The sequence below is a fragment of the Drosophila teissieri genome, chromosome 3L, assembly GCF_016746235.2.
Source record: "Drosophila teissieri strain GT53w chromosome 3L, Prin_Dtei_1.1, whole genome shotgun sequence".
In the NCBI taxonomy this organism is placed as follows: Eukaryota; Metazoa; Arthropoda; class Insecta; order Diptera; family Drosophilidae; genus Drosophila; species Drosophila teissieri.
In genome coordinates this window covers 7,184,175-7,459,182 of record NC_053031.1, presented here as the reverse complement: position 1 = coordinate 7,459,182, position 275,008 = coordinate 7,184,175, and the positions used below count along the sequence as shown (strand labels likewise).

At 41.7% G+C, this 275,008-nt stretch overlaps 18 protein-coding genes and 1 non-coding gene across 27 annotated transcripts; 11 read left to right on the top strand and 8 right to left on the bottom strand.

Annotated features, from left to right (window-relative positions):
• Positions 1–8,831: 8,831 nt before the first annotated feature.
• LOC122615576 (protein sprouty) lies at positions 8,832–25,898 on the bottom strand. Its single transcript, XM_043790574.1, has 2 exons — positions 24,741–25,898; positions 8,832–12,726 (listed from the first exon to the last, which is right to left on the bottom strand). The coding sequence occupies exon 2, from the start codon at positions 12,521–12,523 to the stop codon at positions 10,715–10,717; it is 1,809 nt and encodes a 602-aa protein (XP_043646509.1). The 5' UTR covers positions 12,524–12,726; positions 24,741–25,898; the 3' UTR covers positions 8,832–10,714.
• An 11,303-nt stretch (positions 25,899–37,201) lies between these two features.
• On the bottom strand, positions 37,202–70,648 carry LOC122617019 (eukaryotic translation initiation factor 5B). The gene is made up of 10 exons (XM_043792658.1): positions 70,412–70,648; positions 69,875–70,348; positions 68,651–69,798; positions 66,919–68,338; positions 66,638–66,770; positions 56,840–56,916; positions 53,989–54,184; positions 52,092–52,199; positions 40,657–40,818; positions 37,202–37,635 (listed from the first exon to the last, which is right to left on the bottom strand). Exons 2-10 carry the CDS (start codon positions 69,943–69,945, stop codon positions 37,528–37,530), a joined length of 3,423 nt encoding a protein of 1,140 aa, XP_043648593.1. The 5' UTR covers positions 69,946–70,348; positions 70,412–70,648; the 3' UTR covers positions 37,202–37,527.
• A 280-nt stretch (positions 70,649–70,928) lies between these two features.
• On the top strand, positions 70,929–72,142 carry LOC122615494. 2 transcript variants are annotated; one of them, XM_043790420.1, is made up of 3 exons: positions 70,929–71,067; positions 71,146–71,273; positions 71,963–72,142. In XM_043790420.1, the coding sequence occupies exons 2-3, from the start codon at positions 71,178–71,180 to the stop codon at positions 72,140–72,142; spliced, it is 276 nt and encodes a 91-aa protein (XP_043646355.1). In that variant the 5' UTR covers positions 70,929–71,067; positions 71,146–71,177. The 2 variants fall into 2 exon arrangements, with proteins under 2 accessions (XP_043646355.1, XP_043646356.1); XM_043790421.1 differs by having other exon boundaries at positions 70,943–71,067; positions 71,123–71,273.
• A 37-nt stretch (positions 72,143–72,179) lies between these two features.
• Positions 72,180–76,163, top strand: LOC122615493 (probable RNA helicase armi). Its single transcript, XM_043790419.1, has 6 exons — positions 72,180–72,623; positions 72,692–73,120; positions 73,186–73,788; positions 73,846–74,808; positions 74,872–75,675; positions 75,730–76,163. Exons 1-6 carry the CDS (start codon positions 72,180–72,182, stop codon positions 76,024–76,026), a joined length of 3,540 nt encoding a protein of 1,179 aa, XP_043646354.1. The 3' UTR covers positions 76,027–76,163.
• Positions 76,164–76,343: 180 nt separating this feature from the next.
• On the top strand, positions 76,344–78,103 carry LOC122615751 (cyclin-J). Its single transcript, XM_043790838.1, has 4 exons — positions 76,344–76,542; positions 76,622–76,808; positions 76,890–77,312; positions 77,363–78,103. The coding sequence occupies exons 1-4, from the start codon at positions 76,459–76,461 to the stop codon at positions 77,827–77,829; spliced, it is 1,161 nt and encodes a 386-aa protein (XP_043646773.1). The 5' UTR covers positions 76,344–76,458; the 3' UTR covers positions 77,830–78,103.
• A 17-nt stretch (positions 78,104–78,120) lies between these two features.
• LOC122615750 (solute carrier family 35 member C2) lies at positions 78,121–81,286 on the bottom strand. Its single transcript, XM_043790837.1, has 4 exons — positions 81,016–81,286; positions 80,318–80,951; positions 79,369–79,621; positions 78,121–79,310 (listed from the first exon to the last, which is right to left on the bottom strand). The coding sequence occupies exons 2-4, from the start codon at positions 80,930–80,932 to the stop codon at positions 78,769–78,771; spliced, it is 1,410 nt and encodes a 469-aa protein (XP_043646772.1). The 5' UTR covers positions 80,933–80,951; positions 81,016–81,286; the 3' UTR covers positions 78,121–78,768.
• A 235-nt stretch (positions 81,287–81,521) lies between these two features.
• LOC122615752 lies at positions 81,522–82,075 on the bottom strand. The gene is made up of 2 exons (XM_043790839.1): positions 81,879–82,075; positions 81,522–81,809 (listed from the first exon to the last, which is right to left on the bottom strand). The coding sequence occupies exons 1-2, from the start codon at positions 81,991–81,993 to the stop codon at positions 81,775–81,777; spliced, it is 150 nt and encodes a 49-aa protein (XP_043646774.1). The 5' UTR covers positions 81,994–82,075; the 3' UTR covers positions 81,522–81,774.
• Positions 82,076–93,869: 11,794 nt separating this feature from the next.
• Positions 93,870–94,862, bottom strand: LOC122617540. Its single transcript, XM_043793436.1, has 4 exons — positions 94,736–94,862; positions 94,634–94,684; positions 94,481–94,528; positions 93,870–94,410 (listed from the first exon to the last, which is right to left on the bottom strand). The coding sequence occupies exons 1-4, from the start codon at positions 94,805–94,807 to the stop codon at positions 93,964–93,966; spliced, it is 618 nt and encodes a 205-aa protein (XP_043649371.1). The 5' UTR covers positions 94,808–94,862; the 3' UTR covers positions 93,870–93,963.
• A 958-nt stretch (positions 94,863–95,820) lies between these two features.
• LOC122616785 (probable serine/threonine-protein kinase nek3) lies at positions 95,821–119,888 on the top strand. The gene is made up of 6 exons (XM_043792345.1): positions 95,821–95,899; positions 96,015–96,458; positions 115,665–115,748; positions 115,839–116,043; positions 117,145–118,283; positions 118,405–119,888. Exons 2-6 carry the CDS (start codon positions 96,339–96,341, stop codon positions 119,653–119,655), a joined length of 2,799 nt encoding a protein of 932 aa, XP_043648280.1. The 5' UTR covers positions 95,821–95,899; positions 96,015–96,338; the 3' UTR covers positions 119,656–119,888.
• A 2,532-nt stretch (positions 119,889–122,420) lies between these two features.
• On the bottom strand, positions 122,421–123,866 carry LOC122618040 (20-hydroxyecdysone protein). Its single transcript, XM_043794162.1, has 2 exons — positions 123,471–123,866; positions 122,421–123,368 (listed from the first exon to the last, which is right to left on the bottom strand). The coding sequence occupies exons 1-2, from the start codon at positions 123,864–123,866 to the stop codon at positions 122,421–122,423; spliced, it is 1,344 nt and encodes a 447-aa protein (XP_043650097.1).
• Positions 123,867–127,015: 3,149 nt separating this feature from the next.
• Positions 127,016–219,514, top strand: LOC122616019 (cyclin-dependent kinase 14). 6 transcript variants are annotated; one of them, XM_043791253.1, is made up of 12 exons: positions 127,016–127,176; positions 127,791–128,081; positions 165,738–165,815; positions 191,945–192,136; positions 202,008–202,046; positions 207,420–207,631; positions 208,755–208,846; positions 212,245–212,419; positions 212,528–212,789; positions 214,245–214,457; positions 214,553–214,732; positions 216,501–219,514. In XM_043791253.1, exons 2-12 carry the CDS (start codon positions 127,862–127,864, stop codon positions 216,563–216,565), a joined length of 1,728 nt encoding a protein of 575 aa, XP_043647188.1. In that variant the 5' UTR covers positions 127,016–127,176; positions 127,791–127,861; the 3' UTR covers positions 216,566–219,514. The 6 variants fall into 6 exon arrangements, with proteins under 6 accessions (XP_043647188.1, XP_043647189.1, XP_043647190.1 ...); XM_043791255.1 differs by lacking the exons at positions 127,016–127,176; positions 127,791–128,081 and adding exons at positions 156,392–156,480; positions 158,657–158,992; XM_043791256.1 differs by lacking the exons at positions 127,016–127,176; positions 127,791–128,081; positions 202,008–202,046 and adding exons at positions 156,392–156,480; positions 158,657–158,992.
• LOC122618690 lies at positions 207,926–207,990 on the top strand. Its single transcript, XR_006326060.1, has one exon. It is a non-coding gene; the product is annotated as a U7 small nuclear RNA (small nuclear RNA).
• A 1,711-nt stretch (positions 219,515–221,225) lies between the features above and the next one.
• On the top strand, positions 221,226–224,273 carry LOC122617223 (fibrinogen-like protein 1). Of its 2 annotated transcripts, none has more exons than XM_043792976.1 (5): positions 221,226–221,518; positions 222,129–222,259; positions 222,800–222,933; positions 223,122–223,305; positions 223,368–224,273. In XM_043792976.1, exons 1-5 carry the CDS (start codon positions 221,351–221,353, stop codon positions 224,134–224,136), a joined length of 1,386 nt encoding a protein of 461 aa, XP_043648911.1. In that variant the 5' UTR covers positions 221,226–221,350; the 3' UTR covers positions 224,137–224,273. The 2 variants fall into 2 exon arrangements, with proteins under 2 accessions (XP_043648911.1, XP_043648910.1); XM_043792975.1 differs by having other exon boundaries at positions 222,800–223,011.
• Positions 224,274–224,437: 164 nt separating this feature from the next.
• LOC122617502 (lipase member H-A) lies at positions 224,438–225,669 on the top strand. Its single transcript, XM_043793385.1, has 4 exons — positions 224,438–224,672; positions 224,748–225,212; positions 225,275–225,473; positions 225,531–225,669. Exons 1-4 carry the CDS (start codon positions 224,444–224,446, stop codon positions 225,601–225,603), a joined length of 966 nt encoding a protein of 321 aa, XP_043649320.1. The 5' UTR covers positions 224,438–224,443; the 3' UTR covers positions 225,604–225,669.
• A 3,921-nt stretch (positions 225,670–229,590) lies between these two features.
• On the bottom strand, positions 229,591–230,239 carry LOC122617694. Of its 2 annotated transcripts, none has more exons than XM_043793646.1 (3): positions 230,040–230,239; positions 229,904–229,974; positions 229,591–229,855 (listed from the first exon to the last, which is right to left on the bottom strand). In XM_043793646.1, the coding sequence occupies exons 1-3, from the start codon at positions 230,134–230,136 to the stop codon at positions 229,640–229,642; spliced, it is 384 nt and encodes a 127-aa protein (XP_043649581.1). In that variant the 5' UTR covers positions 230,137–230,239; the 3' UTR covers positions 229,591–229,639. The 2 variants fall into 2 exon arrangements, with proteins under 2 accessions (XP_043649581.1, XP_043649582.1); XM_043793647.1 differs by having other exon boundaries at positions 229,904–229,971; positions 230,040–230,231.
• Positions 230,240–235,848: 5,609 nt separating this feature from the next.
• LOC122616313 (dendritic arbor reduction protein 1) lies at positions 235,849–263,046 on the top strand. Its single transcript, XM_043791723.1, has 6 exons — positions 235,849–236,670; positions 254,128–254,707; positions 255,414–256,129; positions 256,317–256,998; positions 258,888–258,947; positions 262,490–263,046. The coding sequence occupies exons 1-6, from the start codon at positions 236,608–236,610 to the stop codon at positions 262,675–262,677; spliced, it is 2,289 nt and encodes a 762-aa protein (XP_043647658.1). The 5' UTR covers positions 235,849–236,607; the 3' UTR covers positions 262,678–263,046.
• A 142-nt stretch (positions 263,047–263,188) lies between these two features.
• Positions 263,189–264,503, bottom strand: LOC122616315 (constitutive photomorphogenesis protein 10). Its single transcript, XM_043791724.1, has 2 exons — positions 264,112–264,503; positions 263,189–264,049 (listed from the first exon to the last, which is right to left on the bottom strand). The coding sequence occupies exons 1-2, from the start codon at positions 264,310–264,312 to the stop codon at positions 263,252–263,254; spliced, it is 999 nt and encodes a 332-aa protein (XP_043647659.1). The 5' UTR covers positions 264,313–264,503; the 3' UTR covers positions 263,189–263,251.
• Positions 264,504–265,630: 1,127 nt separating this feature from the next.
• On the top strand, positions 265,631–266,322 carry LOC122617702. The gene has a single exon (XM_043793655.1). The coding sequence runs from the start codon at positions 265,746–265,748 to the stop codon at positions 266,235–266,237; it is 492 nt and encodes a 163-aa protein (XP_043649590.1). The 5' UTR covers positions 265,631–265,745; the 3' UTR covers positions 266,238–266,322.
• Positions 266,323–269,841: 3,519 nt separating this feature from the next.
• LOC122617573 lies at positions 269,842–270,672 on the top strand. The gene has a single exon (XM_043793484.1). The coding sequence runs from the start codon at positions 269,962–269,964 to the stop codon at positions 270,442–270,444; it is 483 nt and encodes a 160-aa protein (XP_043649419.1). The 5' UTR covers positions 269,842–269,961; the 3' UTR covers positions 270,445–270,672.
• The last annotated feature ends 4,336 nt before the right edge of the window (positions 270,673–275,008 follow it).

The window sequence follows — 275,008 nt, the reverse complement described above, 5'->3', positions numbered from 1 at the left end:
TTGCCATTTAGTTTGAGGTTAATTGCATTAAATGCGAAACGTAAAGTCGAGCACGCATCTCTCTGTGTTCGTTCTCTCATTTCTCCATCACCATCTCCATTCTCGATTCTCCTTGTGATTCTGCAAGGGGAAGAATCTCTGGTGCTTCTGCTGGTTCCGATCTTGAGGTGCCCCCCAGTCTCCTCGGTCTGCTCTCAATATGCGAATTGTGTCGTGAGACTCGCGGCAACTTTGACCCCCTTCAGTGGCCAAGTGATTCAATGTTGCACGCATCGTTTGGTTACGGGTGAATAGCTCTAGAACCCTTGGGAAAATCAGAGGAACTAGGAATGAGACTTGGGAGATTCTCCCCTTATTCTAAATACACGTTGAGGTAGTGACTTTAGTTCTAATCATAATGAAATGAAAGGCATATATTTTCTATATCTTCCTATGTTCCAGTCTCAATTGCCCTGCTCCAAATGGCCATTGCCGGAGAACTCGCCACACTTGCCCCCAAATCTCATTGCAGTTTGCATGTTTGCCGGCACTTTCGATGCGATAGAGCTGCCCCACTCCCCAATTTGCCCGCCTTGGAAACTTATGCACATCTTGTCGGCACATAAATTCTCATTACAAGTGGGAACGATGACGATGACAACGACTTGGCCTATGGCACTGAACTTTTGTGCTTAATTTTTTCGATATGCAATAAATTGAGAATGCCCAATGGGGATGGTTTGGAGATGGCCAGGGGATGTCGATCGCGGGTGGGGATTTCCCTGGGCTGACCTGTGTACCTCTAGGTATAAGTTAGGTGAGGTTCTGGCAAAGTCTTTCAGATGTAGCAGTATATTAGCATCTTTCCCCGTTGATCAAAGTCAGTGTGTAACATGAATCTTTAGTTAGGAAAAAATAACTTCTATTTTATAGACTTTCGGATTGCAGGTCAAAAGGCATTTGCCATCAAACGTTTTCATAGTTATTCTATAGGTTACTTTTGCAACTACTGATTCCACAACCTCAACTATTATTGGGTTTCCAAATCGTAGTTCCCCCTTTGCAAATATATATTCAATCAACTGCTGCTGCATTTAATTTAGACGAGCTTTAAACGTGTGCACACACAATTTCCAAGGGCCGTGGATATATGTTAGTTAAACAGGATGGAGAAGGAAGTCCAAGCAGCATCACTACTCTGCTGGCCGGATGAGCATTAATTGCGTTGATTGTCATCGCTGCTTGCTGCTTGTTGATGTTGCTGCTGCTGCTGATGTTGCTGTTGCTGCTGATGTTGCTGTTGCTGTTGTCGCTCTGCGTGCAATTGTTGCAAAAAGCTGCGGGCTGCGAATTGCAGTCGGTTCATTGGACTGGCGCAGTCAGCTTGCAACTTGCAACGTCAGTCGCATGCGCCGATGTCTAGGTAAAAGTTCTATGTTGCTTTTGCTGTTGGTGTTGTCGTTGCTGTTGTTGTTGTTGCTGCTGATGTTGTTGTTGCTGCTGATGTTGTTGTTTTGCTTTTTAGACACAATTTCCGGGTCATTGACTTGAAGCATTTCTTCATTGAATTGCGTATGTGACTGCAACTGTGTGGGTTAGTCCCTCTTTATCGGTGTGAGTGTGCGTGTGTGTGTGTATGTCCGTTTGAGTGTATGTGCAGCAACACGATCAATAAACGAGACAAGCAGCAGCTACAATAACAGCAACAACATCAGCAAGCACAACACCAATAGCAACAACAACAGTAAAGTACACCAACAAATATACCACACCAACAACAACATTGACAACTACACCAACAACAATCACAACAAGGCACTACACCAACAATAACAACAACAACACACGAATATCAACAACAACAACATTCACGCACAACGACGACGGCGAGTTAGAAAAAATACGATAAAAAAAACAGAGACGAAGCAAGCGAAGAACTTTTATATTACCAAAGAGTGCTTCCAGAAAGTGCACTGAAAAAATATATTACAGTTCAAAAGGATCAATGCAATAGTTTTCAAATCATATTAGATCAATGATAGAAAATGTATATTGAGTAATAAATAGACTACAGTAAGTGATAATGCACACTTAAATCCAAAACAAACTTTGTTTCGCTCTGTGTAAAAAGGGGGGAAAAGTGTTGAAGAAAGGGGCGGGACGGTGGGCGCTGAAGGGGTGTTGTGGTTCTGTTTACGACTTTGCCTCGCTTTTTGTTGGAGGACGAATGCCATGTGCAGTGCAAGAGCAGAAAAACACAACAACAAACAACGCAGTCGAGAAACAACAACTGCACAACGTGCACAGTGAAAGAAAAAGGCCAAAGAATATAGTGACACGATAGAACTATCAGAATACCCATTACATTTTATTTGGTGTAAGCATAATTATTCAATAAATGAAAATAAATGTTTAATTTAATTAACTACATACATTCTAAACTTTAATAGCTTCTGTTAATTTTCAGTAATATTTATTTAGTCTTCTGTTTTGAAACCAACTCCATGTTAAACCTATATACCCAATGGTTCTTGCTGCCGGTTTTTCTAGGGTATGCAAACAAAAACAACAATCACAAAAGCAACGAACGCAGATAAAACCATGCAACCGGCAAGGTAACAGCCGCAGAAGGGAACGCAAACCTCCTCTGGACACCTGCCCCTGCCCCGCCCCTCGCCTCTTCCCCTCCCCTCCCCTGATCACCACCACTCTGCTACCCCCCTACCGCCAAGCAGGTAACCTGATCGCCACAAAACAGAAGAAACAGAACGGAGAACGAGGAGGAGAAGCCGGAGCCAGCATATCAGGAGACGCAGTCTCTTCTCAGGGTGCACTGCACGAAAATGATTACCCTTTTCAATGCAATACGAAAATAATAAATATTCACAAATGAACTTTACTCCTCTTAGTTAATTCAAATTGTGCATGGGTTATGTATTTATAAAAACATATTGAAGGAATCACCTCTACTTGTTAAAATGTGATCTCAATTTCTTGCAGTACACCTGTCGTTGTGTTGGTGTGTGCTTGTGGAAATCAAGTGTAGCAAAGGAAAGGAAAGGCGGAGGCCAAAGAATAAGAGCACCGGGCTCAAAGAAAACGAGCAGAAGAAGAGGAAGAAGCTGAGGAAAGCGAGGAACGACGCGTCACGGAAAACTCGTTAATGCAGGCGAAGATTTCACTTGGACTCCAGACCCACCTCACCCATACACACAAGCACATGTGTGCCCCTCCGTTTCGCGTGTGAGTCGGTGTGTGTTGTTGTGTGTTGGTGTGTGTGTTCGAGTGTGTTGGTGTGCGTTTAACGCATTTTAATCAGCGTGTCGCATAATTACCGGATGCTGTTCGAAAGGGGCAGGGGGCGGGGTTTTTTTTAAGGGGGGCAGGGGTAGCCGACAAGTGACCCCTCCCCGCTCTCCTTCAATGCAGATGCCAAAATACGAGCGGGGGTCTCATGTGGAAAGGGGGGCGACCATGGGTTAAGCCAAGCCAAGGGGGCATATTCAAAATCATAACAGAAAATGATGGATGAATTGTCGCGCTGCTTGGCTCCAATAAAAATAACTGTAAATGCGGTGCACTTTTCCGAAAAGGGGGAGATCGGCCAAATTAAAACGATGCCAGCACGTCGTCGCCCCCCACAAATCGACACAAAACATGCACAGCGAGAAATGGATGCTTCATTTAATATAAATCATATATTCTTACATTTATGTATGTATCTTCCAATCAGATCAGTAATGGGTTTCTGGCAGAGATAAATGATTCGATTTCATGTATAAACTTAAATAAAATGTTAAATTTGTATAGTTTTTAATTTCAGTGCCCCCACAAAATGATTCTAGTGATCTTCAGTCGAGTCTGCAGTGAAAGTTGCTCGCAACTGCAGCAGCAACAGCAACAACCGCCGACAACATCTCTGTCTGAATTCGAAGTATTGAAAATATTAATAGAACAAACTTGTTTTGACGGAAATGCACTTTACTTTATTTATCATAGTCCGTCAGTTTGGGATTCGGATTGGGATTGGGATTCGGATCGGGAATGAATGAAGCAACATGTGGAGCGGCGGCGGCAGCAGCTTCTTCCTCTCTATTTATGCAGATAGATGGGCGGAAAAGATAAAGTATCTCGGGTGGCACACAACACACAGTTGCACTTGCAGTTGCAGTTGCAAATTGCACTGCGATCGGTAGGGAATCGTGGCAATGTTGGCCATGTTGCAATGCTGGGATGTCATGGTATTGGGTCTAAAATTCGGGGTGGGGCACTGACAGGTGCGCCGTCTGGCAGTTCAAAGAGTGGAAAGATCCAAATGGTTTTCGGAAACGCATTGGTTTTTAGGTAAACATGAATTTCACTGCTAAAAGACAACATATGAAAATATAATGTTGTTTCTTTTTTACATTTTATTAGCTTGAAATTGCATACCCGCAGAACGCTGAGACTTAAGCACCGCTAGCACTTGACATCATCCAACTTGTGAGCTGAGATTTTCGGTTAAGCTCCCCTTCCGCCAGCGGCGACCAACGAAAAACCCATCTGAAGCTTGTCAAGGTTTATTACATTGTAACCACAGAAATCGCTTTGGCTTCAGCATCAGCATCTCAGCTTCAGCTTCAAGCGGCTGTCATGGAATATTAGAAATGCCAGGCCAGGCAGCAACATCAACAACAACAGCAACATCACAGCAGCAGCACCAGCAGCAGCAACACTACAACAAGCGGCAAGCAGCAGGCAGCAACTATAGAAGGGGTTGAGTGCGGCCCATAGACAAAGTTCAACTAAGGTTGAAACCATTTGTCGGATTAAATACGCGCTGCGGTAATTATGTGCTTCAAGCAGCAGCAACAACTACACTACGAGCAACATAGACAACATGGCAAACACGCTGAGAATGCGACTCCGAAAGCCGAAACAAGTTTCCAACTTCAGATTCAGCTGGTGCTTTATAGCCACAGCTATATAGCATTATAGCATTATAGCATTATAGCTCCATGGCTCTATGGCTCTATGCCTCTGTGGCTCTATGCCACTATGGCTCTATGCCACTATAGCTCAATGGCTCCACAGATCTGTGGCGCAGTCGACAACAACAATTACGGCGGCAACATTGAGGGACGATAAGGCTGGCAAAGTGTCAAATGAATTTGTCAGATCGCAGAGGGCGACTCGGTCGCGAACCCGAACTCACCGGACATGTACAGCACTTGGGCCATAAAAACAAATTTAATTGTTTGCCCAGGAGGAAGTGGCGGAGATGGAGGCGTTGCCAGGGGCGTAGTTCCAGCGGAAGGCCAAGGAAATCACGTGCGATCCGCGTCCATATCACAGGTGCTTCCGTTCCCTTTTTTGGGGGCAGCGGCGGAGAGGCAGAGTAAACCAGAAAACGGCTCGCAGCGGATGTGTGTATTTGTTGTGATTTTTGCACCTGTTGCACCTCAGCACCAGCAGTCAAGGAGCAAACAGCGCAGTGCACTGTAAGAAATGGGATCTTGCCAAGGAGTTATTTAAGATATTTGAGTTCTGTACTTTCTTTTAGTCGTAGTAATGTCCCTTAAGTATATAAATGTGCGGTTTTGTGAATTCCAAATCTATCATTTACTTCTTTTTCTGCAGTGCAGGGACAACACGAATAACGACCGACGGGCGATGCATACAAATACAAAACCACAAGCAACTTCCGCCGCCGCAGGATCAGAGAATCCGAGAATCGGAGAATTGGAGAACTGGAGAGCTCGAACCTGTTCCCATTCCTTGGGATGCAAGATGCCATGCCAACCATTCGGTGCTCTGCGATTTGCGATTGGCGATCCCGATTCCGAGTCCGAATCCGATTCCCCGAATGCTGCCGTGAGTTTGCGTTTTTTCCGCGATTTTCGAGGCTGTGTGTGCAGTTTGTCGGTTTCAGCGAATCCATAATGATTTCATTGATCTGTCATTCAAGAGCTTCCAGTATGTCTGCAGTGCGAGTGCGAGTGCGAATCTTGCACCGTCTATGGAACTATGCTCATCTGCCATCGCGTGTGTCTGCGGGCATGGGTCTGTATAGTATGTATGTACTGGCATACTGATACTGATACGGATACTGATAGCTTATCACCGCCGCTTCCTTGCTCATTAGAGCAGCTCCAATGGCAATCGTATCAGTGCTTCTCCTCCGGCAATCCGAGAGATTCACCTTCAGCCGCCAGTGACAATGCGACTGGAACTCAATCACTACTCAGCCAGATGAGCAGATGGCTGGAGAAATGGAAATATCAACCATTCAGTTTTAAGGCTGCCTTTAGTTTGAAGATAATGTAAAGTATTTACATGATTAAATCTTAAAGATATTTTAAATATTCACAACCATTATAATAATGCCAATTAGCGGGGCATCACTGTATTCACTTGTCCACCAGAGATATCGCAGAACCGATCGAAAGTTGATTCATTGCGTGCAATGAATGAGAGAATCTTCAAAGCAATTCGCCCGAAAAGCGATATCGATACGAATGGAAAAACTGAAGGGTTGCGGGGCAGGCGAAATGAAAATGGAAATGAAAATGCCGGCATGCATAATAATAGTTTATACGGAAATCTAATGATCAATGGGAGATAGCGTTGCCTCACTGTTCGCCCGTGCATTCCCATTTCTCATTGGATCGGTCGGTCGGTGGAGCTCCCTTATCAACTTCATTCATTAGCGGAACTGTCAGCCCGGGCAGCCCCAAAATGCCCCAAGGGGATGGGGCGGTGGGCGGTGGGTGGGGTTTCTTCTGTGGAGGGAGTTGCTCGAATTGGCAGAATTGCATTGCACGCAATCAGCTCGCTCGTTAAATATAGCACACTTCAATCAGAGGAACTGCATCTTGGCGACTGCCGGCGAGTATTCGAGTTCGAGTTCGAGTTCAGTGCAGCTGCTTCATTCATTCGCTGCACTGAGAGAAACTATATATTTAGCTAGTAGTTATAAATCAAATATTGTTTGGTTGGTTTTTATTGGTTTTTGTAAAGAACACATATGCTCTAACCTCTTATTTGAGAACAAGATATACTAAGCTACATAAAATTATATCTTAGGTTTGTCTTAAAACCTTTCTCCAACTGATTGAGCATTTTTCTCAGTGAGCCGACTCAAAGTGTGTCAATCGGAGCAAATTTCGAGCGAATTGGCAGGTCTCGTGCAGCAAGGCTTATCGGGGGATAGTCTGGACCCGAATCGGGAGCTCCTCCCTTGGCGTTGGGGTCTGCGGTTGCCCGCCACTGATTACAGGCGCAACAACAAAAAAATGTCATGTTTTATTTGCGATTATTTCTTTCGGTTTCATTCTCTTTTTCTTGTGCCTCCCATTTGTTTGTGCTCCTCTTTTCTTTTTAATTTTTTCTTCATTTTTATAATTTTTTTTTTTTTTTGCGAAAACCCGGATGACCCCGACAGCCCCGGTCGATCCGGCGGGTTATCACCACCAGCCCCTCGCACACAACACACACATATGAATATATGTAGTACTATATAGCACTAGTGGCACAGCAGTATGCCCGTAGTATGTACATATGTATGTACATTTGTATATGGACCGACTGTTTGTAATTCGCGTTGAGCGCGCGAATTATGATTGAATAATGAAATGCCCCAATGGGCAATGGGTAATGGGTAATGGGCAATGGGCAGTCAGTCGCTGCCTTCAATTATGCAAAACGGTTACTGCACTTTGCATTAATTAACAAACGGGCAAACAAAGCGAAATTCGCGCAGCTGACACAATTTTGCACGTGCTTAACCCATCTTAACCCATTGTGTACGGGGCTAGAAAATGATGTCCTCCACAGATTCAAGTTATTGCTATGTTAGGAAATATCTATTTCGTATTCGATTAAGAAATATAAGACTAGAAGGTCATTATATATATCTATGTGTCTTTTAAGCACTTTTCTTTTGTAATCTCTGATTCTTAATGTTTAATTTGAAATTTATCTTGATCAATCGTTCTTCACAAAATGGGTTAATTTGAGACAGATTCTTGAGCTCAGCTCGATCAGCTGTAGGCTGCCGGCAAACTGGGGGGGCGCAAAAGTGGGAGGAGGTTTCGAAATACTTTTCCGACTTCCCTCCAGTGCGAGTGAAAATATTTTGCAGTTAAATTTAAATTAAGTACACGGGCCAGTGTGTTGGTGTGTGTGTGTGTGCGAGTGTGTTTATGTGGCTGCAACATTTGATGCGCGCCTTCCGTTGTAAATTTTCATCGTAGGTTGTCGGTGAGATGCCGCCGCCCGCAATGTTTGTGCAACAGCAACAGCAGCAACACATCGGCGACGGCAGCAACATTCTGTTCTTTTTTCGGCCTTTTTTTTTTTAGCGTTTTTCAGTTTTTAGTAATTTAAAAATAAGTGCGCCGACGGCGGCCCCAAATAGCATCCGCAAAATGCAGCAGCAGCATCGTCGTTCGTTTGCCGCTGGATGGCCACGTGTGTGTGTGTATGTGCGTGTGTGAGTGTGCGGGATGGCGGTGCACTGGTGGTGGTGTGTATCTGTGTGAGCAGCCCCAATCCGAAGCCAAACGAGAATCGCGTTCTGTTCTCGGGGCCTCCGGTCGGTCGGTCGGTCCGTGTGCGCTCGAGATAAACAAACTGCCAGTTCACTATCAATCAAATACCGGAAACAGCTGCTTTAGTTTTGCCATAGCCATTTGGCACACCAACACAGAGGGAACACACTCACACTCACACAGACACATACACAGATACACGAGATCGGAGGCGAAAAGGGATCCTAAGTTATAGGGAAAAAGAATACAACTTCCCGCAATACCATATAATGCGGAATCAGTCGCCGTCTTCGTTGGAACTCGCAATGAAACACATGAAAGTTGTTATATTTTTTAGTATTATATGATTTTTTTTATTTTGTAGTTTTCAACGGAACATACATTCTAAAAACATTACATAAAGTTCTTCTGGTTCTCCAGGGCATCGTAGTGAAAACCCCACATACTCGTCCTACTCAACGCGTCCTCATTTCTACTCAGTTTATTTTATTATAATGAAATGTACAAATAAAATAAATATTCATTATGCATAGCTTTTGTATGTATAGAGTGCCTTAAATATTAATATTTATCTTTATCGTTATCTTTATCTTTATGCGTGTATAATTTTTCTGTTTCTGTTTTTTGTTGTAGGTCTGCGCTTCTTGAATTTTCATTATCGGCTAGGCTTTAAGGAGTTTTTCCAGCTTTTAGTTTGTTTTTTGGGGTTTTTCTTTTTTCCTTTTTTGTTGCGTTTTTTTTGTTGTTTAGAAGTTAGGAGTTTTAAGCATAGTTTTCAGTGTGTATATCTAGGCGTATGTATATAGTTATATATAGTACATATACAGATTACATATATAGCATATAGTAATGTGTTTTAGTGTTTAACATTAATCTTTAATTTACTTTTTTCGCTTGCTTCTTGCTTTTACGTGTATAAATTTGTTTTAAGTTGCTAATTTGCCACTGTTTTTGTTGTCATATTTCATATGGATATTCTATACAAAAATTGTTTGTTTGTTGTATTTTTGCTGCATTTAGATGTGTTTTTTTTGTATTTTGTTTTTTTTTGTTTTTCTATTATTTGGAATTTGCTTGCATTTTGTATCTCGCATTTCGCTTAAAAATTTCATCATATATACAATCTTGCTCACATTTTTGGGGCTGCTGGCTGGAAACACTACGAACCCACCGATCTTAAACTATAAAATAAGTTCATAAGCAACCGATTTCGTTATCCCATATTTTCGCTCCTTTGATTTGTTCCGGCTTCGTAGTTGGTAAAGTAAACTAACTGACTTTTGGTTTGCAGTACATCTAGATCGGTATCTAAGCACATTTAGACTGGTCTATAGGTTGCTCTAAATTTATCGAAAAGTTCGTCGCCCTCAACACACATACACACACCACACACATTTATCTATCAATTTTAAGATTTAAATTCGTAAAGTTCTAAAATATTTTTGTGTAATTTTCGGTTTTCGGTTTTCTGTTTTCCTTTTTTCGGTTTTTGTTTTATTTTGTTTCTGTTCTTTCTACAACATCAAAAATGGACTGGACTTGGTATATATAATATTTGACTAATTTACGCCATTGAATATTTCTCTAAAAGTTCTCCCGTGTGTGTATATAGGTATATATAATATGGTGTTTTGTTACGCTTGCCCCAAATTGTTCAGTTATTCAGTTTTTTTTCAGTTTTGTATATGAAAATAATAAAAACTTTCGCCCGTTTACTTTACATTCGTGGAAAATTCATTGGAATTATTTGCATACAACTAGTTACATATGTTTATAAAGTAAGAATTTGACTTAGAAATTGAACGTTGAACTGAAGAGTTTTATTAAGCAAGTAAAACAAAAATCAAATAATACAAAAAAAATCGTTCGAAAAATAATTCCTAATCGCTTTCGTTTCGTTAGTTTTGTTTTCCACTCGTCGCCACTCGATTTGTTTTAAGCAAAAAATTATTTTTTAAATAACATTTCTAATAATTAATAATTATCTGTTTGCAGTCTTTGGTTATTTAATTTTTTTTTCTTTCTTTCTTTCTTTCCTTCCCTATTCTTTTATATATCCTTTTAAATCATATATTAAATATTTTCCGTATATATATATATATGGGGGTATATGTTCACGATCCAGCCCGCGATTTAGTTCGGCTTCCCATTTGTGCCTCGGGGTTTTTGCTCGGGTAAAAAACCGGGCACAAGGAAAGGTACCCCTAATAGTCGGGACTGGAGTCCAGGAGCCGCTTCTCCGGGGTGAGGTCACCCTTTCGCAGGATGCTCCTGGCGGCACTGCATCCATGATCCATGGCCTTGCCATTGGCTTGGTTGAGTGCACCATCCGTCACGCCGCCGGAGAGGCTCACTCCACCACCCAACCCGCTGCCATTCACGCCAAGCGGCACAATGGGCAGCATGCTGCTGGTGGATCCAATGCTACCCACTCCGCCGCCGGATCCTGCTCCACCGCCACCGATGCCCTGGCAGCGGCATCCGCGTCCGGCGAACCTCCCGTAGCACTTCTCGCACAGCTTCATGCAGCCGCGCATGGGCCAGTAGAACCACAGGCAGGGCAGGAAGATGGACAGTGCGCCAAGCCAGCCCCATCTCTGGGTGCGCTTGTAGGGTCCGCAGGAGCAGGGATTATCCACGCAGGGTGTGCCATTGCCATCATCGCAGTCCAGGTCATTGTCCCGGGCGCAGTGATAGAAGAGCGCCTTGGCGCAGCACAAGCAGGAGGCATAGTCGATGACCGACTCGGCGCTGCACAGACACGTCTTGTTGCACACCCACGTCTGGGGCAGCGGCCTGGGGCTCTGGCACTGCTCGCAGCGACAGCGACCGCAACGCGGACACACAATGGGATTCAGCAGGCTGGGATCGCCGGCCATCACCAGGGGTCCACCGTTGCCGCCGGCACCGCCCGGCTGCAGCAGCTCCTCCAGCGCGTGCATGTGCTCCTTTTGCGTGGCGGGTGTCGGCTGCTTGGTGATGATGGGCTGGTTCAGACCGAGACCCAGTCCCAATCCCAGGCCCATTCCCATTCCCAGTCTGGGCGGTGTCGGCTGCTTCGAGGCGGGTGGTTTAGTGGTGCTGTTTTGCAGGTGCGAATGTAGTAAGCCATCGGTGTGGTCGCTTCCAACGGACGTCGCCTGCGTCGTCGTCGCCAGTCGCGCATGTTGCTGCTGCAGTTGCTGCTGTTGCAGGTGCTGTTGTTGCTGCTGCAGGTGCTGTTGCTGCTGCTGCTGCTGTTGCTGCAACTGCTGCTGGTGCTGTTGCAGGTGCAGGTGCTGATTCCGCTGGGGCAGCAGCAACAGATGGTGGGTGGTCGTCTGGCCATTATCCTGCTGGCCAGCCGGATGCTGCGAGCGCGTCGCATGTTGCAGCGGCGTGTCCACATACTCGTTGGTTAGCCTTTCGGATTCGGGTCGCGGTTGCGCCAGCGTGACGGGGGAGGCGGGCGGCTGGCCCAGAGCGGTGCTCACCGGCTCAGCGCTTTGGAAATGACTAAGGAAGTTGTTGTTGATGCTGTTGTTATTGTTGTTGCTGCTGCTGTTGCTATTGACCAGCGGTACTGGTGCCGGCGGTCGACGTCTCGTGAAGCTCGACGACGAACCGGAAACAGATCCCGAACCGGAGACACTAACGCCCGTCGCCGTGGTCGAGGAGGCCGTACTGCTGTTCCGGCTCAGACTGCTGGGACGCTGGGGCAGGAAGGTCAGGTGGTGGATCTGATAGTCGTCGAAGTCCGGCGATGCGGGTATTATCGATATCGTGTTGTTGTTGCTCGCGGCGGCGCTAATACTAAGTTGCTGCTGTGAATTGTTGTTATGGATTGCTACGGATGTTGCTGATGATGCTCCTGATGCTCCTGATGCTGCTAATGCGGATGCGGATGCAGTTGCTCCCACGGTATGGTCGATACCACTCAACGTCGGCTCCGGCGCCCTTGGTCGATGCACGCGCGGTAATAACTTCGGGGGCCGGGGTGGCGCCAAGGGATCGCCGCCATTTCTGCGATCCATGTAGTGTTGTAACCAGGACTCCTCCCCCAGCTGCACTCCTCCACTCCTCCTCCGCTCCACGCTACTCGCTCCACCTCGATATCGAGATCGCTCCTCCACCTCGAGAACCGAGATCCTCAATGCCGTCGATCGTAGTTGCTGCGCCCGGACTCAGCTCGATTTGCCTTCATCCTTTTGCAGATTCAGACAGCTGCGATTGCTTTCTGCAAATAGAGGAAAATGAAATGGAAATTAGTTTGTATTTTTAGGAAAATCTAAGTGGGATAAAGAACGCCTAAAAGTAATCCACGTTTATTTATCAATTGCAGGAATACACCGAATTGGTTTCTGCCGTTTCGCCGTCACTAAAATGGCACGTAGATGGGTTCGCCATGCTTATGGATAAACTCAAAATAAATAGTGAGCAGAAATAGTAGAAGTGGTCCGGCACGAGGGCGTGCCTCTGCCTCTGCCTCTGGGTCCAAAGTGCCAGATGCTTTTGTTTGGATTAAAAATGGCTAGAAGTGAACTTTTCATCGTCGACGGTTTTAATGTTTGTAATTAATTCCGCTGCTAGGAAACCAAAGTGTGAGAAGGTCGCACGTCATATTTATTATACAAGTATATGTACCAAGATAAAGAGCGTATTTCTGTATTCTTGTATTCCCCTTTTTATCGGCATGACTTTAATGTAAACATCATAGGGCAACCACACACACACACACACTGGCTTTATGATTATTATTATTATTATTATGATTATTTCGGTTCATAATGCTCGCGGGTTCAACGGAATCGGCGGGACATGATTTTTCGGCGATTGTGTTTCGTAGTTTCTAGGGAAACTGGGCTTGGCCCTACCGCCAAATGTTTAAGATCAAATTGCTTACTTATGTGGAGGCGAAGCAGCGTGTTTCGTAGTACTATATGTATTGTATGATGATCAACAAACGTTGGCGCCCTCGACTTTGCTAACCCCTATTATCTGCCTTAATTGCTTTCACCCCGCCAATCTGATTCGGTTATTGCGGTTGTTATATTGAAACAAAAATGTATTTTCGAAATTCCATTCAGCGTTCTCCACTCGCTTTTCACGTATGTATTTCCGCTCCGCATTACGTAGGGCCATAAAAATAAATGGAATAACTTTCATAATTGTTCGATTTGGCATATCAGAAAGAAATTAGCGATTCGAATTCGGATTCGTATTCGGATTGGGAGTGAGAACCTCGAATCATTTGAATCTCTGCATACATATGGGTACATATATTTATATGTATATACAATCGATCGAGAGCGAAGAACGAAGCGAATGAATAAAGAAAATGATGCTAATTGAACTTTGACTGAGTACATTTTTAGGCGTTCGATGATGAGCATGTTAATTATGGCACGATCGCTATCGCGATTTTGGGCCATGCGAAATAAAGCATTTTTATGGCGAAACAACTGCAGTTTTATGGCATGTTCTTTGCGATTTATAGCAGCGATGCAGCAGTTAGTCTGGTCAACGCGGCGTATGAGTAATGCGATAGACCGCGTACTTCGAAATCCACGCCAGACGTCGCGTTTAGATAAATATTTGTTTACACATAATTAAAGGCAACGAGTTGCGTCGCCTGGCAAATAAGGAAATACAGGAAATTAATAAATTGCGTCTCTCTTCCATAAAAATTAATAAAAGAGCCAGACAGCTGAGGGCGAAATACTAGGAGTAAATGTAAATGTATTTCAAAACAGTAACAGTAATAACTTTTTTTTACTGTCTTTCTTTACATATTAACATATCATTTGAATGGATTAAAAGCAGTGATTGCTCAACCACTATTCATTTGACCATGGCTGTGTGTGCCGATATCTAGCGATAAAAAGCCAAAAGAATTATTATTATTATTGTATTGTGCCGCATAAAAATTGTTTTTAGCGCCAACGAAAATTTCTACGCCCCAAAAGAAATAAATACAGAGAATATACAAATGTATGTATGCATATATGCAGAGCTATAGGTATAGGTATGCGAGTGGGTTAAGTGTGTGTTTTTCGGTGGGTATGAAAATTAACACAAACGCCCACTTATTGACGTCATGTCCGGTACTCAAAAACAATTTTCGAGAATGATCACAATTGGGAAAAACAAAATAGAAAATCAACGAAAACACACGTCGTGGGTCGAGTGGATGGGAAGGGGGTTTTTCTCGGACAGTGGCAGTGGATCGCCACTGATTGCCAATAAGAAAATCGCGGCACAGGTCCCTCCTCTTTATATATTTGGCAATCGACTTTCTGTAAGCATCATCTCGATATTTTCCGTTCTTTGATATACGAAATTCTCGGTAGTAAACTATTTATATGCGTTTTTTTAAGAATGAACTCTGGGGGGAAGAGCTTTGATGTTATAGAGATAGACAGAGTCGAATGGATGGCGTTCCAAATCGAAGTTGAGTTCATAATTATGCATAAATTCGCTACAAGTTGAGCCAGTAAAATTCCAATTAAAGGGTGTAAATGCGGGCCATAAAAAACATATTCAAATTGCTCAATAAAAAAATAAATAAACATAATTCAAAGTTTATTTTCGCTTGGCCGCTTGACGCACAGCCCAAAGTAATGCCAAGATTTCGATTTCATTCTTAAATTAATTGGGCACAGCAGATAGAATACAAAAACATTGTACGTAATTTCAAAACAATTTTGTTGCTTTTTCGTTCACTCGCTTATTTTTAATTGCGCTAAAATTCTTTTTGCTCGGCGATTCTTTTTTTGTTTCGTATTTTTTTGTATTTTGTATTTTTACGTTGGGCAAACTTTGACCTTGGATCGCCCAGAGCGCACAGTGCCTGAATAAAAAATAAATTATTTCGCTGGCAGTGAGTGTGATTCAATGGCGCACGAAATGTGAAATGTGGCATTTGAAGCGTTTTCATTAATAAGTGAAAATACGACGGGGGGCTGAGGGGGAGCTGAGGGGGGACTGAAGGGGGGCTGAAGGTCTTTGTCGCCCGGCTAATTCATTCAAACGATTCGAAGAGATTCGCCTTTGTTGGTTTGCGTTTGTTTGTCCGTTTGTTTGGCTGTTTGCGCAAACAAGTGTCACTGCCAGTTGCGATTTAAATAAAATTATTTAAGGCAGACAGACAGCCCAGCAACAACAACAACACAATGCGTAGCGTTTTTATATAAAAATAAACCCTGGCGAAAATCAAATGCAAACAGGTTTTATTTCTTACTCGGCCTGCCATTCTGGTTAATAAGCCGGCGAGTAAGGCGAATAATGTTTCTGGCGACCGAGAAGTGCGATCTTTGGCTTATCAACGGCTACGTTTACCGTTCCAATTGTCAAATGAATTAATAAAAGTTATTGCCCAGCGTATAATGCCAGCATGACCCAATTAAATTACTCACAAAAAATCCACACAAATTCATGACGAACAAAGTCATTTTTCAGACTCTTAATTGCCGCTTCTTACATTTAAGAGGCCTGTTCAAGACGAAAGTAAACAAGGAAAATGATCTTTTAAGCTGAAGGTAAATTAAATGAAATACAGTGTACAATTATTTATAAATCGCTCTCGCACGCGGCTATGAACTCTTCACTAAGCCTACTTTGTGTTAATTTTTGTTAACTTTAGTGCTGATCTAGTGTTTATTGACGCGTTTTTGAAACTGTCAGCAATGACGACACAAAAAGTACGAGTTGCAATTCATTTTATCATGTCTGAAAATCGTGCTTATATTTTAATTAGGCTTTTCAGACAATGTTTCAACGCTCTTTCTGATTTATTTTATTTTTTGCTCTCATTACGATTTTGTGTCAAGTTCTGCCAGGCGAAAAGTACTCTACGTATATGTATAAATATATGACTACTTAGGAGTTTATTCTATATATTACGCTTGGAATCTCCCTTTTGGACTCCACTTTAACAAATATGTTTTTTCGAGATCTGCTAAAAATATGTGCGGATACACACGCTCCGAGGGCAGACACACATGAGTAGATAACTGAAATGCGAAGAGCGACAGATGAAAAACCTACACAGGAAACGCTAATGACTGCAGGCAACTCGGAGGGCACAAAACGCGAATGAGAAAACTGAAACTGAAACGGGAATCGCTTGATGTTGCTGTGCTGCTGATGCTGCTGCTGCTGCTGATGCTGATGCTGCTGCTGCTGATGCTGCTGCCACGACAACAACACAAAGCAACAACAGCCAGTCACAGAGCACAGATCATTAAACTATTTAAATGCCCAACCGACCATATGTTGCAGCCGCAGCAGCAACAGCAGCAGCAGCAGAAACATCAGCAGCAGCAACATCAGCTAATAGTTTTCAAAGCAAATGAGCAGCACATGTGGCAAAGGGCTCACGCACACCAGCTCACCAGGCAGAGCATGTGTGTATGTGTGTGTGTGTGTGTGCTAATGATATATACACCAAAGTCGCCCTGAATGATAATTATCATAATGATGATGATGTTCATTCTTGTGTCTGGAATGGTTCGCTTCGGGTTTTCCTTACTTTTATAGAAATCATTGAAGCCAACTCTGGCTGAGATCGCTGTGGAGTGTGTGGAGTGGGGGGCTTCGAAGGGGAGGAGGTGGAGGATGAGGAGAGGAGCCGAGAAGAAGCAAAAGATCAAATCACCAACAAATGAGCTGAGCCAAGAAGATGCCATCAACTGGCGGCCCAGACAACGGTCGACCGCTCAGAGATGTCGCCAATGGGAACTGGTTCGGGAAAAGGCAGTACCCCTATAATTCGAGTTTACTTAGTTCATATTTATAAACATCATATTCAGGGGAATTCTTATCCAATTGGTTAAGAATTGAAAAACTATAAACTAAGGAGCTGTAGCTTAATACATCTGATCTCGCAAGTTTAATCATCTAAAAACCCATTGAGAACGAACTAGTTTCCGTAAACTAATCAGCACTTCTCCCCTGTTTTCCCTGGCTTATAACGCTGCTCTGTAGTCTGTTGTCTGTTGTCTGGTTTGATCTGGTCTAGAGGTCTAGAGATCGAGCGAAGAGGGAAACAGGGGAAGAGGGGCAGAGAGGAAGAGGCAGGAGAGGAGGTGGAGAAGAAGCCCATAAACTACAAGTGATCGACCTTAAGATTTTCTCGGCCTGATTGTCTTCGTCCCGTCGGATCGGCGTTTTCTCTAGGCTACAGCATGCCGTGTATTCCGTATTCCGTATCGTATCGTATCGTATGGCATAGTAGTGTATGTATGGTGTGGTGTGTGCGTAAAGTAGGTAGATTTCAGGTAGAATTCGAATTCTCCGCCGTGCGTTGTAATGACTGAAGTGAGTTGCAGTTAAGTGGCAGCCAAAAAGGAAGCTGCAACATGTGTTGCCTCGCCATCTCATATTTTGCCTCTCTTTCTGGCCCCCCATCCATGTGCGTAAGTGGTGTTCCATTGTGTGTTGCACCTTTTGTCCGGCCATGCACAACAGCAACAGCAACAACAACAGCAACAGCAACAGCAAACAGCAACACCAAACACACGGCAGCAACACTATTGCAACAGCAGCAGCATCGGTCGAGATTCCGATACCAGCTCTTGCCTCGGCCTTATAGAAACATCCAACAGATGTTTTCTATGTTTCATTGTGAAAAATTTTCTCTTTTTCCCAACCGCCAGCTTGTTTTTCCATATCTAGCCGTCCCGCTCATTGGGTGATTGCTCTCCTTTCATTTTGGATTTCTATTGCTCGGTTGTTTTTCTTTTTTTTTGCCCATCCTCCATTGTTGTAGTTCTCAATCGCCTGCATTCGCTTCATTCTTGAAAAGGTGCACTCGTAAATGGGGTATTATCACAGAAGAGAACTGAATGATCGGAGGAAAGTCGGGGATTCGGTTGCCTCATTGCCAAGGAATGATGTGGGATGATTTATTTGCCTTCGGGGCTGGGAAATGGATTCAGATTATGAAAACAAAAACAAGCAACTTCACCTAAATCATATATTTTTGTTTCGAATAAGACTGTTTACTTTTCGTTAGCTGTATCTCATGGATTGCGTTCTTTCGGTGCTGTGGCTGTATTTTAAATCAGAATTCCTCCTCTAGTTGGGCAGTTCTTAACCCAAAAGAAGTCACATAGAGATCTCTTAAGTTTTCCCACGCAGCAGAGACAATTTCACTCCCCACACACACACCCCCCATTATTTCCGTCGTCTGGCTTTATAATTTCGACATGATAATACGGTTACCTTCCTGCCGGAGATATCATGGCTATACCTATGTAGGCCCAACCTTCCTTCTCCGGATCCCCGAGCAACGCCCACACCTCGCTAGACGACCCAACCCTCTCGAGAAACGCAAAGGCAGGGAATATGCTGAATATAATGTTGGGTACAATGAAGGCAGGTTAACAGGGAAGGGAAGGGCAGGGCAGGGTAGGGCGCACTAATAGAGCCATGAGCATAGAGCATACACATAATTTTCTATATCTAATTTGCGTGTTCTATTCAAAAATTCCGTTCACATCCTTACACGCGCAAACGCCCACACAGAAGCTGGCAGCGACGCTAACTGCGCCGTCGACTGCACAGGCGACAGCTGGCAAAAGTTGCGTGTATTGGTGAGTATCTGTGTGAGACACACACGAACACACGCACACCTACATAGACAATGCTCATTGGCTTGGCTTGGCCCGAAAAATGAAAAGACAACGAAACTAAATAAATAAGAATTGCACGACGGCAAACTCATGACATGCTGGTGATGACGTCAATGGCACTCACACACATACACACGAAAACGCAAACGCACACACGCACACAACGCCAGGTTGTCTGTCTCTGTGTCTGCTATATAAATTTCCCTGCTATTTATAGAGTCCTTGCCCCGAAATAGCAACAACATTTGGGTCCCCAATAGGCCCGCAACAACCATCCCAATTCCACTCCCCACTCCCCACCATCATGTTCAACCAAAAAAAGAGACCCGAAATTGGCGAAAGGCAATGTAAACAACCTGACCCGCCCTAATGTACAACAATACAGATTCACACACAAGCACACCCCCCAAAAAGAACACCTCCCAGCCACCCACTCACCCACACACAGACAGACCCACAGGCGCGAAGGCAAAGCCAAAGTTGATCAAAGAATGAGGGCCAAAAGTGCGTGACTTTGGCAGCAAACTTTTCTCAATGACTAGAGATGTCAATCCGAAACCAAATTAAGGCACAGATACAAATTGAGATAGATTTGCAGGAAGTTTAATCCTACAGTAAGAAACTTCAAAGTGTTCACCCGAATAACAAACCATTAAAACGCTATTAAAACGCATATTTGTTGTATGGCAAACTTTAAAGAAGTTTGGCCCAATTAAAAGCCATCATCATACTTTAATGGCCCAACTTTATCGTGTCACGAACACACCCCCAAAACGCCAGACACACCAGCAAACTGACAGCCCAACCACCAAACAACCGCCCACAAAAGCCGCACAGATACACGCACTTGACTCGTCTGCCTCGCTCCTAATTTTCCTCATTTTCCCCGAAGCGTGGCAACCGAAATCTATTTTTAGCTCACCGATTTTCCAACGCCGCACAAGACAGTGAGCACAAAATAGAAGCGGAAAGCCACAGCCTTATGCAGCCCCACTGCCCCACCTGTATGTAACGTTCAGATAAGACTGACGGGGGAAAACTGACGCTTAAAGTGTTTTTTTCCCCACGTTTTTCCTTTTCTCTTTTTGGGCTGGCGTAGTCGTGGGTTTGGGGTGGACGAGCACGCCCACTGAAGGTCTCCAAGGAAGGCTGCGTGGGCCCGTCTTGAGGTCACCTACGCTCGCACACACACAGAAACACACATCTCCAGTGAATACACATGGAGTCCTGGCCCACGCTCAGTTGGCTATTTTCGCACTCACACGGCGGAAAATGGGCAGCCATTTTAGTTAGATGGTTAAAAGATCCTTAATGGGACTTTTACGATTAAATTATTTGTATTCATATTACATAAAAGTAGTTTTCTTATCAAGCCAATAGATCAGCGTAAAGGTCAAAGTAATTGTCATATAGTGACAGAGTAATACAATACACAAGATTATCACAATTACTATAAACTACCAAATCTTGCTGTTTACTCTTCAGTTAGGCAATGTTTTTCTCAGTGCACCCGTGCAGACTTTGCATACAAAGTTGGGATGGGGAGCGGAAGAAATGCCAGCATTTCGCATTTGTTTGGACGTGTCCAAGTTGTCACCTGCTGGTGGCAAAGGTCACGCCCAGGCAATTGCATTACGGTTCCCATTCAAAGGACTGTCATAAGCAGTCGCCACCACCCATCCCCATCCCCATCCCCATGCCCATCCCCCCAAGAATCTCATCTTTGGCTCACTTCATCCATGTTGACTGCCCTGTGCATCTGCATCATCATCAGCTCAGCATCGCATCATCATCAACATCTTTGAGTTTATCATAGGTTGTCGTCGCCAGCCATTCATTGACGACAATTCTAGCTGCGCACATAACTCGGATATGTACCGATGGATATATATATATATATAAAAATACATATATTTATATACATATTTATGTGTATAGAGAGCTGTGGCTGTGTGCTTAGACCATTTCTATGGACACTCGATTAATGAGCGTTTTGTATGCGTTGCTCGACCACCGCCTCGCCTTCTGGGTGGTCAACCAGCCCCCAATACCCCTCCACCCCGCCCCCTTCGTTTCCCTTCTCGAGTTCCCGAAAACTGAAAGCCATCTAAATCTGAAACCAAATCCAACAGCAACAGCAACAACAAACGGAAGTGAGCTGTGGGCGTGGGTTGATCTGGAGAATAGAAGGGGGTGCAGTTATTGTCTTAGTTTGCTAATGGAAAAGATTTGCTGGGAAAGTCTCGCAACGTAGTTGGAGCCATGAAAAAGAGCTTTGGCATGTACTCTTCGCGGGAATTTATAGCAATAATTGTGATAAAAATAGTAATCGAATCGATAATGGGGATTAAAGACTAAGGAACTACCTAACTGCTCTGTAAATTAGTCTGCGTTTGGCCTTCTTAGTCCCGTCAAATTGAATAACAATAAATATTTATGTATTTATACAAATGAGCCTCATAGTAATTGCTTGGCAGACCCATTAATTAATGATTAACCCAGAATGGAAAGAATGAAAAAACCGCATAGACCCTTTGAATTTACTTCGTAGTCTTCATAAATTCGCTGGTCGTCAGCTCTTTCAATTGCAGTTGTGTGTTGGCCCCCACAACAAACACGCTGATGCTGTTGTCGTTGTTGTTGTTGTCGTATTTATTTTTAAAAATTATAATTTTCAAAAATAAAAAGGCCATTTTTCGCTGGTTTTTTTTTCAGCGTGTCGGTGCGACGACAAAAATAATGAAAATCACATGTTTGCTTGCGGCATAAAAATGGTTGTTGGTTTTGGTTTTGGTTTTGGTTCTGGTTTTGTTTTTGCCTCCGCTGCTCTCAGTTGAGTTGAGTTCAGTTGGTTCAGTTCGGTTCTTGTTGGGCTGTCATTTGGCGTTTTGCTTTGCTGGCAGCACAAACACATATCTTATAGATACTTTACTATATACATACGTATGTACATGGCATATCTGAAATCTCAACCCATTGAAGCGTACGCCAGCCCATCCCCTTCACCAGATTTTCCCCACCTTTCGTCGGGTTAAGTAAATGTTACGTGGGGTGAAAATTTCGCCACTTGATCGTTTTGATATATCACTTTGGTATCTCTCTACATGGGATGTGGATTGGTTATTACAGAGCACTCACCAACGAGCAGTTGGTTTTCTATGAGCCGTTGCTTCAATTATGTCGTCGGTTGTTGTCGTCAGAATCGTATGTAGCTTATAGCATATATAGGATATACCCCGTGGCCCAGCAGATCTTGGCTGCCTTACATTTTGGTAACCGTTTCGTGATAATCTATTTTTGGGATTGCGAATGCAATTAATTTGCTGTCATTTCGGCCTCTCGCTGTTGTTTGTGTAATTTTATTTTTGCCGACTATTCTTGATATATCCCAAATAAGACAGTTGAAGATATATGCATGGCATGGGTGTTTATATAGACGATTTGCAATAAATCAGGTGGGAGGGGGGGTGGTGGAGGAGAGGCTGATTAAAACGAGAGTCTCTCATACAAAGTTACATGTGATCTACAAAGTTTCCTGCTCGAGCACCGAAACCTAGGTGTGTACATGGTACATATGTATGTATGTTAGATATACCCCTTCGGAAACCTTCACGACTTCCCCATCCATCTGGCTGTCTATTTGGCGTCTGCGTCATCAACGTCATTGTGGATCTTGTGGATGTGGTGCTTCGCTGTGTGCCTAGCTGTTTATTTAGCTAATAAAAATTAAGCATTTAATTTATTTATTCAGATATGTTTGTGTGCACATGTTTTTCGCCGCAGCAGCGAAACGAAACCAAAAGAAATGAAGCCAACGCGAGAATTTCCTTCCATTATGAATGAAATTTGTATTTGTGTATTTTTGGCTATGACATAAATTCAGAGCACGAAAACCGAAACAGAACCCAGCCGCAGAAAAAGGCCACTTAATTCAATTGAAAATTGGTAAAATTATTAAACCTCTTCAGAAAAATCCAAAAAAACGAAGGCGAGACGAGACCATCGATCAAAAAATGTTAACTTATCGGTTGAAAAGTTGTTACGCCTCTTTTATTTATTCTGCCTCTCGTTTCCGTTAGCCCCCAAAATTAACAGCCAGCAAAAAGTAAATAAACTTAAATATTTTTCGTCGACTGATAAACGTCCTCTCTCCGCTTCGTCTGATTTTTTAAGCGTGTGTCAGCGTGAAAAAGAAAGCAAAACCAAGAGCAGAGCCCCAAAAATAAAATAATAAACGAAATAACGAAAAAACGAAAAACTGAAAAACCGAAAAAACGAGCCTAATACCTGGGGGTCTTCGTCTTATCGAGTCACCTAAAAAGTATCGATGACGAAACTGCCTCACCTCACGCTCTTTTCTAGATTAAACCGCTTGAAAAAGTGTTTAAAAATAGAGTAGAAAAACACGCTCAAGTGTCCAAAGGTTTGCCACACAACACAACACATCACACACCACACATCACACATCAAAAAACAAAAAGTGTACGCAGGAAAAAGTGGGCAACTGATTAGAAGGTTTAGCTAAAGTCAGTCGTCAGTCGACTGATTTGTGAATGGAATTCTCTGTCGAACTGAACCGGCTGTGATCGATCGATCGATCCGATCGAATCGCATCGAATGGCATTGCATCCCATCGAATCGAATTGGATTGGATTGGATGGGATCGAGTGGGCATTATCAGTCGATCGGCTGGGCAACAATGAAACAACTTTATAAATTCACATTCTAGAATTTCTCCACAGATGCAAACCGAATCGCAGAGCAATTTATTTTCAATAAAAACTGATATACTCCTGCGTGTGTGTGAGCATTTGGGGGATTGGGATTATCTGTCTGGTCCGATCAGTAAATACCGATGGGAGACGAGGCCAGACAAACAAACAACTTGAAATGTCAGTTAAACTAAACATTTTGTACGCCAGCCGCGAAACAATAAAATAAAATACGAGTATAATAAATAAAAAAAAAGGAGGAAAATTTATTTGATTTTACTTTGACAGTTAATGCATTTATATATATTTATTTTTAGCACTCTCGGTTGGGAGATCAAAGCAATTCTATCTATAGAACGTTTTGTATTCTTCAATGAAATTCTAGAGGGCAGTGAAAAAACAGGATGAATTATAGCGTAAAAAATGCAAATAAATATAAAGGAATAAAGTAATTCTTCTTTTCAATTCTTGTCAGTAGCTTAGATTTAGTTTTCTAAATCGTAATCTTTACCTCAAATGCTTATGATCTCTGACCGCTTTTTATGCTTATTTCCCTGTAATGTTTTGAGTTTACAAAAACACGTTTATTTCCACCATAATTCTTCCTGATTTCCGATCACCACTTATGTTCATTTCTCGAAAAAAAAACATGTCACGACGCAGTCATAAATTAATCAGATATTCGCATGGAATAAACATATACACCAATTATTTCTATCAAGAACTGTGCATTTCCTGGCAATCCATTTGGCCGAAGGTTGGACGCCAAAACGTGATTAACTGAAATTGCAGCAATTGCGCGGATCTACGGCTATATAGCTCTATGGCTATATGCTTCTATTTATTCGAGATCGGGGAGATATGTATATGCCCAGAGATCTTGGCAGCTGTGGGGGCGAACTTACATTGATTTTCAAAAGCAATCCGTGGTACAAAATTCCGTAATTAATCACCGTAAATGTGTGTTGAATATGTTGTGTAATCCTTATTTTTCGAGATGTATCCAAAATGATGAATTCGATTCTTTTTGGGTGTAATCCAAAGGCGATTTGGAGACGTGGGGGGATTTCTTCAGATTCTTACTCGCGGTCGCGACTGCTGGTTTTAATTTAGCATTTATTAAAGGTGATTTTTCGCTTTGCTTTCTTTCGCATTTCATTCACAAAAGTAAATTTAATTAACACAAAAACGACGCCGGCGACGATGTTTGATTTTGTTATTATTTTTGCCAGACTCGTATTTTCATATATTCGCTGGGTTTGGTTTGGTTTGGTTTTTGGTTTTTTGGCGTGCCAATAAAATAATAATAATCAACTTGGCGACCGGCGGTAGTGTTGTTGTTGTTGTTGCTTTTGTTGGTGGAGCAGCGAAGCTGGCGTCGCACAATCACACACAGATACACGAACACACCGAAAGCGGGGCCACGTAGTCGCCTATGTGTGCGTGTGTATGCGAGCGGCGAATGTATCTGTGTATCTCGTTGCTGCGTGTGTGTGCGTCGTTGTCTTGAGTAAAAAATATTTTTATGCAATTTTATATATGTACGTATATATAGATTTATAAAAATATTTGTGTGCGCGAGAGACTGTTGTTGTTTGATTTTGTATTTGCTGTATTTTTTATTTTATTTTTTTTTACTTCTTCCCAACACGTTTTGTATTTGATTGGCTTGAGTTGACTTTTTTTTTTTTGTTTTTTAAATAGACGTTGTTGATTTTCTTCGAGCAATTTGCATTTTTAGGCACATGATTTCCATTGGAAGCGATTGGTTGGTTGGCTTGGTTAACTATTTCTATTTCTATTTCCCAAAAATAAACACTCACTTTTCACCACACACAATACTTGCAAGTGATTTGCTTGTTTTATATATATTCAATATATATATCTGCGGGTTGTTTAGCGCGTTCTGGTAGTGAATTGTTTTGTTTAGCAGGTTATTGTTGCTCGATTTGCTTAATGAATTGGTTGCTTCGAAAAAAAATGTTGTAGTTTTACAAAAAAGTGGCTTGATTTTTGAGGAAATCGGAAAGACAGCGAACGCGACAATCGCGGCAACCGCTCGTCACGAGGTTTTGAAGCGAAATGAGCCGCAGTCGTTTTAGTGCGACGTTCCCTCTGTTAGGCGTCTGTTAGCGCGCTGTTGGCTCAAAACGAGCTCGCTGTTAACTCACGGCGAAAAACTGTGAGAGAGGCGGCAAATTCGAACAGCGATCATTTTTTTCCCTCTTTTATTTTGCCTTAATTGAACGAAATTTTTCATTCTCAAAATGTTTGGATGTGTGTGAGAGAGCGTTTGCTGAATGGGCGTTTTACTGGCGTTTTTGAGGGGGCATTCAAGGTTTTACACAGTCCATTTCCAGTTGAAATTCTAGAGATTCATTTAATAATATTTTATTTATCACAAATTCTCGAAGGAAACCCTTCTAAAAGGTTAAAAAACAAGCACAGGAAATGCTGGCGGCTGCTTGACTCACTCACACACGCTCGCTCTCAAATCAAACTCAGGCGAATGTATCTGTGTCATTCTCTCTCACTCGCGCGGCGAATTCAGCTGTTGCGACTATTCGTACTAAAAACCAACCGGACGTTGCCGCCCCTCGCCCCCCATAGCCCCCTCACGACCACCGCTGCCCCCCTCAGAGCCTCGTCCCCCATCCCCCCTCCTCGCCCTCTCCCAACGCCCATTTGTATCTGTGTGCCTGGCTGTGTTTGTGTAAAAAACGGAAATTGAAAATATGCCAACTTGTAGGCGCGCTCGCTCGTTTTCAAGGGGTTTCAGCTCGGGATGGGGTGCATGGGGGTCGTGGCGAATTCATGCCAGTTTCTTTTTCATTCATTTAAATTTAAATGCAAACAGCGAACTGCGAACAGCGAACGGCGAACGGCTCGCAGCGCAAACAAACAACAGAGCAAAGGCAAAGGCAAAGCCAACAACAGCGAATGCGGCAAATACAGCAAACACAGGCAAAGCCAAGCGACAGCTGGGCCCCCCGCAATGTGCGAGCCCCTCGGCGACCCCCACGCCGCCGCCTCTGGCACCTACCCACCATTAACCCTTTTGCGGTATACAATGTATTTTCTAAACTTAAATCTTAAATTTCTAATTATTAAACAGCTTTCCCTTGTTTACAGCTTTACAAATTCTTATTTTTATTAAGCCCCAGTAATTTCTATTCATTTTTTTACCATTCATATAAAATCATAGGATTTTTCATAGATATTATCAGTGAAAAGTTGCAGTCTTCAATGGGTTAAGCAGCTGGATTGCCTACGCTGCGAATCCCCGATCCAAACAAGTTTTCCACGAATGGGTGTGCTGCCGTCGTCGCTTTTCCGGCCGTTGCGTGCATAAACTGGGTAATTTTCCCCGTCGCCAATTTGCCAATCACCTCTCGGCTCTGCACATTTTCCATACTATCTGCGTTTTTCCCTCAATGAAATTTTCCTCTAGCATGTTTTCACTAGATCTGCAGCAGCATGAACAACAATTATTGCACACCCGCCATAAAAACTGACTTAGATGGGAAAAATTTAATTTAAATATTAGAAAATTTTGTGTTTTGTATAAAAACCAATTTCAGTTTGATAAAAAATATATACAATATATAAGTGACGCCGACTACGCTGCCGACTTCGTCGCGTTGGCTGACAATATGAATGAAAATTACGCACACACAGTGAGAGCGACAGAGAGAGAGAGAGAGGCGAGAAAGTTGGGGGAAAACTCAAGATGTTTTTCCATGTGTGTGTCTGCGTTTCCAGCCATTCAGTTGGTGCGAGTGTGTGAGTACGTTGCATGAGGTAAGCATAAGATGTGGTGTCCACGTGTGCCCATGTGTGCGTGGAAATGCTTCGCTCAGGTGGGACGAAGGTGCCAAATCATTCACACTAAAAGGTCACAGCCCTGTCCCAAAACACTTAAAAAAAATCCTAAAACGATTTTTCAAAATGTCCCTTCTAAGTCAAACATAACTAAAAACATTCTCTGAATTATGAAACCCCCAATTGAGATAGTATTTTTGCAATTCCTAATGATTCTTCCGCACATTTTCACTAATTCTAAACTGCTGACATCTTATAAAACATAACCCCTGATATCTACAACTCATAGCTCTTGCGAATGAATGATGTTGAAAAAGCAAATACAACAACACAACTGTATGTTGTTGCTTTCCTCAGTAGTTGTTGCTCTCGAGCAGAGTTGCCGTAAATAAGATACACGATTGAGCGGCGCGTGCGGCTTTAAGCTCGACAACTCTGGTTGGAAACCTCCAACTCAAAACCAGTAGCACTTTTCTGAGAGAAAAAATGTGAAAAATAACGTAAAATCGTATGGGTGTTGTCTAATAAGCCAAGTTTCGCGTTTGGGCATCGGAATTCAAAGATAAGCTTGAACTTTCCCAAAAATGGGGAAATGGATGGGATTTTTTCTTTTCTTTTCTTTCCATTTTTTTTCTTTTTGTTACTATGGGGCGTAGTATCTGTAGAATACAAAATAAATAAATGGCATATTCCAAATGGGCACAGATACATGCAAATTTCTTGCTCACATAAAAATATCTCAATTTCAACTCTTTTGAGAGAACACTTCGCCGCACGGCGAATTCGCAAGTGGCCTCTCACCGATACAGATACAAATGCAGCGACAGATACAGCTACAGATACAGATACATTCGCCGGCCGTTCGGCTTCGCTTCGTTTCGTTTCGCTTCGTCTTTTTTATGAATGAAATGAACGGGCCCCGATTATAATGAATGGAATTGGAGGTCTGCCCGACGCTCTGCCGGCCTCGTGGGCAAACACAAAATTGCCTTTTGCCTCTCTGACTTTGCAAATTAAATATATTGTTCATCTTTCATTTTTTCGATTTACCCATATATTTTCATCGAATATTGGTTAGCGTGCATTTTTTTTAGTTCATTGCTTAAGGCAGTTACATATTTACTGGATGTCTTCGTCGCAGACGAGTCGTCGCCATAAATCAGCGTTACAACTGAAAAAATACACCGTATATGGCAATTTTTTCGACCAGACTTTTTAGACTGACTGGCATCAGTGGCGTAGGTGTGGTTTTTATACCTAAAACCCTCAAAAACGAACCTCAAAAATTTAAAAACTATTTGTAGGAATATTTAAAGCCTGCTAATTGCAGGAATTTTTTCACTAAATAAATAAATTATTAACACGTTTTTTTAATAGTTAGAAAATGGTGTAAAGCGGCCCAAGTTCATATATTTAAGCACAAGCAAAATACGTATTTTTTTTTCAACAAATAACAATTTTAATATTCGTTTCCCGTAACACGCCACTGTTTGACATAATTAAGTCTTGACAAAATTCCAGCCATACGATGTGGGCGTATCACATTTGGCCAGATCTAGTCACAGAAACTAAGCAAAAATCAAATGGAGATGGGAAAAAGAGAAACATTTACATAACACGCCTCATTTGAAGCAAGTTGCTCAGGTTTTCCCCTAGTTGTCCCCCAAACATGGCCGTATGAATTGGGCCGGTCCGTATGTAAATCGAATTTTACCCCATCTAGAGAAACCCACTTTCTACGCACTGAGCAAATTTCCTCCAGAACAAGAGCATTTCGAGTATCTGTATCTGAAAAATAAGAACTAAGGTTTATCATCGCCTGAGTCACGGGGCTAACTCGTGACTTGATCAAATGCAAAACAATAAACAGTTTTGGCATTGTCTTTGTTGTTTTCCAATATTGATAATACCGGCGGTTAATATTTATTATTGTGGAAATGTATTTCCGTGAAAAGATTTCTGTAGAATGTTTACAGCCATAGCGCTTCAAAAATATGTGATAAACTAAATGATAATTTTGGGGTTTGATAAGGTGACTCGTCTTTATAAATAATTTTCCCTACAATCGCTCATAGGGAATTTATTTATAGATTGGTAAAAATTAAGAACGGAACATAAATATGTACCTTGAGCCATAAAACATATCAAAAATATTGCCTTTCAAACTGGCAGAAGCCTAGATTACAGTTAAAATAAAAGATTGGCAATAATTGAAAGGTGACAAATTTAAAATCAAGTTAAAAAAGGTCTCTATAACACTGCGTAATAACAAAGAAATTTATTTGATTCCCAGCGAAATAAAAACGGAAATAGATAGTATAATACATCCTTCAGTTAGTAATTTGATTTCAGTAAGAAATTACCAAAATTATAAGCTACTTAGAATATATATTATAAGCTACTTAACAGCGCTTAAAAAAGTCACCCAAACGTAAGCCGCCAATTGAAAATTTTATAAAAAGTAAAACAACATGTTATTAAGAAAATTTTAGCATAAGCTGTCACATGGCATATAAAACCATGCTTTGCTGAGCAGAATGCATATTTAAATTATGTACAAATTCGATGAAGTAGGCTCGAAACCGAATTCCGAAGTGGAAGTGACGGCTTTCCCTCCCGTCGGAGCTTTGCATATCATTGGCCGTCGGAGCCCCCACATGAAAAACTATTTAAGAGTTGTGTTTATTTTTTATGTCTGCTCTCTATCAATATTTTAGCTAAACAAATTTGTGACAAACGCAAAATGACGATGGCAACGCCAACTCGCTTCCGTTGCGAACGATAGTGGTATAAAAGCACTAAAGAAAATAACTTTAACCAAATTGAAATATAAATATATAAAATATATAAAAACGAATGTTTAAAAAAATTGTAAATCATATAAATATATATTGTGAAGCCCAAATGTATACATCTAGAAATAAACAACTGTTCATTTAAAATGGCTTCGAAACGCGAAGCTTTGAAATAAAGTATCTTTTGAAGTTTATTAAAAAAAACTTTACAATATTGTTATATTTATATATATTGTATCTTTTCCATAGTCTATTTAAGCGATTATTCTACAATATCCAATATTTTTACCGGTGCAAAATGCGAGAGAAAAGAGGGGCCGAGTTGAGATCTGAGAAAAGCCCACAACTGAAATTGGAACGCATAGCTCATATTTTGGTTTTGAGTAGTTGCGACCACGAAGGCGGGGGAGTTGCCCATGCCCACATGGCCTGGCCTATTCATAATTATATTGGAGGAGCCCCAGCCCCCGGAACCACCTTAAATGGAGCTCCACATGTATATGCGTATGCAGCGTGAGCCAAAAACTGGACACTGCGGCGGAAGCCATTTATGGCTAAAAAAAAATTAATACAAATAAGATACAATAAAAAAAAACATTGGCACACCCGAGTCCAAAAATGCGAGAGGCGAGAAGGGCCCAGAGGATCGGATCGGAACGGAACGATATCGATGGCATAGTCTGTGGAATGCCAATGCAAAGCAGAAGGCAGAGGACCGAGGATTTGGGAGGCTGGTGGAGCCAACGGCGCAGACCAGTAGCCACATCCGCTGTCAAGTCTTTTGGGAAATTAACGCAGTTATTCACGCAATTATGTTACGCGACCCATCCGAAGAAAAGGTCTCCGGAGCAGACCAGCCCAACCCAGAACCAAAAAAAAAAAGAATTAAAATAAAAAACCCAGCAGAACTCACTCGCAGGGAATTGGAATTCCTGCGACGATCAGCATGAAATGTGCGCATTAGTCTTGGTCAACGCCAGTCCCAAAGACAGAGCTAATTGAACGGTACAGATTCAGCGAGACCTTAACCCTCTGGGGATTCTAGGGGATTTCAAGAAAATTCCCAAATAGCTTGGTCAAACCCAAAACCATGGGTTTTATATATGTATATATATATTATAGAAACGTAGCAAGACATAGCAAAGAAATATATTTGGTATGACTTGTTCCACAATATACATAAGTGGCACTTTACATCTTTAGTATAATCTATTATTTATTAGATATAATAATAGTGCCCTTTCTGTAAAAAATAGTTAAATGAATTTTATAGCACAATTGAGCATTATAAAATCCTTTTATGGAAACATTAAAGTTGTTGCTTGATTAAATTTGTACAACTTCTGTTGATACATGAAAAGGTTCGAAGTTTTAAATTTGTAGTAGCTATATTTATCAATACAACTGATAGAACAAACTCGCTTGCGAAATGGGTTAAGTTTATTAAATTCTCTGTGAGCCGCAGCCTCCATGTGAGCTGGCATAAAAGGCCAAAGTGTGTCTCAGCTTTCAGCCTTCAGTCCGATCTTGATTTCGCGTCATTATGATTCGCATACAGATTATACAAATTTCGAAAAAAGATATATATTCGGAGGGTCTGGTTGGTCTTCATGTTTTATGAGACATCTGCAGACAAACGCAGCGGGTAGCCGGCGAAAACACGATCTCCATCCTCATCAGCCAAACCAATTTCATTTCGAGATTCGTTCAGCTGTCGGTATTTGTGGGCTACTGTTTCGAATTTTTCAAAGTCGCCAAATAATTTTAATGATCTGGCACAGCGAACAAAGTACTAAATTAACTTAAGAGCCTTCTTCAATCCACTTCGCCCCACTCATCCTCTCCAGCTCCGCCTTTCCCCCTCATTTCGGGCAGTGGAAATGATTTATGGCATTCCAGCAGGCCTAAGATCTAAGGCTCAAGCTGGGGATTTGTTATTTAGGTAGACAAAAGGGTACGGATAAAAAATTCAATAAATAAAGATCTACCAGACTATAGTTTATATTTTATTCATTTACTTGTATATCAAAGCTTTTTAGGTCTTTTCTTTAAATTAAGTTATGATCAAGTTATTTTTTTTTAATAAATACTTGAAGATTGGGTATCGAACATAAGATAGGCTTCACAATTCTTAAAGAAGTTTAATTCCCTATTCCCGAACTATAAAAACGCGTTTCTATTCAGAAGTTTATGATTGGGATGGGTACACATTGTTTTATATATTTATAATACCGAACAAATGGATTACAGCTTATTACATTTTAGTACTTGATAAGATCTCTTGCATAAAAATCACTGCATTTGAATTACTTTTAATGTCTTTTCTGCTGCTGAGCAATGGCCACTTAACCTTCGGGTGACTTTTAGCACTCGAAAGAGGAACAAACAGTCAAGATCAAAAGTTCCAATTGACAATGTGAATGACTTGAGACATTTAAGTGTTCTTCGACTGCGAAGGTAGGATATTGATAGAGATGGACATGGGACAAGGAAGCTACTCACCGGCGAAGGGAAGTTTGTTGATGGATGGGTACTGGTTAAAAGTTTTTCTCGGCTTGGTCGACTCGATTGCAGATAATGCAGATAATTTGATTATAGTTTTTTTAGCTTTATGGCTCGGTGCTGCTCGCCTTTGTTCGTTCTGATTTTTGGGGTTGATTGAGTTGTTTTGTTTTTTTTTTTTTTGGTGGCAACTGTACTCAACGAGCTGCCTTGGTTAATTGATTAGTAGCACGATTATTTTGAATAAAGTTAAACAGGCTTAAGCTATGTTTATTTATGTCATTTAAATGGAATAGTTTACTATTTAAAAATGTTAGGTATTACAAGAAAACGCGCACTTTTACTTAGATTCGCTAAAATTACGCATACGCCGTGTGCGCATCTATTAATCGCTAATTGCGTTGTGTCTTTGGATATACAATTGTATATATATCAGGTATATATATATTTGGTAAATAGTTTTGCAAGCACAATTTCGCGGAGATTGCACGTTGAATGCAGCCTGACTATCGTCCAGTGACTGAGCCAATGTTGCACGACTTTTGCATCGGAGCTGCAGCCTCACCCGAAAATTGCCGATAGGATCTCGTCCTGGAGGGGAATAGCCATTCGTTCGGCCGAAGGCAGCCAAATCCGAAACACGAAACGAAACTGCGTGGGCTTCGTGCGCCATTCGTGATGTTTTCCGTTTTCGGCTTTTGCTGCAGGACTAATCCAGGCTCCTGGCTGCTGGTTGCTCCTGTTCCCAGCTCCTGGCTCCCAGTTCCCTCCATTTGCATGGCCATGCAGCCCCCTTCAATTGCCTACCACCTCCTCAACTCCCCAACCCCCCACATCCAGCCAACATCCCGGCCTCGGTGGCCCGGCCAATAAGGACTCGGCTTTCAAGGTCGTCCGTTTTGACGGCCATTTTGAATGCACCGCCACGTTCAATGGCCGCCCACTCAAACACGCCTGCATTTCCTGGCCCAATGAGCTGGGCTCTGGCCCACTCAGTTGCCTTGGCAACGACCTTCGGTAGGCGTCGCCTCGACATTGGCCATGGCAGTGAATTTCCACTTTGGGGGTTGCTGCAATTACCCCCAAGGTCACCCGTCGTCCATCAGCTGTTCGCCCAGAGTTGCCCTGCCTCCTGAAGGCGGGCGTTTTTGAATATTGGCCAGCAGCCTTTGCTCCATCGCTCCCAAATTTAATGCGAACAGCACTCTCAAAGCTCATTTCGTTTACTGCCCCATAAATTAATCAGTGAAAACAATAAAGATTTCAATATTATTTCCAACGACATCCGGTCGAATGCGGCACCAAATTTGGCGGAAGGCAGCCACTTCGCCGAGCTCCACATATGGGCGGTACGCATCACTATATCTCTACATATATATATGCACACATATATATAAGGAACATCCGAATGAAGTCCAATAAAAAGCTAAAGTCTAACAAGAAAGCTGAGTAAGCTAAATTGGATTTCAAAACGAATTTCGATCACTTCTTTCAGTCCTAAGAAAAGTTATTTTATTTATTTAAATAAATTTATATTTTATATAAACAAGTGGAAAACATTTCATTGTATAGCAATCAAGAGAAGCATTGCAGATATGCTAAAATATTTGTATTTAGTTGTTAATATATTATTAGAAGGTAAGCAAACATAATACCTTTTTAGGATAAGAGTATTCCAAAAGAAATTCATTTGATTTGCTGGGGAGTTGGACAACTGGACCCTAAACTGAAATGCCAACAGAAATGTGAATCATTCGATCAGATCAAACTCGCCAACAAAAAGTGGTCTGCCATTCGATTATACACACGTATTGGCCGAAACACTTGGCCAAACATATTCGAATAAATGAGTGTGAATGCGAACGGACAGAATAAAAATAAATGAGATTTCATTGAACGAAAATGCTCAATGAGAAAATCTGTATGAAAGTTGGCCAAGTTGATGTCTGGTTTGTTTGGCTCTGATGGCTTTTCGTGCATTCAATCCGCAATGAATATGCCACCCCAGTCCATCAGTTTTCCCGCCTGACGTCACTAGTGTCCTAGATAATCGTTGCAGTGGCAGAGGTAACACATTGGCCTCGAGGTGAATGTCTAAACATGAACTCGAGGGCAATTTCAGACGGCCAAAAAGAATAAAAATAAAAATCTAACTCAAACTCACAGCACAAGTGGCAGCGAGACATACGCACGTGCAAAATATTTATTTGGAAACCAGCAAAGGAAACGTGGCTACTATATTCCTCTAAGCAGATCCGTTCCCAATCCCACTTCCGTCCGACAATTGATGGGTTCTGGCAATTATTCGGAGTTTTAATGCCGAATTTCCGGAAAAAACACGTTTCTTCTTAGAAGCAGCCAGTGGCGGTCAAGCAGTTTAGCAGTTTGCTTTCAAACTTTTGCCACAAATTAAGTCGCTTTGTTTTGCAAAGCAAGCAGAAAATTTTTAAAAATTTAACATTGTATTACAAAACTTTAATAATCATTAAGTGCACTGCTTTGGTACATATTCTTTGAGCCTGTAAAATCCCTTTAAAATCTGGTTAATTTCCATTCGACTTTTATTTCACCTTTTCATTCACCCCACCAGCTACGAAGCAAGGACACTCAAGTGGCCATCGAGTCCTTCGCCATGCGGTTCGTTTTCCTCAATGAGTCAAATGCCGCCCACAAAAAACACATCAGCGACACGAACGCCAACATCGGCATCCGCAGGACGAAAGGATACAAGGATGCGGGATGGCTGGTGGGTGGTGGGTGGCGACACTTACCTACCACAGCCGCTGAAAATGTGCCCTAGTTCCACAGCCCTTTGGTGTGGATGCCATGTTGGCATCCATAAGTGCGCCTTGTGAATGAAAATCCTTGCTCTCGCTCTCTCTCTCGCTTGGCGGTGGGGGTGTTGAATTTGTTGCTGCCACCGAGTGCGGCACGCTGGTCAGAGAATGCCATTCTTGGATTTTCCCCAGCTTCGCGCATGTGTGCTGGTGTGTGTGGGTGTGTGTGTGTGTTTTGGCCAAGGCAAAAGTTGGCCAAGAAAATCAATGAATGAACCGAGGAGACACGTAGCCAGCCAAGGATGTTTATGTGATTTTCTATATGCAATCTTTATTTTTTCCTCAATGAAATCGCACACGCTCGATGGGCATTCAGTTTAGCAGGGGAAAAATACAATTTCCTTTTGAAATTTTACAGCACCTCACGCCATTTAAGACGGAATTACGTGCCAGAAATAACGTAATGCGATACTAAAGCACTTGCAAATGGAACTTTTGCGAACCACTTAATACCGCTGCACTTCTACGTACACTGCTGTTGCTGTTGGTGCTTTAAACTTTATTGCACTTTTTACGAGCCAGCTTATATTATTTTGTTTTTTTTTGGGCAACGCGTCCGCTCGTTTGACAGTTTCTAGAAACCATTTGGGCAAAGGGGTGTGTGAATAATAATTGGAATTAATTTATGACCGGCTTGAATGGTGCTTTAAATGGGAATTGCACCTATGAAATGTTCGGCTATCTTTCAATTGCAGTCAATAGTCATCAATTACAAACAGCCAAATGCAGTTATAAATAGCTGAACCTAAACTTCCCTTACTTTAGCTTACCTTGGTCCCTAATTGACCTGCTTCAGTCGCTTATCCGACTTTAATCGACAGTTTCTCCTTGGCAAATCCTGCCCGGCATCTATATCTGGCTCAAGCACCTCGTGCATAATGGCTGGCACTTGACAGAACATTACCTCGAGGACGAATGACGATGACGATGGGCATGGGCATGGGCATGGACGCACATCCTGCCGCACACACTTGGAACTTGGGCCACTTGAGCCCATTGAGGGCAGTACAACAGACCGTTTGAAGGATACTTTGGTGCAGGCAGCAGCAGCATTTGCGTCATTCACAAAACTGCGGCTCGTAACTTGCCTCACACTTTGGTGCAGCAGCCGAGGCGAAAGCAGTGCGACACAATTGTCCTTCCAGCGGCTGTTGGGTGAATGAACCTCCTCGGCGGATGACCCAGTTTTTTGGCTGCAGTTGCAGCAGCAGCAGCAGCATCTCCCCCATTCATCGGCATCCTTGTCGCGTTCAATGACACAGCGGCGGCAGCAGCATCGGCCAACTGGCTATGAATGGGAAAAAAGGACCTCTGCGCATGCCAAGTGGGTCAATATCCTTTGGCGTGACGTCACCGGTGACACAGTTAACGCAGCCTGCATAGTTGACTCTTCCCATACAATTCCTGAAGTTTTCCGTTGTACAACATTTTTGCATTTATTTCTAAGTTGGCTCTAACAAAAATCGCAGGCAAAATGGATGTTCGCAAAATGCGTTTTACAAAAATTTGATTTAAAACCATTATAACAGAGTTCTTTAAGCGACAACTGCGACGACGGCTACGACGGCTGTAAACCATAAAAATGAAACTAAGCTTAAGAGAAAGGATCCTCTTTATCGGGATTATAGAGGATTCACCACAAGCGCACAGTCTGTAGTTTGATAAGCTTCTTCGTCCTTTCAGCGAAAATCTCTCGTCTGTTGTACGTTTGCAATTTTGGCAAGCGAAAGGATCGCTTATAGGATCTCGAAGAGCTTCTTCAGCTCCACCATCAGCGCCCAATCCGCCTTGATCAGGTCGTCGCGGAAGTAGTCCTTGCAGGCATCGATGCTCTGCCGGGAGATCTGCAACGAAAGTTTGAAACAAAATGAATCCCATGAAAAACTTGTGAATATTGATTAATTAAAAGTCCATTAGGTTTCGAAATGACAAACCCTGATGTGAAATGGCAATATTTTCGCCCGTGTGTGTCTATAAATGCATATTAATAACACGCTGCGCTACACATAAATCATTGGCATTGTGAATTCAGCGAATATGTATAATTGGAACGTGCCAATTGTCATAACTCCAAAGGGAGATTCGAGATGCGGACTGGGCGGCGGCTGCTCCATCAATCAAGCAACGGGACGGCACGTGTCTCCAGTTCGGGGTCTCCAGTGCTCCTCCAGTTCTCCACCAGCTCCACGAGCTCCACGATCTCCGCACATACCCCGACATATGGCGCATAACAATTAAAATCATTTTGAACAATACTTTTTTCCATCTTTTTCGTATCCGATTCAGCTTGAGTTTATGCCCCGGCAACGCTTTATCGAAGCTATTTTAGTGTCGCCAATTTTTATGGCGCCTTTTTAATGCGTTTTTTAATGCCTCGCGTTTATGGCGAGCAGTCTGAATAGTTCCACTTTCAGGCCCCCCAAAATGTCTGATTACAGCACGCCCTTGATAAAGACAACACACTCTATCCTTTGTCTGCCATGTTCCCCCGCTTAATTATTATTTTCATTTTCATTTCCATTTCTCTTCTTTTTTTTTGTTTTTGTTTATTTTTGGCGCATCGCATATTAATTAGGCTCGATCAATGGCTTTGATTATTGGAGCCGTATATATATGTATTTATGTAGAAAAGATTTCTCTAAACGATAAGGGGCATAAAGCCGCTCAAGGAGTCCCCATTTATGGCCATGCATATTAAATGGCAGAATGGGCGACTCTTTTGTCCGCACTTCCAGAGTTGAAGGATATCGCTGGATACAGTCGTTAAAAAGCGAGCCTGAATTTAAGTATACATTGATTGCTTATCTATGAGCCGCCTAAATTAAAGTTTATTTGACTTGCTGATTCCGTTTAATAGCTCTGTGAGTTCTGCCATCGGATAAAGCTTCAGAACAAAATCCTTCTCGGATTTACCATTTACAGGAACTGCACCCCCATTAGTTTCCACTGAATCCCCATTTAGATTTACTCTTAGCCAAATATCGACTAATTGCAGCTATTTTTAGCTTTCACAAAGACCTTGTTCAAGTTTCTGACTGAGCCCGCAAGGCCGAAACCAAAGTCGTGTACGGTTGACCTCAGCTCCAATTTTGCAATTTTAAGGGGGGGTCTACGAGGTTCTGGGCTGGGTTCTCCGCTCGCTGCTCCATTTTGGGTCGCCGAATGCGTCATAGCTGATAAACGGCGAGTGCACAAATTAAAGCCAAAAAAAAACATAAAACACCGCAAACGGCGAAAACCGAACCCGCTGCAAAAACGCACACACACACTACACAAACTGGGTCGACATCCGAGGAAACTGGGTTAACTCGCTGGTGACGATGCTCCGCTCCGGAGGTCAGTGAACTATGCAAGTGCACTACCGTGGAAGGTAAAACGTGACGTCAGCCGGCAACTCGGGTCAAATACAGCGCTATATAGCTATATAGCTATATGGCTATATGGCGGCTATATGTATGTACTGCATGCATAAGTACGTATCATCAGGTCAGCCATGACATAATACCCCTTCATGGCTCCCAGGTTCTTGCCACGCCATTGAGGTCTATAAATAGTCGGGGTGTCTGTCAATTCGGGGTGGTGGCATACAACCTAATAGCTTTTGATGGTGGAGCCTGCCTGCCTGCACTGCGAAGAGCCCATAAGATGAACGATAAAATCATAATGTGATGGCCTAATTAGATTTAATTGGAAATGGGAGTCTCAACAATTTTGGCCTTTGCTTGCGTTACTTACATTAATGCCTATCAATGAAATTTAATTGAGATTCTATGCGTACGTGATATTAAATCGAGGGCCAAACAAGATTTTTGGCAGTGCAAACTATATTCATTCAATTTGTAGGCCTAAAAATACATCTATTCAACTTCTTGTTTTTACGCAGCATTAATTGAATAAAGCGCGCTGCCAACTAAAATGGGCAATTAGCGCCGCCTGGCGTTTTGACGTCACCGATGTCACCCGCTGATAAGGGACAAAAGTGAATCGAAAATTAAGTTAGCTATCGATTTTGGTTTTCAGCCAGCCACCTTCTGGCACCACCCACTCCCACTCATCAAGGGCGCTTGACGTCAGAGCTGGTAAGTAATTGTTAATTAAATGATTGAACGAAAGGAAGTTGCAAAGACCTCTCAACGCCACTTAAGCCAGTTAAGTCATCGATCCGAGGCGTTCGTTGCTGTTGTAGCCACTTAACACTTAACACACAACTTGGCCATGTAATTTGATAAGCCCCAGCTGGCCAAAGTGGCAGTGACCAAGGTAAGGTTCTCTGAAGGTCTGAAGTTCTGAAGGTCTGAAGGCGGAGTGGGTCTGCACCTGGCCATCGAACCATCACACCCAATCCAGGTGCAATTGACAACTTGGGCACTTCCCCGTTGCGATTGCTCGATTGCCGCTGCTGTTGAGCCCAAGTGATTGGCACTCGAAATCACACTGAATAATGGCATCCGGCATTCAATTGCAGCGAATTGATAATGCAAGTCCTAAAGCTACGCGAAATTAATTGCCTGAAATGCAATATTATTCTAGCCATCTACGCGTAGTTCAAACTATCTAATTAATATAAAAGGTTTGCTTCTGCGACAGACTTTATTACAAATGTGTGGTTTAAACGCACTCAATTTGCACCGGGTATAAAAAATCGAATAAAAAGTAAGTATAAATGCACCACTTCAGATATCTAATCCATTCATAAACACATGCCCACCAAAGCGATGATTGTGCAGTCCCTCACTTCCCGACACAAATGCACTCGAGTTCTAAGTTGTTTCTTCCGCTCCCGAATTCTAATGAATTTATTGTGCCGCCCATTGTTCTGAGTAACCTCAAGTGGTGGGTACTTGAAAATCGATAGCTGGACTTACCTTGCTGATCAGCATATCCTCGGCCTCGAAGTGGCGACCAAACATCTTGGGCGATTCACCGGGTATCGGATCGATTTTGACGCAAATCTCTTGACCCTTGCGCGCGAATTCGATTTGCTTGTGATTCGATTCGATGGAAGTCACGATTCCAATGTCCACGAACTGCAAGCACAGAAAACAAAGAGAAGAGAAGTGTTTGTCAGTGAAATTGTGAAAGTGTTTTTTTGCATACGTGGCTGACGGAGCCATGGGGCGTATGTGTAATATTGCGGCAAATTAGAAAAAAAAATCAAATGGCCAAAGTGAACTTTTATGGGGTGAGACTTCCGCGTGCCGCCGACTGAATCGCTGATAAGTTTCACCAGCTCGTTTAGTATGCCAGAGCCGTAAAATAACTCCACGTTAAGCGCTAAATAAAAGGTTTGCCAAAAAAGTAGAATAGGCCGTGTGGGTGGGGAATTAAATGGGTGGTGGTGGTGGTGGATGGGTGGGTCTTATCAGCGCATCTGGCGCAAGTTTCATATGCGGTGACCACTTCCTCAATTCCACTGATAAACTTGTGGGTGGGTACACAGTACACTGCAACGCGTATCTCTGCTACATTCCTATATAAAAAAGAAGAAAACTTGAAGGTACACATAAAACTAAAATTATGAATCATGAATATGATTGAAGAGTTTATGTCAAATATTTTCACATTCCCAGCTTGAACTAAATCTAATATGAGTCCCTTGCGGGCCACAGCTTTTCTCGCTGTGCATGGGCGCCTATCTCGATGGCCTAACAAAGTCATTGAACCAAATTGTAACATGTTTGTTGTCGTAACCCGTTTGCACTCGACAAAAACAAAACAGGAAACTGTTGCCAACGTCGCGTTTCCTGTGGGCGCCCCAATGGCGTCGACGTCGCTGCCCTCGTTCGTATTTCATTCAAACCAAATAAATTATTGAAATTCTTTTTTTTCCTTTTGCTGTTCTTGTTGTTGTTGTTGTGTTGGCCTGTTGCTATCGGTGCAAATAGCTACATAGCACATTTACACACCCCCTAGAAGGAGAAAGAAGGGCGAGGGGCGAGCTGCGGGGGCAGCGGCATTTGTCACCATTTCCTGTCGTTGATTACTCATACGCCCCGTTCCACGTCTTCCGTTGCGGCGTCTTCGCGTTTTCGCGCTCTCTTCGAAATTTTCATTAAATGTGTTAATTTATTTCCATTTCCACACAATTTTTTCTTTCAACATTGCGCTTCTGCGGAGCGAGCCGGCAATTTTCGTCTTTTATGAGAGCAACGAAATCATCCCAGTGGGGGATATTTATGATAGATATGCTATATATACACATACATATACATATATGCTGCGGAGGAATATGGCGAAAAAACAACACAGGCCCATACCAAATTGCTACCAAATGATGAGAGGAGAAATTGATGGGCCTGTTGATGCAAGTGGCAAAAAAAGAAAGGAAAACCGACTTGGAAGGAGATAAATCGGTTTAGATTTAAAGTTCTTTTGGGAGAATTTCATTGGTGCGTATTTTGACTTTGGTATAATGTTAATTAAAACACTTAAAGTTTAAATAAGTAAGATAAGAATTCTTTCTTTTTATATGAAGTTATCAAGTGGAAATTTTTAAGAAAACAAGATTACCAGGCGTATCAAACAATAATTAGATTCAATTTACTTCCAACTTTAAGCTCAATATAGAACAACCGAAGAAGTGTGATCTGCGTTCGATACCAAAGAAAACGAATTCTTTATTGGGCATTAAGAAAAAATTCGATGACGACGCGGCCGTCTCGTGTCGCCGAAAAACCCAAACAAGTTGACTACGAAAACAACATTTTACATTTCGCTTTTTTTTCCCTGTTCGATTTTGTATATTTTTTGTACAACTTTTTCTGGCTGGCAGATCGTTTGGCTGTGTGTGTGAGTGTATCGGCGTTTATCTAAAAATATGATTTATATATTTCGTGCAGACCGGATGTCGTCTATTTTCGAAAAAAAAAGCGCTGCTTGTATGAATGAACGAAAACAACAAATCGAAAGCGAACAAAAAACGAGATTCAAAAACCATTTGGCTTTTTGTAAAATGTTTGATGGAGAGCAGCGACCAGAAGAGGGACAAACACATAGATTGTGTGCTATCTTTAATCATTTTGTTGTTTTTTTTTTTTTGGGCAGCGCAAACATTTTAGTGACACAATTCTCTGATTTCTTTGCAGCTTGTTTATGCTGTTGTCAGCAGGAAACACTAAATTAGTTGACCGTAGAGAGAATTACCCCATATATATACCGCATAATATATATGTATATATATTTGTATATGCACACATATTATATGTGTCAAAGACGAAAATTCGCAACATCCGTCGCGCGGGGGACTCGAAAACATATCTTTCAGGGCCTTTGAGTCTGCGCAGCTGCAACTTCGAGTGGCCTCGAAAAACACAACATTGAAAACGGTAGCCACATCAATTCTTTCAATCTTGGCTGCCGGTCTTGGATTCAGGGATTCTCCTCAACCAAATCTTCAGCCCCTCGGGGCTGCCGATCTACGCTTTTCAAATGGATCGAGAAGTCTGGTGCGCCGCAAACTTGCCTACGTCATGTTTTTCGAGGGAGAACGAAGAACTTGTCGCTGATTCGAGTTCGGGCCGCAAGCCCCCTCGATTTGAGGAAGCATTTATATAGTCATCATCGCCGTGATCGCTATGAACATGATCACGATCCATCCGTCCGCGGACCACCAGATAACCCCACTCATCTAGCTGCCCACAACTTTCGGAAGGAGGAGGCGAAAGAGGAGGAGGTGGAGCAGATGGCAGCTGGCAAACAACCTGAGGAGATCTTGGAAGCTGAATTACTAGAGAGGGGGAATGCGACGAGTGGGTGTGCGGCAGCAGGGCTGCAGTATGAGAAAGTAGATGGAAGTATATATGGTATGACTTTTATGTTGCAGAACAAGTTACACAAGGTTCAAAGGTAGACAATTGAAAAATAATAACTATATTTATATTTATACATATTTTTAAACTTTCTGGTATTATCCAACCCTAGCGCTCCACAACCTTTCCACCCAGCTACCCAAAACTGCCAGTTGGTTGGACCTGAGCTCATCCCGAGTCATGCAACGCCAAAGCGACATGGCTTTCAACGGCAATAACAATGCCAACAACACCTACCAAATGAGCCAAGACAGACCCCATGGAGCAGAAGTCTAGTCATGCTCATTAGCATCTCGAATCTCCATCTCCGTCTCCATCTCCATTTCCATCTTCATCTCCATTGCTGCAGTGCAGCAACGCCTACAATCAACACTCGCGGCTCGTAGGAGGCCAAAAAGAAAATCTTTCACTCACAGGAAGTTGGTGGGCAACCTCATCATCGGGCAACCGTCATCGTCATCGCCATCGCCATCGTCATCTTCATTGCCATCAAAAGTCAAGTAAATCCCAGGTGGGTGTCTGTGTGCTGTTGCCAAGGTGTTAAAGAGCGGCAGCAAGCTCCACTGATTAGAAATGATTAGCGGACAGAGTTGTTATTAAATTCGTAGTTTGCGCCACTCGAAAAGCGAAAATTAAGGCCCATTGATTATTGTTTAATTTGTTTGGGCCAACGTCGTGTTATCGGACATCGGAAATACTTGATAGATACCCGCCAGCCGCTCGGCATATGGCCATTAATCAGCCGTGTCAATGAAGTGGTTCCAAGTATCCTGGTCCCCAGTCCATATGCATATTATGCATATTAGTCCGAGTGCAAAACAATCAATTATGCGTCCACGTGAATCAAACTGAAGCGAATGTGATTATGGAACCTCTCTTGATTGAACATCGATAAGAATCGAACAAAGAATATATGAAAATAACAAAAAAGTGATAAGAAAGCCAAAAATGCAATTGACCTCTGTTCGGGAGGAAGTGAATGCGAGTTTTTGGCTAGGCGGCAGGTGAGCTATCAGCCAAAATCGTATCAAGTTCAATGCCTGAGTTAATAACTATTATTAGGTTTCTTTTTTATGATTGTTGGCCTAGGAGCCTCCAAGGTTCTGGCGTCTCACAAGGCGGCCATAAAATATTATTTCCTTGACGGTTTTTCCCTGGCCAAATAAAATAAGTTTCAAGTAGATGGTCGCGATTGCCAACGAAAGTGGAGTGCGCGGAAGTTTGCTATTTCACCATCTGCTTGAAGTTGTGCAAACAAATAATACATTTACCCCGGGTTCTAAAGAGTATTTTTCTTCAATTGAATCGTTAGAGGAGCGTTCTATTTCTAATAAGAAAACTTTGACGATATCTTCATCCTGACCTATACTACGCCCAAACATATTCAACCGTTTTATCTCTCAGACAATTTCTCGTAAAATGTATCTTGTAGTCTGATGATGACTGGCCCAAGATAATGAGCTATCTCAAACAGTGTCGCAGCATTGCGATAACTAAACACACAACTTTCAGTCACATGGCAAACTTGCTAGCCAAATTGTCATCCCGGTTTATTGTTCCACTTAGTCGAAATATTTTTGCGTAGGTGATACGTCCGCTGTTTATAATATTTTCCCCTTTTTTTTATGAATTTTATGGGCTGCAGCCCGAAAACATTAAGCGATTAAACAAACGTCAATTAAGTATATTTATTTTGGGTGCGCGTGTAAATTGGTTGAAAAGGGGGGAAGAAGCAGCTGAGAATAAGAACGTTTTTATGCCAGTTTTCCGTCGGTTTTTGTGCAAATTCAGCATTTCCGGCCAAGAAAAACTGAAATGTGACGAAGGCGACCAACTGACCGAGCAAAAGCGAAATAAAACCAACAGAAAACAGCAACGACGACGTCAATTTCCAAGCCGCAAAAACAAAGGCAAAAGATACAACAAAATATACAAAAAAAAAATTAAAAAAAAACCAAAGAAATACAGAGAGCGGCGAGTAATTTGCTAATTACGCTAATTTCTTTTGTTGTTGCTGGTCGGTCTGCTTTTATTGCAATTGCCATTTGTAATAGCAGCCATTGTTGCTGTTGCGCTGCCTGTTTATTTTCATAGTAAAATAAATATATAAAGCAATCGTACAGAGAGAGAAATAATCAAGTGATTTTACTTTTTTTTTTAGCAAGTTGATGTTTTGTGTACATGTATGCATATGCATATTTATCTTCAATTTATTGTAAAATATATTAAAAATAATAAAATATTTAAGATAATTATGGTTCCTCTGCATTTCCTAGATTATGATCATGAGAATATATATCTCTATTTATCCAGTTATCTATATTTAATGTACAGCTATTAGATGTTCCGTGTAGATGCAGATACATGAAGCAGAGGCAAAAAAGCGCGTATCTAAGCGGATTTTACTATCTTATCGTGTGTACAAATGCCTGGGTGTGTGTGTGGGTTTTATGGTCGTCGAAACCTAAAGCTGCCCGCACCACCCACCGCCCACCAACACCCCTCATCAGCAAATGGCCTAGGCAATAGTCAAGGCAACAACAGGAAATAAGCATTTTTATGAATGAAACGAAAGCGAGACACAGACAAACAAACCAATAGAGACGTAGAAGCACGTAGATACACACTCATACGTGGATAAAGGCACTCAGTGTTTAGTGCAGAATGCTTAGCTTAATGAGTTATTTTTGGATCACTGGTAGATTAAATCTGTGTTCAGATAGTAAGCTCCTTTGATTTAACATCATCACGAGGTACCAAGGACTTTACCTCGCTTTAGAAGTTATAAAATAAATTTATAAAACCCGGTAGTCAGTAACACACGTACTATAAATCACGTAATCCAACCAAACGATATTTACAATTTACAATGGTGAGCGCAATAGAGATACTTTTGCTGTATAAACTCGTGTTTGTAGGTTTCATTCACAAGTTGCGAGCGCGCATTGTGTTGTTGCTGCCACTATTTGTTATGGTCTGTTTGCTCTATTTTATATTAAAAGCTTTTATTGCGGCCGTATCCGATAGATACAAGCACATTCGGCATGCCAGAGTGCGCCCACATGTCTTCCAACTGTTCTATTACGAAATCTCCGACGCTGCGCGCTTATCATAATAAGATACGAGTGTATTTAGTAGGTGATGTGTTGGCCCATTCACAGCATGCCCATTTCATTCATAACGAGTATTTCCGTTTTCCCGCTTTTCGGCACGTTCAGTTCAGGAGGCACACCTGCCTTATCTCGGGGGTTGCTTCCTACTGTTCGCTATTTGCTGGCACTTCCTATTCGGATCCTGCACTTCCGATTCCCCCCGCTCCAAGATTCTCCTGACCCCCGACCCCTGACTCCGGACTTCGAACAGCTGGCTGCCTCAGCACACTTATGCCATGAGTACTACGCTCCGTTTGCTATCTCTCTTTCGCCGCTTGGAATGACAGTTCATTCATAAAGTTGTGGGCTTACACTTGCAGAAATGATTTATCTATTTACTATAATTTTAAGGGAACCTTCTTGAACCCTACAGTATTTGTAAGTACCATTAATCTTTGATATGGCTAAAAACTAAGGTTTTGGCTAAGGTTTATCTTTTTTGGAGTTTTATCAAATGGAGTATTATAATATAACAAGCAGATATTTTTCTGAGTAGAGCCAATTATTTGGTTCCTACGTGCGGAAGCATTCACTTCCGTTCTACTTCCGTTCTGCCTCGGCCAGCTGAAAAAACTGCAGCTGGCTGTCTTTGGACCGCCGACAATCCGCTTCCGCAGCTCTTTCTCCATCTACATATGTACGTATAGTGTAGTACTTACGGACAACCACCCCAACTTCTTTTGTATTTAATTACTGGTTCCGGTTCTTAACGCTGTTTCTATCGCTTCATCGCCATCCTCATCCTTACCATCATTGTGTTTGTTCTTCGTGTGCCCCTTGTTGTTGCATTGTCTAAAGTGTTCTTTTGTCGCACACGTAGTATCCGTAGAAACCGATTCGAATTCTTAACAACCCCGAAATGGCGAAAGATGACGCAGTTCCGAGCACCAAGAGGACGTGCCCGGAAATAATCAGCGTTTGTAATCTGAACAGTGAGATACTCTTCACGAGTCCTCGAATGCGATGGGTAAACAGATCTTAAGAGATTTTTCGGTGTTAAATTATGTGTTACCCATAGACTAATCTTTTGAATAATCAGAATTTCTTTGCATCGTGTTGCACTAATCTAACCTCTAGGAACAGATAAGCAATTTTCAGAACAGGAAGATTGGATTGAATAACAAATGGATAAGTTATTGCAGATTTTGTTATTAAATGGAAATCCATTATCTGTAGCATGTATTATAAAAATCTACATTTAATTGCCACTAATAAAACAACGTAGGGTATTTGTTAAGGAAATATCTATACTTTTCCCCCATTACAAAATTATCTTTCACAATGCCAAAGCTCATAAGACTCTTTCACTCAGCGAAGAGTCTTTCATTCATTCACAGAAAAAGAACCGCGTAGATCAACTCGGTTCTTAGTGAGGCGACAACGGAAGTCGTAAGCCATGAAGGCTTAACAACTGAGGCAGTCGGCGAAATAAAAAATAATACTTAAATCTCGCACTTAAATGGCCCATCAGGTCCGAGAATAATCGAAAATGGGGAATAGGGGGAAAGAGGGGCCGCAGGGGAGTGGAGACACCCTTACCTACTTAAACTTAACTCGCAGCCCATAAATTAGGCAAGATCAACAAAATCGGGGAGGAGGAGGAGACGATCGGTGCGACGACCAAGGCAAACTGCTACTATATAAATATACGTGTATATACATATATATAAATCGAAAAAAACTGCAAGAGCCCGGGGCCATTTAATTAACAAAAACCAGCAGTAGCAGCGCAGCGAATGAGCTTTCATTTCCGCTACAACCGCCAGGCACTTGGGGCATGAATGAAAATATTAAAAGATATCGATCGCCGGATCGCCGGATCGGCGGTCTTCGATTCGATCTCACTTGCCACCACCACCACCAACCGGGTGCAACCGAAAACTCTTTGTGCCACCAGATTTCTGGTTTCTCTGCGGTTTGGGCAAAAGCAAAGGCAACAGCAGGCCGCAAAATAATATCTATATACCACATATGCAAGACGATCTGCAAGTGATCTGCCACAGTCTGTCTCTCCGGCTTTAAAGACCGTCTTTAGGAGGCAAACAGATTGCAGTCAATCACAGTGGAGATTCATGCATTTCAGTCGGTTTTTAAACAACTTAGAAATTTATAGATCTTCAGAATACCCTTTATATAAGCCTCTTAAGTCAAAAAACTCTTCAAATTAGGCAGCTTAAGGATGTCAGTTATTTTCACATTAGTAAAGTTTCGTTTATGGAATTAGGACTGCCTAATTCTAGCCTTAGCTAGATACCCCGCTGTATAAATTGCTCGTAGACACGTACACACTCACATCGCAACGTCCATATGTTAAGTGACTGACGGATTTGGATTTGGCGGTGGGTAACGCCTCCAACTTCCGTTTGCTGTTTTGGCTTTGGTTTTAAAGTGCAGGCAGGCAGTCAGGCGCAAGAGGCAAAATAAATGTATTCCCCGGTAGATGTTGTAGATGCAGATGATCGGCAATGGTGATGGTGCTGTTGGTGGTGGTGCTGGTGTTGGTGATCCACTCGCTCCTCCAATCGGCGGTTGGATGATGGTGATGTCAGTGGGAGACGACGACGACGCGGATGAGAACGAGGATGTGCGAGAGTGGGGCGTGTTTGGCTTAGATTGTGCCTTCGATAAAGTGAAACTCTTTGATGTACGAGCACGGGGGCTGATCGAGGCGGATCTGATGAGACCGGAGGATAAACAACGGCTGCAGACTTAAAAAGTATTACAAAAAAAGAGCAGCGAAGATTGCCGGTTCGCTGCTTAATTAGCCACGGTGACCCTCAAGGCTAAGTATCCAAAAGGTGGATGATCATCAACAATTGGACTGATGATCGGTGAAAAGGGGAACTTTTAATTGAATTCGATGGGGAAGTTATTTTGTTGTTGTTTTCAGAGAGGAAACAATACTGAGATCATCAGCATTTCCCTAAACACGACTGATCAGACGATGGGTTTTTGTTTTCTGTGTTTACTATAAAGCTGTGGAAATTTTCGATTAGCAATTAAGGTGTTTATTGTTCATTTTAAATATCAAGAGGACTTCCCAGGCAAATGGCATGATCTTAGCTCTTTTGTATACAAAATTCATTTCTTTATACATTAATCTAAAGAACGTACTTGGTTGCTTCCAATCACCTTCCTTGCTTAACCCCAAAACCAGTGAACCCTCTGACTGTCCATTGATCCATTGATCCCTTACCCTTATTAACCCGTATCCCGTTACCGCACTTTGACACATGCAGTCCCCCATTCTCAGGGGTTAAGGGTTGAAGCACCGGCGGTCAGCCGACATTGGTCACCTGTTTAACCCCCTGGGGCCAAAATGTAATGACAAGCCCATCGAACGGGAAGTGGAAGTGGTTTGAGGCGCTGTCGTTGCTTTCGTGTGAGAACGGATGTTTTGGCCAGCTTGAAACAATTACGCGGTCCGAGAAACAAAGGCCAGAAACCAAGTGATCGGACTGGCCTGCCATTACAGATTTAATTATATAATTAATAAATGTAATCAACGGCCAGGCAAAGACAAGGCCCTAAGAAGCGACCATCTGGCAGTGAAACAGTCGCCGGCACGCATGCGCAGCAGCATCGAAAGGAAGTTGTCGCTGGGAGAGAGGGGAAAAGAAGGGAAAAAGAAGAGAAGGGGGTCTTGAAAGAGCTCGAGAAGTGGAGAGAGATCCCCAACCCTTTCGCAGAAGAGCTCCCCCAGCTGCAAGTCAACGGAAATCGCAAAGGCAAAAAAGCAAGCAGGCAAAAGCGACAAAACAGCCACGATGCGGCGATGCGGCGATGGCCCAGCATTCTTGGGCAGAAATGAAGTGCACATCTAAAGTAGAATTGGATCAGGTCGGGGGAATGGACATGGACATGTGGGTCTGGAGCAGGGGTTAGCATACGATCACATGTGCGTGCCCATGGCACATAAGCTCAGATTGTGGGGACTTGCTGGATGAGCTACTGAAGGTTAAGTACGTATATTCTACTTACTATCTAGAACTTAATTAAAAGGTGTCTAAAAGTATGCTAAGGTATGTAAAGTATTTCTCTAGAAGCTCGATTTTGTGTTATCTTTTCTAACTCTATACAGTTTCCAAAGCCGAATATAATCTATCGGTACGGATCGTAGGGTATTTCCCTCACAAAAATCAGTATTAAAGCTGGCAAAAAGTGAGAAGTGGCCAATAAGAGCGAAGGAGAAAGAGAAGGAACACGTTAAAAAGAATGACGATGAATGACGGGAAGCGCACAGCTTAGCAGCGCTCTCTTGGATAATTGAGGAAGTTATAATTGCCAATGAATGCCTCCTGCTCCAGCTCCTGCTCCTGCTCCTCCATCTGCTCCTAATACCCCTGCTCCAACTCCAGCTCCGGCTACAGCTCCTTCTCCTGGCAAGAAGTCAAGAGCGGTGCAGGGAGCAGGGCAGAGAGGACATAAACCCTTTGGCACAAGATCGCAGAAGCGACAAAAAGCGACAGAGGTGGAAAGGAAACAGTTGTTGTCTCTGGTCTTTGGTCATTGGCAACGGGAAACAGGACATGTCTGCGCATAAATTGAAATGAGTGTCGTCGTCGTGTTCCTGCTTCTTTATTTTTTTGTTACCCAGTTTGTATCATTATCAACGGAAGGACAATAATTGAGGGCCCGCCAGTCCGATGGTTGTTATTACGGATGGAATTCAGAAAGCGTTTTGCGACGCAATTCGTTCGGGCGATGAGCTAATAACTATTTGCCCAGCTCCCCAACACAATTGCATCACGCACATCCACATCCAGAGAGAATATAATGAAAATAAAACCGCACCACCTGTGTCAACAATGAAAAGCTGCCCCGCCACCAGAGGTAGCAAATCAAACAAACAAGAACTCATCGAGCCCTGTGCCTCCTTATTATTATCATATATACTTGATACTTGACACGATTCCCAAGACAACACACACACTATACGAGTATTCCAGAGACAAGGACTTTCATTGTGCCACCATTGTGCGCATAGAAGAAGAACCCACAAAACCCAGAAAACCCAGAAAACCCACGTCCCCAACAATCGCGATCTACACCGCCGATCTGCAGCACTCCTAAATAAATGCGTGCCTATTGAATGGAACCTTTTGTGGAGCGAAGCTCGCAGAATAGTTAAATATTTGCCAGCGAATAGATTGTGACCACAGCACATTAAAAAAGGAATTGGAAAGTTGGCTTAACTATCATTAATATATAATGTTAAATATTCATAACCAGCTGATGAAGAGATCTTAGAATAAATAGGTAGACTTAAGATCTATAACATATATTGATGTTTGAAATCTTATAAAAATATTATCTTATTATTTTTCTCAGTGCACTTACCTCCTTGCTGGGCACGCAGATTGGAGTGCCCACTTTGACAATGCCGTTCTCGACCATCACGCCCATCACGATCGGATCTCGGCTGTTGAATATGAACTGTGGCAGTATCTGTGGGTTGGAATCGAAGAGATAGTGGTCAGAGAACGGGGAATTAGACCAATGACTGTTAGATGGACGATGATGATGTGGGGCCTAACTAATAGGCGGCTCATCGGATAGATCGATGGAGATGGGTCCGCTGCTAACTACTTTTTAAATAATGTCCGATAATTATGGTGGCTTAGGCGATGTAAGCAACGGATTTTCCAAGATAACATAACAACTTTATGTCTGCTATGATATTGGGTACTCTGCAAATGGGCTACCAGTTTTTATGGAGATTTACTTGATTTTTAAGATCACATAATTAAATAGCTTTAAATCAATTAGAATTTTTTCACTACAAAATGAGATTGGGAAAAAAAAAAAATTATTTTAACATATTAAGCTTTTTGTTGCCTATTAAATATGAAACTGTGTTTTTCTAGTGCATTTTTCATAGCATTGTGGCCCATTAATAAAGTGCACAGGCAACCTCAGACCAACAACAACATTGACTGCACCAAGAACAACTTAATTTCCGTTGCGTCAACTGTTGAAGATGGCCTCAAATGGGAAGCCGCCTGCAGCAGAAGTCGAGGATGGGGCACAATCTGAATCAGCCGGCATAGAAAATGGATTGTTCGTTGCCGGGAAAAAAGAAAAGTGGCCCAGAGAACACGTTTCTCCAGCTCCAGCTCCACATGCACATGCTTATGCCCCAACTACCAGGCAACTCCTTAAGACAGAAGGCGAGTTAATAACTCAAACTAAACAACGTCATTGTTATTACAAGACCTGCGACTGGGACTTCCACTCCAGAGAATCGTTAAGTTCAAGCTGGTCGTATGCACTCAGAAAAATTATTTGAATAATATTAAACGGTTCTGAAATATGGCATTAAATACCATTCAGCAAACAGAAATGCCACAAATATATATAAGAAAAACTGTCTCACCCAAAGTACAACCTTTCGAGTGTAGAGATCGAACGACTGCTACCCAACAGCTGGGCGATGTGTGTCCAATTACCAGCACAGTGGGAGCCCAGTGGCTAGGAGTGGTCTAGAGTGGACCAGAGTGGACCAGAGTGGACCAAAGTGGCCCCGAGTGGAGTTGGAGTGTGGCGTGTTGAGTCGCCACATTGCATACGACCAAAATCTAATGATTGCCTATAAATCAAATACGCTGTTTAAACATTATTTGAGCAGGAAGTGTGGACGTGATGCAGGCGTCTGTTGGGATCTAAGGCTTTAATCGCTTGTTGAGTGGTTGTCTTGGCCCGGCTTATATGTATGTAAGGCACAGACCACGGCCCCCAGGAGTTCAAGCCCGTTCCATTCTTGTTGGCCAGCATCATTAGGCCAGCGTCAAGACGAGACAAGCCGCAGCTGGAGATCCATTCCTGGGTCTTACTTGAAATCGGAGTTGGAGTTGCAGTTGGTTGGTTGGAGTTTGAGTTGCAGTCTCGGTCTCATTCTCAATTTCAGTCCGCGGCAGATTGCATTTTACACCTGTAGCTTTCGGGGGTAATTGCAGTTGGGCTGTAGGTGCAGCGGGGCGAAGGGAAATGGAACACGAACATGGGCGCATTAAAATAATGCCCATAATGACACCGAGTCTTTTGGGTTTCCGTCTTTCATTTGTTCACCTGATACGTACACTCGAAAATGACAACGACTTGTGCAGCTTATATTCGCTTTGTGTATTCAGGGGACTAAATCTCAGATAAATACCGAGCTACATTTCATCTTTACATGTTCTTTCTTTTGCGGGTATATTTGCTTCTAATTGATTCTAATTTATGCTGAAAAACTTACCCTTAACTTGCAGGGAAAGACGGCAACGGATCGGAACTCCTCGCGCTTCTTCTGCTTGAGCTCCTCGCGATAGGCGGTGAACTTGTCGAAGAGATGATAGATAATGTCCGCTTGGAATATTTTCACGCCCAGGGAATCGGCCATTTCCTGTGCCTCCCGCTCGATCTTCACGTCGAATGCCAAAATCGTTGCATACCTAAGGGGGTCGGGCGATGGAGATAAATTGAGGAGATAAGTAAGATGAGTGAGATTCGTCGGCGGTAATTTAAAACAATTAAAAGTATATGCAATCGGAGAGTCGAGCGGTCGGGCAACCAACGAGCATAATAATAATAATAATAACAATAACCATAATGACACTGTAGAGTCGTCGCTGGTCTTCCTGTCTGGAGAAGAGTTGGCCTAATGATCGGATCGGGCCACATGGCGATCCATGGCGATCCATGGCGAGCACCAGGAAGCGTTAATAATTGAAATCACAAACAACCGCGGCGGAATGAGATCCAACTGACGGTCGGTCGGACAGCTCAAGATGTTGTTTGTTTAGCTTGGTTAACTTTTGCCGTGTGGGGCTTTCAATGACAGGAAATGGTTGGCATTTCGAGAATCGAAACTCTCCGTCGACAGGAAAAGGTCCCAACGCCAAAGTGGAGTCGGCTAATGAGGGGCACTCTTTTTGGGATCTCTCGATCTTCTTCGGTATATAAAAATGGAAATGGGTTGGAGATTAAATTTGTGTTTTTGGGTAGAGGCGAAAACAGTTTAGGATAGAATCCACGACTAATCGATCTATGAATTATGATCAATTTGGGCAGCGAGGGAGCTAATATCATGAAGATTAATAAAAGGAAAGGAGAGAACCCCTTTTAAATTGTGATATATGGGTTATCTTTGGGATGTTTTGAGTGCAAGGGATATCTGAATAAACAAGAACGTTTTTCATTCTTAGTTATTATTGAGGATGCCTAAATTTAAATATATGTACATATCAGCGGATTCAAATTTATAACTATATATTTATGAATAATCAAATGAAAATGAAATTTATGAAAAATCAAATTCGAGGCCAACTTTTACGATGATCGATCGGAAATTCCTAGTGGGTTAATAAATAGGCAACCTTTGTTGGTATCGATCACTTTGGAGTGAACGAGCCAATTTTATGCATTAAAGATCGCATAAAAACAGTTAAGCACTTTATGGGACTCGTAAAGGCGACAGCCCCAGTGTGAAGATATCTGTACGAGCATATATGTATGTATAGTAGAACCCATCGAAGGCACTTCTTTTGCGGGACAGACAGACGACTTTTATGGTCGCCCCTGCTCGCAGCGTAAAATGCAAAATTTTATGGTTCGAAAATTCCACACGCGTAAAGAGCATAAATAAAATGAAGAGCAGCCACACATAGTAAAAGATAGTGGGGCGTATAGGGGGCACTACAAAAACGGGCATAACTCAAAGTGAACGCACGCATGCGCAGAAGGGCCGGAAACGGAAATGCGCCGTCTTGGGCGTAGATACAAGCAACAAGATACCAGATACATTCGTAGCTACATTTCTTCTATTTGCTCTATTTGAGCTTTACACTTTTTCTGTTTCTGTTGCTGTTTCGTTTTTCTGCACATGTGACAGCGTAATTTGAGTGGGCCGTAAATGTATCTGCGTCTCGCGTTCGCCGCTTTTATTGTTGCCAAGCAGAGCACGAAAATTGTTTGCAATTGGAAACCGGCATAGTAAGGCAAAGGAGACAGGACGGAAAAAGTGAAAGATATAGACGATGCGATGCGATGCGATGCGACTTGGCTATTTGGCAGCACTTAAGGCCGCTAATGAGACAAAGCTGCCGGCCCAAAGTTTTCGCTCTCTATAATAAATCATGGGCATCCCGCTTAGCTTTATCCCCCGTTTATCCCCCCTTTGTAAAGTGCATTTTGTGATTGCCGCTAAATGAATCACTTAACCCGACCATCGGCTCCTTCGTCGGCTAATATCACACACAATCTTCAAAGATCCGACCATATTGCGTTGTTGTTGTTTATCAAGTGGCGGGTGGAACGGGATGGGATGGGGGCGGTGCGGAAGGGCGGGGAATTGTGTTAATGAAGTTAAGCGGCAATAAAATTGCATTGTTCGTTGTCATATATCAAAAAGTCGTTTATTCTCGCTGTCTCGCGGACCTCTTGCTGCTTTAAGTGTTCGAATATAAACCGACAATGGCCTACAATGTAAGCGAAAAATGGTCGGGACACCGCGGATACAACATATGTATAATGATCATATGAAATGTGTGTGCTGTTGCAAATGGTCAGGGGAAGGTGTTACATGTGAGTAGAACACGTTCTCGAGAGGAAGTACTACAGCTAGGAACCGAAAAGATAGTGAAAGACAAAAGTTCAAAATCTGGGAAATAAAAAAAAACTTTAAATATATTCCACTTTATTCACGTATCTGAAAAAAATCCCAACTATGATTGTTCTTTTCTGCGCAATCGCTAAAACAGGAAGTGCATTTCTGGGAAACTGGGTCAAGTGATAATGCCGCATAATACTCATAGGATTACCCAAGTTATCGCCTTTGTTTCATCGTAATACTCATTCATAGAAAACTCTTACTGACTCAATTTTCCATCCGTCGACGTTATTTCTGTTTGCGAAATCCTCAATGGGGGAGTTCAATAAACCCCCGCGAAAGTGAATTTGATAGAGCAAGTTTCACTACACTCGGTTACACAAAATGTCGCATTCAGCAAATTCTTAAGAACTCTGATATGCTACAATTCCGTATGACACATCCGCAAACAAATGGCGGGGAAAGTGAACATAGTAACGATAAGTTTGGGTTTACTCACTGCGCCTCGTGTTCCAACATCGTGGAGGCCTTCATCACATCGCGTTTCACCACGGGACCAATTCGGATGGCAGAGTACTAGAAAAAATAAATAGAGGGGTTGCAAATCGTTAAAAATGGGGTAAACTCAAGGAATTGTATGATAAGGCTTATGAATACAGGGAAATGGAATACAGTATTGCGATATATATTTTTTTTTATTTATTTTTCATAGTTTATAAATTATTAATATTTTATTATGTATGCACAGCCTTTTTTAATTTTAAAGAGTATTTTTCTTCACCATAGTTTTGTCGAAAACAAAATTTTGTATGTTCTACCCACTCTTTTTTTTGGCCAAAAGCATTTGACCCAAAGAAAACTTGTGCTATTTTTAGTCGCATTGCCATAGGAAAAATAAACGAAATAGAAAAAATCGAGGAGAGGCACAAAATTTAAACTAAACAAGCAGTCCACCAAATTGAAACAATTCTCAGAAGTCCAAGTGGCCAGGAGACATTGGAAAGAGACGGGAGAACTCTGGCGATGGGTTCATTCACATCGAAGATGTTCAATTTTCATTTTCATTTTTATTTATTTTTTTTGTTCGTCGCCAGCAGATGATTACAAATGATCATTGATAAAAATAACAGCAGCAGCGCGAGCGCGTCTGACATGAATGAATGGATGGATGGTTGGTTGGTTGGGTGGTTCGAATGGTTTGAATGCGCCTGGGGTGGAATGAGTGAAATGGGTGGATTTCTGCCGCCTGGGGAGCTTCAGTGAGTGGGGCAATGGGAATGGAATTTGCTGTCGATAGCGACTTAATTGCTCCACCGGATATGCACGCGCCGCTGATAAGACCGAAATAATGAGAGGCTACCGATTGAACCCATTAACAACTGGCAGTACAACCCGTTTTACTCTCTCTTTTTTACAGCTGCTTGATAAATTGAAATGTCGGCTTATCGGCTAGATTAATCGGATTAATTTAAATGCCAGCTTATCGCAGGCATAAATTAAGCATAAATACAAGACTTAAGCTAAAAGGCCTAAAGAGCTTTCTGATATATGTACATAGATCCTAAAGAAAAAGTCATTGTATCTTAGCTTATTTTGCGAGTTTTTAAAACTGCAAGTGTATTAAAGATATGCACAAACTCGATCCACTGACGTCATGTAAAATTGCTGGTTTTGCTGCTCAAGTGTTTCGATTGTAAATTGAATTCAATTACAGCTTAACCCATTCATGAGCATTTCATTCATTACTGCGAAACGCCTCAGCTGCCGACGCTGTTATAAAAGAAATTGTGTGTAACTAACGGAAAGCAAATGGGGAAAATGCGGAAAAAAAATAAATGGGAAAAAGCGAGAAAGAGTTTTGCAATCAGCAAAACAATGAATGAAATCGGAAGTTTATTGTTGTATGCAATTGTGGCACAGTGGCAACAAAAAGCGACCAAGAAAACTCATAGTCGTTGAGCAGGCGAGAATGAGAGCAGTCGATTCGATTGCATGTAAAACGGAAAACGGGTGCAAACGGAAGTGATAGCCAAATGCCCCCATTTGTGCACTCAAAAAACCGTATTCGACATCGAAGAAAACATGGAAACTAATACAAAGTATAAGAATGAAGCTGAAACATGAAATGAATCATATTTTAATGCTGGAAATAATTCAGTTTAGTAGATTTATGTACATTGTTAGTTAAAATGTATTTTTGGTTAAGTTTTCAGTGCGTTACTATGGGACTAGAACTTGGCTGTGGATGCTGAGGGGCCTCTCCACGTGGCAGCTGGCAGTCGACTTCCAGCTGAATATCAATTCGCACAAACAATCAGAACGTGCGCCTGACTGACGCAGCCAAATCCACAATTTCACAATCCCATTTCCACAATTTCCACAATTGGCATCGGCAAAAAGGCCAGAAGAAGGCGTTAGCCTTTACTCTTGCTCGGAATTTGTGGGCGGGAAGTGCGTAAGTGGCAAATGAAAGCGCACACCGACTGTCGGCTAATTAGCTGGGGAGCCCGGCTAACGTGGAAGCCAAAAGGTAGAAGGCCACGCCCATCGCCCCCTTGGCTGCTGACGTCAAGTGGCAACGCCACTCAGTGTTATCGATGACACGGGCGAGAAGCCAAGGCAGGTGAGCACACTGAGCGAAAATTTTCAGCATCATTTAAAAAAATAATTAAAATTGGAGTCACATCCCATTAAAGAAAAACCAATTCTTAGCCACCATTTGTTTTAAATGTTCCATAATGATGAAAAAGGTAAATTTGAACTGATTTCACAGTACTTAATTAGAAAATCCACTTTTTCGGCAGTGCATAAATAGGTTGTTCAGTGGCTTTTTTTAAACCCTGCCAATAATGCCACTTTGGATGAAAAAACAACTAAATTAATGGCATATGTCGGCTGAACTGACTGACGGACAGCCAAAACAGCTGATTAATGTCAAGGAAAACCTTCGTTACGAAATTGGAAAATTGCGCGGATTTCAAGAAAATGCCGGACGTTGCTAGTGAACTTCCCCTTTGCTTTGGGGGTTCTTCAATGCAAACACAAATCTATTATTTTCAACTTCCTTTCCTTCCAAAAATACGCTCGCTACGTGTTTATGAATGAAAATTAAGCAATAAGCTCTGGAAAGTAGCTGTGAGATGTTTGCTGTAACTGTGGGCGAGTGATAGTGTATCTGTGTGAGGGTATGAGTGTGTCTGTGTGTGTGAGGGACAGGAAGAATTGCTTCCGTTGTTGTTTTTGTTTTCGTCTTTCCATTTATACATTCATTCATTTACTCATTCACTTGGGTTCACTCATTCATTGTTTTTTTCGATTCTTCCTTCCTTCTTTTTTAATACCCTTGCCGGGGGTTTTATCACATTAGTCAGAAGAAAAGAATTATACATTATCTTAGCAGTTTTGTATTTTATTAAAATTTATATCTTAATCTTATGACTCTTACTCGGACAACATAACATGCTTTGAATAGCTAAGTGAATGCTTCATTCAAAATAAGTAAACCATAACTAAATACTTTGTATTTGTTTAAAAATATAAAGTTCTGTACATTGAACTTTCATCTAGTTTAACGTAGGGTATTAAAACTTCGGCTGTCTTCTTGCGCTTCAGCACAAGACGGGTCACATTGCCTTTGTTGTTTTTGGCAACTGCGTCGCATTAATGAAAACATTGGCATTGTCTGCTTCTTACCGCACTTCCTTCCTGCCAAGAGGCGTAATGCCCAGCTAGTACTACGAAACACGCTAAGCATGGGAAAGAGAACCACGACCACGGCGAAATCAAATTCATTCATGAAATTCAGCGAAGAGCGTCCGAAAAAAAAACAAAAAAAAACACACAAATATAGGGGCGGAGCAGAGGGTTAAGCACCCAACAATGGACTTTTCTGGGTCCGGTCTTTTCTTCGGGGTCGCATGTTACCCCTTCGAACCCTGCCCCATCGAGCTATTCATGAATGGACCCCCGAAGACGTCACGCTATCCGATTTAGCCAGTTTCGGTGCCGTCAATATTTCCCAAGATATATGTACATATGCGTGGTATTTTTGCTTTTCGCTCATTAATTGCGTCGTTTTTCCGTCATTCTGCAGTGCAAACTAATTGGCAAAGCAGAAAAGTACTTCTTATTAAATAATTAACTTATAAAAAAATAATTATTTGAACTTTTTCAAAGCTTGAGTGGAAAATGATGATCAAATCGATTGAGTTGTGTTTTTTATAATAAATAGGTATCAGGTACCAGGATGATATTAGTTGATACCCTCTAGGAATATGTAGATAGTCTTGTAGAAGCGATACATACTTATGATAAACTATACATTTCCTAATCATACATTGATCTGTAAGGCGGCTAATTATTTCCACACCTCCTGCGTTGTAAAATTTCTGTCCACCCAGACGAGCAGCATGCTGGCCAAAGTGGCTAATTATCTTATCTGCCGCTACTGCAGCTTCTGCCGCGAGTGGGCGAAACCGCAATCATTGGCAGTGGATGTGGATTCGTATAGTTTGGAATATTTTTGCATTTAGCATTTCGCATGGAAACGTGCAAATGCGATGCCAAATGGCGGCCCCAAACGGACGACAAGTCGCCACCGAGCATGACGAGCTGTATTTGCGAAACTTTCTGTTGTTTACTTTTAATTAAAATGCATGTGGGAATCAAATTACGTTGGTCATACACATTTGCGGCCGACTGCGAGGTATATCTGCCCACCTGGCCCACCTACCAAATCCGAATCCGAATCAAAAACCAAAACCAAATCCAAATCCAAAGCCAAAGCCAGCAACAACAAGTGGCACACAATTATGGCAAAGGCGACCGCAGCACAATGAATGCATACGAATAGTTGATGGCTACATAATTACATTTTTGCCCAAATGCAGCAACAGCATCTGGCGGAGATGGAGGATGATATAGCCATATATCTATATATGATTTATGCTTATGGAGAGAAAGGGATTGCGGTAGGTCGGCAGGTTGAAGAAGGAGAAGGTGCAGTCGTTTAAAGGCATATCATATATTCATAGAAGTTTAGAATGCTCAAGAAATAGGTTAAGCTCGAACTTTAGGATCCCAAAGAATTCGCGTTTCCGCACAAACATATGTATGTCCATCAGCTGAAGCTGAACAATTTAGCTTATTTGGCAACACCAGTAGCTGAAGTGTAATAAAAGTAGACAGCCAGCGTCTAGCAATTTCGCGAGTGCGCAATATTTTTCATTCATGAAAAAGGCAACAAGACAACAAAAAAACGAAAACAGTTGCGGGAAACAATGTTGTGCAAAGAAAATACGGGTAAGTGTGAGCGAGTGTGTGGATTGCCAAACTGAATGAATGAACATGAACCCAGGCAGCCACGTTGCGGGTGTACGAATGCGAGTGGGAATGCGAATGCAGCCAGCCTGTTGTATAAGCCAAACAACCAAACAGTCAAGCCAACTAACCAGCCAGCCAACTGAGCGAGGTGCACACAGCTTTTTATGAATGGCAGCCGGCAGCACCGCTATATTTGGCCGTTGATGGCTACGAGGTGCAAATGTTAATGAAGCCAACGCTGCAACATCTGTGATGGGTACTAACTGGAAGGTGTACCCTACTAGAAAGATGAGTACTTTTTTTAATGAATTAAGCCTGAGAAAGTTGCAAGGTTTAGGATTTCTAAAGGTTTGATATACGGACTTGCAGTGAATGTCTAGCGTTCAGTCCGAAAAACTGCACAAGTTTGTAGTTTGTAGTTCGTAATGCACCTTTGATAACCTGAGTATATTTTGGTCCGAATCTCGTACCGTACCCAGGTACTATCATCACTGCAAGCGTCAGAAGAAATTGCAGGCCAAATGCATAACGGTGTTTGCAATGGCCCAAAGAGCGAGACAGAGCGATTGGGTGAGTGGTAGCAGCCGCTCATTCATGCTGTCTTTGGCTTGGATTTTCCGGCAGGCGATCATAAAATTGTGCAGCCAACGGACCATAAATCTGGCGAAAACATTTTCCATGACGTAACCGAGGAATGTCTGTTGACTGGAGGCGGAAAAGTGCATTTTAACATGCATTTTTATCGATTCTGTTATTTGGCCCAGAGAATATAGACTCAGTTTTACCAAGCCAGGCTTAGAAAACGCCCAATACATTTTGGCTTTTATTACTCTCAAAGCTAAAGAGCTGACAATTTATAGTTTATTTTGACTAATTAAATTAAACTATTTATTTTATAAAGCCGTATAATATAAATGGTTAGTCGCGATGGTGACGCACTCTCTCTGCAAAAAACAGATGGCCATCAAGCTGGGCAGCAAGTGCAGTCAATTTTCATGAATGAATCGAATACTCGGCATTGATCAGTGGCTCTTGTAGTGTTTGTTGTACTTATTATTGTGCTTGTTGTTATTGCCGCCGATACGCCCTGCCGCGCGTAGGGGAGAAAAGGGGGCGGGGCAGGGTGTTTAATTTATCGAAATGTGTAGCAAATGTTTATTTGATCAATGAAATGAATTATTGTACGAGCATCTGCCTCCGTGTTTGCCTTCACATATATTTTGTATCGCTGTGGAAACAAGCAGATATATCTGCTGAATGAATGAAACAACACAATTAAAGCGACTATTCCATAAATGCCGCTCAATATGTGGGACGCAATAAAGAAAAAAAAAAGTTGAATAAAAGCATTTGTAATTGATTTGTTTTCCATACAATTTATCGCGTTTCGTTTGCTTTTATATTTGCTATTCTCTATTATTTCCAAATACTCTCTATTAATTCTCAATTAATTGAAAGCTCAACTCAATTAACGGATTCTAAAAATAAAATAATATAAAGAAAACCCATGCAATTGCAAAGTTTAACTCAAACTTTTCAGCATCAAATATTCAAGAAATAATTGAATAATAATAAAAAATCCCTGATAGCTTGTTCTCTTCTCATTCATAGTGGGTGAATTCATTTACGAATTTATTTTTCGTCTTTCAGGTGACGGAAGAGATCCAAAACCGTGCAATTTGGATCGCATGAATACCAATTAGTGGAACGGTGCAAGCGCAAGATTGATTGGCAATCGCCAATCAACGCAACCTGCGACGTGTCAGAAATTAATGGGCTAAGCGAAACAAAACTCTTAAGCGGGTTTTCTTTATTATTTTTTTTGTATCATACACATATATATATATATATATGGTATATATAGAGTTTTGAACGGCAGCGACCACCACTCAAATGACAATTTCCGGCCGTCAGTTTGGCAGTGCCAATAAATTGGCAACCCTGCTCGTATTTCAACGGCCACGCAGGAAAAAAGCAAAAGCACCGAATACTGAATGCTGAATACCGAATACCGATTTCGATTCCAAAAGGCCGCCATCATATGTGGGTGCCTAGAAAAATGACTCTGGCAGCGATAACCATAAAGTTTTATGGCATTTTACATAGCATTAGTCGGTCCAAAAAAAGGTAGAGCCCCCAGCTTGAGAGTGTCTGTGAATGTTGTTAGCCAGTTACTAAATTTGGCTTAAATGAAGGCGAAACTTGTTACGTAGCCGGCCGGTGGTCGGCCCACATGGTCAGCATCGCTGGCTCAAATCATGAATGAATCTATAGCCCCCAGCTGAAGTCTGTCACTCTGTCAGTTCGTCACTCAATCAGTCAGTCAGTCAGTCAGCCAGTCAGTCAGTCAGTCGGCTGGCCATAATTGATTTTCGAAACGAGCGCAGTAAACATGACGGCGACAAATTTTTCGTCTAAAATGTGACAAAATCGGAAAACCGAAAAAAAATAAAAACAAAAATAAAGAGCAAAAACCGACAACACCTTACCATATCGAAAAAGCGACAAAAAGTCGTGGCCATATGGACAACATGTGCATGCGACTGCAGAAATTGTTAATTCATTCATTAAGAGTCGAAATGACCGTCCGAAAAAACCATAGAAACCAAATCTAATGGGCGCAACTCAGAAAAACTACTTGGAAATCATTTCAGTGGGCCGCAAGACAAAAGGAAGCTCACATGGTTGAGCTCGAATAGGAGCGGAGTTTTCCCAACAAGGGGTTAAGTAGAAATTAACTAGTAACTCTTAAAAACGATATTTAAAGACTTAAGATATGAGCATCTTGGCAAGAACCTCATAAGATCAAGTCAGTGGATCTAAGACCACTTTAAACAACTTGCGAGGGAGGATAAGTTAGAATCGAGATTGCCAGCTAATGGCTCGAATCAGCGAGCTCTAAAAGCCACCTTACATCAGAGAGCTTCCACAGACACAGCGAGAATATCTGAGCGATGACCCCTTTGCGGCCTGAAACGTCCCTGGCCCGGTCTCATCATTCAGTCAGTCGCGCATTCATTCAGTTCAGCAGTTCACAACCACGCGCCCTGTGGCTGCATTTGGTGGCTAATTTGCATAGTTTTTCAGCTCGCTGTGCTTTATATTGCGTTGGCGTTTCGGCCCGGATCGCATTGGATCACTCGTGTGTGTGTGTGTGTGTGTGTGTATAATGTGTGTATGGTAGGAGAACCTTAAGGCCTGGGAAAGTGTTGCGGCCTGTCGATGATAATAATAATGGTAATGATAATGATGGCTGCATGGAGATGATGATGAGACTGTGGGAAACCTTAGCAAATGTGGGCTGCTGTCGCTAATGAGCTTGTAGTGTCAGCAGAAACGGAAAAAATATAAAACAAAAAACATTGTGTGTACTTGGTGTGTGTGTGTGTGGTGGGACGAGAGAAAGAGTTTGTTGGAAAATAGAAAATTGCTGAAACAACAGAACGCTCAAATATCGGGGTCTTGGATCAAATGGCCCATATGTCTGTTTATTGTTTTGTTCACTTTATCCGCGCTTCCGCTGCAACATTTCCGCAGCTGAGGCAAGCGAAAAAAAGACAACGAAAATACAAACATAAAATGGGAAATCGCATAAGGCAAGTAATTCTGATTATCTAATTTCCATTAACCAACCAAGCAGCCAAGCAATCTCGATCGGTTCATTTCGGCGTGTGAAATTGATTGGGCCGCCTTTTGCTAGGGAATAAATATTTGCTAAATTGGAATTTGAGTTGTCATATCCGCTGCGACCATATATACACACCAGATACCAGCTATACATGCGTTTGCCTATCTATATAGAGTATATAGAGCGGCCAGTATTTTTAGTTGGGTGTTCAATCTTCTCGAGACTGGGGGGCAGACAGCGAAATGAAATGGTTACAGTGCGTGTTCAGTTGGCTGGGCGCCCGCCATTCGCCTTCTTCTTGCATGAATCATCCTCAACATCGCCATCGCCATCGCCATGATCATCATCATCATCATGATGATCGTCATTTTGGTGGCTAGAACGGCCGGGTTTGCATTTTACAAAAATACGCATTTTTATGTTTACGGCGTAGACTGGCAGACAGGAGGAGAAAATCTCGTGTCCCCCGCCTCCTCACGCACTCATAATTCCCGAATCCGAAATAGTTTTTTGGCCAGTGCAAATTTACAACTTTGTCGCCGCACAGAATTCAATTTGCCAGAGATATCGAAAAGTAGCCAAGAAAATGGCAAATTTTCCAAACTGCGTACTATGCGTTTTTTTTGTTTTTTTCTTTTGGGAAAAGATTTTGTTTATCGTCGGACTATACGAGCTGTTAGAAATAACCCGCCATGGGCAGAAATAAATAATGTGTACATAAATTGCAGAGCCCACCTATTAAAAGGTTATCTCTCCCTCCGTTTTTGGGAACTATGTGGCTGGCTGGCTGGTTGGTTGGTTGGCTGGCTCGAAAATATTCTCTTGGCTAATTGTCTAAACAAACGGTGCGAAATTATGTTAGCGCATCGTCTGAGTTCTTTTTCCCTGGGGGATTTTTCCATCCCTCTGTTTCGGAATTGTTATTCATTTCGAACTTGTTGCACTAGGCACGTGTACTTCATTATTTGTCAGGGGGGTGCAATGCTACTAGTGGGTGCACTGATTTAAAAGGGCGTCAATCAATTAGGCAGAAAATATGAGCCAACCTGGTGTGCATCAAATGCATGTATTTCTAACTGCAAATAAATTCCTCAGAAACGATGGGCTAGTTGTACTTCGAATATTATTTGCAAAAGCTATCATTTCATTTACCAGGAAAGTGAGTAAATAAATTTATATATAAATGCAAAGGGATTCTTCCATAGCATTTGGAATTCAATAGCCAGAAAGTATGCTATAAATCTCAACAAATAAACAAAATTGTTGATAATATTAATGGAGCGAACTTTTGAAAACGGAAACTTTTAAACTACACAATATATTTAAGAACATATTTTGAGTACTTACAGGAATTTTAGATGTGCGCAGGAACTCCAGAAGAGCCTCCAACGAACCCAGCGTGGAAGCCTGGACATGAACGCCTGTCTGAGCCAGTTTAATATGACTAAGGGCACTCTTCAGTTCCTTGGCAACTTCCTCACTGAAATAATGCAAGTACACAGTTTAAGACATGCGTATAAAACATGAATATGGCATAGATTTTAATAGAATATATCTAACTAAGAATTCATATATGATGATGCATTTGGTGTCTAAGACATAAAATAGAAAATGGAAATAAAACTTACGTGCAAATCTCGACTTCATCGGGCTTGTGGGCAATTAGCAGATTGATGCCCGCAATAGCCTTCTCCAGATCCTTGGCGGCGATTTTAACGCCCTGCGCAGCCTTTACTTCCTTGTACTCCACATAGGCGTTCTTCACACGCAGCTCCTTCATGGGCTGGGGCATCAACAGAGAGCGGATCTGGGTGACTATGGGACCATCCGTGCCGGCCACAACCATGGTTTGACCCTCGCGGAGCTTTCCATTGATTAGAATGGCATCGATGGTGGTTCCCAGACCTGGCAGTGCCTTCACCTCCAACACGGTGGCCTGCAGCTCCTCGGAGTACATCAGGCGCTTGGCCAGTATATTCTGACAGAAGTCGGCGATCATAAAAAGCAGGTTGCCCATACCCTCACCCGTAATTGCACTAGTGGGCACCAGTGAGATGTAAGTCTTCGGATCCGTGTTTTCGTAGAACAGAGCAGCATTCAAACCCTGCTCGGCGAACTGCAGAATCACGTCCTTTGTGCGCTGCTGGAACTCCAGCTGTGTGTTGCTCTGCTGCTCCTTGAGCACATCCCTCACATCCCGTCTGCCCAACTGCTTCCAATCGTACAAACGATCGATCTTGTTCAGGGCCACAATGAATGGACACTTCTTCTTCTTAAGCAGCTGAATTGACTCGATGGTTTGCGGCTCCAAGCCGTGCATAATGTCCACCACCAGGATTGCAATGTCGCAGAGGGAGGATCCTCGGTTCCTTAGGTTGCTGAAGGACTCGTGGCCGGGTGTGTCGATGATCAATAGACCAGGCAAGCGATGTACAAATCCAGCGGCCGCCTTTACGTACTTGGTCTGCTCCTTAATGGCATCGATGGGCACATTTGTGGCACCAATCTGCTGGGTGATGCCACCCGCCTCGGAATCCTGGACGTGTGTGCGCCTCAGTTTGTCCAGGATCTTGGTTTTTCCTGTATCTACATGACCCAGCACGCAAACAACTCCGGCTCTGAGTTCGTCGGTTGAGCGCTTCTTTTCCGCCTCTGCTTGACGCTTGAGGATTCTGGCTTCCGCACGAAGTCGTCGTGACTCTGGGTCATTGGCCAAAACCGATACTTCACGAGAATCATCGCTATCCTCATCGGAGTCATCGCTGTCATCTTCATCTTCGTCATCTTCATCGTCCTCGGTATCCTCGTCTTCTTCCTCGGCAACCTCGGCCTTGCCATTGTTAGTGGCCTGCAAGGTTTCCTCCTCGGGCTCCGGCTCAGTTTCACTATCGGTGGCATCCCAACTCTCCTTGACCCTCTCCTCCTCGGCCTTTTCGGCAGCAGCTGCAGCGGCAGCAGCGGCGGCCGCTTCGGCTTCCGCTGCCTTCGCCTCCTCCTCGGCGGTTTCCTCTTTGGGGCCCTTCTTTTTGTTCGGACGGATGCGAGTTCCTGAAAAGCATTAAATGTTAGTGAGGACTTAAATAAGCAAACGAAAAATTAAGAATATCCTATTTGCGCCTGATACTTAGATTATAAGCTAGTAATGTTACAAAGCAACACAACAACCGAGTGCTTTGCATCAGATATATGGAGAAGGCAAAACCATTTACATACAAAAATAATGGTATTTAACAAAGTTAAAAAAAACTTCCACTTGCAAGACAACTATATACAAAGCTATATCAAAACTAATTATCAGGTCACAAAACTGTAATAATCAAACTTTGGTGCTTTGTAGAACCATTAATGAAATGAAATCACCTGGCCGCGTGGGTCGCTTTTCATTGGGATCCGGAATCTCGAGACCCTGAGCCTTTAGAGACTCTAGGAGAGCCTGTGCCCTAGCCCTATCCTCCTTCTGCTTCTTGGTGAGTAGTTTGCCTTCCGCCTTCAAGCGAGCCTTGCGCTCTGCCTCGCGCTGCTTCTTTTTCTCCTTCCTCTCGGCCTCCAGACGCACTGCTTCCAGACGGGCTTCCTCGCGCTCATCCTCCAGGCGAATTCGCTCTGCCTCCTCCCGCTCCAGGCGCTCCTCCTCCTCCTTGCGTTTTCTCAGCTGCTCCTGCATGGCCGCCACCATGGCGGCAGACATACCCTTCTTCTTGGTGTCCTTCTTCTCTTCCTCAGGCTCTGCCTTCTTATCCTTCTTACCCTTCTTCTTGTTTTTGGAGGACTTTTCCTCCTCTTCTTCGGCTTCGGGCTGGACTTCTTCGGAAGCTACAGGCTCTGGTTCTGGCGCAGGTTTCTCCACGGGCTTAGGTTTCGGTTCAGTAGCTGCCTTTTGCTTGGCTAGAGCAGCCTCCCTCTTTTGGCGCTCCTTCTTCTCCTTCTTTTTCTGGGCAGCTGACTTCACAGTGCTGCCACCCTCATCGTCCTCGCTGGCCTCATCCTCTTCCGCGTTTTCAGCCACAGCAGCCTGCTTGGTCTGCTTCTTGTTCTTCTTTTTCTTGGAGAACTCATCGGCCAGTTCTTCCGGGGAAACAACCGTGGTGGAAGCAGGAGGAGCCTCGCCGGCGTATTCCGCTTGAAGCTCAGCCAGAACTTTGTCCAGATCTTCATCGTCATCGTCCTTTCCCTTGCGCTTGGCCTTTTTGCCCTTCTTCTCGTTCTTCTGGCTCTTGGCGACCACTACCTTTTCCTCTTCCTCAGACTGGCTTTCCTGGGCAGCGGGCTCGTCCTGGTCGTCGTCATCCATTAGCAGCTCAAAAGCGGACTTCTTGGAAGCTTTGCCTTTGGCGGGCACCACCTCCTCATCGGAGTCGTCATTTTTGGCTGCTTTGCCTTTTCCCTTGACATTAAGCTTCTTGACCCCTTTGGTCACGGCTTGAACATCGTCATCGCCAGCTTTATTGCCCTTCACGGGTTGGTTCTTCTTGTTGTTGAGGCTCACCTGGTCGCTTTCCACATCGGAGCTGTATGATTGAATAATAAGACGTTAGAAAGTTTGCCAAGTTGGCAGGTGGGCATACTCTTGCACATTGCACTCACATTTCGTCCGCCGAGGAACCGCCTTCGACCTTGGTCAGTATCTCTTTCTTGCCCTTTTTAGCTTTAACCATCTTCCCGCTTGCGACTGCAACACGCTCCTCCGCTGGCCGAAAACAAAAAGCCGTGGGTTATTCACCGCTGAAAGATCCGCACACGCGACGCCTCGGCAGCCAAGAAAAAGAGGAGGAAGACTTTCCTTTGAGTGCTCCTGGTGCTGGTGATCTTCTGATCCTGACTCCGCTTAGGTGGCTCCTTCGACGAGGTCCTGCTCCCACGGAATTGAGCAATCAACGGCTAAATCTGACACGGCGGTTTGCCAATTTTCGGTTTTATTTAGCCGTGGAAATTCTGCACACAAACACGTTGGTCGAGTGTGTAGGTGCGGGGGGGTTGCGCAGGCAGTGTGACCATGGGGGTGGATTGCAGAAAATCACAGAGGCTGAATTCAAGTTATCGATTATACCCTGTAATTACCTATTGAGAGGGTGTTTTGTTTTTAAGGCAATTATTAATTATTAACAGAAATAATGTATTTACAATATACAGCGCCGGCGTGCGCTGTTTACGGAGAGCATTTATCGCCGCAGTTTCAAACTCCTCACACATAAGGCAGTTGGTTTTATATACGAATTCAAATGCGAACAGTATCAAACATATTCTTGAATTTCATTAAACACGGAAGATTTCTGGAGAAGAAAACCATTTATAGTCTTTCTGTACACATATACTCGAAAGGCTTAACGGATTGCGGAAAGTTATTTAGCATATTTCAGAACTATAAATATTTATTCAAGATAAATGACAGAAAAATAGCAGGTACTCCTGATACTTTACGGACGTCTTTGTTCTACAACTTATGTCTTATCAGCAGAGAAGTAAACAATAATGTATGTAGTCCCAGCATATATGTATATATTTTACATATTACATATATGTAATATTCTTTCCATAGCTTAAACACACTTATTTGAATAGTTATATTCTTTCAACAAGTGTACTATGAAAATACCACTGGTTGCTCCCTTTAGTATTTTCTGCTCCGTTAAATGCGGTCACTCTTAAAAGTTCGCAAAGACGCTTTCTGCTTGAAATTTTGATCCTCAGTTTTTTCGAAAACTACGACTATTAATCTGCGGAATTCTCAAGACTTATCGTGCAGTGCATCCGCTATCTCAACAGTGATACTAATTTTCGTAAGTACAAGCAATTAGTGCTAGTACGAATGCCAATTTGTTAAAAGCCGGTAAGGAACTTAAATTTTTGATTCCCAGCTCGAAATCGAAGGAAATTTGGCGATTGGACAATGTCCAGCGAAGCATCCGGAAGTATTACCATCAAAGAAGAAGCATCCACGAGCGGTACGGCCACCAATATTCCCGTAGAAGCCGGCGAAGCAGAGGTATGAATTTGTTGTTGTCATCCATGTATATTTGTGAGGGAAAGAAAGAGACGAAATCAGCGCAGGGATAACTGTAAAAACTGTTGCTATCTCGTCGTGAAACTTGTGGTTGCTTGTTTCCATTCAAACTGTTGCGTTTTTACAGTTATTTTTACAAGTTACACTGAAAAACAAAACCATATTGAATTACAGAAACCTAACCCGTAGTTTTAATATTTCCGTTGCACTTTCATAACAATGTGTATTATTATGAGGACATAATATATAACCACAATACCCGGAATAAATTTAATGAATTTGTGCAGTATATTCCCTGTACGAAGTGTTTTTATTGTTTCAGTTCAGAATTTTTAATGTACATTGTATGTATGTACAAAATATACAGTTTCCAATCGCACTCGTAAAAAAACGAAACACACACATTTTTTTTTTCATTGTCGACTTGTAAGTTCCCTTCCTCGAAACAAACTGCATTTGTATACAGATATTGAGGTTAAATATTTTAATATAATTTAATTATCGTCTAATTTAATTTTTTAAAAATATGTCCGTGGAAGTATTACTTTTCAATATTGTTATCAAAAAATTATTTTTAAATAAAATCTATAGGCTACTTAAGTTGTCGGTGTCACTGAACGCAACTAGCGTCATTCTCAAATGTTTACAATAAGAATGGTCCCCATTTCCAGGCTAAGAAACCCGAGATCGGAGCTGACAAGGCGGAATCGCAGACCGAAGCCGAGGGCGGGAAGGCAGCGGAGACGGCGGAGACCCACTTAAAGCGACTGCAGAATCTGCGCAAGGAATTGGGCTACCTCAGCGAAACCGACTGGATGTACGAGAGTCTCGACAAGAAAGCAGCGCAGTAGAAACCCAAGAGCATCTATAGCCAAACCTCTACCAAAAATGTTCACATACGTTCGCAAGTTTTTCACCAACCCGGATCGTGACCGGGAGGATATCTTGGAGTGCTTGGATCGGGAGAATCGCTTTCTAGATCAAAAACTAATGGAGGAGAAGGAGGATAATCAGCTTAAGGCGAATACATACGAAATGGATGCGGTTTTAGGCAACACGATCGGTCAACTTACGCAGGGACTTTCGGAAATGGACATCAATAAGGAGGGTTCTTGCACAGCCAGAAAGGGAGTGCTCACCAGTCTAGCCAGCGATGGTGGAGTCATCGACAAAGACGTTTTCTTCGAAAGCAAGGTGGCAGGGAATATCTTTTTGGAGCTACACGTCGGATGTGTAGTGGAATATTTGACTTTTACGACGGGGGACACCTTGCGGGTGGTCAAGGTGACGCGTATCCTTGAGCACTGCTGGGAAGATACAAACGAAAATAAGGTAAGTAGTTATTTAGTTATTCTTTTGAAACCAACGCTTAATGCCTTTACAATCCCAATCCCTGTCAGATTGAACAAGCTTTGGATAACCTAAAAAACGAAAAGCCCACCTACTTTAACACCGAAACAAGGAGCGTTTTGGGCTTGATTAGCCAGCGTCTGGCATCTTCCATAGAAGTGGAAACGGAATACGGACAGCTTACGGTCGAGCTAGACAATATCGAGATGAACTTCATCCCAACGACAGGAGATCGAGTGCGTCTAGAGTGTAACATTCAGCTGGATGATGGTTTTGTGGACAAACAAGGAGAAATCCTGCAGGTGACCAAGATGTTCCCCACGCGCATTGAAGATGGTGAAAAGTGCATTGTGGAACGCGTATACACGGATCTAGCTGTGCTGGGTCCGGAAACATACGTTCTAAAGGCGGACGTGCCCACCGGCACGGATCTTCATCTGGGCGACTTTGTGCTCGCCGATCTCATCGAGTGCCAGTATGTAAGTTAAAGGATCCAAATTAAACTTTCAGATTTCCCCTTAATAAGTGTGTTTTAATCTCACAGTCAAAATTTACGAGACGCGCTATTAAGATTACTCCGCTGGAGAAGAATTTTGGGGCAACCAAGGTTATTCAGCAGGGAAGTTTGGCATCATCCAGCAGTGGACAAGCAGTGACGCTGACTGGTGTAAATCGCTTTATAACCACAGAACTTTGGCAGAAACAGAATGTGTCTCTAAAACTGACGAACAACCTAAGTCGCACTTTGCGCCTGGAGAGCATTTCTGTCTGCAATGACAGTGAGTCACAATTGAGCGTGGTGACGCCTCTCGAATCCATGGAAATAGGCAGCGGCTGCGAAATAACGATAATCTTCGAGATCCACACGCAATTTCTGGGGGAAGCAATCGAAAATTTCGAGCTGAATTTCGATCGATTTAAAGTGAGACGCGTCTTCACAGTGATCGTGTGCAAAACCCAAGAGGAAGCTGCTGAAGCTGAGAAACGTATGATAGCAGCTGAAGCTCTGATGGCTCCAGGACGTAACATCCACCAGAGGTCCCGATTCTACGCCAACCAAGTTTGGGGCAACAAGGTGGATGTGATCCCAGGACAACACGCGGTTACCAAGCGCAGATTTGTGGCCCTGCGTTTGGGTTTCTTTGAGGTAAGGAGTGCTTACTCTAAATTTTATGCTTATTTTTAATATTATTGTTTCTTTAAGGTGCCCGAGAAGTTGCGGCAACTTTATTTGACCATTGAACGGCGACAAGAAATGTTCGATGCCATCGAGCAGCACCATCCATGCCTCACTGAACCTCTTAGCGTTAATAACTATATGCAGCGTTTCAGCTTGTTCCTACACCTCGAGGAGATCGAGTGCTTCGTAAACTTCCGCAACTACGACAGGGACCGAGCCCATTTTCTGCGTGACGGAGAGTTCCTTGCGCTGCAGATCGAGAATCTAGCCGAGCGTCGTCCCTCGCTGGTCGTGGGCGATACTGTGCGAGCCATTAACCCTTGGGCGGATCCCGATTCCCGGAGCAACAAGTCCTACGAGGGCATTATCCATAAGGTGCTCTTCAATCGGGTACTACTCAAATTTCACGCCAGTTTCCAGGAGAAATATAATGGCGAGGATTATCGACTAGAGTTCTACTTCTCGCGCTACACTTATCGCAAGCAGCATCATGCCATCTCCACAATTGTAAGAGTAATGGGCGAGGATTTCCTGTTTCCCAGTAAGGTAACCAAGCGCGAGAACCCCCAGCTGGATGTCCATATGAAGGGTGATGACATGTACCTGTACGATTCGAAATTACCGTGGTATAATCAGTCGCTCAATTCTATCCAAAAACGAGCTGTTTTTAATATCCTGCGCGGTGAGGCGCAGGACATTCCTTATGTAATCTTTGGGCCTCCGGGCACTGGAAAAACGGTTACCCTGGTTGAGACAATACTCCAGTTGGTTAGGAATCTGCCTGGTGCCCGAATCTTGGTGGGAACACCATCAAACAGCTCAGCGGATTTGGTGACAAAGAGACTCATCGATAGCAAAGCTCTGCTCCAGGGGGATTTTATTCGCCTCGTGTCGCAAAATCAAGTGGAGAGAGACTTGATTCCTCCAGAACTGATGAGCTACTGCGCCACAACTGATGTCGGTGCTGTGGGCACTTGCGAGGACAAAGTGAGTATAAATATGTAATCATTTTGATTGAGCACTTAATAATCCAGGCTATTTTAATATTAGATGGTGGTCACCGAGTCGGGATTGAAGCTTCGCTGCCAAGCAAAGTTTATGGGTACTCATCGAATTACCATCTCCACCTGCACTACATTGGGAAACTTTTTACAAATGGGTTTTCCACCGGGTCATTTTACTCACGTACTTTTCGATGAGGCAGGTCAATCCACTGAACCAGAAACAATGATACCCACTGTAATGCTAACGAAGAAACGCTGTCAAGTTATTTTGTCAGGTGATCCTCGCCAACTGCAGCCTATTATCACCAATCGTTTTGCCGCGACAAGAGGTTTTTCCATATCCTTCCTGGAGAGATTGCTGGAACGCTCGCCATATCGAAGGGATCTTCAGAGATATCCCGATAGCTCGGGCTACAATCCAGCTGTGCTGACCAAATTATTATACAATTACCGAGCATTACCATCGATTATGAGCATTTATAGCAAGCTTTTCTACGATGACGAACTGATCCCTGTGGTTTCCGAAAAGGATTCAAGGGAGTCTCGCTTACTAAGTACACTGAGGTGTGTATTTGAGCCCGAAAACGATATGCCTCGAGCGCACGGCACGTTCTTTTATGGAATCACTGGAGAAAACAGGCAGGAGAACGATTCCCCTTCTTGGTACAATCCCCAAGAGGTCAAGGAAGTGTTCCTGATGACCATCGCTCTGTACCGCGCCAATGTGACTGCCGACCAGATCGGTATACTCACGCCCTACATGAAGCAGGTGAAGATGCTGAGGAATATGTTCATTGGCACCGATGTGGTCATGCCCAAGATTGGTTCCGTCGAGGAGTTTCAGGGACAGGTGGGCGGAATTCTAATCGATATTACCTTTACACTAAACGTTCGCAATTTCCAGGAACGAGACATAATGCTCATCTCCACGGTGCGTTCATCAGAGTCGATCCTGCGCATGGATGCCCGGTTATCCTTGGGTTTCGTGCGCTGCGGCAAGCGAATGAACGTGGCCATTTCCCGAGCTCGGGCCATGATGATCATCTTTGGGAATCCCCATCTTCTAGCCGTCGACGAATCTTGGCGCCAGCTCATCCTGTTCTGTGCCAACAATAACGCTTATTTTGGCTGTGACCTGCCACAATCGGTGGTGAATCAGGAAGATGAGGACCCTGTTCGCTTGGAAACATTCGTGCCTTAACTTACTACCAAAAATTTTACCCTGTATGTCAACTGTGCAAAAAGTATTATTTGCATGTAAGAGGCAACTACAGACGGTTAACTAATCCAAATATGTTGGTTTGAATTAAGAATATATGACAGTTTATTTTGTTTCAATTGTTAGGAACCCTCTTGTTATTGACTAAATAAAAAGCTTAAACCTAATCTTTGTATTTTCATCAAACTTTAGCCAAACGGTAAATTTCCCAAATACAAATGTGGCTTAATAGGCTATATTCCACTCTCGGCAGTCTGGCAACGCGGCCGGCTTAGTTTCGCAGTGTGGTAGCACTGGCCGGAGCCGTTATACCGCCATGTTAGCGCTTCTTTTGTTTTGCTTATTCCGCCGTAAAGTTGTTGCCTTAAAATCCGTGATTTAAGACATTGAATATCTGCAGGATATTTCGATATAATGGAGCAGAATGTGGCTGCCGAGCAGAACATCTTCGTCGTCGACCACAAATTGAAGAAGACTTCCCAGCAAGCAGATGTCGAGGTAAACGGACATGTGCTTAATTTTTGCGTTTGAGACTTTTCTAATGTGCATATGTATTGTCTTAAATATAAATTTTTAGCGCCTGGCTAAGACGCATTGGCTCAGCGACTATGCCCGGGATATATTTTTGACCATGAGGGAGCAAGAACTCCGCCGGCGGCCGATGTTTTTCCTTTCGCCGCAATTGAGCGAGCGACAAAGAATGCTGCAGTTGCTCAAACTGGTGACCCGCACCCACAAGCTCAGTCGCTGTGCTCTGCACCTGGGTGAGCACATTACAGTGGAGCCTCGCTTCACGTACAGCTCATTGTAACTTATGTATGTAACTTATGCTCCTTTTACTGTAGCCGTTTACTATATGGATCGCTTTGTTGATCACTACAAAATCCGTCCGGACAAGCTGTTCCTGGTGGCCATCACCTGTCTTCACATCGCAGCGCAGATCGAAAACACCGATGCATTTATTCCGCACTACAGCGAAATGAACAGAATGGTGAAGAACGCCTATACGGCATTCGAGTACAAGGCTGTGGAAAGGAAGATCCTGTGCTTCCTCAACTTCGAGCTGGTGCGTCCCACAACAGCCAGTTTTGTGGAGCTGTTCGCCTGCAGTTTTCTCACTCGCTCCGATTTTAAAAACTACACCGAGATGTTGGATGAGTGCGAGAGGAACCATTACATCCACCCGTATCAGCGATATATAAGCTTCGAAGAGATGCTGTCTATGTTGGCTCAGTTGCTGCTTCGCATGGCGGATTACACATTGCACAGTGAGTACGTAATTGCCAGGGAAGCAGCATGATACCATAGATACCATTAGTTTCCAGATTTGCCAATGATCTGCCATCGCTTTTGGCAGCCGCCTGTATTGCTGCAGTTCGCCAGGTCAGCGGGGTCCGGTGCTGGTCGCAGTACCTCGTTGGGCTGACCTCTTACACCAAGGCCCAAGTGGAGCCGTACATGAACATCCTGACCGACTATCATTATTACCAGATTATTCAGCCCGATTACGACTGTCCCTCCATTCAGACCAACCAGAATCTAGCCAGTCCTGATTCTGGATTTGAGGAGTCCTTCACTGAAAACACAAAGTTGGTGGTCTCTGATGAAGTGGTCACAGTAGAGACCTACAACATTATCACCGTGCAGCTGCAGGATCCACCACCACATTCCACAACATTCCTTCCCAAAGAGCAAACCAATTTGAAGCGGCCGCGCTTTGAAGATGATCCGGAAAACCCCCACCCATTGAAACACGCCAAAGTGGAAAGTGATCCCAAAGATTAGTAGCACAAGAAAACGAAAAAGCTATTTCCATTTGGAGGAAATCCAAATGGCTTAAAGGTGAAATGACATCAGTTACGTAGATATGGCCTTGTTCAATTGAGTTGAACACCCGCCATATTATAATGGTGATGTTACGCGTTAATATATATGTATTTAATATATATTTGAAATTATCTTATAAACTTATGAATACAAAATGTCAAAAACTCAACAAAAAAGATGCATTATCAACTAAACACAACAAAGACATTATTAATAATTTGCTAAAAAACAATGGCCCTTGTTTAATTTAATCAGACATTTTCGGGAGCTTTCAAATTCAAAATTTCTTATAACTAAAAAGGATTACAATTAAATTTGGAGTGCCAAATTAAAGATGTCAGTTAAGGAACAATGAAAAGGTCATTAAGGCTTTCTTATTATTACATAGGTTGTATGACTTAAGATTGAGTTTTTACAAAAAAGAAACGAGATAGATTTCGGAACTCAAGTGAACTTTGGACAGTCTCAATACATTTTAAGCTTCACAAATGCGAAAAGATCTAAATTATCTAATATTAAAGGATGTAATAGATTGTTTCCAGTGCACAGAATTAATTGATTGTCCAAAGATTACTCTTTGTCCCTACGCTTTCGTGTCGTTAGAATTAGATCATTTTAAATATGAGTGTTACTCATTAGGGGATAACACACACACTTCAATTTGATATACGTCTCATATATCTAGCCTAGCTCCTAAATGCACAAGGCGGGAATGCATCGAGGAAGTCGGGGAATCGGTGTCGGAAGGAATGAAGAGTGTCAAACTAACTAACTTACTTAAACCTGCATTGCCATCCATCCCAGTGTTGTAAGTAGTTTCGTGGGCAAAGGTGCTGGTAAACATAAAAGTAGCTTGAATTTACAACATTTACAGGACATTTGTACAAGGACTGGCTTTCATCGCTGCATGTCGCGTCGCTTCAGCACGTCGAAGATCACATCGGAGGCATTTTGTTTGTTGCTTGGACCAGACTCGTCCTCCGAATCGGTTTGCTCCAGCAATGGCACCGTCAGTGTGGAATGCGATTTCACATGGACACCCACAATGGCACTGCCCCCGTTGAATTTGTACTCCCCAGGGGAAGACTCTTCATGGTCGTTTTCAAGTGACAACTCCTGCAGCTTTTGCATCTCCTTCATATTGGAGTACTTGTGCAGGAGGTGGCAGAAGATACCCGCCAGGCAAATGGCCAGGCCAATGGTGTTGATCACACTCAGGTGGTCCTTCTTGATGGTCACAGCTAATGCCAACTGGCAGATATCCTTGAATATCCCTGCTATCGATAGCGTCAGACTGGAGGTCTTGCTCACCACCAGGAACTCACTGAACTCCATGAAAAAAGCCAGCAAAGCTCCCACTGTTATCCTCGCAATCGCCCAAGTTATCTCAATCGAGTGGTGGTTGTGCAGATTTTCTATCACCACGATGAGGTTGGCACCTGGAACCGTTTGATGATAATTAAATGTTCATTTTTGAGCACTAAGCTACAAACCAACCTTCGATTCCAATTACGAGGGGCACCAGTGAGGCAATCATCCACGGCTGCATATAATATATCATGTCGATGGGGTTGTGCAAGCCTAGCTTCGATTTCTGCATTATGAACTGCGCAAAACTCCATCGCAGTCCGCTGCTTAACGAGGCGAAAAGGATGAAGAAGAAGCCAAGGGCATTAAAGTCCGTTGACTTGTAGGTGAACATCAGAAGGCCGATGCCTATCAGGCCCACAATCGAGACCAGAGACCAGCTCTGAAAGTAAAGAATGCCATTAATGCATAATCATAATTGGACAAAGAAGGTGCAATGTTTGATAATTCGTTTTCACTTCTCGGGTTTCAACAATTCAGATCTAGTTAAAAGAAACTAGACCAGCAAGTTTTAAATACTTAACACATTCTAAACCAGTTTAGTGCTATTTGCATTTCCATTTTTATTATCTAACCGATAAGCATCTGCTCTAAAGTTAATACCAAATCATCGCATGTTCATAAATATGCCAAATTACTTATCAACAAGTAAAATGACTGGGTATATGGATTGCTTACAATTAACTGATAATAATGCAACAGTGGTGGTCTACAAAAATAATATCAGAGATAATGTTTTTTATCTTTTCCTTATCGTGTTGTTGTTGGAAGATAATGGTTTATCATTCAGTGATTTTTTTAGATAAATGATAAGTGAATTAAAAAATGTTTCGAAATCATTGAGGGTTATTAATATAATTACTGAGACTCTGTTAAAAATTAAGATATATAAGATATTTATAATAACGCAGCTCAACTCAAATTACTCTACTATCTAGATAAGAAGCTTAAAAAGTTGTAAACCTGTTTGCACTTGTGAGTTCTTTTTATACAATTCAATAGATAAGGCTCATAAAAACTCTTCAACGTGTAAGTTCCCTAATTCAGTCTGTATTAAATGGATAGCACATTGGCTCACCTTCTTCTCCAGTCCAAAGGCGATTGCGAATAGCAGGATGAAGACGATGGTCGAGGACTTGGTCATGGTGTAGAGGGAAATGGGTACCAGAGCGAGGCCCCAGTTGGAGAAACCAATGTCGATGGCACTGGCCACTCCCGTTGGTGCCATTTTCCTCAGGGCGAGCCTCCAATCCAACTGAACCCGCGACCGGCCCACTCGCATCCTGTAGATTTTGCGCGCCGCGGCCGCCAGAAGGAACTTTAAAACCAAGTGATAGGTCACGATGGTCAGCGGAAAGGGCATCTCCCGGTTAATGTGCGTTTGGTAGAATGTCAGCGATATGGAAAGCGCCAGATACAATAGGATAATGGCCAGAGTGCCCACGGCCATCTGCATCATCATGCTTTCCTGGGCCAACGTGGCCGTTTCGGTGCTGCCCGGTGTCTCGCCGGATCCGGTCGTTCCGCTGGCGTACTTGAAGTTGCTCTGCCGCAAGCGATGGCCATTGCTCAGCTGCGACTGCTGGGCTAAATGAAGTTCGATCTCCTCGTCTTCTGCATCGCTGGCATTTCCATTTCCGTTGCCACCCGCCTCAGCACTGGTATTCAGCCGCTCGTACTTGGCCGCCACCATTATGTATTATAGGAAATGCCTGAGAACAAAAGCTACAGCTAGTAAAAGGTAAATATATAAGAAAACGCGACGCGGCAACTTACTTCTTTCGTTATCTTGAAGTCTACGTCCATATGTATCAATATGTTCCGGGTGTTTTGCTGCTTTTCAGCCCCTCCGCCTGTTATCTGCTACTACTCTATATGCATATATGTATTCAGACTCGGTCGTACAATAATGGAAGTTTTTTTAATGGCTTTTTACGGTGCCATTTCAAGCAAAACTTCTGTTTTTCGACTTCGTTTCTTGCCAACTGTTTATACACAGGCAGTGATGACCGATCAGCTTGTTGCCCGCCAGATTTGACTGGCGTGGGAGGAGCAGTACAGCGAGTTTTGCTAGATGTGCCAGCTCTGGCGCCCAGTGGGAGTGCGTTATCGATATATCGATTGCGCGAACTTGTCAAAATTATTTAAACAGCTTTTATTGACAAAGAGATTGTTGGGGTTTTATTTGCATTTTAACCCTCTATAGACATAGCCAATTACAATACCCACAATCTCGAATGTTTATAACGTCCCTAAGAACTTCAAAAATTAAAAGCGTTGGGTTATAAATTACATTTTGCTTGTTTTTTATTCACTTGCATTTGCTCGACAGTTACCAAACATTAAAAATGCCTTCGATTTAAACTGTAAACACAATCAAATGGGTCAAAGTGCTCTTAAATAAATGCATTTCGCGTGCCAGTTGCATAGGATTTTGCTAGAATTTCTTGAACAACTAGGTATTTGATAACGTATTCACATAGGTAAACGCTTATGTGTCATCTTTGATCATCCTTTTAATAGTTAATTTTATTTCTATGCCGTATTTAAATGCTTCAGTACCACGGGAGCTATTTACACAAGGAAAACAAATGGCAAATATAAGTGAATGAGTGACTTTACATAAGAATTTCACATACCCAGGCGAACAGCGGCTATTATAGTTCCGAATAAGATGAAATTAAAGCGGACTTCGGAGGCCACGCGCTTTTGCTCCTCGGCGGGATCGGGTTGCGACTGCTGCAGGCGGAACATCTTTGTTTTAATGTATTATTTATTTATTTACAAGGAAAAACGTGCGAGTTGCGCCGAAAAAGAATTTTAGAGTGACCGTTCCTGGTTGCCTCAAACATACAGTCCGGCAAATAGTTATATATGTTACCATTCAGCACATTAATAAAACTTCCATATTCAAATTGGGCATAACTTGTTGATTTATTTTACTTAAATATAATTTTTATTTATATTCAATCAGCAATATAATAACCACTGTTAGTTTACAGAAGATAGCATAAGCACAGCTGCAAACCAAAATATCGGAGTGTTGCACCTATTTTCAAATCTTTGCATCGGTATATTTCGGTATATTTCCAACATTCGTGTGGTCACACTAAGCTCAAGCAAGGATACAAATCCGTGAGTATCCTGCTCGCCAAAAAAAGGATTTTTAGTTGATTTCAGCAGCAGCAACTCGTCGGATTCGTTGCGCGTTCAAAGCTAAAGAATTCTCCCCCAAAAGCTCGTACAATTGTAAAATCAAGGCAAAAGAAAAAGAAAACACAACCAAAATGCGGTGCGGTTTTAAAAAATAAATTTTCGAATCCTTTTTTGAAACAAAGAGTGCTAAAGGCACCAACGACACAGTGAAGCAAAATATATCGACAGTGCAGTTAGTTAAATAAAAACATAAAACAAAATGTCGACAGTTGTGGAACAGGTGAGAGGAGTCAAAGTAATGCCAATCAAATATCGCAAAGGACCTCTAATGGGAGCCCCTTTTAATTTTCCCAGCTTATATAAATGCAGATTATCAGCAATCGGGCGAAATGTTACGGTATTTTGCCTATAAGACCGCCGACTGCGTAACATTCAGTGTCAGTGTCTGACAGTCTGCGAGAGTGTGGGTGTGTGTGTGTGCGTCCATTAGGGTGGCTCAATTTCGTGGGACGAACAAGAAGTAAAGTGCAGATTTCACTCCCTGATTAGTTGCGTTCGTAACTTTTAGTCCTTGTAAAGGAATTCATTGAACGGAGTTCAGAAAAATGTAATCTTTTATAAATACTTGTTTTTTGCAAGAAAGAACTAGGATTACTGATAGCAAAATGGTAATTTAATATGATAATTTACATTTTTTTTAAGTCCCTGGGGATGTGCCTCGAAATAAATCTCAGAAGTAACCGAAAATATATTTGGGGTCACCCTAACTTACAGGATACTCCCGCCTCTGTGCCTTAGTATGCGTGCGTGTCTGTGCCTGGTTGTTTTTGCATTTCCATGGCAACGTAACGCCAACTTCCTGAACGCCCGCCGATTTCGATTTGACAGTAAAATTCGATTAATTTCTAATCGGCAGAAATCAGTGTGACAAGTGCAGACGACTCCTGGCCAAATATAAATAGCTGCCATTTTGCAAACCATTTTCAATTCCCCGTCCACCCACAGCACACACACACCAACACACACACACAGATGTGCACAATACAAACACAGTTACACCCAATACAAACACATTGGCGCGACGTAGCTTGCAAATTTGCTGTTTGCTCTTGTCGGTGTGGGTGAAAGTGTCCTAGTATCGGTGGCCTGGTGTCGGTGATTTGACATTTTGTTGCACAAAATCCTTCATCCTTCAACCATGAGGCACCAACGATTGCCGAGCGCCTTGGGTGATTTTCAAGTGCAGTCACTCTCCCCAATCGACTTGACTTGACGTCATAAGTGCACATGGAGGAGGTCGCTACAGTGGAGCTTCGAAATGCTCTAGCAAGATAGAAGCTCCATGAGAGAATACCTAAGTAATCAGTTCTAATCAGCAGGCTTCGAGTTTTCAAGCTTTGATATTGAACTCATATTAAATGAATTCACAAGTCTACCTTACCTTAGAGAAATTTGGCATCGTTGTCAATTAGCAAGACAAACATGTCCATATGAATTTAGATACTATTTGCATTATTATTTACAATAATTATATGTGGTTTTTCCAATTACTAAGCAATTAAATAATACCACAAAGTTCTATATTAATAATTTCCGCAAATATACTTTTCAAATTGTTTAATTGATTGAGTTTTGCTTTATTTGTCAATAGATCCAGAAAAAGCAAATATGTTTTTTTCCTTTACAAATAGGAAAGTAAATGTTTGAACAAGAATTTAATTTATTCAATGCAATATAATTTGGCCCTTCTGACCCAAATTGCTGTTGGCATTCATTTGGCGAAAGGCATTCGTATAAATTATATTAAATTAATGGTTTGTCTGGGAAAGTTTATGAAAAATATTAGTTTAAATTTAATTGGGAAAGCCTTAACTAGAAGATTATATAAAACTCTTTGGTACTTTGCTAAATTAGCCTCAACTTAATCAGATTTAAAGATTTCCTCGTTCCGCCACCAACTTTTCCAATTTCATTTAATTCCTGCACCAAATCCGTCTCATTCCCTGCCACTGTGGCTTTAATCAATTCCCCCATCTGGGAACGTGGAAAACTTAATATTCTCCTGCTGGAATTTCCCAGAGTCCTGTGCTCTGCTTGATTTTCATCCTGTCAAGTCAGTCAGTGGAACTTTTGTTGCATACTTTTCTGGGCGCGCATGTAGCGCGAGTCATTACGTTTTATAGACTTTATAAGAAGTTTCGTTTATGCAGTTTGCTCAAAACTTTGCTTCACCTAGGTGAATGAATGCATGTGCTGGCTGGCTTATGTATCTTTGGCTCATTCTTCCACTCGGAATTGTGGCGGCAGGACAAACAATTCGGTGTGGTTCCTCCTTTATGGCCGGCCATTAAAGTTTTTGCTGCCATCAGCGATGAATGTAATGTTGAACATCGGAGATACTTTTCATGCGGATGGCAAATGCTGCGGTCGTAAAATTAATTTTCAGGAAAAGAAAACTGTTAAACCAAGTTCAAACATGAATGAGAAAAGTGTTAACAAAGATACTCAAACAAGCTCGGCTTTCGAGTTATGAAACTAATTTGAAAAGCTTTAAGAGTCATTCTATTATATCACGGATTACAAGTATTAAGGACATTGTGTAGCTCTTTTAAAAATCAACTTACTTCTCAGCTTGTCTTGCCGTGCTTGATATATTCTTATATTTCTCATGATAAAATATTTCAATGCTTGATGCTTTAATTTATGCGGCCATAAAGGCCAAGCGCCTGAGATACTCGTACATACTCGTATACTATATGTACATAAATAAATACATAAAGTAGCTACCCCGTCAAGTGCAACACATAGGCCAACTATGCGCTCCCCTTTTCGACCACCTTTCTAGCCCCATTTGTTGTTACGCGAGAGGCCTCTTTCCCACTTTCCCACTTTTCCACTTTCCACCCCCCAATTCTTTGTGTTTTTTTGTGTGCGCCATTTTGTCAGAGCATAAATTACAACTTCAGGTGTAGTTTTGCAGGCGGGGAAAGGTGAAAGCACTACCGTCTGTTGCTGTCGCCGGTTGTTGTTGTTGTTGTTGCTTACATAATGTTAATGATGCCGCCCCAGCCGGCAAAATGGGAAAATGGGAAATGGGAAAAACCCAGGTGGGTGTTTGGAAGGTCTGTCAAAAGGGGGAAACTCGTTTCAAGCTCCCTGCCAAAAACAAAAGTCAAAAGAAGAGCAGGAACTGTCGCTTGTGACCTACGTGTGTACAATGGCCTCTAGTTTACAGGATCTGTATCCTCTGGCTGGCTGATGTCCTTGTTTTAGTCATAAAGCTAACATTTTTCTGTGCATTTAGCACAGAAAATGTATTAAATAGCCTGTTTTAGTGTGGGGCAAGAAATTACGGGAAAAAATGCTGCTTCATAAATGATAAATGACTACTAAAGCATACTTTACAATTTGGAGCATTTATTAAAAGCAGCATTTCTACGATTGCACAAATCTCCCATTTTGCGAGCAACCACAGCGCCCTTAATCCTTTGGTCTCCCATATCCTGCGATAAGTGTATACATAACATCTGCTGACTCATGGTTTTTTCATCTCTTGGTTGTGCGAACTCGCTTTTCCATTTCCATATATGCTGTCCCCTGCATATTATTTCAATTTGGCGGTGCAACAAAAGAGTTTTCCCCAGTTGCCCCCGCGCCTTCCGTTGTGAGTCACATGGCGTATGCGTAATGCAAGAGCAAGTCTGCATCCCAAACCAGTTTTCCCCAAGGATAATGGAGCTCGTTATGCTTATTTGCCCGCCCACAAACATGTGAGTGAGTGTGCTCTGTATGTTGCGAGTGGAAATTGCACCCGAGGTCCTGACATCCACACATCCACACACACACACATGAACACACTCACACACAAAAGGAAAGGATATGTGCGGGGTTCATGGCCCCAAGCTGACCGCCAATGGACTGCACGCCGTAAAATTGCTTGCCCTTTGTGCATCCTTGATGTGTTCATCTGTCCCGGGCACTCAAGGTCAAATCCTAGATGTTTTGATTTAATTTATTGCCGCATACATTTGAGGGCTCGTAAAAAAGGAAATGCCATGGCAAAAGTTTACAATTTGAAATATTATTTGATCGTAGTCCACTTTTAGACACCTTACAAAAGAATTTTAAAACTAAACGATACAGAAGCTTTTTCAGATTGAGTTTTGTTACTTAATTAGAATTTAAATTTCAAGGAAAAGTGTTTTTCCAAGCAAGACTTTTTGCTTTTTTCTACCCTGTTTCCACAGCGGTTTCTCCTTTCTCCTGTTGCCTCGCCACTGAAAAGGCAATATTTTCCTTGTCTGCCTGCCTCTATTTATCTCCGCCTTTGTCTCTGCCGTATTTTGATTGCTTTTCCACACTTCCACAATCTGAGGTGACTCAATGTCTTGCTCATTTCCTTCGTGCGGCCGGAAAACTCGCAAAACTTCGAGTGTGTGTAGTGTGTGCGGAATTTTCTTCATCTGCTCTTTGTGCTCTTTTGTGAGGATAGCTGGAAAAGTTCCAAGTGTGTATGACTTCATAAGTCTCCTGCTCGATTTTCTCTCGAATTTCGGTTTGTTTTGGCCGGCTTGATTAGCATTTCTCTTGTAGCCAATAGAAATGGGAAGATTAATTTGGGAATGGCTTTGTCTCTGCGAGAAATCAATTATATTGAAATTTGCCAGGCCAGAGCTGCTTAAGTTGATGGGAAATGTTTGAATGAATGCGGGCAAGTGTTCGAATCAATTCAATTTGATTTCTATGTATGTAAATTACTGTAAGGCTTAGGGATTTCCTCAAATAATTCTTAGGAATTTCATTTTGTCGGGGGAAATTGGCAATACTATTGAACGTTTTTAAGCTTCTTTGTCTTTCAAGTGCAAGTATTTAACACGATTATATTGCAAAAAAGTAGAGCTTTAAGAATGCGTCTTAATTCTCAAACGAAAAATACTTTTCTTAGTAATAAAGCTGAGCCAAAATCAATATTTTCATAACCTGCTTCGATTTCGGCATTCGTGTGCCAACATTTACTCATTAATTTGTGATGTTTTCCCCCCCATTTTCTTGGCTTTTCTTAATCAAGGACCTTTGCACCACGGTTGGCACCGCCATTTCCACCACATTAGGCGTTATCTCACGCTCCAAACTTGGCTTTTCCCCCCTGACTTTCCCGCCCTCCTGCGTAGCCACCCAATTTTGCCGGCTCTTCTCAGTTACTTCGATTGCGATTGCGTTTGCTGTCTGTTTTTGATAGCAACGAGTATTTTCATTTCGCCATCATTTTCTTCTTGCACACACATGTGTGTGTGTGTGTGGTTTCTTTTCTCATTTTCGTGATTTTATTACTTTTACTTTTTACGATTTATTTGCTGAAATTGCTTATTTCCCTTTTAGCCAAAAAAAAAAAGAAGAGAAGAGCAGCAGGAGTGGAAATTGGCATTTTGGGTGGTGGGGCCGATTGTTATTATTGTTGATGCCACTGCCACTGCCACTGCATTGCTGCTTTATCTTCGACTTTCCTTAGTTTCTGGTCCCCACTTTTCTCCTTTGTCCAATTTCCCTTTATTCGTCATAACTGCTTTTGGCCAGGGAAAATTCAATCAACGTTTTGTTTTTAATCGATTCCTATTGGAATCCCCTCTTCGCCCCAACTTTTCTTCGCTTTTCCCTTAGCTTTTCTCTTTATCTGCCAGTGGCAATGCTCTCTCAACTTTGTCCATATGCACTATGTATGTATAAATGATGCGCTTTTCCTACCCCCTTTTTCATTAATCATACGCCACGTTGCACCCACATAAATACTCGTAGTTCCTCTTCTTCCCCTTTGCAACTGACATTGCACACGGATTTTCCAAGTCTCTGAACACACACAGATAACGAGAGGGGCTGCAAAGGATATGGAAAGCCAGAGGAAAGTCGGAGGAAAGCCGGAGGAAAACCGGCAGGAAGGAAGATGAAAGACAAATAATTCTACAACCCATGGCGACACAATTTGCATAGTAAATATTTTAAATGCCAATTAAAATTATTAGAAAAGTTGGCTGTTTTGTTTGCAGCATTATCGTGCGTCAACAAAAGTACAACAAATTTGTTGTTTGCTCCACAAACTAGGTATTTGTTTGAGTAAGCAATTTATTTATCATTTGCCCAAAATAACAGGTATATCTTTATTTTCAATTGGAAACAGATGTGGTTATTATGTTTTCATCAGTTCATTTAATGTAATAACTAACCATTTTATGCTTCGTTATTTCACTTAAACATTGAACAATTTACTGTTTGTATATATAACTCGATTAGAAAATCTCTGGTTTAACTTTGCAAATGGGTTGATGATTTATTATGTGCCATTTTATTAACGATTGAACTTGAAAAGAGTTTCACTAAGAACTTTATCCACATGCATCGTATTAGGCTCAATTAAATTCCATCCAAAAAGTTTACGGCTAACGAGATTTAGCAAATTTCAATTTGCCCCAAAAAGTTTGCGCTCAACAAATTGAGTTCGCTTGCATGCAGAAGAAAAAAAAACAAAACCGTTGGCTCTTTAAACATTCAAAATTTGCGTAATTGACTAGAAATTGGTATTAGCCACGCACATACGTGGTTTTTGCCCCCTGCACACAATTTGCCAAATTGCACGGATACTACCAAACAAAAATGAAATAAATATGGGGCGCGTGGAAAAAAAAGCAGAAAAGCAAAAACACTGAACGCTGAACGCTGAAATGTTCCCTAAAAATTGCTATCTAAATTGCAAATTTTGCGGCCAGAGTAATTGAAAAACATAAACCGCCGCCTGGTTTTTCCGCTTTTCCCGTGCTTTTCCTGACCCCCCTCCTTCTCTGGATTTGAAGCCTGACTACCGTTCGCCATTTTTAGTTATGCTGCATGGGCAGCAAATTAAATGAAAATCGAGCTAAAAATAGCCGGCTGAATGTGTCGCAGCCGCAGAGCAGAGCAGATAGCCTTGCCTCCGCCCATTTTCTACATTTTCCCAGCCATTTCCCCGCAACCCAACCATTTTTCCCCTTTTTCCCCCATCGTCACTTTCCATCTTTCAGCGGTACAATTACAAGAGTGTTGGGGCAAAATGCCTCAATTTACGGCAAATGGCCGTCATCGATTTCCGCTTCGCGTTATTCGATATGTATTTTAATACACTGCGAAAATAATCATACGCCATATTGATACAATCAGTCGGGTAGCATTGAAGAATTATTACAAATTAACACACTTTTATATAAACAAATATTTAAATATAAAGAAAATGGCTTTAAATATTAAATAAATATTAAAACCACTTTAAATATTTTCTCGCTCTGTAGAAAAGGGACTTTGGTTGGAATTTCGTGTGTGCGTGTGTTGGATGAAATGATTTCGACATTTGGTTTACTCTTTCACTTCGTAACTCGTTTCACCGGCTTTTCATTTTTATGTATTTGACATTTTGCGTTATGCGTTCAAAATGTCATCAAAATGTGCATAAATTTTGCGTGTCTTTTTTTTCGTCGGCACGTGTGTGCGTGTTTCGATTTGAATACAAAACGATAACTGCCTCATGTAGCTACATACATATGTACATATGTAGTTCAATATTTGCCAGCGTTAAGCTACAAGCGTATTAACATAATGTGTCAGGCGAAAATTGCTCGGAATATTCAACCCGACACAGATAGGCACAATAAGAAATGCGCCCGGATACATACAATTCACATTTAGGGCCCTTCTGCGCGCCACACGATAATGCACAGTGGTTTCGCAAACTATTTGAATTTAGTTAAGTAAGTTGCTTAAATGGAAAATAAAGCAAATATCATAAACTAGTGAAGCATTTGATTTATTAGTGTAAACCAAAGTAATGCTGACCAGTTTGTTAACATCTAAAAGTCAGTACCAAATGTTAAGTATAGACTACACCACAACTATATGTAGTACATATCCACTAACTATAGTATATACACAGACTTTTCCTGAAGGCAAGGATCCTGATTAAACAGCAAGCGGAATCATAAATTTAAAATGAAGGTGTCGTGGTAAATCGCTCTGCAAATTGCAAAAGAACCCTAAGCGATTGCGGAGCATTCTATAAATATCATATTGAATGGTTTGCCACTGCAACCATTATCCTAATTACACAGCCACACACCCAACTAGGACCACTGTCGCCTCGTTACACACACAGCACATACATACATCCTCATATCGAGGAAGTCATAGAGAACTTTCAGTTGACTGAAAAATATGACGACAAGTTGACGCAACTCGGCGAACTGTCAGGCCAAGATGAGGCATTTTTCCAGCTGAGGGATTTCGCTTCTCCCGATGCCAGAACTCAGAACCCAGACCCCTCATTTATTCGTGTTCCTTCAGCTGTCAGTCGGTGCACATCGCTTCCGCCGCTTAAGGACACTTGGAAAAATAATGTAGAAATAATTGTCCTTAGAATTATCAAAGACATAATTTTACTTTAAGTTAATTAAGTATGAAATATTTGAAACCACTTGTAAAGTTGTTGAAAAGTCTTAAGAAAAGATTGAGTTTCAGTTATTGCATATATTTAGACACCATTATAAGCCAAAATGTCATGATTGAGAGGTGACTGTTTTCAAGTGTGGGTACTTTTTTTTGAAATTTTCCTGCATGTGCCTATTCTCATTATTTTAAGTCAAGTTTCTGCGACTGCAGGACATCCATGAATAGGAGGAGCGGCTGAAGAGTCGAAGTGAACGAGATTGGGTGGGAAAACTGGGGAACGTCACGTATGTTTTTGTGCCCAAGCATTCGCATAAACATTCCTCGTCGGGATCTCGAGTTGCCCCGGCTCCATTTCTTTCCCTTCCTCCTCGCGTCCTCGCATCCTGCATCTTCGTATCCTGGCTTCTCATCCAGGACATTGGCATTGACAGGCTCGCGTCGGTTTGCGTTAAATGTCAGCGCTGCTGCTGGCCCCAGTTTTATTTCCTTTGCGCTGGGGGTCACGGCAATTGACCTTCCATTCATCATCCAACGAGGTTGTTTGCCCAAGCACTCTTGTGTGCGTTTCCCGCTGGGAAGGCAGTTCCGCTGCCCATTGATGTTTACCGCATTTGTTTATCGATTGAACCGGGAGTTTTGGGTTACTGAAACAACGAGCACGAAATCGAGGTGGCCGGGGCCTTTGGGTAATCTGTAATTATCCCCTCAAATGAGGCTGAACAGTTAAGTTAGTTCCCAAAGCAGGAAAATACACAATTTAAGGCTTTAAAGGTGCCTAAAAGTATGCATTGGAAAATGAGCGTGACCTTCTGCCTTTAAAATATTAGGTGGCATACTTTTAGCCACCTTCTTTTATGCGAATTCAAGGTTGAAGAGGATGATATCAGTGATTTATTAAATCACATACATTTTCAATTAGAAAGCACTGCCTTCTCATCTCCATTCAATGTGTTTTAAAGTAATGATGGGAATTATGCCTATGCTGCCAGTCTAAGTTGGGGCTCACACTTCCGGTTCGTACATCTTTGTAAGCCCTTGTGTGTGGGTAAGAAGAAAAATGACGGGGAAAATGAGCAACCGAATAACTGTAAATAAGCAGTGAAGGAATGTGGCAACATCCTCGGTAAGACTGATACGAAATTCTCCCGCGTTTTCCTGTTGCGTTTGTTTTTTTCGGCACAAAGGCAACAAATGAAAGACAAAAATGCTTGTGTAATGAAAGACTTGAGCAACATAATAAATAATGACAGGGACACCGAACTCCCCATTTTGTTTTTTTCTTCTGCCATTTTCTCAAGCTCTTCTTAATACTTTCTGGGTTTTCCAATGCACTACTCCAAGCAGAAGGATGACAATTAGAAAAGGCTCTTCGGTGAGTCATCACTGTGCATGGGAAAACTCGACGAGCGGCTTTTCCTTTCTCCAAGTTCTACGTTAACTGTGAAAAATGAGCAGCGAAAGGATTGAAGTGAGTTTCAAGAAACAAAAAGGAGTACTTGATAGAACTTTTATAGCTCGAATCTGACATAAAGTTTTAATAAGTTTGTGAAAGCGGGTTATGTACTCCGGTTCACAATAAACAGCACTCAAATGACTTTAGAACTATGTGATGTTACCAATTTATAAACGGATTTCTGTTGCTATCTATAATTTATAGCTAATTAATGCATTGGAGCGATCATCTATATTGCGACAATAAATTGTCACTTTAGTTTACTCATAGTAAAAGAAGTGCAAATGCGATTTCAATCGAACAAGATACATTGCATTGCATTTAAAAGGGGAATAAAAACTATAATCTAGCCTATTTTTCATTTTACAACTTAATCCTTAATAATCAATTAAAAATTATTAACAAATGGCAAAAAATAAACAGATAATCGCCATTTAGGCCCCAAAAACACAGCTTCGTTTAGCTTGTTAAGTTATTTGTGTACATTAAAACAAAAAGCATTTAATAAATTATTGAACAACAGGCCGCTAGCAAAAACCTAACATAAATGAGGGATAAAAACAGAAAAATGTGACAACACGAAAAAGGTTTTAATGACCAAAGGCAAACAAATCATAGAGGGAAAACAAGTACATATCATATGCCGGGAAAATGTATGCTCACATAAATTTGTATGTATGTACGTAAACTGAACCGGAAACTCACACATGTGGAGGCCAAAAGCAAACTTTTGGGCCAACTCTTCATCAACTTGGCCTCTAAAAACACCCCGACAGCACTTTAACCGGTTCCATTTTAATTGTTACCGCCTTCTTCCGCCCGGCAAATGCTTTCCAAATTAATTAATAGCATTGTCTGTCTTTGGCAATTTGCCACGCCCACACACACAAACTATAAATTGAATTTTCTTATGCGTTGCTGGCAGAAATGGAGTGCGAAGAAAAATTATTTGGCTCGAGCTGGAAAATGTGGGAAAAATCGAAAAGGGGCCAACTCAGCGAAGACGTGGAAGCCAAACAACTGGCACACAGGCCGAAAATCCTTTTTTAATTAAATTTTCTGTACATTTTGCAGTTTTTAGGTTTGAGCCCAAGCGACAGGCGACATTCGACTTTCCCTCGCCAATTCATGTCGCTCGTATGTGACGAAAGGAAAACTCATGCGGTTTTCCAACGCTTTCAAGAAGTCCAAAGAAGGAGTAAGCAAAGACAAAGTTTCCACTGGCGACATTCTGGCTGCAACTCCTTCTCGTTTTTGTGTCAAGTTAATCCAATTAGTTGTTTGCCAACGTAGTTTGCACTTTGATTCCCGGCCATCTGCGTCGAGACTCGCAACTAAACTCCCCAACTAAATTCCCCAACTTAATTGGACAAACCGGAGATGGATGAGTACTCGTATTGATATTGATATCCGCGTTATGGATTAGGAGAGGTCGTGACTGGAGTGACAAGGAAGGGCACTCAGTACTCTGCTAACTTGGCAAATAAATGTCTTCTTTGCAATTTTTGCAAGCTGAAATGAATTAAGTAACTCTACAAAACACTGTTCGTTATTTCAATTTGAGTGTTCTCCAGTACGATTATGCTTTATTCAACATTTGGGACACTTAGTTGCAATAAAAATTAAAAATACATTTCAGATTGCTGATTCTGCTAGTAATAATCATAGTCATCATTGTAATCATTGCTTTTGCAAATTTCTTTGCTTGCTGCTATAGCTGATTCTTTTCCGGCATTCGAAAGTGTTTTAGCATTCTTAAGAGCTTCTCTTTGTTTCAAGTAAAATTTTGAGCAACGACTATTCGGCTCTTGGGTAGGCAGTATGTTATTGAGGGCCTCAATGCGCTGATCAATTTGTTTTTCAAGGGAAATACGTCTCTCATTGTAGTTATTGAAATTAACTTGTGCGGCTATCTTGGCTTGTAACTGATCCTTGTTCCATTTTACCGCCTTGCGTATGAGGTCAAGATTTTCTGTAAATTCCGAATTACCCATGCATTCACGCTCATATTTGGTTAGAATACTTTGAAGATCAGCCGTTACTGATTTATCAAGTGCAGTTAAGGGATCCAAAGTAGTTTCTTCAACTGGGGATGTCACCTAAAAGATATACATATATTATTTGTTTACCATAAATTTATATTTTGGGAAAGGGATTCCTATATTTTACCCTTGCTGTATTTGAGTTGGTGGGGCTTTCACTGCTGGGAGAAGACGTCTGTAAAACATCAATTAGTCTTAATTCGTTTTGTTTACCATAAATGACTATTTTGGGAAAGGAAACGCATTCTTTAATGCGTTTTTAGAGATTCCTATATTTTACCTTTGTTGTCGTTGTGGTGGTGGTGCTTTCAGTACTGCTGCCGTCCACCCGCTGTAAAAAATCAATTAGTTTTGTTTCGTCCAAAGATTTTAAATATTTAACCGGAGAAATGATCACGCTTCCCGTTGCGCCAACAATTATTCCCAGTGTAATTAGGCTCCAAATCCAAATCATGTTGTATAGCAACTACTATAACCACAATGGTTCTACAATGGTTTTTGAGCTAACCACCGCGTTTTTATACTTTTCGACTTTGGCTTGTAATTCTAATTAAGATAAAGGAAATAGAAAATTCTTCAAGGCCTGTCAGTTAAATATTTGTGTGTCTTATCTCCAGGAAAACATGGGTTTATTAACTAAATGCAATGCGATAGTTATTTTGTTAAATGCCTTTTGTGACTGTCAGTTAAATACTTTCCATATGTTTATGTATATATACTTATGTTCCAACTAAATTGTTTCATTTAAAACGATAGTTATTTATGTACTAGGAATACAAAAAATTTTTTTTACATTAGTATGTAAATGTGTTGGGACTATTTAATCAGTTCACAGCTCTCAGGTATTATCTCTTTTTAGGCTCTCTTCAAATGATCCCTCTTGTTTCATTGCACTCTCAATGATTTTCGAATTACTCCCTGTTTGTGTGCCGTATAATCCACATTTACACTGCGCTTATCAGTTGTCAAGAGCTTCAGATCCATGTACTATACTATACGCTACCCCGTGGATTGTGTGGAGTATGGATTTACTGGGTTATTGTGTATTTCCTAAAAATATTATTTGAATTTTATGAAAAATTTCCAAAAGTATGATCCATTATGATCTAGTATGAGCTATAAGTATGAACTATTGAATTGAATTGAAATATCGCTCCTTTTGATTAAAATCACAATAATTATAATATCTTCGTAAACATTTGAGAGGGTATCAAACTTTTCACCCTACCTTAACCCACTGATTAATACCTTATCTGCAGCAGATGCTGCACGTTATGGGTTAAGTTCCCCCTGCTCACAAATTCCCCGCCATGACGAGCATTTTTATGACACAGCACGCTCAAAGCTTTATAAAATGAGGTTTTAAAATTAAGCAAAAGAAGGAAATGAAAAAAAAAACAAAAATGAAAATGAAAAAACACCGGGAGAGGAGATCCACTGGCAAAATAACGAAGCTGTCCGCAGCATTCTACGGAGCGGAGTTCGCAGTGTCCGTGCCTTTTCAGTGCGGGTTCTGCAGTCGAAACCGTGTGACACTTTGCGTCCGGTATGCGTTGTTGTTTTCCCCTTTTTTGTTTTGTTTATTTGGCTCTCCGGAAGCAAAATTAATTACAAAATATTTGCAGCTCATAATTTCATTTTGCGTGCTCACTCAATTGCAGGCGGCCACCACAGCGGGCAACCCCAAGGCAGCAGAGACATCAACTGCAACATCGGCCATATCTACGGCGACAGCAGCTGCGGCGGCTATAACTGCCACGCCCCCTGCCACAGCCACCGCCCCCGCGGCAGCGGAAATTGAGCAGCTGCAACAGGCGTTGATCGAGAAGCAAACGCAGCTATATGCCCTGGAAACGGCCTGTTTGAGGGAAACAGAGCGACAGGTGGAGCTGGAGGATAGTGTGATAGCGTGGCAGGATAAGTACGATCGGCTGTACGAGTCGCACAAGCGGGTTCAAAAGGTCAACCAGAGTCTGGAGGACAAGATGCTCAAGCTGGTGGATCGCAATGCCGGCGAAAGGGCCCAGTTGACCAGCGATGTGGCCACTTTGAGTGTGCGACTCGCCCAGGCAAACTTCAACATCGCCAAGCTGCAGAGGGAAATCGTAAGTATAAAAGTTATTCTTATGAAGTTTCAAATGTGATTGAAGAAAAAAGGTGACAAAAGGGTATGCAACGTACAATAATGTGTTGTATTCATTCAAGAATTGGTTGAAGTGTTCTCACAGTTTTCTTATCTCTGCGAGAAGACAATGAACCTGTTGGCATTGACATCATTTTTGATGATTGCTGTCAGCTAACGTTAAATTCGGAATTAAAAAGCTTTTAGTTCATAGTTTGTTTCTTTCCCAACTTATCAAGAAATTAGTTCTTAAATATGTTATGAAAAATCGAAAATACGAACTCGTTGGTATCCATCATAAAAGTCACTTTAAAGCATCCCAGCTGTTTAAAGCCACTTCCTTCACTTGATTCCATGACAATTTTCCGATTTCAAACAAAATGAGGAAGCCCAAACAGCTTAGAGTGGCTTTCCGATTTGGCCAAGACCAAGTCTCGAATATAACAGCTGCCACAACCAGTTGAAGCCCCCAAAAATGCCGCCCCTCCGTCGGATTTCAGTGCAACCAACTAATTGGCCGCCGAAGTTCTAAGAGGAAACACAAACACTCTTAAGTCTGGCTGTGAATTTCTGTTTTTTTCCCCATATTTTTGACGGCGAGGAAGGTAGACCGCTGGAACTTAAAGCTTTCAGGGGGGTGGGGTGGTGTTTCGCTTAAGGTCTAAACAAATGAAAGGCGGCAAAGCGTTGAAAACTCCGAGTTGCACTTCTACTTACGACAACTTTCCACGCCCCGTTTTGTAGTTTGTTGCGTGGGAAAAACTAGAAAAGTTTTCCAATTCAGTTTTGCTTTTGCCATGCTGCGAAAAATACGAATATCTGCTGGCGAAAAAAGTTTTCAATTAACGCAAAACAGTAAAAATGGAATGATGGCAAAGCAGGACGACGAACCATATCGAAGGGGTTGGCCGGGAAACCTTTTAAAGCAAGTGTCCTGTGGGTGTCCAACGTGTTCTGGGTGAGGTGTTTGCGCAAAGCGATAGACCGTGTTGCACACAATTAGTGCGACATTGGCCAAAGAGGTGCACTTGGAGAAAATAGCTAGTTAAGTTAAATGTCTGAAAGTTAGAGTACGTCTTGAAGTTTGAAAGCATCGAGAGTATGAGTACTTTACGAGTTCTAGTTTTCAAGTTCTTTCTTGTGTGGCTCACTATTTGTGTAGCAATAAAAAGGGAAATAGGATATAGTTTCTTTTTAATTGACTTAACTTTATTTCAAGAAATCCAAAAGATATCAGTATATATCTTCTTTGCCTAACTTTTCACCATATTTTAATGAAGAAGTTGCCTAATTTTTTAGATGACACATTGCATTTGTGCTGAGTGCAGACAAACAAGTGGGTTGCAGTGAGCAGAGTAGAAGCTGAACTGAAATTGAGGAGGTGCTGCAGCTGCAACTGCTTTATTAACTTGTTTTTTGCCCGCTTTGTTGTTTGCCCCATCGCTTTTCCGTTGCTGCGTCGAGTGTTTGCGCAAATTAATACTTAAAAAGCATTTCCACCTCTTCAGAAGTTGCGCAGTTGCTGTTACGTTCCGCTTGACTTTGCTTTGTTTTTCCGTTGCTGTTTTTGTGCAGCGTTTTATTTTCGTCCTGGCTGCCACTTTGGAAACCCTTTTTTTTTGTATTTCTCAAGGAGGCGCCTGCAAGTATGCAATGCTTTTTAAGCGGTTTTTGGACCCGCTTCAAGGATCCAATGATGTTTTCAAGCGGTTTTGTCACACACACACAAGTGCCGATGGCGGGGGGGATGCGAAAGTGGTGGGGAGTGCATTTTATTGGTGATCAAAAATAATTGAGCTATTGTTTCGAGGATGCTGAATTTGATGACAAATTGTTAAGGGGTGAGTACTTAAAGTCTTGCCTTCTACGGATATTCTTGGTATTAAGTCTTTTAAACAAGACCACGAATGATGTTCTGGAAAACTTAAAATGCAAGACCGCACTACGTATACTTAATATTCTCCTCCCCTTCCCTGAAAGCACATTTTAAATACTTTTTATTCAGACGAAAGTTATAAAGTTTCTGTTTAAGTTAGGGTACTTTAGCCTCCATAATTCCCCGTTTCCAGATCATTTTTCATTTGCCATTTTTTCGCCGTCTGTTTGCTTGCAAGTCTACGAATTTTTGAAGTGAACGAATCAGACGAGACAGAAATGTGGATAGGGACTTTTGGGTGGTGCAGTCTGGAGTGAGGAGTGTGGAGAGTGGAGTATGGAGCGTGGAAACAACAATGTCAATAACCTCTTTGCCAGTTTTCGTTCAGTTCAGCACTTGGCCCAGCGTTCTCTTCCTGTCACTTCCTTCGCATTCCGGCTGATAAAAAATCAGCACTTGGTCATGGACTGTCGCTGCGTCACGTGCCTGACTGCGGATCTCCCGATGCCATTTACCTTCTGGCTACCTACGTAGCCTGGTTCCCCAATCACGCCCCTTGCCCCTTGCCTCTTGCCCGTTGCACGTCCCTTTGTCGCCCCCCCATCTGTTTTGGCCATGGTTCGTTAATCTGACAGTGGCTTTTTGCATGATAGCTCGGCATTTCCGTTGCAAAACACTTAGTCGCATACTCGCCCGATGCTTCAGTTTCATCTCATGGTCCTGGTGTCCCCATCGCAAGCCCCCCACTCCCCCAATGCCGCCTTCCCTGGATGTGTCCTGTAATCCTCCCAGGGCCATCATGCTTCATTGTTGTTGCCTGTTATTATTGTTTACCGCTCTTACGGGAAAATGCTGGCTGAAGAGCTCGAAACACAGGGCATTACAGAGGAAGAAATAGACAAATTGTGTTATGATATAATCTCCCACGGTCATTAATTTCATGGTCAGTTATCGTTGCTACTTGAGTAGTAGCTAGTAGTAGTTTTATGTTAATTCAATAAACCGAAGTTTGATAAACAAAAAGTTGTATTTTCTAAACTACTTAATTAATAAACGAGTTAGATTGTTTTGAAACTTTGAGTTTTGTGTGCAGCTCAACAAGCTTTTAGGGAAATTTAATCTAAATTTAATGATTTAAACGATGCAATGATGGGGATTTAAAGTGTGTTGCACTCTGAATTTAATGTTGCATGCTTTACGACACCATTGACTTACTTCATACTAGCCTATCCCTATTTATTACTGTGTACTCCATATTGCGCTGCTTCCGTTTATGCTTTTAAACCTAGCCCCTTCTGCTTTTAAATGACTGCCACCCTGGCTCATTCTGCGGCTTCGTTCGAATATTTTAAATCGCCTGCCAGGAGGAGGCAGACACCCAGGACAACAACAACACCATCGTTAGCCACGCCCTCCTTTTGTAATTCCCACTTGCATTAAATGCCGAGCAAATGTAAATATGCTCAGGGGCTGTCAACGTCCCAACATCCCTTTCGCTTCCGCAGTGTCCCAATGCGCCACCTTGCCGCCTTGCCACCTTGCCGCCTGCGTTGCAACTGGAGCAGATAAAATGCAGCAGGACTTCACGTGGCGGTCTATATGAACCGATTCCCAATTCCCGCTGGCACCATCCAACATCTCTGCGTTCTGGGCTCTCAATGCCCTGTCCCTGTCCCTGTTCCACAATAGCATACCTCCCATTCCATTTGCCATCGCTGGTTTTCCCTGCTTGGTAATGACGCGCTTGTGGTTTGCCTTCTGGTCTGGCTGCTCTGGATACTCTGCATGCTCCTGGGCTCCTGTGCGCTGTTCCTGTTCCTGGACCTCTTGCCAACGTGTGTGTAATTAATGGGTTTCACATAAAACACAGTGAGAAATTGGGACCACAACTTTAGTTATGAATAAAAGGACGTTGGGCGCCATTTATCAGAACCTTTTTGTTCCGTTATTACTTGTGACCCAAGCTCCGTAATTAATTAAGGTAACCTTAAGTAAAGCTGATACCAATTTTCTGGCAGTGCCCCACGCACTTCAGACCTGTCCGCTTTGCAGGGGATTTGCCCCTGTTGCATGCCCCACTTTGCTGCTCAACAGACCGGTACCGGTGCAACATGGCGTATAAGCGATTGTATTGTAGGCCTTGTTTATCGGCTGATAAGCAGGGCCCAAGAAAGTGTGTATTGTCTAGCAAACACGTTTTTCTCCTCTCCAGGCTGCTCCTCTCCCAGTCGGCTCCTCAGCTTCCCTTTGCAGCTTTTGTGGGCGAGTGCGCTTAATTCCTTAAAAGTTATTTACATATTTGCCTAATGTGGCATCTCCACTAAGCACTCAGCCAGCTAGCCGGCTTAGGTGGGTGTGTGGTGCAGTGGTGTTGTGGTGTAGTGGTTGGGTGGTTGGGTGGTGCTTTTTGTGGCTAAGTGTGTTGAGTTGGCTGCCGTTTGGCTTGCCAGTTGGCAGTTGGTTAGTGGGCTTCTTGGGTTGATGGGCTTGTTGGGTTGCTGGGCTGATGGGCCCTGTTGAAATTGCTTTTTGGCCCCAAAAACCCAATCTGTCTGTGATTTAACCGACAATAAGCCGAATCAAATTATAGAAATTCCGTAGTGATTAAATTATCAAATGCTGTAAGTGGGCTCCAGTTGCTAATGAGACAGGGCAGGCATCGAGTTGTTTAATGAAATTGTGCAGAAGATTAAGCCAGATGCTTGAGAAAATAAATGAGCGAAACAGCGAAGCTTATTAAATATTTAAGTAGGATTTTGGATGGCTTATATTCTGTTATGAATTGATATGCGCTTTTGAATAATTTAATTTGAAAATGCTATTCATTTAAACGCAGATTCTACGCTCTGTAATATTGCTATTCTAGCCAGACGTGCACTGAATTTTAATTAAATTAACAAACAAATTGTTGGCAACATCATATATTTTTCTATGCGAAAACATTTGGATTTTCATCAAGCTGGCACACAAACCATTGTTATTTCCCATAAAACGTTCAGTTTTAATTTCACAAAATCCATAGAAATATTCCGCCCTTTTTGCTGTGAAACACTTGATCCCCAACCCGCGCCGTCATAAAGAATATGCGAAAATCCGGCATTCAATCAACGGGCATCGTCGCCTCTATAAATCCCACGTGCATATCCCCTATAATACCCATAACTATACGTTATCTGCGAGTGAAGGCAAAAGTAAACAATTCGGAATTCCTTTCCACTTCATTCAGTTCTGGCCATGCCCAATGCCCATACCCATACCCATACCCATGGCCATGTCCACAAACATTTTCCAGTTCGTTTTGCGTGTTCGGTTCGGTCTTTTTTAATTTCCCCGCACAAACAATGGAAACGGTTCCGGGTGCAAGTGAAATGAAGCAAAACAACGACAGTGGCAGTGGCAACACGACCGGAAAATATGCGGCCAAAATGCACGTAGACGACCGTAGAGCAAAATCGTAAACCGTAAAACACACGGAAACACACGAAAACTGAAAGTTGAACCGCTCCAAAACGGAAAAAACACGGCCAAAAAAAAATGGAAGTTGGGGAAAAAAACTGTTTCATATTACAGCAATAACAGTGCGGAAAAATCAGAGCCGAGTTTTCAGTCATGATAGGAATCCATTTTGCTTTTGGTTTTGGGCCACATAAAACCTAAATGCTAAAAAAAAAGCGTATAAGCGGTGGGCAGAAATTACCCAACAAAACACAGGTGCAAAAAGCTGAAGTTTGGCCAAAAAAAAGGTGAAATGGAAGTGGGGGTGGGAAAGGGAGAAAGGAAGCCATAGACACACACTAAATAGCCAAGGCAACTGGCCAGGATGTGCAGGTTTACATTCTACCAAACTTTTCGGGCTATAAATGTCTATTCGGGCGAAGAAAGCAGGCAAACGGATCCGGCCATATATACCTATACATCTATCCAAAAAACTCACAAAGTAAGTGGGTGTTGGTGGATAGGTAAATTGACTGATACTCCCATGCAGATGGATGGTTTCGATAAATTGCACACATAGCTGGGCGAACTGGTAGGTGAAAGGATATATAGATCAGCTGGCAGATTAATAGATACTCAGGTGGATTGATGGATAAAGAAATTGGGAAATTAAATTTCATTTTGCAATCTACCAATCTACCTTTCTATATCTACAATAAATAGCTTTGTATTCCATTCCACCTCTAATTATAAACGTGTGCCCAACCCAAACGCTTGAGTTTAACTTCCTTGCCCCAAAAATAAATGTTTATAATTGCTGAAATATAAGATAAAATATACATACACGAGCCCAAGAAAAGCGTAAAATCTCTTTCCCACACCATTTTCCCTATTTCTGCCCTTGCCACCCAGTCTCCTTGGCCATTTAAGTGGCAGACTGTTGCTCGTGCGCCGCGTTTTTGGCCCAAATGGCGGCCTTTTATTTCGAGCCTTTGCAACAAATCGATATTTTAAGCATTTTAATGTCTGCGCCAAACGCAAAACGTTGGCGCCAAGTTCCGAGTTCCTTTTTACGTGCCCGGGGTTGAGTGTCCGTGTCCGAAGCCATGTCCATGTCCATGGTTGTGGCGCCATCTATATATACTTAAGTACACTGGCAAAAATGCTGCCGAAATCAGGACAGTATGGTGGATAACTAGTTATGAGGTGTTAAATATTACAGCTGCAAGGAAATTACACAGAAAATTCTTAAAGAGAAAAAACAATCTTGAGTAAAGTATAATATTACAATTTTGCGTAAGTAACAACTAGTTTTTTCCAGTCCAATTTCATAGCTGTTTTAGCCTTAATTGAGGTTCAACCCTAGTGCCGACTACATGTGCAACTCATATTTTTTATGCAATTAGCCTTAATTCGGTGAATCAATCATGATAGCCGCTTTACTTACTTCGCCCCAACTTTGGTCTCTCATTTATTTTTAGTGGCCGGAATTCACATTTTAACCCTCTAGCGCCTAAGGGGGTGCTATATTTAGTTCTACACATCGGATTGTGTCCCACCTCACATGTGTGTGTGTGTGTCTCCATGTGCAGGAGCTTTAGTTTTGAGAGCAATTTAAGCTGAAGTGGGTTGATTTTGAACGGTGGTTGGATTTGCATGCCAAAAGCAGAAAATGCTCAAGTGGCTGCATAGATAAATTAATGTGGCAGGTAGAGGGAAAATGCTCAAGTATACTTTACATAAATGTGGCCAATTCCAGAGCTCAAGATGTTGACGAACGCTTATCGAGAGCTGGGGAAATCGGTAGCAGCATCTGATACGGGCCAATTAGAAAGGCTATCAACCATAATTGAACAAGTGCGCTTCTATAAAGCAGTTTAGGGAAATTGGACCTGCTACTTTGGCCAAAGAGTTCAGAGACAGCAAGTATTGGAAGAGTTCCAGCAAAGTAATTTCTTAAAGGAGCTGTGAAGTTGGCAGTTACATTTTGTACTACTTTTAACCCCACCTGTGCACAGATTGCAATTCTCTCTCAAACTTTAAGACTTGTTGAAACTATATCAAAGGCCCTAGCCCTGCCAAAAAGCCTGGCATATATTTTTATTATTTCTATAACAACGGCACACACACAACGCCAAGTGGCGTCGCTTTACAATGAAATCTGCAAATCTGCACAATGCAAGGCGCCCAAATTGTTGGATGTAAAATCTGTTAGGCAAACAAAATGCCAAAATGAAAAATGAAAAATGGCCAAATCAAAAGCTGCAAATACAAATGCATATGTGTACATATACTCGTATATCAGTGCATGTGCAGCGTAGTTCCTGGAATTACATGCAACTTTCATGTCCGCCCACTCTGCCACCCAATTTTCCACATGTGTCTGAGTTCCTGAGTGGGAGGGGGGAGGAGGGGGGGTTATGACCGGCTTGGAGTTATGCAATTTTCATTCCAAACTTTTCCCTCCCCGGCGCCCTGTGCTCAGCCATTAATGCCAGCGCCAGTGTGGCCATGTGCACAAATGAGTTTTCGGTGCGGACCATTAGTTGGCAGCTTTTTAATTTGCTCGCTTCCTGGAGTGCGGCGATTAAAGCCAAGTGTCAACTGTTGTTCGCCTTCTCTGGCGTTTATTTAGCTCTTTCGCTGATTGTCCTTCAAATTGGATGACAAAATTAGTCCATGGCGGAGACAAGAAATTGACAATAAACTGCAGAGAAAATGTGTTACTTTCAGCAATTTTTTAGGAATAATTGAACCGCGCTTTGTAGCTAAAGAAAATAATTCAATTACAGTCGCAATTTGTGTAATGTGGCCAAAGTGCTTTGTAGTTCTTAAAGATTTATTCATACACTTTCTTTCAAAACTTTATTCCCATGTTATGGCCAAAAGTCACTTTTATTATATGCTTGTAATTGTCGCAAACTTCAGTGCGAACATCTTTTGAAAACTTGAAGCCCAACTTAGCAGATCTCCTCCGAAAGCACAATAGATCTTTAGGCGGATTGGAGTTTTCCCATTAGCATGGCCCCAGCCCCGACCATTTGTCAAATCCGAATCCAAATGCGTACTATTTGCCATGTAACTACTGTGGAATGGGGGTCCTGACCCGGTGGGTTGGGCTGGGGGTTTGGATCCAAGAAGTGGTAGTCTTGTGTCCCTGCACTTGATGTATGCATATCGAATTGCCCTTAGCGAACTGTGAAAGGAAACTTCTCTGGCTGCGGCACGCAAATCAGCAATATATCATTGTGTCTGCCGCCGTAGCCGTGCTCCACTGTAGCCGTCTCTTTCTGCCTCCTTCCCTTTTGTTCTACGCCAAGAGAAGGCTTAAGTGGCATGCAAAAAATTCGCAACGTCTGCCCGTCAGTCAGTCAGTCAGTCAGTCAGTTAGTCAGTCAGAAGGCAAAAGCCAAGTGCTGCATTACGGTGGAAGTTTCCCTTGGGTTTTTATTCCTTCTGCAGGCAACTCCTCTCCGTTTTTATCACTTTTGTTGTCTTTTAGTTTCTGATTAGTTTCCTTTGGCTTCGTGGGGTTATTTATTATCTGGCGCAAAGTGTGGCAATCATTTACATAAATCAATCTTGATGGCCTCTGTAGAATGTCCAAGCGGGCTAAAGTGCCAGTACCTGTGCACTTCAAGAATTATTTGTGCAGTTCAGGAATGGCTTAAACCCTTTTAAAGAGAAATTTCCAAGAAATTATATTTATTTTACAGTCACGTTACTAAGAAATGTATTAAGCTTACTGAAGGACAATTCTTAGGAAAGTATCTTAAGATATTTAATTTTTTTATGCAGCGACAATCTCTTCAAAGCCTTGCACTTTATACCAAGGAATTTTTGCTCTTCCTTAAGTAATTGGAATTTATTAAAATTCTCTACGTTTTCATTCTTTGTTTTTGGCTGGTTTCTTTTATTTCAAACTTAATCCACAATCTTCTTTGCATTTCTGCATTTGTTCGATTCAATGTAAGCGGATTTGTTTTTAAAATAATGTTATTCGGTTTTATTTCGCAGTCCCACTTATCCTTTATGCATTTACAGCCATTGAGAGACGAACATTGCGCATACGCCACGTTGCACGTGCGTGTTGTAAAACAGTTGTTCGCATTTTTTCCGATTTTGCCCGTATTTCTGGGCTTCCGTTCAAGTCATAAAACTTGTGCAACTGCACAAGGTAGGGAACAAATATCCAGCTTAACTTTGTTGTTTAGTGTAAAAGCTTTACAACTCGCTGTTGTTGTACGTTTGGTATTTGTTGGTTGTTCGGTTGCTTCTACTTTTACTTTGTGCACATTATCACTTTGCTCTGCTGCTTACCAGGGTGAAAACTTTGTTCGATCTTTTTCCCGCAAAATGGAAAACGTGGAAAACCCCGGAAAAACAAGAAAATTGTGAGCAAATAGTTTGCCTGGCACTTTAAGCACTTTGGCAACACATTTGAAACACCTTTGGTTGGCCTTTTAGCAACAAAGTGGCCCCCTATATATATATATCTACAAATATATAATATTTCACCCCCCTTTTTGGGGCTTCAAAGTTCCAAGCCCCCGAATTTGGCCTTTTTTCTGTGTGGTCCTCGTTTTGGCATAGAATTTTCCCAGCACGAGTGTGTGTACTATTTCATTTTTGGCCTTTTTTCAAGTGTGCCGGCCTGCTAAATAAATAAATTTGAAATAAATATTAAATAAATAGAGCAGACGACCGGCAGCAATTGAGGCAGTCAGCCAAAAAGAGTTATGAATTTTCGCATAGCTAAGCTGCCTTGGTCTGCCATATTTGCCATAAATCAATAAAGGCTTATATGAAGAAAATTATTCTAAAGGATTTGTTTATTTACTTGATTCTAACGTTTTTGAATTTTTAAGTTACTTGTTATAGTACGTAAGCTTCTTTGAGAACATAGAGGTCTATTAAATGCGATGAGATAACTTCACCATTTCGCACATTCATCAAACTGTTGCTGCTGCGCTAACTTTTCGCTCAGGACCCTTACTATTCATTAGTACGATCTGGGTTTCGTACCTTTCCGTTTGATTTATGGTTGCTCGCCGACTCACCCACTCACTCTCTCACACTCACTCACTCACACTCACATTCATCAATTTGGCTAAGTTATTCACGCACGCCTCGAATCCTTTTCAGCCATCTCACCGTAACCAAACACTCCACACTAATTGCAACTGCTTAGCGCAACACTCTGTTTCCATCTTCCATCTTCCATCTGCGGATACGCCTGCTTTGCCGCCGAGTTTTCTTTATTGTTTTCCATGCCCAGCATTTTCACGGGGAGTTTTCCACTACCACTTTTTCCCATTTCTGTTCAGACCACTTGCTTTGATGAAAACTAATTTATTCAACATTAATTTTCTTTATTTTTTCACCAAATCTAGGTTTTCAGCTATACATACTTCACTATGCCAAAATAGAGAATGACTTTTTTATTTGAAGTTAGCATTCTTATTTTTTAGCGTGTAAGGCTTACAATTTCGTTTGCAAACCCTGCAACACGTGCACGTATGAATGTAACAATGCGTATACTTAATCCCGAGTTTTCCCCCGGCCTTTGTAATTACAGTGATTCCTTCCATTCTACTTCTGCTATCCTTTTTTTCGGATTGCCCTTCTCTCCTCTTGTAAATCATAATTTGTTGTGTTGCTTTCGCGGCGCGGTTGCATTGTTTTTGGCATTTGGCGCCAACTGGCTGCATGATGATTCATCGTGATATGTTTTTCCCGGATTTTCCACCCATTTTCCACGAACTCGCTCGCTCGCTTGTTCTTTTCAGCGTTTCGAATGTTTCGCTAACGCAACGTCGACGGCCTTTTATATTATTATTTTTTGTGTCTGCCGTTCCCTTTGATTTTTTATTATTATATTGTGTATTTTTGTTTTCTGGCTGAAACGCATTTTATGGAAAATCTGGTTTTTATCGATCCGTCAATTTAATTTTGACGTGATTCCCGCATGGCCAATGGGTAGCTGAATTATTGAGGAGCATATTGATTTGCGCAAATTCAGGATTTAATAAGGGGCTTATATAAATTAGACTTTAGAATGGGTGGGAGTAGGCTATAATTTATTGCAAAGAAATGCTCATTAGTTATGCTGCCAGCAGTTATAGCTTTTCTAAGCGACTGCTAATCAAGAGATTCATATAAATTAAGCAATTCCTTTCGTGTTCCCAACTTTCGCCTTGGTCATAATATAGTCGTTGCCATTATTCTCACACTCCGTGCACCTTAACTGATTTTCTTGTGTGTGGTGAATGCTGGAATCCTGGCGAGTGTCCTGCCGTCATGATATCCTGATGTCCTTGGCTGCTGCTGCTGCTGCTGCTTTATGGGCCAGCTGTCAGTTGCGTTTGTCTCCGGGCATTTCAACGCTGTGCCTGTCATGCAAATATATTGTCCTTTTTAATTAAAACACAAGCCTCAAATTAGTGCTTACACATACACATACAACACACACACATATACAATTTTCTTGACCCGAAAACCGAAATAAGTTTCTCCCTTCCATACCAAATTTTTTTAATGAAGTCACTGGGTTGATGATGTTACAATATTTGGATTTTAGATTGAAAGATTTGATGGCCTTTGGGGCTTTCGCTGCTGCTCGTTCACGATGATTTTCCACATTTTTCACACTGATTTTTGCCTTTTCTTGCCTGAATTAAGGGGACATTTTTATTTTTCTTTCATTTTTATTTTTATTTTTGCCAGACACACTTCGACCCATATAAGCATTTCTTTCGCCCTCCTTGATGTGTTTCATGTGTAATTTTGCAGTCGCTCATTAAAAATAATTACATCTGCTTTTGGTAAGAAATGGAAAGGAAAAAATGTCCGCAACGCAAACCCACAAAAAGAAAATAAAAGGCGGGTAAAAAGAAAAGGCAGAAATTCTGGTTTCTCACTCTGGTATTAACCAGACCTCTTAAGAGAAAATTTAAATAAGTCCTAACCAAACTCGATTTTATATATTTAAGCTATTCACATTTTGTGTACTGAGGCGACAAGCTTTAAAATGGTTTCTGTTTTCTATTTTGTGGTCAAAGTTGTGATCAAGATGTCCTTGCACACAGATATATTTGAATAAATCAACAAAAACATTTGGAAGGACAAAAAGATTAGCTTCATCTTTTTGGGGGTTGATTTGCTCGAAGTCAAGAAGCTGGCAAACTATGGACTCCTAGTCCAAGACCAAGTGGATCTTGGGTTTTTGGATTTTCCAATCAAAGCAACATGAAACAGAAAACACAAATGCAAACACTACACATACTATATACACTTATGGCCATTTCCATGATTGACCGACTCGAATGGTTGCGAGTGTTCGAGTGTTTGAATAGGGATATGTATACGCAATGTGGATATAGTGAGGGTGGCTAACAATAATGTACGACCGTGTCCTTCTGTCATTCAGACTGTGCGTGATGAATAAATGATGCGCCCCATACAAGTTTCAAACGATTTTGCTTTAGTTTTGCTTTTAGTTTCCACCCAGTAAAAGGCAGTCGGATTTTGATATGCGCGGTGGTAAAGGTACATTAACTTTGTGAATGCGAATGTGAATGTGAAAAGTTCGCCACGAACGAATCGAAATGATTCGGGCTTAACTGTTGATATACGAGTATGTCTTATGTTGGCATTGATTGCATTCCGGGGAAGTTTCGCCCATAAAAGGAATTTACTCGGTGCGCTCATTGTATTCCAATACATATAGCTTGTGTCATTACTCTAGTGCTTTTCTTCGTGGCTATAAATTCCAAATAAATATCTGCTCAATATCAAATTCATATTACAAAAGGTGAAAATACATATTGAGCATGATCAATAAATCGTTTATCAATATATGGTGGCATGTAATGCTGCTTTAAACATAATAAATTTGTCTATAATGACACTTTCACCATTTTTATACCTCCTATGAATGGGATAACTGCCATACCAATCATCTTAAGGGTATCCAGCGTATCAACCTTTTAGCCTTCATTAGCTGCAACCCTTTTAATGCTCGCCATGTGTTGCATAATACTTCTTTTGGCCGAGAAATAAAAATGTAAATTCTACAAATTTGCCACGCACAAGCGAGCATTAAACCCTTGCCACAAAAACATATACATACGAGTATATGTATGTATGTATGGCATCGGGCATAGTAAACCGTCCAATCATCAGTGGGTTCTGATGGTTCTTTTGGCCAATTTATTTGCTTTTGGCAATGCTCAAAGTCCCAGCCCCCGCCCCCTTCGTTTTTCACCTCCGCCCATGTGTGCCTCCAGTTGGGCATTGTGCAAATGCTGTGTATTTAATGCAGTGCCAAAATGTTTGACTTGGCCCAAAAGCAGAGTGTACACAATCCCTCTATCTCCCCTCTTGTACTCCCTAAATGCCACTTGGCAATGTTTACGCTTATGCTAATTTTTGGGTCCATGTACAATGCGAGCGTATTTATGGGCAAATGTTGACATTTCAGCATTTTCTCGGTGCTTCTGACCACCCAAATTTCCGGCCAACACATGTAGCTCCGATTTTTTTCCCTTTCCTGATTATACGGATTTGGATTGCAGCTGTGTTCCTAACTCCGGGCGGAGGAGGAGGAGCCTCCAGATTAATCACATAAATCCGAATGCCAGAGTGCAGCCAGGCTCAAGCTAATTGGGCAGATTCATAAGCAGCTCGGAAAAAAGTGTAAGAAATTTGATTAAGCTTTTCAAGTGAGACGTAAATATTTGTACTGCTTGGAAGTAATGTTACCTCTTGATTATGGACAATTCTACTAATTTATTTTTTGCTTAATTGAGTATTTTAATCACAGCACTTTCTCGCAGTGCAGTGCCATCATCTCGACGCATCTTGCTGCACTAAATGTCCTGACATGAATGACATGCAGATTCACTTAACTCAAATGCCTGTCTCCGTCTATCTGCCAGCTGGTCCATCCGCCCACTCGGTGGTGCAGTCAACCCGCAGTGGGTGGTGCTGCACTCCACCCACTCCATCCGCTCCCCCCACTTTACCCCTTCACCCCCCTCATGAACCACTGTACCCGCGCCCATGATGAACCCTTCTTCTTCGCAGCGTTGGCAAGGCTTTTGAGCAACTAATTAGATTCAGCCACCCCTGAGCCAAAACCCCCTTGGCAGTAACTTAATTTACTATGCAATTCTCCTGCTCTTGTTCTTGTTGTTGCTGTTGTTGTTGTTGCTGCTGTCATCTGTGGATATTAATTTTCTCATAATTTAGTTGGCATTTGCATTTGTGGTTTTGATTTTGCGGTTGGTCGAACTTAAAGACGGCTGAAAACCGCATTCGCAAAAACGTGCAATAGAAGCGTGGAAATGCGATGCAAAAAATTGTTAATTAGAGTTGGAAAATTACCGTGTTTAGTGGGCGTGTGAGGCAGTAGTACAGAGCTGCGTGGCAGTGGGAAAACTGTGCCACATAATTAACCATAATATTTGTGCACATGCATCGTTAGTTATGGGCTAGGCTAACATGTATGTATGCATGTGGGCATATTTGTGTGTGTGTCTCTGGGGCGGAAATCTCTCGTGGACCAAATGACACAAACAGTGCTCCAACTTGCTTTTCCGGCGGCCATTTTCCACCCAAAACCAGTGGGGGTGGGGCGTTAAACGTTTATGCGGGCCTAATCGGAACTGAATAGTTGTTAATGAAGATGCTGGAGCGATGTATGTGTGTGTAATTTAAATGGCCAAAACTTGTATGGCCAGCTTGGCTAATTTTGTTTCCATGTTCTGGAGCACATGTTGCATTAATTAAAGCGTTATGTTCAGTTTTGTACGGAATTTATTGGGAGACCAAAGTGCAATGTCTTAAAAAACATATGTGTGCAAATTCCAATCATCTAAATTTTATATCCTATTAACTCTTCAGCTATAAAAATGCGACCGCCAGGTGCTTAAGTGGAATTTTATGTCAACTTTAAACGGGCTATAAACACTTAAATAGTTTATGACCGTCCAATTGCAATGACTTTACTCGCATGCAGTCCATTATTTGATTTTACCAATTGCCCAGTCCCGAAAACTCGCAGTTTCAGGTGGAAAGTGTAGTTACCGCTGGCCCAATTTGATTGTTTTTCCCGGTCATAAAGAATTTATTATTCATTATGAAGCTGGCACCTCGCGGCTATGTGACAATTTCGCATGCTATTCATAAACTTGCGACCATGTCGCCTGTCAGCACGTTTTATTGGCGAATCAGAAGCCACCGCAAATGGCAAACACACATGCATGTCACCTTGTCGGAATTTTCACGTTTCCCCCTACTCGCCTTGCCCCAACCCGTTTTTCCCTATTTCCAGGAGCTGTGGTTTTGACTTGCGGTCAGCTGTTGGTCAGCAAACAAGCGTGAAATTGCAGAGAAGCCGTGACGAACTCTAAGCCAGCGGAAAAGGGAACCTAAAAAAAGGGAAGGAAAACCGCACAAACAGCACAGGCTCAAAAGGCAATCAGACGTGCGGCCTACGAATCTGCTCCGGTTTTCCTTTTACTGCGCACCACCATTCCACTCTCAGTTTTCCATCCCAATGCATTTCCTCTTTTATTGCGGGCTTTTCCGCGGCCTGCAGCCGCAAAGTATGCAACGAATTTTGTGTCGCATTCAATATATGTAGTTGGGAAATCTGATGGGCAAATTAATTTTATCTCAGCGGTTACTACACGCAAAAGGGATAACAAGAATGTACTGCGTTGGCATAGAATGTTGGGATAAATCCACAAATTAATTAAGAATAGGTTATATCCAACAATTACTTCTTAACAGGATATATCCTACAATTAATTCTGAAACAACTCGATTAAAGCAAAAGTACCGATTGATGATTTAGATTCTACTCTGCAAACTACAAAATCCTTTTTGAGAGCATATCCTTTATTGATATTTATCTTTACCTGCACGTAACTCGCCGTAACACCGCTCGCAATTAATCCCGCATTGATGATGTTTGATTTGCGTCCAGTGCCAGCATCAACATGAAGCTTAGATGAAGTTCGTTTGAGAAAAGGGTCGTTTTTATGGGCTGCTAATTAAATGCATACAATTAGCTTACACACGCTAATGATTCAATTATCTTTATTAGTTCCCTGGCATGCACTCGCTGCTGCAATCACGCAATGCTAAATATATGTAGCATGTGGAGCAGGGCGCTTTGCTTTTAATTAAAAGCAATTGGAATTCGAATCGATGGCCAGTCCGTGGCACGTTTTAAATTTAAGGTCCGGTCCTGCCAGTCCTTGGAATACGAGGCCCAGAGCTCAGAGCTCACTGCTGCAAGCACTTCATTAAAGGGTGTAAAGTTGGAAATTTATTTTGCATTCGCCGTGCAGCGAACGTGCTGAGGCCAGTTGGCCAAATGGATTTTGAAGGGCTGCCAATGGCAGTTGATGGAATGAAAGGGGAGGCGTTTCCGGGCCGGGTTTATTTACGGCTCCAGCTGCGCCACTAAAATGGATTGAAGAGACGCGCATCGGCAGGAAAAAATAGGTCAATCAAGTTGGCGAAACTGTTGGGGATCAAAGTAATACGATCTGGGGGCGTTAAGGCCCAAAGTGCCATAAAGTAAGACAATTTCAACCGTAAAAGTACAGTACAAATATATAAAATCCTTGGCTTGAAGCTTGAAACATTTCAGTTTTCCGAAATCCTCAAAATGTCCGAAAGTATGTAATATTTCCAAATACGTAGCCTACTTACTGCCACTTTTCAATTGGTTTTCAGTCATTGCAAAGGCGATCAAAACCTCTTTGACTCCCAACAATACCACACCAAAAGATATAACAGAAAGTAATCTGAAAATCATAATGGCAACGGGCGATCAAATACAAGAAAATGCGAGTAAGCTGCTCCTGTAATCCATCAATGCGAATTGAAAGTGGAATTCCATTTCCCAGCACCATAATGCCCCGCTTAGAGAAATTACTTTCACGCTTTGCTCCAACTGACAATCAACATTTTCGAGTTCAATCAATGCATCCGCTTATTTAGCTGCCACTTCCAAGTCGAGCCACTTGCCACTTGGCCACGCCCCCAATGCCCTAACCAGTGCCCCAAACGCCATCGCCTACGGTTCCCAGTTGGAATTTATTCCATTCCTATTTCATGCAATTTTTATGCATTTTTCTATTTATAAAATTGCTAGCAGCACAGTGCCCGGAGTGCACACAAAATAATAAAAATGCCAGGAAGACGTGCAAGAGGAAAATAAGAGAAAATGAACGTAAAATGCAAGCGGCGTCATTTCGCAGTTCCTTGCGAGGCTCACTCGTATTTTCCTATTTTTCCCCGCCGCTTTTCCTTGTTCTCTCTCTACACGCAAAAAATGGCTTATGATAGTTTCCATAGATATATACATCTGTTAAAATTTAAAGTACTAGCTTAAAACTAAGCTAGCCATGTTACAATTTAATATATTTATAATTTATAAATATTTTCTAGCTCTTTTTCCCTTGTTTCCAAGTGATTATGCCACGATATGCCTTTTTTCGACGTGTGGTTTTTCCAGGACTTTTTTTAGCCCCAAGTAGTGTGAAAATGCAGCGTAAGAAAACGAACCGAAACAGAGCTGGAAAAATGGTTGGGGGCGGTGGGGCGTGAAAGTGTTGGTAAACGCGGTGCAAAATGCCGTTACTGCCAGCCGCATTTTTCATTTTCCCCGCAGCCGTTGTTGCCACCATTGTTGTTACTGTTGTGGTGTTGTTGCATTTGGGTCACCAATGCAGTTGTAGCTTTTCACCCCCCTGTTTTTCTTTGCTTGCTGTTGTTGCTTGTTTAACAAGTTCGAGTGCATCGCATTTGTGAAAATTTAAAAAGGCATCTGAAAGTTGCTCCTGTTTGCGATGTGTGTGCGCTGTGCTACAAAAATAAAGGGGGAAAAAAGGCACAAGAAGGCAAAAGAGGAGCGAACTTTTTGAGGCTCTGCCGCTGACACCAAAATGCACAAAAGCAACAGCGACGCGAACGGAGATGGTTGTCCTTAGAGGGTTAAGGATATCGGTTACCAAAGTATCCTGGAAATCGGCATTGCAACGTAAAGTTAAAAGGTTTTCAAGGGCACAGAAATTCAAAGCTTTATTTCACTTACTTTTAACTCAATATAATTACTCAGACTTTACGATCTTAATTCCCAGAGCTATGCAATTTCACCTGTGGTCAAAATGAGCTTTTAAAAGTATTTTCCTTAATTCGTTGGTACCTTTCTCATTGACAACTTTAAATCACACAACTTATTATGGCTACAAATTATAATAATAACATTGCAAGGCTGCCAGAAATCCCTTCTAACCCATTACACCCACAAATCGGAAAAGTACCCATTGAAAAAAGTTTGCTTAACAATGTGTAAAAGGGTTTTTGGGGCAGGAGACGGCGGCAAGTGAACTTTTGCAGTGGCAGGAGTCGAGTGAAACAAAACGAAAAGCAAACATATTTGACATTTGCATACGAAAAGTGTCAAAAGAACCAAGAAGCTACACTCCCAAACTAACCCATGCAAACACACACAAGCAACCGACCGACCGCACAAACACAAGCACAAACACACTGAGAACTATTTTGTATATCTCGAAGAGTATATATTTGTTAACTGCATATATTTTCTATGCTTGATAGAAACTTATGTTTAATTAACATTTAAGTAGGAATTTTTGGTAGGCATTTTGATAGGAATTATAAGGAAAGGAATTTCTAAGTAAGGGAAACAGGGTTATGTATTTATCTATTGCATACCTTTCATTTGCTACCGTATATTAGTTTTCTCGCAGTGCAGTGCTGCTCGTTTATGCCACTTCCGTGACGCCTTCTTATCTGTGTCCTTTCTGCTCTCCCCTCTCCTCTCTTCCTGCCCAGGAACGCTACAAGGCCGACATTAGCCTGGCCATACAATTGCTGCAGTGCAAGCCGGATAGTTTCGTGTCCCAAAAAGTGTCATCGGTGAGTATCCAAAGTGGAATATCAGAGTATAGAATATCATATACCGCCTGTGGGTGAAATCCAGCTAAATGATGCTTTCTCTATGCACAGCTACCAATTGATATTCAATCGAAGGTGTCGGCGTACATGAGACTGGAGACGAACTCCCATTCCGATTCCGAGTGCAGCAATAGCGGAGTGGGCGTGGCCACCACAGCTTCCTATAAAGTGCTTCCGGCCTCCGATTCGCCGCCCCCCTCCGCCTGCCCCTTCCCGCCCACGGCCATGGTCTATTCGATGAGGGGAATCGGTAGGTGTTAGTAGACCATGTTGAGCCCTATGATTTTTTCCCATTTCCGCATGATTTCGAATTTTCGTCGAATTTTTTATTTGATTTATTGATTTGCGTTTTCTAGGCACCGGATTCAATCACGACGACTGCGTTAAGTTAACAATATGATTTTCTTCCTTGACTTCATTTAACATTTATTTGCATTTAAAGAATACTTTCAGACATTACATATTTTATTATATGCATTTCACCGCAAACATTTTTATTTTAAGAATTTATTAAAAATTGTTTCGCTCGCATTCTTTTCCTTAAAATAGTTTTACAATAAATTCCATAATATTTTTAATTTTTGCAAGCATAACCGAACGCTTCGATTTTATTGGTTTGATTGGCATTTTATGAGAGACTGTAAAAAGTTTACAATTTGATTTCTGCCCCGTAATTGCATACATTCCACATCATTGTGCACTGCATTGGCATTCGTTCGTACTCGGTTATTGTTCATTTGCATTAATTGCCAGCATTTCAATTTAATTTGTATTTATTATTGCAATTTTTTCGCTTGATTGTGTGCAGTTTTTGTTTCCATAATTGCAATTTCAAACTACTGCCACATAACTCAGGGTTGCAGTTTTTCTTTTCGGTCTTGAAAATATTTACATGTTTGTGCTGTAAGCATATTTTTAGACCAGAATGCTGCAAAGGCAGGAAAGTGGCTAAAAACTTTTTGTTGATCAATTTGGCCTTTTTTGTTAGGTTTAATACATGCATATTTGATGAGAAACATTTTTGCCAAAAAATGCTTTTGTTGCTGGCACTTTGAGTACATCCACAAAATTAAACTAGTTACATTGTTTTTTACCCTATTTTACTAGTATTAAATATTTTTAAAAGGAAATATATTTTCCAATTGGTAGCATTATGTTTATTGTTAGAATTATATGCAATACAAAGTCAATTATTGTTGGTTTTACTAAGAAATGTACGCATTTAAACTTATAATTTAAGTCAATTTAAAATTTTTTGTATCCCCAAATAGTTTATTGAAATAGCTCAACATACTCGTATTTAAAATACTTTCAAGTAGCAAAGGAGACTTACTAACTTCCAAATTCTTGTATTTAGATGCCGCCAATGGGAACACGACCACAAATCCCCAACAGCAGTCGAGTCAACCCACGAATAACAACACAAGCAACAACAAGGACGCTCTCAACAACAACAATGTTAATAACAACAGCAATAACAATTGCAACAATCAAACTAATACGAACATTAGCAATAATAATCAAGCCAGCAATCCCGACATGATATCGCCCACAATAATGGCAAAGTTTTTGGAGGACGAGCTGAAGGCGAATGAGGTGAAACACTGCGACACGTGTCAGTGCAGCAAACAGGATCTGCAGGTCCTGGCGGATGTGTCCCGTTCCTATTCGGTGGCCACCCAAACGCCCCATCAGTTGCAGCTCCAGGGATCCGGATTGAATGAACCACTGACAACCCAACTTTGCCTGAGATGCCACAGCAATCTTAACTCCCCGTCGCGCACCAACAGTCCATATCTGATGAAGATGGTCAAGTCCAGTGACTCCGTAATATCAGAGACCAAGAGTTCCGTTTCGGATCTGAACGACATGGACAAGCTGTTTATACCGGCCAAGAAGGATGACCTGATGGTGAATCCCATACTGGGACATCATCGACTCTGCGAAAGAACTGCGATTGCGGGACAGAATGCGGAGTTTGGCAATGGAAAGCTGACCACCTCCACGATGATGTATCCCACCACACATCTGGGTGCCTATGCAGCGGAGAAGTATCTGCTGGAGACGAGCAATCTTGGCCAGCTGCGGAATGGGTATCAGAGGCGGTTTCTGGACGGCGGTGGAACTGCCCTGCAACTCCTAAGCAAATATGAAGCAGGTGCCGTGGGAGTAGTCCATGGCGATCTGGAGGATGAGTCCAGTAAGCCGCTGCTGTCGGGTGTCTCGCAACCCAGTCTGCTGGAAGCGGAGCAAGCTGCTCCTCAGCAATCGGTGGTTCCTGCCAAGCTGGAAGATGTGTGCGAGCCACAGCCTACTAAGCCAGTTGCTCCATCGGCTCCTCCAGGAAGCACTGCGTCTGCTGTCCCACCATCGGGCACGCAGTTGAAGTCCACCAACTCCGGAAGCGTCCAGAGCCTGTGGAGCAACAAAACCAGCAGTTGCGAGGGCGCCAAAATGTTCGAGACTTTCAACAGGAATCTCATCAAAACGATCAAGGTATACTGCAAGTTATAAGAATTTTAAAAGCACTTCGAAAGAAGTGGAAATTCATATGACTCTCGATTTTGGAATATTCCCATCATATTTAGTTACTAATGTTTCGTTTTCCTTCCCTCAGGCGGAGAATCCCAAGAACCGAGGTCCTCGTCTGTGCGCCATGCGAATTCAGCAGAATGGCCAGAGCAACATCCTGCTGGACAACCTGGAGTCCATCGAGACCTACACCCCAGTGATCTACAAGCGGCGAGAGAAGCTGCTGGACGAGGAGCTCAACGACGGCAAGGACATCATCACCAGCAAGGAGAGCAACGCCCAGTCGGTGGTGGAAGCCTGGCAAGGACCTGCAGCTCCACACGAGAATGTCGCCCTGCAGCCGGTGCTCGAACCCCAGGTGGAAACTGCAGAGCTGGAGCAAGTGGAGAGCAAGCCCGGAGAACAGACCACCAATCCCGGTGTGAACTCACCCAAGCACTCGGCTAACTCCAGTTCCATTAGCGATGCCATCGACTACCAGGAAAGTGTCCTTCTCAGGCGCCAGCAGCTCAGCAGAGTGGCGGAATGGGTTCAGCATAATACGCAGCAGCTGGAGCAGAGGAACCTGCAGCAGGCTCCGCCCACCAGTGACTCCAACTCCGGAACCGAAAGACAATCCTCGTACTCCACGCTCGACCGCATGGACTCCATATCCATAGAGAAACTCTCGATGGATTCCGGCTACAAGACCACACCGCAACAACTGACCAACGGTTATCCGGAAAAGTCTACGGAGGATTCCCTCTCGCCCAAGACCGATATCACCAGCAATTCCTTGCCGGAAAATCCAACGACCACCGTTGTGCCGCCCAAGAAAACGGAGTTGTGCACCACGTACTACCGGAGAACCACAAGATCGGGACTTCCAGTGGCATATACCACGGTTGCCGGTGCCCCAGCCGACTCGAGTCCGCCCGGTGAGTCCACATCCTCCGGTTCCGAGGCACTCATCTGCCCCGAACAGCCCACGTGTGATATACTCAACTACAAGTACTATCCCAATGACACGGACAAAACGCGATCCGTGCAAGCGGAGCTGCACACGACCACCCAGAACGTGGACATTGCCCAGATGGAGTACAATGTGAAGCAGTTCCTGCTGAAGCAAAACGAGTGGTCCATGAATGGCGGAGCAGCTGGTGCCAGTCCCGGTGCGGTGCTACAAGGATCTGGAGCAGCTGCTCGCATGCTGCAGCGCAGGATTTTGGGTCCTGGCGTGGGCGAGCGGGTGAGGATGGCCACGCCCGGTGGAGCTGTGGCCGCCAAAACCACCAAGACCACCACCAGCCAGTCATCCAACATCCTGACGCCCCACAGAACTGAAACGAATTTATAAGCAAACGGGGTCGATGAATGCGCCACACATCCAATGAGCAAACCAAATTGTATTCTAGCCTAGATTTGCTACTTTAAGTTCGTGTACTCCACGGTCTATATAGATACGATATAGCCATGCTTAAGTTGGGTGAGGGGTTCGCAGATGCAAAACACACAGAACGTGCTAATAGCAATGAAATACTATACATATGTACGATAAATGTAATACTTAAACCACAATCTACAATCTAAGCTAGCTAAAGTTGCTTTGGAGCCATCACTATGCTGATAATCTGGCCATAAAAAGGGTGTAAAAAATCCGAGGCGTTGGTTAAAGATAGTTCTCATATGTGTTTCTGTGCTGTAATCAAATGTTGTAATTCTACTGATGTATATTATTTATTTAGTCTGCTATACATTTCTTTTATATGTTGGCCTTTCAAGTCTTCCTTTACATCACAATTTACACTTAATTTGTCCGTATCTTAAGGAATCGTCTTCCTTAAAGATCGATCCACTTTCGTGTAAAACCAACGCTGGAAATCTGAAGCCCAAGAGCAATTGCAGCTGAAATCAAAAGCAAATCTAAGACATATGATATGGTCACCCCTAACGATATAACCGAAAATTATATACAAACTAAAATCGCGTAACTTTTTGATGTCTGCATGTTGATGTAAACCACGAGAATTTGAAAATTCGCAAACTTTGCCCAAGCAAACTTAGGTTACACCGGAAATATATGAATTATATTTATAGGAGTATACAGATAATTATGCTATATACGATTTATATTTGATAAGCGCGTTATATTTTCTACATTCCGATTGCAATATTTTTTGGTAGTGTGAGAAACGAGCGTAAAAACGATTACGATTTTTATTTTTATAAAATGCGACCAAAAACGACGGAGTAGAGTTTTCTGATCTTTGATTTACATTTTCTATTCGAGCATTTTGTCCAGCCGCAAAAAAGCTTAGCGCTATTTATCAAAAAAAAACCAGATCTGTCTATCGAAGATATATACAAGTATTGTACCTTTTTGCCCGAAAAACTGTACTCATTCCTGCCCATTAGATGACCTTCATATAGAGAACTGTAATCCTCTGCTAAGCTGCTAAATCAAAGATATATTAGCCCCGCTATATACACGTACACCCAAACCAAAACGAGAATCAGAATCAGAATCAGAAACGTACACGGACACATTGCATTATAAACGTATCTGAACAGACATATGATTGTAGTACCCACATACATATATTTACATCTATATATACATAAACATAAATACATAAATATATATACATATATATATATATTCATCTTATACGTGTATACCCGACCCACAAGAACACAACAAGAACAACCAATACAACATTCAACGGCTTCAGAAGAACCAACCCAAAAACGAAACTTTTCTATGTACTACCCAACTCCATTACCATTACCATCATTACCATCCACATCAATCGAAATTATATTGAATGCGATGATATTTACTCGATATTTACACTCATGTATGGCTGCTATCGCTATCTATATCTCTATATCTCGATTACTTTACCATGTATACACTGAGCGAAATGCTAAAATGGAAATGCTTTAAGACACTGTTATGTTTGGCCTACTTATGTAAACGTATAATTAGCGTAAATTCAACTCGTATGGGGAGCGAAAAGTCCCCACTAATATTGCTTACTACGAATCAAGGGATCCAGCTCTATAGCTCTATAGATCCTCAGCCTGTTATGCACTTTATCCTACGATACTATCGAAAATCAAAAAAAGAAACTCTTATTAAGTTCATGTACCAATATCGAAAAAGACTTAACTTGGATAAGGAACTAAATCATTTCCGAAAATCACCAACTTTCTCTTGCTCCCTCACCTGTAACTCACTGCTCAACGATCCAGTTTTCCAGCATTATAAAGTATATATCAAAAACGATCATTAAAACAATAGAACACTGCCCCAAGTCCCCATCACTGCCCCCATTTCCCCTACTTCCCCACAAAAACCCAAAAGTAACTTTAAGTAGAATCATTCTTCAGCTCAAGAAATCCCAAAACAAAAACAAATAAAACCCAAAACTTTACGTAAGGCAGCCCAATTGAATAAAACCCGAAACCGTAGCTAAAGAATAACTAATACATAAAGCAAATCGAAGAAAAAATTGAAATGGAATTTCAGCAAAAAAATCGAAATATATTAAAAGAAACTAGCTTAAATATTTGGGTATAAGTTCAACTTCAGCTGCGACATCTAGTTTAAATTGGAAGCCTTTGTTCTATCGCCTAGGTTCGAAACATTTCAGATACTTAGCCTTATATGAATGTGTACATTTACTGCGCCTCTTGGTAACCACGATGTAACCATTCTTGAGCTATTGAACCACCTTAATGTGAAACAAAAAAAGAGAAACGCAAAAAAAACGACAACATTGAAATAATAAATCAAGAAAACAAATGGAAATAATTCAAATAAATACGAGATAATTTTTGAATAAACTTCGCCTGTGTTTTTCATTGTTTACCCATTTACCCCTTCAAAAAACTCTATATACATATTTTTTAAGTTATTTGTTTTATTTAATGATTTGTGTTCGCTCATTTGTATGTTTAAGTTCCTGGGCTGAGTATGAAATAAATAATTTGTTGCGGTGCATGCACTTAGAAAACTAAAGAAGCATTTTCCCTTTTCGTTCTCAATTTAAATCGAAAAATGTCGACGAAAATGGCGTCAGTCGGTTGTGTGGGCTTAACTAGTGGACTCTTAGCCCATTAGAGAGCCACTGCATCGGTGGCCACCGGATGATTCTGGATAGCGTTTCCATCCTCGCCGGCATCATCGTTGACCACAATAACCTCATTCGAAGGAACTCCAGCCTCCTCGAAGGAATCGTCAATGCTTTCGCCACTCGCACGCACCTCATTCTCGGAATCCGGCACAAACTCAGCCACCTCATCATCCTTGGCAGGATCGATTTTGTCATCGACGGCGGGCTTGTCGGTGGCCTGAGTGGCTGGAGCGGCAGCTGGGGCATTCTGGGGACGATTGCCACCCAGGAAGTTGATGATACCCTGCAGGGGATTGCCACTTTGCTGGGCAGGCGGAGCAGCGGCCGTGGCATTGTTGTTGCCACCAAACACATTGTTCACAAACTGCTGGATGGGACCTGGTGGACGCGGAGTAGTGGACACCGCCTGCTGCTGCTGGCCCGTCAGGCTGGACAGGGTGTTCTGGAACTGGTTGCCCAGGTTGCTGGCGAACTGCTGGATGCCCTGGAACGCCTGAGTGGTGGCATTGACGGCACTCTGAGCGGCATTTTGCACCGCCTGTTGGGCGGAGGTGATGGCAGCCTGGGGATTCAGGAAACCGGGCACCGTGGGTGCCGGAGTGGCAGGTGCCGCAGCAGCAGCATCATCCGCCTGGGCTTGGGCTGGAGCTGGAGCGGCAGCAGCAGCTGGCTGCGGCTGGAACTGATTCAGGAATTGGCCAATGGGAGAGTTCTGGATCAACTGCTGGACAAAGTTGCCCTGGGTGGTGCTCTGCTGGGTGGGCGTGGCCTGGGTGGCTTGGCGGACCTGAGGATGGGCGGCGTTCTGGTTTTCCGACTGCTCCTGCTCCACCGGATTCGGGGACAGCTCCTCGGCAGGCACAACAACGGCCTCTTCAGCTGGCAGAGATTTCAAAATGCTCTGTGCAGGCTCTTCTTTGATTTCTGGTGTCTCCTGTTTGATTTCTGTAGTCTCCGGTTTGATTTCTGCAGTCTCCTGTTTGATTTCTTCAGTCTCCGGTTTGATTTCTGTAGCCTCCGGTTTGATTTCTGCCGTCTCCTGTTTGATTTCTGGCAGCTGAGCTTCTTCCTTGATTTCCTGAGGCTTCTGCTCAATTTCCTTAATCTCCAGGGATTTTTTCTCAAGATCATTGAGCTGCTTCTTAACTTGCTCCTCAATCGGCTTCTTAATCTGCTCTTTGATCTTCTCAATAAAGATTTCTGGCTTCACTTCCACACTGTGATACTTGGCTTTTTCTTCTCGGACAATTGGCTTCACTTCCTCTGGAATAGCTGCCTCCTTTATCTCCTCTTTCACCAAAGGTAAAGCTACTGGTGGCTCCTTATCCTCGACAATGGCCACAGGAATATCGATCGCCTCCTTGGGCAGATTCAGCACTCTGGCCTGGCTGATGGCCACAAAGAGCAGGATCAAGGCAACGGGCTTCATACTCGCGACTTATTTGCTAAATCTCCTTCGATTTCAAGATGCGTTCACTAGCGCCTCACGGCCGCAACTGTTTGAAATTTCTTAAGGCCCATCGCATTTTATACAAACCGCCGGCTGCGCAGTCGCCGTCGACTTGGTTGGCAGACAAACAAGCGTACAGGGCTAAGATATGGGAAAGAGGTGGGGTAAAAGTGGTAGTATCACTGCCATCGGCTTGGCCAATTCTTGCAGTGAGTGTCATTGAACTGGACCAAGTTGGTCTTGGATTGCACACAAGGATCGGGCATCCGAAGCGTTTTGGCCACGAAGCTGCACTTGTAATTGGCCATGTCGTTTGGGGCTTGAAAAAGGGCTGGGAGCATCATCAATCATGTTTGCTTTATCGGCAGTATCAGTATTTGTTTTGCCCAAGGAATATGCCAGAAATAAGTTTATAAATATAAATAATGAAAAATCAAACATAAAGTTTAATCATTTTAATCTAAGAAAAGGTTTTGAGAACAAGGCAAAAATGGTTCCTTAAATTTTCCCTTATTGTTTTTCGATCTGTATCCTTATGGTAATATTTCCATGTTTGTTTAGGACTATAGTTGGTTGGAAACTAACTATGTTTTCCGACATTTTGTTGTCTTAGAATCATAAACTGTGTTTACTTTGAAATCTGGCTTTAGTAATAATAATAAATAATAATTGGTGAAGGTTTTTAATAAGATTGCAAAATATCGCACATTGACCAACTGTGCAGCGATTAGTCTCTATTTCAGTCTGTCCCCGATCATCGATTGGTACCTCCAATCGGCGCCACTCCCCCTTTTCCGCAGCTTTTCCACTTTTTCACTCTCATTCCTTGTTGACTCGATCCCAGGCAGCGACATTTGATCAGCAGATTTTTCTGGTTTTCTTGTTTGGCTAAACGCTCCTACAAGAAACGCATTTGGCCCTATCGCTCGTTCTGCTGGCTGGATGGTGAATCTTAAGCTCTTTGGATCTTTGGATCTTTGGCTCTGCGATGGAAACCCGTTCCACAGACGGACTTAAATGCAGACTCGAGATTCAGACGCAGACTGGTAGGAGAAACCTGCTCCGGCTATTTTTAGAGTCAATTAGCTTTGGACCGACTGTCGCTGCAGGGAAGATGCATCTCTGGGATGCGTTTTCCCCCGGTTCTGGGTTAATAATTCATTAGAAATGCACAGAAAAACCGAACCAAAACCAAACCCAAACATCCACAAGACCGGCGAACAAAGGTCCAAATGTGTGTTCTATGCAAATGAGCCCATTTAAATGTAGTTAAATGGGTCAAACGTTTGATGGTGAAAACGTTGCTGTGCATTGAAGGAAACTTATCTCCTGTCCACATGGCACTTTCATATGCTGATCGATCGATCCATTTGCAGCTCCATCGGTGGTCAGAACTCGTTCTTGGGCCCTTTTGGCCAACAAGAGGTCTGCAAACAGGCCAAACCTGCGAGGGCCAAGACGATTCAAAGATGATAAAAAGAACACAAATAAGGTAAGAAACAAGGAAGCACTGATTACTAAAAACAAGCTTTCAATACCCTTCAAAATCATAAATTCTAAAGAGTGATGACTCGAACAGCTTTAAATGGTTTATAAGGTTACAGATATATAGTTTAATATTTTCCATATAATTTATATTCCACAAGGAGAGCTATTAGATATTTATTTTAAAGTGCAAATATAAAACTCATTGACTGTCTACTTATGTATGCCTTTTTTGAGGGCATCAAGAGAAATCAAAGATCGAAATGGATTGCAAAGGACATTGACTTGAAGCTCTGGGATCTCACAACTGATCTTGTTCAGCTCTTTTATGACCCCAGCTTGTGGCTTTTAATTCTGCAAAAAAATTGATTTCGGCAATGGACAGAACACGTTTCCCCCCAAGTTACAAACTGAAATAAAACTCATTTCGGTTCTGTCGATTTTTATGGCTTTTCTTGGAGTTGGTTAATCGCCTTCTGTTTTTTGTTTTTTTTTTGTCTGATCTCTGGCGCCCAAAAAACCAATGTTGCTCGAGTTTCGGTTTCAGCTTCGATATTATGCAATTGTTAGCCGTACTCTTTTTTACACAATTGACTGTCGAATTAGCACCTCACTCACATCCAGCGACAGGTGACGATAAGGCGGGCGCGGAGTGGGCGTGGCAGCAGCAACAACAACCCACATTACTCTAAACGGTGGCAACTTTCACTCAACAGCCGTGCGGAATATTAAAAAAATCAAAAAACAAATAAGTACCCATGCAAAGTGGGTGACAAAAACAGCAACAAAGTTGAAAAACTGGGAGCGAGTGGGAGATTCAGGCGATCTCCGTCATCGAAATTACCTCACTTATCAAAATAAGCCGCTTGTTGTTGCGTTTGTTGTCTTTTCAATTGCCGAAATATTTGTGTCATATTTTGCTGTCAAGGTCACTAAATTTCGCCAAATGGTACAAAATATGGATTTCGTCTTAGACAATAGTCCGTGCTTGTAAACAAAATTTCTGCCAAGGTCACTTAACCATTGGAAACTTAAAAATTAATACCTTTCGATTGGGTTAAAGAAACTGTCTTTTTTTAAGGTGTCGAATTTAGATACATTCTTTCAAATAGCATTTTCTTAAATGAGTGACATTTTTGGTAAGCCGTATAACTAATGGTATGAAAACTTAAACAAGGTTTATACATAAAGGTGATTTTTATTTACTTATAGTGGCAATCCACATATCACAAATCGTTGGTAAAAAAATAATTAATAATTTCAGTTACTTTTTTGTTTTAAAAACCCTTTAAGAGGGCTGCCATAAAGTTGTACAGCACATTTTGGCGTTACCGGATGCTTAAATTTTTGTTTACTGTTAAGTGTTACACTCATATTGGCTGTTATTGAAAAATCTTTGGCTAGTTGTATTACTGTTACAAAAAAGAGCTTGTGTGGAGTTAACTATTTAGTAAAATGTATTGAAATTTTATTGTTCTTGTAGAAATTAGATTATCACTATTTAATTTTTTAGCTGAACGGAATGCTGTTAGCTGTGTGCTGTTAAAGGCTAGCAGTATTTTCAGCAAAGCCATATGTTTTGGTATTTTTCAGCAGAGCCGCCTGGTAAAGTGGCGCCGAACCCTGCCTGGCCACACTGGCGATGTGGTGTGACCAAATTCGTGCTCGCTCCGCGAGTCGCCGTCAAAAAACAACTGTGAAATTACACAAGAAACTAAGCAAATAATCGCGTAAAATTAGCGAAAACATGTGCAGCGGCCGTTAGAAGTGTGCGGCAACCATACGGGCCAGTGAAAACGTGCAGGTGCGAGCGAGAAAACACGCGTACGCGTCACTAGCAACAACAACAAACACACAGTGCACCAACACTAGCATAAACACACACGCATACGCACACACACACGCGCGCACACATGCATAAACACCGACGCACATGCAACAAAAATAAAATAAAAACAAAAGAGCCAGCGAAATAATAACAGAAATAAATTTGATAAATTCAATTATAAATGAAGGCAGCTGCAAGTGCGCCAGAAAATGTGCTAAGCAAAAAAAAATATTAAATAGAAAGTCTTGCCCGCTTAAGTGAACCAAAAGTAGAAAAGCAGAAGAGTGCCCCAAATATCAATATATAGATTTCATATCTAAAAGTAACAAAAGCTAACATGCAGAAAACTTAACTGGTGGACAATGAATCGCAAATAAATACCAATATAAAAGCAAATCAATAAAATGCCTAATATTTTCCTAATGAATAAAATCGTTTTTGACCAATAGGATAACCAAAACTATCACAGAACAATAGCTTTTGTTTTCTTCTTTTTAATTTTGTGCACTTCCTGGTTACGGAACCCCTGAACCCCCCGCCTCACCTCTTGCCGCGCTGATTAACATATTTCGCGTTTTTCCCCTTATCAGCTGACACACGCATACAAAACCCACCCAGTTGCCACCCCCTACTTCCTGCACCTGTGAAGAACAGGTGACTAATGCACTGCTCGCGGAGTTTGTCAGCTGCTGGCGCTGTGGATGCAACAACAACAACAAAACTAACGACATCCACATCGGCAACAACATCTGCTTTCTACAGAGCAGCGACGTCGGCAGAGGCCTCTGTCTGCACAACACCAGCAACAACAAAATCAAAAACCAAAACTATGGCCACCACCACAACAACAACAACAACGGGAGCAACAAATGCTAAAGATGGTGAGTTATATACTCAAAACGAACTTTGGAAAATAGTCATACATATCAATAGGGATCCACGGAATTCGTTGGTGACCCCGATCCTATCTATCAAACTATATCTGCATTTTATTGAGTTGTAGAACCCAAAAAACAATATTTAAGGTGGTTAAAGATCCGTTCTCAATTTCCCAAAATATCAGCAGCAAATCCTTAAATATATTTTAAATAAAAACCGATTATGGTGACCCAGAAAAAAGCGAAGCACAAATGCAAGGGTGCAACACACAAACGAGTCGGTTAAAGTTCAAGGCAAATGAGCATTTGAAATTGCTGGTTTCCGGTCAATGCCACTCTGTGTAATTAAACTAAAGTTAGTTGTTCGACCTAGAGATTAGTATTACCTTTGGCTAAAAGCGACACACCTTTAAAGGCAATTAAAGTAATGTTAGCTTTAAAAAGGAACATCAAAACTATGCAATGAAACCATAGTTGCAATATTCCTTCTTTTTTTGAATTAAACTTAGCCTTAGAAAGTTTTTCATAAAGATCCCTTCATCTTCACAGAAATCGCAAAAACTAAAATTCCATAATTCGCCCGCTTATCTGAGTCTTTCCAAAGACTTCCACATTTGTTTGCCTGGCGGTACACAAGGCTGTAATCCAAATCCCTCAAAGCTTAATCTTTTGTTTTGTATTCCGGGGGATCCGGGCAACGAAACAACACTGAAACAAAAATCTCCACCAACGCACTGACGTAACTTGTTGAGCAACCACGATTGCGATTGCTGGCAGATTTGTTTTGGACTTCTTTTTGGGAGGAGGAAGGAAAAGTTTTATTAATATCAATAACCAAAAGAGCGAAGCGAGGGCAGCAAATAAGGCAAGAAATTAATGAATGCCACTGGCCGAAGGGGAATAAATTTCAACAAAAAGCCAAGCGCAAAGCAACAAAAGCAAAACAAACCATAACCAGCTTAACAACGATAATTAAGAAGTGCTGGCCAGCAAAAAAAAGTGTAAAAAATTACATACGAAATTTAATTGCCAAGGCGGAAAAGTAGTGGCATGAGGGGGGCAACCGGGGAGTATGGGGCCAGGGCGAAGGTCAGCTGGAGGCCTGAAGGTCATAGGCATTTTGGTCGTTGTCGTCACCTCTTGAACCCGCTCGAATTTATTGATTTTACACGCAGCAGCCGCAAAAAAGAGAGGAATAATCACAAAAAACAACGGCAGCTACAACATCATGCATATTTCTCTGCGCCCGATGTTCCACTACACCTTTTACAGTGGTCATTGGGTATGGCGAACGATTGGAATGCAGAAGAAGTACGTTCCAAAAAACTTGAAAACCTTTGGCTGAGTAACGGGTATAAGATAGTCGAGTTATTTGACTTCCGCTGCTGCGATGTTCCGCTGTTCCGCTTCCCGAGCATCCACTGTAGCCTTTATTCATATTTGTGTGCCCCAAACACTGGCACACAAAGCCAAACACACATAGAGAGCGACTTGTGCGGCTTTTGCTGGGCACTCGAGTAGTTCAGTGTGGGGCTTATGCCAAAGGCCAAATGGAAAACCTGCTTTAAGAGCCAGCGAGAGAAGCATACGAATCAGTCCAGCGACTACAAAGCCCAAATCCCCTCCATGGCCGCAGTTTGATGCTAGAGTCGTGTGTTGTGTTGTCTTTTGGGGTTTGATAAACTGTAGCAGGCGCACAAAAATCTTCTAATTAAATCAAAGCTAACGGTTGCCGTTTAACGGTTTTCGTCCACTAAACTTGGCCAACAAATCTAGTTCGCTGTTCTTTCTTGAGTTTAGTCTTTGCTCAGATAGCATTGGCAAGTTTAGGTGCTTGCCATTTTTATCCCAACATTCTCATTTTCGGAGTAATTTTCTGTGTTGTTTCTTATCAAGTAAAACAATAAGCACACCTTTGATAAGCCAAATGACACAGCGGGAAACATGATTCATTTGAGTGGTTCACGTATATGTAATACGCGAGGACTTTGGAATTTTCACTTAAATTAATCACAAATGATTGTACATATTTACAATATAAGCCACAAATATGAGAACTATAAACCATAAATAAAGCTATACAGTATTAAAATACCGACAGTTCTGTTTAAATATTTATAATTCAAAGCTATATTCATGCGTATGAAATGCAGGTTCTTTTAATGTCAAATAAATTCTTATTTCCCCTTTATCAAATTGTCATCAACTGGAGTAAGGAAGTACTCCTTTATCAGCTTACTCTTTCCCTTATCTGATTACTATTTACATAACATTTTTTTGTTTGGCTGCGCTGTTTGTTCTTTTGACTCTTATTTCGTTTATCAGTTGTGATTTTGCTGCTTATCGCAGCAAATGCAACTTTACCCATGGCAAATAGAATAAACAAACAGCATGTTATTTTTTTCTTCCACTTTTCTCCAACCCAGTTGCCATTTTCAATTAGTGTCTACAGCTGAGGGTCAACACGAAATGCTCTATAATTTTATTTCAGCATCAGGTAACCGAGCGCTCCCAAATCGCTGATAACAACATTTTTCATTTTCAAATATTTAATGATCATAAAGCAGCAAAACCACACACGCGTGCTCTCTGCTGGCCTTTTTATTTGTCGTTGGCTCGCCGGATAGATGCGAAAGCAATTTTTGCAATTAGTGGATCGCTAATAAACCATAGTGGGCAACAAATAAAGAAATGCGGCAAAAAAAAGTAAACTCAAACAGCAGTTGGCATATTGACATATCGGTTGCATTCAAACTGAATTCCCACAGCTGCTGATGCTCCCTTTTTGTGTCTTGTTTGCTCGGCTCACGTGCTTCTGGGCCATTCTGGGCTTCATTTGCCGAATGCATTTGCACCGGCTGGCCGGGCATCATTTTTCAATTGCCCACCGTCCTCCAGCGCCCCATTTCCCGCTTTCCCAGCACTTTCCCAACGCTTTCCCAGCCACGCCTGGAGTGGCAGTTTGTCATGAGCGAAGCGGCCAGGTGTCTCTCTGCCCATCGCGCTTCCTGTGGCCCTCCACAACACTTCTAAAGTAAGGAAACTATATTAACTTTATAATATTCAATTATAAAAATATTGTTTGGGAACGTGAAGTACCAACTACTAAATTTTATTAATTGATTTTGAAATATTTTGCATATTCAGGAAATTTAAAGTGTTTTTAAGGTATTGCTACACATACCAATTTTGTGCTGTAACTATTTAAAAATTACAAAGCCTTAAGCTTTTTCCATAATATTTTCTAGATACTGAGTTGTAATATTTTCTAGATACTGAGTTGTAATATTTTGTTTGAGTGCATCTATATAACCCATCGCGGTTAAGACCCAGCCCAACTCAACCCAGCTTAGTTGCCACTCCGACTCTGGGGGCTTGCAATTTGATTTGTGGGCGAGTCAGTCGCGGTGTGAAGACTTTGGCTAAATTGCTGTGAGACTTTACGCCAGACTTATGAATGAGTTTATTGTGCATTCTAACAACTTAACTGGGCCTTCAGAGGCTGCAGAGACTGCACAGCCTGCTCCCCGGTTATATTTCACATTTAATTGTAACGACTTGAAGGTGTCAAGAAGTTAACCCGTCGCAAGACCACTGGCATGCTTTTAAAGTGCATTGCTGCAGTTTTGGCCGAGATAACAAGGACACTTTTAAGCCACAAATAGCAAGGAAAATTAAAGCTAGAACTAAATTTTGAATGGATTTTTGAATATTGTGTACAGACAGACTACTTTCCCGAAACTCACGATAATAAAATATTTTAGCCCATTTAATTCAACCCTTGGCCTTTTCCACTTTCTTTCCTGGTGAAGTGAGTCACCTGCATTAATTTCCATAAATATCTCCACTCAGGGTATTTAGTTTCCTCATTTGCACCAAAGTTCGCAGCTCATTTGGCATTGTGCACCCGCACGTTGCATTATGGTACACACACACATATCTCCTCCACTTCCCAGCTAATTTGTCTTGAATTTCCATGGCGCACTCCTCACTTGAGTTTCCCTGCTCCTTTTCATTTTCGTTTTTTTTCCTATATTTTATTTTTTCTTTTCTTGCACTTTGGTGCTTCCGCGCTAATTTGCTTAGCGTAATTTGCATTTCGCAAATGCCATTCGAGGCGTGTGAATAAAAAAAAAGACACAACAAGAGGCAAAAAAGTGTAATTTGCTGTCAGACCTTAATGAATGGCCAGAAGTCCATGTTAAGCTCTGTTTACCGAATATTGAATATCCGCCCCCTCCGCCCTAATTGCTGCTAATTACGCGCATAAAATTCACCTCAACCCATTCCAAAAACCGTCTGCTTTCCATTCTGGCGTTCTGTTTTATGTTGCCCGCTTCATTACGATTTTTATTGCTCAGAAGAGCCAAAAAATATAAAAGAAATGCAGATGAAGACGAAGAAAGCGCTGAAAGGCCCAGAGTTCATTAGAACGAAATGCATAACTCGAGGGGGCGAAATCTTTCGGGAGCATCTTTTTGATAAACTGGTCGATGCAACTGCTTCAAGTATTTCCATTTGAATTTCCATTTTACTTTACTCTGTTGGTTTTCGCCCCTTTTTTTTTTTGGAGGGAAATCAAATGGCGCGTGGTCGCATAAAATTTGTTTTCTTTCAGTCGCTTGGTTGCTTGAGTCCTTCCGTTTAGTGATGGGAACGTGACCAGAAGTAATTTGGGTTTTCATTGAAAGTTTCTTAGTTCTTTTAAACATTTTTAAGAATATTGTATACTACATAAATATACATACAACTGTTAAAAGAACTATATGGCTTAGGTAAAATTCCCGATGCCACATTCCTTTGCAATGACCGAAACCTGGTTTCCAGATCACGAATTTCGTGAGCATGACTCACACTTATAGACCCAAGATCTCCAACCCAAAGAATCCACAGACCGTCCCCTTTTTTCTTTTGTGGGGGGAATACCTCCTCTCATTAGGTGAAGCACAGTTTCCACTCGAATAACGCTGAATGTTCTGTGACGTATCGTGCGGAATCATCTCGGACATCATCGCCTAACAATTTCTCTCAATTTTTGTTTTTATTTCGCTTTTAATTGTCGCTCGCCTCGTTTTGCCTGTCATCGAACACAGTTTACCAACCCAAAAAAAAATACAAAAATAAAAAATAAAGGAAATAAAGACGAAAAATCGTTGAGCCAAAATGGGAAACTCGCAATTCGGTTTTGTTTGCGCTTCCTTTGGCAGTATTTCATTTCCATTGCAATCGGTTTAAGTGGCGAATCGATTCCAGTGCGCGGCGTAGCAAAATTCCGTATTTATTATTAAGTTTTGCATATTTTGCAAATTAAGTTAGCCATTCGCCATTGACGCACAGCAACCAAATGGGCCGGAAAATCTGCTCACTCATGGCAATTACTATGAGCCGCATTTCCAAAGTGGTTTATGGCCTTTGTCTCGATTTCGGCTTCCCCGCAATAATTGAGAAATGTAATTTATATGATCACCTGCCAGGGACACTGATTGATTTATTCGCCCAACGGAAGAAGCTGCAGTTGCCAATTGCATGTGCACCTCTTCTCAAACTAATTAAACTTGTATTGAAATGGGAAAATCGATTAAAACATTTTACAAATCACTTCCAAATCTTGGTGCAGTTCCTAAAAGCATTCAAATAAGCATTTGCTGTTGACTTTACGCCAGTTAGAGGTTCTTTTACCGCAAAGCCCATAATGAAGACCGAAATTTCAAACAACTCTGACCACTGTAACTGTGCACAGTCGGCCCTTAACCCCTTGACACCCAACGACCCTTCGAAGGACCCAAGTCCAACATCTATGACAGCCTCAAGTGCCAACCGCAGCGGAACACGCATCAAATCGAACCAAATAGAACCGAAAATTCGCACGCCCGAACCGAATGGCACCGCAGAATGTGAAGTGCACCGGACACACTCACTTAGGTATTCAAACACATTCAGAGTCAGCAGGGTGTGCTGCAACTAGAAATTTTAAATTATTGCGAAATAGATTTTAGGAAAATATAGTACAGTTTAGTAGTATAGTTTAGTAAGTTTATTTGATACCAAATAATTGAATACCTTATGAATAAAAAAGGATTAAAAACAAACCACTCTTAAGCACATTTAAACAGTAGTCAAATATTATTTGAATAAATATTTAAAGCAACAAAAGATAGGAAATAAATATATTGATTTAAGGAAAGTATTACTTTTTACCTTATACTTTCATTGCAACTGTTATTTCCGAAAACATTGACCACCCTATTGAGCATGCTTTGACACATAATTGGACAAAATGATGCATTTACTGTGTGCCCCACGTTTGTGCATCACCAGTATTCACACCATTTGCGAATGCATTCCGAAACATTTTGCAGTAATTTACCGCAAGCTGTAAATATTTAATGAACGTTAATTAAATGCAAATGTACAAATTTTCGTCTCTGTAGCCCAGCTTATCTAGTTCTCCTTAACACAGCATTTATAATTTATATTTATTTCGGTTTGTACACAATTTTCTCACAAGGCTACAATTCTCATTTAATTTTACTGCCAACTGCAGGCTTTGCCCCAAAAAAAAAAACACTATATGGAGAGAAAGAGGAATGAAAATGGCAAACAGTAATGGGAAATTTGTATTTTTTCAATTTTTGCATACAGCAACAGAAGGTGCCTTTCCGACTGCCTGTGGAATGATTCAGGTGCGGGTCCTTTTTCCGGATATCCTTGGGGCTCGCACACATGCCGCCTTTGCCCAATGTGCGTAACCATTTCTGTGAGCATTGCGTTTCATCCACTCGTATTCGCTGGAATTTTTATGATATTGCGGGGGGGGGCCGTTTGTAAAGCTGTTTTCTCTTTGTTGGCAGTATTTTGTAGGCATTGTAGTAGAAAATTTGTTGTACTTTTTTTTGTGTTTGTTTCCCATCAAAACTATCTGGAAACGCTTGATTGCGCTTTTCCCCACCGCCCCTGCCGCAGCCACGCCCACAAAGCCTATTATGCCATTTTGTGTTTGTTATTGTGTTTCTGGTCTTTCTCTTCGGTTACTTCTGGGTTTTATTTTATTCATTTTTGCTGGCCAAAAAGGAAAGATGTCCTTGTGGAGAAAGCACAGTGTTCGTTGGTTTTTGTTTTGACGAATTTGTCTTGTAAAGGGGTTTAAGGTTTCAAAATTGCAAAATGTTTGCTGTTATTGCTAAAAGGGTTATTTGTTTAGATGTTGATGAGTACATACTCAAAAAATAGGAAACATTTTTGTAATTAAATAGAACACAAAGTCTCAGTTTTATCTTATTTTCAGTCAATCATTTTAAAACGTTAAAAACCATCTCTGGAACCAACTGCATGTATTTTCATATATTTATTTAGTAATTTCCCTGATTTTTCTAGGCTATTTGCATAGCTGAGTATTTATTGACTTTCCGTTGCCAATTCAGATTTCCCAGTTCTATAGACACGCAGGCGAGTGTTTTGTGGGATGCAATTGTTCCTCTACAGCTGTCTCATTGTGAGGCAGCAATTTGTTTGTGGCTTCCTTTTCCGCTTTTTTTACCCCCCAAAAATGTTCCTCCCTCGATTTTCTTGGAAAATAAGTGGGCAATGGCAACGGGCAACGGGAACTTTTGCTTTCAGCTGCTGCTCGAGAATTTCCATTCGAAATATAACAAAAGCACTTGTCTGACTGGCTGTCTGTCTATCCGCATGCCGCACCACATATCTTCAAGATACTTTGGGATATTTTTGGCCATCTCAACGGGCTATTTTTAAACGCGGCCGAAACAATCTTTTGTTTTCCAAACAAACAAACACAAAGCGATACAGCACAACAACATGATTTTGTTTAATTGCCATGACAGACTTATCTGGTTTTATATTTTCTTCCTTTTTTCTTATTTTAGCTTCGTAGATAAAAAAAACGAACTGACACCGTAACTTGGTGGCAGTTGAGATTTTTAATTAGGCATCATTAAGATGCCTTCAAAAACTTGCCGAGAAGGAGGAGGAGGGCTAAATTGCAAATTGTTGTCAAAATTAGCGACAAGTTTTTAATACATTTTTTTGCGCGGTCCACTTCTCTGGTTTCTTTTGTTGTTCGAGGCGGAGATACGGCCAAAATTGGCCGAGCAAAGCGAAATGTATAAAGAGTTGGACGGAAGGGCAGAAAAAATAATAATAATAAACTTCACGAAAAGTTTTCTTTTCTCTATAGGATGTCTCTTTTTCTATCTCTCGAGGCTCATTTATTTTCGTTGCTAATTTTTGACATTCTCTTGCTCTTCACAAAAGTATTTCTTCGTATTTTTTCCATTCCATTCCTTTTTTTATTTTATTCTATCATATTTCTTCGTTGAGCATTTTTGTTAGCATCTTTTTTATGGGCCAGACACGCGTTTTCTGCTCGACCTCACAAATTGACAGACCGATTTGATGTTCTGTTTGCGTACACCATTTATTTGTCTATTGATATGTCTTTATTCGAATTTATTTGAATCTTTATTTTTTGTGTTACATTTTGCCTTGCTGTGCGCCATAAATTTGCTTGATTCTGCTAATTGACAGTCTCATGAGTGCGCTCAATTAATTCGGTGGCAATTGACGCACGTGTGTCATGTTGAAGGGGGCTTGCGACTCTGGTGTTGGTTGCAGTCGTGATCAGGTGGCGTATACTTGATAATTGTTGACACTTGTCACACTGCGTGGCCTGGCAATCGAAACTGAAATGGTCGCAGCAACGGAAACTCCTGATTTGATGGAGTATCAGGGGAGTTGGGAAGGCGAAGTTGGTGGAGCAGGTAAAGTGGTCAGGCCGAAAGCCAATGGCAACCAGATTCCAGTCAGTGGTTACCTTTGTATGAAACGCGGCTAATTGTGCACTCCAAGAACAGGAAATTATCAGTGTATTACAAGACAGCACTTTAAGGGATAGGTTAGCAGTTTCATAATTGAAAAATTACATAATTTAAGAATCCACGCTCCTCTGGCGCCACTTTGTAATTACCTTGTAGTAATTCTCTAAGGAAGCCTTTTCAGTGTACACTGACAATTGAGTGCTCCACATTCATTCATTGACAACCGCAGCCAGCTTTCTCTTGACCTCCCTCGCTTCGCTTGCCGTGGCTCCATCTCTGTGTGGCTCTTGGCCCGTCATTCACTCTTCGTTCTTGGCTCTTGTCTCGATTACATAACCCAGTTATTAATGGCTTCTAAGTGTTCCATCACGCTCTGCGCATCACATCTCCACTCCCCGTCTCCCCACCATTAGAATGGCCCATCCCAAGCTCACTCCCCGTTCGCATCAATGTTGTCATAGTCGTGACGTGGCGACTTCGTGACATGTTAACCCGAGACAAATGTGGAGCATGTCTGAGTATTCTGCGATTGTCCCATGTGCACAACTGCTCTCCCATTCACGTCATGGTCAGGTGGGGGTTAAATTGGCTTGACAGCAAACACTTTCTGCAATTTGTTAATGAGTTTTCCCGCCTTTCGGCGTTCGATTTGGGTGGGGCGGTGGGCTTGACTCGTTTGGTTTTGCTTGCCATCAAAAAAGTTCATGAACTTTGGCATAAAGCACACAAATTCAGTGACCTCCACACAATAGACGCCGGCCTAAATAGACTTCCTGCCAGCAATCGCTCTCAAACTGTTGCCACAATGGAACTCCATTAAATTTGTTGGCTGCTGGGCAATTGTAGGTTAGTTTTAAAGTCATCATTTCTTTCATATGGTTAGGCAAAGTCGCTCGCTTTTCTCATTCAATGCAGTTCCTTCTGCGCTTCACGTTGCCACAACAATTGCGGCGTAAAAGCGTGAAAACAGCGCACAAAAGGTGATGGGGAAGTGGTGGGGATAGCGGAGGCAGAAGAGGCAGCTCGGAAAAGCCAGGAAGGGGTCATGGAAAATTGTCACACAGGCACCCAGGCACACAGGAACTTGAGCCAGCAGAGAGTTCACAGACTCCTGGGCAACGTTTTGTGTGGCAGGTCGTTTGGTCCTCTGGCCTGATGTGAAAAGAAGTTGCACTGTGGTTCAAGGTTGACAGGGAGAAATGGAAGATGCACTTTATGGCTGGAACATGTGAGATACATGTTTATATTTATTTTAATAAAGAGATCGCATTATGTTGCTAAGAAGTATGAATATGCTTTTATATGATTAATATTGTGTTTTACTGCTTGACTGGAACTAAAACATTATACCAGTGTTGTTTTTGTCGTGCACAACCTAATTTACCCCCTTGAAGTGCTTACAAACCATATTTTTTTCACCACTGTAAGTTGGCTCAGGTCTCGGGCTTCTAACTATTGCGTTTATGAAACGGATGTTGCCGCTTGGAGCTTAGTGCTCTTGAGTCACCATCAGCGTCCTGGCAAGCGGCACCAACATCCTGCCACCAAACCACATTCTTGGGAGAGCTGGCAGTTGCACATGTGGCGCGTGTTTTGTATACGGAAATTTTACCTTGGTCCGGCTCCTTTTGGCCTCGGCCCCTTTGTCCTGCGGCCCATTGATCGAGTCGAGGGCAAGGACCCGACCGTCTTTTCGCCGTGATTCGCAGCGAGACCCAACAAAAGGAATATCCTTTCAGACACACCGTATATATGTACAGATATTTTGCCCTTTTTGCATTGTGCTGTTAATTGAATTAGTTGGGTAAAATATTTCCATATGCAGCAAAATTTAATTTGATTTTGCACTCCATTCTGACTTGATTTGATTTGATTATTAAGCTGTTATTTCTGTCTATGCAAATAGAGCTTTGTCAGTCGCCTCACGTTGTCTCCGAAATTATGCAGATACCTATGTATATATATTTGATTTTTATTAAATTTATTCCGTTTTTCTTTTCGATATGTGAAAGGTGTTGCTAGATAAAAAATAAACACAGGCGAGAACTCGTGCCTAATTATCATATGCAAACTGAGGTTTGATGGCATTTCAAATGGGATTTGGTGAAATAATAAGTTAGAATTTTTAAAAAATGTGTTTGAGTAATTGGCTTTTTTCTTAGTATTCTCCCAAAAGCTTTTCAAGTACCTCTCCAAATATAATATTGTTTGCTTTCTGCTTACTTTTACCTCTGCACTTTCAATTTATGTCAACTACGTGAGCAGAAATCCCAAAGTAGCAACACTGTCAAGTTGCAGTTAACAAAAAATAGCTTAAAATAATCCCTGCCGCTGTGGACAACTGTAACAAAGTCCCTGGATTTGTTACAAACTGCTTCGTAAGCCATAAAAATAGTTGCACTCTGCACTAATTGATGGACAAGACTAGAAGGGTTGTCCTGGAGATCAGCGTGTACAATAATCTCCAACAAGGCACCAGCAAGTGCCAAAGGATTTGCACTGAAACTATTTAATAAACAAGGACATATGCTGGCAAAGAAGGTTTTTTACGGGGAGGTGGGACTTTGTGGGGAAATCCAGGGGTGGCCTTTTGACTTTTACTCGCTCAAAGGAAGTGCTACACTTTGCTTGAGCACTGAGAAAATTTCAGGAAACATAACTGGTTTTTACTTCAGATTAAATAATAAACAACTGGCATTAAGTTGGCATTTATTTTTTAGGAAATCTTGAGTCATTATTAGAGCTTGACAACTTCTTAGGTTTAATCTTTTTTCGACTACTATCTAGTTTTTTTTTCAGTGCCCCTGTGGACACCGCATGGGGCGTCATGTTGACACGAAGCAAAAGTTTTTGGCAAATCACTCTGAATGGGAGAGGTTAGAGTGTGCGGTGTAAAGGGTTACCATACGGGATGTCCGCCTGGCTTTGTTTGCATAAAATATGTAATTCAATTTATATTTCACTTTCGTTGCTTTTGTTTTTCTTTTGTTGATTTCAATTAGAATTTCTGATAAGCCCGTTTAAGTCTGCAGACTGGCACTTCACTTCACACGGACGTCACACGGACTTCTCGCTCTGCTCACTGACCTTTGTCCATGTCGTCTGTGGTGGCTGTGCAAACCACCGTCCTCCGTCAGGTGGCCTCACTGTACGAGTGGAATTAGTGCGAACAGACGCATAAATAACAAACACCTAAGACTTTTTGGAGGCACCCCCACCACCGTGGTGCTAATATCCACTGGTGGCAGCTCTAAATGCAAATCGCGCCACATTGATATGCTAAGCAGATGCGTCTGTGCGACTTTGTCTGCCACTTTTCGAGGTGTCTGATCAGGGGGCTCCATTCGTCTGATTTAGATGGGGCTATATGGTGCTATGTGGTTTCGCGAATGCATATTGCATTTCGAGCGCAAATCCTAATGACCGGGCAATAGTAATCCCTATTGGGATGAATGCCAAGAATCGAAACTTAAGCACGGCAGGATCAACTAAGATTGAGAAGAGTGATTTGAAAATCCAGGTTATTTATGTAGAAATGAGAAATATAATATGGACGGAGAGGAAAGGTTTGTAGAACTAGAAAGCTTAAATCCGTTGTGTATGTGTCCAACAGTATACTATTATAATTTTCTATTCATAATCCTCTGTTATAGTATAGTTTATTCTTTAGATTTAAAAATGTGCAAGCGCGTGTCCTACATATTTGGAATAGAGAATTTAGGAACTTACTTCATACTTTATGTACCCCATATTTGAGTCACTACATAATGTGACGTGCATTTTATATATCGTTGGTCTAGTTTCAGTTATTTCGCACATATTATTCGCCAAAAACTCCAACCACTCCCTATGCCATTTATTTCTTGGCGAGCTTCTGCCACAATTTCCCAGCACTTTGCGCGCTTTTCGATGCCACATTGGATATAGATATAAAAAAAAATCTCATGTAAGTTGCATATTTCGGTTATAGTTCTTGGATTTTGGCCAACGAATGTGTGAAAATAGAAAACTTTTGTGCCCAGCAATGGAATGCAACATTTTTGGTTTGTTTTTGTGGTTCTTGTTGTTTGCTTGCTCGTTTGTTTGTTTTCCTAATTTCCTTGGTGCTTTCCGCACTTGCATTTTGATATTTTTAAAACATTTTGCCAAACGGCGAAACTTCGTCGTACGTGAATGCAATTGGCGGAGTAGCGGGCGTCGTCGGAGAATATCGACTTTTACTAAGTTTTTGCTCATTTTGCTGGCCAATTTGCCAGCCAGTCGAGAGTCAAGTGCTTGTGCCCGGAAGTTTCTCGTCATTAGGCCAATTGAAAAGTTTTTTTCTTGTGCGGCATTTTCCCTCCAATATGACCCAAATAATGAAGAGCCCGAGAGCTTGTGTCGCTCGATTGAGTAGAACTCACTGAAGGACACCACAAAAGGCGGGTGGGCAGGTCCTGCATTCACACAATTTAATTAAATTATGATGAAAGTCGGCCGAAGCTGACAAGAACTTGGCTTGATCAAGTTTGAAGTGAAACCACAATGAAGCTGACACGAATGCAAATTGGGGGGACATAAAATCGAGTTTGGTGTGATAAACTATGTATATAGTAGAAATATAGTAGAAATTAGTTAAAAAGAAATAAATAGTCATATAAGTCATAATAATAGAATTAAAGTTCCCTTAAGTCTTGATTATTGGAATGCCCAATTTGTTCCGTTTTTAATTGAGATCATTTGAAGCTGTCAATAAAGCAAAGTTTTAATTGTTTCCTTGCCCCCTAAATCACTTCCTTTCATCATTGACTAGTTTATTAAATTTCTATTTTTATTACAAAGAATTTCCCTTCCCAGGACATCTTCGCCCCTCCTTATCACCTTTTTCATCTAATGTCAGGCCGGGACAATTATTAATTTTAATAAACCTTCTGAGCGTTTCCTGTCCTTGTCCTTCCCCCCAAACTTCCAGCTAATGATGTAATTTTTCTTCAGTTAACTAATTGAATACATTTGCGTAAGAGGGGCGATGGGGGCGTGGCAAGGTGGGTGAAACACATGGCAGTCTCCGCACAGAATGGCACAAAGATTGTTAATAATGGCAAACAAGCGAAGCTACTGAAGTTTCTACTCTGGCCCAGCCACTTGAGCATTGACAGGCGAATTTTCCTGTGTCTTCAGATACCAACCCACTTTTCCAGCCCCTCCCACTCCCACTCCATTTTCCGCCTCTCCGCCGAGTGGAAGAAGTTAATTTGCAGCGACGGGCACGCAAAATCGAGCATGGAAAAAGTGTGGGAAGTGGGGAAGAGCTTCTGCTTTTTCGGGTGGTCGGAAGGGGTATGGAAAAGTTTGGGTATATGGATGGCGGTAGGGAGCGAGGAAAAACCAAGACGAAGACGAGCACACAAAACGACATTCCGCGGCAATCAAAGGGGGGAGGGGAGGTGGGCTGGCTGGGCGGAAAAAACAGGGTCGGAAAAGCGGGAGAACGCATTACAAATTCCATTACTTTGAGCAGCGAACATGACCTGATTTTTATGTATATGTATGCGTGTCGGTGTCAGCCGGTATGTGCAGATGTGTGCGTGTGTATCTATGTGAGTGCGGGTGGCGATGCTGCGGGAAGAAATTAGGCAGGCCAAGTAGAGAAGAAATCACGAAGATGGCAACCGTCTGCTGGAGTTACCCACTAAAAATAAAACTCTGTATGAAACAAAGAAGTGAAGTATACATATAAGAATCTCTTAAAATACATTTTACTTGTAGATATTTGTTGACTTACAAGAAAGTCAGCTTAGTTTCCAGAAAGATTCTAAAGGCAGGAACTAAGTTTCTTACAGAAATTAATGACTAGTCCTATGAACATGTTTTACCTGACATTTTTTATTTTCTGTTGCAGTTTCAGAGCTTGCAATTATATTTCTATATAGTATATTGCCTGTTTTTCTCCCACTGTATTGTGCGTCCTTATGTGTGCGTGCGTGCATATATGAGCCACGTTTTGGCCAGAACCTCCAGATTCCCCTCCTTTTGCCCCTCACGCCTTCATCCCCTTTCTTGGCCACTTGTCGAGTCACGTAGCAAAAAGTTTTAAGCATTGGCACTTGCGACGTGCAATGGTTTTCCCCAGCTCCTCTTCCTATTCCCACCACCACCCACTTTCCACCTCGCCAGTTAGACAGCTTCCGCCCCCTCATGCCGTCCCTCTTTTGGCCATATTTGGCTATCACAGGGCAATAAATTAACAGAAATGAATGGATACGGACTGGGGGCATCAGCAGAGTGGCCTACACACAACTCAATCTAAACGCCTCCTTTTTCCTTCAGTTTTTATGTGTGGCAAGTGTATGGTGCTAGGCTTTAAAGGGAAGGGCGACTCTTGGGGATGAAGGGATGGCTTTTTGGGTGGAGTGCTGCAAAGTGCAGTGGGTTATTGGCGCACTTTTATTACCAGAAAAATTGCTTGTCGCACGATTCTCTCACTTCTCGTGCTTCATTTGGTCATGGCTTCCGTTTTCCTACTTTTTTATACACAAAGAAAAATGCACATTATTTTGATAACAATTGTACATTATAATTTAACATATATACATGAATTTAATAATTACTAATATATTTATAATAAATATTTAAATACTACAGAGTTTGTTTTTAGGGAGATACAAAATGAATATTTTTAATTCCTTGTTTAAAGTGTTTTCTTCTCTGTACACTCGCTTTCGCTTTACTCCTTTGCAGGACATTTTACACAATGAAAGTGTCACAAGTTGGATGGGCGTGTTGCCTAGGGGCATTTTTGGGTTGGCTGGTTCAAAGTGCACTTTATTCAATTAAAAAGTATCGAGAGGGGCCAGAGAGGAGCGGAGGACCAAAAGAGGAGGTCATGGAAGCCGTCCGACATGTAAAATGTTGTAAATGTTTGCCCAAGGCAAATTGTCCAACCAATTATGATTGCCAAGCCAGGAGAAAGCCGAATGGATGGATGGATGGATGGATGAATGGGTGGTTTCTTGAGGTTGAGCTGGATGTTGAAGGTTTTGCGGATTGTGGGTCGATTGAGCCAATGTTGAACCAGTGAACTGACACAGTTTTTGCGGCTTAAACACATTACGAACTGAAAGCAGCAGGGCCTGGTTAAATAAATGGGTAATGGGACAAAGAAATATTTTAATATTGTTTTACGAACGTGAGACAACAATGGAAAATTAATAAAACAAAAAGCTTAGCACGCTTTCGAAATCTCAAGAACTGTGGAGGAACTTAAAGACTTGGAATGAATTCTACTTGTAACTGTAGAAAATACTTTTAAAATGTGTGCATTAGTTGTCTTCCTTTTAACGTAATTATGGCACATGACCAGATAATTGCATTGTAAAGCAGTTTTATCTTTCATTTACGACTTCCGATACCTCCCAAAAATCTCTTACTTGGTGAGCTTTTGATTTATATTCCCACTTGCATCACAAGCAACTCCTAATTTTCACACCATACAGACGTCATATTTCGCCTCTTCTCATGACTTACACAACAGACGTACATAAATACAAGACTGAACAAAACATGTGAACTATTATGGCAATTTGCAGTTATTAATCAAAAGGGCGTCGCTCCACCGTGCTCGCATTCATCAAATATGCAAAGGCAATGGAATCAGCGTTGCAGGCAGCCGAAAGTGGCAGAGATTTACGACCTACTTCCATATGCATGACAGCTGCAAAACGCTGCCAAAGTGACTGACTAACTAACCAAAAACTCCAGGGCTCCGAAAGTGCCAAGAGCTAGATGCACTGGTCTACATATGCAAATGTCTGCTCCATAACACTTCGTTCGGGCAGATCCTTTGGCAGCTCCTTTTGGCAACTGCTTTGGCTGCTCCTTTGCCTGCAATTTGCATTACTCATTTCACACTTTGTCTATCAGGTGGAATCGCAGACAGTGTGCAACACCTGCGAGTCCCGAAAAATTGAACACAAAGATAAGAAAGTACAGGAGCGCTGGGATGCCAGTGATGAAAATGAAGACGAAGACGAACGCTCCTTGGGAAAAGACGTTGATGAACGACAGCCTCGTCGGAGGCGCAAGATGCAGTCCTTGAGTGCCAAGGCAACATGCAACTTTTACACTGGAAAAATATTGGTTAATAAAATATATTCTTTATATCAATAAAGGCAGATAAAGTCCTCTCTTTGGAATCAGTTAAAAGGGTAAACACTCGTAAATTTCTTCTTTAAGGGCCTGCAGTAATAAAAGACTGTTGATTTCGCCCTGTGCATTTTGAAAATGATAGCTGCGAATCGTAGGGGAAGTTATACATATGCTTGATATAAATCTTGAGAGCAACTTTGCCTGTCATGCACAACATGAAACCACTAATTGATGTGAAGGCAGTCGCAGACTTGGGACTCCACTCTCAACACTCGAGATGGAGAACCAAACCGACGACGAACTAAGCCAAAACCGAAGGTTAGCTGCGGAAAGAAGACTTCTGCAGGTCGTGTTGCATGACTAAACTTGGGCTGCCTTTTCATTATTAATCAGCTGCGAAATTTTCACAGTTAACAGTAGCAGTTGGCGCTTCAGTTACTCACTGTCATGCCAATACTAATTAGGGTTAAGTAATTTAATTCCTGTTCAGTAATAAAATGCTTTCAAGGCCCAATGGCAGACTTCTGGAATTCGCAAAGGAATGCATTGAAATGTGTGAATAAAAATTAAACAGAGTTTATGGCATCAGTTAATAGAATAATGTTTACCAATCAGAGAATTCAATTAGTTAAAGGGTTAACTGGCGATTGCAGGTTAAATGAGTTGTAATACATTTTTTGTGGAGAACTTTAAACATTTTGATTGGAAAATATAATATGTACTGTAAACAGATTTTAATGTAATTATCATATTATTTGAAAATACTTATAATCATTTTTCATTTTGCTATTCCAGGTAAGTTCCTAATCCCCTGACGAAACTGAACCATTCATCTATCTCAAAAATACCATCCTCTGGTAAGCCTTTCGAGTCCATTGTCAAGGACAAACATGGACAGAAACACGAGACTAAACTCGCCATAAAATAGTCGGCCATAACCGCCATATAGAGCAGGCAACAAACCCATTAGTCTGTCCCATTTATAACCCTCCAAAATGCCGTTCGTCGTTTGTCTGCGCTCTTTCTATACCATTAAAAAAAGGAAAACTTTCATTATGACATTTTATTGTCCTGGTTGCCATTTGCGCCGCTCATTGTGGCTGATTCTCTGCTTGTTGTTGCCAGGAGACAATGACAATGATGATGGGCAGGCGAATCGGGATTCCCAGCATCCTCAGCACTGTCAACCGAGATGAGAAAAGGCGAAAATGGAAGGGGAGTTGTGCCAGGACCTCGACAACAAGCGAATGGTGTAACTGCTGCCGGTTCGCTTGTTCTAGTTGTTGTTCTTTCAGACCATGTCACCAAACACCAACCAGAGAGAAGTTGCTTTTGGTAGCTGCACTGAGAAAAAATACATCTATTGTAGGAATTTATATGACACAACACCATTTTTTAATAAGTTTATGATAAGATAATTTCTTCTCTTTAGAGCTGAATTGAATTGAAATGAATTTCTTACCGTGCATTTGTCATTCGAGTTCCGCCACCTACACTCAACTTTTCTATTCTCCACTCTCTGGTTTTTATTCGCCTGTTCTATATTTGTTTTGGTTTGCTGTTCTGGTGATGTCCCGACAATGGCGTTGATAATTATTATTAGTTTTATTATGTAACTTTAATGCTAGTTCTGGGACTCGTCTCGTCTAACGCGACCTTAGAGAGGATAAAAAAAGGAAAACTGATGGAAACTATCTTTTCCATTTGCTTAAAGTGTGTGGGATTTTTGAGAAAAGTTTTTCCTTACCAACTGAGGATGGGCAAGAGATTTGTTTGCTAATTAGTAAGATTTGGCTCAACAAAGAATATAAAAGAGACAGACTAATTCAATATGAGTTTTGTAACACTAAAAGACCATAAAAAGATTCAAGATTTTTGCACAATTAATTCAGATTACTTTCTTAAAGATTTATGAAAAGTAGAGCTCTTTCAAGTTATTCTTGAAACATTTTCCCTTATTTTTTCACTTTTTTATTGAAAGAGTTGGCAATAATTTGTGCCAGACATTGTTAAATCATTGTTGACTTTACCTTGTTCCGATCAAAGTTTTTATATTTGCCTTTTCCTATAAACTTTTTGCTCAGTCGAAAGCAGAATCAGCGATCCCACAAAACAAATCTTCAGCAGACCCAAAAGAAGTTGTGGAACTTCACTTGTTTAAAGAAAATGGGAAAAACTTCTTAAGAATATTTCCCAACTCTGCCTGTCTCAATTTCTTCTTTTATGCCTTCAGCTTAATTAAATAAAATGCAATTTAAAACCGTTCATTGTGCAATCGCTGCCTTTTCTTGAAGGAACAAAGACCCCATTTCCCATTTCCATCGCCCCCTTAACAACCTGAAAAACAACACCCATGACGTGGGGAACACGTAGAAGAACACGCAGTGTGGGCACCTATAAGGATGCAATGTAAACTGGAAGTTAAAGGGGTCGACTAGACGGGTCGAAGGGGAGGAGTAAAATGAGCGAAGGAAGTGGTTTTACTTAAGACTTACTTAAAGCAACATACACGATTTGAAAAGAAAATAGGCTACAACAGTAATAGCTCTTAATTTTAGTATTTTATTACATTTTATCGACGGTTATGCTGTATTAAATGTGGCTTATATAGGTATGGACTTTAAAACTTTAAATTAAATTCATTGTAAGGGCTAACAAGGCTTTAACTCACATGCTCACATATGCCAAATGCCACGCCCACCCTCTGCCTGGCCCTCATCACCCACCGCCCTCTGCCCACCGCCCACTTTTCCATGTCTACGCCCTGCTTCTTAAGCAACTTACGCGGTCGTTTAACTTTGTGCGGCGGCGATTAAATTTCCAAGTTCTTGGACTCCAACTCATCCCGCCTTTGTGCACCCCACCGCCCCCTTTTTCCTGCTTGAGCAATCTTACCGCTTCTTATCATGTGTTTACTATACGGCGGAGAAAAGTATAAGTGGGCATAAGTAGGCGAAGAATGCAGGAATGGAGGCGAAGAAGAATTGCACTAAGCGCATTAATTGAATTGTAATTGCCGTCGCTGTACCTCGCTTTTCGACAAACCACCCAGCCATCCACCCAACCATCCACCCACCCACTCACCTTGCCACCCATTTTCCGGCCGTCCATCAGGCAGCTAGAGAGCTTTATTGTTGTTGTGTCACCGATTTGGGAGTTTGGAATTGGAAGCGGAATGAGAATCGCGAGCAGCCTGCCACTCAACTGGTTTACCCACATACATAGTGATTTCCAGCTGCGACTGCTTCCTCAGTTTTCACTCCCATTTTCCGCCCGTTCTTCGTCGCATTTCCCCCCCGCCCACCATGAGCTGTGAGTTTTCCAAGCTGTGTGCCAGCAGTTACCAACGGCATCAGCAGCATGCCAAGCATTTGGCCAATGCAGTCGCTGATTTGTGACTTCCAGGGTAGCTGCATTTTTGGGGCAGCAACATGAGTGGTGGGGAGCTGGCCATTTACGAAAAAGGAATACAAATATTGAATTTATGTGCAGCCAGAGGTGCCACAAATAATTTATTTCGCACATTTAAATCTTATCTTAAATAAAGTGTCACTGAAATGCTGCAATGGATTTAGTTACACAAGAAATCTTCACAAACTGGTCAACAATGTATCAATATTATTATTTCTTTCTTGCTTGCAAAAATCTTAAAAATATTCTTTGAAGTAATGTATAGTGTTTATATAGTGTTTCTTAAAATCTTTAAACATTTAAAAAGAGTTCTTTGAACTTCATCAAGGCAAAGATGCCCAATAAATTTGAGACCCTTTCAGTTCTCGCACTTACCTATGCATACAGGGTATCTGATGGCCACATAAATCTCAATTTCAATTGTGCATTCCAAACACTTCTTGTTGTTCTTCTCGTTGTTGGGTTTATTTCTGTTGTTCCCGCCGTTGTTGTTTCGCTTCGGTTCGGTTCTCAGTTCTCCGTTGTTGGTTGTCTGGTTGTTCGGTTCGTTTTGTGTGTTGGTTTACTTTGGTTGGCTTGGGCTTGTGTGGCATGCAACATTGGCTGGGCTGATGGCCCTCCGTCTGTGTCCGCACAACACCCAATCCCCCATTCCCCCGATCTCCCTGCTGTCACTCTCGTTTTACTGGCTTAAAGGACGCTGAAGGTGAACAACTGCAGCTGAAACTGGTTTTCCATTCACCACTCCTCCGCCCGGGTGAGGTAACTTTGGGCAGCAGGCAAACAAAATGTTTGCAGTTGCATTCACTGATTAGAACGTGTGGCAAGTTAAGCAGTTTTCCCCCTCCCCTCCACCCCGCTTTCCTGCCTCAGACAGCTTACATAAATTCACGTCACTCATACGCCACGTGGGCTCAGTTTGGTATCGCACACATAAAGTGTTGGGCAGTTGGGGCTGTCTTGTTCTCGCTTTTCCAACTGCTCGGGGGCTCTTCGTCAGCAGGGAGAGAAAATTTAATATTTATTATTGCAAACCAAATCTGCTGGTATAAGTAATAAGTAAACTCTAATATTGTAAAGGCACTAGTTTTTATTTTTTAGAAACTGGAAACTTGTCTTTTATATATGCATTTTACACGGTACATTTTAATTAACCAAAAGCCCACAAACCGCCCAAAACAGCCACGCCCACAGTTTTAAAAAATGTGTTGATTTTCTTTTTTTGATTTTTTAAATTTTCTTTTTCTTTCTCCTGCACTTTCTTTTGCTATATCAATTTTCCCCTTTGCTTCAATCAATTTATGACCTGCAACTCGCTCGACTGCCGCCATTTGCCACATTACTCACGCAGTTTTATTGGCCTTTTCAGTGGCCACGCCCCCTCCGTGTCCACCGCCCAGCGCTTAAGCCATTTAACCCTTTTGTGCATTGCGCAGCGTTTTAATTTGCTCACCGCCTGCGAGCAGAATTGCGATGGTGGCATGTCCTGTTTTTATTTCCCTTTTCCACAGGTTTTTTCACCGTTGAATGGCCAGATAAAATTTTCTGCTCTGCATAAAGGAAAATGAAGAATTGCGAACGTTCATCATCTTCGATTGCTTAATTAACTTGTGGCAAACGCACTGCCTGCTAAATGAATTCAAGTGCCGTACTCAAAGAAAATCAATGCCTTTGCATGGATGACATCACCTCAATGTTTGTTTTGTAATTAACCTGAAATAACTTAATTAAATCACAGCTAAAACATTTCCTCAGGAGGCTTAATCAACCCGAAAACTCAATAACATTGAAACTATGCGAACTCCCGCCGTTTGAAATCATTCAACTTCCCTTCCCAAGAAACCTCATGATTTGTTTGGGTTTTGTTCTCGTATCTCCATTAATCAAAATAAAACGACAAAGCAAAGCAAACACACACACGATATTCCGGAGAAACTGGTGTTTTTAAGAACATTTGTTTTAATGTGCAGCAAGTTCCAATTAAAACTAGAAATATGGGAGTGTAGCGTTTGAGGCTAATAAATTTCATAACTCCGAGAGATACATATTTTCCGCACTCGGCCAAGTTTTGTGTTAGCTGAGCTGAAAGAACGAACTAAAAGGCAACTGCAGTTTTGCCTGCCCTCCACAGGAAACCCCAAAAAGCCACAAACAAAAAGATTTGTGAGCCGCAAAAGTTGCATCTTCAATCGCAAAATAAACAGAATGCTAAATGGAAAATGTTTGAAGAGGGAGAGCGAAAAGGGTAGATAGTTAAAAAGGAAGTTCATTTCCTTGCAAGGACTTTGACTCAACTCTCCAGCCAAACTCTTTTGTCTAATTATGCAAATTTTAAAGTGAACTACTCTTTACACTAGTCTGCAAGACAAGGCAGCTCCATAAAGTTGGACGTCAAATTGGTTTGCCAAAATTATGTTTGCAGATCTGTGCAGGCAATTAAATTACATAGAAAATTTGCAACTAAAAAATCTCCTTTAAACTTTGTTTGCGTGTCTAATAAAATTATACAATATTTGCCCAAAGTTTGTCTTTTATATTTTGGCACCAAAAAGTGTGAACTAATTAGTTTTTAGTCAATTTGTATGGAAATGAATTTTATGTAAATTGCGCTGCGTGATTTTCAACTAAATCAAAAGGGACACTGTGAAAATGTTTATTTGGATATTCAATCAAAGTGTACTTGCACAGTGTAGTTTACTGCATAGTTTTATATTATATATATTAAATTAGCCCGCCATTCAAACACTTGAGGCATTCATCAAGTAGCTCCCCCTGTCTTTCATATATTTAATTCCACTCGAGAGTGGTGCCCTCAAATTAGTTTTGTGCAAATGAAACTATCTGTCGGATTGCGGGCAATTAAAGCACTTGAGACATTTGCCACTTTCCACGGCAAATGATTTCCGCTCTTCCCCACTTTATGCCAATTCGATTCGCTGCAGAACTCGCACATGTGAGGTTCTTCCTCCTATTTTTTCATCACCATCAGATTCTCGATGCGATTTTCCTCGTTTCTGGCCTCCATTAAATGCTTGTGCGTGCTGTTTGTTTGCTTTAATTTTATTTTCTTTTTGGGCATAGCTGTAAATTGGTTCTCACTCTGCTCGCGGCAAAGAAAAAAATAGCAAAAAAAAATATCTGCCAAGTTGATGACTCAAAATGTTTATAGACCTTTTTAGTGGAACCGAGACCGTTTTGCATTTTATGCGATTTTTCGTTTGTTTTTTCATTTGAGTTGCTTCTTTTTGTTGCTTTTTTCATTGCAATAAAGTGCAGAGCAGAATTGAATGAAAGTGAGACCGGAAGTTTGTGCTTCGCTCATTGTTGATTGCCGGAACATGTGGAGGGGCACATACTCGCACATATACGAGTAGGATGGGGAGTAGGGAACTTGGTGGGGATTTGCAGGAGGGGCAGTTCATGGTCGATTGGTTCACTCAAGAGGGAAATGTTGGAGACTGAATCGCGGGCAGGAAATCAATGTGCAGGCTATATGGCGTATTCGGAATGTTATGACATTATAAACCGACTTTGGCGAGGGGAATTTTAATTATCCTTGCGATTGAGTTGCTTGGTCTTTTATGATCTAAACGGAGTTTTGATTTTATGGCTTCTGCGAAACTTCACAAACAGTTTGGAACTACTATTGTGGATATTAACACTTAATTAAAAAAAAATTGGGTCTTTGTGGGGAGAGATTAATGCTATTCTCGTATTTAGCTATTCAGTTTGCTATTCATTTGCATAGCCGCTGCGAAAAAACATTTATTGAATTCGAATTGTAATTACTTTTTTCAACCTTTTGATTTATGTTTGTATACTGTAGTCCAACGCGATGCCTTTAATTGGTTTATATATTTCGCACACACATTTAAATCCGATTTAACGCCCTTCCCCGAAACTTTGCGCAGGAAATTGTCAATTTCCCTTCTCGTTTCTCGCAAAGCCAAAACTAAACCACAACAAACACAAGCAAACATTATTTAGCATACGAGGGTCGTTTGATAAGTCCGTGACTTTTTGTATTTGCCGCGCACCTGCTCTAAATACAACACTGCTCCTGTCAGCAGTTATCGATTAACAGCTGACTGTAAAATTTTGAGAAAGCTGCGTTTTTTGGTTTGCGTTTTATAGGCATTGAAAGCAGACGATCTCGTGAATTTTTTGTTCCATCAGGACAATGCACGGGTGCACACGTGTGTAGTCAGCATGGCAAAATTTCATAAATTGGGCTACGAACTGCTACCCCATCCAGCATATTCTCCAGATTTAGCCCCCTGTGACTATTTTTTGTTTCCAAACATGAAGAAATGGCTCGGCGGTAAGAGATTCGGGTCAAATGAAGAGGTCATCACAGAAACAAACGACTATTTTGAGGGCCTTGAGAAAACCTATTATTTGGAAGGAATAAAAAAATTGGAAAAACGCTGGACTAAATGTATAGAGCTAAAAGGAGATTATGTTAAGAAATAAAACGCTTCTTTGACGAAAAAAATATATTTTATTCAAAAAGTCACGGACTTATCAAACGACCCTCGTATTTATTTGGCTGACATAAACATGAATTATTATTGCGGTTCTTTCCGGAAAGAGTCGGTGGCCGGTCAACTTTGTCCACAACTTTTTGGTCCTTAATCCATCTCATTAGCAAATATGTTTGCATATATGTACGTACGTTTGTATGTATTGAGGCTGGCGGAAAAAGAGAAAGCTGAACGTGTGGAAAATTGCAGCTCATCTTGTCCTCCGCAAATCCTGTGGAAAGAGGATTACGAGGGAGGTAATTGCATTTGGCTAACCTCCCTCTTTTCTGGGCTGTGGCCCAATTTCTCAGTTATTTGTAGTTATTTAAGCTTATTGATTTTATGGGCCCATACACATTAAGCTGGAAAGCCGAGCGAGTGGCAAGGAAAATTGGGGCAAACATTTTGCAAATGTTTTCATTAGCCCAACTTTGATTACATGCTAAGCTCGCCCGAATAAACTTTCGCCAGCATGTATTATTTAAATGATTTTATGGGCGGGTTCCCCATGTGTTGCTAAGAGCGGGGTTCTTTGGGTCCACGATTGATGGTAGTCACTTCAAAAGTCAATTAAGTTGGATGGTCCATTTGCCCCGCCCCCCGGCATAAACACACAGACACGCCCTCGAACCCGAACTCGAATTCATTGGCCAGTTTGGATCATCGAAGGAGTTTATTTTTCTAGTGGCCCTAATCCGTTTCGTTTTCAAACACAATTCATTTCGAATGCTGAAAGTTTTTGCAGCATGACGGAAGGTGAGGGAGGGCACGTAGTTTTCCATTAAATTTACCTACGCAAAGTAAGAAATAAAATGTCAACTAAAACAACAAGGGAAAAGAAGATTTACTTCTTGTTGAGTTACGCCAGTTGCAAAGTCGGAAGAAAGGGAGAAAAACTGTCTAACACGCAGATGCACTGAAAACAATGATTAGAACAAGATGTGTTTTTAAATTTAAGCAAAATATAGTTTTAATCTTAAGTGCGATCCCGCCAATTATAAGTTTTAACTACTTTACAAATGCTTCAAATCGAATTTATTACAGAACCCCACCACCCCAATTTAGTGTTCATTTCCTCAGTGCGTCGAAACTTTTCCGCCTTTCCGGTTCACAGAGTACACAATAAAAAGCAGAATAAACTGGTAGCTGGCAGCATGAATCGGTTAACACGGCGTATGCGTAACTTCTAAGGACCCACACCGGAGGACCCTCACGTGCCATTGCAGCACTGGAGATAAAAAGCAAAAGTTAAAACCATTTCACACGCAATTTTTAGCCTACTGTTGTTTGCTCAGCCGGTGACTGTTGCTCCAGCTCCGCCTTTTGGTCACCTGGGGGAAAAGTCAGTAGGAAAATCCAGTGGCAGGAGGACATTTTCCTGGGAAAAATCGAGGTTTTCTCGCCGGGGGAGTGCGTGTCTCGTCGGCCTAAACAAATGCAACACTTTCGGGCCCAAACAACATGGAGAGCACCATGACTACAAAATTTATTTCCCCTCGCATGGCAGCCACAAAAGTTTTTCCAGGTGCGGTTTTTGCGGTAGGGTTTTTTAGGCCTCGGGGCGATCCAAATGCAAATTAGCCCGGTTTCGGGTAATTGAAATGGACGGCGGGGGCGGAGAGGTCCTGCGTGAAAAGTCAGCTTGCTGGAAATGATTGATATTTTTTGCGGCAAACTCATGATAAGGGTTCGTGCGTCGAGGGTGTGGAAAATGGCTAGCCACTGGGGCTTGGCATGTTTACAAGACTTTCGATGTGTTTTTGGGCAAAAAAGTATTGCGAAATGAAAAATGCTAAAAAATGTTAGGTGTCTGAAAAGGACAGAACAAATTGTATTTTTATCATAAAGTAGGTATAGTTTATCACAGGCAAAGTATACTTTATTCCATACTCCAAATAAGTTGTTTTAAAGGAATGATTTTATAGAAATAGAAGGGATAAGGGAAGAGAAGCGATATTTATTGATTCACAATTTAATGCAATTTTAATGAAATATTGATAAACTCGAAATATAAAAACCGCACCTATCCCTAAGTAGAAGATATGGTTGTATCCTTTATAATTTTTGCAAAAGGCATTAAAGATTGTTACCTTTTTTTATTGCCAACAAAACCCAATAAACCGAGGCCTAAACCTAATCAAATTTTTTGTTGATGGGGAGTTTGAGTTCTTGCTTAGCTCCTGTTATGCCGGAAACCCGCTCGCTGGGGAATTGTCCAGCGGAGAAATGGAGAAAGGAAGCGAGAATGCGAGGGTGAGAGCGTGAGAATGCCTCTCTTTCGGGGAGACATTGGCGATATTCCCAGGCTTTTAATAACTGAACAAGCCGCTCATTAATAATTTAAAATAGAGCACCAAAATATGCGATGCCCCAATGGTTGGTGACCTCTCTTTCCCACCCCTCTGCCCTCCGCCCTCTCCCTCTCGCCCTGGCGATGGAGTGGTGAAAATGGTGTGGATGTCAAGTTATTTGAGAGAGTTTTATTCTCTCATTTGTTTGTTGCGTGGCCACATTCCTTCATTGGATACTCGTTTGCTCCGTGTTTCTCTGTTGTGGATGCCTTTGCACGCGTCTCTGCCTCTCTTTCTCTCGGCACATCCCCCTCTCTTTCGCCCCGGGTAGCACCATCTCCCTCTGTTTGGCCGATGATTCATGCTTTTTGCCCACTGCTGCATTAAACAATGGTTTCTTAAATTATTTATTTTCGCCAACACTTCCTCATGGCAGCTACATCAGCATTTTTCTCTCTTTCTGCTCTTTGTTTCTCTTTTTGTGTTATGTTCTGTTTTGTTTTCGTTATTTTATTTTGTTTACTTTTTGGTTTTGTTGTGCTTTGTTTTGGCTGCTGAATGGGCGGATTAAAAAACATGCTACTTTTATTTTTATTTTGCAACTTTTTAAAAAGCAACAAACGCTTACTTTACGAGTGTGGGGAACTCTTAAAGGTTTTTGGAAGTACTAAAATATTTTTAATTATTATAGTTACAAATTTGAATTACTTTTTTTTTCACTAATTTTTTCCTGTGCACTTATGGCTCTGATTCTGGCTACTCTGTATTTTTATTTGTGACGTAAGCCGGAACGCAAAGCTCGTCTTCAGCTGTTCAAACTTTGCCGGCTGCGCATTTCTTTGTATTTTCCTCTTTTTGGCCTGAATGAATTTTCATAGTAGCGCAAATAGCCGTGGGAAAACTCACCACGACGTCGCTGCCCGCGTCGCTGCTGCTGCATTTGCTGCAGCGATATTGCAGTATGTTGCCGCCGTGCAGTTGCTGCAATGTTGCCGTTGTGTTGCTATGATGTTGCTAGCGCCGCTGCGATGTTGCTGCTGTGTTGCTCTGTATTTCTGCTGTGCCGGCGATGTTGCTGTTGTGTTTTTAGTTCACAATCGAACGTTCGCCGCGGCTGACGTTTCGCTCTCGCTCGCTCCCACTCACTCCCCGTCTCTTTCGCGCGCCGTCCGCCGCTCTCTTTCACTTCGCCAGTGGCTTTCAAACTGCAGATATTGTACGTCACATTGCTGCTGCTGGCTTTTTTTGTTGAATTTTTGTCGCAGCCTCATAAATCACAGCTTAAATAACCAGCGAGCAGCAACAACAATAGGGTCGCAATAAATATAATAATCATATTTAATAATTTGTGTACCCTTATTGTGGCTGTTGTTGTGTGTAGCTTATTTATTTATTTGCCTCGTGTGTGTGTTTTGTGTTTGTTTATTTGAATTGTTTGCTATTTGAGCAGCCGGAGTGCGCGAAGTGCGCACCCCAACGAAATGCGGTCTCTAGTTTCAATTAGAAGTCCGAGTTCGGGTCCGATTCAGCCCCTTAACCCCCTGCAGCACCCTGCCCCTGCTTAACCCCTTGGGGCCACAGCACCCCCACACTTATTTGAATTCCGCTTATTTGCGAGGCTTTGCTCGGGTTGAAGTGCGTTCAGCTGCGAAAAGGAAACCAAAACTGAAGGTTACTTTTGAGGCAGAGAGCAGTTTATTATTATTGCTATCTTCGGGTGTTTTTTCTTCTTTTTGGCAATTACGATTCGCACAGTTAAACGAGGCCCAATTCATAATAAACTCAAATACAGTGGTACCTTGAGTAGGAAGATTGGAATAGCCAAACCACGACTGAATATCAATTAGCACTGCCATTAAATGTGCTAATGGTTTATTACCACTAAATATTTGATTTAAAAGTCGGAAATTTTGTATGGAAGCTAAATAGTGTATATCTTAAAATATTCCATTATAAAGACTTATTTTTTGGAATTAAAACAGCTCATTAAAATATGTTGTTAGATTTTTAGTAAACAAAAGTAATAAAATCGTATTATATTCTGCTTAGGCGACCACTGTACCAAAAATAAATATGTATCATAATTCGTTCGAGTTCAAGGCGGTGCGTGACTTTGAAGTGTAAACATTTGGCGGCAATGCGAGATAATCGTGATAATGAACTTGTGTCTGTGCCCGCAGAAGCTGAATGAAAAATGCCAAGAGCGTACAAAGAGATCAGAAATAGCCCTATTCAAGATAGTCACACAGACCAGTTGCTTTATCTGCGAAGATTCCTGTAAATCAGCAGCCGCGTCGCAGCTTCGATTTCCATACGCTGACTCAAGATATTTTACCCACTTTCGAGCAATTTGCATGCATCACCGGAAAGTGTGACGCAAATGCTTGCGTTGGCAGTGGCTGTAAAACTGCAAAACTGCAGAGCTCGAGCTGCAGTCTGATTTGATCTCCTAACGAGATTTGCCTTTGACCCAGCTAAGCCAAGAACCCCTATCCTTTGATTGTGCCACCCCCACCCCCTTTTCCTTTTGAGTCGCGACCTGCCCTCACCCTTAAATCGTAAATCATGCAATATAGCGTATACGCCGTGTGCGACAGGACCCTTTCAACCCCCTTTAAGAGCGCGTTGGCTCTCTCTCTTAGGTTCCACAAGCCGGCTTGTGCTCTCCTCGAAAGAGAGCGCTACTCTATGGCACGAGCCAAGCACAAACCACCACCCACCACCCACCGCCCACTGTTGGTCGCCCTTGCGCTACTTTTACCGCCTCTTCTTCTTCCTCGCCAGGCGTAACGTAAAAACGCTGACGTCGCCGTCACCGTCGCTGCCGTTCCGCAGTCGACGTCCTTTGTCCCGTTTCTCGTTGACCTCATTTCGTGTGCGAATCTCAAAGCGGCAGGTTGTGCGTCCCGGCGAAAATATCCCGAAAATCACACCCCACAAATTGCGAGACTTTCCGAAAAAAAAGAGTGTAAAAGAGTTTCCTTACAAGATTTTATTTCTGATTTTTAAGCATCATTGTGATAGTTTTTTAATTAGAAGCCGTCTTTCTTTTATGATTTTTGTGTTTGATTTGTGTAGCAAAAAAACATTAAAAACGTGTACCTTACCTATATTATTTGCATTATTTTGAGTTGCTGCTTTCAAAGTGGAACTTTGCTAATAAAATATTGTAAAAAGTGTGACTTTGGTGCAACTACTTAGGCGCTTTTTATAATATTTAGCTGAACGTGAAACCACTTAAAAGGGATAAAAATCAACAACCACCCCTAACAAACAACCACCGTAGAAAAAGTCGAAGCCCGCAACAAAAAAGTGTCTTTCGAGCGGCAAACTTTTTCTGCGGCTCTTGTTGTTGTCTGTGGTCGCTAGATTTATTGTTGTTTTGTCTGCAGATAAAATTTGACCTCGTTTACTTGCAACTTCGACGTCGCCGTCTGATAAACAAAAAATAGAATTGATAAACTGATACATTTTGTTCGATAGTGTGTGCTGTGTTTGGAGCTTATATGCACTATATCTCCATCGGATTTGTGACCCAGTGAATTTTTCGTGTACCCAGTAAAACCAAAGATATGTGTGCCATTAACGAGAGTGTTAACCCAACTACTTAATCAATTGAATAACATTGAAATAAACTTACCTGTGCGCCCGAAATTCGTCTTAAAGCAGCAACATGGCCGAATTAATCAGTCAGCCCACTAAAATTAACAACAATAATTTTGGTGCCGGTGCGTATATACACATCATAAATAATCCACATAACATGACTGTATCTTTTTGTTTGATCACTGATCAGTGATCTGTAGAGAGCACATGAAATTCCTCTGTTGTAGGTACTTGAGTTTCCTGCCCCAGCGGAATTGATCGAGCATATAAACAAAAAGCTGATGCTTCCACCTTTTTAATAAATTATTTATATTGATTCGGCTTTAATTGGCATTTGTTATGGTTTCTCGGTTTATTTTTAGCTAGGCTGAATTCACAGTGTAATAAAAGCGCTTGTTTATTTTGTGATGAACTTTAAAATTTTAAACAAATTCCGAGAGTTCCGAAACGCAAACGTTGATAACAAAAATCTCTAGTATGAGTAAAAATAATTATTTTGAATAGCTAACATTTTTTGAAAATTATTCATTTGGCCGGAGATTTTTTATAAATGTTATATCTTTAAGCAGCAGGCTTTCAATATCCAATATTCTTGCATATTCTTCGGAGAGCTGTCAATAATTTATTTGTATTTTGTTCTTCGTGCATTCGCATATATTGGCAGAATAAAAAAGAAAGAATTCTCCCATAAATTCAACTCTCAATTTAAATTTCAGCACACACGCTGAAGTCTGCAACTTCCTGCCGTGCATCCTTTTCAGTCATATACACTTGAAAATCACAAAAAACACCCATATATATGTATATATATATATTTTTTGGTTTGCTGCAGTTGCCATAAAAAAGCAAATAAATAAATGCATATTTAAAATATGCACCGAAAGCCCCGTTTTAAATGCAAAACAAATACGGAGAGAAGAATGACAGGCATCAAAGTAAATTTTATTAAAATTAAGCGTAAACATTTTGACACAAGCCGGGCAGAAATGAAAGAAAAGAGTTATATAAATGCAACTGCCACAAGCAGCAACTGCATTTAATTGAAAAATTGTGCAATCCAGAACATTCTGCCCTCTCTATCACCCAGCTATCTCCGCCTCTTTCTCGGGAACCCGTTTGAAAAGCGACTTCTCCTTCCTCAATTGATATTAATTCGACTCGAATTGAACTTTATTTTTGTTTATTAGAGAACATTGAACTCAAGACGATTGCCGCCGACAAAATCACTGACGTCACGGCCCGAGGCAAATCGAAATCATTTATTTAATCAGACATTATGGTTTACGGACAGCGATAAGCCGCAACCTCCAAACTCCCCTTTATCGGGAAAGCCAACATGAAACAAACGCATCCGAAACTCATTATGGTATATCGATTTCTATCTCCGTCTGATTTATTAGTGCAACTAGTTTAGATTGTGGCCAACTAGTTTTGGTGTTGCTTCTGGGCTAAATGCAATTTAATTATTTCCCAAGTCGCTTTCGGTTGTCTAATTATGAATGCCGCCTGTACATCGCCAAATACAATGTCAAATTGATTACATTTTGAGGCTATCGACCGATGGCTAAATCAATTAGAGAGTTACGACAGCTTAGATTTACGGTCAATATTGAAATCGGACGAATACGATGCACACTTTCACTTCAATAATTAAAATAACAGCTTTCAATTTGTAGCCATCGGCAACTTATTTAAATTTAAATTTAAATAAAGGAGAGATTTTCGCAGAAAAATCTGTCGATTTAGCAGAATAATGAAAACCTAAAATGGAAAAACACAACTACAGTTTTTTTTGTCAAGAAATATGAGCTCCTTTCTGATATCTGTAACTTTTTAAACCAGTTTTCATTTGTTTTCTTATCTTAATAGAACCCAATCCCTATTTTTTTATCAGCACAAGTTTTCTTTAAACCAAATATCAATGTTTTGGTAAAGTAGGCCATACATGCAATTAGCTTTTTACAGCTTTTTCTATTGATAATTAAAGCTACATTAATGTCCGATTTAATGCTGAGACTTTTAGTGCTTCATAAATTACATTTTTATGTTTTTATAAAGTCAGTCCGAAACTTAAAGTTTTTCAGCTGCCTCTTTACTTTGTAAAAATTTATTTCCATTTTAATTAAGCTCGGATTTGACAGGTCTCTATTTTCTGTCAAGTTTCTTGGTTTTTGGCAAGTTTCAGATGAACGATTCGTGAACACGCAACTCCAGTCAAAAAGCTGGTGCTGCCGTGTGCAAAAACTATTAAAACAGGTGGCCAATACACTCACCCAAATATACGAGTATGTGTAGTTTTTCGTTACGAAAACATGCAACTGGTTGACTAATTTCCTACCCAGTTTTCTTATCCATCACGCCCCATCTTTCGAGGAAACTCTCCCTTTCTCCAGCTTTAATTTGATTAGATTTCATGGGCTGGCGATAAAAAATAGTTCTATATGGTAATCAAATTTATGTTTGCCCTCGGCCGTGCGTGAATATTAAAAAAAAACTAAATAATCCCGCTTTTCGAGGGTGTAGTTTTGATGGTTTTTTAATTTTATTATTTGCCTGGTAAATAAATGATGCGTGTTTTATGGCCACGCTGATGGATGGGGCAGCCAAAGGCGTAGAAAGCTTGGCCAGCAAGGGTTAATGGCAGCCAGAACTAGAAATTTGTGTTTGCGTGAAGTTGAACATTTAAATACTATTAATGAGTGAAGCAATTTAAGTTATTTTCAATCTCTCATTTATTTTTTTCCCTTCTGTGGTAAGCTCATATTTTATTTAAACTTTTGTTTTTATTTATTTTCCATGTTTTTCATGATTGTTTCTGGCATAGAGTTGTTTTAATTAGTTGAAACTTTATCGGCTTGGAAAATTCAATTTTCCACATTTAATTAGTTATACATGCATTTTAATTAAACAGAGACTTTGCAACTCCTTCTCCTGCATACAAATGAACCGCAAACAAATAAAATTTGTAGTAAAGCTTGTTTGCCCAGCAAATTTAATATTGTTAAAAGTTAGAACTCATTTGCGGAGTTCAGTGGGGTTACAAACTGAGGGAAAGGTTGAAAATCGATTGAATCTGTGCATTTGCGACATTATTTTTGCTTTCCCACTTGTCACGTAAATTTGTTTTTTTTTTTTTGTGGCCATCTTTCACCTATTTTGAGCTGTGAATTTTTTGTGGTGCCTGGAAGTTTGTGGCGTCAAAAAATCTCCGCGTCATTTATAAGCCATTTACTCATCGAGCATTCCTGGACTTTCAGTTCCGTCAGCTGTCGCTGCTGCATTTTACTCGAGTCTCCCTCTATTTTTAGAGGCTTTTTTTTCGCGGCATTCTCCAAAAGAGCAAAACTCTCGCAATTAGTCAGCTGCTTGTCGCCGAAAAGTGTCAAAATATTTTTGCTAGCAACAGCTTTGCCTTTCCTTTCCTTATTTTGTTTGGGTTTTTCTTTTTATTTTTTACTCAGCAATCTATTTTCCCTTGCATTGAATCAGAGAATTTGTGCAAGTTGGCTAAAAGCCAGGGGATGGAGAACAAGGGGAAGGATATATAACCACAGATGTGTATGTTATACTATAACTTTCTTGAAAGTATATACTCATTGAATTCTAAAACACTTTATATTGTAAAGAACTGTTTTCGTTCCCTGCTTTACAATGCTTTAAACTTTCATGTGTAACTGAATAAAGGTATCAATTTATAGCTTATTTTAACTACTTTACTGCTATTATCTTGCACACAACTGTAGGATGAGCTGCCGTGTGTCGTGGCCAAAATGTCACGTATACGTCGTGTGGCCTGCCACAGAATCTGCTTCGCCTCCTTCACGATTTTCACGCCTGTCTCGCGCCGCCTTTCCACTTTTCCTCGCTTTTGCTTTTGTTTTGCTCGACTGTAGGTAATTACGTCATTAACAAGAAATTTGGAAAGTGCTCGTCATAGAATTTTCTTTTTGGCTTGTGTCAACTGTTTGGCTGCTCTTCTTTTTCTATGGGGTAATTGCCGGTCTGCTTTTGGGGTAATGAATGCTTTTCGAAAGAAGGCACTTGGCTAAATACAGATTATAAATAAGCTAATTATTTGCACAGAGTGTAAACTACTAGGCAACATTAATTGCTTTAATTTAATTTGCATATATTTTTTGGAAATCAAATTTCGCCGGTGTTTTTGGGAATATTTACACAGCGTGTGCAGTTAATGGGTATTTCTTTCATTGTTTGATTATCACAAGTTTTTCACTTAATAAGAGCAAAGAATTATATTTATAGAACCCTTAATCATGGTAATAGAAATACACCTAATATTTATAGGACCACCTTTGGTATCGTTTCATATAGGACTTCCAAGTAAATATAATTATCCTAATAGGGGATCGTTATCCAACCCCCCAGTTGCGCCCATTAATTTCCATATTTCATTGGCAAGTCAATAGAACTCCCTACCCGAACGAACACTTCTTGCCAACTACCTTTTGCATTTTTGATTATTTATTTTGCCTGTTTTCTGTGGCGCCTCGTTATTTGTTCCCTAATTAGATGTCACAGACATTAACGAACATTGCCAGGAGTGACTGTTCAGTTCTCGTTGCCCTTGCTATTTTTGCTCGTGGCACGCCTGACTGGCCACGCCCCCAGTCAGTAGATAACATGGGCGGATGGGCGTTGGAACCTCTAGGCTATTGAACCCACTCAATGCCACTCAACTCTACCTGTCTGCGTATATCGGCGCTATATCACTCGCCTTTGATCTGGAACTTAGTTGCCCACAATTTGTAGTCATCGTCGTCTGGAGTTGACATTGATTTTGATTGCAAACTTTGATGTTTGCATATGCAACTCATTAATGCAGTGGCACTTTGCCATTGCAACTTTATCGCAGAGAGGAAACTTTTGCGCCACACATTTAATTAAATAAGTTTTTTGTTAACAACTGCGTTTCTTTTTTTTAGGGGGCAGGGGGCACTTGCAATATTGACAACAATTTATCAAAAACTATTAAGGCTGGCGCCATTTTATGCAAATCACTGTGCACAGTGAGTGTCATTTATATGCAATCGCCTGGTTCGGTGTGTCTGGCTCTGTCAACCGGCATTAGCATCAGCATCAGCATCGCCATCATAATCATATTTCCAGCTCACTTATGTAGACAACACCAGAAACAACACAGCTATATAGTGCTCTTTGTTGGGGATGCACAGAGAGAAACATTTTAATAACTAAAAATTACAAGACAATATAACATTGAGTAAAAGCCACACCAAAAGCAGCCTGTATATTGTTTAGTTTAATCCAGCTTAGTTAATATAGTTTGTTTTCACACCTTCTCCTGATCAAATAGGTACTCCCCTAGTTTCTCCCTGTTTCCGAGTTCTTTGTTGTCAAATCACCTCCCCCTTTCTAAGCCCTCGGGTTATGTTTTTGAATAGCCATTTTAGAAGTCAACAACAGCTTATAGTTATGACTCCAACGGCCCCCGTAATTGAGTTGCAGTTTGGTGGAAAATGGGAGGGAGGTACTTGAGTACTTGGGGCCTTATGCAAAGCACTCCATGGCCATAAATTGCTCGGGCTTGAGTTGCTTCTTGCATTGTTTAAGCCAAATTGCTTTCGACAACAAGCCAAACTATACACAAGGGGTTCGAACAAGAAGTTATCTCAACACTCCAGCTTGCACTTTATCGCCTGATTTCGCTTAGCTCACATATGGGTAAATAAATAAAAGGAAACACATTTTATATATGGCCAGTGCGAGATACACATTTAAGTTATTTTCTGTATGCAATTGTCAAAGTCGCCTTTATTCTCGGACCAAACTGGTTTCCATGTAGTTGGTACTTGGGTACTGTGGTCAGCCGGGTAAAGAGCGGATATTTATTGAATGTAGGGGCTTTGTGGAGGTCGTTTTGGAGTGGTCATCTCAATCAGTGTCAGTGCAGCGGCTTGAAAGTTGTGAAGAGTTTGACAAATGATTGTTCAAGTGGCAATTTCCTTATTGGGATGGTGGTAATACAGTAGAAGCCGACGGATAATCGAGAAGTCTAAGTGTATATGAAGAACGAGGAAATTTGAATAGGGGTTGTGGGTGTTAGATAACACAGCGATTTATATGTATTGCTTTGTGTGTAACCACACGATTTTATTACTAAACACAGATCAATATTTGTCAATTAGTTTACCTATTGCCACTTATAATTGCTGACCCACTTGCTTTATTTGCACTAGCCACAAAAAATTCTCACTTTTATGCGTTCTAATAATAGTGAAAAAAGACAATTCGAAATCATTAATGCAATCAGCAAACCAGGAAAACCAGACACGCCTCCCATTGAAACCGCTTGAAAAAAGGCAACAAATACCAATTTTCATGCCTCACTGAACATTCAAATAAGCGCCTTTTGCGAAATGTTATTATTTGATCATTTCGACAAACAACAGAATTAAAAAGAAAACTTAATTATACTGCTAAGTTATCGAGGGGAACGAGAGATTCCCCCTCGAATACAAAAATAAACTCAGAAATGCATTTTCTATTTTCGGTCGAATATTTTTGGTTGGTGTAAAATTTGTTGATTATTCATTTGGGGACATGCAGTCCCCACGATTTTCCATCTCTGGGGTCACCCTGTTTATTATGTGAGACCACGCTCGGCTGATTTATGTTTGTTTCGTTTATAACAACGAAATCTGCGTTTGGTTTCCTCTGTTTGTTTGTTTTGAAGTTTTCCCAATGTATATATAGAAAACAGACAACTTGATTGGAGCCATCATTATGCAATCACCGAATGTCACTTAATAAATCTCTCACATTTCAGCGCAATTAAGTGATTTGTTTGCCTACATTTATTTATGTATATTTTCTCCTTTTTATTCACAGGCGTCACAATGCGCGAGAAAAAGGGAGGTGCCCTCCAAAAGCTCAAGAAGAGGCTTTCGCACAGCTTCGGCAGATTAAGTGAGTAGAAATTATAGCTATGTACCCATAATTCTAAGAGAAAACTCTAATTAAAAATAAATTTCGCCTTGAGATGTCTATAATCCCGTGAAAACTCTTAATGAGTTGAGTCACTCTGTGAGCTGTGCTTCCATGTGGGTGCAGTTTCTTTCAAACAATAGTTAGTTATGGTAATGCAATCGTCCATAGATAAATTTATGTATATGTGCATTAATGCAATACGAGTTGCGGCTTCAGAAAAACTTGTTTAAATCAAGCGGGCGTTGCTGAAAATGTCAAACGTAAAAGTATATGTATGAAGCAAGAAAAGTTTATTTAATCACTCATCAAAGTTTTAGTAATGTTATATGTTCATTTAAACCGAAATTTAAATATTTTCAATGGTATTAAATTGACTTAAAAAGTCTCTCCAGTTAAACCATTGGCTGTTCCTTGTTAATACCTGTAACTAAAGCGTTCAAAAACCGATTCCGCTTCAATTTTGCCATTGAAAACATCAAGTTTTTTGCCAGCTGTTATGTATTCAAAACATTTCCTGCCCCAAAGAACCCGACTTCAATCAACTTTGCCTCTAAAAAAAAAAGGGACCCATCAACTCATTCCGTCTCGAATTTTTGCATTTATAAAAACAAAAACTGAACTTCTTTTATTGTGTCCTTCAGCTTTTCCCGACCGAAACACACAATTCTCAAATAAAAAGAGAAACCAAAAATGCAATTTTTAGTTAAAAAACTTTTGATGCTGCGAGACCGCAGCAGATACAAATACAAAACGCAAAAATAAATGCAAAACGAATTCGCATATTTCGACAAAAACTTATCGATTTCTGCGTTGGCATGGATGGGAAAAGCTTTTAATGGTCTAAAAACGCATTTTGATGGGTTGTCAGTTTAGTTTTTTTCGTAGGGGTAATTGAATGCACTCGTTGCCCGTCGAATGCAATTTGACAGACAAAAGAGCCCGAAATATGCCAAAAACTACTACTACTGCGGAAAGTGTAAACATATTTTGATGAATTACTTGATCGAATGTGAGTGCTGTGGTGTGGTATGGTGTGGTGTTCCCCCTCTAATCTTTGGATTTCATAAAATTCGCCATGCATTTTGATGGTTTATTTAGGCATGACATGGAAACCCGTATAGTTTGCACCACGTTGACTCAGTGGAGAACCCGTTTCGGTCGCTTGATTTTGCGGCATGCGGCTAATTGTCTTTCAACGCCCACGCAAACGGTTTTATTTTCGGTTTTTTTGTTTAGCTTTTTTCTTTCTGCCTTCATTTCTTGTTCCAGAAACTAGTTCGGCGAACAGCTGTTTTGCTTCCCATAATCGGAGCGATTTTGTCTGTTTTGCGAGCTAGTCAGGGGCGTAGTCAAAGAAACGGCGGCGCCAAATGTAAAATATAGTTTGATTGCCACAGGTAAGCCCCTGAACATCTGACTAATGGTCTTGATTGGCTGGAAATCCAGCCATATTTGGCCTGAGTATTTAATTGACATTTTGTGTCGGGGATTTTGTTTTGAAATACCCAATATATGGCCTTAATTGGGCGCATATGTTGGTAAATAAGTCGTTTCAGATTTCGTGGAAAAGTAGATTTACAGAAAATAATTAAATGACCAGGAAGTAGTGGCCAGGAATTGAAACTACCACACGTTTTAAATTCTCACTGAATTGTAATAATTAATTCAGTAACTGATTTCCCTTCATCAGTTCGGCAGAATGAATTCCTTGCTGAATTTTGTTCTCATTTTACAACATTTCAACTCATGTTCAGTGAGCAATTTTACTATTTCATTTCGATGAAGAATGAAATTTGCAGCGCATTTTCTCCACCACACCCAATATGTCAGAGTTTTCTCCTCGGAGTTGCAGCAGCACCCCCGTCAACAATTGGGCAATCCTTCAAGCGGAAACAATTTCAAATGCATCTTGAGCTTGCATTGAAACAATTTCTCACGATTTTGCCATTTGGGAGCTTCTGTTTCGCCACGGCTCATAAATGTTGCATTAACCAAAAAAAAAAAAGGAATAACACATCTAGTAGCGTTTGGCTTTATTTCAGCTGAAGTTTAAATGTTTTCTTTGCATTATTGAGTAGTTGTGTGCGGCAGCTGGTTGATGCAACTAAAAAGAGGGAACAAATAAAAGCAAGGAATGTCACTCGAGTTGCAAGTTGTCTGCCAAGGCCATTACAACAAACCCACTAACTGTAGTTGCTAGTTGTTGGACTTGTCTTGGCTGTTTGTCAGCGAACTGATACTTGCAGCTTAACTATCGTTAATTGCCCCACGAGCTGCCGCTTGTGTTGCCTCGTTTTAATTATACCCAGCTCTGTGTGTCTGTAACTCACAGTTGCTCCTTCTCCTTCTAAACTGCTTCATTCGCCGGCCATAAAAGTTATGAAGTTATAAGACGTTGCACAAGAAATTAAGTACCTACACGCTAAACAATAAAACCAGACTTCCGTTGAAAAGCAGTCAAGTTATATTGCTTTTAATAAAATATAAGAAAATAAAATCAATCTTCCTGTTTGTTTCAGTACGAACTAAACTATTTAGGAACTGAGATAAAGTGTTTTCAAAGTCCTTTTTACTGTTTATATGGTACGACACTTAAACTTTTTTACAGTGCAGTTTCAAGTTACAGCGTTTCCTCTTCATAGCTCACAATTGCCAAGAACGGATTTATCTTTTATGTATGTTAACTTGCAACGATCGAGATTTCTTTGTGATCTCTTTTGCTTTTTGAGCTGGAAATGATTCATTGGATTCATCATTCTTGAGTTCGTGCTCTTAGATGATTTCTGTAAAGTTGTTTTACGATAAAAAAAACATGTTTGCAGTTGTATTTTCTTAGGGATTATCTTACAGGGATTAATTTTAATAAATTCCTAAGAAGTTCAGAATAAAAAACTACGACAACCACTTAAATCTGGCCACCTCGACTTAGATAAAACTACAAACACCTCTCAGCTGAAGTGAGAAATCCTCAACTTATTTAACCAACAATTGTGACACTTATCCCTCCTACCACTTCTGCCCCTAAGAAATAGAGGATAACTTAACTCGACTGAAGTAAGATTCTTGAGATAACTTGAGGCTCCTTTGCTCCTTTTTGGTGTAAATATTTTATGGCGTCGAATGTCCGACTTTGACACTTGGTTGTCGGCTATGGCTGCTATATCGTCGCCACTGTATCATCATCATCTTCATCACCGTCGACGTCGACTCTATTTCTTTGTGCCAGTGATACAGTTCTGTAGAGTGTTTCACCTCGCTCTTTACCATGTTTTTCTCGTTTTTGCAGGCTTGTCATAATCCTTTCTGATAGCATTTTGTGTCACAAGCCATGGCCAAACACACTCGACGTTGTCTATGCCTTTAACCCTTGACTGGTGTCCGTCTATCTGGCTGCCAGTCGCAGCCACTTGATAACTTTACACTTGAGCTCACTGTCGCTGCTATTTTCAGACCTACTCAATGGCAAAATGAAAAAAAAAACCACTGGAAAAACAGAGAAAAATGTGTATAGAAGAATCAGCAGCCGAAGACGAAGCGCGATAAGCAGCTAATGGTCGCCGACTGTTGATGCTTCCTCCACCACCGTCTCGCTTTTATCTCCCGGAACTCCACACCCACCCTCTATATGCTATCTCCCCCACTCACTTTCCAGGTCTTTTCAATGCCCTGCGAACAACTAAACTGGACTCTGCCCGCATATGAGCTGCTGATACAGTGATAACCGCTCTGAGTGGATCTGTAGTTCACTTTGCGAATGATTCATGGCGTGGGTAGACTTACTCCATAGAAATGCGGGTCCTAAGCTTTAAATTGATTTGAATGCGGATTTTGATGTGATTAAAAATCTATTTGAAACTGATTTACAGCTTACTATCTATTAACACTTGAGGTTATCTTTCTATAGATAAGTTTGTACTGGCGAGTACTGGTAAGTTTCTTTAACTCCAGTGATCACTGTACCATCGCAGTCCATTCAAGTGCCACTGAGCAGATTCCGCTATCAGAACACGCATCGTTTCTCGCTTTTCGTCTCGCTTTCCCATCGCCTTTCAGCATTGTATTTACGCTCTGATTTGTGAAGAGCAAGAAGCGCTACAGATGCCATCGGCCCCGCCCACTGGCCACCGCTCACATCCCGAGAACTTTCCGCCCCAACTTATCTGAAGATTTGAAGTACGTATATGTGGACAAATCCGCTTTGGTGGCCCGTTTAATATGTCATGTCATTGATATGAAAGCCCTCTTTCATTTGGTTTCAGTTTTATTTTCCGGCATGTGTGTGCTGATCTCCGCGACGGCCACACGTCGTATGAGTAATCACGCACATGACCTTTCGCTCGCTTAAGCACATTTAATGCATTTCCCCCGAACACCCCCCACCCTCACCCCCCACTAAATGTTGCACTATTAAATAAGTTATATGAGAAACTCGCTCATACATGTTTGCCAGCGCAAAATCCATAAACCGGAAGATTTTTTTACGCCCTCAGCGCGTTGAAAAGAAATTTATGCGGGTATTTTCTGTGTTTTATTGCACGAATTTCTGAATTTCTGAGTAATTTAGTGAGGCCTCTCCCGTGGAGGGTTTTCCTCGATTTTTCCGTGCTTATGTTTGTGACATTGATGAGTGGCACTGGGCACTGAACTGCATTTGGGGTTAATGGTTCAACATTGCGAAGGGGTTAAAGGTTTCCAAGAAAAATAAAGTAATATATGTTTATATAGAGTATATATTAGATTTGGTTTTTGTACACATATATTTAAATTTCATGACAAAACATTTAGTATACCATTAAATAGCTAAAAAATGCATGACATTTTTATAAATAAATACAGATTCTACCTACTGATTACCCGACAACTAGAAGCACTTAAAATGCACCTGGCAGTCCCTGAGTTGCATTACATCATCCGGCTTGTTCTACTTCTGTCAATTATGTGTGTTTATCTTTTTTCACCGATTCCCAAACACATTTTCCAATTTCAAACAGCTTAACCCCTTGGGACACCGTGCTCGGGATTATTCTGCATTTCTGCCGACTATCATGGACTGTCCATAAACATTTTTTCCCCACAGTTCCATTTTATTATTTTACTCTCTGCCGGTGACAGGCGTTTCGTACATGTTCGATAATTTGTTTTTAAACGGCTCATTGTTGCTGGTGTTGCTGCTGTTTCGACTCTTGTCGAATGGGCCCATTACAGGTACATGTGTTGTCTGGAGTTGAAGAAAAAACCAAATCTTTTTTTATATGCCAGGCCAAGCGTCAACGTTGCCTGGAAAACGTGCCCTGAATGCGAGCAGGTTTTTTTCGCTTTTTTTTTCATTGGAGGCCCACCGCCCATAATAAAAGTATTTTAAGTGAAATTCACAACCTTCCGACGTAAATCGTAAAAATTCTGTTTTCAACGACGCTTTTACTATTTTCGCTGTTTGGTTTCTTTGGCGGTTGTGTACTGGTCGGCTGTTTGGCAACGCGGGTAGAATTCAATTAGGCTGAAATAGTTTGGAAGTCAATTTGCAATTAGCTACAGAGAGAAAAAGGGTTTATTATTATGTTTACAGACATATTTTTTACATGCTATATAAACTGAAAAAGAGCCTCTTCTCTCGCTAATATCTAGCTAAGCTATAATTTGAACATTTATTTTGAAAAATGGCATTGAATGCTATAGAAATATTTATCAGTGTAACTGGGAAGCTTGCCGCCAGCGCGTCTGGTTCTCATTTTCGTTCCTGCACAACTTTATTTTTGGCTTCTTCAGCTCGTTCTTCACTCGTTCAATGACTCTAATTCTGTAGTGAATGTCAAGGGATCCTCCTCCTTCTTCGCCGCTCCGTTCCTTTGCCATTTCTTAATGCAGTTTTCAATTTGCCATTTCTGCTGATGCTGCGTTCGTGCCTTTGTTTATTGTTTATCTATGCCGCTGCATTTTTTCTCCCTTTTTGTATTGTTTATTTTCGGTGGCTTACGCTGACGTCAAACAACGTTCACGACATTTGCGATCGGAAGACGACTCTAACACGTCTTCCACTATGGGTTTCCCTTTCCGATTATTATGTTTTTTGCATGCAAAGTGCAGTGCCAACAGCAGCAAAAAAAAAAAAAACAAGCAGAAGCCGTAGCTTCAGCGATAAACACAGCCAGACTAGACACCGCATAACCAAGGAAAATACCAAAAAAAATTGGTAGGGGTTGGCCACAAAAGGCTTTTTGCATTTTAATAGAAATGTTCTGGCGTCTTGCACGCCAACGAAGACTCAAGCTCAACTGATGGTCCCTTATTGTGGGTGTGGATAAGAGTTTATAGGGGGTACTCTACATGGCTTATGGGTACATTGAATTTGAAATGAAACAAAAGGAAGTTATTGGAAACTTTGCAATGTATTTTCCATTTAATATAAACATTAATAGAAAAGAGCAAGAAACGGCTTTTAATCTTTAATTTCACAACGCGAGCTTACGACTTCTGGCAAACTGCCTCTCTCCGCGCTTCTCACACCGTTTAGCTTAGCTTTCAGCCACATTATATAAACGTCTTTGCGAAATTATTCCCACTTTAATCAGAAATCATTGAATTCACTGCTCGGTTGGCAGAGAGCATTGTGCAAATTTCTATGTTATGCTACACAGCCCCACCGCTTACCCCTTGCATGTGCTCATCATCGATTGTTGTCTGACTTTTAGCCATTTGCGGTGGCGCGGGCCTTAACCCATGCTCTCCGCTGTTTGGTGGCGCGTGACTTTGAAAATCTGCTTTCACATATAGATTTCCATTCCGTGGCATATCTCACAGACTTATGCTTGTCAATGCAATGCAGACTCGGTGCAGACCGACAAAATAACAAAATATTATGCTACGTGATTTGGTCGGCGTTTGGCTCGATTCCCGATTCCCGATTCCCGATTCCTGATTTCTGATTGCATTTCTGCAATTGTGAAATATTTCTGCCGCATTGATTGCGTGGGCGAATAAAGCTGGATATGGAAATGTGAAGTTTGGGGGGACCAAGAGACCGAAGACCGGGACTGAGAGTTCTCCAAATTGGTTGCCATTTGGTTGGTGCTCCGTGAAATCCACTTGAGCGCTGCCTGCTTGAGCTGGGGACGTCGACGCCCACTTGCTGCCACAAAAAGCGTAAACATTTAATTTCCATGTGCCACGGGGAGCGAAACAAATGCAAAATAAACCAAGTGTTAAATATTTGACATGGGGCACATGACAACAGGAGGCAAGATTGCCGAGGAGTGGCCGCCACTCACGTCTAGAATTTCTTCTTCAGCCTAAGGCTGGCAACTTTGCTGCATTTCCTGACAGCTCCGACTGTCGGCATTTACCCCACAAATCTAGCCAAAAAGCCCACCCAGCAGTACACTGGTCTGGAAATAAGGAAAACTAATTTGGTTCAACTGAATACCAAAAACAAGTAACATTTTTAGGCGGAATAAATAATCAACCTGCTTCTCAAAAGGTTGAGCCATAGAAAAAACTAATTAATTTTCGTTTTAGATAAAGTAAGTCTGTGAAATTCAATAAATTTTTATACATGTACATGCAGCTAGGCTTTTAGCCTACCATTTAAGAAGTCAAACCATTTTATTGCATTTTGCATATCCTGAAAGCACTGTGCTCTTTTGGCCGTGTCATGTGCTTCGCTAATGACTTTTGCTTGCTGGGCAGGTCGCCACCTCGTCATCAAGGGGCTTTCCCGGTCTTCAGGAAAATGTCAGTGTCGGCGTCCTCGCACTTCATTATTTTGAGTTTCCCAGCGCTCTCACTCTGCCATAATTTCTCCTTTCTTTTCACTTAAACTGGTTCAAGGTGTTGACTCTGTGCATGTGTGTGCTCACAACAAATGTGGCACCTGCATCGAGGTAATGGCTTCCTCGTGCTCTTCCTTCCATCAACCTTCAGGCCAACGCGCCCATGTTTTCCCCTTTTCGTTTATTGTCTGTCATGTGGCCGTAAAATGATTTCCTTCTTAGCCAGAGTTTTTCAGCGAGCTCTCGCCTTGGAAATTCTTTCCATATCTTTGCTCTTGACACTCTTGACTCGGCTGCACAGTTTGGCAGCCACAGTTTTAATTACAGTTTTGCTGAAACTGATCCAAAACGGCAGTAGACATTCCTCTAGACATTCGTATTCTGTTCATTGTGCCAGTTTGTTGTTTGGTCTGTCGCTTAGCCCCGCCCACAATTTACAGCTTTTGGCTATTGTCTCGCTTGTTAGGGTCTGGCCGGCATTTTTCTTTTATTTCCCTTTCCCTTATATATAAATATATATGTCTATGTATATATTTGTTCCTTTTTCACATATTATTGTGTGTTTCCTCTGGTGGAAATGTTTGCTTGGCTGGCTGCCTTGCTGCCTGGCTCAAGAAGAGCAAAACATACACTTGGAGTGAAATGGGAAAAGCTGCTCAAAAAGCCGTGAGTGGGGGGTAATAATAAACCACGAAAGGCGCATACCAAGCGTCTACAATTACCGTTGTACATATAAATCTTGAGTGGGGGGGAAAACAGAAACAGAACAGGAAAGGCCGAGTAACATATTCCAGTAAATTGTCAGAGGAACGTGGAAGCCGGGCAAATTGAAAATTATTTTCCATTATATTTTACATTTACTCTGACCATGGGTCAGTTGTTTTCTAACCAGAAACAGTTTGATGCTTTCGCAGGAAAGTTGCGAACACTGCTAATTCAAATTTACTACCCATTTGTGCAAAAAGATAAAAAAAAAGGCTTCTCTCTGCGCCTCCCAATAACTTAAGGTAATTTACTACGCATTTTTGTAGCAGCTCGTTTCCCAGAAGTTTTTAAAAAAGAACTAATCTGAACTAAATACTTTCGTGTGAGAGGGGCCAAAGTGTTTTTCAATTAGTAAACCTGAGCCCAACTATGACTCAACTTTCCTTTAAGGAAACTACTTCAATTAGCAACATGCCTGAGTGTTCTGGGAAAAAGTTATCGTTTCCATTAGCAGCAACTCCATGGGTTTGTTTACAAGTAAATAAACAAATGATTGCATGCAAATGAAGTGCACTGCGTTGCTGATCAAAAGACTCAGTCAGGCCTTGCAGTTAAATCCCCCAGCAATCGCTGAGAATATATATATATATAAAAATTTGTCTTCGCCCTGAGATTTCTGTGTCGTCTGCATATCGATGAAGTTGAGCGGAGAAGTCATCGCGTCGATGCTGATGACAAACCAGATGGCGGTGGCAAATATTGACAATGGCCCAACAACCAGGGGCAAGAACGAACTCTCTTCCGAGGTTAACCAACCCGACCGCCAAGCACTTGACTGACTTTTGTTGCAAATTATTATTTGTATTTTTATTATTATTATTATTGCTGTTGACTCTCCTCCACCTCCACTTTCATCTCCATCTGCGGTTCCATCCCACGGCTGCCGCTCAATTTGCATTCGGCCAGGTGGAGAAGCGGTGGCACAGGACTTGCATTTCAATGACAATATTTCCTTTCGCCATCTTCCGATTGCCTCCAGTCAGTCCAATGGTCTCCGGTCGCCAGAGATGGCCAGCGATATGGGAATTACATTTTCAATTTAATTCGTTGTAGGTAAGGAAGTATGAAATAGGTTTACGATGATACAATATGATGTGGTAATATCTTTTAATGTGACTTCAATGGGAAATATTGTCTTTATAACGGTTAGATTAACGATGACTAAATGGCTTACCATAAATTTAATTTGTTCAGCGTTGTGTAGCTCTACTTACTACTTGAAAACAAACTCCAAAACTATTTGCTATCTTTCGCAAACTCTTTTCCCAACTCGCTCATCTCTGGCTGGCAATTTGCCTTTGGTTAGTTGCTTGGCTGGCGTTTCATTTTGATTTGATTACATTAGTTGCAAGAGTCCCAAGCTCCGCTTTCCACCTCAGGGATATCCATTTTAAAGTTCATTTACCCACCTCATCTCGTCCTGCCTTTTGGCCTCCGGTCGAATGGCTACACTTCCGTCTTAGTTAGCCAAGTGCGGGGATTTCTAGTTCGTTTGTCATTCAGACTCCTCTGGCATCTCGTTTTTCCCATCCATCCGCAGTTTGAAAAAGTTGATTTGCTTCTTGGACAAGTTTCCTCATTTCTAGTACAATTTTTTGTGTGCTGCACTTGTTTTGGCTTTTACAGGAAATTTGCAAGTCATAAACAAGTTTTTGCTTTTTATTTTACTTGTGTGCGCTCCTTTTGGATTACTTCCCTTTTTGGGCATATTTTTTTAGGTTTTTGTCTTAGGGCGCCGCATGGAAGTCGTAAATTTGGGAATTACTTGAGAAAAAGTTCTACACACTTTTTGGCTTATTAAAAATCTGAAGTTCGTTGCGGAAATAGTTGCTGGCCAAATGATAAATAATTCTAGAACTTCGGCTTCTCATTCATTTGAAGCCATCAAAACTTTGTAATTGAAATCCTAAGGAAAGACATCATACGTTAAATATTTTATTGACTACCTTCTTCAAAATCTAAGCCGTGATTTACACAGATTGTCGAACTTTCCAAACCTCGTCGAATTTTTTGTTTATTTTTTCCGTGTTTTTTTTTTTGGTATTTCGTGTGTGCCGTAACTCATTTGACTGAAAGCTTTTCGGTGTTTCGCCAGTTATTCTCGAATGTCCTTGAGGGTTGCCACAAAAAAGCGTAAAACAAAAGAACCAGACAAGCCAAAGCGAAAAGTTGTTATAGCCATCAATCAAAGTTGGTCAAAAAAAAAAAAAAGAACAGGGAGGTGAGAAGTTCTAGTGGGCCAACATCTTGTTTCCTTCGTCTGCAGAAGAGGCGGCATATCGTTCAATGTCAGCAGGACAGGTGTTGTCAGTGGGTTAAATTGAAGGTGTGCAAAGTTGGGACGCAAACATTTGTTGTGGCTGGAATTAGCATATGAGTCATACTCCGACTGGCTTCGTTGGCCAGGCCATTAAGAATAAGCTGTAAAAAACATTTGGCCGCTTTAGCAAGTATCACTTAAAAATTATTATAAGAGTGCACTGAGTTATTAGTTATGCAGCTAACAAAAAAGAAGTAAAAACATTATATACAAAATTATATTTTAAACTACATTAATTAATTTAATCGTAGTTGACAACGAATGACTTCCAAAGAACTGATGAGTGACAAGTTTCTAGCACAACTTTTTCTATATATTTAATAGATTTGACTACATGACGGCTGCGTGTTTTTCCAGGTGTGTAAAGACGATTTGAGGGCTTGTTTTGCTGGCAATTAGCGGAGAAGTGCCGGAGCAAGCGAGTCCTGGCAGTCGTCCTTTCCTGGCCACTCGTAAATTGTCATTCGCAAACATTGCACATACGCTCAGTTGAACTTTACAGTTGGATCTGTTCAGCTTCTGTTCTTTTCTGGCGTGCTGATTTTCAGTTTTCCCTAGGTTTTTTTTTTTTCATTTTTTTTTTGTTTGTGCAGCCCATTTTCGAGTTGACAATTTGAATAAAAGCCTGGATGGGTGTGCAGTGAGCATGTGCTCTTTGCTACCAACTTTCCAACTCTGGCGATTTGTATTTCTGTCTGCGTCCTCTGATGCATTGTCAGTACACAATATTTATAGCACTTTGACTAGCTCTAATGGATTGCAGATGGGGATTTAACTTCTTAAGTCTGTACCTATTAAACTGGTTTAGCTTTACTAGCTTAACATTTATGAAAAATAACAGATATTCTGTGGTGCTTTATGAATTAAGAAACTCTTTAAGATTTTGTGAGTTTAGCTAGTTCCTATCACGTAATTCACAAACTAAATAGAGTTTCCCCCTTTTCCACTTGACATGTTGGCTTGCCTTAAGCCGTTCCATTAGAGCACTGCTGCATCTTGTGCATTTTCATAATTTTCTTTTCGTTTGCTTTTTATCTTTTCATTGCGTTCGTTGCAATGCAAGCAGCACACACACATTTCTGAGCTCGTTATGCACAAGAAAAATACGAAGGAGGAAAACTTGATTTGTCAACTTCTTCGCCCAACAATGCCTGGTCTTTTTTGCAGTCCGTGTGTTTTGTATCTTAAGCCAAACAATGTCAACATTTCTGCCTGACATTTTGCCAACGAATTTTCCTTACAATTTTCGCCCACGAATTTTCTTTATCATTTTGTTCATTTGTGTGACATAACTGAAATGTTTTCGCTGTCATATGATAATAGTTTCGTTGCCTTGAAGTTATTTCAATGAGCGTGGGAATTTCGATTTGTTGTGGCATGTGTGATGTGTGTCCTGGAAACCCGTAATTGAATTGCTGGAAATTATCGATTGTCTGGGTAGTTTAGTAGTAAAGCCCTTACATCTGCCATTTGCCCTTTACACTTTGCATTTTAAAGCAAATCACTGGGAGAATCTTGTCTAACCCGCATGTAACTGTCAACTTTGCTCGGGGGCAACTTTGCCTTTGGCCTTCAAGGTGCCTCTTCACCCAAAAGCCTCCCCCTACTTTTCTCACCCACCCTTTTGTCTCCCGTAGAGGAAAACTTTTGTCAAACGACTTTCGCATGCATTTTTAATGCAAAGGCCAGCTAGAAACGGAAAAAAGTTGAGGCAAACAAGTTTAAACTAACTGCCTGGGTTGGTTTTCTGTTGTTGGGTGGCAGGTGAGTGGGCGCGTAAGAGGGTGTTAAGTGGGTGATGGGGTGGCTTCATATTCGCTGACGCAATGCGACAGCAGCAAAATGTGCAAAAAAAAAAATAGATGGGTTACACATGCCCAACCAAAGCGAACCCTTCTCTTTTCCGTTGACCAGCGGCCAAAAAAGAGCTGTAAGCCGGGAAATTGAATTACTTTGCTTGTGCACACGCCCACTTTCCACACCTCCCACCGTTCTTTTTTTTTCTTGTCCCCCATTCAAACTCACATGCACAAAATAATCGTTTCCGCTTGACTTTACCCCAATTATGTCAAATCAAATTGTTCACTCTCAGGCCACCGGAAAATTCAATGCAAAGAATAAACGCTTAACCCTTCAATGACCCCACAAAATGAGACCGAAAATCAAGAAGATTTCCAATCAAAAAATTCCCCAGTGGGCAGAAATCAATAGGGGTGCTTTTAGAAACGCTGAACCTGTGGTTTATAACTAATTGCAAGCACCCAAAAAAATTGAAGAATTTTAATACTTAAATTATTAAATAAAATCTAGCTTAGAATAATAAAACGGAGGATTAAATGAATTAGTTCTTACTGTTTTTCTGCAAACTTTATATTTTCATAGCCACTTCATACTCCACTAATTTTCTCAGTGCACTTCGTTGGCATTAAATTCATAGAATAATTGAAACATTAACTTTCGCAAAACGGCAGCCCATTTTTTGTCGGAGATTTAAATTCATTGGAGCAGGGCCAGGAGTTGGAGCTGAGTTCTTAAAGCGGAGTTCCGAGGAAGTGGCCTCGGGGACCCGGACATGAGCAACTGCAAAGAGCTGGGGCGACAACATCCGCATCGTCATCATCAGCGGCCTCAAAGGAAGCACTCAATTTATGCAAATCGCATGTAAATCTGTTTGAAAGCCCGCGTTTGCCGAAAGGGCAGGAGAAATGCAAGCCAAATTGTTTGCCATGAGAGGATGCCACTGAAGGATGTTTAATACACAAACTTGAAAAGTGTGAATATCGTGCGTTAAATGCGAATTTACAGTTTCAAGGCGACTGCCGAGAATTGCCAATAAAATGGAAATACGAAATCTAATAAAAGAAAAGCTGCAAAAGAGAGACATATGTAAATAGATAATGGCACGGCTATAAAAAATAATGAAGCAAGACGTGAGCACAAGCTGCGTTGATTTTGGGGGCGCGGAAAGCCGAGAAATCAGGGCACTAAAGCTGAAAATGAGAAAATGCCAAAGGAAATGGCTTCTAAATTGAGAATCGATGGAAAGGCATTTAAGCTGCAAAAACAACGAGAAGAAAAAAATAAAAGCATAGTTCAAGTTCGTTAAATCTCTAAGGCTTTAATGGTAGACTTTAAGAGGCTGAAATCAATTTGAAAGGTAAAGGAACATGCAAATGCTTCTAATTATTTTAAATGTCTGTACTGTAATATAAAACTGCTTAGAATATAAAAGTTTTCCCATCGTTAAGGAATAGCCCTAGGCTAAACCCACTTATATCATTCTTTAAAATCCGGTTTAAGGCTGACTGCATTTCAAGTGCAGTAGGTAACAAACAAGTTGGAAAAAATAAAGAAGCTGGGCGAACATAAAATGGCAAAGGGGCAGCAGCAGCAGGAGCAGTAGCAGTAGCAATCGTGCAACAAGGACTCGACTCCCTCGATAACCGGGCCTCTCGTCTCGTTTTTCGGTGGCCCCAGGTGATGGCATTTTCCACCCCCTTAACCCACGCTGCCCCCCATGCCGCTAATGGAGTTGGCTGCTGCTTCGTTTGAGCTCAAAGTGCAGACACGTGCCACGCTGGGCTTTTTATCCCAGTCCACGGATCATGGGCCCACATTCGCACACAGTCGCTGCGAAAATATTGCCCCCACCATGACAGTTGTCGTCGCCTTTGCTTTTTCGCATGGCTGTAGCATTTTCGGTGGTTCAGTGGACCAGTGGCGAACGCACCGTGACGGATTTGCATGGCCACCAAAACCCGAAACCACCACCTCAACCATTCACCACCACCCCAAAACCACCCACCCCGCACATCACTCAAAATGGGCATAACAAAATGCACACAAAACAAAAATGAAGAATTCAAAGATTACTTTTAAAGAAAAACTACTACAAAATAGTTTGTATGGTAAACGAAGTTGTTGAAACAAATTCTTAGCTGTTTAGATTACTTTATACTTGTAAGCTTGATACCTTGTATGGCTCTTGCCACTTATTTTCCCCAGTGCACGACATAGCAACCCTCTTTTTGGGAGTTCCCTGTGCTGCTATCACAAGCTGCCACACGTTGGCATTTGCAACATTCAACATTTTGTTGCCATGTTGCTTATCAGCCAGGCAGCACTGTTATTGGGGGTGGTTTTGCATAATATCCGAGTGGCCAAGTTGCGAAGTTGGGGAGCTTTAGGACCTGCAATCGATATGAGGGAACCCTCTGCAGTTTGCGGTAGGCACACAACGGTATGACCAGCTCCAGAAGTGGACTTCCAACCGAAGCCCCACTCCGAGCCTCTTGAAAAGAACTTAAACTCCAAAGCAACGTTAAATACTCGATAAGCGAGCTCGCCTGCCTTGTTTTCCTTTATTTGCCCAGTTTTTTCGCTGATGATTTATGTAGAAAATTGCCGGGTTGCCAATGACAGCCATTGATGTAATTTTAGGGTGTGTTTTTTATACAACATTCCACTCCCACCAGAAATTGTCACCAAATATTGCTTCAACATATTTTGTTTCTCACTTTTTCCTTTCCCTTTTACAAATATACATTTCTTTATCCACTTTTAGAGTTGTTTCTAATTTTAAACCAATTAAAGTTGTCCCAACTTGCAGCTTCCTGAGACGCGAGAAGGTAATCCCCGGGTTAAAAGGCTTCGCGAGGGCCCGGGACGTAAATTAATATTTATTTTCATTAAAGCTGTCGAAAGTTTTAAATTTCCATTGCCGAAAGTTGGTACTCTTCTCGGTTTGCAGGTCGAGAGAGATTGGAAATTCAATTTCATTTTCTTTCGCTTCCTGGGCGGTCCTTCTAGATTGACATGTTCAGGTGATGGAGGAAAGTTTCAGAAACAGATACAAACAGATTTTTGCCTTTTTATGGGTTTTTGTCGGCTAATGAAAATGGAAAATTTTGAATCACTGTTTGGGGGGAGAAAGCATACCTCTCCCCTAAAAAGTTATAAAAATGTTTTTATAATATAGAAAAGACTTTTAAAGATGCAGTAAAACGCATAACTATGTTTCGCTCAATACTTTCCATTTACAAAACTTGATAGCCTCAGAAAAACAATATCTCTGCTCCGATGAAAGGCAGCATTCACATTGCATGGCATAGAAAATGGTATAGGATTTCCATTTAACACCTTCGTGAGCGCACTAGATAAACCTACTTGTGGGGCGGATAGGTGTTAAGTATCAAATTCATGGCTAACATTCACTTTTTCGTGTGGCCACTTTGTTCACGTGCCCTCAGCAAATGTGTTAAAACTTAGCCAAAGCGCATTAAATTTAATATAATTTTGTGATTATCAAATTTGCAACTCTCGCTCGCCCAGCAGCATCATCATTATCATTATCGCCATCATTTGCTTTTGAATGCTACATCACGTTCGCCGCGCATTGTTGAATAATGAATAATGTCATGACAATTGTCAAGTCTTTCCCGACTCTGTGGGTGACATGGAAATTTAGCTGCAACAATTTCTTTTTTTTTCCGTCTTTCGCCGGCGTGTTGTAAATCAAATTTGCGACAGTTTTCCTCATTTCCTGCACGCGCAAAAACAACAGAAAGAAATGCGGCAGCAAACAAAAGAAAAAACTGAAACACATAAAAATCGTAACCAAATCATTAGCAGTTCATAAACAAAACAAATTTATTATAATTTGCATACTTAAGTTGATTGCTTGATTGTTTTGTGCGGCTTTTATGAGAGGCTTGATTGGTCATTGAATGTAAAACTGTGCACTACATTTACCTCGGTATTTAGCCAAATTATTCCAGCTACTTCAAAACTTCTAAGAATGTTATTGTCTTGCTTGGTGGCTTAAGCATTTCCCAGAATTTCTTACAGCAACTTAAAGCTCTTCGGTGTCTTTTCCGTCGCAATTTCAAGAAAGAACAGACATTTTTCACACTTCTGTATTAATGCATGCATGCCAGACAACTAGTTTAGTGTCAACATTGTATGAGTAATGAGGCTTAAGAGCAACTGAGCTGCAGGGAAAGGGACGGGAAGATTTGAACGGAAAGGGATAGGGATATATAGAGATGGTTAGTCACTGGCAGAAGAAGCCTTTTGTTGCGCCATAAGCCAAGTCACCACCAGAAACAGTCGGTATTTACACAGAAACAAATATTTCTTACCAAAGTATGTATATCAAAGGTAATGATTTCAAAAGCCTAAAATGTATAAGAGTTATAAACAGAACATTCAAAATATTTAGCCAATTTAATTTACTTCATTTTGCAAAAAGAAAACCAGTTATCCTTTTCGTATTTATTCGTGTGTAATCCAATTGCTTTCCTTGGGCTGCAGGCTGTGCTCCTTGCATGTGTAATCAACATTAAACAGTATTTTGTAATCAACCCACACACACACACGCACACAGACGCATACTTACGCACACACGTACACTCGGGAAAAAGTTTCCCGGCTCAGCAAAGGCGGAAGTGAAAATGGCAAAGGACGAGTGAGAAAATGCCGCTTGCAGGTGTCGTCCCCTTTTTCTTTCCTTTGGTTGATAAAAAAAAAAGAAAAACTGCAACTCATGCAAGATGCGAAAGGTGGGGGGATAAACTGCGGGTGTGAGACTCAGAGCAAACACATTATAAAATCTATACACGCTCTAAGCGCACTTTTAACCCATTAACGCCCCCACAAAAGCCAGCCTCAGTTCTCAGTTCAGTTCAGTTTCAGGCGGCTGCTGGCTTAATGTTTGTCAGATGACGTGGCTGAAAGTTGGCCGAACCTGGGAGCACTTGCAGAAAAATACCACAAACTGCGGTTCAGAAATTGGATAAATCGGTTTCTTATCAGAGAACTAATTTTGGTATTAACTGTAATGTTAATAGTCTATAATTCCGTGTTATTAAAGGAATTGTACCTATATATTTGACAACTATAACTCTGTTTATTTCCATATACCACTGTTCGCAAGTCCCCAACTCCCTGTACTCGCCGTTCCTTCCTGAAGAAATAGTGTCAACTTGCGTTGGCGGCATTTTAATGCGAGCACCCCTATCCACATTCCACCCTCATTTTTTAGGGATAGCCACCCCGAGTATTAACACCTCGGTGCCCTGCCGCTTCAGGCTTTGCATTGTCTACTGTTTCCTGCATTTTTTGTTGTCCTATTTTTGTGCCCCACGAACACAAAACGTTTTATCGTCTGTGCATAATACATTTTGTCTAAGCTCCATGGATGTTCTTATTTCCTAGCTGTTGCTGCGTATTCAACTTTATTTTTCTTTATTTTGTTCCTTAGATATATTCTTATGCAATATTTACATTTTTTTTTCGGCTACGAAGTTATTGACATGTGGTAGGAAGTACTGGCAGTATATTTTCCAAGACGCTGCATCCAAAAGCCTCTATCTCCGCCCTTTTCGCATTAGCCACACTTGGCTTAACTTGGTTTTTTCTATATCGAGTCAACCGGTAGCTGATGTCGTTATGCAATCTATAGAAAAATAGGTATAGATGCCACAATGCAGTCTTTTCAGACATTTTCTTGTGTAACAGCTGCTCGTTCAGTGGCTCTGAAACTTTTTCCCCTTCCCCGCAAATCGCACAAAAGCAGGCTACACTTTTTTCATCATTTTTGCTGTTTGGAAACTTTGACCATATTTTCATTTTTTGCTGAGGGAGAAAAGACTGCACTCTCAGCTTGTCTCCCTTTGTAATTATTTTAAAAGCGCAACTTGTGCACGTAACGACATTTGTGGCAACCTAAAAAAAAAAAAGACAAAGAAAAGCCAAAGGAGTCAGCGATTGCCATTTTAAGAGAACATAAACAAAAGCATTCTGCTAAAGTTGTTTGGCGAAAAAACTTGGTGTGGGCGAGTGCGTGACTGGGTGGCACTGAAACTTACGAACAGTGGGCTGAAATCTACACAAAAAAGTGAACCAGCGAAGGGGAAGCATTTCAAGGGCGGTACAAGAAGCCCAAAACTTAATTAGATAAATTCCTTTTAATGATTCATGAATTTCGAGGAATGTTCAGCCATTGCCATTCATTAAAATTATTATTTGGCGTTGAAATTTGTGCCCGCCCCTCTGATAAATGCACTTTTTTTAAACGGGGCGAGAGTTCTTATTCTTATATCTTCTGAAAGCCAAGTAATCTCATAAAGAATCTGCACCTAGCAAAACTTTTTCGGCGACGTTTGCCGTCTGCGCCAAGTCAAGTGGAGGGTGCCCTTTCTCCGATTTTCCGCCTTTTCCCTTTCCGACTGCCAAGTTTCCCCCCAAACCAGGCCAAACACTTAGACACTCCCCGCCTGAGCCGCCCACTTATCAAACTTCATATTTACAAACCTACCAAAATGATAGAGCAGGGAAAGAGAATATATGCACCAGAAAAAAAATGTCATTACTAAATTTGTATAATAATATATAAGTCAAATAATATATTAAACATTTTTAGATGCATTGCTTAAGAGTTTTCAATGCATAATACAATCAAATTGAATTATGTATCTATACAGCTAATTTATATTACACCAAGAGCTAGCTTGAGTCTAAGCAGATTATGAAAAACTTCTCCGAGTGCCTTGAAAGGGGTTGCCTTATATTTTGTAGAGTCAAGTGCACTATGGACTCCGTAATAGTGGAGCCGGGGAAATGGCAAGTTTGGAGTCTACACAAAAAAACTTCCGGCGCCGCGGGCCATTAGCTGAAGACCCTAGAGGCCACTTCGAGGCGCGGAGATACAGATAGGAGTATACAGATATACATATATATCTATATAGAGAAGCAGATAGGGTGCACGATTCGCAGCTAGATGGAGAAAAGTCAGCGACTTGATAATGATAATGAGTGGAAACGTTGATTATCCCTTGCTGTTAATGCTGCCCGCTGATTGTTATGCAAAGGAGCAAATTAAATTGCTGCAAAAATGTTTTCCAAGGCGAAGCCCCTTGCGCTCCCTCACAATCCTTTCGAGCATATTTTGTGCATTTAAAATATGCGTAAGTACAGGACCGGGGAAGTTCAAGTCAAGTTGAAGTTGAAGCCTTCAACAAATGAAATCCTGGAGCATGCTCATCTGCCAAGTTAACAGACAGTAAGGGAGCTATTATAATTCCCATCCCACATCGGGAATAGTGTCTCAAGTAGAGCGGCAATTGTGTCTGCTGACTGCAAGAGTTTTCTTTGGTCCTACCCCTTTTGATTCGGGTTTTGTGAACAATTTCAATTTGCCTCGAATGAAACTGGCTAAATATTTTCTTAATTATTTCCTGCTGACATTGGGATGACTTGAACACGAACGATGAGTCGCATTTAACACTCAATTACACTTGGGATATTTTCAATAATTTTCCATAACATTTCATCCTTGATTTTTCGACAGAAGAAGAGACGAGACGTTCAGACAAATTGTTTTTCGCTACACAGCAATATCTTTTGCAATTTATTCACAGTTTTATTCTGATTATCAAGCCGGCAAGAGCGCATTTCGTATTTATGAGTTTTAAATTAAATGCAATCTCGAGGATTGTGCTCTGCCTTCCGGCTCCTCAAATATTTATTGATTTTTGTCAAAAAGGCTTCGTTGTTCCTCTTTTCTTATTTGTTATGGCAAAGGATAAGTTTGCCACAGGCCTCTGACAATTTTTGCAAAACGGTTTAGTGGCGAGGATGGGGAAATTTCAGGCGAAAGGAGGAGGAGTTGGCAAGTGTAGAAAAGTTGGCCTTATTGAGCCTTCAATTTGGCCATGTCCTGGCGCAATGTTTGGCTTAAATATTTTATTTGCCAATGGATATCCTTTTCAGACCCCAAATGTTGCGTGTTCAATTGACAGGAATTGGATGAAGTTCTTGTGCCTCAAGGATTTTCTTCAAGTCGCACAGAAAATACCCTTTTAAGAAACTAAAAAGAAAGCTATTATAGACTTTTCTTACAAGTTTAGCTCTGCTAATATAAGGGGATTGCTGTGACTGACTGTTCCTAGTAGGCCTTCCAACTTTACAGGGTATCTGCAGACGTTCAACTACAATGCAAGGAAAATGTGTGTATTTTGCGCCTTTTCGATGTCGGGTGTTTGAACCTTCTGCCAGTTGTTGTGTCGCCAGGTCCTCCCTCCTGGTAAATCCTTCTTATTTAGCCGACGGGCCTGTCTGATTGTCTGGCTGTCTAACTCCGCATTACCCCCGCTTCGTTCCGAAAGTGTCCTGGAGAAGTGTTAACTTGTTTGGCCAAGATTTACAAGTCGTCGTTGATTTCCTTAGCTCACCTTTTTCGGTGCCTCGGGCGCTGCCAACCAAACTTCGATTCAAATGCAGCTGACAAAAGCATAAATCGGTTTCTGGCAAGCGACTGACTTAAACTCACTTTGATGTGCGAATAGACGACGAGGTATGAAAGCCTGTTGTAAATTTCAATTTCTGTCAGAAAGAATCAACTTGAACGGAGACGACAGGACACCTTGGGAAAACCACTTAACCGCACTTAATGCCACAAACAATTTTACAATTTCAACTGTCTGCTGTCTGCGGTCCCCTACCAAAAATTCCCAACTTAAGTGCCTCGGTACATGGCTCTTTTTACAGTCATTAAAGTTAATTGTGTAGTGAGGAAAATTGTGTGGAAAGATAGCAAAACGGGAGCAGCAACTTAAGAAACACAGAGAAAAATATGTACTAAAAGTAAATCAAAATTAAAAAGTTATGATTATAATTCGAATCAATTGATATTTCACTTTATTGAATAGTAATTTTCTCTGTGTAACCACAAATGGAATGGTTCAGCGTTTGACACTTTTGTGGTGTACCACCAAAAACTGGGCAGCTTAAATCCTTCAAATCCATAAATTACCACACGCCTCCGGCTGCAGGAATTTTTCTTAATTAATAATAAGTTTTAAGAGCGTCGGCATGCCAACCTGCGCCCACCTTAGCTGATTACTCCACCTCCACCTGATTCTGCCGAGTTCCCCTTAACTTTGTGTAACTCAATGCCTTGGCTTTTCACTCGTTAATATTGTTGTTTTTCCAGGGCGTCTGTCTCGTTTTCGCTCTTTGTTGTTTTTGTTGGTGTGGCAGCGTCTATTAATTAAATTAAAAAGTTCACAGCCATCGTTGTCGTGAATGCCCCTTCCATTCGCACGTCTCATCAGCTCATCAGCATGCAAACTATGCAAAAATAAAAAAATAATCAAATGGGAGGGTGATCAGTTTTAACAGCGATTAATTTAAAATAAATTTAAATATCAGTGCATTAGAAATATTGTAGGGGGGCAATTAAATAAAAGTGTTTAATTCTCATTAATTATGTTAAATCGTTTAATATTTAACATAACATTTTCAGGGGTAAATATTATTTATTTTCAATATTTTATGAATAAACAACCTTAAACGTTCCTCGTACCCTTGCGAACTCCATCGCCATGCTAGCATCTTTCTTTTGTTCGCGAAATGCAAATCATTTAAACAATTAACCAACCCGTCTGGCCAACTGATTCAATTGAACTCGGCAGACTGATCAACCGAGAACCCAGTGGCCCCCGTGGATCCCAGTAGTTTAAAGTTTAAACAGTTCATTGGACGCTGCTGTAGTTGTTTATATATTTTTTATATTTATCCACCCGTTGTTTCCCTGTTTTTATTTTTTTACTTTTTGCACATTCCGCTCGACAATTATGCATTATTTACAAAAGTTAATTGCCGACGCGCAACAGCATTGTTCAACAAGACCACGCCCACTTGGAGGAGGGCAATTAACAACATTATTGACTCTGTTCGCCGGGCACATTGGGAAAATTGCTGGAAATGGGCAAAAGGAAGGAGGACCCACAAGCGGCACTTTGAAATGCTAATGAAATTGCCTTTTAAAGCAGAAGCTGCCGGCTTAAAACTGAAAAACGAAGAACAGAAACAGCCACTGAAATTGTCGTCCTCGGGCCCCCCTTTTTTTTTTGCTTAATTGATAAATTGATTAAATTGCAAAAAGCCGTAATTGCACAACCACATCAGTCACACGGAGTGCAATCTCTCGAAATTTAACATTTAATTTGACTCGGCAAATTGCATTGCCTGCTTCCATTGTCCCGATTCTGCGAAGGAAGCTACGTTAATGCGATGTATTTTGTCAGCATTTGAAGTGTCACATCAGCTCGGGATGCCGAATTCAGGATTCAGGATGCCGGATTCAATTGGATTTGGCATTGTCTGCTCCTTTCGACGACGGTGGTCAATTTGAAGGATAAATTACTGATTTCGTCTATTGTCTGCGTTTCCTGCGTTAGTTACTACTGGTCAACGTGGGCCAGAGTGGGGTATAATCCGGAAAAGGCGCTTATGCAGTTGCAGAGAAAAAAACTAGTAGGGATTGGGAGTTCAATTATATGTGCCTTCTAACTTTTTGTCCAACAAAAGTCCTTACCTTTGAAAAAACAATGTTAAAGTAGGTTTCTTTCTGACATATCTATTCTTTCTTTATTTTTCCGAGAGCATGCTCTATCTGCAAGTGCAAAACTTATCGCATAAACTGGCACGAAATGTTTGAGTCCTAACCATTTGATTACCCGTTGGCTCGTCATAATCATCGAACGTTTCCGCACTATCCCTTTTTTATGGCTTTCTAAGGCTGCCAATCCTTTGCCAGCTCAACACTCTCTGAGTTTTGGAAGTTTTCGGGGGCTTTTTAGGTTTTAGTACCCGTTAAGTCCTTTAGGGCGAAAGTAAAAACGAGTTTCATGCGCCGCCCCCGGAATGATAGGTTTTGTTTCGTCCGCTCCCTTTCTAACCATATATCTCTGCTCCTTCTGACATGTCCCTCTTTCACTCTTACTCTTTACTCAGAGATCCTTGCAAATTTATTGCATTTCCTCGATGAAGTTTTCCGCACTTTTTCTTCGTTTCTGCTGGCCTTTTTCCTTTTGTGGCTTTGCTTTGATTTAATTTGGCCGCTGCTGTTGTCTCTCTTCCTCTGGCCCGCCCCATCTCTTTCTGTTGTTCGTGGGATGCTTGCAATTTGCGAGCTTTGTTCAATTGGCTTTTCTGGGTCTGGGGTCCTGCCAATGTCCAAGTTTTGTGTTCTCGCCATGTCCTGTCACTCATGCGTCAGCGGTATTTGTTGGGTGTCGGGCTTTAAATCACCCGACGTCTCTCGGCTTAGAAAACTTTTAAAGTTGGTAGATTCCTTTTCTGGCACTGGAGCCAACCTGCCTGCCACATATTATGCTCATTTCATAGTTTCGGCTTGGCAATCCGACCAAAAAGTGTGTGGTTCATAAATTCGGGGGAAGAACATAACCAGAGTTGATGTAATGCCGTGTGGCAACTGGGGCTTTGCGGTGGCGTTGCATAATGTGCATGCAGTTAAGGATGAAATGATAGCACAAACACACACTAAAACAAAAATAATGAAAAGGTTTATAGAAAGAAATGCATGTACATGTAAACTAATCCAGTAGTGCCTTCAACAGCCCAGACACAAGGCACCCTGGGATTTCTTCTCTTTGCACATTGTATCTCCTAGTTCTATATTTGTGAACCCAACTGTAACATACCCCGCCTTTCAAAAAATCTGCCAACTCCCTTTTGGTTTGTACTTTATGTTGAACATATTTTATTGATTACATTTCCAGCTCCAACATCTCCAACTCCTACTCCAACATGGCCAACTCCGGCCACTTTGTGTGTTGGCGTGTGTTGGCACAACTTTATGAGATTTCATTCCCCCAGACCATCGAAAGATGATTTTGGGGCACTTCGCATTGCATTCTGGATTGCTCCCTCTCATGCCGCCGTTGACTTGGCAAATAAATTGCTTATTTGTAGCGACGATTTGCGGCTATTTTGTGATTTGTGGTGGGTGACATCATTCATTTGGACAGGGTTGGAACTGTGGAACTTCTGTGTTTCAGTCTCCCCTGGGTTGCATATTTATCCTGGCTATTAATTAAACATATTGACTGCCCTGGCTCGCAGCTTATGGCTTGCCATAATTTATTTTTTCTGCTGCCAGATGATGGCCATTACTGGGGAATTGCAAGAAATGGCCAAAATCAAAGAATTTGATGAGGAATCGAAGCTTTTTTCCTGGTACTCCCTTTGTGCCTCCTCACTCGGCTTGATTACAATTTATTGACTTTTGCCGGCGAAATCCTCTTGGTTTCGTCTTCTACTCCTCTTTCTTCGACTCCCTTTTGGCGACTCTGCCACGCCCACTTGTATGCATATCGTTAGCAAATTGCAGGCTCACCAGGACGCCCGAAAAAAGGATTTGCATGTGTGTGCTGTGCTGTGCTGGCGGTAAGCTAATATCCAACCAATTTCCGTTTGACTCGCTTCGCGTTTTCGCCGTTTTTCCGTTGGGGGGATTTTCAGAGCAGGTAAACTTGGCCAACATGGACCTGCTGGTTCAGCCTTTTGTGTTTCCGTTTTAGAAATTGGAAGGCAGAAAGCGGCGCGTACCGCCTCTCCAGTGTCCTTCCTGATTTCACCCGTTTCGTGTCCTTTTTTTTCGGCGCTGCCATATAAATTTGTACAAAAGCTTAGCCAATTTTTTCGCCTTTTGTTTGCCAGTGGCTTCGTCGTCGTCCTGAACTCATTTGCATATTCGGCACATTCAAAATACCCTCGATGTTTGCCCTGGACACCCATGCAAAAGACCCCTGACAATTTATCCCCATTCCACTCCTTATGAGCTGTGACTATTAATGGTGTTTGGTTTAAGGCGCTCTTAAAGCGTTGCCAACGAAAATAACCAAACAAATATTATTTTCATAGTGCCCTTTTAGGCACAGATTTTAAATATTTTCAGTAAATTTTTCATTCTTGCCTCAAGTTGATTGGAAGCAAATGTAAACAGCGGCAAGCAAATGTCAGATTCAGGGCTAGGAGTCAGGAAAAGAGGACCACAATCTGGTGGCTTTACAGCCACAGACCACAAAGAGCTTGGCATATTGACCCCAAAAAAAGGGAGGTTGTCCAGTAGGCGTTGATTGGCATTCCGAACCCCGAAACCCGAGACCCGAACTCCTCTGCCCCTCTTTCATCTTTCACCTACACAGCTCACTGTCAGAGCTAATGGCTCGAAGGGTGAAAACTGTAAAGTGAAGTTTGCTGTGGGTGGGCCAAAAAACTGAAGTGGCTTTCCTGCCACTTGAGCGTTTATGGATATTGACATCTCAATGACCGAGCCCTGTAATTTAATTAGGGCAGACTTTGCCCGGGAGAGCGAACCTGAACCTGAACGCTGAACCTGAAGAGAACTCGAACTAAACTGTGGCTTTTCCTTTGTTCCCTGCTTGCAGCAATTTCCCGCGAAGATGGCGACGAGTCGACGCACCACCATCACCACCACCATCATCACCGCGGTGGACATGGCGGGCACCACAACCACGGTAACAAAGTTCCATACAACGGCTACAATTCGGAGGAATACTTGGACCGGCTCGAACCGAATGGCAATATACCCGCTGACAAGACAAATTGCAGATATGGAGGTGAGCTATTGAATTTTCTAAATAATATCTATGCGTAAACTGCCTCTAAAAATATATAACAAATGCTTTTTGTGTACGGAACGAAGAACATATTTTCTTTCACATGATAGTTAACATTTTCCTATCGGTAATCTGGCCAAAACTCAAGCGAATTTTGCCCTCGAATAGGCTCATTCATAAAGCTTTGCGTAATTTATCGCCCGCTTGTGCAATAATCTCTCATTTAAGCTGCCCTCCTCCGCCGAAACTAATTTAATGATAAGATGCCAAGTCCCTCGCTCTCTAGATTTCCCCCCGACTGACTGGCAATAATTTATGCCTCCATCTTGTGTGAGCAGCGTGTCTAATTATGGAAGCAAGTTAGATTTTCCCCAACTTTTCCTCATTCCCTTGGTGCAACTGGGAATTCCCTCGCTTCGATTTAACGTTGTTTTTTGTGCACATAGAATAAATGTGCCGAAATAATTCAAGAATGTGCCGTATTTATGCTCAAACTATATATCATTACTTATTTTATTATTAAAATATAGGATTTAAAATAGAGGATTTTTGTTTTTTTTTTTGTATTCAAAGTGTAGCTTTTTTCCATGTGTACTCCTGTTCTTTGGTAATTTATCAAATTTTTGTCTCATTTAGCTAATGCAAACAAGTTCTTTCTGTTCCATTTCGCCGTTTGAGCTTATCTAAGCGAGAATTTCCGCAGATAAGCGAGGCCCTCTGTCATCATTTTCCTCGCTGCTGTTTTTCTCATAATTGTAAATTGCAATTTTATGCAAACAATGGATGGGTGTTGGGTGGTTGTGGAGTTGGCTAAAAGCGAGGTAGACTCGTTGACATTGCCGATAAGCCTGTGAATGTAATGGCTTCATTTGTTGCTTCACTCGTGCACTTGAAGCTCTGTTGCTCCTTGTTTGTTATTGTCCTGGTGAAGCGGGGCACTCAACTCGAATTCACTTCCATTTTGTACCTCCTTGTAGTATATACATGTAGCCTTTGTCTTGCCGATGTCTAGGCCTCTCGGAATCGGGCCATAAAACAACGGAAATGGAAATATTAACAAGCAAGTGCACAGCAACAAGGGAATTATTCATAACCAAATGGAAATTGTGCATGCTCCATATATCTTTGCGGGCTTTAAACTCAATGCCATTATTGTTTCACTGCCATGAAGGAGCATTTTGCACCCGGCTTTCCGCTGTTCCTCCAAGTTATGTCCTCTGACATTGAATTCCATCGGTACATGGCTTGGATTATCGTGGTACAAAGTCGTTAAACTATTTCAGTGAAAGGAAAGTGCTTTTTTAGGGTCGGAAAAGTGTTTACTGTGGCGGTTTGTACTAAGTAGTTTTCAGCTTTATGTATTTACTAAGTTGGCAAACAATTATAATCGATTTTATCAGCACTTGTGTAAGTTCTTGTGCCAATTAATTTCCACACTTAAATACTAAATAAATTGAATAGTACAATTGGTAACTTTGCAATTATGTTGTCACAATTTTCACAACTATCGATGAAACTTTTTAACTCCCTTATCTATCAAAATCAATTCCGTAAAGTTTTTTTTAAGCCACCCACTGCCCATGCAATCATAAAGTTATGTAACGCACAATAAATTACAGAGTTCTGAAAGGCAGCAGAGAAAATTCTCCACAGTTAGCAGAGGACATCCGCCCCGCACCCGGAATTTTCCAGCCCCTTTCCCATCAGCAAAAAGCAATTTCAGTTTTTCATGCTGTTTCCATTTTTTTTGCTGCGGTTCTGATTACATGATTTATAAGTTATCTTTAGCAAAACAACAACGCTGGGTGCCATTATAGGGGTAGCAGCGCAGGATATGAACAATTTATGTTCAACGCTTTCGCAAAAGATTATTGTTTATATGCGCAAATTATGCGAACATAGCTGTGTAAAATTTCGAAAACATATTGGCCAAAAAGAATTCGCATGAAACTGTTTAAAAGGCACCCCAACAACGATGCTAAATCATGTTTTACAATTATGCGTGAAGCATAAATATAAGGAATAAATTTAATTTGCCCTGGAAAGAAGACGCAGAGGCTTCAAAGTCGGTGATAAAGTGTGTGAGGCAATTTTTGCCGGGCCCCAGGATTTTTTTTAAAGGCGCGTAATGCCACCTGTAAGCTACTTTTATAGGGTGAAAGAGAAGGTCCTTGTGTAGACTCTACTCAACTTGCGCACAAATCCTTTTAACGCTTTATTTGGCTTCTGACGCGCTTTCCTGTGCCATCCTTCGTCTTTCGTCCTTTGAGCTTTGTTTATTTTTTTTTTTTTCCTTGACTCGCAGGATCCTGTGCGTTTGCTTGGTTTGTTTGTTTTTAATGCCGCTTCCTTGAGAAGGGATACCTCTGCCTATTTTCTCAGCCACCCTTTTGTAGCTCGGCGGAAAACTGTCTGTGATTTAAATTTATTGGCAAAATACTTAAAGTAAATCTTTTTGTTTCACTTTGTTTCGTGTACGTGTCTTGTGAGCGTTCTTTTTTTTAACAACCCTTTGACAATTTTCGGCGTGCTTTTTATACCTTCCGCGTCTATTAAGGGTCTTTCTTGCGGTTCATTTTAAAATTCTAACTGGCAGCCACAACCGGAATCCCTGCACAGAATTCACCCGACGCCTTGCGGTTTAGGCAGCGTCTTTCTTGTGGCTTCCACCCTGCCACCCAGCCATCCAGCCACCCACCACCCACTCACCCCTTTCAGGTCATAACCTCCACCCCCTGTCAGAATCGTTGCAGTTTATTAACGAAGCAAAAACATGTCGCCTTCGCTGACTTGTTTTTTCCGCCGCATTTGAAAAGAACGCTTTTCTCTGTTTTAATGATTTACTTAAATTTTTTGTTGTTTGCAAAACTCTCTGTATTTTCCTTTGGTTTCTCCTTTTCGTTTGATGTCATTTTGGCTGAGAAAATTTTTTGATGGTTTTCGGTCGTTTTTTGGTTGGGCTAATGAAGCGACTTATGCAATGACATGGAAAATTTGCGGTCCACATTTTTCTCTCCGTTTGATTTTATTCTGCCCCTTTTTCCGAGTGTTTTTCCGACCACTGCACAGCATTTGCATGACGTCTGTAGGAAAAAGAGTGCGAGAATTGGGGCTGAAAGAAAGGAGAGTGAGCTTATCAAAAGGCCAAAGGCTTTTTTTCCAGCTTTGATAAATGAAAAGTTTGCTAATTGGCTTGTTTAAAAAGAGTGCTGCCACACTGGATAACTGTGGCAAATGCACAAGTAACACAACTCTTTGAGCCGCAAACTGAATTCATTAGCTGAGAATGGGGGTGCCAACATGTTGAAATTTGAGATGAACACAAAGTTCAGACCATGATCTAGTTCCAAAACCAATTAAGAATAGTAAAATATAACAAAAATTAAGTTCCTAGTCGCAGAAAAATCATTTTGTGTATATGCATTTGATGATTCTGCAAACCTCTACTGTCTGTTTTAACTCTTTAAAGTAGATGTGCCATAAACTCAAATATCATGTCTATGAAGTTTACCCTATTTATTTTTTCGCATACCCCTTTAGCTGCTGCAATCAATTTTCTTTGAAAACTTTGTCTGGCCAACTAAGCAAAGTGAAAGCTTTATAATAATCCAAAGTCAAGCCACGCCCCACCAACTTTTGGCTTACCACTGCCAATTTTCGCCATTGTCCAACTCGCCACATAAACCCGCTTCGCGTTCGTATGCCGAAAAAGAAAATTGTCCAGAAAATTTCTTTTGACAATTCACCGCTTTATGCATACTAAGCTCATTATGGCCAACTTGAAGCACAGCGAACATCCTTTTTTATTCATTTTTCTTTTTTTTTTTCGTTTTTTATTATTCGTTAACTGAAGGGCGGTTCGTGAAAATGTGCTGGAAAACTTTTTAATAGTGGCCAGGCATCACCCCCGTGGGTTTGATGAGTATTTCTATTTTATTGCATCTGGCTGTGGCTAACAATGCCCCACGGGCGGTGCCACGCCCCCATGTCCAAGAAAGTGGCACAATATTAAAATTTTCGCTTGTCATTATAAATTCCTTGGCCAACACCAAAGGATGCCATAAAAATAATAATGGGCGAACAAACAACAAAAATGGATAAGAGCGCCTTTATAGGTTTTACTTCGAGTTATTAAGGCGATGAGGGTGCACTGGAAATAAATGTTTCGAATGTGTTTTCTAAGCAATTATTTTGTGTTGGGATTTGGGCTCAAAAAATAGGTAAAACTAGAAGAATACGAATTAATAAGAATTTTTTAATTATATATCGCAATAATGTAATTTTTTTCTTCGTGTATCCTTCAAATGGGATCATGGGAATTATTAGTGCTTGAGGGCATTTCAGTTGCAATCAGCGCGCATTTTGACGGACAGCTGAAGTATCCGTAACGTCATCGAAGGACCTGGGGTCATGAGCCCCCAAAACCCGAACCCCAAACACGGAATTAGGATTCATAATATGATAAAGTGGTTGGGTTGGGGGATGGATGCTATGGGGGTGGCATTTTGCCTTTGGGTTCTGCCCAAATTGTAACTAAAGATGGTCCTGTCTTTGTGTGTGTGCCAACTGATATCCTAGCCGCACATTCACAAGTCTGACACACACACACAGTTATCTCATAGGTGTGCGTAAATTATAAGCAACTTGCAAATGTGGCTGCCCACATCGATACATAAACACAGTCGTAGGCTCACATTCCCATGCATTTGGGAATTGGTCCACAGGGAAAAGCCGGCCGACACTCCACCTCTATGTCTCTGCAGTGAGCGAAAAGTATGACTGGAATTGGTACTGAGATTAATAATTAATTTGTTTAATAAGTTATATGGATTGGCTGCAATCAGTAAACTTTGATAGATCTATCAGTCAAACTCATCACGGCTTCCTACTAAAAGTTGGTTACTGATTAATAAAGTATGCTTAGAAATTTTAATTATTGAAAATGGTGTTCTACTAGAATGACTGACTAGGTTTTTCAGTATATCCTCCTGGTGTGTGGACCATATTCCCCGCCTCCTGCTGACCGCTCGTCATATGCCTGTCCTGGCCTTCGGAGCAGATAACGTTCGTTATGTGTGTTGAATGTGACAGCCTTGGGGCATCGCCATGCCCGCATAGTCATATAGCCACGGCTGAAGCCTTCGTCGGCTTATCCCCACTGGCTTACCTATGGCCTACGCATTTCATTTGGTCAGGCGGCGTTTCCGTTTCCTTCCTGCCACACAGACTACTTCAAATTTTGATTGTCATCTACGTGCCTGGGAGCGTGTCTGTGTGTGTGCGTGTGCGTTTTGTATCCTGTGTGAGAGGCTTTTCGAATGAAATTGCTGCAAATTATTCCCATTACGTTTTTGGAGGGCTGCATTTCAAGTTGATTGTCGTTTACATTTCGCAGAGCAAAGGCCAAAGAACCGGGGGCTTGTTGGTTTGCAGAGGAGTTTGGAGGTTGGAGCCATTCGCTGGATCGCTGGATGATTGAGTTCTGGAATAGGAATAGGCAATGGGCAATAGGCGGCTGTTGGACCATTTGCAATGGGGTAATCAAGACGAGTTTCTTGATTTCAGCAATAACGTATCAATCAGTCGTCAATTATTTTATCATTAAATGTGTGGTTACATTTGCATATGCGAGTGGAGTGCCTTAGTTGTTTTATTTGTATGTTTGTTGTTTAATGTATAACCTGTTAGCTGTTGATATCGATTTCTGTGGTTTAATGGCTTGTGAATTTTAGTCTAAGAAATAATTAGAGATATAATTAGAGATATGTGGTCCTAGTTAATTGGTAAATTCCCATTGAATTGAGCAACTGTAGATCGGATTAGAGGGTATTTTGTAGTTATCCTGTTCCTGCGGGTCCTGTAGATCAATCAGCAGTACTTCAGTCCCCCGAGTGATTCCCGATAGAAGCGCAGGCCTGTTTACTGACCAACATCTCTTTTGAATTTTCCCGCTTTGTAGGCTAAAATCGTCTACGTGTGTCCTTTGTGGGGAAACTCAATCCCATTTCGCTCAATAGCTCGCTGTGTTATTGGCCCAGCGATTCTACTCTATTTTCGCCATTTTCTGAGCGATTCGCAGTGGGTAAACAATGCGGCGTTTTCATATGTGACGAGAATCCGACGGGAGCATTGTGCACTTGCGTATATATCATTTTTTGTTCGCTCTTTTTCCCCGTCTGTCTGCCCCGAATGACAAACAACGGATGATATATTGCAGGGGCCACGCCTACCGCCTTTTGTTTCCAGTTGCCGCAAATCAGTGGCCAATAACTGGGATGAAAACTGATGGCAAAGGAGATTTCCCAGCTACATGCTGGAGTATATGCCTCTGGGGCATGTTTATTGAGCAAACCTTTTGAAGTTAATTAAAACGAAAGGCAGCCAGCGCAGCGTTTTCAATTACTCAAGCAGCACAATTTTTTCATGGCCCTTAATTTTTTTACGAGCAGCTGTAAAAGTATTATTGAAAATCTTTATCTACCCGGCGAAGTGAAAGGAAAAATCCGTTTTATTGCTTATTAATATGTGCTCGAGCGGAGGAGTTGAGAAGGAGCCAGTCTGCAACTGCAAATAAATTGGATTCCTGTTGCTACCTACCGCAGTTTATATCTGCGAACTTTTCACCTCATCCTTTAACCTGAAAAACTGGGTCTGTGGCCAGGGAATCGCATTAGGAATCAATTCATTTCACTTCTATTGTGCAATTTCCGATACGTCCAAGGAGTCCAGCTAAGACTGGCTGGTAAATAGACGACAAATTGAGGTTGTAAATCTCCTCTGATGGAGCATTTGTGACAAATCAATTTGATAGCGGTTTGGTCAAGGCGAAGTTGCCTGAAATTAATCTAGCTTACGAAAAAAAAAATAGATTGGCTTGGGATGTTTAATTTAAAAATTCCTAGTTGAAAGTTTTTCTTGGTTCTTTCTTTGGCGGGGCCGGAAATAGCTCAAAATATTTTTAGGGCATTCCAGCCTCCGCTTCCCGTTTCTTTTGGGGCGCCACACGCCCAGCAACAATGTTGCATAATATCCAGCGTTTAGTGTGAAAATTTCCCACTTCCACGGCCATTTTTCCTCGTTGTGGCACTTCTTTTGAAATTGCGCACATAAACTAATTTCGCATGCATGAAATGACTTTCATAGAGAAATGGCAAAATTGCAGTGTGTGTGCAGTGGCCTAGCCTAGAATGTCCTGGCCTCTCCTGTCTCCTGTTAATGCACTGCCAAATATAAAAATAAATATTTAATTATATACTTAACATATACCGTACTTAACGTATAAAATTTTTATTAATTTAGTGCACAATACACGAATGATCCTCGAATTCACTTGACTTATGCATGAAAATATACTTATCATAATGTTTATTTCGCTTTTCTGCAATATAGCTTCTTTTCGTCACTTGGGTACATAACTTTTCTCGCAGTGCAGCTGTCCAGAGTTGCCACCAAACCGCAGGACGACGCGTCGACATCCGTTAGGGTTAAGTTGCAAGTCGGTGGTGCCGTCGCTGCCGCTCGTGCAGCTTTTACCGCTTTTGCCGCCCCGCTAATTGTGTCACAATGATGAGCATAATTTGCAGCGCTTTGCCATTGCAAAGAGGGACAAAGGAGAAGGCAGGAAATTAAGCATACGCCATGTGTGCCATGCCGCTAATTTTCCGTTAGTAATTTCATTTCATGCCAACGCCACTCAACCCTTTTAAAAGGAAAACCACTCGCTTTTAATTACCATCAACGTCAGTTTTGTGTGGCATTTTGGGTGCCTTCAGATTTTTCCGAGCGCATTTCCACCCAGCCAATTTAAATGTCTACTCTGCGTAGAAGAAGGAAAGGGTTGCCTTTTCTCAGACAAATATGCTGTCATATGTTTTGCTTCCACACCCACACCCCCCACCCCCCGCCAAAAAACTCATGACATGATGAATGATGAGCCGCCAATTGTTTTTTGCTTTTGTTTGCGAATTACAAACAAATGTGTAAGAAGTGAAGGAAAATAAGTTGAAGCCTCCTCCCAGGGAAACAAAAGTAAACATTTTGACATGACAAGCGGCATATTAAGCGATATATCAGAGATGGCATCGTGATTTTATTAAAAAGAAAGTCCTAAGATATTAGATAACCTTAGCCTAACAAAAACAATGCTGTCTTATCAATGATACAACATGCAATAACTAAAAAAAGTGTGTGAAATAATGAAAGTCCCATCACTAGTCCATATTCCTTATAATCGCTTAGCGATTTCCGCTTTCTTTGTTTATGGAGACGGAAATTTTCACTCATCCCCTTAGAGGAAATACTCCGTTTTCCTAATTTGTAATTTGTATGTAATTTGTTAAGGAATACACACACACAGTTTCATGTGTGTTTGTCCGACTGTCTCGCCAGGATGTGGCGTGCGGAAAAGTGCGGAAAAGAGGAAAAGTTCGAACGAGGAAGGATTTGTTCGCCTTAATTACAAAACATCAAAGTGGTCGATGTCTGTTGCTGAAGTCTTGAGCCTTTTGTGAGGGATTTACCCATCGATGTGGCAAGCACTTCGTCGGAGAATGGTTTCAAGTGTTGAATCTGCCACATTCCCAAATTGTACACCACTCCGGCACTAATAGAGTTACTACTTTCGGGAGTGGGTAATTAATTCAAGAATCGCAAAAATAGAAGGACCTTCGGTGTCAGCAATTAATAATTTGCCACGTTTTGAAAATTGTTTGTACGTGATCGTTGGCCACTCTTTTGGGTTGCCTCTCCTTCGCTTAATTGGAAAACGCTTCTCGATTGTGTTTTGATCGGGTTTGAGTAATTAAACAAACCATCGAGTGACAAGTCTGCACCTAAAGCAGTTTTCGGTAAATCCTTGAACAACCAGAAATGAAATACCCTTGCTAATCCACATGCACAAATCAATTTGGCCAAGCTTCTTTGCCATTTTTCTGCACTTTCCGTTGGCCATAAATAAGAGCGTAATTGGAAGTGATGAACATCAGGGACACCAGCTTAAATCCCAGACACGCGCTCACGCCCGAAAACTAGAACAGGTCCCAGCAGAAAACCGAAATCTCTAATCAAATGTCAATTCCTTATTCAATAAAAATCGAAAACATACGAGAAAAGTTCGCAGCTAAAGGAAGAGTGCGAAAAGAGGAATAAATACTTATAAGCGAGACTTGTGTACTGAGAAAAATATTGGTGAAAAATATTGGTAAAGGTGAAAAGGTGAAAAAAAGCACAAATAAAACTCTACATTGTATACATTTTCCATACATTTTCCATATTTTTATATGATTTAGGATCTTATTATCAAACTTACTTAAAGCACCTCATACAATTTCCTTAAATAACTTGAATTTTTTTAGTGTATCAACCAGGAATAGAGTAAATCTTTTAACGACTTTTATGTGCTCCTTGCGCACTTTCCTTGTTTTGTTGGCTTTTATTGTTCGTTTTCCTGACCATGTCCAATGCGCTTGTGTATAAGCCATTAAATGTGCTTTCCTTCGCTGGCTTGGCTTTTCCTGTTTTCGGCCAATTATTACGCGCGATTTATGCTTTTATTTGTCAACAAAGTTCGGAGGGCGAAAGCCCTCGTAAACATCGCAACCCCACACACACTTAATTGATTGTAAATCATAAAATGCGAACCATATTTTGATAAACTCCGTGACCAAGTGGATTTTTTCTTGGGTAATATGCAGAGCTTAACTGGGTTAAGCCATAAATTATTTTAAATGCACTTTTAACCGCTTTTTGCCCTTGTACTTTAATACTTGTTTACCTAGTTATAGTTGCCAACTTTTTTACTGCTTGCTCGAATGAAACACTTTTAATTTACCATTTTTTCCCGCCCATTTCTTTCTATTTTGTTTATTTTTAGCACAAGAGTCTGCGAAAAATGATAATAACAAACCACAAGGTAAAATGCTTTTTATTACTCTCCCCTAAATCTGTTACTTTGAATATTCTTATTTGCGCACAGCATGTCCTGAATCCTTTGAACCCCCGCTTTTTTCCCTCTCCTCTCGCACCGGAAATATTCCAGACTTTTAATAGTTTTCTTCGGACAGCAATTTAAATTGCCATATTTTATGCGCCAAAGCTCTCAGAATGTCATTAAAATAGATGTCAAGCAGTCGAGCTTGTTGTGCTCGCAGTATCCGTATCCTTTTGTCAATAAAAGTGAGTCGGGGAAGGACGATTGCAGGCGACAGCCATAAGTTATGACAAAACGCAGCGGGCCACCATTGTCATATTGAGACATTTGCACAAGCCCATTGGCTTAGCGCCGGGTTCAAGGATCCGAGGATTCAAGGATGCAGTCTGGTTCTGAGTCCGAAAAAGGTTGTCATCGCCGTAATTGAATTTTGGCCGCCTATAAATCTTGCATACTAAACAAGTGAAGTTTCCGAAAGACCAAAAGATATTCTTGGTTCAACAACTTCTGCGCAAAGTTTTGAGCGCCTGATTGATTTAATGATTTAATTATAACGTGCTTGCACAAGTCGAAGTTTTGCTGGTTGCGTTTAATATTTAAAATTATAAATCAAACCTCTTAGTAAAATGTATGATTCCTTAAACGCTTAGACGAATAGAAATCCTAAAGAGAAAGTTCATTCTGCCTTCTCTAAACTAGCTAGTTCCTATAACAAAATGCACTGAAACATGGGTTGCACATTGGCAGCTTTCAGCCCAGCTTCAATTTAATTTCACTTTAATCAGGCATTTCTAGCTGAATTTCTGATTGAAGCTTCGGAAATGGAAAGCAAACACTCGAGGATGCAGCATTGCATATCCTGCCAACCCCGAAAGGCCCCAAAAACTTCCCCCATTTTAAGTCGATTTTTGTCTCTCTCTCGGCCGCCTTTTGGTCTCCGTTGTCTGTATTGTAATTGAATTCTACAACAACACAATAAATTTAGGCACTAAACGGAAAAGCATCGGCAACAGGGGGTTAAGGCTGCTGCCAGCAGCGATGCCAAAACGGGCAGACAGTCGTTGGGAAGGGGAAGAGAGGGCGATGAGTTCGATGCTGGACTGCAGTAAAAAGAGAAAATTTAATTTCTTGCCTGAATAATAAATCACAAACATAAACAGCGAGTGTGGGTTGGGTAAAAAAGTGGAGGGGCTGAGATGTCGCCAGATAAGAACCCATGGAACATCCTTTTTTGGGGCGAAAAATATTGGGAGACACCATTTTCGACTCCTTTATTTTGGGGCAATTTGAAATTCGTTGTCGATGGCCAACCAGAGTTGCCATCGCGCTTATCAAAATGCCATTTCCTGGCCAAGGCAACTCTGAAGTTCTGTAAAAAAAGAGAAAGGGAACGGAGTGCCGAGTTTCGAGTGTAGGTTTATTAAATTTTTACGCAAATGCTCGACACGCGCATATGAATAACAATATATATGTACAGTCACACATGCATAAAAAAGAATATTATTTGAAGGGATGGGGTGCCTCCCCTGCCGATTTCACCCCCTCCCTTATCCGTATCCGTATGCAAATGAAAAGTAAAAACTTTTATGTGCACATTTTTTATGCTTTTTTATGGCACACTACTGCGGGGCGTGGCTGGCGGCTGACCCACTCAGCATTATGCAACAAGCCGCTGTGATTTCGCTCTTTTTATGACATTTATGCTGCCTCCAGACAGCGCCGAGAGGCATAAATATTGTTGCAAAGCCAAAAACAAATAGTAAACAGAAATTACAATAATATGCAATAATGCAAAAGGACAACAGCGGATGGGGCACACACATTCGCAACAAATACGGGACACTCGAAACATTCTATGACTTCATTTTGGACTCCAAGTAAATGGAACACACACGAAATGTTAAATTGGACTTTGCAGTTCGAAAACTCATTTAAAGACTATGGAAAGATGTATGGTTTTAAACCTTTTAAGGTACATAGATAAACATATAACAAAGAAACCTGGTTTACGGATATTCTTAAGTTTATAAGAAGCTACATTCTGAGAAGTATACATTTCTCTTAGTGTACCAAAATAAAGTGGGAACAGGGAAAAGCTCTCTGCTCCCCTGGCACACTCACTTGGTATTTGTCCCATGTGTGCGTGGCTTTAAGTCAGCGGGAGGACGTGACATCCTTGCATAGCATTTGCATAACTACATCAACAAGAGACCCTGGCCGAAGGACGAGCCGAATCGGGGATGGGCAGAAGGCAGAAGGATACCAGACATCAGCGAGTGCGTCCGCGGACATCTGCCTCCAGCAATCCCCCGAAGTTCCTTTGCGATCCACGGTGCTATTTTTATCTTTTTTGTGCAAGTGCTCTGCTTGATGCGCTTGCATAATTTTCATTGTTTTCATTTTACAAGCGAATTTCCCTCAACTTATCTTCTCTTCTCTTATTTTAGTTCCTTCACAGTTTTTTTTTTTTTTTTGGCTTCCAGTGCTGATTTCTGTTTGCATTTCAAGATTTTCGCGTCACAGATTTTTTACATTTATATCCTTTCTTCTGTGACAAGATATGTATGGGCAAGGGAAATGCAATAAAACTTTACACGAAGGCGTTGAAACATAATATAGGGGAGGAGCAGCCAGCGAGGGCGATAAAAAAACAGAAAGAGTTGAGTGGAGAAAATGGAATACTAAATAACTTTATGGGGTGTGGCAAAAGGTAACTAAGGGAACAGCAGGAACAGCAGATAAAACCAAAGTGGGTCAGGTGCAGATAAGCAAACCAGCAGGGCTCCACACAAAATTTCACGTCCTCAAAGGAGACGTTCCCATAACATTATTATGCCTTAGAGTTACCCGATGAAAATAATAATATTCATAATGATAGTTTTTATGCCCCGAAAATAGCCATGCCAAGACACAATAATAAAACCTTTAAAGCTCTTTAGCTCATTTTCTGCCCTAATTCGGCTGGCAATCCCAATCGATATCTGTAGCATATCCAAGCATAATGGAAATAATAATAATCGTTTTGATGACCCGAAAATATCAAATGCCAAGAAATGGCAACTTTCACATTGCCACTGTAGCATTCTAGCATCCAATTATCGTTGCCAAAAGGCCATACTTGCTGGCTGACATTTGCTGGCTGCTCTTGGCACTCGCACACAGCAGCAATTCAATTTAAAGACTTTATACGGCGGCAAGCGGATATCCTGCCCTTTCCCCTTTGAGTTCGCCCTCATTTTCCAATTTTACAGGCACTTTTCCAATGCTCAGTCAATTTTGCAAATCAAATGCTTGCCATCGTTTGTTGTTCCTCCTACGCTGATTTGCCAGGACGAAAGAGAAGTAGACGACGCCAAGTGCCATTCCACTCGAGCGACTAGACAAGATGCGGAGAATAAGGAGCTATTTGAGGACTAAAAAGGAGAACATTTTGAAATATATATTCTGTTTTATAGAAGTTTTTCTTTTATTTGGCTCATTTATGGCGCATATTGCGCATTTAATCGCTGTCAGCATACAGAGGATACGGAGCTAAGGATGTGTATCCTTTCATGGGACACTGTGAGAAACTCTAGTATTTTGTAGATAAAGAGATGGGAATTGGAGATGTTACTAGATGTACTAGTAAACTTCATTATCCTTTTTGTAGAATTATTGAACACAATTTTTCTTTCCGTGCTGGATCTATGTATCATCTTTCAACAGCAGCTCGTCAGTTTTTCCTTCATCCTCGCGTGGAAAATTCACCCCATCCACGATATTGCTCTCAGTGGGCCGCTGAAAGTTTTCTTTTCTACAATCAGCTGCTGTTGAATTTTTAATTTTTATGTTAGTAATTTTTCAAGCATTCTGCAGGAATAAGGAAACTCTGGCCGGAAGAACATCTTGCGAGCGAATATTAAATTTTTTATGATTTGGCGGGAGCCGCGCGCAAGGCGGCAAAGAAATAAGCGAACAAGCCGAATGGGAAACATGTTGCGAATTCACAAGTGGAAAATATTTCAAGATATTTTGGATTTTATTTTAGTGCTAGTGCGAGTGCTAGTGCTATGTGTGTCTGTGGGTCGGTCTTTGGCAAAAGTTTCAATCTCTAAGAGCCAATCTCTTTAAGCAAAGCAATTTGCCGCGCTGCTGCAACTTTGTTATATAAATATTTCAAACGAAAGCAGATGATGCCATTGCACCTGAGCTGGAAAACTTCCGCCCATTTTACCGCCACACCACCCCACCCCCCTGCCCCGCTGCCCAGCAGGAAAAGTCAGTCATGGTTACGTTGCGAACTGCAACTGGGGGAAAAGTAAACATAATTTAAAATGTAATTAGTGCTCAAATAGAAAACCAAACAAACAGCAAGCGCAGCTGGGCTCGGGCGTGAACTCGCAGGTGGAATCCCAAAACCCAGGGCGCCCGCAAAGTCAATGAATGAAGAAATATCATCAGCAGGTTACTAGGTGACCCAGTCCCAGAATTTGCACCTAAACAGGCAACGCAGCACACCTGTGCATTCGCCACGCCTCCCGCAAAACTTTGTCCTAGACCAACTTTCGCACAGCTGCTGCGGTGGCTTTTGAAACATTTTATTATAACGAGGCTGCGGTAAACATGGCACAATTTCCACAGACCGATTTCCCATTCATTCAATCCGGCCATTTCAAGGTTGGCCAAACTCGATTTATTTTGGCCAAAGATGCCGGCAATTCTCTGGCTCTTCTTATTCTTCATTATATTGATGATGTGCATAATGAGTTGGCTGACGGCATTTTTCCCTTTTTTCATTCGTGCACCTTTTGTGCTCATTAAGGAAATGAGAAATGCGAGGTTCATCTGGCAAATATTTTCCTACGCTGACAAAAAATGCATTCGAATGGGAGCTGAGTAAAATTCCAAAACTCGTAAAGAGCTACACAAAAATACCAATTAGGTATACATTTATGTTACTTTGTGATGCAAAAACACACATTTTATTGTAAAGATTTTTAATTTTAAGGTGAGAAACACTTAACTGTCTTCCTTCAGTTAATGCTGCACTTAAAGACAGCCACCTTCTCCAGTAAAACTCGGTAAACTCTGTTTTATATAGCCCTTTTTTTACCGAGTGTACATAAATAGTCCTTTGAGCTGGCTGCTATCCACTTGCGACTCACTTGTAGGTTGTTGTCGGGGCCACTAATTTGGTTTTTGAGTGGGTCTGCTGCTCATTAAGCGGCTTTTCCTTTGCACTTTGGCCATTCCTTTCCTTGGGTCTTTACCTTCTGTACCTTCTTTACCTTCTTTACCTGCTGCCATTTTGCTTACTTTATCCCGGCCGTTTACTCAAGCATTCCGTTTCCGCTTTGTTTTGCCCACTATTTACAGACTGGCGCAGCACGGACAGCACCGACCATCACGATCGCGTCCAGAGACAGCTTTCCGTATCCTCCGACAGCAAGTTGCTCGACGAGGACATCCGCGAGGAGATGAAGTACCACGTGGTCATGCGTCCCAAGAAGCCGCCCAGACCCAAGTCCGAGGTCTTTCTGAACAAACAGGAAACGCATCCGCGCCGGAAACGATTCAGTGCATTTGGTGTAAGTATTGCTCACGTTTATACTTTGATTCCACCGTTTTATTGTTGCGTTTGAAAACAGTCATCAAAAGGACATTAAAAAAGTGTTCTTTAAATGAGATTTTATATACATAATTTGTACCACATATAGCTGCTTTCCAATCAGCCAACTATACCTTCAAAATGCATTTTTAATTCATTTTAAATAGCATACTTATATGTGCGTAGGTTGCTTCCATTTACTGGCTCTATAATTCCCAACTGCTTCTGGCTGCATTTGCATGTAGTTCACTATGCAGATCCTGTTTTGTCATTGAAAATTTTATTCTCTTTGAAATTTGTCTTGGTGGGACCCTTTGTCTAGGCATTGAGTGTTCCCGTTCATTAATAAATATTAAAATTTAAGAACTACCATTTGGTTAAAGTTAATTTAACTAAAAGGCTAATGGAAGATAAACATATGCCGATAGTGGTATGCGTTCAATTGAACTGAGATATTTTAATCTCTTGATTTATTTTGTAAATAAATATTCATATTTGGTGGATTTTTAAAAGGATCTGCAAATTTATTTCCCTGTTCGTGCCATTGTAGCGCCATCCGTAAATTCTACGGTTAAACTATGAACTATGAACTACTGTTTATAAATTGCACTGCATACTTTTAGGCACATTGGGCTCAAAATTAATAAAAGTGGTGGTGCTTTATAAAAGCAATCAAACCTTTAAACAAATGTTTATTTTAAAAATTGAAAAGCCAACTTCATATTAAGATATTAATTAAAAGTCAAAAATATTCCCGAACGTTTGCAGAGAGTTTAAATTTACCATATTAAAACAAAGGGGAAGTTTGCACAACTTTTTACTCCAAGAGTCAACTTCATATTAAGTAATTAAATAAACAGAAAATCCCCCTGTATGCCTACTGAAAACAACGGCAGCTTTAGCGTAATTGAAAAACAAACTGGAAACAAACATGTGGCTTTCCGAAGTGGGTATTCATTCCCGCCGATTACATCACGCGCTAATGTAATGCGAACTGAACCGCACACCAAACTAACTTTGCTTAATTAATTAACAAACATGATACATTTTTCAACTCCATTTGCCTGCTTCTCTTATTTTTTTCGACCTTTTTTTTCCCACAGGGCGACTCCCCATTTGGCAAGCAGGAGGCGTATGTTAAACTCGAGCCGCTGGGCGAAGGGTCCTATGCGACGGTCTACAAAGGATTTAGCAAGTGAGTACCGCACCCAAAATGAAGCCGGGTTCCTGGGTCGCCAGAAAATGGGTTGCCGTGTCAGTGGGTTAAACAAAAAATTATTGCCAGCCATAGCTCAGCTTGAGTTTTCTGATGGACACCCCGATCAAAATGGATTTCCCTTTTTTGAGCTGCAAAAAAATGTGTGTCGTCATTTTGCCTTGATTTATTCGCTAGTTTCCTTTCTCGTGCATCCGACGTTTTCCCTTAGTTATTTTTGGCGCTCTGCTCCTTCTGGCTTCGTCTCCCGATCCATCCTAAAGCGTATTCCTTTGTCCCCGTTGGCAGACTCATTACAGCCAGAGCCATGCAAATGTGGCTATCAATCACGGCCAAAAGGAAAGGGTCGCCGGGGTGAACGGGGTGGTTTGCCACAGGGGCAATGTGGGTCACTCGGCGGGAGAAGGAGATTGAGTTGCAGCAGGAGCAGCGGGAATGTCCTGTTTCCACAGCTCCTTTTCCTCCTGTGTCCCCAATTGTTCACTTGGTCTAACTCTGCACTGAGATAAATCACCAGAAGAGCGAAAACAGTATTGCCACTACTATATCTTACGTCTTCATTCTTCTAATTTGTAATCATTTGAGTATGGAAAAAACATTCCATTCAGTAGCCACTTTAAAAATAGTACTAAGCATGAGATAAAATTTGTTCCAGTGCACAGCACGCACTTTTGTGAAGACTTGCCCCACAATTGAGTTGGCTTCCTTGGGTTTTCCACGGCCCATTTTCATTTACCCCGCCCGGAAGAACATGGCAGTACAAAATGCTGCCTCATTTGCGCCTCGTCTGGCACTGATTTCAGCTGTTTAAGGAGCTGGAGTTTGCAATCGGAGTTGGGGCCTTGGGATCTTTCGCTCATAATTTGACAAATGGGGCTGGCAAGACGGCAAAGGGGGAGCCAGGTTCGTCACCTTTTTGACAGGACGCCCCTGTCCTGCTTTCCCGATGATAGATGCCACCCAATTCCCTTTTTTTCTGCCTGTCACAGCCACTTGCCCCCTGGTTTCCCTGCCCATTTTCCACTTTCTCCTGCCCTCACACACACATACACACTTTATCTTTTGTCTCCCTTTTGTTTTTGATTTATTTGACAATCATTTGCTGTGGTGTTGCCTCGAACTTCTTCCTTGTACAATGGGCATTACGTGAAGAACGAGCAGAAAGTTGTTTGACAGCCTCTTCGCCAGAGTTTTCCCTCTTTGCCGCCCTATTGTTACCCTACAGCTCCTAGTTTTCCCGGCTTTCGTTTTCTCATTTGCTATGCACGACGGCACTTACATGCGAAATGAGTTCCAATTAGCCTTTGTTTATACGAAATGCAATTAATTCGCTCTAATTTATCTGCCAAATGGAAATGTGACCCCTCAGTTTTGGGCTTTTACTTTTCTTGGGCCTTGCTTTGTTTAGAGTCCTTGCGCTCTGTTTTTTTCGTGCCTTTCAAATGGAAATTTAGGTCACTTTCCTTCTCCAAGATTTATGCTTCCTCTCGGACTGTTTTTTTTTCCTCCCCTTCTGCCAAATTAATCCCCCAGCTCCAGATTCTTGTGTTTGTCAATTGTAAAAGATTTCATGAATGATTTCACTTCTATTTGACTTTCGTTTTTCCTTGCCTTGTCCTGGATTCCTTTGTACGTTGTCCCAATGTACGTTGGCATTTTTCGACTACTATTTTCTACCTATGCAAACACAGAAAAGGGCAAGAAATCAAGCTGAGAGTCCTCAAGCAGAAAGTCAAGTTGCTGATTAGCATTTAGTAGGTCAGCTGTCACGAAAAGACGCCATCTGGCGTCTTTTTTTTTCGTCGATTGCGAAAAGTTTTCCTCAACTTTGATGGCACCCACAATTTCGGTTTATGCCTAACTAAATCGTATTATTTTAACATTAACAAGACAAAGTTTGATCTCAGCCAGCAAATCCTCTTCACAAGCCCCCACCATTTCGCACTTGACAAATCATCAAGAATTTTAAAGCTGTATGCACTGATAAAAATCATGTTTCTGTATTTAGTTCTACATTATGATAATGATCCAAGATATAAGATGAAATATAGTACAATTAAGGCTCAAATTTTAAATGCGCATTATTAATTTTTGGAGCTAATCTGATTACATTTTTGGAGCTAATCTGATTACAACTCCCTGTTTCTTGTTGAATCAACTCCCTGTTTTTCTATGTGCACCTTCCATGAGAAAACTCTCTTTGCCTGGCAGCTGTTTTTCGTTTACATGGAAATTGCTCAGGATGCGGTAAGGACATAAGCTTTTTATAGCATTTTTCTCAGGCTCCTAGATGCCAAAGGTTTATTAACCAAGTGAATTTTAGAATACATTTTGATATGACATAAACGCTTTAATTCGCCGCAACCCGGTGATTTTGTTTAAGGAATAGGGGAAATTCTGTGAATTTGTATGTGTGCGATAAAAAGTTTAGGGTATTTTGCGCATATTTACTTCCCTCGCAGAATTTACGATGCTGCTCGACAAATTGATGCGCTTGAGTTCAGTCATCAGGAGCCCTCATCATCATCATTAACCCTCGCTTGCCCAATTAGCTGCTGGCGTGCTAAATTCTAGCCCCTAAAAACTTGCACTTTGACATATTCGCGAGTAACATCTTCATGCTGGTAAACTTGAGCCGTGAAAAACTTTCCTGCTCTTAAAGTCAACTACTTCATGGTAAAATTTACCAGTTTGCTGGGTTTTTCGTTTTATTTTGTGTGCTTCTTGTCCTGCCAATTAGAATTTTGCCTTGGCAATGCAAGAAACCGCATAAATTGCCAACGTCTGTGCGGCAGTGTCAAATAATTTAACCTAATTTGACACTTCAAATGTCCTCCGCTGTGTCCTGTCCGCTATATCCCTCCTTCAGTGCTGGCACCGAAACCAAAAAGATACTACATCTTTTAGTTGGAAGCAAGCATTTAACAGATAATAAAAAATAGGCTCGTTATGTAGTCTAGTCTTACAATTATTTAAGACCAACACTTATTTGGCTTTAAGTCTCAACCATATTTGCCTAAAAGAGAAGCTGAACCGCCATCTCTGCTCCAAGCTGTATGTCCTCCCTTCCATGTCCTTCCTTCCATGTCCTGTGGCCTGTCCCTTAGCCTAATTTAAGTGTTTGCCGTACATTTCCCTGCGTGTTGGGTCGTTATGTCTGTTTAATATACAAAGGCCCCCGTTGGATCCGCCCAACATGTCCTGACTTCTGGCAAGGACGCTAAATGTGGGCGGCAGAAGGACTCCTACCACAAATTGCGGGCCTAATTCTTTGTTGCCTCGCCGGCAGCTGTGCAATTGTTGTTCTTGTCGGACATTCTCGCTCGAGTATTTATTTTATTAATTCCCCCGTCCCCATTTGTGTGTGTGGCCCACAGATTAACCTACCAGCGGGTGGCGCTGAAGGAGATTCGCCTGCAGGAGGAGGAGGGAGCACCCTTCACCGCGATTCGCGAGGCCTCGCTGCTGAAAGAACTGAAACACAGCAACATCGTCACGCTGCACGACATTGTCCACACGCGCGAGACGCTGACCTTTGTCTTTGAATATGTGGTGAGTGCTTAACACATTGACTAAGATCCGAAAGCGATTTACACTATCCTTCGATCGTTATCTACTGAATATTAGTACTTGAACTAATACCGAATATTTGCTTTTCAGAATACGGATCTGTCGCAATACATGGAGAAGCATCCGGGCGGCCTGGACCATCGCAACGTGCGCCTGTTCCTCTTCCAGCTGCTCCGTGGACTCTCCTACTGCCACAAGCGGCGTGTCCTCCATCGGGATGTCAAGCCGCAGAACCTGCTCATTAGCGACTGCGGCGAACTCAAGTTGGCCGACTTCGGACTGGCCAGGGCCAAGAGTGTGCCCAGCCACACCTACTCCCACGAGGTGGTCACGTTATGGTACCGTCCTCCAGGTGAGCTTCCCCAATTTTGTGCTATGTGTCGAAGGGGGGGAGAGGAGTAGAGAGCATAAGAAATTCTGGGCATTTTAATTTAAATATCTGGCCATATTCCTCAGCCCAGAGAATGTTGTTTACTTTTAATTTGGTTACCTAAAATGCTGAAAATTTGCCGAAATGTAGCCCTGGCTGGAATGAATAGCAAATTCCTTCTTTTCACACATCAATTTCACATTGCATCCGTAGGCAAAGGAATGCTAAAGAGAATTTCCATCTCTTAATCCCTTTAAAGTTTAAACTTAAACGGTAAAGAGCCTTTCCATGTAAGCTGCTCATAGCCAAAGCAATCAAAAAAAAAAAAAAACTAGTAATCACTCTTCACAGCGCAAACAATTTGCAGTTGGGAGCTTAGCCCAAGCCCCAAAGTCGAACCAATTTGAAAATCGCATTAAAATATTTCGTTTGTTTTGTGCACTCGATGCCAGCCAATTAATCGACGTCCATGCAGGCTGAAAATTGTTGGCCTAGCAGCCGAGTAGCTTGGCTGGGATTAAATTAATTCCTCACTAAGATCCCTCCCTTGACAATGGGGTAAACAATTCATTTTGCATGGCAAAGATTTTTCCATCAATTTGCCAGCCAGCTAAATGGAAAACCAAAGCGTAGGAGTAGTAGAGACAGAGGAATAAAGTTAATTTTTTCTAATATGCAATTCCCTGGGCATAAACACTTTGTGTCTGCTGGAATACCTGCGCTGCAGTCCGTCCGCACCCCGAACTACTGACCCCTGACACTTGGGCAGCATCAACGTCAGCTGGGGAATAGTTGGGAAGCATGTTAAACAAATTTAATCTGCACTTCTTGGCAGACAGCGCCGGCAGGCAAAAAGCGGAAGCCTGCGAAAAACAAAGGCGCTAGAAGCGGATGGGGATGCGGATGGATATGCGGATGGGGATGCGGATGTGGTTGCCATGGGCACCTGTCGCCACCTGCGCAGAAAATGGTTGTCGTAGGCGAACAGATGCATATGTAGGTACTTACAGTAGGTGCAATCTGAAAAAGATTGAGATACATACATAGTAATATTAAAGAACGATTGGGTTTTCCATCTCAAGAAGGCTTTAGTTTGGCTTATTGTTGTGCACAAGCTGTTTAACTGGGTATGTTTATAGTTTAAACTTTAAGCTCTTATTTAAACACAAATAGCAGCCAACCCAGAAACTCGTGTGTGCCCATGGGAGGACTAAACTTTGTTAGCTGCTGGCCAAAAAGCAGCAGCAAAGATAAACACAAAGGTGCACAGGAAGTGGAGAACTATCTCGTCCTGTAGTTCCCGGTCTCTCTCAACTCTCTCTCTCTCTTCCCCCGTTTCTCGCCCTCTTATTTATTTAAAATGGCAATTTATTTTGCAACAAAAGTGGGAGAACACAGAAGTGCATTTACTTACCGTGGAGTTCGTGACCATTTCAGATGTCCTGCTGGGCAGCACGGAGTACTCGACCTCGCTGGACATGTGGGGCGTGGGCTGCATCTTCGTGGAGATGGTGACCGGGATGCCGACGTTTCCGGGCATACGTGATACCTACGATCAGCTGGACAAGATATTCAAATTGCTGGGCACGCCCACCGAGGACACGTGGCCGGGGGTCACCCACTTTCCCGGCTACAAGCCACACAAGCTGGGTAAGTAATTGGCCTCAGGGCCACAGGACCGACCTGGCTGAACTCTGGATGCTAATTTGGTGTATACACCACCCCTTTTACCTTTTTGGGTGCAGGTTTCTATCGACCGCGGAAACTGGGTCACAACTTCCCACGACTGTACGACATCATCGAGGGCGAGACGATAGCGAACGGCTTCCTGCAACTGAATCCGGAGCAGCGTTTGGGCGCCGATGATGCACTGCAGCATCCGTACTTTGCGCAGTTGCCAAAGAAACTCTACGAATTGCCAGACGGTGAGTGCCGCAAATTGAATTAATGCATTAAACATTTACAGCCCAAACTTTTGGCCATTGTCTGTGTGGCCGGAAAGAAAACCAATTAACAAAGCTACGCAAGGCAACGCAAGGCAACGAAAATATAAAAAGGGGGAAAAAAGGATGAAATGTTTGCTCAAAGTTGGCTGAAAGTCAGGGAAAAATCCCGTGACGGTAGCCCATTCTTTGTAAGGGACAACTCATTTAAGTTTCGCGACAATTTGTTTGCCTTTCGAACAGTTTTCCGTGGATTGAGGGCCTGCTTAGCGAGTGTTTCCGAGGTATAGTTAACAGTAATTGCATTTGCCAGTTTTAATTTGTATTTCAAGTGGTGGCAAAAGTTTGCAACAAGTTGGGAAAATAAATACCGAATGCAAAGGACAAACTTGTTGGACAAATACAGGCCCACAGACAGACACATCAAGCTGGTCTACTAATTAGATTGCGATAAGTGAACATTCAAAAGTAAATAATGGTTCGCTTTGCAATTCAAATCGTATATAATATGGCACCAAAAGGAAATATCTATTCTAGGGCATTTATAATATTTATGTGAAATACTTTATACAGTCAATCTGTGGATTCAATATCTAATATCTGATGTTTTCTTTATTTCATTCTACTGCAACTTCACTGTCCTTTCTGTTACATAAACTTCCGTTTATCCCGGGGACCTGCATTCATTAGCAGACCTCCTATCGGATGCAACTCGGTAAATGGAAACATTTGCGAAAAAAGCAAATTTAAGGGTCAGCCCCAAAAACCAGCATTGAGTTGGGGACTTTGCAATTTGGCAAATGCAATCCACTGAGTTTCGGGAAAAACTGGGGAAATGCTATACAGAGGGCCTTAAAAATGCATATATATGTATAGGGGCACAAAGCCACTCGAGAATGCAGTGGGTGAAACCGAAAATAAATGAATAAAGTGCAAATTCCCCGCTTTGGACTTGCGCTTAATCGAGGGCAGCTTAAAGTGTGCTTAGAACGCGATTACCGCGTGATTTGTTTACACAAAACTGGATCTATTTTTTCTGCACACAAATCCAAATGGGGGAGCTATGCTAATTTCTGGCTAAATCACAGTCGCTGTTGGCAAAAACCCTAACCCAACTCATTACGAACGGGTGGAACTTTTCCTGGAATTTTCCCCAGTATTTGCCCCTGCAACATTGCGTATACGCAGCGTGGATAGAAAGTATCAATTAAAACGCAACTAATGCGCTTCATTTATCATGGCCAGGAGAGGTCATCACACCCCGTGTGCGGTTTTGTGGCTTAGGTTTGCATACACTCTGTGTTCTACGAACTCTAATACAGTAAGCATTGCTTTAGGAAACACAATGTCCACATAGATCACTAGAAACAACTTTAGCTAGTTGTTATTGTAGAGAAATTGATGCAATATGTATTTTACATATCAGTAATATCTGTGGGTTCAATCATATTACCCAACTGTTTCTCATTACACTATGTTCACTCATTAGAGCGACTACTGTACACATGCGAGTGACTTTTGTGCGTGGTTAGGTTGCCTGGCGGCAACTGTGTGAGTGTATCATGTGCGGCTGGAAATTTCGCCAATGGCAATTTTAATTGTCGCTCATCGATGGCCGTAAATTAAATTATGTCATGGCCAGAGTCCAGCATGTTGTCATAACTCAAACTTTTTAATTACAAATGTTATTTTATTTTATTTTACTAACTACCACTGTTCATTTCTTTCTCGCCCCAATCAAAAACAACAGAAACCTCAATTTTCACCGTGGAAGGCGTGCAGCTGTACACGGAGCCAAATCGACAGAATAAATGAAAATTAAAGCAAGTCCTCTCTGTGGATGGCGTACGTTTCTACTGTTAGGATCCCAATCACCCAATCGACATCCTCCTGGACTATCAATCTGTCAATCAACCTATCGCATCATCCAGCAATCGACAGCCATATATAATGCAAGAGGAACTTCTCGATCGCGCAGAAGTTTTGTACTATAATTCTATGATACTTTTTTTTAGTTATTAGTTCGATTTCGCAGTGAGTTAGCTGAGTTAGCTGAGGGAGTTTAGCAGAAGGCACGGCACCAACGGCAGCATTTTTATTTTCAGTCAAATTGCTTAAAGTTAGTTTAGATTTCATTAGACTTCTCGCCATCCTGCAGCCGCGTCGAAAAGGATACTCAGTTTAGTCAAAGCGCAGACACGTTCATCTGTATTCTTTTGTAAGCTAACAAAAAAATTTACATTTAATGGTAGCTTTTAGTGAGTGAATTGCCTCTGTGGATTTACGCAATATGTTCGTTTGCAATGAGTGAGAGATAATCATCATCATGTCTGATATGCTCGTGTGTATTTCGTTTTCATTCTTTTTTCTTTAGTTTTTTCGACTGCGGAGTGTTTATTAAAATTGCAAATAAAAATTCAATTGGTTACTGCTTTAATAGAGTGCAATTAATAAAAATTAATGAAACGGCAGCAATGCGCCTAACAAACGAATCAATTAATCAAATAATAATGTGCTCAAAAAATGAACGATTATTTCCAAGCAATTACTCAACTTAAAATTATTTACTTTTTTCAAATGAAGTGATGTTTTTTTCTGCTCACGGCTCCTTTTAAATGTTTGATTGTATGATTTTGTAACGCTTCCTTTGTCATTATGAAATATATTAGTTCGCCGCGCTGTTTAAGTGATAATTTTATAACTATTAAATGAATTTATGTAAAAAGCAAGTAAATCAATCTTTAAAGATATGTAAAACAATAAATTTAAACCATTTATACCATTTATGTTTGCTGATTTAGTTTTGTATTTGTTTATTACTTAAGTTTTCGGTTCTTTCCACAGATTTGCTGACGTGTGGATGATGATTGAATTCCTAGAAACATTTAGTAGAAAATCAAAGGTCGGGAGGAAGGCTGACGGATCATAAATCATAACATTTTCGATGCAAACTTACGCGAATAGATAAACAATTTAACTAGCAAAGAACGCAGAATAGTAGAATCAAATTTTTAGCAATCAACCAAAAGTAAATTCGAGATAAAATAGCCATCAACTAAACACTAAAGTAACCTTACCAAGTATTTTACATAGAGTTCGTAGCGAGAAGAATCGAAACCAAGCCCAATCCATTTCCATAATCTAAGAAACGTACTGTTTTTGGCCAAAAAAGGAGAGGACGCCCGCCGAATGCGGGTTCCACAAATCTTAAGGAGAAGTTCAAATGAGAGCTAACAAATGTGCAAATTGAAATCAAAGACACTTCACATGGTTTTGAAACAAGTAAATAAATCAAAAACGATTTGAGTAGAGAAACTAAAGCGTAGAACAAAATATATTATGAATATCGTAAAAATCTATGAGAATGATGACGAGCCAATTTGAGTTGTAGGCAATCAAATTGCTAAGATTCTCTGATTAAGACATGATTATAAGGAGATATCAAGCCCGTTAAGTTAGTTGATACTTAAATAACTCGAACTAAACTCGATTAGGGCCACGTTTTAATAGCGCTCCAAAAACCAGATTATATTTTGTAGCAAAAGTAAAAGTCAAATTTAAACAACGGCGCATGGAAAACCAAAAATATTTCAAATGAATAAACTTTTTCTGTGATTTATGAAAAAAGTATGCAAAAACACACACTGAAATACCCTACAGCAAGGTAAACACAACACAAAGTAAACAAAAACTTAATAAAGATAAAGAATTAGGCACTTTAGAATACAAATCTAGCAGCTGGCCAGCAAAATTGTTTAGAATTGTTTGCTAGCCAAGAAGAGCAGTACATTAAACTGAAACAAAATTTTGCACGCACTTAAAAATTTGGCAAAGAGGATGTTTACGGCATCTTCTATTTTTGGTTCTCTGCGAATTTTACCCAATTAATTATTGGATCGCAACACAAAAGGTAACGAAGCATGGCAACGCACTTTTGCACTTTTCCCATCCCGAAGGTTACGTCCATAGTTTATAAGCCAATGAGCCAATGGAACAAATCGAATCGAATCGAACGAAATTAGCGAAGATTGAACTGGTTTTCGTTATCGTTAACGTTTCCGTTTCCGTTGAATGCAATTTTATCAGGCGAACGCAAATGAAGATTTTTCGGTGCATTTTCCGGGACAACTCTAATTGATTATTTTGCACAACATTCGTGAAGAGCAAGCAAGCAAATCAGATAATGGAGAAAACTAAGCTAATCCCTAACGTAATCGAAACGAGTAAATAACTAAGAATGTTTTTAGCGGATCGTACTCTATATAGTGTAGTAGCTAAGCGCGGGGTAATGGGTAATCCCTCCCTCGGAACCCTGGGAACGAAAGGTAAAAGACATTTAACTGGAGGGCTGGAACGATATGAAACTTAAATATTTTTAATGCATTGAATTTGTCGTAAATATATTTAATGTACCTTTGTTAAAAACAAAATAAATCTATTAACACAAATTACGAACTCTCGATGCAGATAGGCGATAGTTTAGATGGAGCATGCAATTTTTATGTTTACCTCGTAAGCATTTTTGTATAGTTAAACGAAAAAAAAATGGAAAAAACTGGGTGAGGCCCACAATCGCCCACAAAATAAGAATGAAAATTTTGTAAATATTTGTAGTTGATTTCTAAGTAGCGAAAGACGAACAAAACAATATTCGGCAAGAGTAACAGACACGATGGGTATATTTAAAGTGGAAAAATATTGAATGTTTATTATTTAACAAATGGATGGCAACTAAATACAATTTGAATAAGTTCAACCTGTACAATAATTTAATATTAAATAAAATGCGGCCAAGGCCAATGAAAAGTAATGAGTGCTGTTTATTCTCCCAAGAATTTCCCACTGATTTATGGGCTAGTTCTCCTCTGGCGATAAATAACAATAAGACAATAATTTTTGATTGCTTGAAATGTTGGCAAGCTTTGAAATTCACTCAACCCCAATTCGAGCAATTGAAATAATTTAGAGGATGACAAGTCTTTGAAATGATGATGTAGAAGGAAAATGGGTGGCATTCATGCGATCCCAAAGCATTAATTATGTAAATGACACAACTCTTTTTTCGGGCAAATGGCAAACAATATACATGATATTAGGAAACCTATTTTTCTGCCGCCTTTTTTGCCACCCAACCGTCGGTTGCGTCATCATGCCGGCAATTCATCTTGGCCACAAATAGAGTTGGATGAGCATTGTGCCTGGCTTTTTGGTATCAACAGGCGAGCATCTCGGCACGATTCATCTGCAGCTGGGCAGATGAAAAGGTTTCCTAGGTTCAACATCCAATGACCAAGTCGAATGCAGCTGTAAGCCTTCAAAAGTCCATAAAAGCCATCATCGTTGTAATTGAGCAAAACAATTACAAATGACATAAGCGGAACAACGGAAAATCAAAGGTAATCTCGTGAGCAAGTTGTAAAGCCGCATGAAAAATGCCATTGCATCCATATTTATTCTGCTCGTGAGTATTGCATTATAACCAACCGATGACGACTAAGGCCAAAATGCATATAAATAAAAACGCATATAAGTTCTATAAATACAGTGTCAACGTATCGGGGAAACCACCACATTTGGCATGCATTCCCCACCTCATGATTACTCATCGCCCGCTAGGGCTAGCCCTTTCATATCAGCCACTATAAGTAGCTTAAATGGAAATGCCAAGTTGAGGCAGGCTTCACCAATTGACCAGTGAATGAGTTTTGCATATCATTGGCATGCCAACTACGTAGTGAATTTGGTTACCAAGGCATACGATTCAGTTGCATAAAATTAGCTAGCATTTAGCATTGATGACTTAAGGCGAGAAACTCCTCAAATGTGGGCTTATCTAACCACTTTACGCAGTTTAAGTCTTAGTAATACATCTTTGAAAATAGCTTTAATAAAATATCTAAATATTTGTATTTGCTTTGTTAACTTTGATGCTGACATTTTGTTTTCTAACAGTATTCGTTTTTCCAAAAAAAGTATGTAGTGTGTGGTGCTAAAAATATTTCTTTAATGTTTTTGTAGTAATCTCTACTAAACAAAGTCTTATTCTAAGTAATAACATATTGCCATAAAGATGCCACATATAATCTTGAGTTTAAATACTTTTACCAACTAATTAGCATTAAAATGATAAACAAACTAAAGGCCATAGTTAAGCACAAGACTAGTAGCTAGTGATTCCATCCTCCGTTTCTTTAATAGTCCATTTATAATTCTTAGCCTTTAAAATTTATTTTGGAATGATTAGCGTGCTGTGAAGACAACCAATTGATTGACAGCACAGAAAAAAAAATCCAAAACGCCGGGGGGATTTTTCGCAGTCTTCTAGACAGACAGGTGTGCATAAACAAAGACGATCCCTCGAAAAACATACACTTCAAGCATCTGACGAAAGCTTTTCTACGAGAAAAGCTCCCCTCCAAGAGCTGCGATCATCGAATGGGTCTTGAAATACGCTCAGTTTCTTCGCAAATTTCAACCGGAACGGACGTATTGATCACGGGTTCTCATTGGAACGTGCGTGGAACCAAGGATAGGTGTCAAATTCTCGAATGATTGGCAGCGATTTGTTTGTTTTGAGCGACGCGTAAACAAAGTGACACGATGAGGCCCCAATTAGCGGCCATGGCCATTGTCATGGTGCTGGCTGCGATCTGCGGTCTTGGCACTGGTTCCGTGGTGGAAGTTCCCGGAGTCACCCAGGCACCACCACTCCCACCTCGCAACCTCCGAGGCAACCAGACCCGGTCGCGCATGCCCAACAACTTCCGAGTGCGTTACAGTGAAAATACAGCGGACGATCGCAAGAATAAACGTAACTTGTAATAAGATAATAAACAAGAAGGACATATATATTTCTATAAACTTACAATAGATATAGATAACTACTAAAATATTTAGTGTGTATTGCCTGGACATTCAATTTGATTGTCAAATAATATAAAAACTACTTAGTGATTCATTAAACTCTCGCGATTGGTAAATTTGAAATGCCGACTATAATAAAAAGAAACAAACGCTATAAATACCATATGTTGAAACGAAAACATAGCACAAATAAAAAGAGATAAATATAAAATAAATGAGCTAAAAGCTTTGAACAAGTGTTTTCAAGTGACACAAGCAACATTAAAAAGTGGCTGAAACTAAATACGAGAAAATAAAATAAATTAACCCTTTGTTTGAAATGCAAAAACCTATTTAGCATAATGTGATGTTTGCTCTCTCGATCGTCCACTGTAATGTGAATTTTTAAATTGGTGACTGGCTGCTGACTTTTGGCCAGCAGGTTTCGTTTTGGCCAGAACAAGTTCAATGCGCTGGCCTCGTGTTTGCTTAATGTATCGTCTTCCTTTCTTTTTATTTGTATGCCAATATCCAGAGTATTGCGACCACCACAAGTGTTCCCAGATGCGACTACAAGGAGCTCATGACCAATCTGCACGATCGCATTGGCATCTTGGTGACCTTGGACGAGGACCAGCGCCACCGCCTGGAAGTCATCGATAAGAAGTGAGAACTGGTTTGACATAGACAACAGATCATACGAAATTTTTCCGTAAAACCGGTAGAGCAAAAAACCGCGTATCAATACCTCTTCGGGAATTTTTTTGTGACACAGCGACTTATTTGGCAGAAGAATTATATATTTAATGATGCGCAATCCGTTGCCAATATAATTGTAGTTCTTATATGAAGTGATTGTTATTTTTGGGTCAAATTTATTGTTATAGGTTCGCAGAAATTCGCTGTTGATTTTCCCACGCATCCGGAAAGTGTTTATAGGTGGAATCTCATCGCTTTGCTTGTTTGCTTAATACATTTTTCTCTTTGTTGCCCTTAATCGGTTATATTTTACGATCGTTTGAAAACAGAAATCTGCAAATGACAAGCCCAAGCTGATGAAATAGGGCAACAATAAAAACAGAAATATATCTAAAAGCTTTATCAGCTTCTCAGCTCAAGGAAAATCGTTTAAGTGGGTCATTTCATTGCAATGATAGCTTCTTTATCGTTTTCAATTATTAACTATTTATGTAACATTTTCTTTAGATTGGATCGGCTAGTGGAAAGCAGTTCAGCCCGCATGGAATCGATGAAGGCGCAGCAATTGGACTTCCTCCAGCGATTGGACAGTTTTGAGCACATCCAGCGGCTTTCGAGGAGCACTCTAGATGAGCTCAAAGGTGAAACCGATCAGGTTTTCGGTCCCCGCAACATTAGGGAGCTAAAACACAAGCTAAGAAATCGCATGAAGATGAAGGGTAACATAATAGAAATGTCGATGTTGTGCTGTTGTATTGTGTTTGTCTCTCTGGTTGCCTGCTCCACATTGAAAAACCACATTTTGATAATCTTAATTCTTTTCCGGCAGATATCTCGCGCAATGTCCGCGATGTTTCGCAGCAACAGTATCCCATTTCGGGAACTGGTGCATTTAACGAATCCAACTTGAACGTCTCAAGTCGCCTGGATGCCTTGGCCACTCTCTTGACTTCCACTGCGCTCAGTGTCAGATCGGTGCAGATTGAAGTGGCCAATCTTTCACGTGCCATTAGGTCAGTATACTATATATTTTATTAATACAACATGTAATTAAACTAAACCTTCTATCTTTCAGGCGCCAAAGCCGTTTGATCCAGGGAAAAGGATTGAAATCGACAGGAGAACAGACTTCTATATTCTATGGACCACCAGGAGTAAATGGACCACCAGCTGCACGGCACTTGCAAACTAGTTGTTCCTATTCCTTCCTTGCCAAACACGGAATTCTAAAAATCCAGCTCACACCCGAATCGGAATCCTTCTACGTGTCTTGCGACGAGGACTGGACTGTTATTCTGAGCCGCAGCTCCGATGATGTGAACTTCGAACGCGGCTGGCTGGATTATCGCGATGGCTTTGGAAATCTGGCTGGGGACTTCTTCATTGGTCTTAACAAACTGCATGCCCTCACTTCATCGGCCCTGCACGAACTGAGGATTGTGATGGAGGACTTTTCGGGCAACGTGGCGTATGCGGGCTACTCGTTGTTTGCCATTGGCAGCGAAAAGGAACTATTTCCGCTCGTCCTGCTGGGCCAGTTCCAGGATAATTTGACTCCCTCAGCTGGAGACTCATTGTCCTATCATGCCGGAGCTAAGTTCAGCACTGTGGATCAGGACAATGACAACTGCCTCGAGTGCAATTGCGCGCTGAGACACAAGGGTGCTGGCTGGTTTAATAACTGCGCAAAGAGCAACTTGTTCGGTGAATACGTCACGCAGAACATTGGCCAAGCTGGAGAAACTGGGATGTGGTGGGATACGTTTTCGGGACAGAACTCGCTGAAAAGGGTTCGTTGGCAGATTCGTCCCGTGTTGGAAGGATCAGATGATGCCAGACGATAGGAAACCATATATCCATTTCCTACTTGCGTCTCCGAAATCAGGGATAACCCACAATCGGTTGCTTGCATTTTAACCCTAGCTTTAGCTTTGAATCTCGTTGTGCGTGTGTGTGTAATATTTATGGAAAATTACTTAATACCTAGATAATACAGTAAATTTACGAGTACTCACCTGAAAGTACGTCATCTCTGGGAGATTTTCCCTAATCGGTCGATTAGTGGAACGCATGCTATATTTTGGGTATAAATAGGGAAGGTTTCGATGGCATCTCTAGTTATTCGCGTGGGTAATGTGGATTACTTTGGACATGGCCAGGACCAGCTTATGCCTGGTGCCGATTCTCTGCCAATTTTTGGGACTACAAGCCGCTCTGCTGGACTCCCTGCTCAATCAGAGTACCATCTACTATCTGAAATCTTCAGGGGATGTTGCCTTGGAGAATGTGGATCAGTTGGCCTCTGTGGAGTCTGTCAAGTTGATTGTGCACGGTTATCTGGGATCTCGCACACATGGCTCTATAATGCCTCTGAGAAATGGTAAGAACTCACAGAGAAAAATGTTCTTTCAAGCGATAGATATCTAACTTCTTTGATAATCTAACAATCGCGAAGCCTATACTGCTCAGGGATATGAGAATGTTTTGGTGGCTGACTGGGGTCCTGTGGCCAATCTAGATTATCCCAGCTCGCGATTGGCTGTGAAGAAAGTGTCTAGCATTCTAGCCAAACTATTGGAAGAGTTTCTTCAGCGCCATGGAATCTCCTTGGAGGGAGTCCATGTCATAGGACACAGTTTGGGTGCTCATATCGCAGGACGAATAGGACGTCATTTCAATGGATCCTTGGGCAGAGTTACGGGTCTGGATCCGGCTCTGCCCCTTTTTTCAAGCCGATCGGATGACAGTTTGCACTCGAATGCCGCTCAGTTCGTGGATGTGATTCACACGGACTACCCTTTGTTTGGGGACATTCGTCCTCGTGGAACGGTGGACTTCTATCCGAATTTTGGTCATGCTCCACAACCAGGATGCGAAAATGTGGATGTTGTTGCAGCCAGTAAGCTACTCCACGAAGCTTGTAAGCTCGATTTTGTCTGTTTACTTATTGTTTTTATTATTTTGTATACTTTTAATTATTAGATAGTTGCAGTCATAACCGAGCTGTCATGTTTTTCGCTGAATCAGTTGGAATGCCTGAGAATTTTCCAGCGATTTCCTGCAGCTTGGCGGCCATTAAAAGTAGGCGTGTTGAGGACTGCCTAAGGGAAAAATCAAAAGCTAGTACGGGAAACGCCAATGAATATCAAACTGTTTTTATGGGCGAACATGTTAACCGCAGGTTAGTTTCCATTTTTATTTTAAAATACTCCACATTTTCTGTTTAATTTTTTACCAGCGCCACCTTGTACTATTATTTGGAAACTAATGGAGCGCCACCCTACGGCCAGGGCAGGAACTCACATTTCTGAGTTTTCGTTTGACACTTACGTATAGATGGCGGTAATAGCGCGAAAGAATGTATTGCTTCAGAAATAGATGGCGCTACTTAGCCACCTATAATGAAATTGACACATATTCTTTTAATATTGTTTAAAAATTTCTACAAAAATATTTCACTGTTTAAATATAATTTAAATTTTTAAAAACTTAGTTTTCTTGAGTTTTGTTTATACACATGCAACGTTATTGCGCTTTAAAGAGACATAAGATAGCATAAGCCTTTCCCAAACATAAATTGAGTCTTGCAAAAACTTCTTACACCCCCCCTACCCACCAATAGCTACTCATTTTTTATTTCACTGAATTTCTTCTCAATCAGCAAATGAATTTCAATTAGCTGCGACCATCATCCTTATTAGAACCTGCAATCAAAAGTTCCGCAAGCGCAACGGCTCATAAATCACATCCATTTTATGAATGAAGAGAAGAAACAGTTCCCCTCTTCGGATTCTTCGGATGCCTGGATTCTGCGGATCACTGCAGACCCGGGGGTTATTTATGGGCCAATAACTTTACAACTAAACGCTCATCTACATTTAATGGCGATAATTTTTGACGCAATTCGAGAGGCAGACACGTCGGCGGTCTCGGGCCTCCTCCTCCTCCTCCTCCTACTTCATCTTGGATGGGATCCTAACTTGCAGAGGAGTTGGCCTACAGACAAGAGGAAGCAACCGCAGAAGATAAGGCAAAACACTTGACACCTCGGCCTCGGTGGTGCGGTGGTTCGGTGGCTTCGGGATTCGGTGGTTCAGTGGTGCTTGGGCCCCACTTTTGTTTCCTTCGCGCTGCCAGCGGGCAACTACACTTGGAATATATGGCGGAATAAAAATGGTTTAATATGTCAGAAAAATAAAGTTCTATAAGGTTCCGAATTTGGTTTCTTCATTACACAGTTGACCACCGTGTAGACATTTAAAAGCATAACCTGATAATTTTCTCACAGTGTTGAGAATGCGTGAGGTAAGTGTATAGAAGGTGAGGCCAATAAAAAGAACACCAATGAGAATAAGTAAACAAAGGCAGCGATCGTAAATTCCTGGCTAAGGGGCAAGTGCCACTAAAAGGAGTTGGAATGCTGTAAATTTGGGGATTCCGAGATGGCAACAGCTGTCTGTCGATCGGATATCCACCGAAAACGCAAGCTGAAGGTGGGTGGCACAGGTGGTTGCTGCAGGTGGTTCTGGTGGCTCTGGTGGATCAAGTGGTTCAGTGGCTCAGTGGTCGCGGATCACCCTTCATTCAAGTCGGGCATAGATCATTGTATCATGCCACAAATCGATTTCAGGCTTCATTACCCCCTCTATGCACAGGAAACTCCCGCATTGCGAGCCAAGCTTTTGCTTTGTTTTTCCCCAGCTTTTCCATGGTGAAAATCCAGCGAGTTAGCCGCTCTATTGATGCTCGGTCAACCAGCGAGTTTCTGTTTTCCGTTTATGTTTGCTGAACGTTTTTTCTTTGTTTACCGAGTGCCGCGCGCCAAAGTCTGGACTATTTTTTTTCTTTTTTTTGGGTTTTTGCTCTTCTCATATGCGTTCTCAATATTTCCATCATTTCCCTTGACGCATTTTTCCCATTTCCTCAGCAGTCCGCTTTTTGTTCTGCCACCACCACCTTCCTTCCCTGAAATTTGTGTCATGCGTTGGCTTTTCCTGTCCGCCACTCGTTTTGCTTTTTTCTTTGGCTTTAATTTCTGTTTGCTGGGAAAGTAAAACAAAGCGAGAGTTGTTGACTTTTGATTCTGGTGATGGCTGAATGCTTGGGTGCCTTGTGGGTGGGGGTCGTCGCGGGTTAAGCGGGGTTAAGGGGCCCTTGGCCAGGAGGGCCCTTCAGCGGGTACGTGCCAATGACCAATGTTCCGCTCTAATTCATATGCAATATGAGCTCGGGAACTGCTATTAGGGGAATAAGGTAACGTTATGTATTGCTTCATTAGTATAAAACTATAAGGGAAGAGATCATCATCAGAACTGTAACGAAATGTGGAAATTTATAAGTTTCAGAAGAAGACCAACGTCTACATATGTTTAAAGAGGACTGCATGCTTAGAAAAAATGAATTTGTTATTGAACGAGTTTTTCTTATCCTTTTATCCTGTCTGCCCGGAATGCGTAACTCCCGCTGTCGTGCTTTAACTTATATAATTCCTCACATGTTTTGACACATTTCTTAATGGCACCCCACACACGGACACTCGTCCAAAGACACAGGTAAAAAAAGGTGGAAAAAAAGGAACCCAAAGGCAAAAGGCAAGACAAAATGAACATATGCAAACACAAAGCCGAGGAGACAAGAAGAGAAATGATATTGTAATTGGCAATCGTTGTTGTGCATAAATCACATGCATAAATTTCCGACCTGCAGGCATATTCTACAAAGGCGCAAGACCCCTACCCCCCACCTCATATCCTTATCCCTCTGCAGCGCCTCCCCTGCACACAACATCGTTAGTTGAACTCGAATGTTTTCCAATTGGAAAATTTTTCATTAACTAATTGAACATTTTATGGCTGCCGAGGAGGGGGAATGGAAGCACGGCCATGATATGCAAGGAGTCGCGGAGACGGGGGTACAATGGCGCCAATATTGAATGGCAAACAGAAAGGAAAACCCCAGCCCCCATTTTCCCACTCTCCAGCTTTGCAGCTCTCAAAAAACAGGCCATGGCAAGACAATGAACGGACAATGTTAGACCGTTAGACAGCCAGGACACGAAAGGACGATGGCCCAAATGGGCAAACAAACACACACAGAGGAACATCGAGCTGACATCCTGGTGGTTGTAGTGTAGGTGTGTGTAAGTGTGTGGTGTATCTGTGTGTGGCCACAATAATTTACGAGCACACGCTTCGCTTCCGTTCTACAGATACTTAGATACTTTTTGACTTTCGGGGAGTATTTGGATTGCTATATGTTTTAGCCAAACCAAGGGTATTTCCCCGTTCGTATCAAAGAAATTTGTAAAAACCAATGAGCTAATAAATGTATATTACTAATTCGATATAATATTCCAAGGTTCTTAGAGTACATTTTTCTATTTTATTATTTAAATATCTAATAGTATTTACGCATTTGCTTTTATGATTATTCAAATACCGATTTATTGTTATTTTTTTCGCCATATATCAGTTCCAATGTGCCCTTGTGGCGCCAATTTATTGAACTATTGTAAAAATTTGAATATTTTTTTCACATATTTATGGTTTATATTTATTGTCCTGTCACCTTGGCGTATCGTTACATTTGCGTAAGTGAAATTGATGAAAATTTTCCACGAATTTCCAGACGTCATAAGGTATTCCCTTGGTTCATCATTATGGCAACGGAGGTTTTGTTCTCCCTTTAATATACAAATAAACTTGGAAATTTGCATAACTGTCTGGTCTGGTTTTGGACTGGGTGTCTTCTGCGGTGTTCCCAACCGACTCTCCTCCACTTCCCACCCTCTGGCTGCCCTCTGACCACCCTCTGACCACCCTTTCCATTATCCTGGCGGATATTAAACATTAGCGCGTGCTGGACACATCCTCGGCCACCCGACGACTCCTGCCACCAGAAATAATTAAGGTGAAAATTGCTGTCGACACGCGAGGCCCAAACGAATCGAGAAGGGCACAAAGGTAAGAAGCCAAACTGAGGCAAAAACCAAAACTGAAAATACATTTTTTTGTTTTCGGCTCAGAGACTCTGAGAAATGACCACAAAAAATGAGTGAAAAAAGCAGCTGATAAAGCGGACGATTGGAGATGACTAATGAAACCTATTAGCCCTGTGACAGATGAGTTAAAGACGCTGGGAGCTGTGACCGCGATGATGGATAAGCTCATTAAAGACAAAGGCCCCGGGATCATTACCGATCATTCGGTAGCGGCTCCTTCTATGCTGACCACTGAACCACCGGATTAATTGAAATCCGCCGGTGGTCAAGCATTTCCCGCCGCCAAAAGTCAAAGTGATAAGCTCATTTCTGACATTTTCTTTATCAGTCTAGTGGAGTCGAATCAATCAAGTCAGCAGACTGAGTCCATTCACGGCGTTTGTGGGCACTCGGAAATTCCACTGGCGCTTTAAAGGCCTCGGCATTCGCTGGTTGAGGAAGAAACTCCGGCCATAATCGACGGGCTTCAGTCTCCGCTCGTAGCCCTCTGGCAGATCATCCACATGACAACTGATCTGCAGATACTCCAGGGAGTCGTCCACCATCAGTTTCTCTATGGAGCACTTTAGGGGGATTAGGAAACAATCAAATTACTTTGGAGTCTGGCTTACATTATCTGCCAGATGCACAAAATCGTCTTGGATCTCCTGAATTGCTTGACGGTGATTGGCCAGAACGGCTGCTTAAATCCAATAAACATAACTATTAAATATAGTAATAGATTTTGTTGGTAACCCAAGAACTTACGCTCCTTTAGACTTATGAAACTGTCGATTAGGCGCAGAGACAGAAAGGATAACGCGATGATGAGCAGCATGAGGCAGCGCCGTGAACTTGGACTCATTTTGGAATTTCGTTAATCGGAGACTCAAGACTGATTGTCTATTTGGTGAAAATGTAGGCACTTAAAACCAGGCCCCTCAGACGAAATCAAGTTAAAATAATATTAATAGCAAGTGGTAAGTTGGAAAAGCAAGTGTTAAATGGTGGCTTAGATCTTGAAATGCTACATTGACAACTGCTACCATACCTTTCCATTACTGTTTCATATTAATATCCAAAAAACTAAATAGATTTCACATGTTTTTCTCAAGAAATCCATTCTTATCAAAATGTTGAGTCCCCATAAAAACAAAATGATTTTAGGGCGAATTGGCGCTAATCAAAACTTCTCGGCTTTTGCTCTAGGGCTGGTAAACTTTTCCAATTGGCCATAAAAATCGACAGAAAATCGTTTGACAAAGAGCATCGTAAACGACAAATAAACAAATAGATAAGGCAGTTTATAAGCACTTTTCAACAAACGAAGTAAGCAAATAGAAAACGCAGGCCCTTATATGGAAATTTGGCCAGAATTTGGGTTCACCAAACAAGTTTCATAATTTGCATGTCGCATTCGAAGAAAAGTTCTCGGCATTGGTAAACTTTTCCGATTTGCCATAAAAATCGATAGAAAATCCTATGGAAATTTTCGGCTGCTCGTTGTTGTGGTTGTTTGCGCCTGTTTTCTGTGTCAGTGCCGAATATCGAATATCATCGCATAATGCCTGAAGTCTGAAGTCTGGCCGATGTCTGCGATGTCTGACGTGTGCTGGTGGGTTTCTGGGTTTGGCCAGATTATTGTTACTTTTATGATTTAATTTCACACGAATTTATATTATTTCGGTGCAATTGTTTTGTGCGTCGTCGCGTTTATGGTGTATCAGTTGTTTATGGTCTCTGAGTTTTGGCCAAGGCAAAACGTTCGGAGAGATTTCACAATCCAAAAACTAAAAACCCAGAGACTTGTTAGCCCAATTAATAATTATTATTACTGGCCGTAGTTAAGGGAGATGATGAAGCCTTTGGTGTGGGAGGCCTTGGCTTTCTCTGCATCTGCCCACAGCAGAGATTTAATTAATTGCTGCGTAAAATTAATTTCATTTCAATTGTGCAGTCGCATCATTAGCAGTTCGTACCCCCCGAAAATAGTTGCGACCCGAAACCTGCTGAGTAAGCAATAATATCGTTTGTAAGTTGCCCCCATACCATCGAGATCCCCGATCCCCGATCCATCCAGCCACTCTCAAGTGCCATATCGTTTTTACTTCGCTTTGAGTGGGCTTGAAAGGTGATTAACGCGATCATAGAAATGATGTTGGAGGAGTACCGCACTGGGGGCTCATCTTTCCAACACCTGAAGTGGTACAGGGAAACGGGAATTTAATGAAGCACTGCACTGGGAGAAAATCCTAGCCGCAATGCTAATCAATCAATTATCGGTCGGTTGAAATAAAGAGCCTGTATAACTTTTGTGACTAAAGGTTGTATAAACATATTCGAAGTAGTATGATAACAGATAAAGTACTTCGATTTTTGTCGTAAAATCTTATTTGCCCAGAAACTGAAAGCGAGAGAACCAATAGGTAATGGGACTCTACATTGTGGCAAATAATGGCATAATTACTATCAATAATAATAAAAATGTTTCGAGACCTCTATGACAAGTTCGTTAAGCAGCAAAGGATGAAACTTCAAGATAGTACTGGGGGATATTGGACTATAAATGACAGAAAAGTATAAAAGTGGGGCAAGCATTTATTGTTGATTTGTTTACTTCAAATGAATAATTGGTCAATTATAATGAATCGTTTTAAAGTTCAAATTAATTTGATTAAGCTGATACGATGCAGTTTTTTCTCGCTGTGCCTTAGATCGTTAGATGCTTAGATCATGACTCTTTCTTTCTGCGCTTGCGCACGCGCTAAATGTCAAAAAAGTGCCCATGAAGCTTGGGAAGAATCAGCCGCCTGCTGTTCGCCGCTCTCCCCCATGCCACGCCCCCCGCCCTCGCCTGAAAGTGGCACGCCCTCAGGCGGGCCGCCCACTTGGAACATGTCGAATCATTCATTCAACGCAACGAAATGTGGGCACCGAGGTGTTGAAAGGCGAGGGGCGAAAACCGAGTCACAAAATACAAAATCCGAACTCCGAAATCCAAAAGGCATTTTGTGTGCATTTGTAATTTGTGGAGCTGCATACAGCACAGTGCTGTCATTATTTTCTGTAACATTTAGCAAAATCATTAATAATTGTTGCCGCCGCTGCAGCGACACAGATACGCACTTAAAAATTGTCAGACGACAGCGACTATGCCCTGGTGTTAACTTGATTAGCATTCGCATAAATTTCGCAGTTGCATCTTGGCCGGCATTTGCATAGAATGCACATTTCGTGGCCCCCGATTATTCGGATTAACTAATATGTTTCTGATCTTGATAGCTGGAGTTAGATGGAATTGGAGGTGGCCCTGCCCCAATTCCAATTCCCCTGGCTGAAATTTCAATTACCCTCGCATTATGCAAACAAATAAATTCAAGCGATAAGGCTAAGCCGAAGAAATTATGAAAATATTTCCCAGAAAATGCACAGACAAAACAAATTGCCGCGTAATCTCTGGGTACCTCGCACTCGACAGAAATAACAAGCAACTCCAGGTTGACAATACACGGCCCGAATAAATCGGAATCATTTGGGAACTTGTCCTTCTTTATCGGCAAGTGCCGCCAAGTGGAATCAATCAAGTGGAGAACCATTTCCTTGGAGGCTCTCAGATCGTGTTTTTCATTTTATTCCGATTCCGAAGCGTGACAATATTTTGGCCACAATTCAAACGAACTGATCTCGAGGGTCTTCGCTGGGTAATTAATCATGTCGAGCTGGCCGATAAGTTCTGCTCGGTCGAGTGCAGTGAATTTCGGGCTAAGAGTCCTCGGATCTTTCGACTTATAACAGGTAGTACCCTTCGACATCGATCTTTGTGTGAGGTAAGAGCCGAAACAGGGGCTGCAATAAATCCCGGAGATATCGCTGGCGGGAAAATCAATTACGCTGCAAGGATGTGCGCCTCCAATTTGAATATTTATGGTGAACTGATCGAATCTCGACATAAAAGCGCCAAATTTGATACATTACAGGTTTTGTTGGGGGATTTTGGGGAAAACGTGAGTAAGGAGAATATAAATATGACATTTATCAGTTTATAAACAGATGTAAATGGAATTTAAGTTGATAAGAGAAATTTCTAAAGATGGTACAAAAATTTCCTAAGTAAGACCTAAAACAATGAAATAATGATTTTTATAAATAAAATGGTTTTATGGGCATAAAAATCGATAAAATCGTTAAAATATGGAAATTTATACCTCGTTGTGCTTCTAACTTTATCCTTAATCAACACAAATTGATTGGTATTGAAATTTGAAAAAAATTCTTTTTTAATTTTTTGCAAATTTTAATGATGGTACCCCTTAAAAAAAATCAAAATTTCCAAAAAAAAATTTGTTTTTCATTTTCTCAAAATGTTGATTTGGGTTGTTAGTTTAGGTTGTTATGATCATAAAACAGTATTTCTTTTAACTATAAGTCTTATTTTGACTTAGTTATACCAAAAATAGTGAAAAAACACGAATTTTTGTTGTATCCTTTCTATTACAAGTGGTTATTGTCATTAGCTTGTGTAGTCAGCAGCTAAATAATTTTAGCAATGGGATATTTAGTAAATTTCTAAGTTAATTATGATTATTTTTTCGTGCTATATAAAAAATGCCATAGATATTCTAAAGCCCCTTAACCATAGTATGCATATTTATATCCCCAGAGCGTGCATATCTTCACACTCGACCGCCTCATTCTAGGCCAAATGCGTTATAAATTGGCTGGCATTTGTCAACCGGCGAACGGAGTCAAGTACGGGCTTGGAAATGTGTCTTTGGCATATCTCACGGATGCCGAACGTAAGACAAGCAGCTCGAGAGCAAACAAAAGCGCGAAGACAAACAAATTCGAATGTATCTGAGTATCTCGGCTTGTATCTGCAGACGTCTGCGGTGGCATTAATGGCAAATTTGCACGAAGTCAATAGCGAAAGCCGGGGAATACGACAGTCAATTATCGGTGGCGTCGAATATGGACGAATGTATCTGCGAGTGTAGTAGATACATTCGTATCTGACTACGAATGTTGATGTTTTTGTTTTTGTTTTTCCACCTGCGTGTGGTATTGGTGTTGTTGTTTTTTCCACTTACTGCCACCGTGTACGCAAAAGTGGCTCGCTCTCTCTCTTTCTAACCGCATGCCCCGTCCCGCTCACTCGTTGTATCTTGTATCTGGTGTCTCTCGCTCTTTTTGTCGACCGCCGATTGGCTGGCTTTTGAGTCTGCGCCGCTTTCCGGAGAGGCCACACCTCTAAAAACCCCCTCAGAAAACCACGTTTGCGTGTTATTCCAGATACTTTAGCCCCCCCCTTCCCGCAACCATTTTACCCCCCCGCGCTGAAAACATAAACTTGTGGCTCCCTAATGGCCAAAAAAGAAAAAAGGGAACCAGGGGGATGAGGCGAAATGAAAATGGCTTTTATGTGTGGCGTGCGTTGGGGTAATTTTATGATTCAGGGAATTACACAGGGAAATGACAGTCCTCGTTCTTCTTTTTCTGCTTTCCACCTGGAATATGTAGATACAGATACGTTTTAATTGTCGCTCTATTGATTTCCCTCAAAGAAAAGCACATAAGCTGACTTAATTTATGCTTTAATTCTATTTAATTATGCTTTTTTGCCATCCAAAACTGCATGAGGTCTATGCAAGATTCGCGTGTTAGCTGGACAGTTTTTATTTGGTCTAGGCTCTATCTAAAATGTGTCAAACCTAATGAACGGCGTAGTAAAGCGGTTTTAATAGTGGGAGGTTCTATTCGGGGATTATGCTTTGTATGATTGTGATTTATTACGCTTTAAAGGCTACCAGTTATATACTTTGAGCGAAAATCTTATGAAACTATAATATACTTTAATAGACATTACCTTGATTGGTAACAGTAAAAATAACTTTGTTGAATTAAACTTTTTTATAGAATAGCAATTAAGTGCAATCAACACCACATAGATTTTATATTCTATCCTATCCTTTTCTACAAATAAACATTTGTTTGAAGATTTCTGAGAATTTAATTTAGTATCTAGTTGATTAGATGATATCTAATTATTTTGGCCTATTTTTGTTTGTTATCTTTTTAGTTATTTCCCAGTGTATTTTCTGGATTACTTTACTTAAAAAGGCCCTAAACCTTCCTTTTCTAACCTCCTAAGTATTTTTCGAGATCCTTTCTGAACTGAGGTTTCTATTTCCACCCATTACCACCTCCACTGCAGGTCAAATCTAAAATGGCGAATCCCAGGCGGCTCATTCAATTAAAATCGATCGCAGCTCTTATACGCCAGTGCCTCCAATAAGATCAGCTGGCTGGCACACCTGAGAGTGGGATATAAGAGCGACAGATCACCTGGGCCTGGGCCCGAAACGCGAGGAGAGCGATCCAGGTGAGCGGAACACCTGGTGGTGAGCAGAGTATCCGACAGATACGAAAGGTGAGCGAGAGCGTGGCAGAGCGGGCAGTGGAGGGTTAAGCGGCGGGGGTTAAGCGGCAGCTAGCTGACTGGCTTTCTGACTTTCGAGGCTCGTCTGCGCGAAACCCGCGCTCGTCCAATCAGTACGAACTCGGTTCCCGCCAGCGCAGTAACAACTTCGCCGACGAGCGCGTGAATTGCCCAAAAATATCCCCTTAAAGAAAACAGAAAATAAGTTATAAATTAATAACCGCAAGTGCCTTACCATTATCTGTAGAATATCGCAACGAATTTACTGCCCATATATACACGATATCGACAGGAACACGAGATACAGATACAAATAAGATACAAGCCGAAGCTGATCGAATGCGGAAGTGAGCGAAAGCCGGCGGCTTTTTTATTAAGTTTTTGCAATTAACGCAAAGGATACAAAGAAATAAGAAAATCAGTGTGCAAACAAAGGGAAACAAAAGAGTGAGAGAAAGTGATCGAGTGCCTTCATTTGCATATCCTTGCAAATTTAATTCGTTTAACAAAATTAACAAAAAGCAATTGAATAATAAGAAAACGTGCCGCAATGTCTGTCGCTCGCAGTGCCATGTCAAGCAGAAGTATTATTATTCAATAATAATCCCGAAATCCGATCCGATCTGTTTGCAAATAAGATTCTGAATTCGCATCCGAAATTGATTAATCACTGTGCCTTGAACTGATCGTGACTCGTGAGTCAGAGCAGCGCCATTTAATTGTCCGCAAACACAAACGCAAAGTACGGAGCCCAGTTGCAAATTGTCGGGTTAAATATTGGTAGAATATCGGTAGAATCGCCAGAATCGGCAGAATCGGTGGCATCCCCTTCTCCCCCGCCAGGCGATACCCCTGGTCTCCAGTCGAGTGAGGAAGCTTCATGCGAAAAACGCCGCTTAAATGCATACGGATATCATAATTGGTGATCAGTTTGCCGCCAACAATAACTACTGGGTGATGCAGGTGAGTTCGGTTGCTAAAAGAAAATCTTACAAAAAACAAGAAAGTCTGAAAATCAATCAAATAAGTCCAGCCAAAAGCTGTGTTATTAAACAAAGGATATTGTTATAAGAAATCCCCAGCTTAATCAATAAAAAACAGCTTCATATATTACATGTCTTTCAAAAGAAAGATTAACTCATCTGAAAACAATTAAAAATCTTAAACATCAGTCAATTAATTTGCAATTGGTTTCTCGTCAAAGCCAATTCAAACAAATTCAACAAAGCCTTACGAACCATAATTATAACAAACTGCGCTAATTAAGCCGCTTTTATTGCAAATTAATTTTAGCCAAATTTGACAACAAACAGCGGGCACACAACAAATACGAGAGCTTACAAATCACATGAAAATCACCTTAAGCCCAACAACTTCCGCTTATCAAAATGCAAATCTTGAACAGACCACATTTTTGCCGATTTTTGAGTACGAATTCAAGTACAAGTATAAATAAAACGCACGCGGCAATCGCAAATTACAATAAAACCGAAAACAAATTAGCTCGATTATCGATTGAGATGAGGAATTGAACGGCAGAATTTTGTGTGTGTTCTCGAGTGTGTGTTCCCAGAGATTAACACCTTGGATCGGGCTATAGCCCGATCATCGACTGGGTGGCATTGATCGAAGGTATTGGATACTATGAGAGCATAATTACGAATGGCAAGGGTACGCATGAGTAATACTGTTTATCCTGTTTATTGCTGAATGGCAATAAATACTTTAGTGTAGTAAAACTGATCGCAATGATTAATTTTTTAATGTATAAGTACTTTTTTCATTAAGCCCCGATTATGTTTCTTATAAATTATATGATGTCGAGGCTATCTTCCTAAATTTTCCTATCGTTCCCCGTTTTATTGCGTTATCTCAACATTTTACAACCACGGGTCTACCTGCCTTACGCCCATTGATAAGTTCAGTTTTAGTTCAGTTCAGTTCCGCAGAAAGTCTTGCGTCTTGACTTGCTCAACAAAAGCTCTGGGATGTGTGCCCCTAGCTGCCCTCCTCAGAACACTTCCTTCCCCACCAGAGATAAGGATCGAACTGCTCAGGGAAAAAGATATACATAGATACCTATAGGCGAAGAAACCCGAGACATTGGCGATTCCGGGTAAAAAGGCATCGTAAAAGAGCTGGGTGTTCGACAAGTGTTGTGCTTGTTCCGCCTGTCACCATCAATGGCTGCACTAATTAGGCATGTGTTGTCAAATATTTACACGCAGTCGCAAAAGTACAAAGCGCTTTAGGCCCCCTGGAATCCCCACCACCACTTCCTCCAGATAGTGTTAGCTCTTGGGTGAGGGGGCGGACTTCTTCCGTTTTCAACTGATTTAGCAGATATGACGAGATATGGTAAGGTAATTCCCACGACTCACGGCGATTATGACGAAAAACTCTCGTATTTTATGGCTCAGAACGAAGTTAGTTTACGATCGCTTACACAGAATTAGCTGTAATGAGTATCCAAGTATCCATGTATCTAAGTATCTCAGTATCCGAGTATTTGCGTATCGGATACATTCAGTGAATAATGGAACTAATCGAGCACGTAGCCACGCGGTTATAGCGCCGACTTTTGCAGCTCTGATTAATGGCCCTGAACCATTGTGCTTCAATCGTAAATAATTAAATATAGATAAAAATCAGATAACTCACAGTTTGCGTTTTTGAGAGGAGGGGAAAACTACTGTCAGCAGGGGCCGAAGAACTATGCAAATTATTTCAGACTAAACGAAACTTGCAGTCGCTCCAGTGATTTGTCAATAAAAGACATTTTCTAATATGCGAAATGATAAACGTATATGAGTTTATAGCCAATCTGAATCAATAGAAAATATTTGCATTTGCGAATCGGAATCAGACAAAGGCGGCCGCCTTCAAAGAATCGAAATCGGAGCTGAAATTTAACAAGAATTACAGCCCCGTGCAATTGCTTTGCCGTCTGCTCATCTGAGCCATAAAAAATCGTGGCAAATTAGATAGAAAACGGCCGAATAATGGCGCGATAAGATAATGATGTCCCTAGTCCCTAGTGCCTAGTAGACTTTCCATTTCGGATTGAGTTCAAGATTGGATCGAGCCCCCGAACAAAACACCGATTGCCAATTACACACCGCCCAGACAATGGTAGTTAAATAATAACTGGAGTAAGCCATGAAAACAGTTGGCCAAAAATCTCATTAAGGCCCAGTGGGAGATCGCCCATCGATCGATCGATTCCTATGCAAATCCCGTCAGTAATTTCTGTTTCCTCCATCACAATGCCAAGTTTTTAGTGTCTAGTCTTTGCCTTATTTTGATTTTGCCAATTCATGCAAATGAAAACGAAAGCTGACACACAAATGCGCCAAAAATGGCACAAAAAAGTCGAGGGAAAAATATCATTTATTTGCAGCCAGTTTTGATTGATTCGCCGCCTGACCAACTTGGAGGTCAATCGTGCCACGAGAATCAATCACTCACAAGCCACTGGGTGCACATCAAATCTTGCGGTCTTCTGGATAGACAAGTATTGGGAATGATGTTGCAATCGGGGATAATAGTTCAAGAAAGAACTGTATTATCCTTTAAAAGTATTAAAACACCTCCTTCAATATCTACACATACCTTTCAAAAACAATGTCTGAAATCATCAAATGGACTATCCATCAACTGGCATTTCTTAAAAGCTTTTCAATAGAATCCTCACTATTGAGTTAACCCAATTCGAGATCTTGTTCCCTCATTTCTTGCCCAAAGTTTATGGCACGTGAGTGAGCATTTATTGAGCAAAGGCAACCCTTTTGACCGGCTAATTTCGACATTTTTTCGACTCAGCAAAAGTATCACCTTAAATTTTTGACGGATTGCCGGGCCTAAGGCCCAAAAATAAAAGGGGAAACATGTTTGAGTTCGGCGAATTATTGCGGAAACTAGTTTGCCCGAAAATATATAAAGACAAAAAAAGACTTTTATGCTCACAGAGGTGCTAAAACCGCCGCTACATTGAAGCGCAATTCGTTTCGAGTTTGATGGGATCAAAAGCTCAGCGGACGACAGCGAATGGAATGAAATAAATTTCATTTAAAGCTCCGATGCCGCATTAAGATCAATTATTTGATTATGAAACAAAATCTGCGTGAAATCTTCGAATAGTTGACCCAAGCCGATGTCAAATGCCGGCGCTGTTAATTTCAATTTCGCCTCGAATTCACTTCATTTCAACAACAAGGTGAGAAAAAAAAAACACATTTGATCGGGGGGCGATGATAAAGCCATCATCGGATGGTCTCCATCGCTCGATCAGCTCGATCGGTCGTAAGGCCCCAAACAAAGGTTCAAACAAACCAGTCCGCCACGACATCATATGGTAAATTTAAATTGAAATCGAAATCGAAATCACAGCACATTTCGTAAGGCACTATTATATATAGTCCGTGGACCGATGGGCGATATCCCAGCGCAGTCGCATATACGAGTGTGCGTCTAAAAACACTTCAATTCACGTTCTGTGCTTACTTAACTTTTATCACCCGGCCGAGATTTCTATGATCGATCGATCGATCGCTAATTGCCAGAGTACAGAAAGGTACACGAAATGGCCATAAGTCGGCCAGAAGCGCCAGGTACGAGTGGCCAGCGCAGCATTGAGATCTCCGCTGGGCAATTGACCCACTAATAGGGCCTGTCAATAATCGCCTTTTGGCCATTGAACTTTCGTCGTTGGGCCCCTCTTAAATTTCCTGAATAACACAAATTAATTGCCCGCAAATCCTGTGTCCGACCGATCAGCGTTTATTCAACAGTTTCATTTCAAATATTTATTGATTCCACACAATCTACATGTTGCGCATGCCAGTTGACTCGAGTTCAGCTACCAATGGGTTAAGAGCCCCTCGATATGGCTGAGCGCTTTTCCAGCTCTGATCGGAAATTGGTTTTGTAGGCCCTGGGTTTCAGGGCACTTCCTGTGCGTTTATTTGTAGTGCTTGTAGTGTAGTTCATAGTGTGTTCATAGCTTCACTGGCCACCCCAATGTATATTCGAATATTATGATTGCCCAGCGTGAAATTGTGAGAATATTTCCCAAACGACGCGTCAGCGACATCAATTAATGTTTTATTATGCATTCCTGTTTGCCCTCAAGGATATCCAGGGATATTCAATATCCCGGTGATATGCAATAGCTGTGCGAATGGTTTTATGCAAATGAGCGAGCGGGGGTGGAAAACGAGTTTGTATCATGGGGAAACTATATTTAGGACTTCGGGAAACTGCTAAAATGTGGTGGAAAATTGCTGTTTCCCTTCGCTTTAAAAATGAATAATAGTGAGGAATTATTCGGTCGTAAATTTAGATGTGACAAAATCTGTAAATTCCCTAGAGCAGAATTTTCACGTAAACAAATTGAATATCACATATAGAATCTATTCAATCCGCTTTCAAAAAGCGATCGCTGAAACCCACTAAACCAAATCGCTCTCAATAGCAAAATGGCTCGCTAGACGGGAACCGTAAATAGTAAATAGTAAATAGTAAATAGCAAATAGCGACTACAATAACCATATAACCATATCAATATCAGTCAGTTTCGAGTGACTTGTCATTAGAATAAATAAACTTATATATAGGCAAAGGCAAATAGGAATCACATTTAAAGTCAGCCAATAATGAAAATAGATACACACACCAGCGGGCAGCACAATCGACAGCTAATAGTCAACAACATCAGTCAGCCAGGCAGATATGTAAAGTAAAATAACTAAAAAAAAAAGAAAAAAATATAAATAAAATACTTAGGAGCCGGGGAAAAAAAACTGTCGCAAATTGCGGTCATTCGTCATGCGCACATGAGCAGAACGACGGCAGCAACATCGACGGCACGGCAGCAACTGTATGGCAAAACGCTCGGCAAATGGCGGCGAGTCAGTGGCGGGGTGGGCGGTTTTTAGCGGGGGTTCGCAGGGGGGTTGGAGCCAAAGCGGTACAGCAGCTAATACCTCAGTCCCAACAGTTTTCATACGCATAAGCATAGTTAATCGCTTGATGGCCTAGGAATTAGGTATTCAGTTTTTAAAATAATTTAGATAAACTTACAATTATGTTTTAAACCATATTTAGAAATATTAGTGAAATGATCCCCTTTTCGCCACCTCTGACCTTTCTCTCGCAGCTCTAGCTGCTGTTTTCCTCTCCACTTAAGTTTTTTGCTTTGTTTCAAGCTATGAAATGTGTTTTGATTTGCTGCGCTTGCGGGGCTTAGGCTATAGCTCGTCGACTTTTGGTTGGACACTTCCAGCGGCTGTTATCGCGCGGGGGGAGTGGGGGCGGTAGGTGGGGATCAGGGGCTCAGCGGCGAGGGGGGGCTGTCTCAACATGGCGACGCTGACTTTTGCTGACTTTTGCTGCTTAATGGTGCTTAACAGCCGTCGAGCGGAGCGGACTGAAAAGCTGAACAACTGAGCGAATGCGTGACACTGCGCATGTACCGCTCGACGACGGGAAGTATCTGTACATAGTGACTATATAAAATGGCCATCTATTTACTGAGTGTGTGTATCTGTGTGTACCTAGGAAGCCAATTGCGCTGAAACCGTTAGATAGAGAACGGAAAATCTCATCTACTCGCCGCGTCGCCATTTTGGCTAAGCCACAACGTTCAAATGGAATTTAAGTGTATAAAATTAAGTTTAAAAAACGCCATAAAACAAAAGACTCTTTTGAAATCGTTTTATAGCTACAATAACATTTATTTAAATGTCCACAAGTTTTAGGGCCGAATAACTTAAAATACCAAAAACATTTCGAATCATTTATTATGTAGGTGAGTCATTAGTAAGTCATTAAGTTCAATTCAAATGCATTTAATTGTACAACTTGCAATGTATCTGTAATTTGGCTGTGATTAAGCTTCGATTTTGTTATGAATCTTTTGAATTTTAAGAGAGACATTTTTGCTCTGTGGCTTTTTCGAAGACTTCAGTACCGAATCCATTCCCATATCAATTTCATTGAGCAATTTGTCGACCATTAGTCTCTCATTTCGAGTCCAAAAACAATTCGATACTAAACTCCAGCGGAGTATCTTTTCCCACCTTTCCCTGCCAGCCGAAAATATTGGCCTATTGTTTGGTCTTCGACCGTTGTTATGATGGCTATTAACGCTATTATTATGAAAATTTTCAGCATCATTGATTTTTGTTACCGATTTTCTAATTTAACCAAATTATTGTTTATTCCCTCGTCGTCCGTCCGTTGATTTATTTCATTTTGCCCCTTGGACTTTTATCTATTTTGGGAGTTTTGTTTCAACTCTTTGCCCAAGTCTCACCCACCTGGCCCCCCCACCTGGAGCCCCCTTGCCAAGAAACTTCTGCCGGCCATGTCTATTTGGGATTCGAGTTTTCTGTTAACTGGTTGCGTAAATATCGCTTGGCCTCAATGAAATGCCTTCACACACACACTCGCAGCGCGATAAACAGACTCATACTCATAGATACGAAGACTTTTTCCTCAATGAAATGCCGAAAATTAGCATAATCCGCGCCAGCCTTTCTCGCTGGGCTTACACTGAGCTACAAAATAATAATTGATAATTGAAAAGTATCTTTTAATACTTTATGATTCTTAATACTTTGCAAACTTATGAATACCTAATGCTTAGATTTAAATAATAATAATAAACATGACATATGGGAATTACCAGAATACTTAAAAGTAAAAACACCTTGGAAAGACTTTCCTGCAGCACAGTGTTCCCTGAAAGGCGGCACACGCAGAGGGAAAATAAAAGCGAAACCTGTTCGCGTTTTAAACGAAAATCTTGTCGGACATGATGTTCCCCTCGGGTGGAGTGAATACGAAAGATTGGAGCTGGGATGAGGGGCTCTCCATGGGCTGCTGCGGTTATTTGTTTGTTGGTGTCAAAGCTGTCACATATTTTATGCGACGGAGTCGGGGGTTCAAGGGGTCAGCGAGCCCCACACGCATGCATCCAGGTTCCCCTCGAATAAGACACCCCCTCCCCATCCAGCATTCAAAATCACTGCACATGCATTTTAATTTCCCAGTTGTGGGTAATTGCCTGGCCCGTCCCCTTGGGCCATCATGCCGCATTTGTCTCAGGCTGGAGAGCTATGATTTCTTACCAACCGATTCTGCGAGTCGTGATTGCATTTGGCAGCTGGCGGGGAACGCGACTATGGCTATAATGTCCAGGCCAGACATATGTTAGCCTTATAATTTATGCCCCTGTATTCTGCGCGATTTTTGTTTATTAATTGTGCAAGCCGATCGTCAAAATATTTGCGCCCCCTGGCTATCCTAACTTAAGTTTATTTGTTTTTAAAAAGCAGCACAATCTCTCCGCTCCGCGAATCTCTCGCCTCGCAATTTATTTAATTGCATAGAACGCGAATTGCCCAAGGTTGCCGATAATTTATATGTCACAGTTAAATTAAATGCATTTAACACGAGAATTAAGCAAATAAGCAGCAGAATAATTCAGCTCGAATAATTGGGAAGCGAATTTCTTGCTTTGTTTATATATTCCTCCACTGCTAATTAAACTCATTCGGGTGGATCGTTAAAATAAATCAAATTGAAGGCGGGATGCTGTAAGGGGTAATAAGTGAAATTAGCTAAATGAGCCATAAACAAAGCGCAGTTACTGCTGAGTGTAAATTATAAGTCGCTGCCGAAAATGAAAGTGAGTTGATGCGATGGGGAGATTGAAGGTTAATCAGCATACAAGTGTAGAGTTGTTTAATTAAATTTCAATAAGTTTCAATTCCACGACATGCAAATTTAAGATTGGTAGTCAATAAAAAAGTACAGCAGCACCCAATTTGTATGATTAAATAACTGTGTGTGTTTTAGTATTTGGCTATTTTCCCACTCCTCAAACCTCGTCATATTTCCACTCAACGCAGTCAGCTACTAAGCGCTCTATCTCGCCTAATTAAATGTCGCAAAATAAATGCTTAATTGGACAGATAGACTGCTGAATGAGCAGGTGATATAGCCGAGTTTTCTGGATGGAGTAGCCGATGCAAACAGAAGTCGAGAAATGTTAAAGAGTTGATGTCTGCTGGCATTTTAACTTGCCACACAATCTGCATATGCGACTGCCAACTCGGCACACATGCGGCTGATATTTGAACGGCAGTCAAACGAAATAGATATGTGCCAAAAGATTTTGACAGGCCAACTATCAATTCATATCGTTAATGTGGCAAACTTCTCCCTGCTGCAGACCTAATTGAAATGTCGATAAGGCAAACGTTTTGACAACTTGACAGCTGCCTAAAATCCAAATCGAACTACGGCCAAAGAGCCAAAGAGCCAAAAAGCCGCATAACCAAATAGCGAAAAGGCCCAGAGACTGGAGCCCAACTGGAAATGTCACTTCGAAGAAGTTACTGCCTGGCCCACATTGCGTATACGCGGCGTTGACTCATTGTCTTCTAAGCACTCGCACTCGCATTGCCGCAATTTGACCCAGTTTCTGCCACAATAAGAACCCATGAGTCCATGAGTCATGGCAACTCCAGTTTTGGATGTCCCAGCTGCCTGGGCTCCTTTGAAGCATTTGCGAAATTTATGCGCACAATATGCGAAATTTATTGTAATGACAATCGCTTAGTGCATAATTCGCTTCCCGCCCCCTTTTCCAGTGCATTTTTTGTTGAGCAGGAAGCGGGCAATCAATGCGGCTTGTTTTGTTGTTTGTTGTGTGTCGTTCAGCTTTTGGGTTTTATTTTTTGGATGCAGCTGCTCCAATTGACGCCCACCTGCAGGAAAAAACGATCTGACGTCAAAGTGGGCTGAGATGTGCATAAATCAAAGTGAGAATTAAGTGTCCGGGCAGTCACATAACAAATAACACATTTTTCACGTCTCTTTTAACAAACGAATTTTAGAAATTCAGATCTGACCAAGTGATCTGAAGTGCTGAAAATTAAAGGGAAACATCTTATGTCATTGCATTGATATGAGCCTAAGTCAAGATACATGCATGTAATTTTTTTTTAATGCTCATTTTGCCATCATTTATTTAATTTTGTACCCAATATTTTTTTACAAAAGCCCAAATCAGCCCTCACATCTGAAATCCTTCATTTCGCAGGTGTCAGCCTCGGATTTTCAGTGTGAGCCTCTCATTTTCACTGAACAATGTGCATCATTAACGCAAAATGCCTGTTGCTGCCGCATTGTGAGTGCCTTTTTGCGACTCGTTAACAAAAGCGCAAATATTTTAAGCTTACATTTTGTTTTGTTTCCTTTTTTTGGGTTTTGTTATTTTTACAAATATTCGGAGTCTTAATGAAGTGCGATTCAGATTCGCAGGCGGGTGTAGGAGAGCGGCAAATGTGTATTAAGTTTATTTTTGTGGTCTCGCCAAATGAGGAAGTTGAAAAGTTTCGGCAAGTGAAATAGCCTCTCAAATTCCCCCTTGGAAATCATCTGGGACTCACGTGCGACTGACTTTTGTGGGCTGGTCTTTTGACCATTTTTGGGCAGCCTCCTTCTTTTTGTTTTTTTTTTGTTTGGGTCTTGCATTGATTAACGCATTTCTTTGGCCGTCGGGCATTGTGTGTTTGTTGTGGTCACCATTGTTGTTGCTTCTGTTTTCTGTTTCAGTTTCTGTTTTTCTGGTGGAGCTGCCGTTTTGGCAAGTGATTTATGCCGCCGTTGGGGAACTGCAACTGACACATTGCGGAGACACATTTGTAGCTTATAAGTTTAGTGGCATAATGAATGGCATTTGAAAAGGTCCATTGAATCGCCAATTGAGAATATACAGTCTATATGGCCGGGGCATTGCAACATGTGGCAGCATTTCAAATGAATCACGCCACTAAAATCTGGGTCACTAGGAGCAAAGTTTAGCATATTTGGTGGAAGATTGAAAAATGGGACACTTAAGTGATTTGCAGTAAATCCTTCTACTAAATTCCTTCCAAAACTCTGCAACTTACAGACTTCTTGCCTTATGAAGATAAAATGAATATCATAAAATGAATTTAGTATTCCGCCAGATTCGACACTTACAAGAGTAGTAAAAACGCAGGCTTAAATTAGCTTTTTAATAATCATCGTTGTTGTTAAACTCAGATTAAGCCTACACGAAAATTATCCAATCAAAAGTTAATTGACCTGTGCCTTTAATTGCTATGTGATTTCATTTATTACTCCTAATATAAAAAGGCAATAAGCTTCATTGCCACTTTATTATGCATTTACGTATAAGGTTTTTATATACTATAATTGATTTTATTTTTTTGTGCGCTTTATGATATTTAAGCACTAATTGATTTGTGATTAGATATACCAACGTAAACACTTTTGGGTGCTTTCTTCTATACAGCATTTTTTTAAAGTCCTAGTAAAGTTAACCATCTCCATTACTTGTAATCTTTCCCTCTTCATTTCGCATTAAGCACTTAAACAGACATTGCGAGCTGAGTTGGTTAAAGACGCGCACGCGTCGTCTACAGCACACGCCAATGCCAACGGAACACCTTCGCAAAAGGTGTTAAAATGCCGGCTCAAAAGGGCAGAAGGCCTGTTTAAGGACAGGGGGTGCCAGGGGCTCAGGTGGTTAATAACCCGAACGCTAATGAAAGAGACACTGACAGCGAGTGACGTCAAAGTTGAAGAAGTGAAGTTGAAGAACAGTGCGGTGCGGTGCCGAGGGTGTTAATACAGAAAACGAACTCACCGGAGGGTTAAGGTCTCGGGGATCCTTTAAAATGATATGTGGGCGAGTTGAGCTAAATTTATGATGATGATCTCAAATTTGATCGCAGCTGATGGATGAGCGGGAGTTTTTCGTTATTTGCAGCTGCCCCTATTAAAAATGACCAGCAACATTTGATTTTTTTAATGGACTTTTGAGAAATCGAAAATAGAGAGGGGGTGGAGGGGGGCAGCTACGCAAGATAAACGCTTCATGCTTTTCTTTTAACACCTTTTCGAGAGATTTGTGCTGTACTGTGTTGTTTGCCCTGCCACTTAGCGCCTCTTTTACGATTAGAAAAAAAATCGGAGAAAATAAGGTGAGGGGTAGAGACCTCATTTAATTATGTAAACGACACGAGCGTGGCTGGAGTTGAAGATACGAGACCTATTTATGTCAAATTGACACCTTGTGTGTCCCCCCATCAGTTTCTCCCGGCCTCATCTACACACGGAAAAATTCTAGCAAGGTTCCCATTTACCAAACAAATTTCTTCTGTCCTGGAAATGTATGTATAAACTGAAGAAATATTTTGTAACATCGGCTATAAAGTGCGATAAGTGGTAATCTAAGTTAATAGGCCTATCCCGTTTTTTTCTGTGTGCCGTTACTCTCTGGAGTTTTGGAAATCTCCCTTCTCGCGCCCTTTCGTTTGCTGCAGCCTAATATACTTTAAATATTTATGAGCCCGTCTTGCGCTCTTTTACCTAATTGATGAGTTCGCCTCAGATAAAGGTGTTAATGTCGGCTCGGCCTTCGATGGACCGAACACAGTTTTCCCTATATCTCAAGTCCGAAGACTGGGTTGCTGTAGGCTGTTGGCTGTTGGCTGTTTTCTGTTTGCTTTTGCAGGTGCCAAAGCAAAGCGAAGGAGACGCGTCCAGCTGTGCCGACAAATTGTGGCTGGCGACAAGCAAATAAACAGATTCAAAACCCGCAGAGTTTCCCTCCCTCGGCCGCGATTTGCTCGCGTGTAAATGATTCTCGCCGGGGAATGTCCATGTAAAGAGTTCCTAGTTTTCCAAGAGGCGGTGTGCCAGAGGTGTGTAACTCTTGGCCACATCGAGTAGCAGGTAGCGCTTGGCTTGTCAATACCTACACGCCTGTCTGCGGACCGAGAGCCCATGTGGCATGCCACGAGCAGGGAGCCCAGGCGATGCAAAAATGGTGATACACTGAACAAATGTTGCAATCCCCTTTTAAAACTATTTACAACCAAATAATGCTTTGAATTTTAATGCAAACTACAAAATATCGGAATTACTATGGAAAACAAAGGCATTAAACATTTCTAAAAAGTCCGCAAGTTCAACCCTCCCTTCTCCTCTTGCAACTGGAAAATTAACTGAAATTTGTGGGTCCACATCCCACAGGGCATTGGCCATTCGATATTCGATGCAAAACAGTGGAGCAGCGAGGGAAAAGCCTCCTCTAAGCAAATGTAAAGTGGACGGAAAATTCAATTCCCAGAAAATGACTGCAAGTCGCGCGGAGGAGACACACAGGCCTCAAGTCCCCTGGTGACATTTAAGTTGGCCAAAAAAAGAGGGAAAGCGGTAGAAGCAGGGAGTTGGCCATTTCGCAACCAAACGGAACGATGCAAAACGCATGTCGAGCATGGGCAGCACTTGTCGTTGGTCTCCGAGGAAAAGAGCGATTCAACTACTGTTCCAAATTTGATTTGCCATGCTGATTTGGCCGGCGGAAAATGCGGAAAAACATAGTTGGCATAGTTTACCCCTCGCACTGCATACCGCTCTCTCGTTGGCCAAGATTTATGTGCGGTTGGTCCAATAAAATAATTGCCAACGATTTTTTATGCAAATCGCTTTTCGCTCCTTGGCTGAGTCATGTCCAAAACAAATCGTCTATATGCATATATGCTTGGACTAAGCTATTTTTACGATCTTCCAGATCGGACTCGGGTTTTTATGGTCCAGCGTTTAGATTTTATGGCGCCCGTTGTTTGGGGTTAATTCGCTGGCGGGACTTATCGGCGATTCGTGGGCTTTGAAGAGGGTCAGCCCTGGGGTTTGACATTGGTTTCAACGCTAAAAAACAAAAGACTTAGGCAACGAACTTGCTCTCGTCCCACTCGCCCCACTCGCCACTCTCGCCAAACGAAAGACTCAGGCAGCGAACTTGTTCTGGCCCAGAGCGATCGGCCATTTGAATGTGTCAAGTCTATTACTTCCTGCCTTAATGGAAACTTTCACTGGCGCGCGATAATAAACATTAGCCGTCGTTTCATTAAACAGATTTCAGGAAATATGTTTTTATATATACACGAGTACGAGTATCTCTCTTTTTTGCACTCAATTCAAGTTTGGCCCTGGGGCGCGATTGGCAATTCGATTCGCGAACAATACGCCATCGATTATTTAATAGCATTTCTACCATTGCTTTCTTGCCTTTCTTTCTTTCTGGCGCTCTGTCTTTCTGGCTTTTTGTCTTGGCCTAGCAATTACTGTTGGCCAACTTTGAAGGCCGCTTCTGCTTATCCTCCAGATAAATCAGACTTCGCTGTGAGCAGCCTTTTGTTGGCCTTATCACAAAAGCCAGGCGCTCATTGTTTCTGCTTTACTTTGCACTGGGTGTGTGGGGGAAGCACTGGCATAGATGATGAACTGATATTCGGCACGTGCCGTTAATGAAGTCGGGCAATCGCTTTAGAAAGCCCCATCTTGTAAAGACTATGATATTTTGGATGTTTTCGGGAATTACAGCACCAATTAGATCGCTATCTGCGGGGTCTTTTGTGTGGGCACCATCGCTTGACATTTTATAACCCCATTCTGGTCGAACCATTTAGGCATTTAATTTATCGCTTCCCGCAGTTCAAATGCTTTTGTTATTGATATGATTTGGACCCATTTCTTACGAGTTTTATGGAGCGACATTTATGAGCGACTTTATGCGCAGCTGTCGCAGCCGCCGAGATCGAACGCAAAATGGCCAATTTTATGGCTCAATATCAAGCCAAAGAGGCAGGCTAAGAAAATGCTTCGCATTAATAGAGGTAAAAATATCAAATAAACAGTTGGCAATTTGACATCTTTTTTATATAGTAATTTTTGGCATATTGATGGTCGTTAATAGATAGAGTTAAATTGAAAAGAAATGCCAGCCGATTGAATGAATGAACGAGGCTCTCGCTGGACGGCTCTTTAAAATGCAAAACGGCTGCCGAAGCTGGTAGACGACACAAGAGACGACAAGAGAAACAATAAAAGTAACAACGAATATAATGGAACATCAAATTTATTAATTTTTATGGGCTTTATTTTTTTTCGTTTGGAGGGGTATTTGCCTGCTTCCTCGTTTGTTTCCATTTCTCACAACAAGTGCCAAATTTGGTCTGAGGTTCTTGACCACGAACACGCACGTGCGAGAGGTTTGCATGTGTAGGTGAGGCATTCATGTGTGTGTGTGTGTGCGTGCGTATCCGAATGGCAGTGCTTTATTTTGCATATTTTGTTCGATTTTAAATGAAGTCACGTTGCACTCGTAAAGTTGATATTTATGTTTGTCATTATTTTTTATGCTTTTTGCTTGTTTTTCATATAAATATTACCCTTTTTTTTTGTGTCTTGTTTTGGGAGCCCCACTACATGTGTAGGTATGGCCATGTCTTGTTTTCCGTGGCGGTGGCGTTAAACAATAGTTAACAACTTTATTTGTGCACTTAACGCGCTTGGCCATTAAGAGCCAAGCAACTCCTCACGTTTCGGCTGCCATTCACCTGAGAAATGCCAAAGCAGCAACCTCAGTTTTAGTTGCAGTTGCAGTTGCACTTGCAATGCTGCTGCTTGCTGTTTGCTGCTTACCTGTTGCAGGTTGCAGGTTACAGTTGCGGCATCTGCGGCAGAAGCCGCCACCAGTCATCGCCGTCGCCTGTCAGTCCACATAAAAGTCAGAGATGGCTATGAAAAATCACCAAAACGAATCGCTAAACAGCCGCAAAATGCACTGCAAACGGGGCATGTTGAATTTGAGTCGCGGAATATGAGAGAATCCGTTCAAATTATCCAAGTATTGCCGGTGAAAACGAAGCCTTTGTATGCCTTTTAAGATTGCCGACAGGTGGAGTTGCAGGGAAAGTGGAAATGTGGGTTCCAGTTCCACAGAAAGTTACAGAATAATAATGGAATATTCAGGGATAAACAACCCTTTATTCGAGGTATAAACTATGCTTTTTATTTATTAGTTATCTGACTCATAAATAATTGGTTTTTTCATACACACGAACTACTTCCTACTCAAACAAGAGACACCTCTCTAAAAGTAAATGTAAAATCAATTGACCCTCTTAATAATTATAATTTCTCCTAGTGAATACATTATGCTTGCAATATATAAGCTGTTCTGCAGCCAACTCAAATCTTGACACCAAACCCAATTCATCAACACTCCAAATGGGTCAAATCAATAAACAATAACATAAAATGTCCAAGACTTCAACACAATCGGGCAAATAACTCACAGACCAAAAGCAGGACACACAAGCCATTTGAACTCCCTTCTCCAGTACAATTTATGCAAATTTTTATACGTACATAATACCCATTTATTGACGCTGCCGCCAGAAGTGATTATTGACAACGGCATTATAATGGAAAAAAACACAAATAAATAAAAATACTTTGGCGTGCCAGTCGGTGTGTAAAAAACTGAAATTATAAGTACCTGAGCATAATTTTACCTCGGCCGAAGAAATGTCCAAAAGAACAAAAAGTTCATAATTGAAATTCATGTTTGTGGTTCTGGTGGCTGTCACACAATTACCGTTTTGCTGGTGGTGGTGCCCCAAAGTCCAATCGAACCCACTTAAAGATTCCGCGGGCCTCCAAACACGACGCTCCACGCATTCTTATGAGGTCATTTGCGTGGAGAGCCCACTAAATGCGCCCTAGCTGCCCAACTAACTAGCCAACTAACCAACACACTCCATGAAAAGCCCCAATCGGAGCCCTGAACATTTGCCAAGTGGAAAACTCGATTCGTGGAAAACCGCAACTCGCACTCGCCACTGAGCGGTGGAAAATGGCTGCTCCACACATTACTCATACGACCCGCAATGAAACACAAAAATCTATTAAAATTATCACACGCCATGTTGACCTCAGCGGCGAACAAACATTACTCAAAAACCCAAAAAACGAAAATAGCACCGAGTGGGTCTGGCAAAAATCCATAGCCCCAAAAATAAGAATGAAAATAAAGCGACCGCAGCAAATAAAATGAAAAATGCTGGCGCAAAAATATTGCAGCTAAAATAATTTGCCACGCTCGTAAATTTTCAGCTCATAAAACAGAAACGAGGCAACATTTGTTGTCGGAGTTTCGAAGTTTCACGGGGGAGTGAGTCAGTGTCGGGCATTTCTCGAATTTGAGTCAGATTTTCGTTGGTTTCTGCTATTTTTTATGGTCAGCCTTCGCTCCGATCGACAGTTGGTTTGATATATGGGCCCTTGGCCGCATCATTTGCATGTGAAAAGCCTGGCTCGTTCGTGTATAAAAAATTTCACTAATTTGCCAAATGATTATTATGTTTGCCTAAACCACCTAAAGTGTTGCCATAAATAAGCCGTCCGCCGTTCTCTAAAAATTAGCCAAAACAAAATGCAATCAAATAGAAGAAAGAAGGGAAACATTTGTAAGTTACAGCACAGTTAAAACAACTTTAATCAACTTAGTATAAACTTAGTATCAACTTAGTATCTCTAAAAATTAGCCAAAACAAAATGCAATCAAATAGAAGAAAGAAGGGAAACATTTGTAAGTTACAGCACAGTTAAAAAAACTTTAATCAACTTAGTATAGCGCAAAGAAACGTTTCTTAAAACACCGTTGTAAGGGAAGATAAAATTGATGTGCAAATCATCTCCAGAATTAGCAATTTGTAGGCCTCAAGTCCGCAAACAAAAACAAGAACAAAAATAGTCTTAGCATGACAAAAGCCACACATTTAGCGCGTTTCTATTTGTTCCCGTTTGCACAGCTTGCTGTGAGATATTCAAATTGGACAAATACTCCACTCAAAACGAATGACTTAGACAACGAACTTGCATTCCCCTAAAAGCGCATAAGCATTAAGATCCCGAGTTGGGCAATAAAAATAAAAATCAAAATCGAAATAAAAATAAAAATCAGACGACAAATCTACAAAACAACACATTTCGGTGCCGAGCAAAACGAAATTGAAGCGGAGAATGCAATAAAAATAAAGCCGAAGAAAAGAAATGAACGTAAAGATAAGACTCGGATGATTCGGACAGGGGGCAGTGGGCAGTGGGTATGAGATTGCTCAAGTGGCAGCAGAAAGTGTTGCAGGGCGATAAAAGTTTAATCAAAATTTATGGCAGGGAAGCGGCGCAGATAGAGGTGGATGCCGGAGAGAAGAAGGTCTGGAGCTCTGATTGCCCAATGGGCCATATACCACACGACTATCTGCTGTAGCTGCACAAAGGAAAAAGTCTTACAATTATTTTATTCTTGGCCATTTCTTACTTTTTAATAAGAAAACGCGCAGTAAATACACATTGTTTTCTTTTATATATTATAGTAATTTACTTAATTTTTATTGGCTTATACATGAACATACCTTCCGTAATCCCATTAGGCTTTTTTGCTAATTTCGTATTTTATTTTTCGTTGCTAACACATTTTCTCCCTGTGCTTTTCTTCATTGGCAGTCCCCGGAACTGGACTATCGGCACGAGCTGATGGGTCGTCTGCATAAAATCGAGCCCGCCGATGTTGAGCTTGAGGTTCTGGCAGCGGCCGCGGCAGCTGCCAACAACAACAACAACAATACCAGCAGCAGCAATAACAACCACAGCAGCAACAGCAGCAGCAACAACAGCAACGGCAGCCAAACACCCACCGGCAACAACAACAGCAGCAACAACAGCTTGGCAACCGGAGGCCATCAGCATCATCAGTTCCACCACCACCTGCACCACCATCACTCCCATCAGCACCACCACCAGCACCATCATCTGCACCAGCACCACTCGCACAGCCTCCAAAGTGGCGAAAGTGGTGCATCGGAGGCGTGGCCCCACCTCACCGCCCCCTCGTACGCCAGCGATGTTGCACATGCGCAGCAGCAGCAACTCCAGCCCGCCGGATCGCCGAATTCCAACTCAAACGGAGCCTACGGCTGTGCACCACTCTACGATGGAGCGCCCTACGAAGTGGCACTCGGCTACGGTGGTGCGGTGGTTGCGTCAACGGGTGGTGCGACTTCCAGCGACAAGGAGTATCTATATGGTGGGTATATTGATGATATAATGGGGGGGAATCGGATCGGCAGTGGGAACTTTGATGGGCACAAAAAATTACACGCACAGTGAAATCTCGCAAGTCAATAGCAAAGTAGAGAAAAGCAAGCGATGCCAACGTGTTTGCGGCTTGTTGCCGAAATGTGAAATCTGAAACCGCCCAAAAAAAACATAGACAAGCTGGAGACCCTGCTCACAAAAGTGACTGGGGTCGCCACGAAGTGCCAATGAGCTGTAGTATTTGAAATAATATATAGAAGAACATTTTTAAGATTTACATAAAAGGGTTTAAGGTGTAGAGCAATAAAGCAGTTTTAATGTAAGCCAGCAAACTTAATAAATAATACAAATGGATATAAAGTTAGTTCCTTGTTTAGGTGAATGGTATATTATGCCATAGGTTAGCCTTACTTGAACTTTGTTAAGCTTCTTATTGGCAGCTTTTCTTCCCATCAATCACTAAACCAAAGCCAATCAATAAACACCTCAAGCCTAGACGAAAAGTTTCAATTCTGATGGTGAGCCCCCCCACTAAATAGTCGCTCTAAAAATAGTCAAACAAACGAGCAGCTGTTTAGAAATTTCATGCATATGCGAGATTTCATTGTGTACATTAATAATTCCCCATGCCGCGATTTGCATAAAGTGTTAGCAGGCGATTATAAGGCGATTTTCTGTCCGTTTCGATTGCACAGAAACCAAAAACAAAGAGGCTCTCTACGCCGATCCGCTGGACGATCCCTACCAGCGACCCGTGCTCTGGGACGATATTACAACCTCAATCCAAAATATCGATCCGGAGAACGCGCTCATGCTGAGCAGCACTGGCAGCAGCAACAACAATGGCAGCAGCAACAGCGGCAACAGCAGCAGCAACACGGCCGAATCTGCAACATCGCAGCTGCCGCAGGTCAAGATGGAGGCGATCGATGAGAGTCTGCTCGAGACATTCTCGACCCCATTGCTCAGTCCCCTAGAGATAAAGACCGAGAAGCAGCAGCGACAACAGCAGCACCACCAACACCAGCAGCAGCAGCAACAACAGCAGCAGCAGCAACACCAGCAGCAACATCAGCAGCAATACCAGCAGCAACACTATCAGCAACATTATCAGCAGCAGCAGCACTTGTACCAGCATCATCCCAGCCTGGCGCTGTCTGGCTTGCCACCCGCTGTCGAGGTGGTGGAGTTGCAACTGCAGCAGCAACAGCAGCAGCATCAGCAGCAGCAGCATCTGCAGCACAACAACAGCAGCAGCAGCAGCCCCAAGCTGGCGACCCCCGGCGACAGCGGCGGCAACACCTCCTCCTATCAGCAACAGTACGCATCTCAATTGGTCTCCGGATCGGGCGGCGGCTATCTCAACGGTAGCAGCGGCAACTCCTACGGCTACAGCTGGCACAGCAGTCAGGTGAGTGACGGCGCGTTGCATTTGCAGCCTCTGTGATTGGTGGCATACACGCCTCTAACTCAGCTTATGAAAATTACAATTACACAAGTTTCTTAACATCTGCAACAGACACTTGAATCAGATTTAAATTACTTGAAAAGTGCTTTAGTTATTAAAAAACCTTCTTTTTTGCTTCTTTAATCCGCAGTCTTTCCACACCAAATACCAAATACACCCGCCATCAGCCGCCGCTTCGGCCACCGCCTCCGCCACTGCCACGCCCACAGCTCAACTCGGTGCTCAACAGCAACAACATCAGCAGCAGCAGCAACAGCTGCAGCAGTTGTGTCCCCCCGCGGCGCCCAGCACTCCCTCGGCCTCCTCCTCGTCCATTTCCTCGTCCTCCGCCTCCTCCGCCAGTCGCCATATGTTCGTGCCACCCTTGACCCCGCCCAGTTCGGATCCCGGAAGTCCTGGCAGCTCGATGGTGGCCGCAGCAGCTGCCGCAGCCGCCCAACGCCGCACCACCCCACCGCCGCCCTATCAGCAAGGTCATGTGCTGGGCCACATCAACCCGCCGCCCACGCTGCAACTTTTGGGTGGTGCAGCCACGGGCAGCAACAGCAGTTGCACCACCACTCTGACCACCCTAACACCCGCCAGTGCCATTCAGCAGCAGCAGCAACAACCACAGCAGCAACAGGTGCCACAGCAACAGCCACCGCCCACCCCCCGCTCTTCGGGGGGCGGGAGGCGTGGCCGGCACTCGCACCACCAACCGGGAACGGCGGCTCACATCGCCAGTTTGATGAGCGTGCGAACGGTGCGCTACAACCGCCGCAATAATCCCGAGCTGGAAAAGCGGCGCATACACCACTGTGATTTTGTTGGTAAGTGAAAAAAAACTAAGCTGGGGGAATAGAAAAAATTATAAACTATAATCAACTTGGCAATGGGATTTAATCTCGTATAGGAAGAGTGAAATGCCTCCGTATTGGAAGACCCATATTTCAGAGATCTCCAGAGATGCGCTTCCTCATGTCTCGTTATTAGTCGCAACATGCCTCTGCATCGTTTATCATTTGGCGCGCTTTGCGACACTTTTCGTAACAAACTCACCTGCCGCCCCTCCCCCCGTTCCCGTTTTCCGCCCACTCTGGGGCTAGCAAACTCCGCTCCACGTGCGATCCTCATTGCGCATGCGTGCTGCGTTTTCCCAATCGGCATTTATTTATTCTCTATTTATCTATACATTTATTTATTATCTTTCGGTTTTCTGTTGTGCTGAGTGCTGTGTGAGTGCCAGGTTTCTGGTGTCGCTGTCGCTGTTGCTGTTGTGGCGCTTTTCAATTGCCTTCTTTGTAATTCTAATTAGCCAATTGCCATATTTATGTAAGAGTTGCGAGCCACCTTCCCTGGGCTTTTGTTACACTTGCATGCTGTTTCATTTTTGCCTGGTCAAATGCGTTTTCAATGTCAGCGGTGGGCGAGAGATCGTTGAGTCAGCAGTGATCAATGTAAAAGATATGAGGAGCTAAGTTATAGAAAAAGATATAGATAGAAAATCTAATTTTAGCTTTGAATCACTTCGAAATCTCTAATAGGTTCCTCAGTACTGCGATTACCCGCAGGTAGCTAATCTCGTCGAGATCGGCGAAGATAACCCAAGATGAGATCACGACATCACCCGCAGTCTGCCTAGAACGAGCGCTTCAAATACTATCCATTAGCCATCGATCACTATTACGAGCCAAAAAGCTTTTAAGGCGACGCTGTCTGACTCAATCTAAAAATCCAAAATCCAAACTCCAAGCCAGAAGCCAAAAGCCAGACGCATTCCGTCCGTGTCCCAATGTCGCTTGTTCGAAACCGACTACGTGCGTTGCCACTAATAAATAATTGACAATTGTCTGACACGTTGGCCATGGCCATTTTGAGGCAACTCCGGCCGAAACGCTGTCCAAATGAAGTTATTATGCCATAAGCGCACGCATCAGACAGTGAGATATGTCTGGACTGGCGGAGTTCCTCCGATTCGGCAGTGCTTTTCAGTATCTCCAACTGTCTAACTGTCGACGATCGCTGCAAGTTGCAGGTTGCATGTTGCTGGTTGCTCGTTGCTGCTTGCTGCAGCCAAGTTGCTGCTGTATCTGGCTGGTGGTTGTCAGCAACATTCTTCACTGGCAGCCAGGCATTGTGTTTCGAGGCACGTTGCTTGGGCAGCTTTCAATTAGACCCGAACGTGCGGGGATCCCCGGGAAATCCTTTTTTGGGAAAGGGGCACTAATAACGCCGCCGGTAAATGCCTCATAAATGTCACTCGCTACCAGCTTGTTGCAGGTTCCAAGCGAATCTCGTGCAACTTTCACCCGCTAATTAAAAGTGCACGCCCACTAACCCAGTTTATGGGAATGGCTTCTCCATCGGAATTTGATACTGCACATCTGATATGGTTTTGGTGAACGCAAAAGGCAGCCAAGTGCTCTAAAAACACGTTATAGTCTTCGGATGCAACAAGCTATAAATAACTATTGGCAATAAATTCTATTTACGAAGATGTAATTTTAATTTTAACGAAGATGTCAATTACAATATTTCAAAACCCCTACACATTACTGTTCAAGTCGCCAATCGTGTGGTTTACACGATTTAACAAATTTAAATGTCGAAAACTTGATTGCCATTTTGAAATCCTGTGCCTAACTCTGAAGATACAGAGTCTGAAGATTTTTTAAGTTTCTTAAACTGATAAAACGTTCTCCTCTTTTCTGAATTTCAGGTTGTTCCAAGGTGTACACAAAGAGCTCTCATCTGAAGGCCCATCAAAGGATACACACGGGTGAGTTTCCCTCAACTAGATAGCCCACTTAAAACTACCACCCAGCCAACCACCCACTTGATGACCTCGCATTTGACCCCCTGCCTCAGATTGGTCCACTCGCATGTGGGCTGTGCACCACCGAGCAAACGGCTGACCCAACTGCACCACTGAACCACCGATGAGCCACCGGCGAACAGCTGCACCGCTTGCTTTTCGGGACGTTGGGCAACAGTCGCCTTTTGATTAATTCGCGCGCTCATATTTGTAGTTGCCAGCACATAATTTGCGAAGGCCCAGAGAGCTTCGAGCGCCTTTTTTTTGAGTGCTATACACTGAGAATATTTTTTACATTTATTAGAAAAAAGGAGATAAGGAAGATTGGTTGAAATATTTGGTGGAATGAAGTTTAAATAGAAAATAGAAAAGAACAAACACTGCAAAACATTTAAACTTTTAAATACTCGACGCCTTTCCAAGGACCACTTCTAACCGAAATTATTCCCTGTGTGCAGTTCATTTTCAATTTTTGCACCACGGAGGCAACCGCAGCGAAATCGTGATTCGTACGGTTTGTTTTTGCGGCTTTGGCTTCGCTTTTTTCCGTTTTTTCTGCCTTTGTGGTCAGTTGCAGTTGCAAGTTGGCAGTTGCAACATCAGCAATCGCCAATCGCCAACGCCATCAGCTGGGCGCACGTTTGGCCTGCATTTCCTCCTTGCTCGGATTACACTTGACGATCCGTTGCCGTCGCCTTCACCGTTGCCGTTGCCGTTGCCATTGCAGTGGCCCACCGATCACCAAGATCACCTGTCTTCGTTTTATGGGCCACACGTTTAATGCCTCCACGAAAGCGGAGGGAAAAATAATACTTAAATAAAGGAAGAAAACAAAAAAATGGCAGAATCCCATCTCTCCGCCGTTTTATTAATCGCACATGACCAGCTGATTTATGCGCAACTTAAAGCGCTGGCTTAAAAACATTTTTATTATTATGATTTTGTGCGCAGCGCTGATTTTCACTTGGCTGATAAAGTTAACGCCCCATCAACGAGAGGTCGGCCGCTTTGGGTTAACCCCGAACTCAAGTGGGTTCCCTTGAAAATGCTAATAGTTCTCGTTCCGATTTGGTTCAGATCGTAACACCCAGCTTCGGGCCAACACGAATTCCGGGCCGGGCTTATTGGATTTGAGCCGACTTTCGCAACTCCCCGAGTGGCAGGCCGAGATGCAGAGACAGAAACAGAAACGCTTTGCTACCGTCTGATGGCTGTCGGTTTGTTTGGCTTTCGAGTTAGTTGGCTGTGTTCCGGCAAAAAGCCCAGCCCATTCCAATCCATTCATAGATTTTCGTTTATTTTCCCCTCGGCGCAGCGCACACACATTTTTCATGCCATTTTTGAGGCGCCACCAGGCTGTTGTCTCTGCTGATTAGCAACGCCGGGCTGAGAATTCGAGAGTTTTCGTTGCTAAAGGGGGGGAAGAATGGTGACGAGATCGAGAGATTTCCACCGCAAATATTTACCAGTCATCGAGCTGTCCGCGGCAGTTCGTTTCCTAAGTCTTTCGTTTGCGCGAAGTGAAGAGGTCCATTAGCAAGAGGAAAACTATTGGTCAACACCGTCAAAGCACACAATGCTGTTGGCGATTGGAATGAGCAACTTCTTTCTTTCTTTTTTATAAGATTAAGTTCATTTTCTTAATTAATATCTGCTCTGTTACATTTGAATCGGTTTTCCTTTGTTCCTCTTGCCATCACTTCACTCCGGCCATCTCCACTTTTCTCTCATCTTCATATGTAAACCTCATGGCTCGTAAATTTGTCATTTTTATTTGGGCTTTTTGTTTTTATCGGGCTGAGTCGATTAGAAAATCACTCGGTAACTAATCTTTATGCAGGAGGCGAACGCATAAATTTGCCATATCTCACAACCAGTCTCTCTCTAGTCTGCGGTCCAGTATCCGCAGCCTGGCCCTAGGATTCGGACTCCGACTCGAACTCGGATACAGATACAGATTCGTGGCGGGATTCGGGCTGGAACTGGCTTGTTTTGTACTGATTTGTTTGCTAATACGTTCGCGCTGCCATAAATTAGTTTGATTTTATGCCCAGAGACTGGAGGAGGTCTTTTATGGTCCAGAGCCCGGGGCTATGGTCCGTACTTCGGAGTTCCAATCCCCAATGGAGCCTGAATTTATTTATATTGCCGCGTTGGCCTTATCGCGGCTGTAAGTAAAATTATGAAGTAATTCCGCTGCGCTTATCGCATTGCGTTCATCGCACATTACAAAACAACATTTACATAACTTTTGTTTGTTCGCTAGTCGGTTTTGTTTGCTTTGCGGCTGGCTGAATGGCTGCCGTGATCATTGCCAAATTTAATTCCCACGGCCGGGGAGGTCTTTAATGTCACATTCTGGGCCAGGTGACTCACCCGTACCCGTCTGGCCATTTTTGAATCAAAAAACTCACCACGTGTCCATCTAAGCCCGCGTTCCCCGCGATTATGTTCGCATCGCATTGGGGCACTTAAGTTCATTAAAAGAGATCTAAATAAACCAATAAGTCACGCCACGAGTCGAGGGGCATTGGGTTTCTATCCGAAAATCCCCAGCAAAGTGTCAGCTGAGTGCCACTCGAGATCTCTTGGTCTCGAGAGCCCCCAAAATCTCCGAGGAAACCAAACAAAATTTGTGCGTTTGTTCGATGTACAAAATAATAATAAACAACATTCCCAGGTCTACTCACTTTGATGTTGGCTGAGATCTCGATGCTGAGATGGGTAAAGGTGGCTAGAAAAGGGCATGAATAGGGGAAAGTTCGAAGAGAACAATCTTCCTCCCATTAAGTTTCATAGAAACTTCAAAGGCAGGAATGATAAACAGCCACCCATCACATAAATAGTTCAACTTTACTACCCAACTAAAATCTTTGAGCATATTTCAAAATTCTGCGACTTTAAGACCACTTCAAATTGCTGTTTTTCAGCACCAAAATCCCAATTTTGCACACCCAAAGCAATCCAATTGGATTATGTCCATGGATAACCCATTCGATTCGCTCCACAAAATACAAGTCCATAGCCTGGCAGCCAAAAATGTCAAGTTCGCGCAGAAATCTCCGGCCGCAATAATTATTTCATTCAATTTCGGTTTATGTTTGAACACGAATGTTTGTGTTTATGTCGCATTTGAATGTTTTGGGGGGTTTTCGGAGGCTCTGAATTAGTCATACAGCGCTGCCAATAACAAAGAGTTCTGCTCACCGTTGGCATTTTTTCGAATGTCTGTGGCTCGGTAGCATAAATGGTAATATATTTTACCGAGTACAAAACACACAACATGCAAACTTGTGTAGCGAACTACTGCAGCTGCCGTTCTGCTGTTGTCATTTCGCAATGGCCAAAACAATAAGGTATCAATTATATTTCAATTATTTCGTAGGACGTTTTCAATGGGGAAATATTGGTGAAGGGAGTTAGAGTGGTTCTGGGCATAGTAAATAACCTCTTAAAAACCAGTTGATGACCCTACTAATTCGAGATCCTCTATTTGCGTTTTCCAGGTGAGAAGCCGTACACCTGCCAGTGGCCGGAATGCGAGTGGAGATTCGCCAGGTCCGACGAGCTGACCAGGCACTACCGCAAGCACACGGGGGCCAAACCCTTCAAGTGCATCGTGTGCGAGAGGAGCTTCGCGAGGAGCGATCACCTGGCGCTGCACATGAAGCGCCACTTGCCCAAGAACAAATGAGGAAGGCGCAGGGTGGGGGGCCCGGCTGCAGAATTGCAAATTGAACTATACCACAATCCAAAGGACTTTAGCGTAGATAAAATGAATTCGTTTAGTTGAAAGGTTAACTACTAGATGGTACGCACTCTACTCTAGGAACAGCTAACCAATTGGGAGTGGGGAGTACACTGTACACATTGCCCACTCAATTAACTCAAACGCGAAGTAGGCTAAGTAAATGAAATTACCACCTGCTTGACGAACATCATCCTACTGTACCAACTAACCCGCACTATAAGGCAAATACTTATACCCTCGGCACCACAATCACAAATGAAACTAGGCTAAATTAGGATTACGTTATTGTGTATAAACATAAACTTCTTTGCATATAGAACAGTAGATCTACATAGATGTTTAATCAGAGTTCGCAACATAGGTGGGTTAAGTAGCCGTAGTCCCATGTATTCTATTTGTATATCACTATCGTATGTATCTTAGTGTCGTAAACCGTTTAAAAACCACCAAAAAGTGCTGGCACAAAACATCCAATAAATTTATTTGAAAAACCAATTGCATCCGATTGCTTCCTCCACTACTTGGCATACTTTTTGGTCCACTCGCGTGCATGCTGGTCGTGGAGCACGCGGTTTCGCCTGAACATATCTGCGACTCCCACCTCCATAGGATCGTTTGGGTTCGGGTCCGCCAGCAGGGACATTATGGAGATGAGCACCTTGGAAGCCGACAGAGCTGGCGACCACTTGGAGCTGAGAATATCCAGGCAAAGGCGCCCGGAGAAAGCGATGTTGCAATGGTAAGTCTTGGTTAGGAACGCAACATAGGGCGGCTGGAATGGATAGTTTCGGGGGAAGACTATCTCCACTCTGAAACGGCCACCTTCATAAACCGTTTCCGAGGGACCGGGGATCGTGGCTACCCAGTGGAACAGATTATCGCCCACCATCTCCACCTTGCACCCTTCCGTTTGATCGGTTGAGAACTCGGAGATCTCGCGACGCAGCCTAGTGATGGTGAGGGGTTCACCCTGGGTGGGTATCCCGGACTCGAAGCGAAACAGGCTTTGCACCAGGGAATGATGTTGCAACCACTCGGAGTCAGCCGATGTGGGTAAAGGTCTGGTTGGGTGGACGGGTGGAACATGGCGCACCACAGTGGCCCCAACATCTGGATTCGTAGAACTGGCTACTACAGTTGAGTACGTTCTGCGGGCACGGCGTTGACGACCAGTGGCTCCCGTGGCCCTAGTGGACTGAGGGGAGTTTGCATCCTGGGCAGGAGATCCTTCGGTGGCCTCAGCAACTGGACTCGTAGCTGTAGCTTGCTGCACACGCGCTGCGATTCTCTCACTTATTCTTGCTGCTGCCACTAACTTCAATTTGGAGCAAAGGTTGAAATAAAACACATTGCTAAGATGCATGCCACACAACTCACCGGTGCGGATTGACCTGCTGCCAGATGAGTGGTTCGCCTGCCCCTGCCCCTGGGCACCCGGCCACCTCGAGGTCCGTCCAACTGGGCACTGGAATCGCTGACACGGCGAAGTCGCACCACCAGCCGCATATTGGATGCGTTTCTTGGGGCTGCACTCGCTTCCTCACGGGCCGCAATCCTTTCACTACGTCGTGCTGGCATTATCTGTAGTTGAACACGACGGGATAGAGCTAAATAACTAGAGAAGTATACTTCATATGCAACCGATTTTGAAAGAGCCTGCTGCCAAGCAACAGAATTTCACAGGAAAGACAGGAAAAGTGCTTTTCGCCTCTGGCCGGAAACTGAAAATCATAAGTCACTCGATACTTTCAGCAGTGTTGCAAGGTGCTGTTGTTCCTATCGATAAAAAGTGTTAGTGAACACTTAGTATTATATTAGGCTTGAATAAAAATGGCGCAGCACTTACCTCTGCTGTTTCCATCACTGTACTTTGACCAAAAAGCTTAATCTATTTGTGATTCACGGCCTGAATGCTTGCTTGTCATTAGTTTATGGCAATCGCCTGGACTTTAAACAATTATTAACATTTCCCCAATACGTGCCTGGCAAAGCAAACACAAATCACTGAAAGTTTTCCCCATTCGATTCGAGATCTATTCGAAACGCTCCACACGTCACAAAGACCGTCATAAGTTTTTGTATCGACTAAAAAGACAATAATTTCATTTAGATGAGAGTGGAAGCGCGATAAGTGTGACCCCATGCCAAACGAAATGTCTTGGAACTCAATTGGGTTTTGTTGTACTTGGGCTCGCGATCATTATCAAAATATTTTGTACACGAAACAAACATGTCAAGCAAATGTCTTGGCCCCCCCCAAACCACCACTTCCCCATACCGCGAAAGCGACCCGAAAAAATTGTTAAAAATAACCATAATAATTTCAATTGTCTGCCTGCATTTCGATTCGAGCGCGTCATGTTGTTTTGATTGGGACGATGATAAAAGTAATTTCGCTTTTGCCCCTCCAATAGGGTATTCATTTATAGAGTAGAGTTCGGAAACCCAGCTAAATACACATATTTTACCAGAGAACCCGTTTGACTTATCAGAAATGTATGAAACTCTTAGACCAATTAATTATGGGATTATATGATTCGTGGGCTGGCTGAGACGGAGGTCGGAGTTCCTTTAGCTAGACCCATTAGGTGAAAATAAATAAATTATACAATAAATACGATGCTAAATATGTGTTTTATAATGTGAGTGAGAGGATCTGACACTTGGGGGGGCAACCCTATAGCCATTATCGCCCATTTGGATCGATAGAGGTTTCTATGCTTCGGTCAGAAGTGATAAGGTTGTTCAGCTGACATTTGAGACTGCACATATAACTATGTATATTTCAATGACCACTTCAGGCCTTGAAATGTAAAGGGAACATAGGTAATATCGGAAGGTCTTAAAGGGTATTACCTTACTAGTATACTATGATTCCTTGTCATCTCGATTTCAGTGCTGAACAGTGACAGATTGTGACAGAAAGACCCACAAGTCAAGGAAATTCCAGACGGCAGGAAAAGCACTTGAATTGTATAGGAAACAAGTACATATATTTAAATTTTTCCAACATGGGCGCAAGAATTAGACGCAATGAACCTTTTACCAGTGACGAAGTGCAGCGTCTTCTTAGAAACCCATCAAATAAACCCCACCGAATGCTCTTATTTCTGGACACAAGATTTGCCAGTGAAGACATAAGGACCTCCGGCCGTGTGATGCCTGACATTCACATCTTTTCCGGACCGTTGGTGGAAAGTTTGAGATACGGACCCTTTTTGCCGGTGAATCTGTCCAAGGAGCACTCTTGGGCTTACTCCGTACTCATGCAACAACCCATAGTTCGCCCTGCCCATCCTGGACGAATTCGCTACACTGCTGTGCCTCAATGGAGTCCTCCAACGCGTCTCGGACTGGGAAGAAACGTGATTTTTCCGGAGGACATCTTGGGACTGATACTAATGGCCATGATAGTTAACCCCGAAATCGACACCCTAATGCGCCTCGATCCCATTAAGGCCATGTCCCTGCTGCTGCGCATTGCAAACTACTTTCTCAACTGAGTCGGGATAGTAACAGATTATATGATTCGTGGGCTGGCTGATTAGCTAGACCCATTAGGTGAAAATAAATAAATTATACAATAAATACGATGCTAAATATGTGTTTTATAATGCTGTTTTTGCGATGTGTAAATCTGTTGTTATGAGCACTCGATTATGCCGTTTGCGTGGGCGTTGAGACATTGGCATGCCCCATTCATTCAACCCAGCATCTCGGCATCCATCCACATCCATATCCACATCCATCCCCATCCACATCCACATCCACATCCATCCAGTGCCATTCCATTCCAGCACCACTACCACTCTTCAATTGCGGTGCGTTGCCCGCTGATTAATCATTGGCCGACTGACAGCTCAACTTTGCGGCCACAACGCTTATTAAATTGGCTTAAGATCGGCGGATAAACTTAAAGTACGTGTAGGAATGGGACCCCACAACTGGATATTATGCATATAGTACGTCGCACAATGGTATTGTGTACAGCACCCACTTGGCCACATGGGATACTATACGATATTGTTCGATGGCAACAAAGCCTCGTGAAATTGATTCGAATTCAGTCAGATCGCAGATGTGATAAATCGTATGATTTCAATTAATTGTGTGTGCGAAAAGCGAGGGGAAGTGCACTCATTATGCCAGCTTGGTTAATTTATCAGTGGAGTTTATAATGATATACAAGAAATATGTTTTAATTTGCAGCTAATTAAGCCCGCTCTCTGCACATTGATTGACTTCAAGCCAAGCGGCAGGGATTTGTGAATAGTGAATAGTGAACAGTGAATAACAAATGAGTGGAAACGAATGAGATGTTCGACAATTCGAAAGGTGATTCAATAATTAAGAACTTCTCTTCCTTGTGGGTGGATTACTCGATCTTTCATACTCAATGTGAATGCCTTGCCCCTAGTTGTTCATTAAATGAATATTGATTACTCAAAATTTTTCCTAATAAATGACTTATATAAGAACATTAGTTAAACTCTCTGTTTTAGCAGTAAAACAGCATGCAAATGATATTAAAACGTTACTACCGCACAAAATGCTTTGAAAACCTACAAGATGTCCTCTTGTTTATGGCTCTTAGCATTTCCTACTTCCTCTACCTCTAACATCAATTTGGCAACACCTTTTACTTTCGTTTGGGCCACGAGTCCAGCTGCCGCAACACCCACAGCGACTCAAAACCCACATTCGGATACGTGCAGATATATATATATACATATGCTGCAACTCCTGAGCAGGCTCATCCATTTTAAGCCAGGCCATAACATAAAAGCGCCCATTAGCCAAATGGGGGAGGACCCCCCCGGGGAGCTGGTCTTTTTTTCATGGGCGTAGGGGCGCAAAAGGAGGCAGCAGACGCCATCACTCGTGCCCCGTCTGGTAATCGTGACAGACAATTGGCAAAAAGGCGGACAGGGGGATATGGCCATCCAGCACCATGCACCGCAAGAAATTTATATTTAAACATGCATCGTGTGCTAGAATGGTTATAGCTGCAATGTGTGCGCAAATGAAATAGAACCTAAATTTTAGTTGGAAAATACCTTTTGAGAGAAAGTTCCTAGACTTGGATCCTTCAAACCGGATCCAAAGTAGATGTGCTTTTCTCTGAGTGCACCTCCTTCAACCACCGAAATCGAAAACCAAAAACCGAAAAAACGGAAAACCGCGAAACAGGAACCGTGGCTACAGGCTAACTAGTCTGAGATGTTGGCCTGGTCTCCGAGTACGAGTACGATCCACTCCACGGCAAAATGGTATAATGGTAAAATGGCAATACTTTTGGCCAGACGTGCGCCTGCTTTGCATACAACAATATGCGACAAGACAAGACAGCCAAACACACAAGACAAGCTGGCTAAAAACGGCGACAACTATAATTAAGCTTAATTGCTGTTTAGTGCGAGTATGGGCAACTTTTCGCAGTTGTTTCTCCCCGCTGCACAAAAAATAAATAAACAAAAACAAAGACTGGAACGGAGATGGAGCTGGAGCTGGAGACAGACGCCCACGCACCACTTCACGTATAATTAAATTAAATTTATAATGCGAATTTCAACACGATAAATAAGCCTAACCAGGTGTTTTTCGGGGCGCACGGGGGGTGTGGCCCCATAGATATCTGGGTAATTGAAAACTTAAAGCGCACTTATCGCTCACTCTCATTGTTTTTCGTGTGTCGGGGAAATTAATTAGCAATTAAAAATGCAGCGCACAGCGATCGGTGGTTAAATGCTACACAATGCTACCCACAAACAGCAAATGCTACCCGGTTCTCTCTAATCTGCTGCGAAATAATTCATATTTATAAATAGACAAACATTATTCAATGTGTCCGAGCGAGAGCCCGTGGACCGAGAACCGTAAATTAAATCAAAATCAAAATGAAAACGATATGGTCTTATGCCCAGAATTTATAACGAAAACAGCCAGAACAGTGAAATCGAAAATACGAAAAGGGGAATATCGAGGTGGCGAGAAGCCGACAGACGAAATGCCCTAGGTATGATACACATATTATTATTCTTCTTACTCTTCTAGCCCACGTAAAAGAGTTTTTTTAATATTTGAAAAACTGTATGAACCACAAATGTTGCAACCTATAATTATAGTCAATAGCATGTGATAATCGATGAGCTAATAAATCTTGGACCTCAACAGCCCACCCCTAACAGCCTAGGCAAGACACCCTTTGGAAAGGGTATGCCAAGCCATTTGGCCAGTGTCCGCCCACAAAAAAGCGTTGTTAGCGGTTCGCAGTTCTGAAGCTGGGAAGTTGGAAGTCGGAGGTTGGGAACTTGGCCGCCGTCCTGGGCTTTTCAGCCCGGCTTGTGACTCAATGCAGCTGCAGTTGATCGACCGATCGATTCGAACTGCAAACAGAAAACAGAAACTGAAAAGCTGAAAAAAACAGAAAAAACTGAAAACGGTTGCATTTGGCAATGAACTTTTCGCAGCGAAAAAAAGACAAAAGTCTAGACTTTGCTGCAAATGCGCTGGCAAGCTGACTTTGAACTCGGTCAAGTCGAGACACATTTGCGAAACTGTTTGCATATTTAATTGAACACCTACAACAACAATAAATGAGCTGCAGCTGCGCGGAATCACTTTTTCGCAATAATAAGCATAAGCATAAGCATAATAATAATCAGGCGCAAACAGGCTCAATGGCCAAAAAGTGGCCAACGGGCGAATAAGCCAAGTCGTGCTCGGCCAAAACTAATGACCATACTTACCATATTTAGCGCCGAACGCTGGCAATCCTATCCTATTCCTTCGGTGGCAGCCTTGGTGGCAGCTCAAGTGTGGCAGAGTGAGAGGATCTGACACTTGGGGGGGCAACCCTATAGCCATTATCGCCCATTTGGATCGATCGAGGTTTTTATGCTTTGGTCAGAAGTGATAAGGTTGTTCAGCTGACATTTGAGACTGCACATATAACTATGTATATTTCAATGACCACTTCAGGCTTTGAAATGTAAAGGGAACATAGGTAATATGGCAAGGTTTTGAAGGGTATCACCTTACCATTTCAAATTTAAACAGCAAAATTAAAGAAACTTACAAATGAAATGATTCGTTTGTCATCTCGATTCCAGTGCTGTACAGTGACAGATTGTAACAGAAAGACGCACAAGTCAAGGAAATTCCAGACGGCAGGAAAAGCTCTTGAATTTTATAGGAAAAACATACATATATTATAATTTTTCCACCATGGACGCAAGAATTAGACGCAATGAACCTATTAGCCGTGACGAAGTGCAGCGGCTACTTAGAAACCCATCAAATAAACCCCACCGAATGCTCTTATTTCTGGACACAAGATTTGCTAGTGAAGACATGAGGACCCCCGGCCGTGTGATGCCTGACATTCACATCTTTTCCGGACCGTTGGTGGAAAATTTGAGACCTGGACCCTTTGTGCCGTCCAGGGAGCACTCTTGGGTTTACTCCGGCCTCATGCAACAACCCATAGTTAGCCCTGCCCATCCTGGACGAGTGCGCTACACTGCTGTGCCTCAATGGAGTCCTCCAACGCGTCTGGGACTGGGAAGAAACGTGACTTTTCCGGACGACATCTTGGACCTGATACTGATCGTCATGGTAGTTAACCCCGAAATCGACACCCTAATGCGCCTCGATCCCATTAAGGCCATGTCCCTGCTGCTGCGCATTGCCAACTACTTTCTCAACTGAGTCGGAATAGTAACAGAAAACTATGCCTCGGAATTGTAAATTTGTCTTATTTTACTAGTTATTTGACAATGGGATGAACGTTGAAACCCATTAATAAATTGTTATTCCTTTTGAGCGAAATAAGCGAAGTCAGCAAAAAACTGATTGATGTTAGTAAGAAATCTCTTTGAATGTGTTTCCCCAATTTTGAATACAACTGTAAAACAATCTTTCTTTTGAAAGTTTAAACCATTTTATCACTTTTTTGAACGATTGGCACCATGAAAAATCGCAACCTACAGCCGGCGACCTGGACATCACTCTTCATATGTCAGGCGGATTGTCGTTTATGAGCTCGATACAGATACTCGATACTCGTACTTGTCCCGGAGGCGGAGGAGCCGTTCGATGCCCGCGGATACTCGTGATTAATTGTGGGGCACGCGACGATGCGATGCCAATCGGCTGCCCCAAGTGACAAAAATCAATGCAACTGCAAATGTGTGAGACGAGCAAGTGTGGCACAGGAGCGAAAAGGGACGCCACTGACAGGAGCCATAAATCTTCGGACGACCCCAGAAGTCGCAGATGTCACGGGGCGACACACAGTGCCCACACAGAGTCCCTTATCGGGGGCAAGTATCGGTTCTTCTTCTGCGGAATGTACTCTCGCAATGGGCACTGGAACGGAAGTTGGCCACAATCAATCTCAATTAAACTGATAGCTACTGCGCGGAGGAGTCGCCACATTCTCCTCCACATTCGCCTCACTTATTCCTCGAAGGCATGTAATGATTGCATGGTATTTATAAAGGTGGATCTCTTTCTTTTCGAATCAAGTAGGTAATTGTTCAGTACTTTACTTACAGACTGAATAACTTCTGTGTAAATGGTTCAGTTCAATGGTTATTAATTATACTTTTGCTGTTTCCACTTATGACTGCAAATAAAGCTATAATTATTTCACTGCAATGCTACAGGGAAGCGTTCGTATGACCTGAAAACTTGTTCACTTTATTACGTCTGTGAATCGTACCATAAGTCAGGCCCAAAGTAAGGCCAACACCTCAGTCACATTCGAGTGACAATCTAACACTCGCGGGCAGCTCTCTAAATTGCGCACATCCGCTGTAGCGCTGCAAAGGAGCCGCAATAATTTACAACAATATAGCGCGAATAAACGCGACCAGGGGCGGCGTGAAAGGGGGGATATTGGCCATAAACTGAGCCAAGAGCACGCGTAATTTGGCCAAACGTTTCCATTTCCATGCAAATGGCAGCCAGCGAGCGGCAAATCAGCGCCCATGAAAGCAATCGCAATTGCGTGTTGCACAATCGTTGTGAGTTGAAAAAGCAAAGAAAACACAAAAAATTAAAATAAAAATAAAGAGACGACAGACAACCTGCAGCCTACACAACCCCGCAGAATCGAGAACCCAAAGCCCAGAGAACATGACATCAAATGGCAAACAAAGACCAATTACATGGAAGAAACAAACTTAAAGACAACCAGGTGAGATTTGCCCAAGGAAGTCGAGTATGTAGATACACTCTAAAGAGCCTAAAAGCATGCTTATACTATAAATAGTATATAGTTTTAAAACATATTTACTCCTTTTCCTTAAGGCCTGATTTATATATTACAAATGCAAGTAAGTCTGATTTATTATTTGCAGCTCTGGAGAGCACAATCGGATTTCATTGAAAGAAGTCTAATAAAATGGCAGTACCTTAACCAAAATAGTGTCGCTGAAACCTCCAAGCACATGGCACATGGGCGGCAGGCTGAAAAACATTAGCCAAGACCAAAAAAACCAAAAAACCGGGGCCACATTAAAGCCCACGAACTGAGTCACCGCGGAAGATGCGTTGGACGTCGGATTGCCAGGCGCAGTCGTGGTACTGCAACAAACTACAGAACCCCATTTGGAAGTCGACTGCGACTGTTGCATGCTAAATGTTGCTAAATTCAAGAGCGACCAACATTTATCACACTACGCCTATCGCCTTTTTGTGGCCCCTTTCCGTCGCTAATTAATGATAATGTCAGGAACTAATATGCAGAGGGACTATAGGAAAACTCCTCCTCCTCCGCCAGTTCGCCAGTTTGCCAGTTTATCATCAGTTAACGTTTTCATTAACCATATGTCACACGCACGTCCCTCGCATTTTCCAACCCTCGGTCCTGGGGATCCTTGAAAATTAAATTATGCGCTCGGGGTCGCGTGTCCTGCCACGATTTCTGACCAACTTCGGATGACTCAAAAAATACATTAAAATGCATACATACATGCACTGGGAAAAACAATGCTAGCTAGCATTTGAATTTGTTTTTGGATTAATTAATATATCAAATATAATGGCAAAGATGGCTTGGTGTTTAATATTGTGGTTCTTAATTATGGAGACAACTATAAAAAGGGTTTCCAAAATGTTAGTTTTGAAAGAACATTTCCTTTACACTTGATTTTTAATAAAATAAAGTTATCTTCGATTTCATCATTTATCAGCCAGGTGGCATATATTTTTCCAGTGTCCTTCCTGTTATCCTAGTAGATACCATACCCATTTCCCATAAATATTTCGAGGATCCTTCGCTTCAGTTTCGGACAGTTGGCTCGTGTCCCGGTCTAAAAGGTGTTAAAACTGTGCCACAAAATTGTTTGACCTTTGGGGTTGTTTTTACGACCGTCTGACTTTTCGATGGCAACTGGACCCATGGACACAGGGAACAGGGAACTTGGGAACTTGGGCACCCCATCCACCGCCGATTTCACTGCCAAATGATTACGCCGCATTTTGTCGACACTGAAGTTTATGTTTTTTTATGAGGCACGTGCCTGTCGGTGGACTCTGAAAGGTGGTCAATGTTTTAACTCCATCGAGGCACGCAATATGCCAACTAAGGGATACGAGGATACACGTATTTCTGTTAGTTTACAAACTGTGAAGATCTGAATAATTAAGAGGGAATTAAAAGGTGAAGGAACACATGTGTGATTTGAAGAGACTAGCACATTCTATGTGGGATATTAAACGATATAATGAAGTAATGTTTCTCTGGGTAAATGTAAATTGATAGCTTGAAAATGAAAACCAGTAAAGGTGTAATTTAGAAATATATGTGTGTTTTGATTAGCTTGCAATTAGGTGGCTCCCAAAATGGCAAACAATGGGACTTGCGCAATTTGATTTCGGGGGCCTCCCCGTTGTGCGGACCTCTTAACCCGTGCGGCCTATTTAACCCACTAAGCCGGTAACCCAGTTTCCACACAAAAACACCGAAATCGAATACCGAAATTTGCACATCACGCCGCCGCGTACTTCGCCTTCAATTAGCCCAAGAAACTCACGCGCCAAAATTGGCAGTCTGGAGTTGCGTAATCGCTGGATTACCTGATTGATGGATGGATTGGTCGGAGATCAGAGGAGAGCCATTTGGATACTCGTATACTCGTATACTCGTAGGCTAATTCAATTGCTTTATAATTGAACTAAGGAGGCGCGACGGCCGACTCCGATTCACTTTGGAGCGCTTTAATGAGCCAACTCCAACTCGAACTCCGACTCAGATTCCCAAAGACCGAGCACACATGCCGCCGCTCAGCAGGTTTTCGGACTTTCGAGCCAAGTTAATAATCTAATGGACACGTTGTAATTTTTACCGTACTCGAAATTGCCCAATAATCGATTCATCCGATTCGATTTGGACTTGGTTTCCAGTTGCGGCCACAATTGAAAATGAAATTTAATGCCGAATTAATGGGGGAGTTTGTTGTGAAGTCTTTTATGGGGAAGTGATGATGCGGTGTTTTGCCCGATGATGGATTGCCCCCCACGCTAATTAGCCCACAGCCCAATCAGACCCCGACTACGAATCCCCCAACCCCAATCTGAATCCAATCAGACAAACTCCAATTTATTCGAGGCCCGGGCTTAAAATGGGTGTCCTTTGTTTAATTAGTGCACTGAAAAATTAGTCGAAAATAAAGCCCCGGTGAAATACTTAAGCGGATTAAGCGGCGATTTATCAAAAGCAATTAAAGATCCCCGAAAATGCCCCTTCTCGAAATTTTGATTCGCGGAATGCGTTAGCAGCGATGACAAATAGTAGCAAAAATGTTGGGCAACAAAATGTTTATAATGCTGCTAAAAGCATGTTTGTATCTCGCAGATACAAATCGCAGATCGCAGATCGCCAATCCGAAAGCCAAATGCCGCACTTTGCAAAGTGGGCCAAACAGGCAGGCGAGTACAGTGGCTAATCGGAGGACTGAACCAGTTGCATACTGTACTTGTAATGACATTACCAAACGGTGTTGGGATATATAGTTACAAGTCTGCAATCAATGCATGTAGAATCATAAAAAATCTAGAAGCAGTTCATTAAACACATTTTTGTAAAACACAAAACTCCTTTCTAAATGCATTTCTCCTTAAGCAAATACAATCCGTTAAGTACATTCTAAAGAAATCCACTGTATAATTTAAGGCTACATTTTTCTCCACAGCGAGTGTCTAACTGGCAGTCGGTCGAATGGGCAACACATTTGCATTACCTAATAAAACACACATAATCCGCAAT

Excerpts from the sequence above, each read along its gene's own strand:
- LOC122615750 (XM_043790837.1), bottom strand. The coding sequence starts at position 80,932 with ATGGTGGCGGCCAAGTACGAGCGGCTGAATACCAGTGCTGAGGCGGGT. Across the intron at positions 79,622-80,317 it reads CCTTTGGACTGGAGAAGAAG|AGCTGGTCTCTGGTCTCGAT; the intron begins GTGAGCCAATGT and ends CTTTACTTTCAG. Across the intron at positions 79,311-79,368 it reads CCTCGTAATTGGAATCGAAG|GTGCCAACCTCATCGTGGTG; the intron begins GTTGGTTTGTAG and ends AAACGGTTCCAG.
- LOC122615576 (XM_043790574.1), bottom strand. The coding sequence starts at position 12,523 with ATGGATCGCAGAAATGGCGGCGATCCCTTGGCGCCACCCCGGCCCCCG.
- LOC122616315 (XM_043791724.1), bottom strand. The coding sequence starts at position 264,312 with ATGCCAGCACGACGTAGTGAAAGGATTGCGGCCCGTGAGGAAGCGAGT. Across the intron at positions 264,050-264,111 it reads CAGCAGGTCAATCCGCACCG|TTAGTGGCAGCAGCAAGAAT; the intron begins GTGAGTTGTGTG and ends TCCAAATTGAAG.
- LOC122618040 (XM_043794162.1), bottom strand. The coding sequence starts at position 123,866 with ATGAAGCCCGTTGCCTTGATCCTGCTCTTTGTGGCCATCAGCCAGGCC. Across the intron at positions 123,369-123,470 it reads CAGAAATCAAACAGGAGACG|ACACCAGAAATCAAAGAAGA; the intron begins GCAGAAATCAAA and ends ATCAAACAGGAG.
- LOC122617223 (XM_043792975.1), top strand. The coding sequence starts at position 221,351 with ATGAGGCCCCAATTAGCGGCCATGGCCATTGTCATGGTGCTGGCTGCG. Across the intron at positions 222,260-222,799 it reads CTGGAAGTCATCGATAAGAA|ATTGGATCGGCTAGTGGAAA; the intron begins GTGAGAACTGGT and ends CATTTTCTTTAG. Across the intron at positions 223,306-223,367 it reads AATCTTTCACGTGCCATTAG|GCGCCAAAGCCGTTTGATCC; the intron begins GTCAGTATACTA and ends TCTATCTTTCAG.
- LOC122617694 (XM_043793646.1), bottom strand. The coding sequence starts at position 230,136 with ATGAGTCCAAGTTCACGGCGCTGCCTCATGCTGCTCATCATCGCGTTA. Across the intron at positions 229,975-230,039 it reads TTTCATAAGTCTAAAGGAGC|CAGCCGTTCTGGCCAATCAC; the intron begins GTAAGTTCTTGG and ends ATTGGATTTAAG. Across the intron at positions 229,856-229,903 it reads TTGTGCATCTGGCAGATAAT|TGCTCCATAGAGAAACTGAT; the intron begins GTAAGCCAGACT and ends ATCCCCCTAAAG.
- LOC122615751 (XM_043790838.1), top strand. The coding sequence starts at position 76,459 with ATGGAGCAGAATGTGGCTGCCGAGCAGAACATCTTCGTCGTCGACCAC. Across the intron at positions 76,543-76,621 it reads CCCAGCAAGCAGATGTCGAG|CGCCTGGCTAAGACGCATTG; the intron begins GTAAACGGACAT and ends ATAAATTTTTAG. Across the intron at positions 77,313-77,362 it reads GGCGGATTACACATTGCACA|TTTCCAGATTTGCCAATGAT; the intron begins GTGAGTACGTAA and ends AGATACCATTAG.
- LOC122615494 (XM_043790420.1), top strand. The coding sequence starts at position 71,178 with ATGTCCAGCGAAGCATCCGGAAGTATTACCATCAAAGAAGAAGCATCC. Across the intron at positions 71,274-71,962 it reads TAGAAGCCGGCGAAGCAGAG|GCTAAGAAACCCGAGATCGG; the intron begins GTATGAATTTGT and ends CCCCATTTCCAG.
- LOC122617702 (XM_043793655.1), top strand. The coding sequence starts at position 265,746 with ATGGGCGCAAGAATTAGACGCAATGAACCTTTTACCAGTGACGAAGTG.
- LOC122616313 (XM_043791723.1), top strand. The coding sequence starts at position 236,608 with ATGCATACGGATATCATAATTGGTGATCAGTTTGCCGCCAACAATAAC. Across the intron at positions 254,708-255,413 it reads CGACAAGGAGTATCTATATG|AAACCAAAAACAAAGAGGCT; the intron begins GTGGGTATATTG and ends TCGATTGCACAG. Across the intron at positions 258,948-262,489 it reads CCATCAAAGGATACACACGG|GTGAGAAGCCGTACACCTGC; the intron begins GTGAGTTTCCCT and ends TGCGTTTTCCAG.
- LOC122615752 (XM_043790839.1), bottom strand. The coding sequence starts at position 81,993 with ATGTTCCGCCTGCAGCAGTCGCAACCCGATCCCGCCGAGGAGCAAAAG. Across the intron at positions 81,810-81,878 it reads AATAGCCGCTGTTCGCCTGG|CTCCCGTGGTACTGAAGCAT; the intron begins GTATGTGAAATT and ends TTGTGTAAATAG.
- LOC122617502 (XM_043793385.1), top strand. The coding sequence starts at position 224,444 with ATGGCCAGGACCAGCTTATGCCTGGTGCCGATTCTCTGCCAATTTTTG. Across the intron at positions 225,213-225,274 it reads TAAGCTACTCCACGAAGCTT|ATAGTTGCAGTCATAACCGA; the intron begins GTAAGCTCGATT and ends TTTAATTATTAG. Across the intron at positions 225,474-225,530 it reads GGCGAACATGTTAACCGCAG|CGCCACCTTGTACTATTATT; the intron begins GTTAGTTTCCAT and ends ATTTTTTACCAG.
- LOC122617019 (XM_043792658.1), bottom strand. The coding sequence starts at position 69,945 with ATGGTTAAAGCTAAAAAGGGCAAGAAAGAGATACTGACCAAGGTCGAA. Across the intron at positions 69,799-69,874 it reads GGTTCCTCGGCGGACGAAAT|CTCCGATGTGGAAAGCGACC; the intron begins GTGAGTGCAATG and ends TCAATCATACAG. Across the intron at positions 66,771-66,918 it reads GATGAAGTCGAGATTTGCAC|TGAGGAAGTTGCCAAGGAAC; the intron begins GTAAGTTTTATT and ends GCATTATTTCAG.
- LOC122616019 (XM_043791253.1), top strand. The coding sequence starts at position 127,862 with ATGCACTGCTCGCGGAGTTTGTCAGCTGCTGGCGCTGTGGATGCAACA. Across the intron at positions 192,137-202,007 it reads GACAAATTGCAGATATGGAG|CACAAGAGTCTGCGAAAAAT; the intron begins GTGAGCTATTGA and ends GTTTATTTTTAG. Across the intron at positions 208,847-212,244 it reads GTCTACAAAGGATTTAGCAA|ATTAACCTACCAGCGGGTGG; the intron begins GTGAGTACCGCA and ends TGTGGCCCACAG.
- LOC122617573 (XM_043793484.1), top strand. The coding sequence starts at position 269,962 with ATGGACGCAAGAATTAGACGCAATGAACCTATTAGCCGTGACGAAGTG.
- LOC122615493 (XM_043790419.1), top strand. The coding sequence starts at position 72,180 with ATGTTCACATACGTTCGCAAGTTTTTCACCAACCCGGATCGTGACCGG. Across the intron at positions 74,809-74,871 it reads TGGGCACTTGCGAGGACAAA|ATGGTGGTCACCGAGTCGGG; the intron begins GTGAGTATAAAT and ends TTTTAATATTAG. Across the intron at positions 75,676-75,729 it reads TCGAGGAGTTTCAGGGACAG|GAACGAGACATAATGCTCAT; the intron begins GTGGGCGGAATT and ends CGCAATTTCCAG.
- LOC122617540 (XM_043793436.1), bottom strand. The coding sequence starts at position 94,807 with ATGATTTGGATTTGGAGCCTAATTACACTGGGAATAATTGTTGGCGCA. Across the intron at positions 94,685-94,735 it reads GAAGCGTGATCATTTCTCCG|CGGGTGGACGGCAGCAGTAC; the intron begins GTTAAATATTTA and ends GATTTTTTACAG. Across the intron at positions 94,529-94,633 it reads CCACCACAACGACAACAAAG|ACGTCTTCTCCCAGCAGTGA; the intron begins GTAAAATATAGG and ends GATGTTTTACAG.
- LOC122616785 (XM_043792345.1), top strand. The coding sequence starts at position 96,339 with ATGCTCAAGCTGGTGGATCGCAATGCCGGCGAAAGGGCCCAGTTGACC. Across the intron at positions 115,749-115,838 it reads TGTCCCAAAAAGTGTCATCG|CTACCAATTGATATTCAATC; the intron begins GTGAGTATCCAA and ends CTCTATGCACAG. Across the intron at positions 118,284-118,404 it reads ATCTCATCAAAACGATCAAG|GCGGAGAATCCCAAGAACCG; the intron begins GTATACTGCAAG and ends TCCTTCCCTCAG.